The following is a 288,358-nucleotide window of genomic DNA, read 5'->3' as shown; positions in this document are numbered from 1 at the left end:
CGTAATTTTCCAGGCCTCCCACGCCTTGCACCTGTCCAGTAGAATGAATTAGCTCATAGCCTCTTCATGCTCGGACAGCTCCTCTTCCTCTGGTGACCCCCTCTCCAGTTGCCAGAGCATAGGCTAGATTGGCACCCACCTTGGACTTGGTGCGATCGGTGAGGTCATTCCATCGCTTCACTACCCGTGCAGCAGTGCACTTCTGAAACCGTAAGGCATTGATCTAATCCGTGACATGCTACCAATGATGAGCATGTGTATGTGTGCTCCCCGGTTGGTGGCACATGTCACAGTGGTGAATGGCCACGTAGTCCATGAGGATCCTAAGTTCTTTATCATGGAAGTTCTTCTTCCTCAATGCACCAGTGTCCTGTGCTGTGACATGGGGTTGAACCTGTTTCTGCTGTATAGTCTTTGCCTTCATGTCATAAGGTTTTGTTGCGACCCCTGTGTGGCTGGGACCACTCTGGGGTCCAGATGCTGGAACACAAGTGGCCTGGGGCATGGCATTACCCACTGGGGCTGGAGAAGCTGCTTCTGCAGCATGTCCCTTACCCTTGTGCGCTGGGGCAACTGCTTCCGCAGCACGTCCCCTACTCTTTTGGGCTGGGGCAGCTGATTCTGCAGCATGTCCCGGAACCCTTGGGGCTTGGGCAGCTGCTTCTGCAGCACGTCCCTGAACTATTGGGGCTTGGCCAGCTGCATCAGCAGCACGTCCCTGAACCCTTGGGGCATGGGCAGCTGCTTGCGGAGCATGTCCCTGACCCCGGCTATGTCTGCCACCTTTGGGGTCTTTCCACTCATGTTCCAGGTGTAAGTAAAAAATGGAAGGCACACCAAGCTATTGTCCTAGGCAATTTGAGTGAGGGGGCAGTGTACGTGATGGAAGATGCAGTTGTGTGGTCCAGCAAGGCTTAAATGTACCCCAGGTGTCAAAATTATGGCATGCTTAACGAACAGGCACAGGAACCCCAAGAAAAGAATTGATGTATATGCCATACCTGGATACCTTCCAAAAAAGAAAAAAGCAGTATGCGATACGCGGTAGCTTCCAGCAACACTAAAAATGCATATGCGTACCCTGGAAAGCTACTAGAAAGGTAAAAATAGTGGTACGTTATACACAGAAGCACCCACAGTTGAAACAAATGCATATGCCATTCACCACTAGCCTTTCAATATTCAAAAGTATATGCAAGTATGCACGGCGGCAAATCCCCCACCAAAATAAGACATTTGTAAAGTCCCTGAAGTGAACGGATGGCGTGGCACCCCAAAATATGCAGTACTCCACTCATCCATCTCCTCCCCTTTGTATGCATGTCCGGAGTTGCTTCTTCACGTACTAGTGTATCCCCGAATATGACATGCTGAACGCCTGTCTGCAGCACGTGTCACATAAGTTACGCGCTGAGGGCCTTTCCTCGGATTTCACTTGTCCACGCTAATTTTTTCATGCAAAATCCCTTCACTCTGTTTCCAGCTGCTTACATAGCGAGACACGGAAGACCCACGCTCCTGCCTCCATGCCATTTTACCTGCCTCCTACTGCGCTGTGCTGCCTCCAACTTAGCCATCTGCTGCTGCCTGTCCAGTGTGTGTGCCTGATACCCACCTGCACTGCGTTTGAAGTGCCTACTGTCCAGCCATTGCCTCTGCTCCTGTCTTTGGCCCTGTGATCACCTCTGCTGCTTCATCAGACTCCCACCGTGCTATTCCAGCACCACTGCTTCACAGCCCAGCTCCAGGACCACCTTGCCCAGCCAGGCCTGCCTCAGGGGTTGCCATGACTGCAGCATCATCATCAGACCAGAGCGGAAACCCCACGGCAGCGAGGCAGAGGGCTGTCAACTTCACCACCAGGGAAGTTGACATCCTGGTGGAGAAGGTCCTGGAGCATTATGATGCCCTCTTCAACCTTGTGATGCAACACAGCAAGGAAGAACGTCAGCAGATCTGGGACGGGATAATGGATGCCATCCACGCAGATGGATTGGCACCACGCACAAGCGCTTAGAGGACCCCAAATCCAGGGCCCACGGCAAGGCCCTGTGCTATGTCAGGCTGGTGCCACCGCAGAGGTGCACCATGCATGCAGGTGCCGAATATCAATTAACAACTTGCAGGTCCTGGAGAAGTGCTACCCAGTGCTGCACAACCAGGTCTGTGAGTTACGAGAACACCTGGAGTCGACTGGTGAGTAGCCATGTGGTGCAATGTTCTATGGTCCATGTACTCTGTACATGTACCAGCATGTTGGCAGTGACCCCGTTAGGCTTGCAGCAAGAATGTTTGTGAGAAGGATGTCTGCGTGCATGCCCCAGACATTGCTCTACATGTGTGCATTCAAACCAATATGTATTTTGAATGTGCTATCACTTGCATTGTGTGTTGTAGTGCTGGCTTGCAGACCATGCACATGCACTTTTTCTTGTGTCTGAGATGTGCCAGGGTGACAAGTGTGATAGGTGAGGTAATGTTGCCCGTGTCATGTGCAGGTATGATGCTCATGTGTATGTGCCAAAAATGGGAATGTGTGACTGGGCATCTCCCACACCTGGATATAAAACGGGCATTTGAATGTCTGGCTTAGTCACATAGAGCCATTGCAGTTCACAGGACTCTGATGTGATTGTTCATCACACTGCTTGGGGAATCTCAGTTGATGTGTGTGCATGACATGTCTGTGCTTGTTGCTGTGGCATGCACACATGTGCATGTGCAAATGATGCATGTGTGTATAGCATACACAATTTATTGGTTGTGAGAGTGGCAAATTACTTGATTTGATTGTGTGGAGTGATGGCCAGGAAGGTTTCTGCATGGATGTGGATTACATGTTCTTGTGTTTGGGTGTGGAGGTTGATGGTTGTTTCCTTGACAAGTCATGTTCACGTGAATGTTGGTTTTGCCACGCCAAATTTGGCGCAGTACACTGATGTTTCTGTTGTCTGTCTCCTTTTCCACAGTTGCATCTGATGAAGAGGGCAAAAGCAGTGCTGTGGAACATGGCTGCAGGGATGCCTCCCCCAGATAGAGGCAGCGCAAGTGACATCGGGCATGGTTGCTGGGGGTGAATCCAAGAAGTTGAATGTGGGAGGGGACTCCTCAGCAGTGATGAGGACAGGGGATGCCACACAGGAGACATCCATGGCAGAAGACACCCCAGAGTCATCCAGGTTGATGGAGGGGGAGGCGGAGGAGGTGGCTATTGCAGCCCAGCCCATGGGGCCAGGTGTGGGTGTTGAGGTGGGCGTGCCTACTGCAGTCCTGTCCCAGGGGCATGAGGCTGTGCAGGCCACCGTGGAGGTGCTGCTGCAAAATGTAGCCCTGGGCCATCATACAGCAGCATGCACCTGCCGGGATGCCTCCACCCAGTGTCGGCTGATGTGTCTACCCAGACAGACACACCCTTACCATCTGGTGTTGCCATCTGGAATCATGTGCTACCCCTGCTGGCTGGGTTGACGAGGTGGACAGCTGTCATTCATAATGATGTGCAGGGTACTCGTAGTCTGCTCACACATCATCACAGTGAGCTATACTGTCAACATGCCTGTTCCTTGGTGTCCACCATGGGATGTTCACTGCTGCACCACCTCCTCGTATTCCTTCTCTGTGCACCAGTCATCCTCAGGGGTGCCTTCCGGCCCGATACCACCAGGGCCCCAGTGCACCAATCCAACTCACAATGGCCAGTCTGGTGGAGACCACATCCCTGCCCTGGTTGGGAGTCCAAGGCACATCAACTGAGGTGGTCACCATTCCTACCCAAATACCGACAGGGGCACCGGCAATGGAGGGACTCCAGGCACTCATGAGCATTGGAGGTGACGTGTGCCCCCGGGTATCATGATCAACTCGGAGGACGTACCCACATAGCAGGCACCGGGAACTGAGGCAGCAGGTTGCAACCAGGAGGAGGCTATTTGTTTCAGGGCAGACCATCGAAAAGATGCAGACGTGAAGTGTGAGGCAGGAGGCAACATGGACCGGAGGGACAGGATGTCTTTCATGTTCGGTAAGTGAAGGTTGTGATGGCCAGGGCTGTGATTGCCCTGCATCGGGCAAGGAGGCGGGCTGCCCTCCTGGAGCCACTTGGATGGACATGCGAGTGATAGAGACACGAATGCTGGAACCTGCCAGCCATCCAGGCAAGAACGGAGGCACGTATGAGGTGAGGATGTGGCACTGGACTCAACCCTGTTGGAAAGGCTCAGTGAGATTGGAGAGGAGGAGGAATAGCTTGCTGCCTTTGTGCATATTTATTTAGGTGTAGGTTTCCCTTTTTTAAAATTTATTTTCCCCAGACTTTGAACACTTCCCTTCCCAGTTTTTAATGTCTATAGTTGCTTAGGCTTAGGATATTTTCTTCTTTCATATTTCCACTGGACTACTTTGAGCTTGATTCCCTGTTTATTTTTGTACATATTTATGTCAAATACATTGTTCTGTATGTTACATTCCACGCTTCATGCAGAACATTTGTGTGTCGGCCTCTTTGATAGTTCTATTTTCAGCCAGTGCATCTCTCCATTGCAAGTCATGTGTCTTGTGGCCTGCATGCTTGTGTGTTGGTGTTGCTGGATGGTTGTGGATGGTAGGATGCCTGACATATGATTGTGGGTCCATCAGACGACTGGGTCTGCACTGTTTTCATTTGCATTTACCTGTGCAGCATCACTGTGTGTTTGGCATCAGTGTGGTTGGTTGGACGAGGGTTCACTATGGAGGATTTCTATGGTCACGTTAATAGCACGTTTGACATTGCTGTGTAAAACCCATTTCGTGCAGACACGCCGAGCAGCATGTGCAGTCCCACACTGCCTTCCCTCATGTGGCGCTCGACCTCTACCACTGGAATGCAGTAGTGGGCCATGTTTGCTCTTTGTGGCTGCACAAATCACAATGTTTCAGTGACTCATGCTCTCTCTGACTGTCCTACCATCACCCATGCATGGCCCTGTCATGTGATTGTTCCAGAACAGGTATTTTCCCACCCATTCCACCCAGGTCACTGATGCTCAGGCTGTGACATGCCTGGCCAATGTTTGTGTATGTTGCAACATCTTCTGGTAGGTTTGCTTCTGTTGTGGTCGCACATTCAGTTACTGTTCTTTGATGCCTTGGCAATGTGCCATGGACAACATGCACATGGATTTGCATTCACTTGTCACATGTGTATGGGGCTGGCTGATCAAGGCCTGGAAGGGTGTGTGAGCAGATGCTACACTTATGGATGGATGTCTGGTGCATCCAGTTGGTCGTATTTGCGAATTATGTGTTGGTGTTGCACTTCATGGTACTGTCAGACCACAGAAGTTCAGGTGAGCATGCATTGCACTGGTATTGTGGGAGACTGTCAGGGGGCTGCCCTTAAGGGTGTCACAGGTGAGGGGGGCTGAGCGTGGTGTTCAGTGTGGAGTGGGCTGCCTGGGGGGGGTTTCACAGGTGAGTGGGGCTGGGGGGTGGTGTCCAGTCTGGAGTGGGCTGGCTGTGGAGGGTGTTCAGTCTGGAGTGTGCTGCCTGCGGGGTGTCCAGTCTGGAGTGGGCTGCCTGGTGGGGCGGGGGGTCACAAGTGAGGAGGGATGGGGGTGATGTCCAGTCTGGAGTGGGCTGCCTGTGGGTGGTGTCCAGTCTAGAGTGGGCTGCCTGGGGGGTGTCACAGGTAAGGGAGGTTGGGGGGCGGTGTCCAGTCTGGAGTGGGCTGCCTGTGGGGGGTGTCCAGTCTGGAGGGGGCTGCCTTTGGGCGGTTCCAGTCCAGAGTGGACTACCTAGCTGGTGTCCAGTCTGGACTGGGCTGCCTGTGGGGAGTGTCCATTCTGGAGTGGGCTGCCTGGGGGGGTGTCACAGGTGAGGGATTTGGGGATGGTGTCCATTCTGGAGTGGGCTGATTGTGGGGGGTGTCCAGTCTGGAGTGGGCTGCCTTGGGGAGTGTCACAGGTGAGGGGATTGGGGGTGTCCAGTCTGGAGTGGGCTGCCTGTGGGGGATGTCCAGTCTGGAGTGGGCTGCCTGGGGGGGTGTCCATCCTGGATGGAGCTGCCTGTGGGGGGTGTCAGGTCTGGAGTGGGCTGCCTTTGGGGGTGTCCAGTCTGGAGTGGACTGCCTGGGGGGTGTGCAGTCTGGACTGGCCTGCCTGGGGATGGAGTCCAGTCTGGAGTGGGCTACCTGAGGGGTGGGGGGGTTGTCCAGTCTGGAGTGGGCTGACTTTGGGGGGTGTCCAGTCTGGAGGGTGCAGCCTGTGCTTGCAAGGAAGGACCTGTGTTTTCGCTGGGGTGCAGCCCGGGGTTGTGAGGTGAGGCATGCAATTTTGCTGGGGTGCAATCTGGGCTTGGGCGGGAGGACCTGTGTTTTTGCTGGAGTGCAGTCTGGCGTTGCAAGGGAGGGCACGTGTTTTTTTGCTGGGGTGCAGTCTGGGCTTGCGAGGGAGGCCACTCGTTTTCGCTGAGGTGCAGTCTGGGCTTGCGAAGTGAGGCACAGGTTTTCGCTGGGGTGTAATCTGGCTTTGCGAGGGAGGGGCCGCGTTTGCATTGGGGTGCAGCCTGGCTTGCGAGGTGAGGCGTGTGATTTCACTGGGGTGCAATCTGACTTTGCAAGGGAGGGCACGCGTTTTTGCCAGAGTGCAGCCTGCTCTTGGGAGGTGAGGAGTGACTTCTCACAGGCGCAGTGGATGTTGGGACAGGGGTGGCGCGGAGGCTTGCGGCGTGTTTGTACTTTTGCTTGCTTTTTGGTGTGCTTGGAGGCGTGTTGTGGGCGTTCCTCGCACAGCTTGTTTGTACTTGCGTGACGGCTAGTAATGCATCTTTAAATCCATGAATACGTGTGGTGCACAAAAAAGATTTCTGCGCCACTGCTCACACTGGGTCCTTCAGCGTGCAGCCCTTGCGCCATTTCTGCGCCTGATTCCATAAATCAGCCCCACAAAGTTCATACATGAAAATCCATCTTTAAGGGAAAATTATTATAAACTGTAAAACACATTAAATAGATTGCGAAAACATTCTTGAAGAATGAGTATAGGACTCTGCTGACTTTACGGTGCAGACTGCAATCTGCATTTCATTTAAGCACTTTTAATTATGGATTATAGCTCGGGAAAATATGATGTTGATGGGCTCAATATGTGTGTGTTATCTTTGGTGTGCATCAATTGTAATTCTAACATGAAGGAAATGTAGAAACTCCTGCCCCACTAAGAATGCAAACAAACCAAATCATACATACAATAACAATTATCAATGAATAACAAGGCACTGAAAAGTGGTGATGTATGATAAATGACAGATCTACACAATACTGGCCGCTTGGGTTTCGAGATGTTAGTAGATCTGCTGCTTTGAGAAGTTTTGAAACAATCTTGGGCCAGCCCAGGGGTGTGATGTAAACAAGGAAAGTAAACATGGCTTACAGCACAGGCCCTGTTTGCTTTCTCCTGCTCGCATGCACCTGTGATCTTTGACCTAGGGCTGGCAAGCACAATGTCTGGTGTGCCAAAAGAAAAGCCAGATTTACCAGCTGGTACCTCTGACAACTCTCACATGTCATCCATCAAAAGAGTATTAAGTGAAAAAGTCAGTAAAAGAACAATTTCCCTTTAAGATGGTAGGAATTGAATGTGGTGGTCTCATCGACCCAACCAGTGCCTCAAGTCGTTGGTTTATCTTACTGGTGGTGAGCCAAGCAACCATGTTTCCCGAAGCCTTGCCCATGAGAATCTAGAGTGCCCCTTGGTTAGAAAAGGCTCTTTTTGTGCAAATGTTATGTCATCTTAAATAACAGTGATATGGCCAGTGTCCGGAATGACGTATACATCCACTAACCCTTAACACCCTCTAATCAATGACTGGTGGAGCACTACCGACATATATTGAAAAGCATGACTGGTGCTTCAAAACAGGTTCTTGGGTGAAGGAGGATCTCCTAATACCAGCCTTCCTCTTTGACCACAGGGAAGCAGCAAAGGAAGATTGAGCTTTAAATACTTTAAGCTTCTTTTCAATGTTCCAATGAGCGAAAGAGAAACCCTTAGGGCAAGGTTCACAGAAATGATGCAGTCCAATGAGATGTCTGACTGAGCTGGTCAGGCATGACCACGCTTATCGTTGCAACACATTTATTAACAAAGAAACCGTCCTTTGTGCAACACTTGGAAAACTGTTACACACAACATGTGCCACATCCAATGAAATGCCCATGTTTCTGGTGCATCAGTAACAAATATGCATTTAATATGTAAATGCCATCTCACACTTCTTGCGACTTGAAAAACGTGCACACTTGACAGATGTGCTTAAAATATACGTGTCAATTAACGCTAACGCTTAACGCTAATCAATTGAAAAGGATAAAGAAAGGGGATTTCAAGGCATCGGTAAAAAGACTACGATTTCGGGTACCGGTGGTAACCAACACCATAACTATTACAGAACTAGACATGGAAACAGGGGTGGGGGAAGAGGTAGAGGAGCATGATCCAAACAAAAGTAGAAGAATTATCAGATCCTGGATGGAAAATCAGCAACAGACAAAGAAATGTAGAAAGTGGTTATAAACTTATCATATAGAGTCCTCAACACAGTGGAAATAACTGTTCTTAATAAAGGGTTGTTCTTTGCACCGTTGGTGAATAACAATTGGATTAACACATGTTTCCATCAGAAAACGGACAGGATTACCAGTGAATTGAGACAGGAACCTGATAGTGACTTGTCGGTAACAGATATTTTCAATAAACATGTATTGATGTCATTGGAAGATACAGAAAGGTTTTGGGAATGAGATATCCTTAGGGAATTAGACAGATCCCAAAAATCTCAGAGATATGGAAATGTTTAGTTTAGTTTAGTTTAGTTTAGTTTAGTTTATTCATTTATATGATGCGCACCAGACCCAGGGGTATCAGGGCGCAAGCAGGCAGACAATGCGAAGCTTAATTTACAAGTTACATACATAGCTATACACAGGACATATAATTACAATTTAGTACATAGAAAAGGCATAACTAATACATCGGTATGCACTACAAAGGTAGAAGTACATGGCAAATATATAAACAAAAAAATATACAAAAAAATATACACAGGTATGTACTTGTTTAGTGATCATTTGCCTTGAGCCAGTTGATATAACTAAGTCTAAACCTTGGGTAGGATTGATCCGCCCTGAGATGGTGTGGTAGGGAGTTCCAAAGTTGGGCCGCTTTGACCTGGAAGCTGTTCCCCCCTATCTTGGTTAGTCTAAATCTGGGGATGTTAATACAGTTGGCATTGGTAAATCTTGTGGGTCTCGTGGAGATTCTTCTTTGGACTCTGTTTACAAGGTAACTGGGGGCAGCGTTGTTCAATGCCTTGTGTGTCAAGGAGGCTATTTTTAGGTTGATTTTGTTGAGAGTGGAAAACCAGTTGTTTTGACGCCTTATGGCGGAGATGTGAGACCTTTTGGACACACCAATAGCTGCTCTAAGGGCATTGTTTTGAAGAATTTGGATTTTTCAGGTGATGGCTTTGTTGGTGCCAATATATAATGCATTACAGTAGTCGAGCCTCGATAAAATCAAGGCTCTGGCTAGGGTAATGCAATTATCATCTGATAGAAAGGGTTTGCCCGTTCTGCTCAGCTTGCATGTGTATGTAGTGGCTGAGGTGTGGGTGTTAACTTGTTTAGTAAAGGGTAAGGTGGAATCTAGATAGAACCCGAGTGTTTTCACCTCTTTGGCCACCCTGATAACATTGCCATCGATGATGAATGATGCGTAGTTCGGTCCTATTTTTTTTTATATCAGCGTGTGTACCTAGTATGATGAGTTCTGTTTTTTCATCATTCAGGCATAGACCATGAATAGACATCCATGCCTGGATGATGAGATACACCTTGTTCACCAAGGCCAAATCCTTTTCGTAATCCCCGGAAAGAGGGAGGAGAATCTGAGTATCATCTGCATAGTTAGTGAAATGAAGGCGAAATCAAGATGTATACAATTTTTGGGAAATGAGAATGCTATAGACTAGTTCCACAAGGTAGTTACCCAAGGCATGCACATGCTGCTGAATATGGATAGAGCTAAATTAAAATGTGATAACTTATCTCGATTCAAGAAGCAAGCTTTGACTTTATTAAATAAAGATGACCAACTAATTATCAAACCAGCTGATAAAAGAGAGAATGCAGTCAGCATGAATAGGGTGGACTACATGACAAAGTCGAATACACATCTGAGGGTACCAGGTTGCTATGAAAAACTTCAATGCAACCCAATGAAGGACATTTTGAGGAAGGCTGAGGAGATAGTAGACAAATGGTCCAGAGCAGGATTGCTAACTGACAAGGATAAAAGATACCTAACTACAGCACATCCCAGATTGCCTAGAATCTACTTTTTACCCAAGGTTCATAAACAATTATATATTATTCCGGAGCTTAGACCCCCAGTCAGTGGAATGGGCTGGGTTACAGAAAGGTATTCTAAATACATAGATGCTATCATTTTCAAAGAGGTACCAACATTACTGGCATTTTTTAGACACACTATGCACCTATTGGAAAAGGTAGAATGTTTTGAATGGGCTGATGACTTTTGCTTTGCCACATGGATTTCAAAGTATTATATACATCCATCAACATCACCTGGCAATGGAAACAATTGATTACACATATGCAAATAAATCAGCATCATACTTTTTACATATTCAGATGTTGAAGGAAATGTTGGAATTCACGTTGAGTTATAGCATTTCTTTATTTAATTGTGATCTGTACAAACAAACCCATGGCATAGCGATGGGGGTGAATTATGCACCAACACTGTCCAATCTTTTTATGGGTTATTATAAGAACAGGCATATATATTCAGACAATCCCTTTAGTACACATATCAAAATGGGTAATGGTGCATAGATGACGTGTTTGTAATTTGGCAAGGCAGTCAGACTTTGTTGAATGAGTTGTACACTATCTAAATTGTAAGAAGATTCAATCCAGCACTACTGCCAAGTCAATGCCTAGCCTGGGACACTGAATGAAAAACCGTTATTGATATATCTTTATGTCCAGGTTCATATTCTGGATGACAACCCCTGTATAACACCCCTCTCTTAGAATCCCCCTGACCCCACTGAGCCAAGAAGTAGATCTGTTTTGCAAGGTTAAAAGGTTTATTTGAAAAAAAATTAAACAGTATATATATATATCACACTTTTATAATGAATTAATAATTGAATATCACACTTAATCTGAGCAGTAATCAATAATGGATAGTCTGGCACTAGCACACTTCTTTATAATCAATGATGAGTGTGTATAGGATGGATAAGATAGCAACAATACTTTTATGGTTTCAAATAGATGCAATGTGGCATGAAAATGCAGTACAGGAAATAACTTGATAGGATTTCAGCAAAAGACAATGTAATCACTTTCTTGGACAATTCACCCCCCCCCCTTTATGCAATGTAAGGGGATGAAGATGAGAGCACACAGTTCTTAGGAATGCAATCAAATAGAATTCAGTTCAATTCCCCCCAGCAGCTTATACAACAGATAGGAGTTTTGAAACACAGGCAAAATGCTTTGAATATGGTGACAATGCAGTGAGAAATATGCTGAAAATGCTTTTAATTCCCTTCAGGAGGTTCAGGGTGAGTGGTATCTAGTTAATATTAGTTCAGGCTCACTCTAGCAATGATTCAGGGATGGTTCTTAGGAGGCAAATGAAATTTTAGCAGTTCAGGCAAAGGCTGCTGATTTTTACAGGTGGCTGAAATCAGGCCAAATCGCAAATCGCGGTAAAATTCGCGAGTGCGTGAATCGTGATTACGGAGGCACTATAAGGAGTAGCAAGTCGGTTCCAGGTTCTTTGGAAACCTAGATTCTAAGCTTTCAGAGGAAAGTTAAATCAAGTTCCTACACAAACAGTTACGGAGTTATGAACGATTTTGTGAAAGTTATTTTTCGGATTTGAAATTTTAAAAGTTCAAAGCGACAGGTTACAACTTGCAGCCAGAAAATGACAGGTGACAGTTCTACTTAGGTTAAATAGATTGAATTATATTATATTAAACTAAGGGATATGTTCTGAGTTTTGCTGAGTACTCACAAGAGATTTTGGACAGGAAGGCGACTTTGTCACGGATCCGGTCACTGCGCACAGCACTTCACAGCGATCTGGTCTCCGGTTCCGAGTACAGCTCTGCTTTCTGGGTCACCGTCACTGCTCCTGGATCTTGGGTTCTGCTGATCTGGTCTAGCACCGGTCTGCATGGCTCCTGGACCCGCTTTCTCCGGACACAGCGCTGATCTGCATGGCTCCTGGACACTGCTACCGGTCCCGGCAATGTTCTAGGCAGGGAATTCAAACAGCTCGCCCGGCTGTTGATAGTTGGTTAGGTTTGCTGGATGCTGAGGCCTGCTGAGCAGAGTTCTCAGTCTGTGGGTTTAGGCCCTTACTTTGAGTTCTGGATCAAGTTCTTTGGAGTTTTAAATTCTAAGTGTTGGATCTGGTGCTTCCTGGATGTTGTGTGGTCCGGCAGAGCGCGTTGCAGCAAATGGATTTCAATCCCCCCACCTGGGTTTCAATGTTCCTTTTATATGTTTTGAAAGTGGGTGTGTGCGCAGCATCACTAATCCAGCCCCTCTCTCAATTTATCATTGGTCAAGCTTTCCTTTCTCTCTTGATTGGGGGAAAGAAGTGGAGTGTCAGAGCGATGTTATTATATGGCCTGCAGAAAGGACACTCCCCTGTCAAATTGCACACAAATCAATATTTGATCAAAATACACATTTCTCAAATACATAGTGGTTTGTCAATGCATGTACATATTACCTATCACGTGAGGTAGTCTCTGTCCCAAATCTGCTCTTCCTGAGGGCTTGCATTCAAAAATGGCAACTTATTTTCGATTTTAGTGGGTTATGCAACCTTGGTTCTTCATTAAAAGTTATACACATATACACAGGCTGTCCATACCTACTCCAGTAAATTCCCATATCTCTAGCTTAAATACAGTGTCTGTGGTGTCAATAAATAGCAGGGTTTTGCCCCAGAACATCACACAAATTGGAGTTTGGGCTTGAATCGAAGGTACATTTCTTTAAATTAAGGCTCTCAAAGTTATACATTCCTGTCATTTGATTACAAAGAGTTATCAGTATTTTTATAAACTGTATTTTTACTGCAATTCAGCTCTCAGAGCGTTAGTCTCCTCCTCCTAGAAACTTGGGTGGGTCAGAAACCATGCCTCTGCTGGCAGGCAGGCCTTTGTTGACAGGAAACAGTCAAAATCAACATATTCTATTCTAGTGCAAGAGCCTATTGTGTGGTCTCCAGGAGGCTGCCAGCCAGTCTGCCTTCTATCAATCAAGAGGTCATGTGAGATTCTAACTCCTGGGGTGAATCTCTGGAGGTGAGAGGTTTCCCAGCCTTTTGGCCTGTTAATCAAATCAGATTGTCTTCTGGGATCAGCATGTGGTTAAGATTTTAATTAACTCCCAGCCTTTGATGTAAAGGCCTCTCCTGCAACTCCTGACATGCAGTTTCCCTGTCAGAGTTTAGACAGCTAGCGCCGCCTTGAGGTATTTATCGGTACTGCGTCCATTTTTTGGATCAGTCTTGAATGAAGGCATTCCAAACAAGAGATTTTACATGGAAGTATGTTATCCAGGTTCAGCACATGGCACTGGTGTGGTTCTGCAGTAAAATAATTTTGTGCCCGTTGAAGGAATGAATTCCCAATAGTTGTGGGTTGCTTTTGGCAATCAGCATTGCCCCTTTTGCAATGGTTTCAGGCTACTGTGTGGGTAGCCCAATGGTGGTTTTAGGCAGTGCCCTCCTGTGCTCACAACATAGGCAAAAATGGGTGGCAGCCTATTCTTCATGCATTCCCCTGTGCATTTTCTGGGAAGTTCTGGCCATCATGATGTTTTCCATGCCAGTACTGCACAGTTTTCCTATTCTGGCGTACATGCGGGCTTTTTGGCCATCTTGGATTTTCTAAGCCCACAGCACCAAATGTTGCAGCATGATAGCTCAAACGTGGGTCAGGACACCCAACAAAGCCCCCCCACGCGACTGCACTTTGAATTTGAGTCGATGGGGAGTCGAGTGCACAGGAGGTTTTGACCCACGTTTGGTATGTCCGCATAATCTTCTTCCAATTCTGCAATGGCACAGTTCAGCATCTTTTCCTCCCTCCAGTCGATCAATCAGTTCTCCTTGCTGGTCCTGATGGGAGGATTGGGCGGTACCCCGGGCCCCTCAGGTCTCTGCTCCCGGTCTCCGGATCGTCCTCCTTGGCCAGTCTCCAGGTTTTCTTTCTCCTAGGACGACAAAGGAAGAGCGGCAATACCTATTCATGGACATTTCTCCCCCACCATTGATATAGTGGGGTGGCATATGTATTTTAGAACTCAACAGATATGAACATGCACATTTTTTTAAATTAAGAGGCAGGAACACATAAACTTGAGGAACACAGAATTTGATAGGCTATATGTAAGATCTTTTAGGGTTGGAATTGAATTACTCTGGAGCGGTACCCTCTGGGATTACCAAGGACTCCTCCAGTTGCTGCAAAGTGTGCCTGGGATGGCAACACTTCAACTGGTTTATGTGGACCCACTTGTCTTCCCCCTCTGCCAAACCGCCTTTGGGGATGCGGATCTTGTAGGCCACAGGGGAGATCTTGTCTATAATCTCAAAGGGTCCCTTCCATGTAGGCAAGAATTTTCGCTGTTTGGCCTGGTTCCTTTGGAAATTGTATAGATAGGCCCGATCACCCACCTTATATTCCTTTCGGGTAGTTTTTAAATCATACTGGGTCTTCATGCTCTCGGTTGATCTTTCTAGATTCCGCTGAGCATAGGCAAAAGCATGCTGAAGGTGTTTCCTTAAATTCTCCACATACTCATGAGTTGTGGAGGCATTTATCAACGTTTGCTCTTGGGTTCTGTAGAGCAAATGCTGAGGAAGCACCATCTTGCGTCCAGTCATCAACTCAAATGGTGACATTTTGGTTGCAGATGAAGGGGTAGATCTGATGGCCATTAGGACCAGAGGTAATCGGATATCCCAACTTGGCCCAGAATCTGCCACAAACTTTTTTAAGATGCTCACAATTGTCCGGTTGTAGTGTTCCACTGCTCCAGAAGAAGCTGGCCTGTAAGCAATGTGTAGCTTTCTCTTGACCCCCAGTATCTCCCACATCTTTGTCATCACTTCACTGGTGAAGTGGCTACCTCTGTCTGACTCAATCCTTTGAGGTAGACCAAAACGGGAAAAGATGTGGTTAATCATCAAGGCAGCTGCTGTTTCTGCCTTGCAGTTTGGGGCTGGGAGACATTCCACCCACTTGGTAAACAAGCATGTCACAGTCAACATGTACTTATTCCCCCTAGCGGAGCGAATCACGGGGCCCACAAAGTCGATTTGTAAATCTGACCATGGGAGTGTCATTCCCCTCTTTTGGAGAGGCGCCCGGTGTGTGAGGGATGTTGGCTGAAATTGTGCACACACAAGACAACCCTTCAAATATTGGTTGAGGTCCTGGCCCATGTGTGGCCAGTAGGCAACCTCTCTTAAGATCTCAAGTGTTGTATGAAACCCCCTATGACCGGCGGTAGACGCATCATGGGCGTGACTTAACATCAGGCTTCGGAAGGAGGTAGGAACCACCCACTGATCATGGCCAGCTTGGGATTTCCTTACCAACAAACCGTCTTGGATCCGGAACATTTTTGGACATTTCATCAACACTCTAAGGTCCTCTTTCCCGTTGTAATCGGTATCCGTCAGGGGAAAGTTCTCAGGGTCCTCAATGTGTTGGTAAAATTTACCAATTATTGGATCCCCTTCTGAGCGGTAATACAATCAGCATCAGGGGTCTCCTTACTCCATTGTGCAATTGAAAGATCATTGTGAGCATTTGTCTGGGACCTAGTGATAGCAGTGACCTGGATTTCCCCCAACAGGGACTCAATCTCAATTAGATCCCCTTGGATGGCCCCGGTTTTGGCCAGCTGATCAGATAAGTCATTTCCAGTTTTGTCTGGTCCCTCTACTTTGGAATGACCCTTGATCTTTTTCCAATAGATGGTCATCTCATTCGAGGTGACCAGATCATCAATGTTTTGGATCAACTTCCCATGTTTCAAGGGTTTGTTGTTAGCACATAACATGCCTCTGGTTTTCCAATTAACCAGGTGCTCCACAAACCCGTTCCGTACATAATCAGAATCTGTGATTATGACCAGTTCGTGGAGTTGATGTTGGACAGCAGTGAGTATGGCTTGATGCACAGCCATCAATTCTGCCACCTGACTACTTCGGGGACCAATTTTGTATCCAGCGGAGGGTTCTGGGGACTTATTCACCCATGCATTCCATACGCCGGCCACCAGTTCTTTCTCCCCGTTGTTGTCAACATGGTAAGAGCATCCATCTACATAGACAGTGGGCATTCCCTCACACTTGTCCTCTTCAAAGACTTTGTGTGGGGAATTAAGGTATGCCTCCATGTTGTCCTTGATTTTTAGACTTTCGTCCTTGAGACAGTTTTCTCTGGCACAATCATGTAAGTCAGCCAGACCTTGCGCGAGGGGACTCTTCTTGTTTTGGCCATATCTGACCTCCACAGGAAAGCCTTGCATTGACAGAATCCAGGAAGTAATTCGGGAATTACTCACATTTCCGGCCCGGATTCTGTCACTTTGGAGATATTGCAGAGGCTGGTGTGGAGTCTCCACTATGATGTGTTCCCCATGGATGAACGGGCGGTAATTCTTCAATGCCCACACCGTTGCCAGGAGTGCCTTCTCACAATCGTTGAATTTTTCCTCCACAGAGTTTTGCTTGCATAGGAGATTACTTTATTGACCTCGTCATGCTTTTGGTATAATACTGCCATCAAGCACGTATTAGATAACCCTGTCTCCAGGAAGAACTCCTTGTTTCTGACAGGGTAAGCTAGGCAGGGCGCTTGTGAGAGGCTTCTTTTGAGTTGTCTTACTGCCTCGGCTTGTTCTGGACCCCATTCCCACTTGACCCCCCCCCTTCAGGAGATGAATCAGGGGTTTGGTGATCTCTGCGTAGCCCTCAATGAACTTTCTGCTGTAATTAGTCAGTCCAAGGAGGCTCCTTAGTTCCCGCAGAGTTGTGGGGTCTTTCAGTTTCTGAAGTGCTTCCAATTTCTTTTCCTGGGGACAGAGACCCTGAGGAGTAATCTCATGCCCCAAGAAATTAACACGGGTTCTACACCACTGTGCTTTCTGAAAGGAAAGTTTTGCTCCGGCGGCCCTCAACTGGGTCAGAACATAACGGATCTCCGCTATGTGTTCCTCCACAGATGAACTTTTGATGAGGACATCATCTCATCATCTACATAAGCCAGGTTACCCCTTGCACCCAGGTCGGGCAGGGCCTTGTGTAGGAAAATGTTGAATTCATTGCCGGAGTTGAGGTATTCAAAGGGAGTCCGGGTCCATGTGTACTGCTGGCCCCCAAAGGTAAAAGCCAGCTTGTATTGGTCCTCCCTACTGACAGGCACAGTCCAGTATCTGTGGTCAGGTCTATTGCAGTGAATAGCTGTGACCCCTGGATCTAGGCCAGCCCTTGGTCAATGTAGGGCAGAGGCCATCGGGAAGTATGGACCCGTTTGTTGAGCTCCCTGAGGTCGGTGCAGAGTCTCCACTGGCCGTTTGGCTTCAATATTCCCAGCACCAGATTATTGAAGGTGCTGTGTATTGGACAAATTATTCCCCGGGACTCAAGGTTCTTAATTATTTCAGTGAGGGACTCCATGGATGCGAGAGGCAAACGATATTGCTTCACAAACACTGGAGTCATTCCAGGGTCCGTGGGAATTGTTGTTGTGTGGATGTCGGTGCGACCACAGTCATATGAGTCTACCGTAAAGAGATCTTGGAAATCCAAGAAAACTTGTTTCAACTTTTTCTTCTGTTCCAGAGTCACACAGGCATCAGCTAGGTTGACTCTCTCTTCCACCATCTGCCTGAAGCCTGGAAAGACTTCTGGTTTGGCTATCTCAGCGGCCTCCTCCAGCTGGGTGGAGAAGTCCCTGGTCAGAGTGCTGATTTGGACTGGGGGCCTCAGGTGGGAAAGGCAACCCTCATGGACCTGGAAAATCACCTCATCCCTCCTGAAGTCACAAGTCACATCTTCCTTACCATAAGGGCAGGAAGTGTACACCAGGAAGTTCCCCTCATGCCGGGTAAAAATCCTGTCTGGTGTTGTATTGTCATCACTGTCACTGTCAAAACAGTCCTTGGGGATTGGTCCTAACAGTTCATTTCCTAAATCAATGGAAAAATGTCGGTCATCAACCGCCATTCCAATAATGGTGCCTGCGGCTAGAGTAATACTCTTTAAGTCGCTGTTATCCACCTCTATTGGAATGGGGTCATGTTCTATGTTGACTAATGGTGTTGGGTTTACCCCCAACCCTTGCTGTTGGAGAGAAGCATTTAGATGTATATAAGCATTACGGTTTTGCAATTTTTGTCCTCTTTTAACTTTCACTTCCAGGGAGAATTGTCGGGTCCTTTCTGGGATGGTGACTTCCTCTTTGATCTGAATTTCAACTGCATAAGGTAGCAATTGAGCTGACCTAAATGCTTTTTCTGGATCATCAAAACCCATGGGATTATCCGCTAATCGGGTCCAAGCTTTGAAGTTTATTAGGTCCAAACTAATGGCAAAGCGATTGAGAATGTCACTGCCTAAGTAAAAGGCGGCAGTGACGTCTCGCACGACCCAACAATTATGGACTATGCTCTTGTTACCAAAGGAGATTTTGAGCATACACCTGCTTGGCAGGAGATGTTTGGAATTGGGAGCTTCCAGGTCCATTTTCCATTTGTCTATCAGTTTGAATGTGGGAATGGCTGGATCTTTTGGGAGTTGGCGGAACATGGCTTCGCTGATGAAACTCTTACCATTGTTCACACACACTCGAGCGAGAACAGAGTCCCTCCATTCATTTAACTGGACAGGGATGAACAACTGCTCTCCAATTTGCTGAATATCAGCCAGGCTCTGAGCTGATTTCACATCTTTCTGGACGATAGGAGTGGGAGTTTCTGATTGTGGATTAGTAAAGAATTTCAGGGTGTTTCCTTCCAGTGTGGAATACCACCTTAAACTGGAAGGAAGGTTGATTTTCAGAAATAGAGAGGACCCCCCATCACCAGTCTGTTGTCCTACTGCTATTACTGTCACGTCTGGAGTTTGGTTGTTCTGGAAGTGAAATTCTACTTGGTCAGATTTTTGTTCAACCATGTGGCAGGTGCCGTTTAAACTAACATGGTTGACAGTCTGTTTTCATTTTATTGGTCGGCGTGTCTGGGTCCAGAGGACCTTGTTTGCACAATCTATTAGGGGTGACAACCTTCTCAGGAGGTCATTCCCTATTAAACAAGGGGTGCCCTCTGGAGTCACTACTATGACCGGGTGTTTCACCTTGTGTCGCCCAATTTTAATGTCCAAGTCTGTAGTCCCCTCGACAGGAATTTCGTTCCCGTCAAAGTTCTGCAGTTGTCCAGGAAGAGAGGTGAGAGGAATACGGTAATTCTCCCCCCTTCCTGCATTTAGTTCCTCAAAGGCCCTTTTGGACAGAAGGGTAGCTTGTGATCCAGTGTCCACCAGTGCCAAAATTGTACCCTGCCCCTGTACTTGTACCGGGGCATAGTATCTTCCCTCCTTCTCCTCAAGGGGGCACAGATAATGCACATTTTTGGACAACTGGTGGGCTAACTTTCTGTTTTTGGACATTGCTAGAGAAGAGATTTGGGCAGAATTCTGTGGAGAGTCTTGGGAATCTGAAAGAAAAAGTTGGCAACTGGAGATCAGAGCCATGGTGGGTTCCCCTGGTTCCGGTTCCGGCCCGCCCCCCCCCTTTTTGGAGGCAGTCACCAGGATGGGTTTGAACCAGGGGATTTTGGTATTGACGGTTCTGGGATGAGATGATGGGCGGCGGTAGCTCAGTCTCCACATCTCCCCAGTCTGAATTGCCATCCCTTGGGACCCATTTTTCCTTGGGAGGAGTTCCCCCATCTCTAAAGGAGAAGATCCTTTCCCCAGGATCCTCTGAGGATCCCTCTCCCTCAAATTGGAAGACCTGTACCTCCTCCACAAAGTGGGTCTGTTTGGGTCCTTTATTTCTCCTACACCCCCTCTGCTCCTTGGGAGGCAGGCTTTCAGGGGAAGGAGATTTTGTTCCGGTTCCTGGTTTTCCAGGGGCTGTTTACAAGTTGGGAAGGAAGCTTCCTCCAAGGCTTTACACCCCCCTTCCCCTTGTGCCTCCTCCCTGGGAACCGGTGTGTTATTGGGGTGCTGCCCCCGTCATTGTTCTGGAGCACCAGGTCCAGAGTTTGGGGTATTCTGCGGTGGAATGCTCATCTGAGGGTTCTGTTGAGCCCTCAGTATGTGACCCAGATCTCGTGCCATATTTTGGACCTGGCGCTCAAGTTGTGAAACCCGCTCGGGCTGATACGGGGCTCTATTTTCTCCCCTAGGCTGATCCCGGAAAGGGTAGCTATCCTTTCTCTGGTAGTACCCCTGGTTGGGAAGATTTTGGTACCCCTCCACCCTTGGCCTCCCCTCTCCCGGATTAGGTTGTCTGGGGTCAGGGAATTGGGGAAAGAAGGATGGATGATTTTGGGGCTGGAAATTGGGTGGATACCTGGGGAAAAAGTTCTGCCCAGTATTTGGAGAATTTCTGCCCTCCTGGGGGAAGTTAGGAGGGAAGTTCCCCGGGTCAGGTGCTTGGCTGGATCCCCCCCTTGGGCTGGAGGAGTCCACACATAACCCAGGATTGGTCGGTTTCCCTTGTAGCGGGGACTTACATAGTCAGGGGAGCGGGGGACCCCATTTGTGGGACTACCTCCTCGACTCCTTGTCTGTAACTGGCCCGAGGGCCTTCTGGGCTGTGAATTATTTGGTGCAGGCAGGTTTTTAGGCCCTCCCATCTCCAAATCTAAAACGGGGGCAACCTTTACCTCTGCCACCTTGGCAGCAGCAGGGGTGCTGTTGGTTTTGGGGTTTTTCGGCGCGTTATTTTTATTTTCGATAGGCTTCTGCACCTCATAGATCCGGGTAGCCTGTTTAATGACCCAGTCTAAAGATCTTTTCTCATGAAAATCTCTCACGAGCTGGGTCATTATGTATTTGGGTAAGGCATGGAAAAACGTATTGATAAATTCTCTGCTATCCGTGCGCATCCTTCTGGTGGTCTGCGCAAAAGCACGTTTTAATTCTTGCACAAACTCTTGTGGGGCCTGATCCTCCCCACATTGCAAATTGTAGGCTGCCTTGCAAGCCTCTTGAGGATTTCTGTGAACAGAAAAATGTTTCAAGATGGCCGCCTTATAGGTGGACCATCTTAAATGATTTTGGTCCTCCAGCCCCGCAAAGAAACTGGAGTATTCTGGGGAGAATGTCCATTTGACGTACTGGATGCAGCTACTGCTGTCCTTCAAATGGAAAGTCTCCATCATTTGCTCATAAAGCTCCAAGTGTTCCCATACGGAATACTTGGCGTTCTTATGATAAGGTGTGATAACAATCCTTATTGCCTTTATTTGCTTCAATGGGTCCTTAAGCAAGGGCCTTTTTGCCTTATTGGCCTTTTTGGTTCGGGTAACCCTGGTCCATTCATCCTCTGACTCAGAGGCACTGCTCCCAGAGGTTCCTGTCAGATCTTCCAGGTTTTCCCGGATTCTGCAAGCCTGGGAATGGCTGGCAGAATGTGGGGACCTGGTCTCCTGTGTCCTGCGCCGTTCAGAGTAGTCTTCAGATTCCTCTTTGATGCCAGGATTTGATGGGTACCCCCCCCCCCCCACTGACCTAACTGGGCAGAAGTTTTCAGGATGCCCTTAATGGGCCTACTCTACTGGGGTTCCCCTCTGAATTGCACTGTGCTTAGGTGCCCATACCCGGATGCCAGCCCCTCCATTCCTGGGTGGTACTGGCCTATGAGCCCCATACTTTTAGCTGGATAATAATCTGCCATCCCTGTGGCCCCGTGCTCATGTGCGCCACGCAGCTTGGGGGTGGCAGAGTCCAGGGACTGGGAGAGATGAAGGCCTCTGGTACCAGGGCTCCTGAGGTTATGCTCAGGAGTTTCTCTTTCCCAGCGAACCTCATCTCTATCCGCCCCTGTTCCCTGTTGCAATGCAAGAGCCTGCACTTTCAGTTCCTCAGTTAAGGCCTGACTAGACTCTATCAGTCTCTCCTGCATCGCTACCTGTTGCTGGAGCCTATCATTGTGCTGACAGAGAGCCTCACTCTCTCTCTGTGCCTCCTGATTGGTCCTGGAGCACTGGGCCAGTCTTTGCTGCAGGAGGCTTACCTTCTGAGCTGTGTCCCTATTGGCCTGCTCCTTTCTTGCCAGAGCATCCTCCACCCTCCTGGTGTGCTCTAACAAGTTCTGGTGTTCTTTTTGGAGGTCACCCAGTCCCTGGAGGGCCAGGTGATTTTCTTCCATTTTCCTTTTTAAGTGGCAGACTTCCTGGCCTAAGGTATCCCTTTCCTGACCAAGAGCCTGCATTTGTGACGCCAGGTCGTCCCTCTGCCTTTGAAAGGCACCAGCTTTCTGGCGTTCTTCATCAAACTCTGCCTGGGTATCCAGGTCTTTTAGAATCAATTTATTGCTCTCCTCTTTTTCTCTGTCTAGTTGGATTTGCAGGGTGGCTACCTGCTCTGTGCATGCCCTGTTGAAATTGATCTGTTGCTCCAGCTTTTTCTGGCACTGCAGTAAGGAGTCCAAACTGTCTTGGTGCTCGTTCTGCAAAGCCAGAATTCTGGTATCCTGGTCAGCCTTTTCCTGTTACAGCACATCCATGTCCTCCTTTATTTTAGTGATGTACTGTCTGCTGTCCTTTTCTGACTCCTGGCTCCTGAGCAGGCTCTGCTCAGAAGAGTCCAGATCGGATTGGACCTTCTCTAACGCCATCTGTCGCCTATTTGCCAGATCTTGGCTTTCAGTACATTTATCCTGCATGTCTCCCATATATAGGTACAGCTATGCCGCTATCCTGGCAATCTTATTGTGTTCATCTTTGGCTTTAGGAGCCATATATAGTTCACTCAGGGCCACATGTAATGGACACTGATCTCTCCATAGGTCTGACCCTGTTTCAGTGACCTGTTGCGCGATGGCCTGCAACCAGACCGTTTGGTCCTGGTGAGTCCACTCACCTCTCACAAATAGCTTATGTAAGAGGTGCTCCCTCGCTATTTTCATGTCTACCAAGGTCGTCATTCTAGAGATTGATCTCTGTCCTGACTTACAGAAATTAGTATTTTATTTTTGCAAAACAGACCTTTTCCTTAGAGTGTCCCTTTGAAGAGTGCTTTACAGCGTAAAACAGCGTGGTGATCCGACCGGATGTATGTATCCCGTCAGTTAGCACACTGTATTAAGCTGCACAAGTGATAGATCTAACCCAGATGTCCGGCTCGAGCCCCCAATTTGTAAGAAGATTCAATCCAGCACTACAGCCAAGTCAATGCCTAGCCTGGGATACTGAATGAAAAACCGTTATTGATATATCTTTATGTCCAGGTTCATATTCTGGATGACAACTCCTGTATAACACCCCTCTCTTAGAATCCCCCTGACCCCACTGAGCCAAGAAGTAGATCTGTTTTGCAAGTTTAAAAGGTTTATTTGAAAAAAAATTAAACAGTATATATATATCACACTTTTATAATGAATTAATAATTGAATATCACACTTAATCTGAGCAGTAATCAATAGTGGATAGTCTGGCACTAGCACACTTCTTTATAATCAATGATGAGTGTGTATAGGATGGATAAGATAGCAACAATACTTTTATGGTTTCAAATAGATGCAATGTGGCATGAAAATGCAGTACAGGAAATAACTTGATAGGATTTCAGCAAAAGACAATGTAATCACTTTCTTGGACAATTCACCCCCCCCCTTTATGCAATGTAAGGAGATGAAGATGGGAGCACACAGTTCTTAGGAATGCAATCAAATAGAATTCAGTTCAATTCCCCCCAGCAGCTTATACAACAGATAGGAGTTTTGAAACACAGGCAAAATGCTTTGAATATGGTGACAATGCAGTGAGAAATATGCTGAAAATGCTTTTAATTCCTTTCAGGAGGTTCAGGGTGAGTGGTATCTAGTTAATATTAGTTCAGGCTCACTCTAGTTACCCAAGGCATGCACATGCTGCTGAATATGGATAGAGCTAAATTAAAATGTGATAACTTATCTCGATTCAAGAAGCAAGCTTTGACTTTATTAAATAAAGATGACCAAATAATTATCAAACCAGCTGATAAAAGAGAGAATGCAGTCAGCATGAATAGGGTGGACTACATAACAAAGTCGAATACACATCTGAGGGTACCAGGTTGCTATGAAAAACTTCAATGCAACCCAATGAAGGACATTTTGAGGAAGGCTGAGGGGATAGTAGACAAATGGTCCAGAGCAGGATTGCTAACTGACAAGGATAAAAGATACCTAACTACAGCACATCCCAGATTGCCTAGAATCTACTTTTTACCCAAGGTTCATAGACAATTATATATTATTCCGGAGCGTAGACCCCCAGTCAGTGGAATGGGCTGGGTTACAGAAAGGTATTCTAAATACATAGATGCTATCATTTTCAAAGAGGTACCAACATTACTGGCATTTTTTAGACACACTATGCACCTATTGGAAAAGGTAGAATGTTTTGAATGGGCTGATGACTTTTGCTTTGCCACATGGATATTAGTTCAGGCTCACTCTAGTAATGATTCAGGGATGGTTCTTAGGAGGCAAACGAAATTTTAGCAGTTCAGGCAAAAGCTGCTGATTTTTACAGGTGGCTGAAATCAGGCCAAATCGCAAATCGCGGTAAAATTTGCGAGTGCGTGAATTGTGATTACGGAGGCACTATAAGGAGTAGCAAGTCGGTTCCAGGTTCTTTGGAAACCTAGATTCTAAGCTTTCAGAGGAAAGTTAAATCAAGTTCCTACACAAACGGTTACGGAGTTATGAACGATTTTGTGAAGGTTGTTTTTCGGATTTGAAATTTTAAAAGTTCAAAGCGACAGGTTACAGCTTGCAGCCAGAAAATGACAGGTGACAGTTCTACTTAGGTTAAATTGATTGAATTATATTATATTAAACTAAGGGATATGTTCTGAGTTTTGCTGAGTACTCACAAGAGATTTTGGACAGAAAGGCGACTTTGTCACGGATCCGGTCACTGCGCACAGCACTTCACAGCGATCTGGTCTCCGGTTCCGAGTACAGCTCTGCTTTCTGGGTCACCGGCACTGCTCCTGGATCTTGGGTTCTGCTGGTCTGGTCTAGCACCGGTCTGCACGGCTCCTGGTCCCGCTTTCTCCGGACACAGCACTGATCTGCACGGCTCCTAGACACTGCTACCGGTCCCGGCAATGTTCTAGGCAGGGAATTCAAACAGCTCGCCCGGCTGTTGATAGTTGGTTAGGTTTGCTGGATGCTGAGGCCTGCTGAGAAGAGTTCTCAGTCTGTAGGTTTAGGCCCTTACTTTGAGTTCTGGATCAAGTTCTTTGGAGTTTTAAATTCTAAGTGTTGGATCTGGTGCTTCCTGGATGTTGTGTGGTCCGGCAGAGCGCGTTGCAGCAAATGGATTTCAATCCCCCCACCTGGGTTTCAATGTTCCTTTTATATGTTTTGAAAGTGGGTGTGTGTGCAGCATCACTAATCCAGCCCCTCTCTCAATTTATCATTGGTCAAGCTTTCCTTTCTCTCTTGATTGGGGGAAAGAAGTGGAGTGTCAGAGCGATGTCATTATATGGCCTGCAGAAAGGACACTCCCCTGTCAAATTGCACACAAATCTATATTTGATCAAAATACACATTTCTCAAATACATAGTGGTTTGTCAATGCATGTACATATTACCTATCACATGAGGCAGTCTCTGTCCCAAATCTGCTCTTCCTGAGGGCTTGCATTCAAAAATGGCAATTTATTTTCGATTTTAGTGGGTTATGCAACCTTGGTTCTTCATTAAAAGTTATACACATATACACAGGCTGTCCATACCTACTCCAGTAAATTCCCATATCTCTAGCTTAAATACAGTGTCTGTGGTGTCAATAAATAGCGGGGTTTTGCCCCAGAACATCACACAAATTGGAGTTTGGGCTTGAATCGAAGGTACATTTTTTAAATTAAGGCTCTCAAAGTTATACATTCCTGTCATTTGATTACAAAGAGTTATCAGTATTTTTATAAACTGTATTTTTACTGCAATTCAGCTCTCAGAGCGTTAGTCTCCTCATCCTAGAAACTTGGGTGGGTCAGAAACCATGCCTCTGCTGGCAGGCAGGCCTTTGTTGACAGGAAACAGTCAAAATCAACATATTCTATTCAAGTGCAAGAGCCTATTGTGTGGTCTCCAGGAGGCTGCCAGCCAGTCTGCCTTCTATCAATCAAGAGGTCATGTGAGATTCTAACTCCTGGTGTGAATCTCTGGAGGTGAGAGGTTTCCCAGCCTTTTGGCCTGTTAATCAAATCAGATTGTCTTCTGGGAACAGCATGTGGTTAAGATTTTAATTAACTCCCAGCCTTTGATGTAAAGGCCTCTCCTGCAACTCCTGACATGCAGTTTCCCTGTCAGAGTTTAGACCGCTAGCGCCGCCTTGAGGTATTTATCGGTACTGCGTCCATTTTTTGGATCAGTCTTGAATGAAGGCATTCCAAACAAGAGATTTTACATGGAAGTATATTATCCAGGTTCAGCACATGGCACTGGTGTGGTTCTGCAGTAAAATAATTTTGTGCCGTTGAAGGAATGAATTCCCAATAGTTGTGGGTTGCTTTTGGCAATCAGCATTGCCCCTTTTGCAATGGTATCAGGCTACTGTGTGGGTAGCCCAATGGTGGTTTTAGGCAGTGCCCTCCTGTGCTCACAACATAGGCAAAAATGGGTGGCAGCCTATTCTTCATGCATTTCCCTGTGCATTTTCTGGGAAGTTCTGGCCATCATGATGTTTTCCATGCCAGTACTGCACAGTTTTCCTATTCTGGCGTACATGCTGGCTTTTTGGCCATCTTGGATTTTCTAAGCCCACAGCACCAAATGTTGCAGCATGATAGCTCAAACGTGGGTCAGGACACCCAACAAAATAATACACATTTTGGAATTTAGTTCATGAGTAATATGCACCCTACGGAAATCGGCATTCATGTATATGTCCAAGGCAAGTCGATTATGTCAGAATCATACAGGAAACAGTCAGAGGTAAATTCTGTGTTATTGGAAAATAGTTGCCATAAATCCTGTGCAATACACACTATCCCGACTGGTTAATATATAAGAGCTAGAAGGAATTTTAGGGACCAAGAGGAGTTTGGGGAGGAATGTAAAGTTCTTGATGAAAGGTTTCTTGAAAGAGGCTATATAGCAAATACTTTATGACAAACCAAAAGAACAAGTACCAATATAAATCAAACAAATTTGATTGAACCCAAAAATAATCTCAAGAAAGATTTCAATTTAGTCAGGATAATCACGCAATTTAGTGCTGAAAGTAACAAATTGCATACAATCTTTCAGAAAACCCAAGACAGGACAGTGCAAGGAATATTCAAGGACTGTGCATAAAGGATTAAGGAAGCATTATTGGAGCCTTATGAGTTAAGGTATGGCACATATAGGACAAGCAATGGTGGGTCCCACATGAAGAATGGGGCTTTCAGTAGGGAGTATTTATTGAGCAAGGTTCATAGATGTTTATACAATTTTTGTATAATTGTGTGGGGTGATAGCAGCAAGTTGAGCAGGAAGTTGATCTTACTTACCAGTGAGTTGTTTGCTGAGGACACATGATGTGGAGCATTGACAATAATTAAATTTAGAAGATAACAGTAATTACAAATTATGTGATACACGATAAGGGTGCATGGTTATGGGAAACTGAAAGAGTAATGTGCCATTGGGTGAGAACTTAATTTAAAAGTCTGAGAGAGCTTTTAGGTGGTTGGTACTTGGTGGTGCCATCGAGTACACCAATTTAGTGAAGTTTTTTCTTTACACTAGCCCTTAATGGTTTTGCATTCAATAATATATATATATATATATATATATATATATATATATATATATATATATATATATATATATATATTTGTATATATATATTTGTATATATATATTTGTGTATATATATATATATATATATATATATATATATATATATATATATATTCAGTAAAAAAAACTTTGTTAAAGGGACGTTATGGTTAAGTTGCGCTACTAAAAACCTATGAAATTCAGTGAAGAAACTTTGTTAAAGGGACGTTATGGTTCAAAGTAAAACCGAAAACTCCCTGAAATTCGGCAGTTATGGTAACATAAGCAACCATAACTCGCGCCACCGTGCACTGCTAACACTAACACCCAGGACATCAAAGATGATATCACAAATGTAATTGATGACATCACATGTGCATTTACTTTTCATGAAAACTCTGTAGGAGGGATTCTTATAATGTTGACCAAAAACTGTCAAGGATCATTGGGATAAATATCATGAGCTAATTAGTGCATTAAGCAATGCATTGATATAAATAGCATTCTATTATGAAGTTCTATCCAGTGTACTAAGGTACTCATGCAGAAACATAGGCAGTGTGTGCAGCATACATGATGAAGGTGCCATATTCATAATCTTGCCATGTTGAATACTGAAATGATAACTGCTTTCTTATTAGAGTTTTGCATACTGTGAAACATGTAATAAGTAGATAATAAAACCCACTTAATACATAATTATTACAGACAAAACACAAAGAGATAACAACACATACAAATATGAGTATATACAGGGACAGTGAAGTAAACAAAAAAGCAGAAATAGTAGCAGAAAGAGTTCATAACCTAACTGATTGTCTTTATGCAGAGAAACTATTGCTCTGTTTCAAAGCTGCTACTTACCATATGTATGTGTATTACATGATGTGACTGCACCCAAAGGAAAGGAGAGTGAGTATAATGTATACAAATATGAGCATATACAGGGAAGGTAGAGTAGTAAAAATAAAACTATGAGAAAGTGCTGATAACCCTAATGATTATCTCCATGCACACAAAGGATTGCTCTCTTTCAAGCCTGTGTCTTCCGCTATGTATCTGTTTCATATGATGTGACTTGACCCTAAGTCTACAAATATAGTACCTTTTCAATTTTTACTTCCTGACTGTTACTGAAGAAAACTATGTGGCTTCGATATGTCAGTAAAGGATAAAAAGGGAGAGCCAGCCATGTGATGTCATCAGTGATGTCATCAATGACATTTGTGATGTCATCTTTGATGTCCTGGGTGTTAGTGTTAGCAGTGCACGGTGGCGCGAGTTATGGTTGCTTATGTTACCATAACTGCCAAATTTCAAGGGTTTTTCGGTTTTACTTTAAACCATAATGTCCCTTTAACAAAGTTTTTTCACTGAATTTCATAGGTTTTTAGTAGCGCAACTTAACCATAACGTCCCTTTAACAAAGTGTTTTCATTGAATTTCATAGGTTTTTAGTAGCACAACTTAACCATAATATCCCTGACTTCATATACATGTAACATAGAACATACTAACCCCCTCATAGTGATTTTCATGTCCGCGGACTACCGCCATGTCCGCGGACACATCGAAAATCTGAGCGTGGTGAATGTAAATTTAAATAGTGTGCCCCATTTCCCCTTTGAAGTTGGCTCTGAAAAGAGCCATTTTATTTTTATTTTTTTACAGATGCTTGACAGACACCTATTTTGTATTTTTTTCTTGTTTTTTTTTCTTACTTTACTCCTAAAATCTTCACATAACCTTCTCCAAAGCAACCCTTACATTCCAAAATAGAAAGGCATTTCCCGTAAAAGATAAAGAAATGCCATCTTCTTTAAAATTAACAGCATTACTGGCATCAATATTCTCATTGTTACAGAAGAACATACCAGCTTTAAGCATGAAGGCACACATGCCTCGGTTGATGACACACCTAGCAATGTTTTGCTGAGGACAAAAAACTGAACTATTGTCCCATATTGCCCTATGTAGTAATCCAGAAAAAAATTCGCATTTGGAAGGATCTTCATTACGGCTTGAACCAAGCGTTCCAAATCAGCCAACAAAGAAGGGGCACTGACGTTGCCCAAATGGAAAGCACCATAGTGCAAAACTACCACATGCGGACTGTTCATCGTGGCCATATACTCACAAACTTGTACAATTCCCTGTACATTGCAATCAGGCACAGTGCTCCACACCACCTCCACTTCTTTCACATCAAAGTTCTTTGCAACATGCCTGCATTCAGCGTACTGCTGTAAACCATGCACAAACATATCTCCGAGCACCAACACCCTGACTTTCTCCACTTCTGCCATCTTCACCACACACAGTCTCTTTCAACACAAATCCACAACCTCGACATCTGATTGGCTGATCCGTACAGTCTTCTTTCCATGTTGGATTTCCTGGAAAAACCCGGATGTAGCACGCCCTGTCCACGAACAGCCGCGGTGTCCACGGACGGCGTCCATTTTACTCTCTGTGCCATTCCCTCATTGCATACAGCTAAGCAATCACACAATACGAATAACGTCCTCAGAACACCCCCATTTTGTGAATTTTCGAACATTTCAGGACAATTATTATTTCATTATTCAACATATTAACATTACAAATATTATACTTTCATCTTGTACTCTGCACACAATGCTATGTTTCTCCATTAGTAGCTCAGTATACTAGATAGAATCCCATAATACAATGCTATTTATATCAATGCATCGTTCAAAGCACTAATAACGGTATATTTATTGCAATATCCTTGACACTTTTTTCGCAACATTATAATAAAAATCCCTAGTACACAAATTCCATGAAAAGTACATACACATGTGATGTCATCAGTGATTTCATCAATGACATTTGCGATGTCATCTTTGATGTCCTGGGTGTTAGTCTTAGCACTGCACGGTGGTGGCACGAGTTATTTTTCATAGCTTACCATAACTTGCGATTTTCAGAGGTCTTTCGGCTGTACTTAGAACCATAACGTCCCTTAAACAAACTTTTTTTAATATCACGCAAACAATATACAAACATGGCGTGCAAAAAACAACTTCTACAGATGGCTTTACACAGAATGTTGCAAAGTAAGAATTTATGCTCGTTCACAGTGAAGGTCAGCTGCTTCCATTTTTTTCTCGGGCCCCGGAGAGGCTCATGAAGCGGACTATAAGGTTGTATTGTGTTTTGACCTTGACAGACAGAGATTGTGATGAAAGACTTCTCTTGAAGGAGTGTTGCTAAAACGTAAGAGAAGATAAAGATGAAATTTCTGAAACGAAACCACTTTTATATATTATATCACTATGCGAAAGATCGTTGGCACACGCAGAGTCGTATTTTGGGACTGCACCACTAGTAGACAATGGAAATTGCAATTGTACTGTAAGTAACCCTTTAGATTATTTTATACCAAATATAATTACAATAGCGTAGCATTAAAGACCGCTCAAGTTGAACTTGTTCGTTGAAAGTGGCATAATGTTTTCTACCGCGCACTATCACCGCCGAATTGATCCCCTGTCGTTTAGAGGGCTCTGAAAAAGGCAGACGACACAGGGTGGGTTAATAGAAATAATTTAACCGGTCTATAGGCGGTCAAGCGCTTTACTTGCTGTGCCACTTCACTGTAGCCTGTCAAGTGGCACAGCGAGTACAACGCTCGCTTTGACATCCGTGCACAGCTTGCTAACGCAAGTTCGAATCCCGGCAAGGCCAAACTCAGCCTTTCATCCTTCTGTGGTCGATAAATGAGCACCACACACCGTGGTTAATAATAAGCACCGCTTAGATACCTCACGGTTCTTAGCGCTATATGAATAGGAAAATATTGTCATTTTATTATTAACATACTCTGTTGCACTATCTTCGATAGCAAATAGTTTCACGCCCTAATAAATAAAATGATGATTTTTAATGAAGATCGGCTGATGAGACTAATTTATGTTTTTAAAACCAGGTATGTGGCCCCATTTTGCCTATGTCACGATTTACAGACTCCAGCGGATGGGATCAATATGCCCTTATGCCCTTACGCAGAACTAGCGGCTACAAACAACATACTAACCAATAGGGTGGTCTAATGGCTCGTTGTTGGAGCAACCTTCCGATTATCAGAGCAACCATTTACTGCTTTTATCATAAACCAACAGCCTATCTAATGCAAAGGAACAACGCGTGGCTCCAAATAAACTTTTGCTGATCGACAGCAGAGACAATAGCAAATCGCTGAATATTCACTAAACATTTCATGTGAAATAAATGTACTTTATCAAATGTACAATCCTACTGTTTACTTTTAAACCACAGTTTCATATTCCGAATTGTGGCGCACTGAGTTGTAAGATGATCTAACACCCTCTGTACCGCAAAGGAACATCACGTGCCTCAACATGAACTTTTGCGGATCGACAACAAAGACAAATGCAAATTGCTGAATATTCTCTAAACATTTGATGTCAAATAAATGTACTTTACAAAATTTACAATCTTGCTGTTTGCTTTTAAATCACTGTTTCATATTCCGAATTGTGGCGCGTTGTGTTGTGACATAATATGTGTTGTCTTCCGGGTTCTGTGTAAAGTCACTTAGGACTGCAGAGAACTGGGCGCGTTTGATGACGCACCCTGTAACGTCACGGAGAGAGGCGGGGAATATGAATGCTTTGATAATATCAGGCTTAGGGGCGGGAGATATGATTTATTGTCGCAAAAGCAAGTCAGCCAGGTCAATAGCGCCAGTCATAGGATTATCAGATAATGTCGGCGCACACCAGCCGGATTTATCGTTTCTTTAGTGGACAAAAAGTCAGTTGACGCCCATAGGAAATTGTACTATTAGCGGACAAAAGGGTTGGTCTTAAAGCACTTTCACCCTGACAACGAACAATACAAACAACGTTCTCAGAACACCCCCATTTTGTGTAATTGCAACCATTTCGGGACACCGCGAGTGTTCTTAGAACACATTCCACTAGACAGATTACAATACGGACACGTCCTGAGGACACCCCCAGTTTGTGTATTTACGAACAATTAAGTACACCGCGAGTGTTGATAGCTCATTTTTACCTTCCTTGCGAACATAAATGACACATACTCCGTCCTCTAAACACCCCACCATTTAGTTTATTTACAAAATGTCAGAACAGCCGTGTTCTCCGCGGACAAATCGAACGCAACAAAAACGTCTAGCACATAAAAAAACAAAACATTGAACCTATCTCATACTCCCCCACCCTCCCCAAACACTCTTACACACCAACACACGGCACTAAATACAATTTTTTATCCACGTTTCACCGCGCTGTACGCCGTCGACGGCGAATACAAGATGGCGGGCGCCACAGAAAATCTGACGTGCTCCACGCCCCTCGCCGTCCAATCAGCGAACACGTCTCATGTCCGCGGACATGATGCAAGGCCATGGGCCAATCGGGGTGCTGTCCACGGAGCGAACAGGGAACTCCGTCCGCGAAGTGAACACAGATATCACTAATTTTTTTGCCTTACATTTTGGTCATTTTTAAAAAAACTACTGGACGGATTTACACCAAATTTGCAAAAGCACGCTTTCGGGTCCAGGCCGTCGCTCCTGCCGCAAATTTGGTGTAAATCCATCCAGCGGTTCGGGCTGTAGCTGTGCGCAAAGTTTTTTCCCATTCAGTCTATGGGAAAAAAAGTTTTGGGACCCTCCCTATAACTTTCCCCCCCTGGACGAATCCTCACCAAACTTTGCAAAAAAAATTCAGAGTGGGCCATATACTTTTTTTGCAAAGTTTGGTGAGGATTCGTCCAGGGGGAGCGAAGTTATAAGCCGCCCAAAAAGTGCTCTTCCTATGGAAACAGCAACTTAACCATAACTACATGGCCTCTACCTTGGCCATGTAAAATTGTTTGAAGAGTTGGACCCTCGTAAGGCGGCTAATCAATAATCTCCTTTCCTTTTCTGTATTGTTTTGTTTTGCTCTGAAACCCTTAAACCATGCATGGACCGGCATTTGGTTTTTATTGTTACTTTCTTTATCATTTCATTGTATAACATGTGGCAAGTCAATGTATGTAATCTGTGTGTAAACTAATTGTGTTTATTGGCTCTATGACTTCAATATGTGGGATGGTATTGCATCCCTGAGGAAGACCTCAGTGAGGTTGTCGAAACACATGTTGGCGGCTAAACCAGTAAAAGATATATGCCAAACCTGGATGGTGTTAGACTTTCTTTGAAAAATAGTGTAAACCGTAAGAAATGGTATTTGGGTAGAGCACAATTGGTCCAGCTCATATGTGTATGGATGCTTTTGAAGTGACATTGGGTTAGGGTCACCATCTGGACCAGTGCTGACCGGTTATCCTTCATAAAAGATTGCAAGTGAATAAGTAGCTCAAAGGAGTACATACCCAAAAGTTTACGTGCAAAACCCTTAATGCTGCTCACAAGCAAGAAAGGGCCCCAAAACAGAACTAGTGACCTTCTGCAAAGGAGGATGCAGGATACTGGAGCTGCAGAATGGCTGAAATGATGACCAGAGTGTGCAGGAAGGTGGTAAGGGGAGTTGGGCTAGGAGGCGCCTTTGAATCTAAGGTAAAACTATAAGTCTAGTACATGGTGGAGCATGAAGACAGCATTTTTCATCTCCATAGGCATCGCTCCAACATTGCGGTCAGAAAAGCACTGTGGCTGGAGCACTGAAACAGCCTCAATTCTGCGGGTGTTGCCAAGCACACCCAAATAACATCAAGAGGTGCTGTATGATAGTAAAAGTCGCACCAAGGAGAAGGTTCCATGGAGCAGGTCCCATGCAAGCAGCAGGGGTGTTGCTAGGTCTGGAAAAGATCTGGGGCTACGCTAATGTCGGTACTGTCAGTACCCGGGGCTAGCTAGGCTTTTAATTGTAGACCCGCAGCTTCTATTCAGGGCTACAACCAAAAGACCGGGGGCTATAGTCCCCTTGCCCCCCTCCCGACCCCTAGTAACGCTGGCAAACAGCACACGTGGTGAATCATTTTCCCAATCAACTCTGACACCTCCAGAGGGGGATGGATACTCCCTTCTCCTACAGTCAATGGTATCATCCGAATCAACATTGCAAAGCCAAAGCCAGATCAAAATCCCCAAGACGCCTTCGTGCAACCTGTGAGTGTCGTCAGCATGTCCTATGTGATGGATGGATAAGGTGCTGTAATGCATGCAGTGAGAGTGTGTAAATATACGCCATGAAACCATGAATAGGTCAATTAATGCCTAGATATTACTGTGTGTTTGACAGTGGTTTTATGGGTCCTTACAATGTACATATTATTCACCTGCCAGACAGCTGTGCTGTTGTGATGATGTTCACGTCATAAAAGAAAAAGGTGTGAACCGCACAGGGTACAAGATGAGCAATGATACTTGTGAAAATCAACACAGCACATACATTTAATCTGAAAGTGGCCTCATGATAATCCTCGAGCAGCTGAGCACAACTGCAAATTATTTACTTTAATAATAAAGGACATCGACATTACCAGGAATACACATTGTCAAACCATGTAATTAATGACAATACAAATCACTACAATTTAATCTCAACCACATACATATTTTTTCGAAAATTGCTTCATGGGCTACATGTAACGTTGTTGTTTACATGTGTGTATTTTTGCAGTGCTAATGTTGCAACTTTCAAACCCTCACAACGTTTGTATTTTATGAGAACACGTTTGCTATTAATGTTTTTCAAATAGTGGTGTAATGACTTTTTTGCAAGACACTCTCAAAAATCTTGTGCCACCTAGTTAAGACTAAGGCCTAATATTCAATGGTCACGTCTTTGTCGAGAAGAATGTGTTTTGATGACAGAAACTCTTATGGGCTGGGTCTCTTCTTCAGGGCTTTAGAGAACAATCACTAAAACAGAACATGAAATACCAGATAGCAACTCAGAAAAATAAATTTAAAAAAGCAGCATGGTTTGTGACTTAATCCAAATAACCATGGCACATGCACATACACATTACCAGGAAGAAGTGAACGTGTTAGTTCCCTATTAAGTAAATTCTGATCACACACCAACTTTTTTATAACTTGAATCCACTGCTCACTCGTAGACCAAGCATATGTTATCACTATAGATACATTAATTCATGCACGTGCTGCACATATGTGATGTGCAATCCTCAAAATAACGATTTACTTGAAACCATGAAATTAATAATCCAATATGAAGTTTTTGCTCTAGCACCTTGAAGCATCTGTGTGCTAGATGGAATTACCAACAAAATATCTCAGACCAAATAACCGGACAGACTGAAAGGAGATGGTAAAATACTGCTTTAATCTCAAACAAGTAAAGAAGGGCAGATACACTCTCATCAAGTCGATTCATGCAGGATCACAATTTCTCTTCGATTATACTCAGTTTATAAAATGCTAGATGTGTCATCTATGAAGTCATCATATGTGGCACACCGCAAAACCTACTGAGGGGTGGGATTGTATTAGGGGAACATGTCTACATATAGAAAATAACTGTTTTAGTCCATTATTGGTGGTCTCTTGTCTGTGAGACACACCCGATTTACTTCTATACATGTGGTGTAATATACTCGTCATAGCAGAGAATATGGCAGCGGAATAGTACTTTGCAACAGTGTATGCAAAAGTGCATCGCAGGCTTTTCTAATTGGATGGCAACCCAAATCCAACCATGGACATTTGTTTGTTTGTTTGTTTGTTTATTACTTGTATTGTGTGCCAGACCCAAGGGTATTAGGGCGCATTGCATAAGATTACTCACAGTTTAGTTCTACATAGAAATGCATTTACAATTACAATCTCGTTACACATAGTCAATAAACATATTTACAATTACAATATAGTTACACATAGTCAATATGATATTTGCAATATAATGTTTTACAGTATATTTACAGAAAGGAGGTCAAGACTATAGACTACAAGCAGGCAGGTGTGATCTATTTTTTTTTGGGGGATTTGTAAAGCTCACTGCAGCCCGTAGGCATCAAGGCGCTATAAGGTAACTTAAGAAGACTTGCTTGAGGGTTAGAGGAAGCAGCCCACATATGGATACTTGAATACAAAATGCTTGGTTACAGTAAAATTGGTTACAGTGCAAGGATACAGTAGCATAGGCAGGAATAGAGATAAGAATCTGGTGGACTGTATGCAGTGCATAGGATCAGTTCAATAAAATGTTCTGTGTCCACTTAGAAGTCAGCGTCTTTGAACCACTTTATTAAGTTGTGACGACATTTTTGGTATGAATGTTCTACTCTGAGGGGGGAGGGTAGCGAGTTCCAGAGCTGGGTTGCCTTAACTTGGAAACTACTAGCTCCGACTCTAGCCAGTTTGAATCTGGGGGTCATAAGACAATTCGTATTGGAGAGTCTAGTTGTTATTGTCCCCAATTTTGTGACAATTCTATTCGCTAGATAGCATGGAGCTACTTTGTGTATACATTTGTGAGTGTGGGAGGCAACTTTTAATTTAAGCCAGTTGTTGGCTCTTCTGGTCTCAGAGATATGTTCTCTCCTTCTGCTTGCTAGCAACAGGTACATAGAAACGAAACCCAGGTGCTTGGAGAAACGTCAGCTCTCCCCTTGTTTCCTCATTTTGTCTACCCTCTCTCATCAGTTGGCCTCGTGCCAGTGTCTTCTGTTTGAAGTCTGACCATGCCAGTTTGCACTGCCTCGGGCCATTAAAGGGAGTGTAGGCACACCATTATCTTAGCTTCAAACTTGATGAATAGCCCTTGTTTGCAAGCTCTTTGTCACGTGTTAAGAGACCATGAAATTGTCCATATCAATGGTGCATTTAACACCATTTGATTCATTTATGCTGGGTGCAGTTGCTCCTCTTGGCCTTTAGAGGCTTGCTCACTCTATCCCATATAAACTTCATGCACTTTTAATTGTCCAATATTTGGCATCCATAAATGTTCTTGATCCACTTAATTTTTGGGAATTATGTCCTCGCACATGGTCTGCTCGTTAGACTCCCTTTGTACTTTTCCTCCATCTCTCGAAATAGCAACCTTGGTTCCAAGCCAATGTACTCCTCTTTTTTGCAAGGGAAAACAACTTCTTCATCATCTTTCCATGTTAAGATCCTGGGATCTATTTTGAGGGAACTGGGACAATTGACATAAGCCATGGTCCATCTTCGTCGAATGGTCGTCCTAAACTTGTATTTATTTATTTTAATTATTTTGCCATTTGTAAAGCGCACCAAGCCCATAGGCATCCGGGCGCTGAATATATACCGCTTATAAGCAGGCTTCTATGTATTATTTCTAGCTTGCGTTTCAGCGTAGTAACAGTTATTGACCAGTGACCCACTTCATTCTTCTTTGTTTTCATAAATACTGCATCATGGAGTACATGTTTCTCTTAGTATTTCAGTTACAACGTCATTCTTAAGTATTTTCATATAGTTTCAGCATAGGATCTTCTTTATGACATTCTTTTGCAGTTGTCAGACTTTGTTTTAACGCACATCCATTCTGTTCATGCATTTGGCTGAAGGATGCATTTCGACAGCTTGGCAAAGTGCATCCTTCTTGGTAACTTTCCTCCACTATGTCAGCTTTTGGGTACACACTGAAGGGTTGTCTGAGTGCATATCATCTCTCATATTCTCAAGATGCAATGATTCAGGCATGGTTTTCCCATCATGGCTCTTCGTCTGTCATCCCAATATGATGGTGTCAAGGGGGCGGGAACTACAGAGAATACAGGTACCTCCTACTCTATAATGTTTAGTCTGATAAAGCTAAAAAACAACTCAACGAACCATCATGAACTCCCCACCCCAACACACACTCTTACCCCTTCCAAACCCATTACCTTCCGATAATCAGACCTTTCCTACCATCCGAGTCCTCTTCTTACAGCCATCTAGAACACATAGGGACTCTATCTCCCCTCCCTCCCTTGAATATCATCTGCCTCCCCCGAGAGACACCTCACCTACAGATACATCCTGACCCTGGCACCAGCACCTCCTTTGCCCTTTTCCACACCCTTTTTCCACACTTGAAGTCATCTACCCAACCTCCCCCAGGCTTCACACCCCCACTCGTCAGCATTTTCCTCTTAAGCCATTTGGACTCATCAACCCCCGAGCAGCCACACAGGACCTAGTTCCCCCCGTCCACAAACAAACGATTACACTCACAGCAGAAGTGAATTTTCATCAATGGCATAATGGTTGTAAAAAATCACCATACAAACTATGACCTAGTCTCATCTGAATGCCCCGACATTCTCTTCATCACCGAAATGAGGTTCTCTCAAGACTTCCGCCCTAAGGCACATGAAGCCTTCCGCTTGGGATACAAACTCATTGTGCACAAAAGGACCAGCAGGGCAGAAGGCATAGCCATCCGCCACAAATCACCATATCCGCTTCACACTCAGATGAAGTAGCCTGCAACACAGACTGTGAATCCCTCCTGGTAAAATTCTTGATCAGCGCACACTCAGAGCTTCATGTTCATATATCGATCCGTGGGATACAATGGAAGCTTTGTGGCATCCCTAAGTGACTCCCTAGAAGCAATCATGGTCGCCTACACCCTGCTCCCAGTACAAGGGTATTTCAATATTTGGTTCGATATCCCACACAACCCGATGACCAATACTCTACCATGCTTTCCCCTCTTGTGGTTAGCCGTACTTTGTGTTTTGTGAGTCCCTGCTGTGGCCTGAGGCTGCTGTGCCTCCTCTCAGCAACTGCTGTGTTCTAGGAATGTTTCCCCCCTCTAGGTTACCACCCCACTGGTCTCTGTTGGTTAACAGTTATGCTCTCTAGGTCTGTTTTTCCCCTTTTATGTTCCTATTGTACTGTTGATTTCCGTTGGTTACTGTGTCTCTGCTGTTCCACTAGGCTCTCTCCCACTCTCTAGGTTGGCACTGTGGTTTCAGTTGGTACTGTGTTGTTCACCTGCCCTGCTTCTTCTCATTGTGTTCCCAACTGTGTGATCCCCCCTCCTTTTTCTGGACATCTTGCATTGTGCTGCACTGGGCTGTGCTCCTCTCCCCTCTCTCAGAACCAACTGGCCTGGAGGTGGAATGGCCCATATCTTTCCAGAATGGGTCCCTGCGTCTGTCATTCCTATGCAGGACTGCTCCTCCTTTGAATGTCTCGTCTGCAGGCTATCTATCTCGCCTGACCTCTCTCTGACTGGGGCCACCATCTACAGGCCACCTGACCAAGTCGCCCTCTTCCTCTCAGAATGGTCTGACCTCTCCTCTTCTCTCTTTGCCTCTACCTCGCAACTTCTCCTCCTAGGAGTTGTCAATATTCACCTGGATGCTTCTAATCCCACCTCTGGGCTCTTCCCCAGCCTTTGCAACTCTTTCCCCCTTTCCATTCTACCACCTGGTCTGACACACTCTGCTGAACACACCTTGGATGTTCTGAACTCCTCCATCATCCACAAGGCTTTCTGGGGTCAGGGCCCGCACTACATCCAACTCTCTCTGCCAAAATACCTTTCTTCTAGAGTCCTTTCTCAGCTACCTCCAACTCTCTGAGGGTCAGACGCTTCTCCAAGCAGAGAGTGGGGATAGATCTCTCTCCCCTGTACGTGCCTCCCTCTGGAACAGCCTCCCTGCTCCTCTCAGACCTGAGCCGGACCACCTGAAGTTCCAGAAGCCACTCAAGAACTTCTTTTTCTCCTCTGCCTTTCTTGCTTTCCTGCTAACTTACCTTTCTGCTTTGCAGACTGGTTGCTTGGTACTCTCAGAATCTCACAGGGTACCAGTCTCCCCCATCACCAGTTCTCCATTGTTGCATGTGTTCCCTGCAAACATATCGCCATACAAAAATATTGCCACTGGCTGCAGTTACTCTTAGCCTTCTGCCATGATCGCAATTTCCACTACCCTCTCCCTTGCACATCCACCTCTCCCTTCCTATCACACTTGCACAAACTGAATGACACAAGGCCTAGTAAAATTGTTTGTCTTGTCTTCCCTTTATCTTCTCTCCCTTCCCTTGTGGCGTCTAGAAACACATGTGTACAGGTGCGCTATAAATACCATATCATATCAAAACATGGAGACCATGCATCTCACTCAACTAGTCTCAGGCCCTACCCACTCTGCTGCTCACACCTTGATGCTATGTTCGGCTCTCCAGACCTCATCACCACACTGCCACCATCCCCACTTGTCTGGACTGATCACTCAGCTATCCTCTTCCCTGTCTCCTCACTGAACTCACCCTTCCCTAGGCTGATGTGGGGATACAAACCCACTCCCGACTCTGGAAGAACATAAAAGTATCTCCTGACCTCACAGAATACCTATCCATCAACCTGACCTTCTCCCCCCCTCTTTTCAGATCAGATCACCATCCCCAAATGTGATCACTGGCTTTCAGAAGCTCTCAGGCCACTTGCACCAATCAGAACCTTTTCTAACAGATATGATGGTGGTCAGTCAAAATCTCGAAAAAATAAGGTCGAAAAAAAAGGCCGAAAAAAAAATTATATATTTATTTTGGGGTCCGGGATTAAAAAAAAAGGGGGGGGTTGGGAGGGAACCCCCCGAGGGAACCCCCCATTTCGAATAAAAAACGTCATTAAAAAAAATTAGACTTATTTTTTTTTTGGCCTTTTTTTTCGAGATTTATTTTTTCGAGATTTATTTTTTCGAGATTTTGACCATAAACCGCATGGGCCTCATTACAAGTTCAGCTGTAGTCCATTGCCACCAAACACATAACACCATTCCGCTGCCTGATATCTCATTGCCACTGGGACATACAAGTCCGGGCGGCCTGGGATCTCAGGCGTTGGAAAGTGTAAGCCCCCATTCCCGTAGAGTCCAAAAGGACTCCACGGGAATGGGGACACAGAAGCACTGGTACTGTTGCTAACGGTGCCGGTGCTTCTGTGAAAACCATGTCTGCAGGGACCGGTGCCCCCGGCAGGTGAGACCTGCCAGGAGCAACAGCTCCAGTAGGCATACTTGTAGTCTGTCGGTCCAGAAAGGTCCAGAGTTTGCATTGAATTTAGTGATCAACTAGAAGAGTACCCTTGTGGGCTGCAGATCATTGGTGATTGTGTTCCAGTAATATGATTGAATGGATTTGCGTATTTTTCCCCAGCAGGCTTTGAGCTGAGCGATATAGGCCTATCTGATGGAAAGCAAAAGGTCTGGCCTCCATCTGCGCTCTAGATGTGGTTCTGCAATTTTAGTTTTTTGACGGGAGAGAGGCCATGTATGATAGAAAAGGATTTGATGGGTGCGAGTGGCCTGAGAGCTTCAGAAAGCCAGTGATCAAATTTGAGGATGGTGATCTGACCTGAATAGAGGAGGAGGAGGTCAGGGAGGTGGATAGGGTTTCTGCTAGGTCAGGAGATACTTCTACATTCTTCCTAAGGCGGGAGTAGGTTTGTAACCCGGCTGCTGCTGGAGAGGGAAGGGTGAATCTGCTGGGGAGAGGGTGAAGAGGATAACTCAGTGATCAGTCCATGCAAGTGGCGGGTGGCAGTGTGGTGATGAGGTCCGGTGAGCCTAAGATAGCATCTAGGGTGTGACCAGTAGAGTGGGTAGGGCCTGAGACTAGTTGAGTGTGATGCATGGTTTCCATGTTTTCTAGTAAAGTACGGGTCATCAGAATGTGTGGGCTAGTGAACCAAATATTGAAATCCCCCAGTTCTGTGAGGTGGGGGTGGGAGACCATGATGGATGCTGGAGAGTCACTTATGGATTCCATGAAGCTTCCATTGTATCCCGGGGGTCCATATATGAACAGGGAGCTGTGGGTGTGCATAGGAATGATCAAACATTTTACCAGGGGGGATTCACAGTCAGTGTTGCAGGCTACTTCATCCAAGTCTGATACTGGTGATGGGTGGAGGATGGTTATGCTGCCTGCCCGCTGCCCCTGTTGTGCACAATTCGTTTGTATCCCAGGGGGAAGGCTTCACGTGCCTTAAGGCGGACATCTAGAGAAAATCAGGCTTTGTCATGAAGATGGTGTTGGGGCATTCAGATGAAACTAGATCACAGTTGGTATGGTGACTTTCCAACTACAAAATCAACCAGCATGGGGGCTCCTCCTTCTTAGTCCAAGTACCCACCATCTGGAACTCACTACCTTTTACTATTCACTGCATAAAGGAGCACCTCACCTTCAGGAAGGCTTCTCATCAACTCCCTAACAGACTCAGAGTAGATCAATCTCAGGCACAAACTATTCACTGGCCTCTCAGGAGGATGGGTACTCAGGTAATGAATATAGGTGAGACAAAGTGGTTGCTAACTGGCTTCACGGTACGCTCCACATAAACAAACCTATACAGGTTTTGGTCTCTCTCCACCATACCCCCATGCACTGCATACCAGGATATACAGCTGTGTCCCTTAAGGGGCACTGCACGCACAGCCACAAACAACTGAGATTCACACTGCCTGACAACACCCACTCTAAAACATACATAAACCTTGACCCGAGTGACTCCTCTAATAGAATATAGCTGAGTCCATGCACAATTCGGTCTAGCTGGTCACATAGCTTGTCTCTTATGACTCATCTAACTCCTACGATACTTTGCATAGTGCCCATCCCCCTCCTGTCAAGCACCAGTTGCTTTTGGGACCAAGTCACTCTCAAACTTGCTACTCCTTAACGACTATGAAAACACACATGCATTTTACAACTCTTTCATCATTTCCCGGTCTTCTGACTACAGTCTTCCAAGGGGTGTTCAACCTCACAGCGCTTCAATGCCATACCAATCGTAATTGAGGCAATACAAATACCATATAACATAACATAATAAAATATTGAATTGTACCACAAACACTGGGGGAGCAGAAAAACCAGCTGTGAGTGTGCTTACATATTCTTATGCAGACTGCTTTTGTACAGAAGATATCAAACAGCACCAGGGCTCATTGCGTGGTCAATTACCTCCACATTTAATAATAACTCAATTAGATTTTCACTTGCAAGCCCATAAATAACTTTGGGAAAATGTTCACTGCCCTCTTCATGGTGGAGCTCATGATAAGAACTGTTTAATGGTGGTGGGATCCAGTAGCAGTGCCTGCCCTCCTGAAACATTATTACTCTTACCTTTAGTATGTGTGCTCTAGTACCCTGAAGTTTCTTCTACGTGTTAGATGGAATTACCAATATATATCCCAGATCAAATAACCGGACAGACCAAACGAAGATGGTAAAATACTGCTTTAATATCAATGAAAGAAAGCAGGGTGATATGACAGCTATCAAAGTAGATGCCCAATGTTCACACATAATGTTGCTTGAATAGAGTTTATATACTTCCACATATGTCATTCATGATGTCATCCTACATGGCATTTCATAAAACATATCGCCGGGAGGGATTGGATTAGGGGAACATATCTGCTTATGGAATTGTATAAGGGTTAATATCTCATCAGCTGCCCTTTGTCTGTAGGACACACCCTGAGCTACTTCTACGTACGTCACATACTGATTATAGCAGATAATATGGCAGCAGACTAATAACTGCAACATTGTGTATGAAACTGCGTGGCATGCCTTTTGATTGGTTGGCAATCCTGTCCAACCTTGAACTTTCAGCTTCTTAGCAGCACGTCAACAGAACAAAACCTAGTTGTTCAAACTGCAGCAACTTATTCTCTTGTTTTCCCAATTAGTCCATCGTATTTCATCGACCTGATATTTAGCCATGGTCTATCGTTTGTAGTTGATGTCATAGTCTGCTCACTGTTCTGGGAAATTCGAGGGAGTATGAGCACACCCCTATCTTAACTCAAGCTCTAATGAATAGTCTTTTCTTTTGAGTTCTTCATCACATGTTAGGAGACCACGTGTATATTTATTTCAGCCTCCCTATTACTACTGTTTGATTTTATTAAGCATGGTGTCATTACTCCTTCTGGCCTTTAGGGACTTGTTCACTCCACCTCACATAGGCTTTTGCCTTTGTGGTAGTCCAAAACTTGCCACATGCAAATGTCCTTGTTTCACACACACATGGTCTCACACACATGGTCTGTTAATTTGATTACCTTTGTGCCTCGCACCCATTTCTCGAAATAGCCTCCTAGGAGGTCTGACCTGCCGGGAGCACCAGCTCCTGCAGGCATGGTATTCACAGAAGCACCTGTACCATTACCAACAGCGCCTGTGCTTCCTCGTTCCCATTGGGATGGGGACTTACAGTCCCCACTGTCTGACATCCCGGGCTGCTGGTAACTGTAATGTCCCGGTGGCACTGGGATGTCAGGCAGTGGTACGGCTGTTACAGGGTTGCCAGAAACCGCCACCTATTGCCAGCAGTTTTCTGGCAAACCTGTAATGAAGCCTTATCGTGTATCTACTTTGTCAGGTTAGTGTATTAAAATGTGCAAATTCTAGAAAGGATGGGACATCAACTGTAGATTGTGGAGTTGGCCTGTCCAATACTACATTGGGATCCATAGCTATGCCAATTAGTGTACAAATGTACCCCATAAACTCTGCTACCAGGTGTGAAAGAAACATTTTTCTATCTTCACAAATAATATATGTTCCCGCAAGTGCTCCAACACAGTCTTAACTTGCAATTTTTTTAAGATATCGTCAATATACACAATGACGAAAATATCAATATACTCTAAAGAACCTCTTACATGAAATGATGGCAAGACACAAAGGTGCTCTATAACCCAGAGGGAATTGCTTGGCATCCAAACAAACTGAATTTGGTTCTGGATGCTGTTTTCCATTCAATGTCCGTTTAACCCTCACAAGATGGTCTGCACACCTGGGGTCAAGTTTAGTGTAGGTTGTGGCTGATTTTACTTGGGTTTGCAAGACAGTTATCAATAGTAGATTAAACCTATTTTTGATGGTCACCTTGTTGATTGCATATCAGTATACACCGAAAATCTGCACTTATTTTTAAGGAACTAAAAACAAAACAGAGGAAACAGGTGATTTCAAGAAATGTATGAACCCATTTAGCAACAGCTGGTCTAGGCTTTCCTGGGGGAATGGGTTTTCTGCCTCTGACAGAGCATATAATAAATTAAGATTCAATGTCTCAGCCTGTTTCTTTTCAAACACGTCACAACAATCCTGATATTCTGCCAGAAGGGTCACAATATCTGTTGCCCCAATAGTATGTGTTTTGTGAGCTTCCTCAACAAACCGGGTAACTGTTCCTATCTCTGTACCCAAATGTAATTAACACTCTGGGGATGTAAAAGGCGCAGTCCTCTGAATGCAGTCAATTGTCTGATTATATTTTATAAACTAGAACAGCCCCAAAATGATGCCAATCTGGAGGGCTGCAATGAGGTCAAACGCAATGACCTCTTCCTGACAAGGGAAACACTTCATATGAATGTATCTAGTATGAAAGGAGATAGATCCTGATGTCAGGAGAGACCTGTCAACTGATAGGATGGGCTTGCTTGTCCTTTTTCAGACTATGGATAGTTGCAATTTTCTAGCATGCTCAATATCGACAAAGTTATTAGTAACCCTCAAGTTTATCATTATGGATACAATATTCCTAGTGTCACGAGACATCTTTATAGGAGGGAAAAAGGGGCACGTGCCTTGACCCTGGAGAGGGCCCCCACATGGCTGTCTGATTGAAATCAGTCATTGGCCATTTGTTTTACAAAAATAAAACAACACATGCTTTATGGTACGCTGCTGAGGTGCCAAACCTGCAGCCAGGCTGTTACTGACCATTGCATTTTGCTTGGAGCAATTAATCCTATAATACTTTTTGTGGTCACTGTAGTACACACAGTTGTCCAGTCATTTTAGCACAACTCCTGGAGTATTCTCACCTTTCTGTGGGTTGTATATAGATCATATTTAGGAAGAGAGAGTTGAAGGTACTGAGGCCACAGAATGCCTTGTGGACAATGCAGAGGGTTTTGAACTTGATCCTCGCAGCCACTGGGAGCCAGTGCAGAGATTTCAGCCCTGAGAGATACAGTCCCAGGGCTTGAGGCCAAGGACAAGTCTTGCAGTCCTGTTCTGGATGAGTTGCAGTTGGCGGAGTGTGGAGGCAGGCAGATTTGGAAAGAGGATGTTGCAGTAGTCCAGCCTAGAGAGAACTAGAACTCTGGATACAGTGAGTTTCTGGGGGAAGGAGAGCAAAGGTAGAATACCTCTGAGGAGGTGCAGCTGGTAGTGTGACTTCTTAGAGACGTCAGAGATGTGAGGAGAGAAGGAGAGTGTGCAGTCGAAGATGACCCTGAGGTTTTTTACCTCACAGGTAGGAGCAGGAGGTGGGCCAAGGGCGGCCGGCCAGAGAGCGACAGGAAAGGAGGGAGTGGGTGTGCCGATGAGGAGAATCTCAGTCTTACTAGCGTTAAGGCAGAGGACATTGATGGTACACCACTCATAGATAGCAGACAGACAGTCAGAGATGAGAGACAGAGAAGAGGTGGCCGAAGGTAGCCTGAAAATGAGCTGAGTGTCGTCCGGGTAGCACTGAAAGTTGGGGCAGAGAGCGGCAATGCAGTGGACAAGAAGTGCCAGGTATATGTTGAACAGCCAGGGAGAGAGTTTAGACCCCTGGGGGACGCCACAGGTAGAGAAAAAGAGAGCAGAGAGGAGGAGGTGAGTCACTGAATTAGTCTGATTTAGTCTGTTCTTAAACACCTCAAATTTACAATCCCGACAAAAACTATATGCATTTTGCATAAAATTCTTCTATAAAACATTTTTTTAAATGTTGTTATATTGCGTTATTATGTGAATTGTGTACTTTCCAAGCCAATAAGGGATTATTTTAGTTCATGAAAGTGAAGCACTCACAGATAATTGCAGCTTGCTCTATGATAAGAACAGGGAAACAATGTGGTCACGCGCAGAAATTGCAGATTGGACTCACATTTTAGCTTCAACTCTTAACCAAGATGTGTGATCATGGGCAACTCATTTAATCTTGTTTTGCCTAACTTGTCCTTTTCCAGTCTATAAACTTTGGGAAATTCTCAGGGCCTGATTCTGTTCAAGGCACAGTGAGCGTGGTAAAGGCCATGCTTCATTGCGCCTTTTCTTGATGCCCACATACTGTCCTCATTCCCAGGGGATCCTGGGCTTCAGCACAGAGGATGATACTGCTGTGTCACCAAATGCCTACCTTTTTTTAATTAATAGGCGGATTGCTGGTGTTCGGCAGCAGTTTCGTATAGTTGCACAACATTCGCAATTTAACAAAAGCGCTGCCCAAAACACACATTTTTGCATTCCATTTATTTGTAAGCTTTCTGCAGCACTGTAGGACAATCCTCGCCAAGCCCTCCCTCCAACACCCCACAAGACAATAATCCAAGAACGGAATTTTGGAGGTTGCCATTTATGGCAAACTGTGACCCCTTAGGTATCCCTTGCTACCCCTGTGGTCTTCCTTGCTACACGTACACAAATACAAATATTTACATTTTTATTTTTTCTTGTATTTTTTTGGAAGCTCCTGGCCAGCGCCATGTGGCTCTTTGTTTCTGGAGTGGCTGACTATCTTGTTCAGGCCTCTTAAAAACATGGGCCCTCATTCCGAGGTTGGTGCTAGTCATGGCGGTATTAGCACCATGACTAGCACCAATACCGGTACCGCCACCGACGTGGTGATATGGGGACTTACCGGTCCATTCCGCCCTTTGCGGGAACGATAAGTCCCCATTTGAAATGCCATTCCCCATTACCATTTGAGCCCCGATAGTGCTCAATGGGAAGAGGGAAGCCGGCAATAATGGTACCGCAAATTGCGGTACCGTTATTGACCCCAGTACCCCTTTGCGGGTCCCGCCCTTAATGCCTGCTAAAACCAGGCGTTAACTAAGGACCTGCAAAGGGACCTCGGAATAGGGCGCAAAGGAATTACCGGCACCGGTGTCATTACCGGTGCCCGGTAACCCCTTTGCGCCCGGGTCGGAAAGACCCCAATGGGGTTTCACAAGTGTAACACTTTGAGCAGTGAACCTAAATAAGAAAGAATAGGAATAACAAATAGTCTTTCTGGAATTCTATACAATAATTGCGAGACTTATTAAAGGTTAATTTTAGGCACACTTCAGGGGGGTGAGTCAAATTAGTCTGATTTAGTCTGTTCTTAAACACCTCAAATTTACAATACAGACAAAAACTATCTGCATTTTGCTTTTCGCAAGTTGCAGTTACAGCATGTCTCTGCTATGAACATCACAAGACATTCCATGTCAGTGTCCTCAGTCACCTGACACATTTCTTGTGCCTAAAAGCTTGTGTACAGTATGGAAAAGTTTGACCATAACGCATCAAGTCGCCCTTGATTTCATTGTCCCACAATTAATGCTTTGTTGTAATGTGTCTATTTTTTCTATCTCCATGACATGCTGTTCAGGATGTTTGTTTGCATGTCTGAGGTAACGAGTGCCCAGAGTACGGGATGCTGTCTGAGTGTTCTGCTTTCCCTGTGCTACTCTAAATTATTTAATTCACAGTTATGAACTCTCCCAATGATATGTATTTTGCCAACCTCTGAAGCCTGAAAAGTAAATCCACGCAGACTTGACATGAGGCCAACTTTGTACCAGACCTGCTGAGGAACTGGCCTGCTGTTAAATCTCAGTTACCTGTTTATTGGTATCCACTACAAAGTGTAATTTGCTTTCTGACTTTGAGAACATTCAGACATGCAATTGCTCATTTTACTATACCCGCTTAGAAAGCTATAGCTGGTAAGATAGCTCAGTGGGTTGAGCGTTCACTGCTGCAGTGTGACTTCGATCTGCAGGTTGCAGTTTCGAATCCCAGCAAGGCCAACTCAGCATTTCATACTTCTGAGGTCCATAAACGAGTACCAACACAGGTTTCATGATATTGTATGTATATTTGTTCTATATAAAGTGCTTAAGCGTGGGTGCTATATAATAACACATCATTATCATTTGGCCTTGGACTTCTGCTTGCATTCACAGTAATTTGATAATATGTGCCTATACACACTGAAATTAATGATACATACAGTGATTCATTCTTGTGTGAAATGTACATCACATTACAGTGATATTGTTACCATATTTATTGTAGTGTACTTAGGAACAATGCTATGTGATGCCACTTCCTGTTTTGTCAAGGGGTGAAAGGTTGTGTTCCATCACTTCACGTGATGCCACTACGGGGTGGGGTAAAATGACATCAGTTCCTGTGATGTCACCAGAGGTCAAGGGTCATGTGATGTCACTTCCGATACACCTGGCATTTTGGTGAAATGACATCCCTGCAAAAATCAGGTCATTATAGGAACGTTGAAGAGTTATTATATAACACAAATACATTCAGGCGTACTTTTGAGATTTCTTTTAGTTTTTGAGAAGCATTTAATCTGTCGTGTTCTCTCAGTGCAAAGGCAAATGTGTAGTTAGATGTGTAAGGTAGGTTGTGACTGGGAGGGAGGTTGTTGACTTTCTCTCTGTCCTCTGGTCACACTCCTCCACAATAGCGAAAGTGTAGTAAGCTGACCACCACCCAAGGAGGTAGTGTATGTGTCTGATATTTTTACACTGTCACTAATGTGGAGCAGTGACACCAGCAGGGGCGTATGAGACCCATACAATCTGGGGGGGACAAGGGACACCTTGGGACTTTGCTTTTTTAATTTATTTATTGTGTTTTAGTCAGAAAGATGTTCTTCCCTTGCGGCGGTGAAGGGGGAGGAGGGTTGGGGTGGTGTTGTGAAGAAGCTTCTATGCCCATGTCTCCATGGATAGATGTAACAGTGGTGGCTGTGCATCTGGGGGCAAAGACATTGCTCCATTTTAAAGAGATATAAGTTTGGATTGAAATTCAAAACTCACAACGTTCCTAGCAAGAAGCGCAGTAATGCTACAACCAGAGATAGTCAGGGACATGCAGCTAGCATGATGCAGCTGATTGCCAGGCAGTGAAATGCTTGTGGGGTCATGTAGGGGCAGGTCCTGCGCAAAAACATGTTTAATGCAAAATACAGCACACTTTCTGCCACAAATTGGCTAAAAAGTCAGAGTGTTTGCAATTGGTTTGAAGGGTAATGCCAACCCAATACATTCAAGTCACCCACAGTGCACATGAACATTAATGCTTTGCTTTTAAAAATTCCATGCCACATTGAAAACATGTCCCTCTGGCTGCACAAGGTAGACCAGTGTAGACACATAATAACAATGCAGTAAAGCATGCCAGGCCACATTTAGACAAACCTAGACTGGTTTCTCCAAAATGCCAGTCTAAGCAATAACACTCATCAAGAAGAAAGCACACATTCAAGCCCTGGTCGGTCTCTGTGGCCTCTAACAACACAGCCAAACTCTTTAAAAACTGCAAGAAATTGGTCAATTCTGTTGCGGTCTCCACCCCTCCTGATCCCTCCCAGGCCCTCTGTACAGCTCTGGTCTCTAACGTCTCTGCTAAAACTCAGGACATGCTGTCCTCTGTCTTATCTCCCTCTTCCTCTCTATGCCGCCCTTTGGTACTCTCTACCCCTCCTCCACCTCAACCAAGGTTTCTAGACAAGTCCGATGTATGAAAGTGTCGTCCAAACAGGTGCTCCCATGCTCCTCGTAAACCATCAAGGACCATATTGACACCCTCGCTCCAGCCTTGGCCGATTTCTGAAATCACTCTTTTGCCACTCCTACCTGCCTGGCAAACTATTGCCCAATCTCCATCACCCCTTTTCTGGGCAAATTCTTGGAAAGGCTGGCAATCTCCCAGCTTACTCTCCACACTGAATCTGTTGGTTGTCTCCATGACCATCAGTCTGGCTTTAGAGCTGTCGCAGGCACGGAAACTGCTCAGCTGAACACCTGTGAAGATCTGCTTTCTAACCTTGATTCCAGAATTTCTTCTGTCCTAATCCTCCTTGATCTTTCAGCTACTTTCGACACAGTCAACCACGCCATCCCGATCAATCAACTATTTAAGAACCTGGGCATCACGGATCAGGCCTTGGAGTGGCCGACCTACTTCCTCATGGACTGCCCCTCCAGGTCCAAATTGGTCTCTTTCTATCTGCCACCTCCCTCTCTACCTGTGGCATTTCCCAGGGCTCTATACTCTCACCCGGGTTTTTCAACCTCCACTTGGCCCCTTTGGCCCACCTGATCTCTACCTTCTCCTCTATCTTTCAGTGTTATGCGGTTGACACTCAGCTTTCCTTCAGGCTCCTCTCCTCTCTTGCTCATTCCTGGCTGTCTATCCGCGATTTAGGATTGGTGCGCCTCCAATGATCTCTGCCTTAATGCCAGTAAGACGGAGATCATTCTCATTGGGACCCCTGCCCCTGCTTTCCCTCTCTCACTCTAGCCGCCCACCTTGGGCCCTCTTCCTCCACCTTCCTTTGTGGCTTAAAATCTCTCTCTTTCTCTCCTCACATCTCGGACGTCACCAAGAAGTCCCACTACCAGCTGCTCCTCCTCAAAGGGACACTTCCCTTTCTCACTTTCCCCCAGAAGCTCACTGTTTCCAGAGCCCTGTTTTGCTCTAGGCTGACTACTGCAACAACCTCTTTCTCAATCTGCCTTCCTCCATTCTCCGCCCTATGCAACTAATCCAGAACAGGACTGAGAGACTTATCCTTAGCCTCAAGCTAAGGGATTGTATCTCTCCAGCCATGAAATCTCTCCACTGGCTCCCGGTGGCTGCAAGGATCAAGTTCAAGACCCTTTGCATTGTCCTCAAGGCTTTCTGGGGCCAGGGCCCACACTACATCCAACGCTCTCTTCCAAAATACCTTTCTTCTCGAGCCCTTCCCCCAGATACATCCAACTCTCTAAGGGTTAGACGCTTCTCCAGGCAGAGAGTGGGGGGTATATCTCTCTCCTTTGTAGGTGCCTCCCTCTGGAATGGCCTCCCTGCCCCTTCAAACTTGAGCGGGCCACCTGAAGTTCTGGAAGCAGCTCAAAACGCTCCTCTTCTCCTCTGCTTTCTCTCTCTTTCCCTCCCCTGCTGACCTGCCTGACCTATCTGTCGGCTGTACTGACTGGTTGCTTGGCTACCCTCAGAGTCTCACCTAGTCCAGGCTCCTTCTTGATCAGTCACCCTTCCACTCCAGGCCTACCACGCACAAAGGGGCTGTAACTGTAACCCTACAGTCCCTTGTTCTCCTTGCACTTCTCAGAGCGGCGCTACACTTGCTGCACCCACTCAGAGCATTACTGCCCTGTTTTCCCCTCCGCTCTTCCTTGCACTCCCCCTCCCATTTCTCATTCTCGCACTTGCACAATCTGAATGACACAAGACCTAGTAAGATTGCTTGTCTTGTTCTCCCTCTATCTTCCCTCCCTTTTCTTGTCGTGCTTAGAAACACTTGTGTACAGGCCTGTTATAAATGACTTATATCATATCATATCATTTTTATCACAGATGTCCAGAAAAATATACAATGCCACAATAAGAAACAGCTACAATGGAAGCACCCAAATGCCAGTCTAGCCAGGTAATTACACTTAGCAGGTCTGCTTTTTCAGAAATGTGCAGTTAAAAAAAAGTCATACCAAACTGAGGAATGACTAGACTGGCTGCACCAAAATGCTCTCTCGGCGCTAAAAGCACATATCATGCCTGCTTAGCCTGGACATGGACAACCATTATGATTTATCGCACAATCCTGACCCCCAAACATCCCCTCTCTCTCCCACCTCCTACCCCATCATCCAAAACAAAATCAGCTCATATGCCCAGGATTACATTCACGTCCCTCTTCGTTGTCCCACAGCTTACGTATGAGGCTCCATGCCTCATAGGTAAGTATTGGGATGAGGAAGGGTGGGACTAGGAGTAATGAAGATTACCGGTAGCTAAGTCAGGCATTACCTCCATGTACCTCTACCTCATCCCAGTGCCTCGGGTTTCGCTGTTAACAAGGGCCCACTAATTACTAATGTAAAGCATTTCACTGTTAGTACCTGCATTCAAATGCCACATTTTTTAGGCAATTGAAATTGTGATGTGGGTTTAGTACTTGCATGTCAGGGGAGTGATTGGAAGGGTAGAGAGGGGACAGGAGACCACTCATTTTCACAGCAGTCCATAAATGGGTGCTTTCCGACTTAAAGGAGAGAGTTAACTGCATGTAACATCGAAGCTGCACTATAATAGTATCATTAAAATGCGTAAAGAAGTTAGATTCCCCCACACAAATAAGTTTGCCCCTCCCCCACCGCCCATGAAGTTAGCGCCTCTCCCAACATTAGAAAGATTAGCCCCCCAAAATGTAGGGTTTTTTTGCACCCCTTAACACAAGCACACACACCATTCACCATATACACACACCTACACCCAGCCATCCATACATTTAAGTGTGCACTCTTTTACCATATAGGCACACCCAAGCTGCCACCCGTACATTTAAGTGTGTACCCTTTCACCATAGAGGCACACCCACCCAGGCACCCACCCATACTTTTAAGTGTGCACCCTTTCACCATAAACCCACACAGGCAGCCACCCATACATTTAAGTGTGCACCCTTTCACCATACAAGCACACACGCACACCCAGCCACCCATATATTTGTGTACACCCTTTCACCATACACCCACACAGGCAGCCACCTATACATTTAACGAGACAACCCTTTGAGATAAAAGGATGTTTACGCGTTTTAAGTTGTGGTATTTCCAAGTGTTTTCACCACCAGACAGGCAAACAGAATCAACAGGCAACAGCCTAAATGACCGTTAGCATATTGGATGACTTCTGCCATTGGCCTGCGAAATTCACGGAATTGATCCCTTTCACCTTACCAATCTGCCTTGATAAAGACCCTCCGGGGTTGAAACACGTGACGGATGACCTTCTCTGTGCAGGCAATGTGTCTAGACTAAGTTTCAATGTAAATAAAAACACACTTGTAAAAACCACAGCTTAAAACGTGTAAAGATCCTTTTATCTCAAAGGGTCCTAATACTCTTCTTGCAAGGTCACCAGGACGTCTCGATAAACTTCTTTCTCAAGGCTATTGGGTTTACCTCTTCCAACCTGTGATCTTGCAGAACCTGATAGAATCCCAGCAAACTACTGACTGAGCTCAGCACAGGAGTGTTCATTACCTAGAACCCAACCTTCTTCTCTAACTATACATTTAAGTGTGCACCCTTTCACCATGGAGGCACACCCAGCCACCCATACATTTGTGTGCACCCTTTCACCATACACTCACACAGGCAGCCACATACACGTTAAAGTGTACACCCTTTCATAATACACTCATACACACACACATTGTGTGGTTGAGGGTAGCCCTATTACTTCAAAGAAAAATAGTTTCGTTTTAAAGTGACTCTGACTTCATAAAGAAATTATTTCCATTAAGGACCGATCCATAATGGAAATAATTTCTTTATGAAGGCAGAGTGCCTTCCCCACCCCATGACATGGAGGCCTCCAGCCTGGGGTCTTCCATGTCATGCGGTGGGGAGAGCCCTCGGACTGCAAAAAGAAAGTTTCTTTTTGTAGTCACTTTGTCTTCATAAAGAAATTATTTTTTCTTTATGAATGCAGAGTGACTACAAACATTTTTTTACAAAAATAAAATTTGTAAAAAATATATGTTTTCTTTTTTTCTCTGGGGGGGCCTTCTCACATGTGCTATCAGGGCCCCCCGCCAGTGTCTGAACTGCGTGCAAACATCAGAGTTTGAAGTTTGCATGCATCACTGCACAGGGACACGCTGCAGACACACAAACTGGTGCAGCATAGAGACACACAAACTGGGGGAAACTGGGGGGGTGAATACCATTGTATCCCCCCACTTAAAATTGTGGGGGGGATTTGTCCCACATATTCCCCCCATTTCCTACTCCCATGGACACCAGAATTCACATGCAAACGACCTGTTTGCAGAACTAGTGGTTGCCGGGCTGGTTTCCAGCCAATGCTGACAACAGGGGCACAGGTTCCTGAACTGGCACATTGTATGTTCCTTCTGTGTTAATTTCCGAACATGTCTGTAAACCATAAACCCACACTTTGGGCAATTTGCACCTAGTCGAGAATCAGGCCCTCGAGCTCTAAGAGTCATTTAGTTCTAAGTGTAGGCTCTTCAAAACAAGTCTCACTCGTGGTTTTACTGTCTAATGTTGAATTGTTAATGTTAATGTTGAAGGATATTTGTACTGCGCACTATCATCAACAAAGTGGTATCCTGGATCTCTGGTGGATCCAAAAATGAAAGATGGCAGGGTGAGTTAGTGGGACCGAGTGGGAAAAGTGCAAGAGAGCATTGATGCGCTGTTGGCAGCTTCAATACAACCTATTTGCTGAGCTGGTTGTGCTTTTCGGTTGGTAGCTGTCGTGTTCTATTGTTCAAGGTTATGTGTGATTTGTTTTGCTGTTGCGGTGTAGTCAAGTGCTTGTGGTTTGCTGTGCTTTAGAGGTGTGGTTGTGTTTGGTTAGATTTTGAGAGGTGTATGCAGAAGGGTGACATTTTTAGTGGGTTGGTTATTGCCATTGCTAACTAGATGTGATGCATTCTAATTTCCAAATACTTTCTAGATGTGGCTCATGAATGTCCCCACATTTCGGTCTGGATTTGGTGCAAGCTAAAATTCACAATTCTATCTAAATGTGACATTGGCTAATATTCACAATCCTGTCTAGATGCTATGCACCCTATTATTCACAATGCTGTCTAGATGTGATGCAAGCTAATATTCACAATTCTATCTAAATGAGGCACTGGCTAATATTCACAATCCTGACTAGATGTGACACACGCTTATATTCACAAGTCTATCTAAATGTGACACTGGCTAATATTCACAAACCTGTCTAGATGTGACACAAGCTAATATTCACAATTCTTTCTAATTGATATTGGCTAATATTCACAAACATGTCTAAATGTGATGCAAGCTAATAATCATGATCCTGTCTAGATGTGATGAAAGCTAATATTCACAATCCTGTGTAGATGTGATGCAAGCTAATATTCACAATTCTATCTGAATGTGGCACTGGCTAATATTCACAATCCTGTCTGGATGTGACGCAGGCTAATGGTTGCAGTTCTTTCGGGAGTGGCTAGCACAGTTAGGGTACAGTTTATCTAGATGTGAGGGATGGCTAGACAATACAGTTTACAATTTAGTGGATATATATGTGGTTAACAATTTCCAAAAGTGATTGTTACATCATGCAGGCTTCAAGCTAATTGGTGGCAGGGAAGATAATGTGGGAGAGAGGTGGGCTAGTGTATGGGGCGCAGTGATTGCTTTGCTCCCTGTATCCACAACACCTACTTTGCTGTCGCTGCTGGTTGATGGCTGCCTGCTTCCTGCTTCTCCTGCTGACACCCGCAGACACCATCAGGAGCCACTTCTGTTGGAGCTACCCTTTGCCTCGGGCCCTTAGCTGCAGGGAAGTGCTGGGCAGAAGGTCTGCCCTGGGTGTTTGGGGCTAAATAGGGCTGAGGGACCAATCATTGCGCTCCAGGGGAGGGAATAGGATGCAACAACACAGAACATGGAGTGGGGAGGAGGACACAGTGTGTGCTGTAACGCTAAGAGAAGGCACCATGGAAAATACCTTCTAGGCCAAAGGGAACCCAGGGGAGCCCCCAACGTACCTATGCTCCAAGCCAAGAGCTAAAAAAGGCTCAGGACATCTGGGGCAGGGTGGACCAAATTCAAAAACCCAGCAGGCTGGGGGACCAATCAAGGCACTCCGGGGCAGGAATAGGCTGCAACAACACAGATCATGGTGTGGGGAAGGGGACATAGTGCACGCCGTAGGAATAGGAGAGGGCACCATGGAAAATACATTTTAGGTCAAAGGAGCCACAGGGGAGCCTCCAACTTATCTCGGATCCAAGACAAGAGCTTCAGAAGGCTCAGGGCAGGTGGGGACAGGTAGACCAAATTCAAAAAGCGAGCAAGCTGGGGGGGCAAATCACAGTCTTGTGGGGGCAGGGTTTGGCCACAACAACATAGAACATGGAGGGGGGAGGGGGACATGGTGCACGCTGTAGCGCTAGGAGTGGGCACCATGGAAAAAACATTTTAGGCCAAAGGGGACCAAGGGGAGACCTCACCTTACCTCTGCTCCGAGGCAATAGCTAAAAAAGGCTTGGGGCAATTGGGGCAGGGTGGACCAAATTACAAAAACTCAGCAGGCTGGGAGACCAATCACGGTGCTCTGGGGTGAGAATAGGCCGCAACAACACAGAACACATAGTGGGGAGGGGGCATGGTGCATGCTCTAGCGCTAGGAGAAGGCACCATTGAAAATAAATTTTAGGCCAAAGGGGAGCCCCCAACTGACCTCTGCTCTGAGCCAAGAGCTCAAAAAGGCTGGGGTAGCTGGGACAGGGTGGACCAAATTCAAAAACCCAGTGTGCTGGGGGACCAATCATAGCTCTCCGGGGGCGGGAATAGGCTGCAACAGCACAGAACACAGAGTGGGGAGGGTGACACTCTGCGCGCTGCAGTGCTAGGAGAGGGCACCATGGAAAATACATTTTAGGCCAAAGCGGACCCTGGGGAGCCCCCAGCTTATCTCTGCTCTGAAGATAGATCTATAGATCTCTTCATTGAATACAATGAAGAGAACTATGATCCTCATTTCATCTTTCTCAGAAGGAAAAAATGATGGTCTAAAGTTACGTATGCATGCTATACGTGAATTGTAATCTTTAATCTGGTACCGTTATGAAAACATGTATTTGCGATATAGTGAATTGAACTTATAACTAGGACATATTTATTTCACAAGTAGAATGAGAATGAAAACCAACTGTGGGCTGATGTCTAAAGGTCACAGGGCCACAGCTGCTCAGATCTAATGTCAGTGCATGTATCATATTACATATTCAGAAAGCTACCTCGTGACCTTTGATATATTGCACACCACAAAGTAATTTGTTTATTTTCTGACAAATAATAAACCCACTTGAAAACTATAGCTTGTAATTTATATCCACAATCTATGCATTCTGTCTGCATGGTTGAACACTTTTACTTTTAATAACTTCTCTCTATGCTGGGGTATGTGTGCCTTTTTCATACCGCTACTTATCTGTGCCCTGGACTTGAACTACACCTTCCGTGTGGCTGCTAGGGTTCAAATGTTTCCTGTACCTATGCTTGAACACAACTACCCAAGTCCTGGACTGAAAAGGTTGCCCTTCAAATGCTGCTTGTTTATTATTCCCATTCCGGCTAGTCTGATGAGGGTAAGGAGGACTGGTAGGAAGCCCCATGCATATTTTAATTGCTGCAGGACAAAACATCAAGCTGTGGGTTGTGATTGTGATGTGGGAGTGAGGACCAGATATTTTGTATCCTATCATTTCTTTGTTTCAGAAGGGAATCCCAAAAGAGTCTGTGTCCCGGGCCCCAAGATTCCTTATGATGGCACCCAGTGTCACTGTTTGAAATCGAAATCAAGAGGAAGAGCTGAGGAGCCGCAGTATGATTGGTGTTCAGCTTTCTGGTAGGGATTGTGATATCAAAGCTTGGTGGTAAAATCCTATCTATCATTGGGCCTGATTGTTTCCCAGCTCTCATTTCTTTTTCTGGGTCCTTCAAGTCTTCTTAGGTTTGTCGTGACGTTCCTGCACAAAATGTTCTGCCTTTCTACAGTATAATCATTGTGGTTTGCGCTGTTCCGTTTCTTCAGTACTTAGCAGCCCCCTTGTGCCCCCAATCTGCATGGGTTTTGCTTCAGGTAACTTCCGAGTTCCCTCTCTTGCCTTGGCTAGACACACACATGTATGGGGTTCTGAGTGTCTAGATAAGGCCTACTGTCACCCTTTCTTTCCATCATCCTATGGTCTAACCAAAATATCAAGTCAATAGTCCCAAAACATATGTTGGGTTGGGTGACGATATGTGCTAGAGTGTCTTTTAGTTCATTACATAATCCCTGGTAAAATAGGATTCTTCTTTTTCCCATTAGATACCCAACTTCAATGGCCAAATGTTTAACATGTGTCACATATAACACCAGATCTCATGAGCTCTGCCAAATGGCTAATAATTACTTGTTGACCGCTAAAGACAGAGCCCTTTTGTCGAATAACCAAATAAATTCTGTTTTTGAATAAGTTCCAATCAGAGACCTTTTGGGTCGTCTTTTGTGAGGGAGATGCCCGAGCAATAGAGTCCCAATGACATTACAAACACTTTCCTGGCTTAGGTGGTCTGGAAAGCTGTGAGCTTGCACAACACATTCAATTGTCATTGAGTTATAAAAGCTTGATACTTTTTCGGATCTCCTTGGAAAGATTCGGAAGCTGCTAATGGTACTTTTGGGTGTTTGGCAACCATAATATTTGGTTTGTCAGTCAGGGAGTATCTGAGATGATTGGGCTTGTTGCTAGGGAGTAACCTGCTCCATCACGGTTTGCATTTGGGTACAAATAGCTGCTGTTTCCTTCATGGCCATTGTAAGTTTGCCTTTCATTTCAGGAAACATCTGGATGACTTCAGGCAAGGTAGCTTTGGTTAAGTCCATGGTTTCCAGGTGGTTTTAATATATGGTCTTGTAATTCAGTGAGGTTATTGCATTATTCACAACCCCAACAGAAGCACAATAGCTGCCAGGCCGCAAACCCTTCCACCTTGGTTGGCAGATAGAGGGTTAGGGAATAAGAGAAGATGGCTAAGGGGGGGGGGGGGTTATTGGGTAAAACAGATGTTTTATAGTACAGTATGTTAGGTCAAATTCACCACTCAATCATACACACAGCACACCATGGTTTCAGCAGTTTATTGTTAGCATACAACTATGTTATCTACATACAGCTGTTAGTTCTCTATAACCTTCCCACAGTGTTTTAGCCGCACAGTTGTTAGCTCTTTGAATACCTTTTATGTTTGTAGGTTTTTCCAGGATATTCAATTGATTCTACAACAGAAACAGGAAGAACACTGTTTAATTCGCAGCCCTTCTAATGTGTTCACTAAACTGAAATGCCCAACATTGTTGTGACATGTCATTGACTACCTATAATTCTAATGAATTCTAAATGCCACACTTATCTGGTGTCCTTGAACCTTCTGTGGGCCTCAAAGACCATAAAGAATCACTCACTCTGTGTTGTGTTCTACTTTTCGGATGACCTTTGCCCCTTCTTGAGAAGGATGTATGAAAGAAATGCCGGTTGCCCGCAACTGCATGTTACTTATATGATGTCCTCTGATGCTTTCTGGGATTTGAGGACCTATAGAAGAAGTGCTTGTTATGCGCAACTTTGTGCTATTTATCTGGTGTCTTTGGTCCCTGGCTGAGACCACAGGACCTGGAGAGCATTGCTCGCTGTTACCTGGCCTCTGAGATCCTAAAAGGCACAATGGAGCACTGCAGGAATGGAACTTCTCCACAAAGCCTTCTTCTTTGTCCTTTTATTGTTTATTTGTAATGCACACTATACAGCAAAAATTTAATTTCAAGGCACTTATCCATACGATCCGTAGAATCTAAGCACTCATCCTTTTACCTTAACACCCTCACTCACACTCCTAAGGCAGATTCCCGTTAACCATTCCTTCTGTTTTCACTCAAAGCTGTATGTAGAGGCCACTGCAATTATGGGTTTACATGATTCCTCTATCTGCTTTAAGTGGATCATGGAGGACAGCCACCCAGCAGGTTAATGTGTACCCAGCATTGTTCTGTCTAATTGGATTTTGATAGGCATACCTTGTCCATGATTTCAAAGGTTCCTTTTCACAATGGCAATTGTTCATTTGAAAGTTTTATTTATTTATTTATTTATTGCATTTGTTGTTACCCCAAATCCGGGGGTATCACAGTGTAGTTTTACAAGTATAATTGGTCTTAGTTATTGCATGTACAAGGATTAGAGTGGTTGAGTCTAGTTACATAGGCAGGTAAGTTTCATTACATGATGATATGGCTTTCAATAGCGTAGTTTTGTTACTTAAGTAATAGACAGTGTTCCTTTGTGTACTATCATCATGATGGTGATGACTCTAGTTGTCAAACAGGTATACAGTCTTAATGGTTGCATAGTAAATAATTTACAAACTTACATTCAATGAATTAGTATTTGTTAAATAACCAAGTTTTGAGGAGTTTCTTAAATTTGTTGAGGGAAGGCTTGTTAATAATATTTGCTGGGAGTGAGTTCCAGATTCTGGGGCTGCTACGGGGAATCTGGAACTGCCTGTTCTTGCATTCTTGAAGCGAGGGATGAGCAGGTGCGTGTTTGCGTTGGATCTCAGGGTTCTAGAAGAGGTATTGAGGCTTAAGCTTTTGTTGAGGTAGCTAGGGCATTGCCTGAGAAACATTTGTGTGTAAGGGTCAGAGTTTTGTGGAGCATCCTGGCTTGAATAGGTAGCCGATGCGTTTCTCTCCTGTGTTGAGATATGTAATCCCTTTTTTCCTGCTTAGTGCTGCTCTTAGAGCTTTGTTCTGGAGTAGCTGCATTTTGCTTAAATTTCTTTTTGAAGTTCCTAATAAAAGTATGTTGCAGTAATCAATCTTGGCTAAAATGAGGGCTCAGGTGAGGGTAATGCAATTTTGTTGAGTAAGGAAGGGTCTGCTCAGTGCAATGAGTTTGGCAGTATTGGCTGTAGATGAGGCAAGTGCACTAATATGTTTGCACATGGTAAGACTCGAGTACAGCTAGACCCCTAAGGCTTTTACTTGGTGGGAGATGGTGATAGGGGTGCTGTCGATGACTATAGCTGTGTATTGTGGGTGAAGTTTGGCTAGTTGGGCGGGAGAGCATACTATAAGGATCTCTGTTTTTTCTCTGTTTAAACAGAGGCTCCTGGCCGCCATCCAGTTCTGGATGATAGAATAGATTTTATTGACGCAAGTAGTGTCTTGTTCTAGGTTGTCTGATATTGAGATAAGTATTTGTGTTTTATCAGCAAAGTTGGTATATACTACTCCCATTACGTCTAGTGTTGCAAAGAGTAATTTAGTGTATGCATTATAGAGCATTGGGGAGAGTCATGATCCTTGAGGAGCTCCCAATGGTACTGAGATGGGGTCTGCTGCTATGTCGTCTATGGCTACTCGGGATGTGCAGTCTGAAAGGAATGATTTAATCCAGGCAGTGGCTTCCTTTGAGAAGTGGAAGTTGTTAGTTAAGGTTAGAGATAGTTTATTGTGATCTACCAGATTGAATGCCGCTGAGAGGTCAAGTAATAGTAGGATGCATAGGTTCCCTGACTCCCTGACCGCATTCATCTGTTTTTTTAGATCCAGCAAGGCTGTCTCAGTACTGTGTCCTGGGTGGAAGCCTGATTGTCTTTCCCATAGGAGTTGATTGTTTTCGAGGTGGGATTGTACTTGAGTATAGGCGATTTTATCTATAATTTTGAGAAGGAATTGGACTGTGGTGATGGGTCTATAGTTGGTGGGGGTGGTGCGATCTAGGGTGGGTTTTTTTAGAAGGGGAATAACCCAAGCTTCTTTGATGTTAGAGGGGATGGTATTGGTGTTAAATCAGGCATTTATGAAAATAGTAATAGTGGGTACTAAAGTAGGTGTGCAGTGCTTAACTAGTTTAGCAGCAAAGTTGTCTCCTTTACAGTTGGAGGGTTTGAATGAAGATATAGTTTTTAGTACGTGATCTGTGGTCACTGGCATAAAATGGAATTCCATTATGTTGGATGTGGTAACAGTATATGGCAGGAGGGCTGGCTCTGAAGTGGTTCCTAGTATTTATTTTGCAAATCGATTTTATTCTGCAGAGTGTTTATTTTAGAGGCTAGTGCTTCTTGGATTGTGGTACATGCTTTGTTGACTTTGACTACGATAGGAGGACTGATGGGTGTTTCCAATTCTTGAATGATTGTGAATAACTCTTTGCTGTTTCAGGTGGCATTCACAATGCGCATGTATACGGAGTTTGCTTTCTGGGTGTATACTTCCAACTTGTAGGATTTGGAGATTAGTTGAAGTTCTTTTTTGGTTTCACTGGAGGGTTTTTTTCTAAAGAGGTGTCCTAAAGCTCTTTTTTTCCTTCTGTGTTCGATGAGGTCATCATGGAACCATGTGTTGCTTCGCTTGAGTTTTGGTTGCTTAGATCTAAGAGGTGCTATTTCATTGATTGCTCACTTCAGGCAGGTATGGTAGTGGATTGAAATATCATCAGGGTTGATATCTACTGGTGGTTGAGTGTTAATCAACTTATTTAGTAGAGGAGTTAGATTTTCAGGGGTGAGTTCCCCTGTGTTTCTCATCAGGATAGGTAGTGCAGGGGTGATGAGAGGCGTGGGGTCCTTCGTTGTGATGATATTAAATCTGATGAGGAAGTGATCGTTCCAGGACATTTCTATGATGACGCTTAGGAGGACTGTGGAGTTCATTGTTAGAAACCAGTCAAGGATTCCTCCTTTTGAGTGAGTTGGGGTGTTAACAATTTGTTTGAATTGCATTTCTAGGAATGCATTATGGAAGGCTGTGGCTTTGAGGTCTGATTGGTCACTGTACCCCAAGTTAATGTCTCCTAAGAGGATGAATTTAGTGTTAGGTTTGAGGAGTGGGGAGATGAGTAGGGGTAGTTTGATACCCAGGTTATTGATGGAGCTAGATGCTCTGTACACTATTAGAAAGTTGATAGTGGTTTTGGGGTCAATGGTTAGCTTAAGGGCTATGAGTTCGTAGCCTGGTAGCATTTTCATTTTGCATCCTCTAAACTGTAGAGAGGTTTTGGAGATAATGGCAACTCCTCCTCCGGTGGCCACCTGATGATCTGCTCTAAGTAACGTATAGCCAGGCGGTATTGGTATTGCTAGTGTGAGTAACTGGCCTGATGCTGAGTGGAGCCAGGTTTCGTTTTTTATTAGGAAGTCAAGTTGATATTTGAGAATGAGCTCATGTATGTCAGTGGCGTGTGTGCCTAAGGATCTGACATTGAGTAGGGCACCCTTTAAAGATTCCGAGAGTGGTGGGGAGCAGCAGGTTTGGGTTATGGGTAGTGGTGGAGTCAGTGGGATGCTGCATTGAGTATTCTGGTGATTATTATTGGGTTTGGAATGTGGTAGTGAGCTACAGGTGGCATTTTTGTGTTAGTCAGATGCTTGGTATCTGGTTATGTTTCTGGGGTGGCGGGGAATAGTGTTAGGTTTCTTTGTTGTGTGAGAAGAGAGTCTTATTTTTCTTATGATTCCTAGTAGCGTTCTAGTGTGTGGCAGGGAGGTGTAAGTTCTGGAGGAGAGTCTAGAGCAAAGAGGCGAACCTAGCAGAGGTGTAGAGGTTTGTATTTTAGGGTTGTTGGGTAGTATCATGAGCTGGTGTGTTAGGCAGAAATCGTGTAGGGCATGGTAGAGGGTGGTGTCTGGGACAGTGTAAGCATGCTAATCCTGAACCTATTTGGATGAATGTGCCCTTGGTGCATAGTGTGGTGTCGATGCTGTTGGTATTAGGATTGTGAGTCATGAAGGGTTAGTGGTGCTGTGTGGCTACTGCAGTCTTGTTGATAAGCTGAATTTGTTTGTCATGTGGTGAGAGTGATGGTGAGTGTGGCAATGCACCTGGGATGGGCTCTGTAATCGGTAGTAGGTATTCAAGCACATTGAGTAAAGTATACAGTACAAATATTATGTGGCACCAATAAGGAATAAGTATCATTGGCTAATGGGTGAATTAGATAAGCTAAACATTGCAGTCCTAAGCTTTATGACTTAATACAGTGTTTGCGTGGGGAGGTTAAGAATGCCCCAGGCAAAGCAGGTGTTAAACAAGCAAAGGTAAAGAGTACAATAGCAATGAAGCAGTATTTAGTGGGTACCCCGGGAAGTAGGCCGGTACTAGACGGGGCGTGCACAGTGAGATCCCGTAAGTAAACTGACTAGTGAGTGCTAGTGGACGGCTGTGTGTACTAATGGTAGGCAGAGGCGTTAAGGTGGGCAAGTACTTAGCTAAATATTTTACATGGTATACGCTAAGTAAGGCGTATATTAGTCTAGCAGCAGCAAGTGGTATACAGTGAGGGATCCTTTACCTCCGTGAGAGCTAAGGATGGGCTATTTGCTGAGATAATAGTCAGAGCATATGGGTCGGCATTATTTGTCAGAATATATGTCATAAGGCAATATAGGCAGTGTATAACAGAGTCCTACAGTACAGTACAGTAATCAAGATAACAACATTGCTTTATAAGTGGTTTAAAGACCGCGTCAGGACAGGTCCTAGCGTTGTTTACATTTGGAAAATATATACAGTCCATTAGTGTCACTTTGAGATGGTTAGTGTCAGCGTGGTGCTAGCGAGGCTGGGTGGTGGGGATCTTACCACAGTGCATGTTAGTGGACCATTGCTGTTCGGTGATTTGAAAGTAGACATCAGCTGCGGGTAGCTCATAGGGGTGGCATAGGACCGTAGTAGTGCTAAATTGGGCAGGGGTTCTGGAGGGGGTAAGCTGCGGCACAGACAGGCAAAGGACAGGTGCCTTAGTGGTGTGCCTTTGTTGGGGGCCGGCTTACACCTTCCGGTGTCCCAGGATAGGCTAAAAAGGCAGGCACAGCCAGTGAGGCTCTGCAAGGGTTTTCGCCATGCGGATGCTGCGTTTCAATGAATTGCCATCTTGGAGGAGTCAAACCATGCGGTTTCTAATGCCACGGCAGTCGTTAATGCAGCAATTTCTGCATCTGGTGTGCATCGGATGATAGTAGAGGCACAATGATATATTATAAGGCTCAGCTTGGCTGTTGTACGTTTCTTTGTGAAATACTCAAACAAGTGTAGGTTAAAGCACACGGGCTTACCTGAGGTCACACAGAGTGCTAGCAATAAATGGTGAGCTGCTCCTGCAGAGCACAGGTTGGAGGAGCTCCAGCTCCTAGGCTAACTGCATCAAGTTATAGAGATAGGCTTGACCACCTTGTAAATGTTCCCTTTTGAGGCTTTGAGGCCATAGAATGTTCAGACTTTTCCAGGTTTTGTTAAGTATATAAGAATAAGAGTTGTAAGTGTTTTCATAGATTTTCATCATATTCACAATAAGTGCAGGTATTAGTCAACATCAACTATAGCATTTGATATAAACAAATGCTATGGTAATACCATTTTTCTTCCAGTCATGAGTTCAAAAGTGGACATTCGGGTGTCTGAAGCAGGGATAGAACACATGATAATCATTGGTCCTAGGTGGGTCCAGACCCCACCACAATCATTTTTGAATTCATACAATTGTCTTGTATGTTGCTGAACTACCCCGCTAGATTCTGGATAATGTCATCATTTCACCTGTAAAGTGACTATTCCAGTATGATTCAATCCTTTCAGTAAGGGCAAAATGAAAAAAAGACATGTTTCATCAACACAGCAGGTTTAATTGTCAGGAACAAGCCCTGTCTCTTTCTTACAGACAAGGAATATACTACCAAATTCAGTCATATTACTATTAAATGTAGCAGAGACCTTATGGTCCTGACCATTACAACAGCTCAATGCCTGAGCATTGAGGTTCAAAAAGAATTAGACATAGAAGAAAAAAGGTTTTAGACGATCAAGCAATTGCGAACGCTATAGACAAATTAAGAGAAACCAACAAACTCTTTGATGAGTTCAAAACATCCACAATTGCTAAAAAAACTAAAAAATTAAATAAAGACATTCAGGAATTCAAACTTGAAAAGATTTTTCCGTACACAACAGCTGAATTTGCAGAGGCTGCTAAAAAACAACAAGCCACACAAAACAAAGGACGACGCCGTTGGGTATCATTCTCTAACTCCAGTAGCAGCGGCTCAGATGACCAACAGAGATCTAACCAACAACCCCTGTTCCCAAATGTTCATCCCGTACAACCACCCCCTTTTTTAGGCAGAGGAGGGCAAGGTATCCCATACTGGGGCCAACCATGGTTTCCACAATACCCACCACCACGTCGACAAATACGGGGACGAAGACGACAGACACGTTGACAACAGATAATAAAGACATTCCCATTTTTAATCTGCCAAAAGTCACGCTGACAGCATCACAAGTGTCTATTCTCTCCAAAGGCCTTTCATTTGTGCCCTCTCGAACAACTGACTGGTTTCTTACGGAAACCGGAATTGGCCATTTTTTCAGAACAATACGCCTGAAGGCTTTCTTTGATGACACTCCAGCTGAATCACTGGACACTGACTCAGGTCTAAATATCCCGTCTACATTTAGACCCCAAGACAATGAAACACCAAAAGAAATTATCACATTTGAGAAATGCATAATGAAGGAACTGGGCAAACTAAAAGACGAAGAAAACTACTTTAAGCACAATTTGTCAAAAGCCGAACAAAGGGCTCTAATTGAGCTTTCCAAAAAGCCCAATATTGTGATAAAACCAGCCGATAAATGCAGCGACATTGTGATCATGTCGAATGATCAATATTGCACTATGGTTAATCAATTGCTTCAAGATCAGGAAAGCAATAAGAAAAGAAAAAAAGACCCAGCGAGTGAAATCAAATCTAAAATAGCAAATATGGCACAATATGCATATGAGAGGAAATGGATCAGTGACAAAGAACAAACATTTCTGACTACTAGCCAAGGCCGGACTCCATCACTATACGCCTTACCCAAAATTCATAAAAACTCAGTTTCTCCCCCGGGCAGGCCTATTGTGTCGGGGTGTGGCTCAGTTTTGGAACCAGTGTATAAATTCATTGATGTTTTTTTGAAACCTTTAAGCACTAAAATGGCAACCTATCTACGAGACACGACGCACACCATCCAAATTTTTGAAAAACTTTCCTTCAATCCTCAGACACAAAGACTTGTGACAATGGATATCAAATCATTGTACACAAGTATTCCTCAAGATCAGGCCATTGAATGTATACATCAAATACTTACCCCTCATGATGAGCAAACCAGAGTACCTCACAATTTTATTGTGGAATTTATGACCCTAGCTCTACGTAAAAACTTTTTTGAATTTGATGGGCAATTTTATATACAAACTAAGGGAACAGCGATGGGCACAACATTCGCCCCCAGCCTAGCGATTCTGCTTAGGTCCAACTTTGAATCTAATAACATCTTATGCGAAAAAAAACCTTACCAACATTGCATCTCACATTGGAAACGATACATTGATGATATCGTGTTCATTTGGAACAGCTCGGAAACTGAACTCAAGCTCTTCCTAAGCTGGTTAAACAACGTTGATAACAACATCCAGTTTACCATGGAAAGCAGTAACCAGGACATTTGTTTTCTTGATTTAAGAATTAGACACGAATACGGCATTCTTAAATGCTGTTTGTATCAGAAGACTACTGCACGGAACACACTTTTGCATTTTTCGAGTAACCATCCATGCCATTTGCGTGAAAATCTACCATATGGCCAGTTCCTCAGAGTAAGGAGGAACTGCACCAACCTTACAGATTTCTACCAACAATCTGAGGACCTCACCAACCGTTTGTTAAAAAGAGGCTACCCGAAGAAACTGGTCTCAAATTCTAAGAAAAAGGCAAGATTCACAGACAGAGAAATCTTGCTATCACAAAGCCACAATGCCCGGGAACACTTTGACTTTGAAAAAATGACCTATGTAATTACACACAGCCCTCATACTTTTCGGATCAAAAAACTAATTTGCAAATATTGGCCCATTGTTAAACTGAGTTTACCTGATTCCCCTATACCACGTTTTGCTTTCAAAAGAGCTAAAAACGTACGTGACGCCTTAGTACATTCAAAATTCAAAAAACCTGCTCCAAAAACTGGACATTGGGACCTCAGGACAACTGTTGGACACTTTCCCTGTGGCTCATGTTCTGTGTGCCAATTTACCTGCAAAATGAAAAATGTTACTATTGGGACGAAGACCTGGCACTTAAACCTCATGACAAATTGCAAAACAAAGCAAGCTATCTACTGCATTGAATGCCCATGCATCCTAAGATATGTAGGCCAGACAAGCAGATCGGTCAATACCAGAATCTCTGAACACCGGTCCCGCATCAGATGCAAAAATACATCTGCACCCCTTGTGAATCACTTTGTGGAAAAACAACACTACCCGAATGATATCAAGTGGTGGATTTTAGATGTAGTCAAGGACTCCGCAAATACATCACGCAGTCTCCAGCTCAAAGAAGCGAAATGGATTCATAGACTTTCTAGTCATGAGCACGGTTTAAATGAAGAATATGTACCTCTGATCTGATATACAAGCGTTTGCAACACACAAGCTGATATTGAATTCAGCTTGGTCCTGACAGTTAGAAGTGGGAACACGACTCTGAAATTGCCAATACATACCGTCTGCTTTAACATTCCGGCATAATAATATACTGGGCTTGATGTAATGGTGCAATATTTGAAAGTTGGGTGCCACTACCCACGTTTACTGGGAAAGTCTGCATAACTTCCTTCTTAACAACACCAGCAATCGAGCGATTGAGCGCTGTGCAAGTTTCATAGCCGTAAGGACACACCTCCACAGCATTCACAAACAGACTCCTTAATGCATCAATCACAGTGCGTTCATACAGAATCAACCAGGAAGTGCTGCCCCAGCCTATTTTCAGCCAATTGAGCACAAGACTTGCGAAACACACCTATAGAAGCTACGGCGGTGTTCGCGCCTGACTGTCATGACTCAGCATTCAGAACGCTGAACATATCTTCGGCAGCATTCACTCGCTGTCACTGCAAAGGCGTGCTGTAACAGTGAGGCATTTACGATTCTGCACGCTGTTCTTAGGTAATTTTCGAACCCTTATTAATCATCGTCGCTCATACTGAAAGACATTGCAAATAAATTCTGCCAACAGGTTGGAAAGTGTATAACAACACTCTAACCCAGTCCCTTTGTTTTCTCACTGGGGCCCTCCAGCCCGTGCACTACAGCGAGTACAGCTGAACTTAATGCCACACAAGTACTCAGGACGTTTGAAGATCAATTGAAATACAGTTAATTCAGACGCGACCTTCTCCATCATAGGTATGAGATAATTCATTTAAATACCGCTTCTAGCCTTAACCAGTTTTGAGCCATGAAAGAGATAGATTTTTTATTTTTTATTTTCTTTTCTCTATTCTACCCTAGAAAATGTATAAAGGACAGCGAGTGGTTACGCCCTATGGACCTCGGGTTCCATGATGCACCTTTTTTACCAGTGGAAGACCCCAACCCTTGCCTAAGTGGGGTTTCTTTCTGACTTGGTCCGTGCCCAGAATCAGGGTAAGGACGCTAAAAACATTCTTTTAGATTTAGACTAATGCCACACCAACTGAAAACATTCCTTAAAATAAATTTTCTTTTTCTATCTTTTTCTTGTCTGCCTCCACACAGGGTTAAGTTGGTTCCCTATCTTTTCGTGTTCCCGCCTGAGGAAGGCTTCAGAAAAAATGTACATACCCAGCAGGGGGCTGATCCGAAACGTACAGTGGATGTTCTAACTCCATCCATGATAGGAAGACTCCCTTCCTTTGACTTATTTCAAAGTTCATTTCATACTAATGTTGGACAATGCAACCACCCAGGCACTAATATATTTGTGCAGACGCTTCGGGTGTCTTTTTCCTATCTCTAAACACCACCACGTCGGCAGACCTGCTTTCATGAACTTGCGGCACCTGTTATATTGAATTTTGGGCCGTTAGGATTTCCCTTTGTTATTCTGGAAATTTGTTTTTTTCATTTTTGTACTATTTGTATTCAATGACTTATTGGTTTATTGGCAGACCTGCTTTCATGAACTAGCGGCACCTGCTATATTGAATTTTGGGCCGTTAGGATTTCCCTTTGTTATTCTGGAAATGTGTTTTTTCATTTTTGTACTATTTGTATTCAATGACTTATTGGTTTATTCACTGTCTACATTCAATTATTTGTAAAAATTGAACCAAATGTTTCTCTTTTAATTCTATTCTTTTTTTCTGCTTTATCACTTGAGATAGTATATTCACAAGTATGTACATTTTTTGTAAATGCAAAATAAATGACATTGACAAAATTAAGGAATGTTCTCAGAGGAAAAAATGTAGTGGCAAAAAATAATACTGATATCCATGGTACAGGATACAAAACAAATTAAGTTGCTTTGAATTCAACTATAACTTTTTCTTTTACGCAGCATAGTGGATACTTCTGGTTTAACATTTAATAAATTTCACAAAGTCCCAATCCACTGTATGCTTTAAGGGACTACCCCGATTTAACTTTTTGTATGATGTTTCATCAACACAGCATCAGCAGTATCCACATTCAATTTGGGGCTTGGAGATATTCAATCCACATTGTAAATAGCAAGTAACTGCTAACACGCACTTGTTTCCACATCCAGAGTGAATCACAGGTCCAATGAAGTCAATATGTAAATCAAACCAAGGTAATGCCATACCTCTTTTCTGTAGGGGTCCCAGTATGTGCGATACCTAAGCTAAAATTGTGCACATTTAAAACAACTCTTTAAATATGTATTTAGATCTTGACCCATGTGTGGCTAGAAAGCAACCTCATGTAGGGTCTGCATCAACTTCTGCAACCCCTATACCTGGAAGTAACCACATCATGGGAATGTTTTAACAAAATGCTTCTAAATGAGGTAGGTACTACCTACTGGTGATAGCCAACAATATGTGTTGAATTTGATAAATCTTATGAATTGCCATTAAAACTCTCAATTTTCCTTCCCCTTGTAATGTTGTTCAGATAAGACAGTGTTATTTATGTGTCTTGCAGTGATTATTAACATTCTTCAACAATGGGATCTTCCATCTGAGCAGCAATTAAATCAAGATCTGTGGCATCTCTACGCCACTGAAGAGTAGAGAGTTCACTTTCAGGGCAAAATTGTGAATGAGGCACCGCAATGACTTACATTTCACGCAGGAGGTGTTCCATATAAATTGATTCCTTTTGTAGAGCTCAATTTTTGGCCAATTGATTTGCCAAGTTGTTTCCTGTTTTGTTAGGTCATTTTAATCTTTTTCTAATATAATGTCAGAGTGTTTTACATCACAAACTCAACTATAGTTTGGATGAGTTTTCCATGCTTCAAGGGCTTGTTGTTAGCCGAGTATACTTCTGGGTTTTCAATTGATCAGATGTTCATACGTTCATTTCAGTTTTAATCTGAATTGAGAATTCTCACCAGTTTCTGGAGTGATGATTTGTGGCCAATCGATCGTCCATCTGACTACTTGAGGACCAATTTCATAGCAGGTTGAGGGTTCTGGGGTGTATTTTACCCAAGCATCTCTAATGCCATTTACTAAATTTTGCCTCCATTTATAGTGATATGGTAGGTGGGTAAGGTAAAGTGGTCTTTTATGGTGCCCTTAGGCCAATCCATATGCATGGACTGCAGCTCTTCCCTGACACATGTGTTCTTAATGTAAGCGCAATATGCCTAAACATTGTCAGGGGTTTTAAAATGGTCATCTTGTACACAGTTATCAATGGCACCATCACGCATGTTCCCCAGTATTTGAGATTCACACTCATATTCTTTTGGCCATATCTGAGCTCTAAGGGAATCCATGCATAGAACAAATCCAGGAAATAAATCTTGAATTAGAGATATTTTTATTTCATATCCAGTCACTCTGCAAAAATTGTAGAGGCTGGTGAGAGGTCTCAACTATAATATGTTCCCTATGGATCAACAGATGGCCTTTTTTCCAAGTTTTCTTTATGTTGTATCAATAGATCAGCCTCATAGATAACGTTCCCTACTTCTCTTTCTTAACAACAAAGGAGTGTCCCACAATCTAATCTAATTAATAGCTGAAAATACTGGTTTCTGTTAGCGAAAGAAACCTCTTCAAGACATGTTTTAAACCATCCTACAGTAAGTAATGTTGGTGTATCAAGCCTATATGTATACTGCGAATCCCTCACCAACACTCTATTTCATTAATTGTGTAGCACAAATGCTCCTCATAGGATTTTATTCCTGCAATGCTTAAGCTCTCCTCTGTGAAAATAATGGATGCACTGTAAGGACCTCCATTGTAAACAGAACTCTATCACATAGGTACATCTGTAAAATGTGCAAATTACTAACCTAAAATGTAATTCAGAATATCTGGCTCGAGATGAAAAACTATTAGCCTACAAGGGAATCAGGGTATCCTTTATTGTGAAGACCGATTACGAGTTACCACCTGACGTGACTAAAGCCATGCGTTCTTTAAGGTAGTAAGGGCTTCCCATAGGAATTTGAGGGTATGCGAAATTGCTGTGACAATATAATGTTGTTTTATAATTATTTATTAGTTAACACACAGTACTAGTTTTGTTTTTGTGTATCATCAGGTAGTAAGACACCCTGATGCCCTTGAAGGTTACTACCTTTTCATCTGGAGTACCCTTTGCCTCAAATACTAAATGACGCTGGCATAGGCAAGGCATTGTTTGTGGCATGTTTCTTTGTTTATCAGAGATGTTTGGTTCTGCTCATTGTAAGTTAACTGATAATCTACTCCAACGAATATCTAAGTCACAGACTTACTGAGTCACTACATATTTTAGAATGGCATGATTGAAAGTAGTTTTAAAGACCCAACCATCGTTATCGTGATGTCGAGAAATCTGGGCAAATGCAAACTTGAATTCTTGAGCAAACCTCCTTATAGATGGATCTTCAGCATGCATTAGGTTATTTGCAGCTATGTGGACATCTTGTGGGTTTCTATGGGCCTCATTATACGGACGGCGGTGGACCAAGGAGCTATTAGCACCTTGGTCCATGCCGGTAAAATACCGGCACCGCCTTGGAGGAAAGGGGAATTACCGCCCTATTCCAAGGTTGGTGGGGCGGTAATTCCCCCTTCCCCTATTGCCCTTCCCCATTCCCATTTTTGCCCCATAGAGCATAATGGGAATGGGGAAGTTGCTAATTACGGCACTGCAAATTGCGGTACCGTAATTAGCTCCCTGGTCCCTTTGCGGGTTGGTTTTTAACGCCTACAAAAAGCAGGCGTTAAAGTCTCCAACCCGCAAAGGGACCTCGTAGTAAGGCGGTAAGGCTTAATGGTCACCGGTACCATTAACAGTGACCGTTAACCCTTACCGTCGTCCAAGTAATGAGGCCCTATGTGTTAATAATACTTTAAAATGGCTACTTTTCAACAGGACAATTTATAGAGACTTTGGTCTTCCAGTCCCGCAAAGAAACTAGAAAACCCTGGTGAAACAGTTAGTTTTATGTATCCAATATCATGTTGGTTGTTTTCAATACAAATGTAGCCATCATTTGTTCATGCAATTATAAATGTTCCCAAACAGAATATTTTTACTTTTTATGGTAAGGACTTAGAATGCCTTTTATGAGCATAATGTGTTTGATAAAATCGATCAGAAAATCTGATTATGGTTTCCCTTTTCTCTGTCTTCTGATATGAATTCAATTTCCTTCATTGGAGTCTGAGACTCTACTTGAACCCTTCCTCCATGCTTGAATACCTACTTCCATGTCATAATGACTGTGAGGCTTCTTATGTGCGTGGTACAAGAGATCCTCTTTATTCTCTTTTATAGAAAGCTCTTTAGAATGTTGCCCTAGAATACCTATCGACATAGGGATTCTTTGTTTCCTCCTGGCCCCTGCTGCACGTGGTTTTTAGGATTCCCTTTTTGAGTTACATTTCTTTTTTCTCAAGGTTAACTATATGGGCTAAAGATTCTCTGTTGCATCAGGCATTTTCATTCTTGTTCTCCCAATGCATTTTTGTATTTGTATTAATTAATTTAATACTTGGGAGTGACCTCAAATATTTGGTTTTTCAGTCCAGACAAACTGAATAGGCTGATCCTCCATTTTACCTAGAGTTCAAGATATTCCTTTGTTTATGAGAGGGAACTCAGCTCTTCTTATCTCAAATTTATCTCTATCAGAGTGTTTTGGGAGGGTATGTCTGACAACTTCGAATGTCTTGGTTGTATGTAATCAACCAGGTTTGAGTAGTCGGAAAGGTGTGGCTTTGCTTGTCTCTGATTTTGAATTGCTTATTCAAACTCAAACTGTATTCTTTCCTCTCTTGTATTAACCTGCCATCATTATTCGTTATACTATTCATATATTGTTTGTATTGTACCAATTGGTCCCTACATTCAACACGACTGGCCTGACTGGGCTCAAATGAGTTAGCTCTTGAGTCCAGTGATTGTCTGTGTGTATTGCAACTCCTTTTGTAAGATATTGCTTTACTGTGCCGACAAGCATGCATTTCCTCCAATGATTAATGCTTTATAGACTTATAGACTGCCAGCAAGCTACTGCGTTATTCTGTTGCTCTATTTGCAATGCTGCAACAGCAAGATCCGACAGTACGTCTTCTGATTTCTCTCTCAATGTCACGTTTTCATTCTTTTTACTAATGTTTGTGCATATGCCTTACTCTGATCAGCTTGTTCCTCTGCTTGTGTCAATTGTAATGCAGGTTGTTTTAGTTCTTGCATGGCAGTGCCTTTCGTTTGCCATACCTTGGTTCTCGACTGCTTGCTTTCAGATATCTGTGTAGCTGATCAAGCTGAGCTTGCACATCTACCTATTTTACAAACAATGATTTATGCATCTATTTTTAGCTTTCTTTCAGTTGCATGTTTAGAGTAAGAATGCCATCTAGTAACCCATTGGTGTAAGACGTGTGATCATTTAGTTTGCACTTGAGTTTGTCCGTAATCTGGCCAATAGTGATACCATCACAGTGGACCAGGCCACTCACTTTCACAAGAGAGTGATTTCAAGTTAATCCTGCCTTGAGACACTACCACAAAGTGATTTTTTGCAGCTGGACTGAAAAAAGTGCATCCATTCACGACTCTACCAGTGTAATGCTGTAAGAAGACCATCACACCATGTGATATTGAATGGTGACTTTCAATGTATCCCGGAACTATGTTCCCATAATACATTTCAATATAGTTAATTAAATACAGGAATGGCAATATTGCCGCTGATTCATGTATTATTTGCGCCAAAAAAACGGGATTTGTGCGCCATTCTGCCCGCAAATCCCTGTTTAACTAATGGGGATTTGCGGGCAGAATGGCACACAAATCCTGTTTTTTTGGCGCAAATAATCCATGAATCATACCTATTATCTCTGGAGTAAAACAGAAGTACCCTGTACAAGACCAAACACCACTCACCACTGCAGGCTAGGACACCACTACTGCAGTACAGTATATCTGCCACAGACATTATACTAACACTTATGCACTAACACGTGATGCTCACTGCAGGACTGATACAAATTAAATGCACCAAAGACAAGACAACACTGCTACATTACTGAAATATGATTCTCACAGCAAAGGTGAGATAGGTGCACCTCACACAGGACAGCATCACAGCAATTTTGAAAGGTTACCATCACAACAACACTTACATTATTGTACCTTTCCTGGGAAAGAACACTGTTAATGCAACACTGGGATGTTACACCTCAGACACTACATCTCAAATACTGAAAAGTGGGGTTCCCGACAAGACTGAACCCAGTGCAGCACACAGCGGGCTCCCAGTCACCATTATTGTAAGGCAAGCGAACTGCAGGTCTGGCACATATATATCTCACACAGAAGAAGGCATCACCACTGCCATACATGATGGAGACTGATTGCAGAACTGCAAACAGGGAAAGTCACACATGCCGTCATCAGTGCAAGATTGCATTGCAACACAGCTGCAAGGGTGAAACAAATGAACGCAACTCACGCAGGAACAGAGAGCAGCCTTATAGTACTGAGGAGTGGCCTTTATTATGAGGGTGATACAAGGGTACTTCATGCATGACAGCATACACCCAGTACATAACAAGAACAAATAAGTAATAAAACCTTACTTACAATACCAATATTTGAATACAAAAAGAGGTCCCACACAGGATACTTGAAATGGCAGAAGCGCACCTCGGATAGGACAATACAACCACAAAACAGAAATGTGACTCTCACTGCAGTGCTGAAAAAAAGAAATATCCTATAGGAGATCAGCAATGCAATGCTCAAAGGCGCCCTTCACAGCAGGATGGACACAGATCCTTCTCACACAAGGCACACCACTGCAAGGAGATATAGCCTAAAACAATAAAATATCAACGCCCACATGAGACAAGTGACAGTGCTGCAATACTGAGAGTTGTCTATCACTGCAGGATCCAAACAAGTGTACATCACTGCGAGGGACCCGCTATCATTCGTGAAAAAAAAAAGTTGTACTCATTTCTCCACCAAATCTAACACCTACCAAACCCACCCATTCTTTCAGCCTCAGATCATTAAGCTCGTTCTAGAATCCATTCCCACAAAGACTTGACTACTTCACGGACATGACACATCAGCCTCTTTAACAGTGTGAACTAAATTTCCAGCACACTTTACTACATGCAACTAATCAGTGACAAACACTTTTTAACCACCATTATTCCCATTCTAACAATACTAAACGTTTGTTTGATTCTTCATTTTGCTGATGAATACTACATGCTTTCCTGAAACCCAAGTAGATTTCATGCATTTTTTCTTTCTTGACATAGCTCATGTTTATCTAGTTAATTATAACATGGCATAAACTATCAGTCATAGTCTTAAAACCTTTTTTTTGTTTAAATATGATTACAATGAATGTATTACTTTGGCAGTCAGGCTGACTGGCTTATAGCTGCCTGCCTATTCTATGCTTGAATGTGTCTGTGATGTAACTACATATCTATTAAGTGTTCTATGAATCATGTGTATAATACATCTACACCCTTGTCTATTACAATTATTATATCACTATCTTGTGGATGTCAGTTCAATGTTCAGTGCAGCCTGCTTGATATTTATTTATTAATGCAGAAATATGTAGGCTTTGATAGTCAGTAATTGTATATTAAACTGTTTAAAGTACAATACACTTACTAGCACACATTCTAATTAATCTGGAGGCATGCGGTGTGAAGGGGATGCAACTACTGAATAAAGCAAGTGAGCATTTAGTAGAAGGGATTACTGTTCCTTTGTTGGCTACATACCTTATGTCCATCTATACGAAAATAAACCTGTCATAGAAAGCGAACTAATCCCTTCATAGCCCTGTCTTAAAATACACTTTAAAAGCTGTTATATTGTGCTATGTTTGTTATTGAACTTATTTCTCAGCAGCTGATGTTCTGGGTAGAATGTGGGCTAAAAGGCTAAATTATTTCATACATTCTGGGCCTGATTCGACCATTGAGGCTTGTGGCAATTACATGGTACCCAGGAAGTTCTGCATGATTCCAAGCGGCCAATTCATGGAAATATTTGCATGGAAAATCAGGAATTTGCGTGCCAATCTGCACGCAAATCGCTATTCATCGACTGTGCAGGACTTTCCTGGGACATGCATGGAGTTCACACGGGTCCGGCATGTCTCTGCGAGTAAACAAGTACCTTGCGCAAGACTCCATGCAGAGTGTGGGCCAGGCCTACGCATAGACCAAAATAGTGGCGGAACATGCAGAATGAGGAAGAACTTGCAAAAATGTGGGCGTGTAGAGGGATGGTACACAGCCAAGCAATCGCGCACCCATAACCGTGCAAATATAACCGTATTCATGGGTTTGAACTCGGAAAATCGGGCTGCGAAAAAGCACATGCTCCCAGAACCCAAATGCCAAATGATAGCAGGCGTAAAGGCCAAAGGCCCATAGGAAACAACGAGCACGCAAAACGCTGATCATAATTGCGGGTGTGCACCCAAGTTACAAACACCCCGTACCTTGTAAGTTAGGAACCTCGTAAGGTACAAGTTATGAGGTCCTTGTAATTTACATTTTACGAGGTGCTCTTAACTTACAAGTTACAAGGTGATCATAACTATCGGGGTGCATCCAAGTTACAAAGTTCTTGCACGCAGTTTCTCTGGGGTGCTGGATGGATGGGCTGAGGTAGGCGCAAAGGTTGTTGTGTGGTTTGCGTGGGAGCATGTCATGGACGTTCCGGCCGCTTCTTACGCATACGGATGTTTTGCGTGGTAAATTCTGTGAATATGCAGAGCACGCTGGTTTTCTTAATTGTTCCTGGACGCGCAAGGTAGTTTCGGCATGCACAATTTGTGGGGTAAATGCACCTTTTTCAAAGAACTGGGCCCCACGTCTTGAAGACCTTTCCATTATTCTATTCCCCATTTTGGAGACCCGTACGACTACACATGGTCTGGAAATTACCACATGTGATACTGCATTTCTGTGGAGGTAGTTGCCTCCCCACACAAACAGGTAGAAATAAGAGTTTGTAAAATTCAAATTAAACTCTGGATTCATCAGAGTGGCAAAATACCTGGTAATAGTAATTACCAGGGGCCAGATTAACTTTGCACTGGTGCAAGTGCAAAGTTGCACAGTATTAGCCTTTGGGCAAAGTATGTCCTATTCCTTAAAACTCTGGGACATATTAGAAAATCATTGCACCATGACAAGTGCAGTTTGGCATGGTATAACCACCATGGTGAAAATTGCCCTAGTCGAAAAAAGGTATTTTTTTGATGCATTTTTGCACCAGTGCAAACTTTGCAGTGACAATGTATCTTTTTTTCCACTGTGCAGTTTTTGCCCTAGTGTTTGTACCATACCAAACTGCAATTGCCATGGTGCAATGATTTTCCAATATGTCGCAGTGTTTTCAGAAGTTGTGCAATCTTTTGCCCTAGGTCTAATACCATGCATCTTTGCACGTGCACTGGTGAAAGGTTTCTGTAATCTGTCCCCAGATGTTTTAGCACTACCGCAAGCATGTCCTCCCTGTTACCTCTGATCTATCCTGGAAACCCCCTCTAAAGGGTGTTGAGATGTGGATTTTTTTCTACCATATCAAATGGACATGTACAAGACATGCATTACTTGCAGTAGGGGCACAAACTCTCAATATGGCTCTAAATAGAGGGAAAATAAAACAAATCCCAACATACGACTAAATAATTTGGACTTTTGTTTAACTATATGGGTGATAACACATTCCTTTGACATTCCCAAAGCATGCTTGTCCAGTGCATTAACACTTTTTATTCCATCGCCAAGAAATGAAAACTTTAGGCATCTATCTCAACGCTAACTAGGCAAGTTAACGCAACGGCCTCCGCGGCAAAGTATAGATCAAAACGTATTAATGCCCGTAGGCCCTTTCTCTCGACAGATAGCTGTATTACACTGGCCAGAGCCCTTATACTATCGACACTCGAGAACTGTAATGCTCTGTATGTCGGTACTAACAGCCGTAATCTGAAAAACTCCAGGTTCTACAAAACAATGCCTTAAGAGTAGCCTTAAACATCCCCAGTAATAACCACATTTCCTCAGCAAGACGGAATGCCCACTGGCTTCCAGTGAAAGACAAAATCTCCTTCTAAACCTTCTCTCTAACTCATGAACTCAGCCCCCAATACATAGTTAACAAATCCACTAAAAACATAAGTAACGGACCTGCCCGATCTACACACACTCACCTTCTGACAGTGCCTAGGTTTAAACAAAAAGCAGGAGACAACAGCTTCCCAGTGCAAACAGCTAACCTCTGGATCTCTTTGCCCCTAGGGCTAAGGTCTGAACCATCCTTCTGGACCTTTAGGAACATTTTGAAAACATGGCACTTTGCACAGGATCTACAAAGTACCCTGAATTCTACCGCAAATTTGTAGCTGGACTAATATGAAACTGTATGTGTCAAGTATAATGGAAAGCTCAACCTGTTGTAACAATGATGTATGCATTAAGTAATGCGCCCAGATACCTTCGGGTTTGGCGCGCTATAGAAATGAAAAAATAAATAGATAATTTGCTCATAGTGCTGACATATTGCAAGACACTGCTTAGCTAACTATTAATTACAGCTCGAAATCTGTGCTGACTTGGCCTTTGTGTGGATTTTCCACAATGTTTACGCTAAGCCCCGGAGGCCATGGGGCAATTCTACGCCCCCGCTGCCGGGAGCAGACTTAGCATCTCTAGGGGGAAGGAATTGCTATAATCGTGTTCACTGGGATCCTTTCTTCCATGGCATCTGTATTCAGGCAGCCTGCCAAAGGTTCCTAAACGGTATGTTTAATTTTCTGCTTCTCTAACGCATAGACAGGCATATAGTGTTTCTTTCTTCTCTGGATCACATTTTTAAAACACCTATTATTGTATTTACTCTACTAACTCCAGAAGTGTTTTAGATAATTTAATCCAATACTAAGCTTCGCCACATTTAAAGCTATGCACTTGAATCCATCCATTTCGACACACACAGCGTTGCAGGTCACTGTTTCTCAAGCTGGCAAGCAGTGCGCCATGCCCCATAGCAGCACACTACGGCTACATTAATTCTACCAGAGAACAAAGTTGTCAAAAAATCTTGCCGCTGTAACCGCAATGTGGGGCATGGTCTAGGGCAACGCTCTGGCCAAAAGCTGAAATAAGCAGAGGGAATGTTTAAGGCCAATATGAAGGGGGCCTGGAACATCTTCTGTGGAAATCTAAGAGGACATTGGACAGATTTCAGAGGCAATACAGAGATGAATGGGACGTCAGGGGCAATCTGAAAGCGGCATGGGGTACGTTACCATTACATAGTGCAACAGAGTATACCGGGGAAATGTGAAGTGACCGGAGGATAGATAGCACAGGGGCCACGTGCTGCTCCTGGAAGTAAGACCACACAGAGCAACAGAAGTTCGAATCCCGAATCTGCGCTTAGAGACCAAAATCAGGTATTATGCATGATATAAACACACAATTAAATAAAAGAAACATAGCCCACGTCAACTTTCTGCTTGAAAGGGGCTACAGTGTATATATATATATATATATATATGTATATATAGGGTAATGTGAAGGGAGCATTGGGCAACTTTATGGTAGCAATGCTAGAGGGGTGTTGGGCATTTTGTTTTGCAAATATGAGAGAGGCATGTCTCTCATTCTGTGGCAATGTGATGTGTCATTGATCCATATCAATGGGCAATAAGAAAGGGGCATGGACATTCTCTGTGGACAATGTTTATTTTGTTTTTTTATTTTTTACTTATATAGTGCTTAAACCCATAGTTATCAACACGCTGAGACATTTAACAAATAGAAAACAAAATAAGTAAAAAGAAACAGCTAATCAAGAAAGACAGTAATCAGAGGAGTTTGAAGGTATCTTACGTAAAGTATTCAGAAAAAATAAAGGTCTTCCATTTTTTTCGGAAAGAGAGGGTGAAGTCAGTCCTTACACATATTGGTAGCTTCTTGCAAAGTGTCAGAGCAAGAAATCGGAGGGATCTGACACCTGCTAGCATACGTTTGGCCCGTTTGCAGGTCAATAGATTCTGCGAGCCAGAGCGCATTACAGAGGGGTTGTGCCATTGCAAGCATTCCTTAGGAAACTCCAATGCTTGGCCATATAAACAGCTGTGGGTTATCGATAAAGTTTTGAACTTGACCTTTTTTTTAGAACTGGCAGCCAATGTCGTTTTTCAGAACAGGAGTAATATGGGAATGCCTGTCATCGCTGGACACAATTCTGGCTACTACATTTTACACCTTTAGAGTCAAGCAATTCCATAAGCGGAGGCCCCCAGCAGCAAGGCGTTTCCGTAGTGGAATGTGCTGCCAACCGTTGCTCTCATGGTGTTCGTAATAAAGGGCTTAATCTGATGGCGCAACCTGATTTAATAGTGGCAGGCACTGACAGTAGCGGAAATGTGAGCAATCATGCTCAAATCTGAGTGGCGCTAGATGCCCGACAATTCAGCTTTTTTTGTATATTGGGATAGGGTAGAAGTCCAACAATATGGAATTGTAATCAGGTCCCAAATGTCCTGATTCAATTGGGGAGGCCAAAAGCAGTAGCTCTATCTTCTGATCATTAAGACATAGCCAATTTTCCTTCATCCAAATGCTGACCATGTTGAAGGCATCATTGATCATGTGGGTGTTCTTGACTTTGTCGTCAGATAACGTAAACAATTGCATGTCATCAGCATAGTTCTGAAACATACATTTCCTATCCAGGAGTAGATCATGCAAAGGCTTGATGTGTAAGGTGAATAGTAGAGGGTATATGCAGACACCTTGTGGAACTCCTTGCAAGATGGAGTGAATTTTAGATGAAGATTGGCACAGCACTATCTTGGCTTAACTACCCTCAGGAAGGAGTTGATCCCGCTGAGGGCTATCTGGCTCAGGTTAAGATAGTTAGTCAAGTGTGACATGAGAATGTTATGGTCAAGGACATTGAAGGCAGCAGAGAGAGCTAAAATCACAAGTAATCCAGCTTTGCCTTTATCAAGGATATTGAGTATGTTTGATTGAATATCAAGCATAGATGCTTCTGTGCTTTGCTTGGGACGAAAGCCTAATTGTAAAATGTTCAAGTTGGGAATAAAAAATGTTGAAGTTGGGAATATGTAATTTTATCCATGCTTTTCAAAAGGAAACTCACGTTAGTAATAGGGCAGCAGTTTGTTGGATTATCCGGGTCATGCAAAGCCTTTTTAATGATGGGTGTAATGCGTGAATCCTTCACTAGGTGAGGGATATTACCAGTCAGAAATGTCTCATTAATGATCGCTGTGTTAACGTTAATCAGACAAGGTGAGCATTCCTACATGACTTTGCATGGCAGATGTCACTTGCACAGTTAGTGGCTTTTAAGTCCTAAATAGTTTTTCCCACTTCGATGGGTGTTACAAACTGAAAGGAGAATTTGGGAATTAGAGCATGCTTTATTTCCTATGGCTCTTCGGAGTGTTTAGGATTTTTTTTAGCTATGGCTAATCAACAACGTTGTTTCAATCGCCTCCCTGAAATTTTGAATTTTAAGACAAAAGTAGTCCATCAATTTGCCACACCATTCGGGAGACATTAGTGGGCTAGAGATGAGATGCATGTCTCTCTCTCCAATTTTAATCACAGAATAAATAGCTCTTTGGAGGAATTGGACGCCAACAAGATTTTGTAGTTATAAGATTCCTTCTTGGAGGCTAGAAAGGCAACTTTATATTAGGTTTGCACGGCTCAAAATTATGATTGGTTTTTCAGGAGCTAGAAGCACTCCAGGGAATCCAGCAATAATGAGTAACCAGGAGCTGCGATAGGGGGGCAAGGATCTAGTGGATTGCGTTCCGCAAATTCAACTTCCATAAAAGATGGAAAAATATAATGTTGTTCATTATTTATGACCCCTTATGCTTTAAATATAATTTAGATGTGTCCTAAGGCACATTTATAAATTGTCCCAAATGCACAGAACTAAATTCACATTGTTGTGCCTGTTCAGCATCAGTTGGCCAGGGGAGCCAAGAGTAACTCCTGGTAGCTGTTGGTGACAAGCTAACCAGGCTTCTTCTAGACTAGAAGCAGGAGCTAAATAGCTCCCAGCTCCCCTCAATCTCGAACCCTGGATTTGTGCACAAACCCCCCTGCACTTGCGCGATCTGAATGAAACCTGGCCTAGTAGGATTGTTGTCTGTCTTCCCCTTGTTCCCCCCTCCCTGCGCGTCGCGCCTTGAAACACTTGTGTATAGGCGCGTTACAAATGCCATATCATATCATATCACAACCCATTCCTGTTTGTGTTCAGCAGTAGCAGACTTTAACCATCTTCTCTCTGCTTGAAACATGTTCCTCCAAAGATCTTTTACAAGTGGAGTGTCAACAATTGTTTTTTTTTTGGAACTTGATCATTGTAGGCCACAGTGGGGAATCCAAAGCGTTCATTAAAGTTGAATGATAATGGTTGATCTTATCTTCCAGTGACATTTCTAGAACAGAATCATCTTGTAGTAACATAAGCAACCGAGTCATAGACTGACAAGAGACTCTGTTAAGATTCCGAAAGACAGTTGTAGTTTTATTGGTCAACAGGTTCCATGTTTACCAGGCATGCTTAGGTTGAACTTGTAGACAAGGGGCCAAATCTCAGGCTCCTGCCCCCCGCACGACTCTCGACATGAAGACAGAGAAACAATAGATGTGCCTTGCTCTTAGGCCCTTCACCGCGATCATCAATGTATTGCCTGTGTGAAAAACTGTATTCTCTTAGACAACCATTCAGACCATACCCAAAGGACAACATGGAATTGACATCACCCGATCAGGTCGACTGACTGGGAAATCAGAAGCCAATAACATCTTCACTGACATCATGACACAGCCACGTTTTATACATGAAGTACCGATTCATCCATTCATGAAGCTACACAAACCTGCACTGGTTTTTTGCAAATAGGCATGAATCACATGCATATGACCCACTTAGGCAAGGGATGAACACACATACATCTCTATATGTATAACTTTTTGCCAAAGCCAAAACCTCATGATGCACAGAATTCATATATCCAGTTTGCATATGCTTAACTGCTGCTAACATGGAAAAGCTATGAGGATTACTGTAGAGGTTGTAGGCCTCTGAAACAAACAAGAAATGAGAGGCATATTCAGACTGCACAGACAAGCTAATGCAAAAACTTCAGCTCGAGGTGAGCAGAAACAGAACACCCAGCCAAGGACAAAGGGGACACAGCAACATTGCAGCTACCGAGATAGTGAGCCACCTGCAGAAATTCAGGCTTAAATCCTCAAAATTACTGATGAGAGGGCTTCATTACGTGGACTCGAAACACGTGACCCAGACAGAGAAGTCTGTTCCTAGAGAGAAGAGGATACAAGTGTTGCCCACATTTCGTTAACTGACTGCACTCTCACAGGCTTGGGTGATCAGAGAATAGCAACATTAGGGAACAATTTGCACCTCCATGTTCTTGCCCATTACCTTGAAGAGGTACATTCAGTCTGAGAACTTTCTGGGGTCCCAGGGCTGGGCGGACATGTTCTGCCCAATCCAAATTCACCTTCCTTAGGGAGATATAATTTGTTGCAGAGGCCAATGGGTTTCTTGGCGGCCCAGCAAGATTGTAGATGGGTGCAGTTCAAGTGGTCCTAGGAGGAGCCACTAGATATGGCTCACTAATTAGAGGATTAACCAATGGAAGTTCTATGTGTAATCTTACTCAAACTGACCGATGTAAATATTTGATAGGTTTCCGGGAGAGAATCTGGATTTGTGACGTAAAAGCGGAATAAACCCAGGTGACAGATGCATAGAAGCTGAGAGCTCTAGATGAACCTTGTTTTTCTGGTGTGATCCCTGTCATGTTTATATGCTAATAAACAACAGTACTTTTTCCCCATGGCTGAGTCCTTCGTTTTTGTGGCTGGGAGTTTCTGAGGGGCCCAAGTGTTCTCTGCAAATAATTGGGGTGACTGCTAGAGGAGCCATCCATGCTATACAAACTTAACTATCGAGTGGTCAGACAAAGGACATTTGGAAAGCATAATATTTGAAACAACATCCCGATTGGAGAAGATCCAGTCAATAGTATGTCCCTTGTGTCTGGCCTCTCACTAATTGAGAAAAAATAAGATTATTTATTTTTATTTTTATTGTTTAAAGCAAGGACTTAGGACAAGAGCACTCTACAGAGTCTGGGTAGCCCATTTTTGGACTGCTGCATATTTTAACAGTAGCACAGTACTGTGAGGTCTGTGCATCTGTATGTGCTTCCATAGTAATAAGTCCTTGGTTTGGTGTTGTTGAAAGAGCCATGCTTTGAGAGATTTGCAAAAATTGAGAATTGTGGGTGCATTCTGAGCCTACGCTGGGAATCGAGTTACAGAGGGTGGATGCATGACAAGATAAGGATTGTTTGCGTGTTCTCTCTTTGTAGACAACTTGTGATTCAAGCCAGATGATTGATTTGCTGCACAAGGAGCGTGTGCCACCAGTTATGTAGAGCTTAGCTGGCAGTTACAATGTTGTGCTACTCGTGACGGCTTTGCAGATGAAACATGCAGTCTTGTATCCTGGCTTGGAGTGGAAGCCACTGCAGTTCGTATAGATTAGGGTAATTTGGTCAAATTTCCATGCTCCTGTAGTAAGACATGCTGCCGCATGATGGACTGTTTTTAGGCAAGCCAAGTGAGCAGCTGGTAGTCCTATCAGGAGAGCATTCCGCCCATCGATATGCAAAACCACAAGGGCCCGCACTACGGTCCAGAAGATTTTTGGAAGGGTAGACATTCTGAGCCAGGCTGTCTGGGCCTTCCTGGCTATGTGTTTCTGGAAGCACAGGCTGTGTCAATGGTGAGGACCTAAGGATTTTGCTGAATCTGAAAGTTGTGTATCAGATCCTTCCCGGCTCATATCATAGAGCCATTGTTGGACAAGTTGTTTTTATCAGGCGGACCAATGAGGATGACTTCCATCTTGGATGGGTTTAGTTTGAGGTAGGCAGTCGACATCGACGACTGGATGATGGCTAGGTAATCGAAGAGAATATTGATGTCCTGCACGCTATTTACACTCATGTACAACTGAGTATCGTCCACGTATTGGTGGAACTTTGAGGAGAGTGCCCAAAGGCTCCCTGTAAAGGATAAAAAGGATTGGTGAGCGTGTGGAGCCTACGAGGACTCTGCAGGAGACCTGGAGTTGGTTAAATTAGAACAGGTTAATTTAAACAGCCTGGTGTCTGCTTGTGAGGTAGGAGGACAGTGCCAGAGAATCCCATCCTGTCAGCAAGAATGGAGAGAAGGATGCAGTGGTCGATGGAGTCAAATGCAGCCAAGAGAATAAGGAGGGTGAGCAGGCATGAGTCATCCTTATCTATGATTTGGAGATGGTGGCTGTCTCCATTCTACATTTGGGGTGGAATCCTGACTGATAGTCATTTAGGAGGTGGAGTTCTTCAATTCTGGCAAGTAGTTTTGTAGCAACTACTTTTTCTAAGATTTTGCCAATAAGCGGTAGGTTTGTAATGGGCCGATAGTTAGCTAGGCCGTCTGATTCTAGGGTTGGCTTTTTCAAAAGAGGTTGTATAAGACCAATTTTGAGAGTTTTCTGGAATTACCCCTCTGCGAGGGAGGCACTGATCATGCTGAGGAGCGCATTGAGCACTGAACCTGTGAATTGTTTAATGATGGAGGCCGGAATTATATAATAAGAGTAAGAAGTAGGTTTGAGGGAGGAAAACATTTTTTGGGGAGATCCAGGGGAAAAAGGAGAGAATTTGATCTAGAGGGACAGTTTGCGTGTCGGGGTGCAGGGGATGCTAATGTTGTGAAAGGTTGATTCAATGGTCTCTCGGATTTTGTTTTTTTTTCAAACAAAAAGGTGTTGACTCCATCGCATTTTTCCTGAGTGCCTGGTACCTCGTGGTCGGGTGAAGGGTTGGTACACTGCTTTACTACTGTAAAGAGGGCTTTGCTCCTGTTGGAGGCTCCCGTAATGGTGGTGGAGCAGTAAGCAGCTTTTGCCTCAGTAATCAGAATCCCATGGTTTGTGCAGAGATATTTGAAGTTAGTCAGGTCTCCCGAGTAATTGATTTTAAGCCACCGTTTCTCTACGATACTGATTGGTCATTTGTTGGAGGCTAGCTCGTCTGTGTACCATGGTTGGATGGTTTGATCTTTTTCTACCTGGATTTTGGGGGGGCCTGGGCCAAAATGGCCATACAGTCATGTGCTTCTTTGTTATTGGCGTCCGTGTATCTCAGATTTCTTTTTCCCAAAATGATATTGGTTGAATTTGTGATAATGAATAGTTCTACTGCTTCAATAAGGGAGCTTTTAAAATCTGGCATTTAATCAGGAGGACGAGAGAGACATGAGATATTGTATTAGGTATTCATATGTTCTTGAAGTTTGACATGAAGTATCTCACAACCAGGTATTTCACAGGTTTCTGACAAATGTATTTTGAGGGCTTTGAAATAAAGGACAGCGACCCCCAAGCACAATCTGGACGATCATAGTGAAGGATAAGATTGAATTAGGAATGTCGATGGAGAGGGAGGCACCAGCTGGCAGCTGAAGCCAAGTCTCTGTTAAAAACAGAATATCAATTCCAGATTCAGCTATGAGATTGGAAATCTCTAAGGCCTGTTTTACCAATGATAATGTGTTCAGAAGAGGATATTTAACTACAGAGATGATTGTACTACCTTGAAAACCTGCAGGGGGTCCAGTACCATGCGAGTCACTCGAGGATGTTTTATTTGTTACCACAGAATGAGTGTATGTGATATCCAAATGCTCTAAATTTATGTCTGGATCATATCTGGGTTCGACATTAATGTCTAAATTAAATTGAATGTTTGTGCAAGGGGCAGTCGACACTGGTTAAGTGGACATGATGTTAAAGGAGAGGTGGCATTAAGAGGTATCTGTATCTGCTGTGGTGTGTGCTGGTTGCCTGACTAATTGGGTGAGAATGCCTAACCGTTAGGTCTGGAACCTGATTTACAGAGGTATCTGATTGCGCATTGGCTAGGGAGAGATTACCTATATCACTTGTTCCTTTGTGCAAATAATTTGCTATAAATGTCGCCATGGCTTTTTCTGTGGGTTGAAAGCTCATAGACACATGTTATTTAAGTTTGCAGCAGCTAGTGTCGATCGTGGCAAAGTTGTTGTCAGCGATATTGCGGCTTCTGGGGGTACTAGCTGGTTTGCCATAATTGATTATAGGCTCATGTCGCACTGCGATTGTGGTCTTGCATGAGCATGATGAAATGAAGGGAAGCAAAATGTACTTACCAAAGGCCAGCGACTTGGGATTTTGAGTTGCACTCACCCGCACTAACCGGCACAAGCCGACCTGCCAAATGCGCCACGCTAGCGCACCGCCAAAGTAAAGAAAAGCATGCAGGGGAAGCTGAGTAATGTAGTTTACAAACTTTGTCACAGTTTAAAACTTTGTGATTTCAAAAAGTAGTAATTTTCCTCAATGAAGCAAACAAATGTTGCTCTGCAATTTAACAGGTTTTTTCTTTCTATGCTTATCAACCTAGCAGCAATTTAAATCTAAACGCAGTGTGCAATACCGTTCGATCTAATCCACATAAAAATGGCTCTCAGCATACAATGTGCATCAACATGAACACACAGGGCCTGATTCATGGAAAAGTGTGCACTTATCCCACAAAGGCCACGCGCAGAGAACAACACTGCACAAACCTGCATGCAGAATACATTTTGCACGCTCCACATATTCATGGAATTGTTTGCGCAAAGTAACAATATACACAAGTTGAGGCTAGAATGCCCCTAACACAACCCCCACGTAAAGCAAAAACAGCAAGAACAGCTACCTTTGTGTGCTCCCCCTAGGCACGAATACACGCACCATTCAAACAGTGCGTGGGGTCCCTGCAAGCAGGGCTGCATATCTGGGACCTTGCGTGGCTCCCCCATAACTGTTACTGACACCCCGACAACATGTGTACGATTTATCTTAACTCGGGTAAAACTACTAAAATGTGAGAGAACAAACAGGCCTGCCAAATGCACCAGCACTAACACGCCGCCAATATATAGAAAATCAGGCGGGGAAAGCGTAATGTAGTTTCCAAATTTTGTCACAGTTGAAAACTTCATGATTTCAAAAAGCAGTAAATGATAGTGCAAGTCTCCTCACTGAATCTAACAAACGTTGCTCTGCAATTTAACAGTTTTTTTTCTTTCTGTGCTTATCAAACTAGCAACAATTTAAATCTAAAAGCAGTGTGCAATACCGTTCGATGTAATCTACATAAAAATGGCTCTCAGCAAACAACGTGCATTAACATGCACACACACAGTCACCATTTATTTAACTGGGACAACACTATAAATTCCTTGTTGAAGACAAAATCACAATGGTCAATGGTTTTCAAAAAGGCCGAAAATGGTAATGGATTTAAAGGAAACCGGATGAAAGTAAAGCTTCTGGATACACTAGTGAATATTTCTATGCGGCAGGGAGTAATGAATGGAGTTCTGCCACGCAAAATACAAGTGTTCACAATTGTCAAATCACAAGAAACTGGGGCTAATAAAGGATAATGCCTTAACTAAAATGAACAGGCCATATGTTGTGCGGTCGATTCCTAATCGATCAGAGTAGAAAGGAGTCGAATTACTTCTGCTATAGTTGCAACCTTTGAGCGTGGTCTCCCACCTCTTACTTATGCTGGAGACTCACTGGCAAATGGATCGTGCCACTGCCAGTGAGAAGGCAATCATTCAGGTTGCCACAAGTGTGAATGTTGGGATGTTTAAGTCCTTTTAGGTCAAAGTGATGAATCATTGACGGACACACCTTGACGGTCTGCCATGTTAATGCCTTGTTACATAGTTCCTTCATGGTTCATACCTTGTTAATTTGTGGAAATTTGTGAAGCTAAAGATGTACTTGTTTTTCATCTAGTTGGCTATCAATATGTCACTCCCTTTTGGCATTACATTTTTAATTCCCACTATTTTACCAAATGATGGAAGCTATACTTGGATTTGGAGAAAAGGTGAGGGATGCATCAATCGTGGGGCTGGAGATCTCTGCTGATTTCCTTTATTCTCATTCAGAATTTGCATGGAGCTTCTTTGTGGGTTTGTATGAGCACTCAAACGTTTTGCCTCATGCACGTGGAATTGTGGGTGTTGATAAAATGGGATGTTTTTGCCATGTAGGACATACTTTAGATTGTCCAAATCTCTGTTGGGATGATGACTGTAGCTTAATGACGTGGGTAAGAGGACGTATTGCTGTGACCTCTTCCTTGCAGGTGACTTGTGTGTACCCAGCACAGTCATCGGGGATGCATGCATGTGTGCATGTGTGATTCATCTGTGCAGACCGGATCAGACAGGGCATGCTATACTGGCTGTGCAGGTAGGGCAGGTGGGATGGAGTTATTCAGACACCAGAGGAGTGGTACCACAACCCATTGAGTCTGTTTCTTCCTTTCCCACCCTGTTCCTTTTTTGAAGCAAATATTGGATCCTCTGCTACCTCTCTTAAACATTCTGGCAATGCAATATGGCACAACTCTAGTTAGTCTGTCCTCATTCTTCCTTTCTATAATTAGCTTCATAGTCACCTTTCCTTTTCCAGCTCCCTTCCACTTTACTTCTAAAATAGGTGGTATCCTAAAGTTTTGAAGCCTGCTTCCTCCACCCTCTGTTCTTCCTATCTTAAATGCCATTTTGGCTGAATTCCCCTTCTCCAATTAAAATGCCTTCCCAATTATTATCATTACATTTGTTTTGTCTACAGGCCCTGCAGAGTGTAAAGTATTTCAAATCGGGCGATACACTCTGGTCTCAGCCTAGTATACAGCGACAGCTGAAATGCTTATTTTATTATATATATATATATATATATTACATGGACGCGGTATCGTCCATGTAGTTATGGTTAAATTGGTGTTTCCATAGGAAGAGCATTTTTTGGGTGGCTTATAACTTCGCTCCCTCTGGACGAATCCTCACCAAACTTTGCAAATAAAGTATATGGCCCACTCTGAATTTTTGGTGAGGATTCGTCCAGGGGGGGAAAAGTTATAGGGGGGGTCCCAAAACTTGTGTTTTTTCCTATAGACATAATGGGAAAAAAATGTGCGCATGGCCACAGGCCAAACCGCTGGACGGATTTACACCAAATTTGCGGCAGGAGCGGGGGCTTGGTCCCGAAAGCGTTCTTTTGCATATTTGGTGTAAATCCATCCAGTAGTTTTTTATAAAATGACTAAAACGTAAGGCAAAAAAATTAGTGATATCTGTGTTCGCTTCGCGGACAGACTTCCCTGTTCGCTCCGCGGACAGCACTCCGATTGGCCCATGGCCTTGCGTCATGTCCGCGGACATGCAACGTGTTTGCTGATTGGATGGCGAGGGGCGTGGAGCGCGTCAGATTTTCTGTGGTGCCCGCCATCTTGTATTCGTCGTCGACCGCGTACAGCGCTGTGAAACGTGGATAAAAAATGGTATTTAGTGCCGTGTGTTGGTGTGTAAGAGTGTTTGGGGAGGGTGGGGGAGTATGAGATAGGTTCAATGTTTTGTTTTTTTATGTGCTAGACGTTTTTGTTGTGTACGATTTGTCCGCGGAGAACACGGCTGTTCTGAAATTTTGTAAATAAACTAAATGGTGGGGTGTTTAGAGGACGGAGTATGTGTCATTTTTGTTCGCAAGGAAGGTAAAAATGAGCTATCAACACTCGCGGTGTACTTAATTGTTCGTAAATACACAAAATGGGGGTGTACTCAGGACGCTGTCCGTATTGTAATCTGTCTAGTTGAATGTGTTCTAAGAACACTTGCGGTGTCCCGAAATGGTTGCAATTACACAAAATGGGGGTGTTCCGAGAACGTTGTTTGTATTGTTCGTTGTCAGGGTGAAAGTGTTTTAAGACCACTCCTTTTGTCCGCTAATAGTACAATTTCCTATGGGCGTCAACCGACTTTTTGTCCACTAAAGAAACGATAAATCCGGCTGGTGTGCGCCGACATTATGTGATAATCCTATGACTGGTGCTATTGACCTGGCTGACTTGCTTTTGCGACACTAAATCATATCTCCCGCCCCTAAGCCTGGTATTATCAAAGCATTCATATTCCCCGCCTCTCTCCGTGACGTTACAGGGGGCGTCCTCAAACGCGCCCAGTCCTCTCCAGTCCTAAGTGACTTTACACAGAACCCGGAAGACAACACATATTATGTCACAACACAGCGCGCCACAATTCTGAATATGAAACAGTGATTTAAAAGCAAACAGCAAGATTGTAAATTTTGTAAAGTACATTTATTTGACATCAAATGTTTAGAGAATATTCAGCAATTTGCATTTGTCTTTGTTGTCGATCCGCAAAAGTTCATGTTGAGGCACGCGATGTTCCTTTGCGGTACAGAGGGTGTTAGATCAGCTTACAACTCAGTGCGCCACAATTCGGAATATGAAACTGTGGTTTAAAAGTAAACAGCAGGATTGTACATTTGGTAAAGTACATTTATTTCACATGAAATGTTTAGTGAATATTCAGCGATTTGCTATTGTCTCTGCTGTCGATCAGCAAAAGTTATTTTGAGCCACGCGTTGTTCCTTTGCGGTAGATAGGCTGTTGGTTTATGATAAAAGCAGTAAATGGTCGCTCTGATAATCGGAAGGTTGCTCCAACAACGAGCCATTAGACCACCCTATTGGTTGGTATGTTATTTGTAGCCGCTAGTACTGTGTAAGGGCATATTGGTCATTGGCGATTGTCCCATAAAATGGTGAGGGTCTTGAAGTTGCATATTTGGACCTGCACCTGGCAGTTGAAGACCCCATCCGCTGGAGTCTGTAAATCGTGACATAGGCAAAATGCGGCGACATACCTGTTTTAAAAAACATAAATTAGTCTCACCAGCCGATCTTCATTAAAAATCATCATTTAATTTATTAGGGCGTGAAACTATTTGCTATCGAAGATAGTGCAACCGAGTATGTTAATAATAAAATAATAATATTTTCCCATTCATATAGCGCTAAGAACCTTGAGGTATCTAAGCGGTGCTTATTATTACCCACGGTGTGTGGTGCTCATTTATCGACCATGGAAGGATGAAAGGCTGAGTTTGGCCTTGTCAGGATTCAAACTTGCGTTAGCAAGCTGTGCACGGATGTCAAAGCGAGCGTTGTACTCGCTGTGCCACTTGACAAGCTACAGTGAAGTGGCACAGCGAGTAGAGCGCTTGACCGCCTATAGACCATTTAAATTATTTCTATTAACCCACCCTGTGTCGTCTGCATTTTTCAGAGCCCTCTAAACAACAGGGGATCAATTCGGCGGTGATAGTGCGCGGTAGAAAACATTATGCCACTTTGAACGAACAAGTTCAACTTGAGCGGTCTTTAATGCAATGCTATTGTAATTATATTTGGTATAAATAATCTAAAGGGCTACTTACAGTACAATTGCAATTTTCATTGTCTACGAGTAGTGCAGTCCCAAAATACGACTCTGCGTGTGCGAACGATCTTTCGCCTAGTGATATAATATATAAAAGTGGTTTTGTTTCAGAAATTTCATCCTTATCTTCTCTTACGTTTTAGCAACACTCCTTCAAGAGAAGTCTTTCATCACAATCTCTGTCTGTCAAGGTCAAAACACAAAACAACCTTATAGCCCGCTTCGTGAGCCTCTCCGGGGCCCGAGAAAAAAGTGGAAGCAGCTGACCTTCACTGTGAACGAGCATACATTCTTACTTTGCAACATTCTGTGTAAAGCCATCTGTGAAAAGTTGGTTTTTGCACGCCATGTTTGTATATTGTTTGCGTGATATTAAAAAAAGTTTGTTTAAGGGTCGTTATGGTTCTAAGTACAGCTGAAAGACCCCTGAAAATCGCAAGTTATGGTAAGCTATGAAAAATAACTCGCGCCACCACCGTGCACTGCTAAGACTAACACCCAGGACATCAAAGATGACATCGCAAATGTCATTGATGAAATCTCTGATAACATCACATGTGTATGTACTTTTCATGGAATTTGTGTACTAGGGATTTTTATTATAATGTTGCGAAAAAAGTGTCAAGGATATTGCAATAAATATCATACCGTTATTAGTGCTTTGAACGATGCATTGATATAAATAGCATTGTATTATGGAATTCTATATAGTATAATGAGCTACTAATGGAGAAACATAGCATTGTGTGCAGAGTACAAGATGAAAGTATAATATTTGTAATGTTAATATGTTGAATAATGAAATGATAATTGTCCTGAAATGTTTGAAAATTCACAAAATGGGGATGTTCTGAGGACGTTATTCGTATTGTGTGATTGCTTAGATTTATGCAATGAGGGAATGGCACAGAGAGTAAAGTGGACGCCGTCCGCGGACACCGTGGCTGTTCGTGGACAGGGCATGCTACATCCGGGTTTTTCCAGGAAATCCAACATGGAAAGAAGACTGTACGGATCAGCCAATCAGATGTCGAGGTTGTGGATTTGTGTTGAAAGAGACTGTATGTGGTGAAGATGGCAGAAGTAGAGAAAGTCAGGGTGTTGGTGCTTGGAGATATGTTTGTGCATGGTTTACAACAGTACGCTCAATGCAGGCCTGTTGCAAAGAACTTTGATGTGAAAGGAGTGGAGGTGGTGTGGAGCACTGTGCCTGATTGTAATGTACAGGGAATTGGACAAGTTTGTGAGGATATGGCCACGATGAACAGTCCGCATGTGGTAGTTTTGCACTATGGTGCTTTCCATTTGGGCAACGTCAGTGCCCCTACTTTGTTGACTGATTTGGAACGCTTGGTTCAAGCCGTAATGAAGATCCTTCCAAATGCGAAAGTAATTTTTTCTGGATTACTACCTAGGGCAATATGGGACAACAGTTCAGTTTTTTGTCCTCAGCAAAACATTGCTGGGTGTTTCATCAACCGAGGCATGTGTGCCTTCATTCTTAGAGCTGGTATGTTCTTCTGTAATAATGAGAATATTAATGCCAGTAATGCTGTTAATTTTGAGGAAGATGGCATCTCTTTATCTTTTACGGGAAATGCCTTTCTATTTTGGAATGTAAGGGTTGCTTTGGAGAAGGTTATGTGAAGATTTTAGGAGTAAAGTAAGAAAAAAAAACAAGAAAAAAAATACAAAATAACAGGTGTCTGTCAAGCATCTGTAAAAAAAACAAAAAAAATTTCTCTTTTCAGAGCCAACTTCAAAGGGGAAATGGGGCACACTATTTAACTTTACATTCACCACGCTCAGATTTTCGAAATGTCCGCTGACATGGCGGTAGTCCGCGGACATGAAAATCACTACGAGGGGGTTAGTATGTTCTATGTTACATGTATATGAAGTCAGGGATATTATGGTTAAGTTGTGCTACTAAAAACCTATGAAATTCAGTGAAAAAACTTTGTTAAAGGGACGTTATGGTTCACAGTAAAACCGAAAAACCCCTGAAATTCGGCAGTTATGGTAAGATAAGCAACCAAAACTCGTGCCACTGTGCACTGCTAACACTAACACCCAGGACATCAAAGATGACATCACAAATGTCATTGATGACATCACTGATGACATCACATGTGTATGTACTTTTCATGAAAACTCTGTACAAGGGATTCTTATAATGCTGACCAAAAACTGTCAAGGATCAGTGGGATAAATATCAAGAGCTAATTAGTCCATTAAGCAATGCATTGATATAAATAGCATTCTATTATGAAGTTCTATCCAGTATAGTAAGCTACTCATGCAGAAACATAGGCAGTGTCTGCAGCATACATGATGAAGGTGCAATATTCATATATATATATTCAGTGAAAAAACTTTGTTAAAGGGACTTTATGGTTAAGTTGCGCTACTAAAAACCTATGAAATTCAGTGAAAAAACTTTGTTAAAGGGATGTTATGGTTCCAAGTAAAATCGAAAAACCCTTGAAATTCGCCAGTTATGGTAAGCTAAGCAACCATAACTCGCGCCACCACCGTGCACTGCTAAGACTAACACCCAGGACATCAAAGATGACATCACAAATGTCATTGATGACATCACTGATGACATCACATGTCTGGCTCACTATTTTTTCTTTTGCTGACATATCTAGGCCAAATGGTTTTCTTCAGTAACAGTCAGAAACTAAGAATTTTATTTTATTTGTAGACATATCCTTCTAGTAGGTTCTTACAGTAATTCCCTTAGAGTACAGTCACATCATATGAAACATATACATATGGGAAAACACAAGCTTGAAAGACAGCAATCCTTTTTGTGCATAAAGATAATCACTAGACTTATGGGCACTTTCTGATAGTTCTGTTGTTTTTTTTTATGGCTGTACTTTCCCTGTATATGGTCATATTTGTATTCATTGTACTCACACTACTTTCCTTAGGGTCCAATCACATCAAGTGATACATATACATAGGGTAAATAGCAGCTTTGAAACAGAGCAATCATTTATTTGCATGAAACTAATCAGTTAAGTTATGAATTGTTTCTGCTACTACTTGTGCTTTTTTGCTAACTTCACTTTCCCTGTATATACCCATATTGGTATGTGTTCTTGTGTCTTTGTGTTTTGTCTATAGTAATGCAATTATGTAATACATGGGTTTTATTAGCTACTTATTACATATTTCACAGTACACAAAAATCTATTAAGAAAACAATTATCATTTCAATATTCAACATATTAACATTACGAATATCATACCTTCATCTTGTACGCTGCACCCGATGTTATGTTTCTGTATGAGTAGCTTAGTATACTAGATAGAACCCCATAATAGGATGCTATTTATATCAATGCATCGTTCAATGCACTTATTAGGGTATATTTCTTGCAATGATTCTTGACACTTTTTTCGCAACATAATAAGAATCCCTTCTACACATATTTCATGAGAAGTACATACACATGTGATGTCATCAGTGATGTCATCAATGACATTTGTGATGTCATCTTTGATGTCCTGGGTGTTAGTCTTAGCAGTTAACGGTGGTGGCGCGAGTTATGGTTACTTAGCTTACCATAACTGGCGAATTTCAAGGGTTTTTCGGTTTTACTTGGAACCATAACGTCCCTTGAACAAAGTTTTTTCACTGAATTTCATAGGTTTTTAGTAGCGCAGCTTAACCATAACGTCCCTTTAACAAAGTTTTTTTCACTGAATTTCATAGATTTTTAGTAGCGCAACTTAACCATAACGTCCCTTTAACAAAGTTTTTTCACTGAATTTCATAGTTTTTTAGTAGCACAACTTAACAATAATGACTTTGACTTTATATACATGTCATATGGAACTGACTAGATCTCTTCTTATGAACTTGATGTCTGCGAACTTATTTAATGTTCGCGGACATGTACCACTACCTAAAAACTGTGGGGGGGTATGTTTGATTGTTATATCATAATATAGGAACATTTAACAAATTCAAAAAGCAGCACACAAACACATTATATATAGTAATAGATAAGAAATGTAACCCATATATGTAACACACTAACCATTCATTTAAATACAATATGTTCTGAAATGGAATATACCACAAGAAGATAAATTGGCTTCCAACATAATTACCTCACAGACACAACAGAACTGAGAACAAGACCAGACCCACTGAATACATAGGACTTATCTTACCAGAAATAGTAAGTGTACTTCATTTTACTCATATATTTATAAACTTTCTGTATTAGATTAAAAAATATATTATCTTTTTGTTTTTTTTTCTCACAGAAATGTCTAGTACTCTGGAATGGCTAGAGGACAATTTCCCACATGAAGAAATGTCACAAGATAGTGAAACTAATGGTAAACACTTTATAATATAAACCATTTATTTATTATTTTTTTATATACATTTAACATATATATTATTTTTTTTGTACAGAGCATACCAAAATAGAAAAAACTTCAGAAAACCCTGTTATGGATAACAGACTTCACAATATAGAAGAAAATATGGATGTAGTGTTGGCTAATTTTAATAATTTAAAAACTTTTGTAGAAAATCATTTCAAACCAAAAACCTCGTACCATTGCCCCACATGTACTTGTCCCTCCTCACCATATCCCAGTCAATTATCCCCAAACCCTCTCCATAATCCAAAACGTTTTGATGAGACTTCCATCCCTTCTTCACCTAATACCAATCATGTTGAAACCCCAAATTCTCCTGTTTTTGTTTCTGTTTCTGCCTCACCTTCTCTGTCATAATTTATTAATATATGTTAAATAAAGTTTAATTTTTATATTGTATTGTGAATAGGTTCCGTTTTTTTTTTATAAAAACAATAAAAGTGTCCGCGGGCAGTGCGAGTGTTCTGAAATGTTCTTACATAAACGAAAATGGAGGTGTCCTGAAGAACACCACACCTGTTCGTACTGTTCGCTAGCAAGTTGAAACTATTCTAAGAACACACGTGGTGTCCTGAAATGTTCGTAAAGAAACAAAAATTAAAGTGTTCTAAAGAACACTATATCTGTCCGTAATGTTTGCTATCAACTTAAAACTGTCCTAAGAACACAATTGGTGTCCTGAAATGTTCGTAAATAAACGAAAATGATGTGTCCTGAACAACAGTACAACTGTTCGTAGTGTTCGCTAACAACATGAAACTGTACTAAGAACACACGCGGTGTCCTGAATTGTTCATAAACAAACAAAAATTAAAGTGTCCTAAAGAACACTATACCTGTCCGGTACTGTTCGCTAGCAAGTTCAAACTGTTCTAAGAACGCTATTGGTGTCCTGAAATGTTTGTACGTAAACAAAAATGGAGGTGTCCTGAAGAACACTATACCTGTTCGTAGTGTTCGCTACCCAATTGAAACTGTTCTAAGAACACAATTGGTGTCCTGGAATGTTCGTACATAAATGAAATTACACGTGTCCTGAAGAACACTATATCTGTCCTTACTGTTCGCTACCAAGTTTAAACTGTTCTAAGAACACACGCGGTGTCCTGAAATGTTAGTTTCACGTGTGACGCACTTTTAATTACTTCAGAACCCGAACAGTGTCCGTAGGACATCAATGCGCATGCGCTAACCAATCTCCGTGCACTTGGTGTCCTACGGACAGGCGCTTCCTTCGCGGACTAGTTCGCGAATGGATCATATGACCGCGCCCACGCTCATCGTGTGTCCTGAAATGCGGACACTGTTCGTGTCCCCGAACAATTTAAAAGTACATTTTCAGTTAATCCATAATATTTTTCAATAAAATCTCACCATGGCACAAGTCCCACATAGCAATCTTGAGTTTCTATATACCTTTTGAAACTTTCCGATCCTTTTTTTGTGTTCGATCTGTCCACGGACAGTGCGTATGTCCGCGAACCGCGCACAAGCACCCCTATAAAAGACCACGCACAAGAGCTTATTCCCATTGTGTTTCTGGCTATTCTTCAGAACACAGTGATTTTTGCTGCCACCTGCAGACTACACCATCATCGAGATGGCATCCTTGGCTGCTGAACTGCCACTTGGTGCTGCACCTGCTTCAGCACCACCCCCACCCCCTCCACCACCACCACCTCCCCAAGGGCCTGAAGAGGGGAACAGGAGTGAGGATGCGGAGGAGGAAGAATAGGATGATGAGAATGAGGTAGAGGAAAACCCTACTACCCGCACTAGGCGTGAGTCTTGGGTGTGGCAGTTATTTACCATTCATGGTAATGTTCCTAAGGCTCGTGCGAACCGTGTTACCTGCAATGAGTGCAAAATGATACTCAGTCGCGGGAAGCACGGTAAGTACAGCTTTGGGACCACTACTATGAAGCGACACCTGAGGTCATTTCACTCTGGGGCTATTCGCAGGGTTGTACCTTGCGAAGAACGTAGCAGGTTGATTTCCTCTACTTCATCCTCTGTTTCTGATCCTGTCACCACAAGAACCACCTCTGTGGGACAGCGTCTTCCTCAAGCTGCCTCACAGGCCATACAGAATGCTGATGACCCTTACCTTTCGAGGGTCACAGTTGTATGTGTGTACTGTGACACAGTACTCTGCAGGGGGGAGCGACTTCGGAATGCTTTTGAGACTATCGTCTCAGAGCACGAGAAGACCTGCTCACTACTCAAATAAAACCCACTCTACATCTTCCTCTCTCAGCTCGCCCTTTCTTATCCCTGTGGTTGGTGCCCCCCCTTTACCCTCCTTTACCCTCCTCTCCTAGTGTGTCGTGTCTGAAAAACCCAAAAAAATACAAAATTACAAAAACCCCAAAAAAATAAGGCTCTTTTCAGAGCCGCCTTTCCCAGTTAAAAAATAGAAGTGAAAATAAATGAAGCAGGGCTCTTTGTATTTTTTAGAAGTCCGCGGACAGTTCGCGAACATTAAAAAAATTGGGTTGCTACTCCATCAAAACATTGTAATTTTCTCTGGAAAGAAGTGGTGGCTCTGAAAAGAGCCTTTGGGTGGTGTTTGTAAGTCAAAAATTGTAAATGCTTAACATCTACTTCAAAATCGCTGTTGTAATTCCAAAAAAGGTCGCAATGCATTTTGTACATTTCTCAGAAAAATCTGATTGCCAGCATAAGTAAGATGGACTCCATCTCTGCGAAAAATGTATGTACTACAAAACATAATATTTTCATTGTGAAAAGAAGACATGCCAAAATCTCTTAGAAAGGCACAAACAGCCTTATTAACATTGCGCCTTGCTTTTTCCATTTGTGGACCAAATGAAGAAGAACGAAGCCACATTTGTCTCTGCGCAATCCGTGAAAATATCACTTGAGAATTAGGAAACATGTCCATAACCTTCCTAAGTCCTTCTTTCATAGCAAATTGCAAAAAAATTCCAGTCACATGTCCTAAACTGTTCCCTCCACAATGAATTACAATTATGTCTGGATGTTGCTCTGTCTCCAAAGTAGCACAGAGAGGTAGCAAGTCCAACCACTTCATTCCACGTACTCCATGCCAGTGTACTTCCACATGTGGGAATCCAAGATCTACAGCTACTCCACAGCTTTCTGCATGCACCTTCAACCAATGTATCCTCGAATCTCCTAAAATCCAAACAATCTGTTTTCTGAAACACACAGCCATAGCTATCTTTTGTTCTCTCAGCAAAAAGAGTATCTGAGAAAATCTCTCCTGGCACAACACACCCACCAAACTTTCCTGACCAATCCCTTTCAGTGCTTATTCTCATTTGCATGACTTCTGAACCCAAGAATCCCCGGATGTACCTCCCGATGTCCGCGAACTACCCCCATGTCCGCGGACATATCGTAACATGAACAGCCCTTCTACCATTTCCACTACACTCTCTCTGCCATTCCCTCATTGGATGTACCTCAAAAATCACATGACCATACACCAATCACATTCAAGACATCTACATCTAACTGCATCATCATAGATCAGCACTGCAAATGTACTCTGAATCTCTCTGAGTACAAGTGTCATATCATTGGCAAGCAGCATCTACCAGAAATACTGTACAAGTTTCCAAGATTTCTACTTGCAGCTCCATGCATATCCATATGCATGAACAAAAACTTCAGGTATGCATATTTTCTGTACAGTAGATGAACACATTTTCAGATAGACTTTTAGCTTGTGTAATCTGTAAAATGAATTTACTGTATTTTTTTCAATTTCCTAAAATGAACTATCACTTATAAACCTTTATACTATTTACTTTCTTTATACACACACACTCAAATCATGTTAAACTAACATTTTTTAAATGAAATATATAGACTACATATATTCAAACAAAATTGCATGCAAACACAATCTATGTTTAAACCTTTATAAAAATACTTATACAATTTCATATTTTTTGTTTTTATTTATTTATTTACTTAATTACTTTAAATTAGACATGACATTGAGGCGCTATTACCTAGAACAGTTTACTTACAGAAATAGTGGTATTCACTAATATATTATAAATTTCACAAGACATAGTAAAGATATTTTTTTTTGCTACAGTTAGTAATTCAATACAATTTGTTAATTAAGAACATATCATATGTACTGAACTGATGCAATGTATCTTATGTAAATAAATTAGTTTAATGGTTTTAAAGAAGGCACTGAGGATTTCAAATAAAAAAATCAATATCTAAATTAAAAACAGTGCTATATACAAACAAAGTTACTAATTTGAAGCTTTTACAATTGCAGTGAAGACCAGTTTCCTGAAACGAAGCAGCCGAATTCGATGAAGAAAGAAAAACTAAGAAGTTACCTGTTAATTTAAAAAAAAAGTAAGTAAAATATCACGATAATATTTGTATTATTAATCAAATATACTATAACGTTAATACGAGCTATTTCGGTTTCTAAAAATAGAGATTTTGTACCATTTTGTCCAAAAATTTCCATGTCTTAAACAGCGATTTACAGCCAGAATGGCCCACAAATTTCTATTTTTGGACACACAAATTACCCAACTGAACCACTACAATTTTCATATTATAGAACAAACAACTGTTTTAATTGTATACATTAGATTTACTATTTGTACTTTTCCACACCACTAGCTTACTTTTTTTTGTCATCTGAACCCCAGTTTAGTAACACATAAATTCAAGAATACCTATCCCTACTAGTTTTAGTTCCCAATGCACAATCACACACCATTACATACATCTTTATCATCTTACTCAAACACTCATGCACACAGCACACATACATTCCCGAACACCACAACCCATATCTTCTTTATATTTTTCAACAGACCCTAAAGAATGCCTACCAAAAGTCAAGTCCGTAGAAAGCAAAGCAAAAGCAGAGCAAATGAAAATAAAGGTGTCCAACATAAGCATCCATCTCTAGCAGAATTTGTAAAAAAAGTTGAAACAAAACAGCTAATACAATCATTTAGTGAAACACAAGAAGTTTCAAGTACAACAACTTCGCTTCCTCTATGAAAATGTAAAACAAACCAAAAAACAATTAACAGAAAATCAGCTATCAGTACAGATAAAACTACTTCTTCAAATTTTAATATAGTGCAAAGTAAGCATACCAAGAAAAGTATTTTAGCCAAAATATACCGTCACAAAGTCCTTCAAAATCTTATAAAAACAGGAGTGAAATCAGGTTCAAAGCTTAAAACCTATCGTAGGAAATTAATCTTAGAAGCATTGATGGACAGTGCAATTCTTCTCAAAAGAAATGTATTTTACTGTTAAACAAAATGAAACCACTAACAAAACTAATAACTAAATTACAAAAAAGACTTCTCAATAAGCGAAATATCAACAGAAAGAACTTCTTAAGTATCAGCGGAGGTGAATGGAATCACACTACAAGCACAGAACCATATTTTAATGAAGAAGCGTACAAACAAAAGCAAACGAATACAATTGCCATACATAGCAGTGGTCGAGGTTATGAAAAAGTGAATAATACCATAATGGAACAAGAAGTACTTCTTACAAAAATATGCCCTGAAAGCTTAGAATTACCCCTCCATTCAACTGAATCAGAACGTCTAGTGCACAAATGGCCATGCACGTCAATGTGTAACATTCCCAAACAATGTTTCAAATCTTTACGCCAATTCCTCAATAAAAATGTAAAAAGCAAAGATAAAATCAAAATTAAATTACTGCAAAATATAGATACCTGTCCAGTGCGCAAGTACACAGGACTACAAGGACATTCATTGGCCTGCATTACAGGACCTACTTGTGAAACCACTTTCCATGATATCAAAAGGATATCAACACATCATTCAACTATAAGAAATCTAGTCTATAAACTGTACTATGCTAAAAGTCCTGCTTTAGCACTAGCACAGGCAAAGTTAAATAACATCCTTCTACATGGTACAGCAAAAGACCTACTTGAAGAAATTCACTATATCCAGAAAAAATATTTTGGAAGTGAAAGCCATTTACAGAATGAAATAGCTTTAAACCAATTAAGCAACAATTCTACACATGGCAACCTTTTGCTAAACACATACAAAAAGAAATACTAAGATTTAAAAGTACATCAGCTGAAGTACCAAACCATGTATGTGTATGTTGGCGTAGAATTTTTTATAAAAGTAACACAAAAACTGTGGACCTATCATACAAAATAGAAGACAATGAAGATTCTAAATGGTTTGAATTAGCTCTCTACCTTGTAGCAGAAAACAAATATGAAATAACTGAGCCCTTAATACTTTGCAGTTATTGCACTACAAAACTTGACAACAACCAAACTCCTTCACGTTCTATCACAAATAATTTGGAATTATACCCAGTACCAAAACCTCTGCAACAACTTAATTTATATGAGAGCATCATAATTCAAACAGCACACCCATTTCAAGCAATAATACGCCTTCAACCAAAAACAGCAAAATTACCTCCCTCTGAATTGGTAAAAGGCATTCGTGGAAAAGTAGTTTATTTACCATTAAATCTAAAAGAAAATGTGCATTCTCTAGGAGTGCAACGTCCAATGCAGCAATCTTTAATTATATTAGTAAATGGAGTACCTACAAAAGACAAAAAAATATGGCAACAGCTGGTAGATTTATATAAAGTTAGACAAGCCTTCCAATATCTTATATGAATATTACAAAGAAATTAATATTGAAGAAAACTTGAAAGATACAACTGAAATAATTCAAGAAACACAAGAAGCTGGTCAATTTGAGCTACTAGATCCTGCTACAATATCAAATACTTTAGACCATTATACAATTCATCCTTTGCACTGTAATGACACCGTACAAGATGTACTGGAAACTTACCAAATGCGTCAAACAAAAGGATCGCCAATCAGTATATGGGAAAAAAGTATGGAAGCACGTGCTTTTCCTCTACTCTTTCCTACTGGCAAAGGAGGAAGGTATGATGATAGACCTATTCAAATATCAGCTTCAGAATGTCGCTCATTACGGATGTATTCTGAAGATCCCAGATTTAGACAAAATGTGGAATACATATTCCACCTACTCTTTGAAAGTGAACTAGCAACTTTATGTTACGGAGTTGCACACATATTAAAATCAGGATCACACTTTCAAAATATGACAGCTACACAATTATTAGAGAAAGTGCAACAAAAGGATGAGGTTTTACAATCAAATATTACAAATCTATTAGCAAATATGCGTGGTACTAAAGAGTACTGGTTTCAACGTCATGGAGATGTACGTTGTATGATCAGAAACCTTGGCCCACCCACTTGGTTTGTTACATTAAGTTGTGCAGAATATGCATGGGAAGATTTACATGATTTCCTATGCATATCAAATAAAAACAAAACAAACATAGATATTCTAACACCTGGAGAACTTTGTTCTTTGGATCCTGTTAATGTTTCAAGATATTTTCACCATCGCTTCATTGCTATGCTACATTTTATTTGTAATAAAACTGTTCCTCCCCTTGGAGAAGTGCAACACTTCTTTTGGAGAAAAGAATACCAATCCAGAGGAGCACCACATATCCACATGCTTTTATGGATTAAAGATGCTCCTAAATTTGGTCAAGACACTGATGCCACTGTTTTACAGTTTATTGAAAAATATGTCACTTGTGAAATTCCATCAGAAGCCACAAATAGTGATCTTCATGCACAAATTTTACAATTTCAAAGACACAAATGTGGAAAATATTGTCGTCGCAAATACAAAAACAAAGGCAAATACTACACCAAATGCCGATTTGGTTTCCCTAGACCAGTTACAAATACAGGTCAAGTAAACAACCTCATGTCTTCAGTTAGACATAGTGTTAAAGGTAAGTCACATAAAAATACATATTACATAAAAAGAAAAGAAGAAGAAAAATATATCAATGATTATAATGCAATCATTGCCCACTTATGGAATGCAAACATAGATGTGCAGTACATTGCAGACAATTCTACTGCAGTTGCACGATATGTCACAGCATACTTAACTAAAGCAGAAAAGACAGAGCTCCAAGACCTCTGGAATGACCTGTCGTCAGATAAAACAGTATCTCAGAAATTATACAGCTTGGGCATAAAAATGCTCACCCATAGAGAATGTGGATCTTATGAAGCAGCTAATCGATTAACTGGTACTTCATTGTATGGTAAATCTGAAAATATAGTATGGCTAAGTCTTGGTCCAGCTAAATCTAGAAAAAGAGTTCTAAAATCATATGAAGATATAGAAACAATAGCCAAACATGATCCCAACAGCCAAGACATTTTAAAAAACAATTTATTGGACACATACTACCCAAACAGAAGTAATACTTTGGAAAACATGTGTCTATACCAAATAGCCCAAAACTACACATACAAAAATAATATGAAACCTGACGAAAAAAAAGGTAAATATAGAGTGACAGACTGTGAAGGCAGCTTAGTTAAACTCACTAAACCAAATTTAATTAATCATATCAAATTGTCATTGAAGACTTCTCAACATAAAGAAGTATATTACATGTCCCTGCTACAACTCTTCAAACCATGGAGAAAAGAAGAACAATTACTAGATAACTATGACTCATATGAGGATGCTTTCAAAGCAAATGAAAGCACTATAACTGATGTAAACTTTACACAGTACAAAACAATGTTGCACAATGAACAGCAACATGAAGAAGAACTCCAAGCCCAACTAGATAAGGATACTTCTGACAGTAGTCAACGTTCTGTAACAGGAAGCCAAGAACCACTGGGAGAACCACTAATAACAAATGAGGCAGAATTAGCTATGATAGAAGTAGAAAACACCATGTGTCAGTATGAAGACTTAACTATACTACAATCAAAACTAAACAATGAGCAAAGTAGCATTTTTCAAGAAGTAACAAAACAAATTGCACATGGTGTAAAACATGAAAATAAAGAATGTTCCTGCCATAATTATAAACCTATACTACTGTACGTCAGTGGTGAAGCTGGTTCTTGCAAAACATTCCTAATCAAAATCATTAGTAAGTTCCTTCAACAATTGACAAACAACAAACTGTCAGCTGTTGTCACTGCCCCCACAGGTGTAGCTGCCTACAACATAGGTGGTGTTACATTACACTGATTACTACTATTACCAGTAGAACACCAGAACAAATTAGACTATTACAAACTTTCTGCAGAAGCTGCAATGGAATTACGCAGAGTATTGAAACAAATGAAAATGCTACTAATAGATGAAGTGAGTATGGTCTCCAACCTGATGTTAGCTTTGATTCACCTCAGATTACAAGAAGTACTCAAAACAGACTATGAAGAGCTCTTTGCAGGAAAACACATTATTGTTTTTGGAGATCTGCTTCAATTAACACCAGTAAAAGGTGAACCTATTTTTAAAACATTAGGGCACAAACTCTGCCGTAAAACTGTTGGCAGCATTGGAAATGTCAACCTTTGGCAACATTTCCAATGCAGAGAATTAACAGAAAACATGCAGATCTAACTTATGCCAACATTTTAAAAAGTTTGAGAGTTGGTATACTTTCTAAAGAAGCAGAAGCAACATTGAAAACCCGGCACATTAATGCACTTTATGGCCATAATGCATGTGCTACAGATGTTATGGAACAATTAGCCCACAAAAATCTCAATTGTATGGCCTTAATGCCAACTCTTGCAAGCTGCCTCAAATTCAATGAAATAATGTTAAGTAAATAAATGCAACCAATAATGGAAATTAGCGCCACAGACAAACTAGATGTACATGGTATGACACTACCCATGTGTGACCAAGCCACAACAAGACTAAATAATTTAGAAAAATCAATCTCAAACACAGCAGGCTTAGAAAAGATGTTAAAATTATCCTTAAATTGCAGAGTAATGCTTAAACGTAACCTTGACGTGGACCAAGGACTAGTTAATGGAGCACTGGGTACAGTTGTTGGCTTTCAAACATACCCACGTGACAACAAAATTCTGTTTGTCAATATACTCTTTGACAAACTTTCAGAAGTAAAACGGATAGGACGCTCAACAGCTAGATTCCTTCTCTTCAAAGATATGTATGTAAGCAGAGAACAATTTTCTCTAACTCTTGCATACGCAGTCACGATTCATAAATCACAAGGTCTTACCCTAGACAAAGCAATGATAGATATTGGTAACACAGTCTTTAAAGAAGGCATGAGCTACGTAGCACTATCACGCTTATGTACACTTGACAGTCTATTTCTAATCAACTTTGATGCAAGTAAAGTAAACACTGATATTCCTTGCATTTTAGAATATAATAGACTTCGCTCACTATACACTCCCCATCTAAACACATATTCTGTTCCACAAAAACTAAAACGTTGTAAAAGAAAACTAAATCAAACAGAAATGCAACAGGACGTCACTGCAAATCCTCCAAAGAGAGTAAAAGAAACTAATACTTCATCAAGTACCACAAACAAAAAAGAATCAATTAGAGAAAGTAAACCAGGTACTTCTTTAAAGAAGGAAGACAAACTCCAAAAAAAGCAGTTAGATACAGAACTACCTGGACCATTTAAATTCTCAAATATAGTTGGTGTAAGTTGCTATGCAAATATAGCAATGAATATTCTATTTCAATTACCACCAATTGTTGACAACATTTACTTACACTTTAGAGACCCATTGTGTATGCAAATGTTAGTACTTCATAGAAACGCAAAAAACAATCCTGACAACACATATAGTGTTTATGGAACAAGACAAGAATTGGACTACTGTGCTGGAATGGTGAAATTCACTATAAACTCACAGGAAGATCCACAAGAATTTTTAATGTACTTACTACAAGTACTGGAAAACAAAAACATACCTATAAAGGAAATCTTACAGATTTCATACATGTGGAAACATACATGCACTCTGTGCAACTATGTGACACAAGAAGAAATTCCCAATGAACGCTTTATATATATATCAATACCAAATTGTGAATCCATTCCATTTCAGCAACTTGTACAAAATGCAAACCATGGTAGATTATGCTCTACCTGCAATTCAGATAATCGCTTCACGTTAGTAATACAAACATATAGTAAATACGTAATACTAATGCTTCTACGTTACAATGCAGATGGTACCAAAAACAACTGCAAGCTGACTGGATTCACACATAGTCAAATATCACTTGGTAAGAAAACCTTCACAACAATAGGTATAATCTACCACGCAGGAGCCACAACCAATTCAGGGCACTACACGGCATATATAAAAAAGAAATGTGGATGGTTTGAATGTAATGATAGTACCATTACTCTAAAGCAGAGATTACCAGCAAATCTTACAAATGCTTATTTGATGTTCTTAAAACTAAAATTTGATAAATAAACTGTATTTAAACCTTTAAGTAAATTTGTGTTAAAAAAATATAAACTGTTAGAATACTCCAAAAGCTATCTAACCGCTCAAAGATTCTACAACAACTAATAAGATAAATGAATACCACTAAATTAGACAAAAAAATACACAGTTAGAATACGCCAATTGGTATCTAACTGTCCCAAAATTATAAATTTGTGTTAAAATAATATAAACTGTTAGAATACTCCAAAAGCTATCTAACAGCTCAAAGATTCTACAACTAATCAGATGAATGAATACCACTAAATTAGGCCAAAAAATACACAGTTAGAATACGCCAATTGGTATCTAACAGTCCCAAAATTTAACAATATCCAAATAGATAAATCAAAACCACTAAAATATATTAAAAAAATAAACAGTTAGAATACGCCAATTGGTATCTAACTGCTCCAAAATTTTATAATATCAAAACAAATGAAGAATTGGTTACTGCTCCAAAAAAATACAAAGCAAAGTATAAAGCATTAGCCAGAAACAACAAGTGAACACTGAAAACAAACAAACAAATAAACTGTAGCATAACAGAAAAAGTTTATTTTTTTAATCCAACATGGATTTTTTTTTCTCCCACAGACCCAATGATTTTAGCAACGAATACAGAAACTGAGCAAATTGCACAGTACTCTGATTTGTACTCTACTAAATATGAGGGTCGAAAAAAAATAAAAGTATATTGCTTATACAATGTAATAAGTCATTACAAAATACTAATACTAACATGCTATTTTCTTTTATCACAGAAATGAAGAAGAAAAACATGGACTCCCATTACTAGACCAAACAGTAAGTATACAATAATAAGGACAACCATAGCAGCATATCACATCCATAGTATCTAATACCTTTGTTCCTTATACATTTGTTTTTCACCCAAAGTTATAAGCAAATATGAATGTGATATGCTGCGGTGGTTGTTGCCAGGGCATAGAGTCTCGGGTGCATGGCCAAATGGCCATGCACCCGAGACTCTATGCCCTGGCAACAACCACCGCAGCATATCACTTCCATAGAGTCAAACATTTCAACTATGATCTATTGGAAACTTTTAATGTCCGCGAACAATGTGAGTGTTCTTAGAACACTTTGAACTTGCCAGCGAACAATACGGACACCGTTTTCAGGACACCCCCTACGAACATTTCAGGACACCGGGAGTGTTCTCAAAAACGTCTTCAGAACACCCCCATTTTGTTTATTTGCGAACATTTCAGGACACCGTGGGTGTTCTTAGAACACATTCAACTTGACAGAGAACAATACGGACAGCGTCCTCAGGACACCCCCTACGAACACTCCCCGGACACCGCGAGTGTTCTTAGAAGCGTCTTCAGAACACCACCATCTTGTTTATTTGCGAACATTTCAGGACACCGCGAGTGTTCTTAGGACACATTCAACTTGACAGAGAACAATACGGACAGCGTCCTCAGGACACCCCCTACGAACATTCCAGGACACCAGGAGTGTTCTTAGAAGCTTCTTCAGAACACCACCATCTTGTTTATTTGCGAACATTTCAGGACACCGCGAGTGTTCTTAGGACACATTCAACTTGACAGAGAACAATACGGACAGCGTCCTCAGGACACCCCCTACGAACATTTCAGGACACCGGGAGTGTTCTCAAAAACGTCTTCAGAACACCCCCATTTTGTTTATTTGCGAACATTTCAGGACACCGCGGGTGTTCTTAGAACACATTCAACTTGACAGAGAACAATAAGGACAGCATCCTCAGGACACCCCCTACGAACACTCCCCGGACACCGTGAGTGTTCTAAGAACAGTTTCACTTTGCTTGCGAACAAAACGGACACATATTGAGTCCTTAGAACACCCCCCAGTCAGTTTATTTAGAACATTTCAGAACACCTGTGATGTCCGCAAACAAATCGAATACAAAAAGAACGTCTAACACTTAAAAAACACAACTTTCATCCTATCTCATACACTCCCACCCTCCCCAAACACTCCTACATACAAACACACTCTACTAAATACACATTTTGAACAAAGTTTCACCGCGCTGTCCGCGGACGTTCGCGAATCCAAGATGGCGGGCGCTACCGAAAAATCTGACGCGCTTCACGCTCCACGCCGTCCAATCCGTGAACACGGTGCATGTCCGCGAACATCACGCAAGACGATTGGCCAATCAGGACACTGTCCGCGGAGCGAACAGGGAAGTGTGTCCGCGAACCGAACACAGATATCACTAATTTTTTTTGACCTACTTTTTGGTCATTTTAAAAAAAACTACTGGACGGATTTTCACCAAATTTGCAAAAGCACGCTTTCGGGACCAAGCCGCTGCTCCTGGTCCAAATTTGGTGGAAATCCGTCCAGCGGTTTGGGCTGTAGGCGCGAGCACATTTTCTTTCCCATTCAGTCTATGGGAAAAAATAAAGTTTTGGGACCCCCCCTGGACGAATCCTCACCAAACTTTGCAAAAAAATTCACAGTGACCCAAATACTTGTTTTGCAAAGTTTGGTGAGGATCCGTCCAGGGAGAGCGAAGTTATAAGCCACCCAGAAAGTGCTCTTCCTATGGAAACAGCAACTTAACCATAACTACATGGCCACTACCGTGGCCATGTAATATATATATATATATATAGGTTCAATATTTTGAGTGATATACCACTCATACCACACCCCTTCTCAAATATCCCAGGTCCCGATGGACCAGGAATCAGGCTGGTTGGTAAAGGTAATATGTATTTATTTATTTAAAATTCAAATCAAACATATAATTTTTAATATGGATCAGCAATCACCGATGTGGTGACAATAACAGATAGGAAGGTATGTAATGCACTTAAATTCACTCTTTAGCAAAACACAGCTAGAAAACACCAGAGAAAATAACACTTTTGGCTTTTTTGGAAAGATAGCACTTAAGTTAGGATTTCCCCCTGCAATATTCCTCAACCCACAAATAAACAATTCTAAATAGATATAGGGAAGCAGCAGGTAATCAGGAATAAGGAATAGAAAACAGAATTCGAATCCAACCTTCCCTCCCCAAATAACAGAGAAAAACGGATTTGAAATCTTACACTTAAAAATGACATTCGGAAATGGCTGGGTAAATGAATGAATGTGTGCAAAAATCCTTAAATCATGAACAATTTCTAGGGGAGCAACATTGGAAAGATACTAACAACCATGAGCTGTAGTTTGAGCGAAAGTAAACACTTTGAATCTGAATGGGAGGTTGAAATTAGTTTAGAATGAAAATCACACATGTAAAACTTTGCAAAATTGTGGATTCGAGTCTAAAATCAACCAAACGTGAGTTTGGTGGTAGCTATAGGTCTTAGGTATAATCCAGAGTTGAAATTAAGTCTCTAGCTATTAAACTGGGGAAGATATGTAAGGTTGAATGAGAGGCGTTTTTAGAAAAATCGGATGGTGAAAACAGAAACGAAACTCAGTTTGGACAAGAAAATATTTACTATAGTTTTACTCTATGCTAGAGCATTACGGCCAGAATACCGAGGAGGGACACAGTAAGCTCTAGAGTTGATTCATGACTTCAACACCAGATCCCTAGTGGCCCCCTGGCAGAAACCAGTCGGATCACTCGAAATAGGATTGATAGTTTAAGATTTACACAAGATAAAAATGACTAAAGAAATTGCGCTTAGCAAGAGAAATCAAGAACAGGATTGCAATAAGGATTCTGACAATATTACAAGTTATTAAGGTAAGGATAGGATGGTTTAGAGATTGGGAGGAGACAAGGCAAGGCAAGGTATGCTATGGTTCTCTATGATTCCTATTAATACTTACAGTCCACTTTAATTTAGGATTTTGGACCGTCAAGGGTTCTGGTGATCACACGGATCGGGTCTAACCAAGGACAGCTGGGCAACTCTGGCGGGACAGGATCATCTGGGCCGTTCTGGTCACCGGACTTCACTGGACTGCACTGGACTGCACTGGACTGGCCCTTCTGGTTACTGGAGACTGGAGATCAGTGGGATGGCGAGTTTGGAGCAGGCATGCATCTAGTAGTAGCAAGCCAGGTTGGATCAGGATGCTTCCCTTGGGATTTTGGAATTTTTTGAATTTGAGGCCTAGCTGAAAAGGGGTTCAGCAATGCATAGGTCTTGGCTTTGCAATGAAATCTGGATTCAGGATCAAGCAGGATGAAGAAATCAGGAACAGGATGCCATGCAGGAAATCAGTAAGAAAGTCAGGAATCAGTGTGTGTTGTGTGCTGTCAGGTTCCCTTATTTATCATGCCAAATGACATCAGTACAGTGTATGGCAGGGGCAGCCTTACTACTCCCGCCTCTAATAACAGGATTGGGCAAGGTAGAAGTCTCTTCCTAGCTCTTCGCTGATTGGATCACAGAAAAAAGATGTCATGATTATGGGGTGATTTTTACAATGACTAGAAACCTCCCCTAGCCACTGGAACCAAAATCTAATTTTGCCATAAATACATGTTTATACAGTTATAACCTCTGAGAAAATCAGATACACAGGTTACATACTTTGTGGGTCATATTTCAATCCAAACCCCAAGTGTGTGGGACCTGGTTTGTCTTTCTGCTATATTTTGGCAATTTTAACCATGAAAGATTTGGCCTAAAATTTCACAACTTTGTACACAGATGAGCATTTACCCCTGGAATGTGTGTACGAAATGTTGTGTTCGTAATATCAATACTTTCCTTGCAATCTGTTATTCTTTACAACTTCTGTTCCTTATGCAGTAATGAGTTCTACCAAGTTTTCAAAGAAAGAGCATGAAATTAGATTTAAAACTACAAATTTTTCAGACTTTTCCTCATTCTTGCTACAAAGTTAAATGTCTTTAAAGTTCAGTTACAAAATAGGCTTTTTAAAACCAACAGGACGTCGATTGTCACTTCATCAGTTTTTTTTCTTTTTCCCAACTGCAAGCAAATGTCATTTCTTTTGAAGCAGGATGAGGGGCCTCTCTCTTGATTGAAGTTTACTGCCCCTCACACTTGACAGGTGAGAGTCTCAGCCTGCTATTGCCCCAGCCTGGATCAAAGACGAATGTCTGATGAGATTTGTGAAGTCCCTTTCTCCTGGTACATTCAAAGCCTCCAAGCAAGCAATTAGCCTTTCCTGTGCCAGAAGTTTATGAGGTGTCACCCTTTCTCAGGGCTAGCAACTGGCAGAGCAAGTTGTTTTTATTTTTTTTATATAGTTTGCCAACTCAGCCTAGGTTTTAGCTCTGATTTTCTCCTTTTAAATCTTGATTTTAAACCTATGGAATTAAAACAGTTTATAGATGTATTTTTACGAGCAACAATTCCTTTTACATTTCTAAGTAATCAAGCCATTACACAACAATGTACTTTTAAATAGGCGATTTTCCCCCTTGAGTCAGGAAAAAGCACATTTTACTATTTCTTTAAATCCGGTTTTCATCTCTAGCAAATATACACTTTCTGCAGCTGTAATTCTTTTCTTGAGTGCTGGCGTTGTTTTGCAGAATACATACAGTTACAGACATCTATTTAGAGTCTTTATCTGGACAGCTGATTCTTGATACTGTTGCAAAGAAAATAGATATGTTTCCCGTGTAAAATGAAAACGAAGCCCCCGGTTGATTTTTCAAAGATACATTGCACAGGAGCTGTCATTCAAATGAGGCCCGGTTCATCTGAGACACAATGAATGATCCTGGGCATTGCAAGATCTTTTTAATCACAATGATTCATAAGAAATTGATGAATTTAGCACCAAGCAGCACTTTTAAGGTTGAGAAAGTGTCATTTTAAAGAGGCATTTTGGGTTTTCAGCAAAATACTGCTGCCTCTTTCACTTCACTCCATGTTAAATGTTGCAGAGCACACTGGCACATTCCTGCATTGAGAACCCTGTTCCACCCCACCTAAAATGTGTGTGGTAGGGTGGTGCAGCCATTTTCTGGTTGTTTCAAAAACACAGTTTAGAGATTTTGGCACGCACAGGAGTCAGCATGGCTTTTCTTTTTTATCCAATTCGTCCTGTAAATGATGTTGTAAGAGGCACTGTTTTGTACCTATTATTTCAGTAAAAATATCTTAAAGGGTAAACAGACATGTCCCAAAGCAGTATAAATATTTAGAAAATCTTACCAAACATTAGTCTTATTCCCATGCCAAATTCTCACGAAGGACCTTTCCCACTCACTTCACACAATGCCCATCCTCCCCACAAAGTTGAGGCACATCTACGCTGCTCACAAGCAACCTATCTATGCTCCTCATCCGTGGCCAGTCTCTGATTCTCACCTAACTCCCATCCCTTCACCTCATCTGATGCATACACCTGATAATCAAGGCTGATTTTCTCTGTCACATGTGGCCAATTTTTGCTCTTGCCTGAGGTCCCTCTCTTCTTCTCTCCCCATTTCCATCTGTGCTTCTCAAATGAGGCCCATCCAGAAGCCCCACCTGAAGCAATCGCTGATCATTGCTGAGTTCCATTCCCGCTCCTCACCTGAGGCCCATTACTGATCCTTGTGTGAGGGTCATCGCTCCATTCATCAGCTCTTCATGCAGGCCCATCCATGAAACTCGGCCATGTCCGATTATGTTTGTAGCCTGAGGTATGTTCTGCTCTGCACTTGATGACCATCCCAGTCTTTACCTGAGACATAGTCCATGCTCCTAACTATAAGCCTGCATTTGCTTCTCAATCTGGTCGGCACATGGATCTGCTGAAAGTAATATTGGCTCATCTAAAAATTGTCAGTCTTTCCATGGAAGGTCAGTCCATTCCACTGCCATTTTGGATCACATGAGAAAATGCATTTGTAAGTGCTCTTAGTTTTATATCATGTAAAATAACACCACAGACCCAAAATAGACATCACACAGATATCAAAAGTGAGTTATGTCCCTTTTCATATTGCACACATTTCTTTTGGTGGCTTTTAAATACCCTTGTAAAATGCAGATAGGGTACAATATTCTGAAAATACACTAGGTGAAGCATAAACACACTACGTGTATGAACATTTTCGACAAGAAATGTATTGGCCACCCAGGGACAATATGCTTATCATCACCATTTTGACAAAATACAAGAGACACCTAAATTCCTTCAAGAAGCCCACCACAAGTGCAATAAATCCTCTGAACTGAAATGCAAATGGTCACCTAACACCTCCCCTGCGCTCGTTCCCTCAGCCCTAAGGGAAATCATTATCTTCAGATACATGATATGATCTTTTCTTTATATCGCGCCCATACCCAAGTGTTTCAGGGAGCGATACATCTATATCAGGGCATCGCAAAGGTCACACTCAAGACATCAGACAAAGAAAAAACATTCTTTGAAATTGCAAATGAACTTCAATTGTTATTAATTTAAGATGAGTCATATGCTGTGACTACATAGCAGTTCTCAGCACTGAATACTCTCATTTAAATCAACTCAAACATGTTAATCAAGTATATGTTCAATCTAACCTTTTACATACACACAAAGGACGCCCAAATGTTCCACTTCCCTCATGTCACGACCCAAGCAAGATGGTTTCATTTCTTTGGGTTCTGCAAACACAGTGCCCTTCAACCCAAAAGGTAATCTGTGTTACTCAAAATGAAAGAAAAATCAGAATTCAGAAGGGTCAATTTAATGATCGGCAAAAGAGGGGAAATCTGAGAATCACACATGTATTAAATAAAATATAAAGTGGAGCATAACGGAAGCAGTACAATTGGGGATGAACACCTGTCAACTAGTCTTATCTACCACATCTTGTATTCCAACGACAAACACCTTAACATATCTCAGAGTTAAAATCAAGAACACACTAGACGCAATGATCAAAATAAACGAGACACTCTCCTAAAAGACTTCAAACCAAATATGAACCAGTGGGCTAGCCTGCCGCTCTACCTAAAGGGTAAAATGTTCCTCTTTAGAATCGTCTCGAAGTCCAACTATTGTGCACGCTCACCATGCTACCAATGGCAGTACTAGAGAAATACTTTAAAAAGTTACTCAGGATGTTGCCTGCTTAATGGCAAAGATAAAAAAGCAAAAATTAAACCTCAATTTTTAACGAGACTGAAACACAGAGGAGTCTTACATTTCCCGGACTTCCGACTCTATTACTGGGTGACTAACCTGGCATAAATCATCAGAATAAATGTGGAGGGCTCAAACAAACCTTATGGGCGCAATATGAAAGCTACCTCCTTAAGCCCTTCTCAACCGTTTGAGTTCATGTTCCAGAAAATAAAAAAAACTCATAATGTGCTCCTGCAGCAGACAAAGTTAATATGGTCCACCATATGCAAAAGGGAAGGCATCAACGTGACCCTCACTAAGCTGGGACCTATGTGTTATATGGTCTCTTACTAATAGATATGAAACTATTGTTTTGGAAAGAATGGGACCAAGGAGGTCTAAGATATCTAGTACAATGTTTCACAGAGGGGACCCTGGATTCTTTCGATTGTCTCACAGAAAAACAAGTTGCCCAGGAGAGACGTTTGGAAACACCTGCAACACAGCAGATGTCTATGGGTTCAACAGGGGTGTCTTAACAATGTCACTGTTTCCTTCACTTCTTATGCCATCTACCTGGTAACACAGGCAGCAGTGAAACAAGAGTCTATCAATACATGTGCCCTTTTACAAAAGAAATTGGCAGACACGACCCTTGAGGAAAAAGGGCAAAATGAGCTAAATATAACCATAGATGAGTACGACTGGCCAGTGATTTTAGATGGTTGGTGAAAAGGTGTGAGAGACGCCTATGCAAGGCTGATAACTTATGATATAGTATGATATGATGAGTCATTTATAACGCACCTGTCAACAAGTGTTTCTAGACATGACAAGACAATGGAGGGAAGACAATTGGAGGACAAGACAAACAATCATACTAGGCCTTGTGTCATTCAAATCGTGCAAGTGCAAGAATGAGAAGTGCAAGGGGAAAGGGAGGGGGAAGTACAAGGGAGAGGGGAGGGGAAAACAGGTCAGCCAGGTTAGCGTGGCTCTGGGTAGTGCAAGGAAGGGACTGTAGGGTTTTAGTTACAGCCCCTAAGTGCATTGTAAGCCCAGAGGCAGTGCAAGAGTGACTGATCAAGAAAGAAACTGGTACCCAGTGAGACTTTGAGGGTAGCCAAGCAAACAGTGGGTATAGCAGACAGGTAGGTCAGGTAGGTCAGCAGGGAGGGAGAGAGAGAAAGAAGAAGAGAAGAGAAGAGGAACATTTTGAGCTGCTTCCAGAACTTCACATGGTCCGGCTCAAGTTTGAGAGGGGCAGAGAGGCCATTTCAGCGGGAGACACCTTCAGAGGAGAGAGATCTACCCCCCACTCTCTGCCTGGAGAAGTACCTAACCCTTAGAGAGTTGGAGGTAGCTGAGCAAAGGGCTCGAAGGAAGCTATTTTGGAAAGGAGCGTTGGATGTAGCATGGGCCCCGGCCCCAGAAAGCCTTGTGGACAATGCAAAGGGTCTTGAACTGATCCTTGCAGCCACCTTGCAGCCACCGGGAGCCAGTGGAGACATTTCAGGGCTGGAGCGATACGGTCCCTGGGCTTCAGGTAAAGATAAGTCTTGCAGTTCTGTTCTGAATTAGTTGCAGAGGGTGGAGAGTAGGCAGAATGAGAAAGAGGTTGTTGCAGTATTCTAGCCTAGAGAGAACCAGGGCTCTGGAGACAGTGATCTTCTGGGGGAAAGTTAGAAAGGGAAGAGTCCCTTTCTGGAGATGCAGCGGGTAATGGGACTTGGCGATGTCAGAAGTGTGCAGAGAGAATGAGAGAGTGGAGACTAAGATAACACCAAGGTTTTATGCCTTGCAGGAAGGCTAAGGAAAAGGGCCCAAGGCAGGCGGCCTCAGTGAGAGAGGGACAGTATGGTCAGAGGTCCCAATGAGAAGGATCTCCATCTTACTGGCATTAAGGCAGAGATCGTTGGAGGTGCACCAATCCTGAATCGTGGCTAGACAGTCAGGAATGAGTGAGAGAGTAGAGGATGCTGAGTGGAGCCTGAAGGAATGCTGAGTGTAATCCACATAACACTGAACGTTAGAGGAAAAGGTAGAGATCAGGTGGGCCAGAGGGGTCAAGTAGAGGTTAAAAAACCAGGGTGAGAGGATAGATCCCTGGGGAATGCCACAGGTAGAGAGAGAGGTGGCGGAGAGAAGGGGACCAAGTTGGACCTGGTAGGGGCGGTCCAATAGGAAGGAGGTCAGCCACTCTAGGGCCTGATCCGTCATGCCCATGTTCTCACAGTCGATTGATCAGGGTGGCATGGTGGACCATGTCGAAAGCAAGGTTAGATAACAGATATTCATAGGTGCTCAGGAGAACAGTTTCTGTGTCTCTGGCAGCTCTGAAGCCAGACTGATGGTCATGGAGACAACCAACAGATTCAGTTTGGAGAGTACGCTCGGAGATGGAAATCATTGCCAAGAGTTTGCCCAGGAAAAGGGGGATGGAGACTGGGCGATAGTTTGCCCGGCAAGTAGGATTGGCAGACAGCTTTTTGAGGAGGGTGTGCATAAGTGAGTGCTTAAGGGTAGAGGGGAGATTCCAGTGGCAAAAGATTGATTACAGAAATCAGCCAAGGCTGGAGCGAGGATGTCAATATGGTCCTTGATGGTTCTCGAGGAGCAGGGGGGTTGACACTTTCATAGATTGGACTTGTCTAGAAATCTTGTCAGGTGTTGTCAGAGAGAGAGAGGAGAAAGGTGGAAGAGAGCAAGAGATGGCCAAAGGGGGGCCAAGGGCGGAAGAGGGAGAGGAAGAGGAGATAGAGGACAGGATGTCCTGAGTTTTAGCTGAGATGTGAGATGCCAGAGCTGTACGGTCGGATTGGGATGGGACAGGAGAGGTAGAGACTGCAAAAGAATTGGCCAGTTCCTTGCAGATTAAAGAGTTTGGCTGTGTTGTTAGAGGTCGCAGAGACGCAGGCTTGAATGGGTGCTCTCTTCTTTGAAAGGACAGAGAGCCTGTATTGCCTTTGGAACAGGCAGCAGGCCAGTTTGTCAGAGGATGCACCGAAGCCCTCCATTTCCTCTCAGCCACCCTTCACTTACATTTTAGGACTGCGAGGTCGGAATCATACCAAGAGTTGCACTTGGAGGTAGGCTGCAGCCGGATTCTCATGACAGGGGCAAGGATGTCCATGGTGTTGGAAATAGAGAGATACAGATTCGATAGAGCTGTGTCAGGGTACGAGTCTGCCGCAGGAGTAGGAGGAGCAGAGAAAGTAGAGACAAAGACATGCGCTGACATGTGCTTCATGGTCCAAAAGACTGAGAAGGTAGGTGGCAGTGCTGGGGGGGGGCTTTGCCTGAGTGATGGAGAGTTTCAGATGAGAGGAGAGTAGAAAGTGGTCACTCCAGGAGAGCAGGGGTGAGAGGATTAGAGAGGGGGATGTCTGAGGTGATGATAACATCCAAAGTATTTCCGGCACAGTGTGTTGTGCCAGAGGGCAGACTGGAAAGAGAGAGTGTGTCACAGAGGTTGGGGAAAAGCCCATAGGGGGATTAGAAGCATCAAGGTGGATGTTGAGATCTACAAGGAAGAGAAGTTGAGAAGTAGAGGCAAAGAGAGAAGAAGAGAGGTTGGCCCATTCAGATAGGAAGTGGATGACCTGGCCAGGTGGCCTGTAGATGGTCGCCACTGTTTGAGAGAGGCCAGGAGAGATAGAGAGTCTGCATAACAGACAATCAAATGAGGAGTAGGCCTGCGTAGGGATGACACAGGCCAGGACCAACTCCAGAAAGATCAGGGCTACTCCGCCTCCAGGACGGTTGGTTCTGGGTTTGGAGAGGATCTTGTAGCCAGAGGGAGGAGAGTGTCAAACTTTGTGACAGAACTGGCCTTAAGCCATGTCTCGGTGAGAGCAAGGACATCTAGGTTGAGTTCTTCGAGGAGGTGACAGATGTCAGAGGAGTGTTTGACAGCAGAACGTGTGTTGAGTGTAGCAACTCGGAGCAGGTTGCCACATTTGAAAGACTTTCGTGGAGGGGTACAGGCTTGAGGTACACCCTGCAGAGGTGGTAGAGGGGCGCGGGAGTCGGCAGAGGAGGAAGATGAGGGTGCCAGAGATGTGGCAGAAGGAGTAGCAGGATAACAGAGGAAGTTGATAAAACGCGAGAAACGCCTATCAAAAAAGAGGACATTGGGCTGATGGCCCAGAACCAAGACGGTGCCATTCAGATAGACATTAATGATGGTATTGGAGGAGTGGAAGGGGGGCAAGAGGACCTCACACCTAGTGCCACCATTAATGGGAGAGGAGGAGAAAGGAGAGAGAACAGAGACCATATGAAGGGTCCATAGGTCTGGAGATGGGATGACAAAGAGGATGTCAGGGAGAGTCCTTCTGGAGGAAGCAATGGTGTAGGTATCAGCAATAGGGAGGCCTGGGCTGAAGACGAGGATGTCCCTCTTGAACCTCTTCCTTCCAGATTTAGTAAGAGGGATAGGGTAAGAGATAGAGTAGCAGTTAGAGAAAATGGGAGAGAAATAGAGCACCATAGGGGGTGTGAAGGAGGAAGGTGGAGGAGAAGGGGCTGTGAGAAGAGAGAGATGCACATCCCTGTAGCCCAAAACTCAGAATGCGCAGTGGGAGAAGGAGGAGGGGGGCCGGGGTAACAACAAAGGAAGACACAGGAGGGGAACAAGTAACTCACAACAATGAGCTACACGCCTTCCGTGCGGGTGGGCATCTAAGTGGGAGTCTAGCAAGAACCAGCAACAATGTCAAACCGGAATGCAAAAACACCCAGATGCAACTTTCCCAGAAGGGGGAAAAAGGGCAAGTTTTTGAGCACAGCACAATACAAAACACCCAGATTTGACTTTCCTAGAAGGGGAAAAAGGCTAAGGTGTTGAACACAGCACACTACAACACACCGAGATTCGACATTCCCAGAAGAGGGTAAACAGGATACTTTTTTTAGCATAGCACAATGCAACACACCCCTATTCCCAGAACTTGCAAACTGTTACACAGAGCCTACTGGTACCCTCTATGCCTACACAAGGCCAACTTCACACTGACCGACTGTGTTGGAGAGGTTGCACCCACAAAGGGACACTTGGTCAAATGTTATACTGCTGCCCAGTATTAGCGACTTATTGGAGAATAGTCAGAAGATCAATTTTCTTGGTCCTGGAATCCCTGAGGACAAGACAGAAGAGTTTTCAACGTGAAGACACACAGCTCTTCAGCACCAACAAGAGAAATGGAGCCAACTTGCCCTTGGCAATGCCAGAAGGATAATTACAAGGTACTGGAAGGACAACACTTGAAACCTATATCGATAATGGACAGACCTAATGCTACAGGTTGCTGCTAATGAACAACTGTTTCTTCAGGGATCCCTAGTCGAACTGAATGTGATGCTATTATGGACACGTGTCTAGACCTACAAGGTCTTTAGTGCTAGGAAAGTAGGGCCTCATTACAAGTTTGGCAGTGCAAAAAAAAGTGACAGTAATGGAGTTACTGCCACTTTTCCTGCACTGCCAAATTATAGTTTTTGCAGGATTATCACTGGCAGAATTACCGAGTGGTAATTACAGCGATTTGTGGAGGGAAAGTGGAGGATTTACCTCAAGCATTTTGCTGGAGGAAAGTCCTTTACTTTTCCTACACAAACTGCTGGAATTATAACTCAGCAATTCTGGCGGTGAAAACTCCACGACAAATCCCCAATGGAGTCCTATGGATGGACTCCATAAATGGGGACTAACACCATCCTACTACCACTTGTGATCCCATGGAAAACCCACTTGATCAAGTTGAACTAAATGGTAAAGGATTTTAGTGGTAATTCAGTGAATAACCACCAAATTATTACTAGACTCGTAACAATGACCTTACTTATCTGCCCAGACTAAACTTGTACCAAGTTACATTTTTTGAGATCGCTGTGCAATACTTGTGAATATCTATGCACTAGGATGTTGGCTCAACGATTGATTACACTAAAATCCTAATAAAAACAAAATTACAAAAACATGTAATTTGAACCAAATTGGTTGAACACAGTGCGTAGAAAGGAGAATTTACATCAAGTGATAGTCTCTAGGGGGCTACAACAAACTTGGACAGAGGGAATAGGTTGCAAAACATTATGTAAAAGGACAGAAATACTTGACAAACTAAAAAAAAAGTCAGTAAAAGCAATAGTTCTAGTATGTCATTATTATTTGACATGTGTCGATTACATAGCCCCCACCATCTTTAAGAGACAAAATCCCAGACTTTTACACAGATGATATAATCATAAAATAAAGAATCCAATTTGAAAATTAGAATATTGCAGAAAAAATTAGATAAGTATTAGTCGCCAATCAGCCTAACGCTTTTCAAATGCACTTGTGAAATGTATAATAATGATAACCTGTCAAAATGGAGTACTGTATTATCCTTGCTAAACTAATTATGTTTTAAATCTGCAGAAGTTCTCCCATTTCTTAATCCAAAAATAAAAAGACCCAAGCAATTATTTTCCTACCCTTAATTCAACACCAAAATGCAAAGTATGCAATCTAACTAAAGTATGCAATCTAACTAAAGCAGATTTTGATTGTGGGAGCCGTTTTTGCCTTCCTCGCACTAAGGCTGCCGGGACATTGCCTCTTTTTTTTAATGAAGACATCCTGTAGGTTTCTCTGATCTGGATGGAATAACTTCTGAAGAGGTCAGTCACATCAGGAAGACCGCAGAAATTGCGTGTTGGGCAAACTGTATAAAACGTCACACACAATTATATCAAAGTCGCCAAATGCCAAAGGCCCTCGATTATTTGTGTTCGCTTCTAGCGCCTATATTTTACCACATCAATGCAGTATGTTGCACCAGATGTTTACTGGACTTCTATTTTTCTTTGAGGGTCTCTGGGGCACGACTTCATTCACCCACATATACAAAGACCAGATATTCACCCACATATACCAAAGACTGAGCTGTTTCTGTCAAGTTTATATGAACGTTGCAGTTTGTGGTTGAGAATGCGTGTTGAGCTCACACAAGCCAAGCAGAGCAGTGGAGCTAGATTGATCCTTTATACTTGCTTCCAAACTCCTGTTCCTTAGTAAAAGGCCACCTTTGTCCCCGCCTCGGCCCCAGTGGAGATATGTTTTTTCCTCCGGTATAGCAGAATGTGCAGCCGGAACGTTGGACCAATCTACCACAGTTTCCAGTTCAAACTGTCACTGTCTGTCCACTGTTTGCCCTTCTGTGCAACTCTATCATCTATGTTGATCCCTCAGTAGCATCTCCACTCCAGCTTGTCCACAGACCCCTTGAGCAGCTTTCATCCCTAACAGATAGGCTGGCAAGAGGGAGGGTGATCATTGTTTATTGTAGGACAAACATTTGGGGTGGTCAGGGGGGGGTTTCTGAGGGGATTCACTCTTCTAAAGGCCAAGAGGTTGATCGTTCCACAGGCAATTTTGTTATGTTTTGGAACACTGGACTAAGCAGAATGGAACTATAGTCATCACTGTCTTTATTCTTTTGCTATGCTATTAAATTTTCCATTCATCCATCATCGCTCCAAAGATGGCTAAGGATCAAAGCATGTCACATTAGTCCCAGGCTGGGGGTAAACAAATGCATGCCCAAATCATGGAAGGAGACCAGTGAAGTAGACAAACCACTGAGCATTGCATCAGCTGCCTTTGATCCTATCAGCAACATCCCTGTTACATCCCCACAAAGATCGGTAGTGTTTCCTATAAGGTACACTGTGATGAACAGACTTCAAGCATCACCACTGTTACGACCACAGTACTGCGGTTGCCTAATCCCCACTTTGGCATGAAATATTTGCTGAACTTTGTTGATCTATACAATCATAATAATTTGAGTATGGCACCAAACTTTTCAGTCATATATTCTGGTGGCTTTGTATCTACAACTCCTACCCCTCATTGTTCCCGAAGCAGCTTTATCTACTGTTCTTCGGACATAACAGAACCAGAGGTTGTTATCCTTATAATCAAGGACAATTGTTGAACTCTTTAAATGTATAAACAATTTCCAGCCAGGGACAAGTGGGACTATGAGAACATGGCGTGGCTACTGCAAGCTAGGATAGGGATGGTGGAAGAGGAATAGAGGGTCTGGAAGAATCCTGAAGAGTACAGGGTCCCCAAGAATTAAGGACATTTGTAGACTTGAATTCTGCCGGTGCAGGAAGGAAAGAACTAGAAGACAGGCCTTCTCTGTGTACACCCCAAGACTCTGGAACCTGTTCTCTGTCAATTTCAGGCTTGCCCTGTCACTTCCACAGAAAGTTCAGGAAGGGTGTCAAGGTACTCCTCTTCAAGAAATAGCTCATCCCTAGCACTTCGGGCCACACACCCTCCACTCCCCACCCTTTCTGAAACGGGCAATCTGATCCCCACTGTTTCCTCCTCTGGTTGCTTGTAGATTCATTGCTGACAGATTGTCTACCCTTTCCCTCCCGCTCTCCTGTTGTTAACTCCCCACTCCCTAGTTTCTCTGTTTCCACCAAGTTCTTTGACTTATGATTGTTAAAAGTGTGCCATTGCTTTCCGAAGTTAGGTCTGTGCACAATAAATACCATAATAATAATAATAATAATAATAATAATAATAATAATAATAATAATAATAATAATAATAATAAGTGCAGTTGCATTAGTCTTGGTAGTATTCTCTTCAATGCCTCGGGCCCCTGATGTACCAATGAAACTTGGCCCAGTGGCGAAGTAAACCCCAGACAATACAGGTATATCATTGAGCTGGCCCAAGAGGAGGTCATTACCCGCTTTAAATAATATCTTTAAATCGTTCTTCATATGGCTTTCGGCTAGTGCCAGTCGCGCACATGGCATTGCCTTGAGGTGTGATATGGGCCCGAATGCCATTATGGTGATTGCTTTATAGTTAGACTTAATTACCAGCTTTCAGAAAACAGGGTTTTCCATCTATGTTGGGAATGGGACGAGGAGTCAAGGGTATTAGGGTAGTGAAAGGGATTCTGCATGAGTCACAAAGAATGCTAACTGGGAAATGCCGTCCTGCCTAGGGGTGCTTCCATGGAGATGTCCCCCATAGATAAGATTATATCAGAATGAGCAACTCCCCGTTGATATGCATTCTTAGGGTAAATGTGTTTTCAAACCGAACACTTTGCTCGTAAGGCCCCATACTGCTGAGGTACATAAAACAAAAAGCATCATAACTTATGAAAAATTGAACCAGGCAGATCAAAGCAGTACTGTGTAAAAATAAAGGTTTTGAATTTGACAGCTACATTTGAGGTGGTGGTTAGATGTTTCAGATTTTGGGAAATGCACCTACAGAGTCTCAAAGCCTTTACAGCAGTTATATCTACCATTGATTTTTTTGCATAACCATATTGTGGAATGCAGTGCCGACGTTTATTCTCTGAACATAGAGAATAGTTACATAGAGCATAGATAATAGTTACATACAAATATTTGTGGGCTGGATATAGCACCTTAAATTCAATGCATTGGGCAACAGGCAACCAGTACAGAAGTTGAAGGGCTGGAGTGATATTCGTGCTGCCAGCAGGGACATTTCAAAGTAGTCTAGCCATTGTATTCTCAGCATTTTGCAATTGTACCAAACACAGCCCAGAAGACCAATATAGATTATCATTTTTTATTTTCACCAATAAAGTTTTCAATACAATCAGAAATAAACAAGCTTCATAAAATTACAAACCTGGTCACAAGATTGCGTCCAAAAGAGAAGAAAAAGAAGAAAAAATCATCTCATAATGCATAACACAACATACATAAGAAGAAAAAGTAGAAGACAGAAAATTGAAAATAGACCTGAAAAGGAGAAGAGAAAGAAACAGAAGAATATCTAACTGTATCATTTGGTAGTATAATTTATAAATAATCACAAAACACAACCCCACGTAACATAGCATGGTCTTGGCTAGCATACGAGCAAATCAGAATACATTTCAGGGTAATAGTGAATTTGGACAAAACACACCAGCATATTGAGTCACCATGAGACTTTAACCATAGACATTGAGAAAGATCCCCCATATGTCCATAAACTTTTCATTCACTCCTTTCACTTTGCAAATTGCCTTTTCATAGGTGGCGATCATCAGCAACTCATCCACCCACTCATCGATGCAAAAAGAGCTGGACGACTTCCAAGCCCTAAGAATCATCTTTTTCGCAATCATACAGGCCCTGAGAACCACAGTTCCTTCCTAAAGTCAACATCCTCTAACAATGACACATCACCCAGCACTAAGAGAGATGCAACCATTGGAATATATGAAGACCAATATAGATGAAACTGCAATAGGATAGACCGACCCCCGTGACTCTTTGAGGGAAACCTAAACATCTATTTCTGAATTTTACGAGACACACTGATAAATTGAGCTGCTTTTGTAATTTGTGACAACATCAATATGTACTATCTAGTTGAATGGCAAGATTTCTGACAGATGTGACAGGAGAGGGTGACAGACGTACGTTCACGGGACAAATAGCAGGATTCAAGCTGGGTGTCTAGTGCTCCTTAGCATTGCCTTCACCTTTATTGCATTAAATGTAAGGCTGTTATGATTAATCCAGGTCTGCACAGTGGACATTCACTATGCAGTGATAAAGTCCTCGCCGTCACCAAGCTTTACCAAGTTCAACAAGATCCCAATGGCACCTACATGCATGAAGAAAGGCATTCTGAAGGTATGAAGTATTTTAGTCAGTGGCTGCAAATAGAGATTGAATAATAGTGGTGATTATGAAGAACCTTGGGGAACACTTTATGCAGCATTGGTATTGTAGGAGTCACAACCTCCTAGTGACTTTGACCGTGGAACAGCTAAGTATCAGGAATTTCATGATATCTTTGTCAGGTGGTGTTGCAGAATCGCATGTTTGTAAAATATTGTCTTGGCATGTGGATGAGATTTTTAACAGGTGGAAAGATGGGTACTGACATGGGTTCTTGAAAGAGGGTAATGCCTCTTTGCTCGAGGAAAATCTGTCTAACTGAACCCTCTGATCACCCAGGTTATAGTCCTTTCTGTTTCAGCCATAAAGGCTCCTCTAGGGTGACCAAGAGGAATATTCTTTACCATGTTTTATAACAAGGTAAATGTTTGGTGAATTGAGACTTGTGGCATGGGTAGGTTAATTCATTGAACATTCACTGAACTGCCATGCCAAAAGTCAGAGCGCAGGGTCTCTTTATAACACCATGACGGCAGCACTTGTGAATCTTCTAGTAATGGATTCCAGTGGCAGACTTGAATCGTAAATTGTCTTGAGGGAGATTTCAATGCCCACATCAGATCACATACTAGTGAGTCCAGGGTGCTTGTACAGGTGGATGAGGAATAACTTGGTTGGTCTATTTCATCAACATCTAGATGACATTCACAATGGGACTGATGGGAGTTAAACTGGAGATGTTGGTGGCAGCAGATGGAATTCATCTGACTGCCATACGCAAGCAATACTTCCTCAAAGTTTTTTTGGCTGTGTGCATCAAAGAATAGTTGTGTGAGGGCAGTTTTTTACTCATGCGTGCAAATGAGTGACGTTCCAGTGGCGGTCGGCCCCGATGGCGAACCAGTGAGCAAGTGCTTAGTGATCCACAGTGTGCAAGCGAGGAATGTGAATTTGCGGCACAACAAGCTCTACTTCAAGGGACATTTGGGTGCTCTATTCTCCTTCTGAGACTTTAACTCATCTCAAATTGTATCCTTTTACATCTCTAAACATTGTCAAGATCTTTCGTTCTATGATGGATTGGTACAAGAAGGGACTGACCACTGTTTTGCCCTGTGTATGTTTTTCAGTGGATCAATCAGTGTTTGTTTGTTTATTTTATTTATATAGCGCACCAGACCCTGGAGTAAAAGAGCACTTATAGGCAAGTAACAGAAGGCACAGTATATATAGAATTAACAGTAATACAATATGTGGAGGTAATATACAATATATACAGTCAGTGCAATTAGGGTAAACAATTGAGACATTTGAATAGTATGTACAGTATATACAGTATGCGTGGTCTTAGTCAGGCTGAGGATTAGTTTATTGTTTGTCCAATAGCCAACCAATGACTAGCTTCCTGAACATATGGAATGAGGGGGCAGACTTGGTGCTTACCGGTAGGGAGTACCAAAGTTGAGGGGCGAGGACCGAGAAGCTTGAGCGACCAGCTTTTTTGGAGGAGAATCTGTTTGTCTTCCAGCAGTGTGCCTTGGATTTAAAACTGCAAACACACTGAAATCATGCCTTTACAAAGTCATGCAAATACATTTAAAGCATACCCCTACACTGATGTGCAAATGTAATTGAACACATGCTTGTGTACGCCGTCCCACAAATGCATTGAAAGCATACATGTACACCATCATGCAAATGCACCAAAATCATGCTTGTACACAATCATATACAAATAAGAAGGACGTGTATTGCCCTCCTTGGGCCTGTGTTTTTTTATCCTATACTGACACTAGCACTAATTTACAAAATGTTTTTAAATGGGATTGTGCTGTTGTAAAATGTGTTTGTAAATCAGGCCCATTGACCTCATGTGCATTATTCTATATATTTTTCATAGTTTTGCGACATCTGCCAAATTGATAATGTGCCATGGTTAGTGTAACTATGATTTAGTTTCATTAATGCATCTTTCCTCTTATAGAATTTTTTTTTGTATTCACCCTTTTCCCTCTCAGATGGGCCCTGCGCTATGAACCGATTCTACTGATGTTTCAGGTATGCTCCATGAACCAGCTCATGTTTCAAGAGATGAAAAATACAACACATCACTAAAATGGCGTACAGTAAAACAAGTCCCCAAAACATAATCAAGCACAGCTCCATCTTGGATTGCATAGAATGAAAAAAAGTAATTGGGCGCAACCCATCAGGAAGCAGCCCGAAATGTAAAGGTACATGCATGCATGGCCGTATTGCATACAAGAAACAGGACCGGCCCATGTGTACAACGCGTTTTTCCATTGAAAAAAGCATTGCAAATCATACTGCATTCGCTCCATTCAGAACTGGAGGAAAGTGGGCAATGTCTTTGAGCTGCCTGAGTTAAAGACCGTACACCACAGCAATTTGACCCAAACAACTCTGGGTCCTTTGCAGAGAGTTACTATATGTCATATGTGGCAGACACTATTTTGCCCCCACGATGTGTGTGTGACATTAACATTCTTTCCAACAGTAGGATCGGAGGTGTATGACCGGCGATTTTTTCCAAGCTGACAGCGCCGCCACTGAAGGTAGATTACTCTCTTCACTGCTAGCTATTACGCCACTGTTTCTAACATCAGTAAGGAAAGCACTGCAATCAGCCTCACGGACAACACTGCAATTCAAGGTAGATCATGTCTGCTTTTTTTAGCTATTGCGCCCCAGCCGACCTCACCGGCACGGGCAGCATTGTATCCTGTCATGCGGACATTCCAGCCGCTTCAAGTAGAACTCTACTTACTTCCTCTCCAGCTGAGAAGGCAATATACCGCAGGGCCACTGCTTTACTTCAAGGTTTAGTTAGCAGTATCCACATTGAGGGTTCAAGCAACCAACAATCCCTCTGCGAGGTGCCAGATATCACTGGAAAACTATGAAGAATGTCCTGAAGAAAGTGGGTAAATCCATTTCAAACACCACTGAAACCGGTAGACCCAGAAAACGCAGCAATAATTTTTTCTTGCTTCCACACACCAATAGGTTCCTCCTTGGCAGTTCCTTCGTGGTGTGGAAGCTTTGTTTTGTCTTCCATTTCTTGCACTCATGATACAGCACAAATGAACAACTGACAGGTTCATTAGTATGAGTTGGGTTAGTAAGTAACCCATTTAATCAAACCGATAATTGGCTTTTTGTGATTATCTTTTATCAACACTTAAACTTCCCGAGGTAAGTCTTCAGGCATTAAATTGTAATTTTGCCATAAGTAGACCGATTTGGTAAAAGTGTTGTTTTTTTAGCTATTATTGCTCATTTTTTACTCTCCAGGCCTCATTAGGACCCTGGCGGCCACGGAATGAACGGACCAGCACTGTTCATTCCGAGCCGCTCTATTACGAGGTCTGCAGCGGGTTCCGCTCTGAACGCCTGGTCAGACCAGGCGTTCTTAGTGGGACCCGCTAACAGACCAGGATGCTAACAACGGGCCCGTCATTAACGGGCTCGTTGTTAGCATCCTCCCCATTCCCATTGAGCCCTATGGGGACTCAAATGGGAATAGGGATGTACTGGGTCTGGGTCCTGCGAAAGGGATTTACCGGGCCCTCCAAGATCGGAATGGTTCGGTAAGTCCCCTTTTGCAGGACCCGGACCTGGTATCCTGTATGGGGGTAGCCATGCCGCTAAAAGTGCCATGGTTGCCTCCATAATCGTAATGAGGCCCTCAGTCATTTCACACTATACATGGGATTGTTAGGAGACCACGTGTATTTCCTTATTCCTAATTTTTTGTTTTGGGAGGGTGCATACTAGAAATTGGTAAATGTTCAACTTCTGTTTACTGTCACTTTTAGATAAGCGGCACACCAGCGCTCCCTAGTATCAGAGGGGACTTAGGCAGTGGCAGTTAGACTTCACCTCTCTCCTACTGTCTCTTTCGAATGCACCTCTCCATTCAAGGTTTCTCCTAATAACTATTTTTAGGGTCTCTCCTTATCACTGCCTGTGGTAACCTCGTTTCTTAAGAGGGCCCCACTGAGACACGTGAATCACGTTGCTATATTCATTGATTTAGGGGTATTGTTCCAACCCTTTGTGTTATGACATTAAAGCAGCCCATCACCAGCTGAATGAAAGAAAATGTAAAGGACCTTCGGTCACCTTCTGTGACACCGAGATCCTGGACCAGATGTGTAGCCTCAGCGCCAAATAGCCATTCACAAAATAAAGTGCTTTTGAAAAAAATAAAAATGATCAAAAGAAGAACAGAAGTGCTTTCCGTCCTACAGTAGGGAGTGGGGGGTGGAGCTGCACACAGCACATTGGCGAGTGCTCTTCTGGCTCCGCCCCCCACCTATGTCACAGGCAACAGGAGCCAAGGCAGGCCCTAAGTGAACCTGGGGGCTCCCCTCTTTGACCTACTCTGCTCTGTGCGAGTGCACTTTGCACAGTGTGCTTGCATAGAGCAGATTACATCACTGATATGAGCACCCAGGACCGGTGAGGGTCAAAGACCCTGTGACTTAGCAGAAAGCAGAATCCATTTGGAAAACGCAATGATCACCGAGCACCCAGCATCGTGGGCTCGGTGATAGTTGCCTTTACTAAATGAATTCTGGTATTTGCAGTTTGGGATTTCAAAATACATTTTGACACGGACAGTGGTGGCTTCAAAAGTACACAAATCATAGCAAGGTATACTTACTATGGTTTGGGTACTTTCCAAGCAATTAAAGAAATTGCGCCATTTTAAAAATATTATTAACACTTCCTTTCATCCGAGTTCAACTGGCAGCTCCGCCCCTTCTGAATACTGTCCCCTCCTCCAAACTACGCCACCACACCGGCTCTTGTGGGATCCCCTTCCAAATGTTTTCTATTTCCACCACTGCGGTCAAATACAGTGGCCCTCATTACAACCCAGGCCTTAAGGAGTTAACGGCGCCGCCACCTTTTACGGCGCCGTTAAACCCTTAACGCCTGATTACGAGGTCCCTTTGCGGGTTGGAGACTTTAACGCCTGCTTTTTGCAGGCGTTAAAAACCAACCCGCAAAGGGACCTTGGTGCTAAGTACGGTGCCGCAATTTGCGGCACCGTACTTAGCGCCTTCCCCATTCCCATTGAGCCCTATGGGGCAAAAATGGGAATGGGGAAGGGCCATGGCGGCATGGGGAATTACTGCCCTGCCAACCTCGGAATGGGGCGGTAATTCCCCATTCCGCCATGGCGGAGTCGGTAAGTTACCGGCATGGCCCATGGTGCTATTAGCACCATGGTCCAAAACCAGGGTCGTAATGAGGGCCATAGACGTGAATTGCACGCAGCTGAAGGGAGGATGGATTCCGCAGACCATTTTCTGCTGCTCTTGAAGTAAAATGCTCAAAGCTAACTCAAAGTACCACTGAATTTAAGCTACACATGTGCATGTCCTAAGCCCCCATTTACCCCATTACTGGGCGAATTAGGTATTTTTTAACACTAACAGTCAACACCACCTCCATATTTTAGGGTCGAGCCAGTGCCGCTCAGAGTCAGACAAATAAATACTGTAAGTGTAAACACATAACCCGTGGGGTGCGAGCAGTAAGCAGTACACACAACGGATGCTGTGTGCACTACTGCACTGCAACTGCTTGCACCAAATGGGCAAAAAGAAGCAGGGTGCCGGAGGGTCTTAAAAGAGGCCCAGGGTCCCTATGGTGAGTCAGGCATGTTCGTTTGGGGCTAGCCTTTGATTGTAGCCCCTGATCTCCATCCGGGGCTACAACCAAAAGATCCAGGGCTATCGCCCCCCCCCCAAACCTCCTTAGCGACGCCTGTGTCACATTGTACTTAAGAGTGGCAAACTCCAACATCTTCCTTCCTACACTTTTATATTAAAAGGAATCCATTCTAGAATGGTTTCTTTTGATATAAATGTATGGGAATGGTGAAACATTTAACAAAAAAAGTAAAGGAGTGCCACTCCCAGTGCCCAAGCCAACTACTCCCATACTTCTTCGACCACTGTGGTAAAGTGTTTGGTGCAATTCCACAATCCAATTCCAATGTGAAGAGAGGGTCCCACTGCTGGGCTTCAACAAGTACACGCTTACAATCTATGCGGTGTATGGGGGTGAAAACAGGCTGGCATGGGGCACGACGGATCTGCATTCATACCACACTGGAGCACTCCAAGGGGCCACGCCATACGCAGAGGGCTGGTGGTCGAAGGGAGTCACGTTTCATTAACTGTAGCAGCGCATCACGTGCAGCCAAGTACTGCTGCAGCCAATCTTACTAAAAGCATGATCTGACAGTGCACTCTGCACAGCTCTTGCTTGGCTGAACACAAAATACTGATGAAGGGGAGGGCATGGCAGGCACAATTGTGTGCATGGTAATTGAAAGAATATGCACGGCTTCAGAATCAAAGGTGCGCAGCCACACAATCGCGCGCCTTGCAGGGATCAGTGCACCTAAGTACGTTACCAAGTGCAATGAACATATTTGATGTTTTTAAATTCAAGCTCTTTGGTGGGGATGGTTGATTATTTGGCTGTGGTTGAGCTAGTTGAATTCAACCGTGATCCATGGTACACAGATTCAATACGGCTAGGTTTCTGGGCAAGGTGCTGCACTCTCGAAACCTGGGGGAGGATATCAAAATGGGAAAGAACCATCCTCTCAAAAGCCCATTATTGCAAGGTGAAGCCTTCAAGATGGAGACAATGAAAGATTCCCATGAAGATGTTTTGATTGTATTATAGTCTATAACTGGACAAGTCGAAGGTTTTGACAAACTTTGAAAATATTATGCATATTGTCGAGGGACCCCTTGAAAATGCAGTGTAACTCAGAGAAACCTAAGGATGTACATGCCTCCTTCGAAACAGAAGGTAGGAATGCCAAACTGTCCTCACAAAGCTGCAAGAAGTTGCTGTCCAGGAAGGTTGGCGGAGGTCAGAAAGGTTGGCAGAGATTAAAACAAGATGATGCAAGGTACATTAAACCTTAAAGGATCACTAACAGCTGGGGTCTCTATACCCTACTACATTGCTTGGAGTCCTTTTCTTTGCCATGAAGGGTGCCCATTTGTATCCAAGGTGTATGAGAATGCCATTCATACAGACATAAGTGTTAATATCCCACAACTAGATCTCTAGAGTCTCTGACAATGTATTTGGTTAGAGCCTGTTTCAATGAAGGAAGTAGAGTTAGCCTTGCCATTTCAAAGACCGAAGTAAACTCCCAGTGCCAAATTATCTAATGATTTATTTATAGGCATACCCTTGTGCTATGAGTACCAGTCCTATGTACTGTTATTATTTGAAATCCTACCAACGTGATGCATTGCACCCCTTGAAAATGATCAGTAAGCATGTGTTAGCATCAACATGGTTAGAAAGAGGACCCTGGGTTCTAAAGGCCCAGTTCATTGCTGTACAGAACAAAATGTGTGAACAATTGCTCCTGGGCTTGCTGTAGGCCTTGGTGAATTGTGGGGCTATATATTCTCTGCTACAAGTGGATTTTCAATGTGTTACCAATAGAATAGATTATAGGCACCATTTGTGGCTGATCATTTTCAGTTATTGCCTGGCCAAGTCATTCGAAGCAATATTAATAGATGATGTGCCAAGCCTTTCACACAGTCAATAGGTGAAAGGTTAGAAGAGTGATGATCTGATGTATGATTTCACTGGCATGGCAGCTAATATGGCCAAGCGGACTTTACTAGCCCTGTCCTGCTGAAAGGGGAATGGGTTAAGAAGTCACGTATAGTCTTTCTACAACTCGAGTGACATGGCCTTCAATAAAGGGGGGGAAGTGCTAGCAGGGCCAATCTTGAAGTCTAGGAAACCCACAATGTAACTCATTGGGGAAAGTACTTCCTAGAGCATAAGAGAACCTTTGATTATTTGGGAAACCGATTGATGTCAAACTGCTCTTGTGCTGTGCAGGAGGAAAAAGAAGTCTGTCGGTTCAACCAGGCAGTCAAAGTTGTTCTGCATTTCTGAAGTGCCCATAGTACACAAGTTAATGGTGGTCTTTCAAAGCCAGCCAGTGGCCACGTCAGTTTTTTGTGCTGACATTTGGGAGACTCAACTGGCCAACTATGTTGCGTGGGAGAACACCATTGGTCATTATGAGAGCCAATGTAGGTATTGAATTGGTGCAGGGACCTTCTTCTGCTATGTCTCTTGCATATGTGGACTAGTGTCTGGCTACATTAAAATGACCATTTCTACCAGAATGTGCGGACAGATGTTGTTGCATTGTATAACGCTGGCAGCATTGGCCGGATTACATTTTTTTTAATGCCATGATTCCGCATCTGCAATAGACATACTCTAGAATGTTGATAGGAATTATGAAAAAAAAGTGAAGAGAAAACACATCCTCATTGGGAAGCAAGTCGCCTAAGCCACTTCAAGATCATCCCAGGCGGCAAATTGAGGATTGTAATCCCCATTGAATGATACAGTGAGCGGTTAAAGAAAATGTGGTGAATTCATCCAAAAAAGATTATGGGAATTGACAGAAGTATCTGATAAATGAAATAAATAATTGGAGCAGTTGTTCACTTAGTGGAGGCATACCAGATCAATCTTAAACCACTTCTTTTCCACATCATCCATATTAAACTGGCCACTGTCATGAATTATATGCAAGGTGTAGGGAAAACAGGATGTCTTTCCTACCTTTATCTGAAATGGAATTGACATAGAAAGAGAAATTAAGCATGCATGCCAGCAACACAATCATATTCCTACCCTAGAGTTAAGAAACTGAATAATAGAGAACTAAGAAGAGGAGGGAGACCTACTGAGAGGAATGGCAGCTTAGTATATATCACATCTACACACATACACACACACAAACCCACTGGTGGAGGCAGTTTTTGGTGCTGGGGGGTGGGGGTGGATAATAGGGTACCAGCCAGCAGGAGGCTGGGGCACACTAGGCACCCGGGAGGATCCATGGTGGGGCCCTGCCCTCTCCCTGGCTATGCACTGAATCACACACATAGACACACACACACCATTGATTGAACAACACACTGACAAATCAAAAGGCACCACTCCCAACGTCAATTACAAGCAATACATAGAAAGATAGCTAACATGATGAAATGTTAAAAGAAATAGGTGAACAAATGCTTTTCAGTTAATTTATGTTTATGTTTAAATATTTATTCTGCGCTACAATGACACGAGGGCTTGCGAGCGCTGACAATACCAAACACACAAAGCAGCAAATTTAACTTATCAAAAAAGATAATGTGACCAGGAATAGACGTTTAGGCTTGTCCAGAACACCATCTAGCAAAAAAGAAATGTTTTCAGTTTCTTTTTGAAAAGTTCCACTGAATCTATTTCCCTCAGGTCTGCTGGAAGGGGATTCAAAGCCCTAGGAGCAGCGTTAGAAAAAGATCAAGTAAGGGATTTGGTAGTTTTGCATCGTGGGATCTTAAATTGGTTGGTGTTGTTCTATCTTAAGACTCTCAAATAATGTTTTCTAGTGAAACGTTCTGTTAGCTAAGAGGGCATGAATTCCGGGCACATTTTTGGGTTGTTAGGAGAAGCCTGACCTTAATTCTGGCACTCACCGGAAGCCAATGCAGAAGACGTCTAGTGTCAGAAACTTGGTCTCACCAATTAAGTTGTGTGACAACCCTGACCACACTGTTCTGAATCACCTGGAGGTGATCACAGTCTGATTGCAAGCTACCAAGAAGCAGGCTGCTGCAATAATCGAGTTTAGACCGGATAATTGCACGAGCTATAGTCTCGGCATTCCCTTGTGAGATCAAGGGTCTAAGTGATGTCAGTAATTTAATATAATAGGTGGAAGCAGAGACCAGCCCACTAATCTGAGCCCTCATGGTAAATTTCTGGTCAAGGATAATGCAGAGTGTTTTAACTTTTCTCTTTACCTCAATTTTAGAGTCTAATATGCAAAAACTACTATAGATCGGTCCTAAATTGTGGATTTTCTTCAAAGTACCCACTACCATAAGCTCTGTTTTCTCTTTGTTGAGCACCAAGCCGTTTTGAATCATCCATAGCTGAATGACATCATAGACCTTGTTAACTTTGAGCTCATCTTCCTCATGAATTCCAGTAAGCGAGATGACAGCGCAGATCTCCTTACACTGCCCTAACTCTTGTAGCATAGTTACACAGTGTTGCTGGTCCGACACCACAGTGTAACAGCTATGCTCAGAGAGGAGGCTATTAGCATCGACTCACGACCTAGCAAGCTCAATTGCATGTAAGACGTCATGAATTTCCATATCACCTAGGTTTTTAAACCACAGGGGCCAAGAAATGAGGAAATAGAATCAGGAGTCCCGCGCCTACACTGACCGCCACAGACTGCTTGAGTTCTCGCGCCGCGCTCTCGCGCCTGAACTGCATGATACACGTAATGCTATGCTCATTGGCTATGAACTAAAGGTGAATTAAAGGGATGGCTACTAGGTGGTGCTGCGGAATGTGTCTTGTTAGATTAAATGGCCAATTCTACACTCACATGTCAGGTAGACGTTGGGCTTATTAAGCTGCAGATAAAACACTTCTGCCCGTATTACAAAGACAACTTTCTTGAGCAGAAATGTATACTTTCAAGCTACTTTGCAGACAAACAATGTATTGTTTGGAGACTTCAAACTTGAGGCGAACTTCATGGCATAGTGATTGGGTGGTGCTATGGCATGTGTGACTGTTTTAACTGAAGTGCCTTATTCTACACTAGGAATATTAAGAGACCCTAACAAAATAGTTTCAATGCACATGAATGACACTACTATGATGAACACGAAACTATCAACTACCTTGTTTCTAAACATAGTACACAGTGCTATGTAAGTGTTATGCCAAAAAATATCGATGCTGGTAGGGTAGCTTACTGGGTTGGGCGCATACGGTTTCAATCTATGTGTGATCTGCAGGTGGCATGTTTGAATCCTGCCAAAGGCCAACTCATCCTGTTTCATCTTTCCAGGTCAATAAATGAGCGTACAACTGCGGTTGGGTGATATCGTATGTAAGGCTGTTTTCTGTAAAGTGCTTTGTCAAAAGTGCTAAATACATAACACATCATTATCATTGTTAAAAGAGATGCATTTTAAATGAGAAGAGGAAGTACCATTGAATAAAGATAAGCAATTTCAGATGAAAAAGGAGTGGAATAACAAAACAAGGAGTAGGTTGGAAGGTATGCTGAGATCCAGTGCTATTGCACAAAACATGGATGAAGATTAAGTTTTCTTAATGTACACATTAAATATCTGGTAATCTGATCATTACATTCACTCAAAGAAATACAATTGGAATGTTTTCCTTTGCTATTTAAGGCACTAACTGTAAATGTGACAATGAGACTAGTTTTGCGTTGATGAAACATGCCAAATCTGGGAAGAATTAAGGACCAAGTCATGTTAAAAGACATCATGATGGACAATTGCTTGATCAAACCACACAGGAGCTCATTTACAATGGGTCGTAACGTTAATGAAAGGCATAAAAGCCTTTGTGGTGAGGAGGGGCGGAACTCAACGTATGTTTCCACAGCCTCTGTTCCTCTCAACCATACAGAAGCCTAAGCATTTGCATAGGCATGCATCTTCATGCTAGCACGAGTGCTAGGGATCCCTATAGAGTCCACCGGGTTTAAACACCAGGGATCCATTGTAAACGTCAGGAAGCATTTTATTGGAATTGTGAAAGCTGCCTACCATGCGAATATTGCAGGCATAATTTACTCATTTGCAAAGGTGGCATATGCACATGAATTCTGACTTTTGCTCTGCACATTTGCACTCTGCCATGCAAATGACCAAAACTCGGCAGTGGGGAGCCACCTACGTATATGTCTACATGTAATTGCTCCCTGTTCTTCAACTTACATTATAATGCAAAATGAACTCTGGCGTCTTCTTTATTTTCAGATATAACAGCACATGTGTTAGGATAAATATGTATTTGTTTGCTCTAAATTTTACTAAAAGAACTTAAAATCAGTTCATATGTTATATACTGTTAGAGTTATCTTTGTTACCCACTCTTCATATTTACTTTGCTCTAGTGCGAGGGTGCTTACATCACAGGCTCCTGCCCTGCATTGTGATGTCACCAAGAAAGCTTAATGCTGCGGGTTATGGGGGTTGACATTTTATGAAGGTGCTGAGAGAAGCTGGATAGCCGAAACTGTCTGTGAATGGGCTTTTACTAGAAGCTGTTTTTACAAGGAACAAACACAGAAGAAACTCACCTGTGTCACTGTGGAGGTCTTTTGTAACACGGGCAACAAGCTTTCCCATGCCAGAAGACACTCTACCTCTCCTCCACAAGCCATCCCAGAGCATGGTCGCTGCACAGGCCCCTCCTAACCCTCCTGAAGGTACAGTGTGGAAAGGGAGACCTTGTTGTGTTGAAGGAAAGAGTGGTGTTGCACTGGCACATCCCTCTTACAATAGCCTCGGCTAGGCTCCCCATACCGAAAACCCTTCAACGTTGCACTTCAGGTTAATGGACCTGAGAACATCGCAGATGGTCCACCAATGCTCAACTCAGGATCTTTGCAAGACTGCATTGCATGAGCCTGCTAGCACTAGCCCTGTCCTTCCAACCCCTGGGACACTGAAGAAAGAGGCAGTGCCAAGTGCAGATATCTTTGTTTCACCTGAAAAAGGCGGCGGTTGTGAATGCAGCTAAATGTGCCACAGCTTTTTTCACCTGGAATCTAGATCTCGTTAGCTGGAGAAATAACAGGAATGCAGGAAAAACCAAGAAGTTGTCATCACTAACAGGTTGGCAGGCCATTAGTGAAGAATGCCTGAATGGTTGATTTTAGAGGTGGGGCTGTCGGTGCAGCTCATAGGCAGTACTGTAGCAACAGGAAGGCTATGGGGGCTAGGTCTAGCCAGCTGGGAATGGGTAAGAGTAGCCTACAGTGCTCAGTGACAGCACAGCATGAACGCAAATCTCATCAGTGTTTGTCATTGTCTGCTTTGCACATCCAGTGAGCCAATCAGACTGTGATGAAGGTGTGCCCCAGTGGCTTCTGCCACCAATACTACCTGGGCCTTGGGCGACCTAACCCAGATCTGCCACCTGCATCACAATTACACTGTAGACGCAAGGTGAGATAACTAATATACATGAAGTTGCTCTCCGCCTTTGAAGTAAACAATCTGTTGTTTCCTCAGGCAAAAAAAAATATGTTTGAAAGGGTAGCTCAGGGGAAATGCACTTGCTTTGGGAACAAGAGAATGAAGTGCAACATGGGTTCAGTTCCTGTTCCAGTGCTTAGAAGCTGCAGGAGGCATTATTCAACATATAAAGGACCAAAGAAAATAATATAACTACAGCTCACATTTTAGAGTTAAAAAAACTGCAATTACTGTGACCTGCAACACATCCTTCCCCTCTATCTCCCATCTAACAAAGAAAACGGTGGGTTACTTACCAAATCAACAAAACAGAAAGGGGATGGCTGGAAGATTTCAAATCCTTCATTTTTATGTTTTTACATTTTTATTATGCTTGTCATAACTACAACTTTTCTTGTATACGTTACAGATGTACATCAAGTATTAAATCCGTGTATGTGTTTACAAGCTGTGACGTACCCAACTTAAATTTCCCTCCTCCTCCCATCCCAACGTATAACCAGTAACTTGCACAGTCTGTTATCACTTCCCACTTCCTGCGTATACACGCCTCCTAATAGTTTCGGGCTCTGCTGCAATGATATGATATGGCATTTGTAACACGCCCATACACAAGTGTTTCAAGGCGTGACGAGGCAGGGGGGGGGAAGCAAGGGGAGACAGACAACAATCCTACTAGGCCAGGTGTCATTCAGATCGCGCAAGTGCAAGGGTAGAGGGGAAAGGGAGAAGTGCAAGGGGAAGGAAGAGGGGAAGTGCAGTACAGGGTTAATAGCATACAGGAAAAAACAAGGGCCGGCTCGTGGCAAGTGCGAGTAAGTGCAGACAAGTGCTGGGAAGGGGGGCTGTAGGGATACAGACACAGTCCCGTAGTGCAGGGGGTGCCAGGGAGGCAGTGCAGGGAAGAGTGGCTGGGCCAAGGACCGAGAACTGTGAGTGGCCCAGTTGCAGATTCAGTGCAGTTTCAGTAACTTTAGCAGGGGACAGGGGGAGAGAAAGTGGAGGCGAAGAGGAAGGTTTTGCGGTGCTTCCGGAACCAGAGATTGTTCTCCTCAAGTTTCAGAGAGGCAGGAAGGCTGTTCCAGAGGGAGGCCCCTGCAGCGGAGAGAGATCTCCCACCAACTCGTTGCTTGGAGAAACGGCTGACCCTGAGGGAGTTGGAGGCGGATGAGCGAAGAGCTTAAGCAGGAAGATATTTAGGAAGAGAGAGTTGAAGGTATTTTGGCCCAAGGCCCCAGAAGGCCTTGTGGACAATGCAGAGGGTTTTGAACTTGATCCTCGCAATCACTGCGAGCCAGTGTAGTGATTTCAGTCCTGGAGAGATACGGTCCCTGGGCTTGAGGCCAAGGACAAGTCTCGCAGTCCTGTTCTGGATGAGTTGCAAAGGGCGGAGAGTAGAGGCAGGCAGAATTAGATAGAGGCTGTTACAGTAGTCCAGCTTCGAGAGAACCAGGGCTCTAGAGACAGTGAGCTTCTGGGGGAAGGAGTGGAAAGGAAGGATACCTCTGAGGAGGTGTAGCTGGTAGTGTGACTTCTTAGAGACGTCGGATATGTGAGGATAGAAGGAGAGTGTGGAGTCGAAGATGACCCTGAGGTTTTTTGCCTTGCAGGTAGGAACAGGAAGAGGGCCAAAGGAGGCCGGCCAGAGAGCTGCAGGGAAGGAGGGAGTGGGTGTGCCAATGAGTAGAATCTCGGTCTTACTGGCATTAAGGCAGAGGTCATTGGCGGCACACCAGTCCTGGATAGCAGAAAGACAGTCAGAGATGAGGTAAGGAGAAGAGGAGGCCGAGGGTAGCCTGAAAATGAGCTGGGTATCATCAACATAGCACTGAAAGTTGGGGCAGAGAGCGGCGATGCGGTGGGCGAGAAGTGCCAGATACTGGTTGAATAGCCAGGGGGAGAGGTTAGATCCCTGGGGGACACCACAGGTAGAGAAAAAGATGTCAGAGAGGAAAGACCCCAGTTGGACCTGGGAGGGTCGATTGTAGAGGAAAGGGATCAGCCATGCCAGAGCCTGACCAGTGATACCTAGGTTATCACGGAGACGGTTGAGCAGAATGGTATGGTTGACAGTATCAAAGGCAGAAGAGAGATCAAGCAGAATGAGAACACATGGAATTTTAGAATCAAGGTTCGAGAGCAGGTCCTCACGGATGTTCAGGAGAGCAGTATCCGTGCGTCTGGCAGCTCTGAAGTCAGACTGATGGTCATAAAGACTGCCAACAGATTCAGCATGGAGATTTAGCTGGGAGATGGCCAGTTTCTCCAGGAGCTTGCCCGGGAAGGGAGTGATAGAGATTGGGCCATAGTTAGTTGGGCAGGAGGGGTCGGAAGAGGGTTTCTTAAGAAGGAGGTGCACAAGGGAGTGCTTGAGAGGGGATGGGAAGACTCCAGAGGTGAAAGAGTGATTGCAGAAGTCAGCAAGGACAGGGGCCAAGGCGTTAATGTGGTCCTTGATAGTTTTGGAGGAACAGGGGTGGACCTGTTTTGCATATAACCTTTATTTGTACTCATTCTCCGAAACACAGCCTACTGCTATCTGGCCTCAGTTGCAAACACTGTCTGTATCAATGTTTTCCATGACTGCAGCTGCATTGAGCTGTCCAGAGGGGCCAGATTGACAACTTTCTGCCAGGCAGAGGTTTCCGCCATTGACTATTTGTACAGGTCTGTCCACGAAGATTCCACCGGTAATCTTCTCAGGGATTTCCACCCCATGGCTATCCTCCTTTTTGCTAATACATATGCTAAGTCTCTGAATGTGTCAATGTGTTTCGTGGCTTTTGTTCTTTTGAACTGTCCTAACAAACAGGCTGCTGAAGATGTACTTCTGCTACTGATAATTTGCCCGCTATGGATTCCCAGTATTGTTGAATTACAGGGCAGGAACAATACATGTGTAGTATTCTGACATTTTCTCGCTTGCATTTGTGGCAGTGTTGTGTAGTTGCATTTCTGAACTTTGACATCTTCAGGGGTGTCCGATATGTTCTATGTGTGATAAACAGTAGTAGTTGCAGCCTAGCATTTCTGGAAACACGTTTGTGGAATGAAATATCCTGAAGCCAACCTGTGTCAGTGAACCTTTCCCCTCACTCCGTCTCCCATTTATGTTGTATCTGCAGTTCGGTGTCAGTGTACTTGGAGTTTAGCAGCGCATATAATTGGTGGGGGTACCACGCCCTCCTTCAGAAACCTCATATAGGGTGTCAACTACACTATTTAAGTGCATCTGTTAATGCAGTGCGCTGACCAATGTGTTGTGTAATATGTATTGCCCTCTATGTATCCCTGTTTGTTCTACTAGGTCTGAAAAATCAATTAGGGCCCCGTCTGTGAAAAAAATCACCCACGGTGGTGATTCCGTTGGGCTCCCAGTATCTACGTATGCACAGTCGCATTTGTTAGTTGTCAGCCACTAAGATAACTAGTGGGATTTGTGGGGAGAACGGGGCCTCAATCTTGAGCAGTTTGCATGTTCTATGCCACATGTGTCTGCCCAATGACAGCATATGAGGGGGGTGTTTGCGGTGATTATCTTTTAGCCATAACACTTCTTTAAGGTAAAAGGGCTTACTTGGTTCATCTGAAAGCCATCCTGCAACGAATTATAATATGCTGGCCAAGAAGCATAGCCTATTGTTGGGCTCATGGTTGGGCACCCTGATTCCCCCGTCCTTTCATAAGGGCATCTAAGCGTGGATAAGGCCAAAGGTTTCAAATCCTTCATAACCACTGGCACAGCTCTGGGTTTGAGGTGTGTGCTTGAGCTCAATGTTATGGACGCTGGTACTGGAGACTTAAGATGTTGTACTAGTGACTTACAGATGTTGGGAGATAGTGGGAGATAGTGTTTGAGACAATGTGTGTAAGAGTTGAAATGCATTGAATGTAGATATTAGATGTTTGGGGAGGATAATTCAGACTCACACTGTTCGGGTGTTGAAGGAGGGTACTGCAAACTTAAGTTGTTAGCATTTTTGAGGTTGATGTAGTTGGGGCATGTTGGAGATTTAAGTTGCTGGATAGTGGCACTCTGTAAATATGAAGGTGTTGGAGAAAAGACATTGGAGGTGTACAGTGTTGAAGGGTGGGAGTGGGTGTCAGACAGTTAAATCCGTTGATGGAGGGCCCTTAGTAATTTGCAGTGCATGGTGGGATGTCCATGGTCAAAATGGTTGGGGGATATTCAGGCTCTGTGGGGGTGGGTTGCTGTGCAATGATTTAAAGTGCACTACTGACAAGAAAACCAGCATGTATGGTTCAAGTCTAAAAGCATGAAGTGGTACAACCTCTGATTGTCTTCTGGTTTGGCATGTGTTGATCAGTTGCTGTTTCCAGTTTGTGGCCAGGTACCTGATAGGCACTGCATGTCTCTGCTTTGGTCTTTATGCCACTTTGAGATGCTCTGTCGGTTTAGAGTTTAGCCTGAGTGATGTACAATAGTCCAGGTTGTTGTGTTGTGTTAGGGAGAATTTTCATTGCTGTGCTAATTTCCTCCCACCTTAGAGACCCCCAGCTCTTTTGCTGGATTTATGACTTTTTAATTTTAACTCCTGAGTGAGTGGGACCTTCTTCTCACTCTCACATGTGTTTTTCCCTGATTAGGATTGTATGTTTTCACTGTTTTTGGAGTCTGACAAACTCCATAGGCATCTGCTTTCTGTATAGTGACACACAGCACCCTCAGTGCAGTGTCACTGAGAAGTCCTTTGGATTTCTCTTAAGGTTTAAATACCTTTCCTTGGGTGAACTACTGTTCCCAAAAATAGTAAGGTGGAGCTGATCTTACTTACCTTTTTCCTCTTGTAGGTCCAGCACACACCATTTTATGTGGTGTGCTGGGGGTTACTTAGTAGCCCCTTACCCTACTTTCTCATGTAACATTTTTTGTTACTCTCACTACTTTAAATGGCTGGTGGTAGTGGTTTAATGTTTAATACCAGTCTGCTTTTTTACCGCATGCTGAACCCTCCGCTGCAGTACAGCACCGATGGGTGTACCTTTTATCAACATGGCCCGTGTATATAGCCTTTTTTGTGTTTGTGAGGTCGTTCTTGGCTTTCACTCTGTGCGTTGAGTCAGGATTGAGCCCTTCATGTGCTTTGCCTTTGGCGGGTTTCAGCCCGGAATTCCGCCCCTGGCTCCAGTGTGTCTGGAAGCGCAGGAAGTGAGAGAGGGTCTTGAAACTCCACTGTCCTTTGTCTCTAGGTGTGCCTGATCGAAACCAGTCCTGATTGGCCAGCTGGCTGTCCGGGAATGTGTGTGATTGACAGCCTAGAGCTTTGAATGAATGAGAACAAGCTTAAAAGGTGAGGTTCTTGGGACTACAAGCAGAGTCGACCACTGGAAGAAACATCCGAAGAAGACATTATGAAGATAAGCCCTCTGCAACCTCTTAATGACCTTTCCCCTTGGGCAGGTGGAACCAACTAACCCGTGACAAACTCCACTTAGGCGCAATCCCTGACTTGCTGTGCCTCTCCAGTCATGCAGAAGCCCAATGGCAGGGGTCGAGTGCCTGCAGAACAAATCCTGCCAAAAGCTCCAGGAGTCTCATGAGGACACTCCAGAAGCAGGAAATCCCAATCCAGAGTCCTCTCACCAGAGTCCAAGGCCAAGGGAGGAAGGAAAGTCCAACCAGAGATATTCAATCTGCATCAGTGCTGTTTGCAAGGTGCTGATACCACAAAGTGCATCTGAATTGAAGAGAGCCTGTAGCTGCTGAAGTCCTTCCTGAGTAATACTTTCTCACTTGAGAAGGGCTCTTGCTTAACTTTCTGAGTTGATCTCATCTCCCCTTGCACAGGCTTAACAGCTTGTGTTCCTTCAGTGCTTTTCTGGAACAATTTCACTTTGTGAAAGACTTTTATCCAAGAAGTGCATCAGAACCTTCAATTGTATCCAATTGACTTTGGCTGTCCAGGCTCCCTAGAGGCACCCGTTTAATGTGCTTGTATCATCAGAGGTTGTAATTTGTTGAACACTGTTTACTGCTGGGGAAGGCTAACCTACATTTCCTTGGCGGATTCAAACTGTCTTCACATTCTAAGAAAGTATGTTCTAACCTTTCTAGTTTTCCCTAACCCTTCCTTCCTGAAACCCAGAGTCTTAAAAGTAATTGGTGTTTATTTATGTAATTGTATTTATATTTATTTGTAATTAGTTACTAAACTTTTACAAAGTTTCAAAATACTATTGTTTTAAAAACAGATACACTTAATAGCTCATTAACAATTTAATATCAGTACAATTAAAACCGTTACGCAATACTCTCCAGTTATATCACATCAATGAATGCAAGTTGAACAAGTTTAACAATCTAAGAATAAAATACTAAGCCAATTCACTCTACAGTCCAAATCCTGCTACTAGACATAGATCATCACCCATATGACTAATGCATTCTAAAATAAAAAATCAGTGTACCATAATCAATTCGGTCTCTGCCAGCATATATTAGGATCTCAATACAATTCAAACTTTACAAATTAATAATAATGAATTTAATATTTTAAATAGTAAGAATGCAGGTCAACCAGACTGACATATTAAAATAATAATAATAATAATAGACCTATATACCGTGGAGCCGATAGTCATTCCACCTAACTTCTTTTTGTTGACTATCCTATTCATTATCAGCACTTGAATTAATTATACCATGATTTTTAGGTAGCAATTTACTTATAATTCCGCATAGCATAAATAGGGTATGGTGAACCCTTCAATTCTTAGTATTTAAGCAATAAGTCCAAAAAGAATCCGTTTTGATGGACTCAGAGCTATGTATTAAACATCCAAGTGTGGTCATTATTTCTGATCCCAAACCTGGGCACTCAGTAAATAAGAGTTTTGCAGTCTCCAACAAAACCTCACTGTTACATGTGTGACATGTGTGTTCCTGGCGTGGTATGTTAATGAGGAATGCAATACTGTACTTGTTATTGAACTCACTTCAGGGTGTAGAAGAAATGTGTTAGCATATCCAAAGAGTATTCTCCAGCTTTATTGACTTTGTAAAGTGATTCGAAAGTTTGCTTGACTGTTACAAACAATTACCTTTTTAAATAATGCTTAACTAACACCTATGTGTATATAAAATGATATTTATAACTGAATCCTCGAGTGTAAGTGTTACTTGGTTACTTGTATTGACAGATTTCATCTGTACAGCACTATAGTTCACATTTAACCCTCTTGAGATAGGCCTGGCTGCTCAGTCACACTACCAACCTGTGTAGTACAGACCTACATCAAAAGGTGGGCTTCGTAATACCAAGCAGATACGTCTTGTGTAGTCTCACACAGTGTGACTGCACCATTGCTTACCTAACACTGGTGGCAGGTGGTGGGATTTGTGTAGAGTGGTTACAGTGACTATTTGTTGTACAGGTGCCCAATGCTAAGTTCCACCAAAAAGATAAGCAACTTGTAACAATGCCTAGTATGGATAACTCTAATGAGTCAGCGCTTACTAACCTGACTGTCTACCAATTGAAAGATTTATGTAAAGCAAAGATTCTGTCTCTGAAAGGAAGAAAAAGTTAAATTATTACAAGGAGGTTAAATCACCAAACTATGGGAAGCAGGCCTGTAACATCTAGTAACCAAGATGATATGGAAGAGAATGATGAGAATGTCAGTTTAGAGTTAAACTCCAACCTGCAAGAAGTGTCAGAAGAGGGAGAGGAATCTCCAGAAGAGAGCAACCCTCTTCCACAACCTGCCCTTATGCCTCAGCCACTTCCTATCCTGGCCCTACAAACTCCAAATCTAAGCCCGGAATATCTAGTACTCATGGGCGTTATTTTAGGGGGGGACAGGGGTGTTTGTCCCCCCAACTTTCATGGCACATCATTTTGTCCCCATTCATTTGGGTGGGGAACCTTTTCTTCAGATGTCATGTCCCCCCCAAAATTTTCAGCAAGTTACTCCACTGCTAATACTTGAAAAACTAAGGTTAGAGTTTCAATAAAAAAAAAAAAAACTTGTATTACATTCTGAAAGCAAACATCAGGAGGTGAACCTCAGAGAAAGAGAAATGCAACATGAAATGGAAATAAGAACGACGTCCCTTGATTCTGCTTCCCTTTCAGGGACTTCTAGGTCTACTAGTCCCAAGAGGCATCAAATGTCTAAAGAAGCGGTAAGTATGTATGATGCAAAACTTGCAGGGTAATTCATAGAATTTCGCACAAAATTGGCGCACGCGGCTGGCGCACAGTGTCCCCGTGCGATACAATGCGCCAGCCGCGTGCGATAAAATCCATTTCATCGCACAGCTTATTCATTGATTTTAGCCTCAAAAACCAGCCGTGGCGCAGAGTGGCGCAGCGACCCTGCAGCAGCGCCAGTTACGCCCCCAAGAACGCCCTCGCGCAAGGAAAAGCCTTCAAAATTCCCAAATCATCGCAAAGGGCTGCACTAACCCTGGACCAGTTCACAGGGCTGCCAAACAGCAAACGCCAAGCGGGGAACGTGTATTTCAGTGGTTCGCGGGAAGTTTCACACGCGATTGTCCTGGGTACGTGTACATCAGGGGTGCGCGGGAAGTATCACATGCAAAAGCAGCAGGGTACGTGTATTTCAGGGGTGCGCGGGAAGTATCACACGCAAAAGCAGCAGGGTACGTGTATTTCAGGGGTGCACAGGAAGTATCACACGAGATTCCATCAGGGTACGTGTATTTTAGGGGTGCGCGGGAAGTATATAACACGCAATTCCATCAGGGCACGTGTATTTCAGGGTGCGCGGGGAGCACTACACGTGAATTGCCCATGTAGGTCCTCCCAGGTGTTCCCTCTACACCCTCCACGGCCCCTGCTGGCGGCCCACATCAGAGGGGACTACCCTCCACATGTCCCAGGCAGCACATCCACCATGCACATGCCCCCCAGCCAACCCACATGTCACCTTGCACTACTGCCCACCAACGCATGTCCCCCTGCACCCCCACCCCCCAGCACTTTGGTGCACCCTCCACCAGGCCCCCACTCATGTCCCCCTGCACCCCCACCCCCCAGCATCCAGGGGCACCCTCCACCAGGCCCCCACTCATGTCTCCCAGCACCCCCACCCCCCTGCATCCAGGGGCACCCTCCACCAGGCCCCCACTCATGTCTCCCAGCACCCCCACCAGTCAGGGGCACCCTCCACCAGGCCTCCACTCATGCCTCCCTGCACCCCCACCCCCCACCAGTCAGGAGCACCCTCCACCAGGCCCCCACTCCTTCCTACCACCCCCGCACCCCCCAGCAGTGCGATTCGCCTGTGTATGTGAATATCAGGGTTGCGCGTGTAGTCTGACACGCAACATTCAAAGACGCAAATACCCTCTACAAATCAGCTATCATCACCCACAAGCAAACGCCTACAATGCTCGCATTAGCAATGCAGCATCAGACTCCAAAGAGCTCTTCTCTATCCTTAGAGAACTTGAAAATCCACTCCCAACCGACACACCCACAAACACAAGTAAAGAATGGTGTACCACCATACAAGACGCTCTTGCCTCCAAAATCACTATGCTGCAAAATAAAATCAATTCCAAAAAACTACTCCTAGCAACCAAAAACTCCCCCTCCCCTATTCCCTGCACCCTTTCCAGTGACAACTCAAACCCCCCCTTCCAATTCACACCAGTCACCCACGACCTCGTACTCGACACAATCTCCAAACTAAAAGCATCCAACTGCAAAGGAGACACTGTCCCGGCCAAATTAGTCAAAGCCTGTGCACACACCCTGACCCCTCTCATCACCAAATTTGTCAATGCCTCATTCAACTCCAATACAGTTCCGACCTGCATTAAAGAAGCCTGGGTTACCCCGCTTCTAAAAAAAACAAATCTAGACCCCACCATTCCAACTAATTATCGCCCCATAACCACGGTCCCATTTTTACTCAAAATCATCGACAAACTAGCCTACAACCAAATTCAAACCCATTTAGAATCCAATCAGCTCCTCGGCACCAGACAATCAGGTTTCAGGCCTAACCACAGCACTGAAACAGCTCTCTTGGACCTCAAAATCCAGATGGATGCCATCAGAGATTCAGGGAAACTCTGCATTCTTCTGCTGTTGGACCTCTCAGCCGCGTTCGACCTGGTGGACCACGACAAACTCTGCAACTCACTTACCGCGAGTTTAACTTCTCCAGGGCAGCCACTGCTTGGGTGAAATCCTTCTTAACCGACCACACCTCCAGAGTGTCCATAGGCAAAGAAGCAGCCAACCCCATCCCAGTCCCCATAGGAGTACCCCAAGGCTCTTGCCTTTCTCCCACGCTGTACAATGCATATACCAAGCTCCTGTTCTCAGCACTTGATGAAATGGGTGTCATATACACAAACTTTGCGGACGACACCCAGATCCTTATACCACTGACAGGCAACTATGACCAGGACACACTAACAATCAATAAAATCTACGTCATCATACAAAACTGGATGGCATTAAACAGCCTATGTCTTTACGATGAGAAGACAGAAGTCCTCATCGTAGGATCTCCAGCCAAAATAGCAACCCTTCAGCCAGAATATTCAATCATCAATATCGACGGTACCAATATTCCAGTGTTAAAGCAAGTAAAAACATTGGGCGTGTACATCGATGCCAGCCTGACCATGACTAAACAGATCAATGTACTTTCCTCCTCCACGGCCTACACCTCTAAATTAATTGCGCTCAGCAGACAATTTCTGACCCCAGCAAATTGCCTCACCCTAGCCAGAGCACTGGTCCTATCGAAATTGGATTACTGTAATGTATTACTACTGGGCACATCTAACACCAACCTAGCCAAAATGCAACTTTTGCAAAATAAAGTCCTGAGGGCCGCTCTAGGCATAAAAAAATCAGACCACATATCCAAGATTAGGAAAAATGCCCACTGGTTCCCTATCAAAGCCCGAATTATCTTCAAAACATTATGCATCACCCACAAATGCCTTACCAAAAAAGGACCTATCTACCTCAACAACACTCTGCATCCCAAATCCGACATGAGACTACTTAGATCCAATGACAAACTCCTCCTGGACCCCCCCCGATTCAAAAACACAAGAGCAGGGGGCAGCAGCTTCACCACTTTAGCCCCTAAACACTGGAACACCCTACCTATCCACATTAAAAAAGCATCTTCCTTCACGATCTTTAAGAAACAGTTAAAAACCTGGTTATTCAACCAATATTAGCACCCAAAGATAGGACCCCGTCCATCTTATACTGCTGTGAATACTTAGGCTATTGTATAATGTTGTGAATATTCTGTAATTTATATCATGTAATGGAACGAATGTAATGTTTTGAATTTTACTAATTGCTAAGTTGTCTTTTAACCACGCCGTGACACCAGAGGGTTTGGCCGTGTAACAAATAAAAAAAATAAATAAATAAAATAAATAAATATCAACAGGGTACGGGTATTACGGGGTTCGCGGGAAGTTCCACACGTGATTGCCCTGGGTACGTGTATTTCAGGGTGCGCGGGAAGTTCCACATGCGATTTCAGCAGGGTACGTGTATTCCAAGGTGCGCGGGAAGTTCCACACGTGATTTCAGCAGGTAGTGCGCGGGAAGTTCCACACGCGATTTCAGCAGGGTACGTGTATTCCAAGGTGCAAGTGAAATTCCACACGCAAATCCAGCAGCCTAAATGGATTCCGGGAGTGCCGGCCAGTCCTACACGTGAATCCGCCGTGTGGGTCCTCCCAGCTGTTCAACCGACACCCTCCACGGCCCCTGCTGGCGGCCGACACCACAGAGGACTACCCTGCACATGTCCCGCAGGCAGCCCATCCACCATGCCCATGCCCCCCAGCCAACCCACATGCCACCTTGCACTACTGCTCACCAACACATGTCTCCCAGCACCCCCACCCCCCACCTGTCAGGGGCACCCTCCACCAGGCCCCCACTCATGTCTCACTGCACCCCACCCCCCACCAGTCAGGGGCACCCTCCACCAGGCCCCCACTCATGTCTCCCTGTACCCCCACCCCCCAGCATCCAGGGTCACCCTCCACCAGGCCCCCACTCATGTCTCCCAGCACCCCCACTCCCCACCGGTCAGGGGCACCCTCCACCAGGCCCCCACTCATGTCTCCCTGCACCCCCACCCCCCGGCATCCAGGGTCACCCTCCACCAGGCCCCCACTCATGTCTCCCAGCACCCCCACCCCCCAGCACTGTGGGGAACCCTCCACCAGGCCCCCACTCATGTCTCCCTGCACCCCCACCCCCCAGCATCCAGGGCCACCCTCCACCAGGCCCCCACTCATGTCTCACTGCACCCCCACCCCCCAGCACTGTGGGGCACCCTCCACCAGGCACACACTCGTGTCTCCCTGCACCCCCACCCCCCAGCATCCAGGGCCACCCTCCACCAGGCCCCCACTCATGTCTCACTGCACCCCCACTCCCCACCGGTCAGGGGCACCCTCCACCAGGCCCCCACTCATGTCTCCCTGCACCCCCACCCCCCTGCATCCAGGGGCACCCTCCACCAGGCCCCCACTCATGTCTCCCAGCACCCCCACCCCCCTGCATCCAGGGGCACCCTCCACCAGGTCCCCACTCATGTCTCCCAGCACCCCCACAACACCGCATCCAGGGGCACCCTCCACCAGGCCCCCACTCATATCTCCCTGCACACCCACCCCAACCAGTCAGGGGCACCCTCCACCAGGCCCCCACTCATGTCTCCCTGCACCCCCACCCCCCTGCATCCAGGGGCACCCTCCACCAGGCCCCCACTCATGTCTCCCAGCACCCCCACCCCCCTGCATCCAGGGGCACCCTCCACCAGGTCCCCACTCATGTCTCCCAGCACCCCCACAACACCGCATCCAGGGGCACCCTCCACCAGGCCCCCACTTATGTCTCCCTGCACCCCCACCCCCCTGCATCCAGGGGCACCCTCCACCAGGCCCCACTCATGTCTCCCAGCACCCCCACCCCCCAGCACTGTGGGGCACCCTCCACCAGGCCCCCACTCATGTCTCCCTGCACCCCCACCCCCCAGTATCCAGGGGCACCCTCCACCAGGCCCCCACTCATGTCTCCCTGCACCCCCACCTCCCAGCATCCAGAGCACTCTCCACCAGGCGCCCACTCATGTCCCCCTGCACCCCCACCCCCTGCATCCAGGGGCACCCTCCACCAGGCCCCCACTCATGTCCAACTCATGTCTCCCTGCACCCACACCCCCCTGCATCCAGGGGCACCCTCCACCAGGCCCCCACTCATGTCTCCCAGCAAACCCACCCCCCAGCATCCAGGGGCACCCTCCACCAGGCTCCCACTCATGCCTCCCTGCAACCCCACACCCCACCAGTCAGGGGCACCCTCCACCAGGACCCCACTCATGTCCAACTCATGTCTCCCTGCACCCCCACCCCCCAGCATCCAGGGGCACCCTCCACCAGGTCCCCACTCATGTCTCCCAGCACCCCCACACCCATGCATCCAGGGGCACCCTCCACCAGGCCCCCACTCATGTCTCCCTGCACCCCCACCCACAACCAGTCAGGGGCACACTCCACCAGGCCCCCACTCATGTCTCCCTGCACCCCCACCCCCCAGCATCCAGGGGCACCCTCCACCAAGCCCGCACTCATGTCTCCCAGCACCCCCACCCCCCACCAGTCAGGGGCACACTCCACCAGGCCCCCACTCATGTCTCCCTGCACCCCCACCCCCCTGCATCCAGGGGCACCATCCACCAGGCCCCCACTCATGTCTCCCAGCACCCCCACCCCCAGCACTGTGGGGAAACCTCCACCAGGCCCCCACTCATGTCTCCCTGCACCCCTACCCCCCATCATCCAGGGGCACCCTCCACCAGGCCCCCACTCATGTCTCCCAGCACCCCCACCAGTCAGGGGCACCCTCCACCAGGCCCCCACTCATGTCTTCCTGCACCCCCACCCCCCTGCATCCAGGGGCACCCTCCACTAGGCCCCCACTCATGTCTCCCAGCACCCCCACCCCCAACACTGTGGGGCACCCTCCACCAGGCCCCCACTCATGTCTCCCTGCACCCCAACCCCCCAGCATCCAGGGGCACCCTCCACCAGGCCCCCACTCATGTCTCCCTGCACCCCCACCCCCCAGCATCCAGGGGCACCCTCCACCAGGCCCCCAGTCATGTCTCCCAGCACCCCCACCCCCACCAGTCAGGGGCACCCTCCACCAGGCCCCCACTCATGTCTCCCTGCACCCCCACCCCCCTGCATCCAGGGGCACCCTCCACCAGGCCCCCACTCATGTCTCCCTGCACCCCCACCCCCCACCAGTCAGGGGCACCATCCACCAGCCCCCCACTCATGTCTCCCAGCACCCCCACCCTCCAACACTGTGGGGCAACCTCCACCAGGCCCCCACTCATGTCCAACTCATGTCTCCCTGCACCCCCACCCCCCAGCATCCAGGGGCACCCTCCACCAGGTCCCCACTCATGTCTCCCAGCACCCCCACACCCATGCATCCAGGGGCACCCTCCACCAGGCCCCCACTCATGTCTTCCTGCACCCCCACCCCCAACCAGTCAGGGGCACACTCCACCAGGCCCCCACTCATGTCTCCCTGCACCCCCACCCCCCAGCACTGTGGGGCAACCTCCACCAGGCCCCCACTCATGTCTCCCTGCACCCCTACCCCCATCATCCAGGGGCACCCTCCACCAGGCCCCCACTCATGTCTCCCAGCACCCCCACCCCCACCAGTCAGGGTCACCCTCCACCAGGCCCCCACTCATGTCTTCCTGCACCCCCACCCCCCTGCATCCAGGGGCACCCTCCACCAGGCCCCCACTCATGTTTCCCAGCACCCCCACCCCCAACACTGTGGGGCACCCTCCACCAGGCCCCCACTCATGTCTCCCTGCACCCCAACCCCCCAGCATCCAGGGGCACCCTCCACCAGGCCCCCACTCATGTCTCCCTGCACCCCCACCCCCCAGCATCCAGGGGCACCCTCCACCAGGCCCCCAGTCATGTCTCCCAGCACCCCCACCCCCACCAGTCAGGGGCACCCTCCACCAGGCCCCCACTCATATCTCCCTGCACCCCCACCCCCCTGCATCCAGGGGCACCCTCCACCAGGCCCCCACTCATGTCTCCCTGCACCCCCCCCCCCCACCAGTCAGGGGCACCATCCACCAGCCCCCCACTCATGCCTCCCAGCACCCCCACTCTCCAGCACTGTGGGGCAACCTCCACCAGGCCCCCACTCATGTCTCCCTGCACCCCTACCCCCCATCATCCAGGGGCACCCTCCACCAGGCCCCCACTCATGTCTCCCAGCACCCCCACCCCCACCAGTCAGGGGCACCCTCCACCAGGCCCCCACTCATGTCTTCCTGCACCCCCACCCCCCTGCATCCAGGGGCACCCTCCACCAGGCCCCCACTCATGTCTCCCAGCAAACCCACCCCCCAGCATCCAGGGGCACCCTCCACCAGGCTCCCACTCATGCCTCCCTGCAACCCCACACCCCACCAGTCAGGGGCACCCTCCACCAGGACCCCACTCATGTCCAACTCATGTCTCCCTGCACCCCCACCCCCCAGCATCCAGGGGCACCCTCCACCAGGTCCCCACTCATGTCTCCCAGCACCCCCACACCCATGCATCCAGGGGCACCCTCCACCAGGCCCCCACTCATGTCTCCCTGCACCCCCACCCACAACCAGTCAGGGGCACACTCCACCAGGCCCCCACTCATGTCTCCCTGCACCCCCACCCCCCAGCATCCAGGGGCACCCTCCACCAGGCCCGCACTCATGTCTCCCAGCACCCCCACCCCCCACCAGTCAGGGGCACACTCCACCAGGCCCCCACTCATGTCTCCCTGCACCCCCACCCCCCTGCATCCAGGGGCACCATCCACCAGGCCCCCACTCATGTCTCCCAGCACCCCCACCCCCAGCACTGTGGGGAAACCTCCACCAGGCCCCCACTCATGTCTCCCTGCACCCCTACCCCCCATCATCCAGGGGCACCCTCCACCAGGCCCCCACTCATGTCTCCCAGCACCCCCACCAGTCAGGGGCACCCTCCACCAGGCCCCCACTCATGTCTTCCTGCACCCCCACCCCCCTGCATCCAGGGGCACCCTCCACTAGGCCCCCACTCATGTCTCCCAGCACCCCCACCCCCAACACTGTGGGGCACCCTCCACCAGGCCCCCACTCATGTCTCCCTGCACCCCAACCCCCCAGCATCCAGGGGCACCCTCCACCAGGCCCCCACTCATGTCTCCCTGCACCCCCACCCCCCAGCATCCAGGGGCACCCTCCACCAGGCCCCCAGTCATGTCTCCCAGCACCCCCACCCCCACCAGTCAGGGGCACCCTCCACCAGGCCCCCACTCATGTCTCCCTGCACCCCCACCCCCCTGCATCCAGGGGCACCCTCCACCAGGCCCCCACTCATGTCTCCCTGCACCCCCACCCCCCACCAGTCAGGGGCACCATCCACCAGCCCCCCACTCATGTCTCCCAGCACCCCCACCCTCCAACACTGTGGGGCAACCTCCACCAGGCCCCCACTCATGTCCAACTCATGTCTCCCTGCACCCCCACCCCCCAGCATCCAGGGGCACCCTCCACCAGGTCCCCACTCATGTCTCCCAGCACCCCCACACCCATGCATCCAGGGGCACCCTCCACCAGGCCCCCACTCATGTCTTCCTGCACCCCCACCCCCAACCAGTCAGGGGCACACTCCACCAGGCCCCCACTCATGTCTCCCTGCACCCCCACCCCCCAGCACTGTGGGGCAACCTCCACCAGGCCCCCACTCATGTCTCCCTGCACCCCTACCCCCATCATCCAGGGGCACCCTCCACCAGGCCCCCACTCATGTCTCCCAGCACCCCCACCCCCACCAGTCAGGGGCACCCTCCACCAGGCCCCCACTCATGTCTTCCTGCACCCCCACCCCCCTGCATCCAGGGGCACCCTCCACCAGGCCCCCACTCATGTTTCCCAGCACCCCCACCCCCAACACTGTGGGGCACCCTCCACCAGGCCCCCACTCATGTCTCCCTGCACCCCAACCCCCCAGCATCCAGGGGCACCCTCCACCAGGCCCCCACTCATGTCTCCCTGCACCCCCACCCCCCAGCATCCAGGGGCACCCTCCACCAGGCCCCCAGTCATGTCTCCCAGCACCCCCACCCCCACCAGTCAGGGGCACCCTCCACCAGGCCCCCACTCATATCTCCCTGCACCCCCACCCCCCTGCATCCAGGGGCACCCTCCACCAGGCCCCCACTCATGTCTCCCTGCACCCCCCCCCCCCCACCAGTCAGGGGCACCATCCACCAGCCCCCCACTCATGCCTCCCAGCACCCCCACTCTCCAGCACTGTGGGGCAACCTCCACCAGGCCCCCACTCATGTCTCCCTGCACCCCTACCCCCCATCATCCAGGGGCACCCTCCACCAGGCCCCCACTCATGTCTCCCAGCACCCCCACCCCCACCAGTCAGGGGCACCCTCCACCAGGCCCCCACTCATGTCTTCCTGCACCCCCACCCCCCTGCATCCAGGGGCACCCTCCACCAGGCCCCCACTCATGTCTCCCAGCACCCCCACCCCCCACCACTGTGGGGCACCCTCAACCAGGCCCCCACGCATGTCTCCCTGCACCCCCACCCCCCAGCATCCAGGGGCACCCTCCACCAGGCCCCCACTCATGTCTCCCTGCACCCCCACCCCCAGCATCCAGGGGCACCCTCCACCAGGCCCCACTCATGTCTCCCAGCACCCGCACCCCCCACCAGTCAGGGGCACCCTCCACCAGGCCCCACTCATGTCTCCCTGCACGCCCACCCCCGTGCATCCAGGGGCACCCTCCACCAGGCCCCCACTCATGTCTCCCTGCACCCCCACCCCCCAACAGTCAGGGGCACCTTCCACCAGGTCCCCACTCATGTCTCCCTGCACCCCCACCCCCCACCAGTCAGGGGCACCATCCACCAGGCCCACACTCATGTCTCCATGCACCCCCACCCCCCTGCATCCAGGGGCATCCTCCATCAGGCCCCCACTCATGTCCAACTCATGTCTCCCTGCACCCCCACCCCCCTGCATCCAGGGGCACCCTCCACCAGGCCCCCACTCATGTCTCCCAGCACCCCACCCCCCAGCATCCAGGGGCACCCTCCACCAGGCCCCCACTCAGGTCTCCCAGCACCCCCACCCCCCACCAGTCAGGGGCACCGTCCACCAGGCTCCCATTCATGTCCAACTCATGTCTCCCTGCACCCCCACCCCCCTGCATCCAGGGGCACCCTCCACCAGGTCCCCACTCATGTCTCCCAGCACCCCCACAACACCGCATCCAGGGGCACCCTCCACCAGGCCCCCACTCATATCTCCCTGCACACCCACCCCAACCAGTCAGGGGCACCCTCCACCAGGCCCCCACTCATGTCTCCCTGCACCCCCACCCCCCACCAGTCAGGGGCACTCTCCACCAGGCCCCCACTCATTTCTCCCTGCACCCCCACCCCCAGCATCCAGGGGCACCCTCCACCAGGCCCCCACTCATGTCTCCCAGCACCCCCACCCCCCACCAGTCAGGGGCACCCTCCACCAGGCCCCCACTTATGTCTCCCTGCACTCCACCCCCCTGCATCCAGGGGCACGCTCCACCAGGCCCCACTCATGTCTCCCAGCACCCCCACCCCCCAGCACTGTGGGGCACCCTCCACCAGGCCCCCACTCATGTCTCCCTGCACCCCCACCCCCCAGTATCCAGGGGCACCCTCCACCAGGCCCCCACTCATGTCTCCCTGCACCCCCACCTCCCAGCATCCAGGGCACTCTCCACCAGGCCCCCACTCATGTCCCCCTGCACCCCCACCCCCTGCATCCAGGGGCACCCTCCACCAGGCCCCCACTCATGTCCAACTCATGTCTCCCTGCACCCCCACCCCCCTGCATCCAGGGGCACCCTCCACCAGGCCCCCACTCATGTCTCCCAGCAAACCCACCCCCCAGCATCCAGGGGCACCCTCCACCAGGCCCCCACTCATGCCCCCCTGCAACCCCACCCCCCCACCAGTCAGGGGCACCCTCCACCAGGCCCCCACTCATGTCCAACTCATGTCTCCCTGCACCCCCACCCCCCAGCATCCAGGGGCACCCTCCACCAGGTCCCCACTCATGTCTCCCAGCACCCCCACACCCATGCATCCAGGGGCACCCTCCACCAGGCCCCCACTCATGTCTCCATGCACCCCCACCCCCCTGCATCCAGGGGCACCCTCCATCAGGCCCCCACTCATGTCCAACTCATGTCTCCCTGCACCCCCACCCCCCTGCATCCAGGGGCACCCTCCACCAGGCCCCCACTCATGTCTCCCAGCACCCCACCCCCCAGCATCCAGGGGCACCCTCCACCAGGCCCCCACTCAGGTCTCCCAGCACCCCCACCCCCCAGCAGTCAGGGGCACCGTCCACCAGGCTCCCATTCATGTCCAACTCATGTCTCCCTGCACCCCCACCCCCCTGCATCCAGGGGCACCCTCCACCAGGTCCCCACTCATGTCTCCCAGCACCCCCACAACACCGCATCCAGGGGCACCCTCCACCAGGCCCCCACTCATATCTCCCTGCACACCCACCCCAACCAGTCAGGGGCACCCTCCACCAGGCCCCCACTCATGTCTCCCTGCACCCCCACCCCCCACCAGTCAGGGGCACCCTCCACCAGGCCCCCACTCATTTCTCCCTGCACCCCCACCCCCAGCATCCAGGGGCACCCTCCACCAGGCCCCCACTCATGTCTCCCAGCACCCCCACCCCCCACCAGTCAGGGGCACCCTCCACCAGGCCCCCACTTATGTCTCCCTGCACCCCACCCCCCTGCATCCAGGGGCACGCTCCACCAGGCCCCACTCATGTCTCCCAGCACCCCCACCCCCCAGCACTGTGGGGCACCCTCCACCAGGCCCCCACTCATGTCTCCCTGCACCCCCACCCCCCAGTATCCAGGGGCACCCTCCACCAGGCCCCCACTCATGTCTCCCTGCACCCCCACCTCCCAGCATCCAGGGCACTCTCCACCAGGCCCCCACTCATGTCCCCCTGCACCCCCACCCCCTGCATCCAGGGGCACCCTCCACCAGGCCCCCACTCATGTCCAACTCATGTCTCCCTGCACCCCCACCCCCCTGCATCCAGGGGCACCCTCCACCAGGCCCCCACTCATGTCTCCCAGCAAACCCACCCCCCAGCATCCAGGGGCACCCTCCACCAGGCCCCCACTCATGCCGCCCTGCAACCCCACCCCCCCACCAGTCAGGGGCACCCTCCACCAGGCCCCCACTCATGTCCAACTCATGTCTCCCTGCACCCCCACCCCCCAGCATCCAGGGGCACCCTCCACCAGGTCCCCACTCATGTCTCCCAGCACCCCCACACCCATGCATCCAGGGGCACCCTCCACCAGGCCCCCACTCATGTCTCCCTGCACCCCCACCCCCAACCAGTCAGGGGCACACTCCACCAGGCCCCCACTCATGTCTCCCTGCACCCCCACCCCCCAGCACTGTGGGGCAACCTCCACCAGGCCCCCACTCATGTCTCCCTGCACCCCTACCCCCCAGCATCCAGGGGCACCCTCCACCAGGCCCCCACTCATGACTCCCAGCACCCCCACCCCCACCAGTCAGGGGCACCCTCCACCAGGCCCCCACTCATGTCTTCCTGCACCCCCACCCCCCTGCATCCAGGGGCACCCTCCACCAGGCCCCCACTCATGTCTCCCAGCACCCCCACCCCCAAAACTGTGGGGCACCCTCCACCAGGCCCCCACTCATGTCTCCCTGCACCCCCACCCCCCTGCATCCAGGGGCACCATCCACCAGGCCCTGCTAGGCAACATGCAGCAAATTTGTTCATCTTCCATCTTGGTGTCATCAATGTGAGCCATGTGCCTCCCCTTCATACGTAGTGACAGTGCATGCATTGGAGGGTTATAGTCATGTGGGACATGTGTCAATGAAGTACTGTTTCTGTTGCTTCTCAGCCCTAATTGTGTTCCATGTTGCTAATGCCTGTTCCAATTTCTTTTCTTTCATGTCTTTGACTCACTTGATACTGCTGGGGTTGTGGAGATGGTGCAGACCCAGTAGGGGTCTCAGGCCCGACCGGGCACCAGTGAGGGACGTGGTGTGGTGGTGGGTGAGAACCCACACTTGGTGCAGGCCGTCATCTCAAGGGGTGTCTATGGGTGCACCTCCCCCGAGCTCTATTCAGGTGTCGATTCGGATGATGAGACCTATGTGCCGTCTCAGGTAAGTGTCTCTGGGAGGGATTCTGTACTGTCCAACCCATCTGCACCAGGGGTAGAACCCTCAATGGGGATGTCAGTGTTGTTAGGTCAGCCTTTGGTGGTTACGGATGCAGGGTCACACTCCGCTACATCTGATCCTGTTCCTGGGCCAGCAGATCAGAGGGGGAATGCAGTCCTGCAGCCTCAGGCAGTGCCGGCACAGCAAGGTGCAGTTCGCCTTGCCCCAGACAGGTGTGGTGCCCACCGATGCGGTTGCCGTACGCCACCAGGCAATACCGCATGGGAGCAATCCATATACGGTATGGCAAACCAACAGGCAGCATCAACTGAGATGATGGCTCAGGCCATGGATAGGGTGGCCACTTCCATTGTCCCCCAAGAAAGGCTAATTGAATAACTACAGCAGGCAACAGACTCCATTAGCCAGTCACACAGGGAGGACATGTTGACGTCCAACAGGGACAGGCGGGCGGCACTGGAGACTCTGCGGGAAGCCATTTCCATTGAGTCCCAGGGCCACAGGGAAGCCCTGAGGGTGGAACTCCGTCAGCTCAGGGCAACTCTGGTTGAGCTTGAGGCTTCAGCTAACACAAGGACAGAACAGCAGCTGGAGCGGCTCACATGTACGCTCTCAGCTGAGATGCAGGACACTAGGGCGGAGGTTCGGGCATCCCGTGAGTTGTTGCATGGGGACCTCCGCACACTCATCCTCCAGAACCAGACCTTCCACACCCGCATGCATGCTGCCATGGAGGACCAGACTAGGGCTTTGCGTGGGCTGCCTCCCATAGTGCCACCACCTCCTGATGCAGCTGCAGAGGGTGAGGAGAGCGACAGCAGCGATTCTCCCACAATAGGGTAGCCGTGCAGGCCATGAGCCCATGGAGGTGTTTTTTTTTGCAAGATCCACACAGGTGGGTTTTGGTGTGCACCCTGTCCTCGGACCTCCTGGGTGGCCTCCCCCAGCCCCCGGGCCCATTATGGCCATTTTTTTTTTTATTTATTTTTTTTTTGACAGTGTGTTGCCTTGTGTGGCTCCCGTGGGCATACGCTGTATTATGGCTGGGGACATGCAGGCTTGTCCTGAATTAGGGTCAGATGCTTGGGTTTGTGTGACACACACCCCTCCTGCTTCCCGTTTCCATGGGCTTGCAAAGGGTGTGCCCAAGTGACATTGACTTACACAGTGACGTTGGACTCCCATTTGATGTGTGGGCAGTCTGTAGTCAATACTGTGTATACATTCCCAGTGCATATTGTTGTTGTATTGTACACTGCATGGTGTATTGATATGTGCCTCTGCATCCATCTCATCTTCCTAATTTGCAGGTCCATTTCTCATGTCTTCACAAGGCGGTCTACTTTGGGACTGGAGTGCATGTTGTAAGCAGTGCACCTACTCTCTTGCGTGGCTCTAACACTGTATACTTGGAAGTGTTAGAAGTGCTGCCATTATCAGGTAGTGAGGCTACCAATTTTTTGTCTGTACTGTCATGTTTATGGTAGGTTGGAGGTTGTGTAGGTGATTGGTATTCTTGGTAAGTATTTGGTAATGTGTGTTGTTGGTCCTGCATTACTGTGAGCATTTCATGTGTGGCCAGTTTCCATTAGGGACACTGTTGTTGGTGACACTTGGGGCATGTTGTGGGGATTAATTTGTTTGCTCTCACATTGCATGACATGTCATGGTGTGTTGTGTGGCCGTGCCGGGGAGGGGTTGGGTGACATGGCACTGTTCTCATGTTGTATTTTGCAAGTGGGTATTCATTTTTGCTGCATGGAAGTGTGTCTTTTGATGACACTGGATTGGCGGTGTTTGTGTAGGTAGGGATGCACACATTGTGACACTTCCAGATGAACAATCTCAGGCTGCTATGGTTCTGACAGTTGACTGTCCCTTTGTTCATCATAATTGTCAGATTGAGTCATCATTGATTGTCAGATGGTATGTGCCAGGGCTGTGTGCACTCCACAGGGGTGTGCTTTCTATGTGAAGTAATTCGCCGACAGCTGCGTACCGGCTGCCTCACCCCGTGCCCTTTCCCCTCCCATGCGCAGCGGGTGTGCATGTGGTTGGGGATGTGGGGGCACCACCATGTCCACAGCCAGGCACCGGCGTGTTGCAACATTGTGCAGGACACATGCTGCCACTATGATCCTGCACACTACTGGGGGAGCGTATAACAGCTGCCCGCCAGAATGGTCAAGGGAGCAAAAGCATGACTTGAGCACTCTGAATGTGCGCTCCACTATGCCCCGTGTTGCAATATGGGCTGTGTTGAATCTAACCTCGGGAGGCGTGATGGGGCTCCGAATTGGCGGCATCATGTGTGTGCTCAGAGGGTAGGCACTGTCACCTGGGGAGGTGGTGATGGGGATCATTAGTGGGGTATTGGCATTACTCTGTATCTGTCATGCATGCGTGTGCTGTGGCATTTCTACTCCCCAAGCAGCCATGCATCGCCATGCCGCCCAGCTTCCAAGTCCCGGTTTAGGGTTGACATCCTGTAAATGAAGCTGTCGTGGGTGGACCCTGGATAGTTGGCATATACTGAGGTGATGATTCCCTTGGCATCACATACTACCTGGATGTTGATGGAATGCCAGTGCTTGCGGTTTCTATAGATGTGCTCAGATGCCCTGGGGGGACGTAGAGCCACATGGGTGCAATCAATGGCACCTAGCACTTTGGGGAATCGTGCCACCCTGTAGAAATCCTGGCTGACAGCCTGCCTTTCTGCAGGTGTTCTGGGCAGGTATATGTGCCTGCGGACTGATGGGCGTGCAGTGATGATGGCCAACACCTGGTGTAGGCAACGTGACTGCGTGGCCTGTGACACCCCCCCCACTATGGCACTTGTCCGCTGAAATGATCCAGTAGCCAAGAAGTGCAGTACATTGAGGACCTTCTCCAGGGGGCTGAGTGCTTGGGAGCACAGGGTGGGTGATGTGAGGTCATCCTCCCACTCACTGACCAGGTTGAGTATTATGTGTGGTGGAAACCTGTACCTCCCATACACCTGGTCATCTGGCATACCAAATAGGCTGGTTCTGGGTGTGAAGATTCTGGCCCTGACTATCCTTCTCCTCCTCCTGCGGTATCCCATGGCCACTGTTGCTAGAAACGGTATATTCATCCTGGCGTCTGAGCTTGTTTGTTGTTTGCGCACTCTTTTATGCTGCGCGGGACATGCACCTGCTTCATGCTGGCGTACGTGTTTCAGGATTGGTCCTTTTATTTTTTGGCGCGTTGTAGGCGAGCGTGTAAATCTTCCCGCCCACCCCAGGAATACACGTAACACGCTCTCCCAGGCCCAGTCGCGAGTAAATAATCCCGCCCACCCCTGGAATACACGTACCCCACTCTCACAGGCACAGTCGCGTGTGTAACTTCACGCACACACCGAAATACACGTACCCTGCAAATTCGCGTGTGAAACTTCCCGCGCACCCTGAAATACATGTACCCTGCTGAAATCGCGTGTGGAACTTCCCGCGAACCCCGTAATACACGTACCCTGCTTATATCGCGTGTCAGACTACATGCGCAACCTTGATATACACGTACACAGGCGAATCGCACTGCTGGGGGGTGAGGGGGTGGTAGGAAGGAGTGGGGGCCTGGTGTAGGGTGCCCCTGGATGCAGGGGGGTGGGGGTGCAGGGAGACATGAGTGGGGGCCTGGTGGAGGGTGCCCCTGACTGGTGAGGGGTGGGGGTGCTGGGAGATATGAGTGGGGGCCTGGTGGAGGGTGCCCCTGACTGGTGAGGGGTTGGGGTGCTGGGAGACATGAGTGGGGGCTGGTGGAGGGTGTCCGTGGATGCAGGGGGGGTGGGGGTGCAGGGGGACATGAGTGGGGGCCTGGTGGAGGGTGCCCCTGACTGGTGGGGTTGGGGGTGCTGGGAGACAGGAGTGGGGGCCTGGTGGGGGTTGCCCCTGGATGCTGGGGGGTGAGGGTGCAAGGAGACATGAGTTGGACATGAGTGGGGGCCTGGTGGAGGGTGCCCCTGACTGGTGGGGGGTGGGGGTGCTGGGAGACATGAGTGGGGGCCTAGTGGAGGGTGTCCCTGGATGCAGGGGGGTGGGGGTGCAGGGAGACATGAGTGGGGGCCTGGTGGAGGGTGCCCCTGGATGCTGGGGGGTGGGGGTGCAAGGAGACATGAGTTGGACATGGGTGGGGGCCTGGTGGAGGGTGCCCCTGACTGGTGGGGGTGGGGGTGCAGAGAGACATGAGTGGGGGCCTGGTGGAGGGTGCCCCACAGTGCTGGGGGGTGGGGGTGCAGGGGGACATGAGTGGGGGCATGGTGGAGGGTGCCCCTGGATGCTGAGGGTGGGGGTGCAGGGAGACATGAGTGGGGGCCTGGTGGAGGGTGCCCCACAGTGCTGGGGGTGGGGGTGCAAGGACACATGAGTTGACATGAGTGGGGGCCTGGTGGAGGGTGCCCCTGACTGGTGGGGGGTGGGGGTGCAGGGAGATATGAGTGGGGGCCTGGTGGAGGGTGCCCCTGACTGGTGAGGGGTGGGGGTGCTGGGAGACATGAGTGGGGGCTGGTGGAGGGTGTCCGTGGATGCAGGGGGGGTGGGGGTGCAGGGGGACATGAGTGGGGGCCTGGTGGAGGGTGCCCCTGACTGGTGGGGTTGGGGGTGCTGGGAGACAGGAGTGGGGGCCTGGTGGGGGTTGCCCCTGGATGCTGGGGGGTGAGGGTGCAAGGAGACATGAGTTGGACATGAGTGGGGGCCTGGTGGAGGGTGCCCCTGACTGGTGGGGGGTGGGGGTGCTGGGAGACATGAGTGGGGGCCTGGTGGAGGGTGTCCCTGGATGCAGGGGGGTGGGGGTGCAGGGAGACATGAGTGGGGGCCTGGTGGAGGGTGCCCCTGGATGCTGGGGGGTGGGGGTGCAAGGAGACATGAGTTGGACATGGGTGGGGGCCTGGTGGAGGGTGCCCCTGACTGGTGGGGGTGGGGGTGCAGAGAGACATGAGTGGGGGCCTGGTGGAGGGTGCCCCACAGTGCTGGGGGGTGGGGGTGCAGGGGGACATGAGTGGGGGCATGGTGGAGGGTGCCCCTGGATGCTGAGGGTGGGGGTGCAGGGAGACATGAGTGGGGGCCTGGTGGAGGGTGCCCCACAGTGCTGGGGGTGGGGGTGCAAGGACACATGAGTTGACATGAGTGGGGGCCTGGTGGAGGGTGCCCCTGACTGGTGGGGGGTGGGGGTGCAGGGAGACATGAGTGGGGGCCTGGTGGAGGGTGCCCCACAGTGCTGGGGGTGGGGGTGCAAGGATGGGATGTCCTAAGGACACTATACCTGTCCGTACTGTTCGCAGGCAAGGTGATACTGTTCTACGAACACACACGGTGTCCGGGATGTCCGTAATTAAATGAAAATGGAGGTGTCCTAAGGACACTATACCTGTCCCTACTGTTCTCAGGCAAGGTGAAACTGTTCTAAGAACACACACGTGTCCGGGGTGTCCGTAATTAAACGAAAATGGAGGTGTCCTAAGGACACTATACCTGTCCCTACTGTTCACAGGCAAGTTGATACTATTCTAAGAACACACATGGTGTCCGGGATGTCCATAAAAAAAAACAAATATCGGGGTGTCCTAAGGACACTGTACCTGTCCGTACTGTTTGCAGGCAAGTTGAAACTGTTCTAAGAACACGCATTGTGTCTGTGGACATTAAAAAGGCTATATGGCATGGTTAAAATGTTTGATTCTATGGGTGTGATCTATGGGTGTGATATGCTGCGGTGGTTGTGGCCAGGGCCTAGAGTTTTGGGTGTATGGCTTAGTATACTGAATAGAACTTCATAACAGAATGCTATTTATATCAATGCATTGCTTAATGCACTAAGTAGCTCATGATATTTATTCAAATGATCCTTGACTCTTTTTTGTGAACATTGTAATAAGAAAACCTTGTACAAAACTATCATGAAAAGTAAATGAACATGTGATGTCATCAGTGATGTCATCAATGACATTTGTGATGTCATCTTTGATGTCCTGGGTGTTAGTCTTAGCAGTGCACAGTGGTGGCGCAAGTTATGGTTGCTTAGTTTACCATAACTTATGAATTTCAGGGGTTTTTCTGTTTTACTTGGAACCATAATGTCCCTTTAACAAAGTTTTTTTTACTGAATATCTATATATATATATCTATATTTTTTTTGTTTTGTTTTTGTGCAGAGTTGTAACTTGGTGGTCAAATATTGAAAGTGGTGTTTACCATAACAGAGGACAGTTTATTTGGAAGATGCACCTACGGCGCTGTGGACAGCATTATTTGTTAAAAGCTACCATGGTAAGTCAGCCACAGGAGACTATTAGCTCCACTGTTGGTTAGATGGTTTAATAAGTAACAACAATACTTATGGCTGTTTTTATGCTGTTCCCTGTAGGGTATAGAAGAACACTATTACATGGAGTGTGAAAGAGAAAGAAAACCTGCTTGTCAAATTTCCCCTGAAGAGGTTCTATCATTGTTCTGACATGATGTTGTAAAGAGAACGAAACATGTTGGGCGTTAATGGTGTTGCATATTTTGGCAGCATTTACCAAGCAACTATTGAGTCAATTAGAGCCTTGTCACACAAGGACTCGCCTAATCAGGGCACTAAGGTTTTTAAGGGACCAACTCGTAGTTGGAGAGCTTTCTGTCTTTTGTATTCGACAAGTGTATGTGGTAGTTGAGTGGGTTGCACGGAGTGTGAATCAGTTAGTGGCTGTATGGAAAATTGTTTGAAAATTGGCACTATTGCACTTTGTGAGATTATAGAAGAGAAGAATGTTTTTGAGGCAGCATTTAGTCTGCATTAAGTCTTTTTACTGATGGCTGTTTAATCTATGTTTATACATATTGACTAAATAACGTTTTTGTAATACATTTTTCCAGTGGTCGAGTGGAATTTTAGAAGTTCATGTGGGTATATATATCCAATAGTGTTTTTCTCCCTTTGTAAAGGGAACAGCATAGAGGCAACGAGATTCCAGAGTTTAGAAGCATTTGCAAGCTAGATATGGGGGATGATCTCATAGCCAGTAGAAACTCCCCTAATTCTTTCGATTGTAAATGTGTGGGTAAAATGTTCTTCACCATTCATGTGGAGTCCCATAGGACTCCATGGGAATGGGGACCACGGAAGCACCAGCCCCATTATTAACAGTGCCAGTGCTTCCATGACGGTCTGCCGAACGTGGCTGCTGTGTCCGGCAGGGTCAAACTTGTTGGGCACAGTGGCTCAGGCAGGCAGACTCAAACATTTACAGTCTGAACACAACAGCAAACTTGTAATGAGGCCTTATGAGTTAGTTAAGCTGGCATTAATAACCTGATTTGGGAAGACTTCTTCCGAGTACCTTAATAGGTTTAGGACCCTCAAAAAGACTGATGGTACCCCTTGGGCTATCTGGGTATGTTATGTTTGAAGAATTTAGATAGCTGTGTTAAGGGTTACAGAGTGAACTCCTTTGAAGGAATGAGAAACCTTATTTTACTTGGGACTATTTTTGATGCCTGCTCTCCTGAGCTGAGACAGCACTTGGCTGATTCTAGGAAATTGATCCTAAGAAACTTGCACAAGCTGCTGACTTATGGGTAGCCAACAGGGATAAACCAACCACTCAGCCTCCACACTCCAACAAACCAACAGTGATCCCAATAATAAAGGTAAAACAGGTACAGTCAATATATACCTCCTACACCTTTTATGGTAACGTTGGCCGAGGGGAGGATTTAATCTCAGAAGGGCTGTGAATGTGATCCAGTAGCAACCCTAATAGCAAATTAGAACATTGCAAAACAAAATACATTTCCAATCAAGGTTCTATAGAGATATATATATAAATATATTCAGTAAAAAAACTTTGTTAAAGGGACGTTATGGTTAAGTTGCGCTGCTAAAAACCAATGAAATTCAGTGAAAAAACGTTGTTAAAGGGACGTTATGGTTAAGTTGCGCTGATAAAAACCTATGAAATTCAGTGAAAAAACTTTGTCAAAGGGACGTTATGGTTCCAAGTAAAACTGAAAAACCTTTGAAATTCGCCAGTTATGGTAAGTTAAGCAACCATAACTCGCGCCACCACCATGCACTGCTAAGACTAACACCCAGGACATCACTGATGACATCGCAAATGTCATTGATGACATCACTGATGACATCACATGTGTATGTATATGAATTTCATTGGTTTTTAGCAGCGCAACTTAACCATAACATCCCTTTAACAAAGTTTTTTCAATGAATTTCATAGGTATTTAACAGCGCAACTTAACCATAACATCCCTTTAACAAAGTTTTTTCACTGAAATTCTCAGGATTTTAGTAGTGCAACTTAACCATAACGTCCATTTAACACAGTTTTTTCACTGAATTTCATAGGTTTTTAGTAGTGCAACTTAACAATAATGACTTTGACTTTATATACATGTCATATAGAACTGAATGAATCTCTTCTACTGTACTTGATGTCCGCGAACTCATTTAATGTTCGCGGACATGTTCAAAGAACAGTACCACTACCTAAAAACTCTTGGGGGTATGTTTGATTGTTATTTCATAACATAGGAACATTTAACAAATTCAAAAAGAAGCACACAAACACATTATATGTACTAATACATAAGAAATGTAACCCATATATACAACACACTAACCATTCATTTAAATGCACTATGTTCTAAAATGGAATATACCACAAGAAAATAAATTGGCTTCCAACATAATTACCTCACAAACATGGCAGAACTGAGAACAAGAGCAGACCCACTGAGTTCATAGGACATATCTTACCTGAAATAGTAAGTGTAGTTAATTTTATTCATATATTTATACATTTTCTGTATTAGATAAAAAAAAATATATTGGCCCTCATTACGACCCTGGCGGAAAGGGGAAAACGATGGCGGAAATGCAATACCGCCATCGAAAAGCGCTCGGTGCGACTATGACCCGTCACCGCAAAGTACGAAGCCATTAGCGACACCGTAGTGAACGCCAACGCTAACTGCACTAAGCACGCGCGCGCGCACCATGCCAAACCGCAAACACCACCATGGTGCAACGGTACGCCAATTCCGACCCTAGCGGACATGTACCTAACGCCATCAGGCATGGCGGAATGGACCATTCCGCCATGGCGAGAAATACGGCATCGTGAACCAACCGTAAATGGCCCACTGAGTGCCTGTACTCCACTCCCTGGCCACATTGCACAACTCCTGGCAGGCGCAATGTACTCACACCATGCAACCAGTGAAATCTACAATTCACCCATGCATGCCAACGTAGAAATGCATGCAGGTGTTCGAAGCGCCCCGTGAGTGGGCATCCATGTACGGCATTTCACCATAGCCGTACTGATGCAGCACAGGCATGTGAAGGTACAAGACATCAAAATGGAAATCAAGAACACATGACACAAAACAACAGTAGTCCCCCATCGCTTGCCACCAGCGCAAGGCAACATCCAAAACAGCATCCTGAGGGGGATTGCACCAGACCTGTACTCTTGCCAGTAAACAAACCAACCATCAGCAGAAGCATGTACCACACAAGTTGGCAGAGTGACTGAGCAGCCAGGCACATCCCAAGAGGGGCCGATGGGAGCTGCAGGGCACAGATGGCATGAATACAGAAGCTATTCCAATGGACATGACCCCAGTCCCCCTCCAACAAACGCACGCAAACACAGGCACCTGTGACCAGCCACATTCTGAACATCCCATCATACCATCAATCGACCTGGCTGACAGGCACCAGTCGGCCAAAAGCCAATCCCCCGCCCCTGAACAGCACATCATGTAAACAGTCACAATGGCAGCCCCTATCCGTGACCACACTGTGCTACGTAGGCAAAAGCGGCCAGTACTGTACCACACAACTCAACTCAGAAGGCGGAACACAATGCAGATCATCTCGCAATACATACCGCCACAAATCGAAAATCGCCACATCACCTGCAAAGAATAACGCAACACGCCAAATATCGGAATACAATTTAAATGCACATCCAAATGACAAAGGCCTCACAGCAATTTGTAAAATAACACCAAAACATCCATCATCACCGAGGGCTGCATCTGCAATAATTGACCAGCTTCCACTTGTGTGACGCCCTGTACCATCATGGCACACAGGGCCAACATCAACGTTCCAAAAGGCAACATGGAAGCGGCAAGAACCGCAGGTCCGTCCCATGAGGCAGGCACTAGTCCAGCTGAAAGGCCGAAATGTTGCACCTAGCCACCAGAACAGCGTAAGGGCATGTGGCCCATTGGCGATCGTCCCATAAGATCGTAATGCTGCTCCACTGATTCACCCGAAGCTGCAGGTGTCGAGAGTAAAAACCATCTGGAGGAGTGGCGTACAGATGGCATCTGCAATAGGGCAGGAGATACCTGTCACCAAAATGAAACACAAATTAACCGATTGCACTACATGACACATGATGCATCACTATCTTCATTCAACACACCAAATCCACACCCATATGCATGCTAGCCCACTCCAAAGGAATATACACACCCCTAAATCAGTATCGATACATAACGAAACCAATCGAGGTTAATACACCATTGGCAACGTCGGTTACTGTGCATGCGTCCGTCAAGATAGAACCCATGACATGGGATTAGTAACGTGCCTAGACACAAGTGTATGAAGGCGCGTCGAGACAGGGAGGATCCGACAAGGGCAGATAGACGTAAGTCCCACTATGGCAGCCTTGCATCACATAGCGCAGGGGAAGGGGATTGAATCAAAAAACACATGTACATGGCAGACCCTAAATGGAATCATCTGTCCATGCATCCATTCATCATTCCCTCATCCCGCAATGAAAACGCATGAACATTCACTCACATAATATGTGAAACTTCCATCGCGTCTGTGCGTAATGCAGTCTGCAAAAACCACTGTGCTCCTGGCCGGATCTGTAGTGTCGTGAAGCTAGATGGACTTGGGAACGTCCTGCCTTATCGTCCACTACGCTATTGCGCATCCCATTCAATTCATGTCATTCATTGCTTGCTCGTTATGGGCCCTGTCCCAAGGACATTCAACAATAGAACGTTACATTTCCAGGCAGACCTGTGGGCGTCTCCTCACCGCTACTTCGCAACCAAAAATCCTGGCCTTCGAATTCCTCACTTGCAACATTACGTCGAAAAGGCTTCTGTGAACGCTTGCATTCACAATTACATCAATGTAGTGCGGCTGTGTGTCATAATGCTAACTGGCTGCAATCACAAATGGGACGCCACGCCCGTCGGTGAAGTACGATACTGTGCTGCATGAGGGTCGGCCATCGATCGAGCCCTACATACCACTGACTCTTCACAGGTATGTAAGCGGCTGCAATCATAGCATGTGTAACAATGGGAGCATAGCATGAAAATCAGTCAAAGTACATCACACTGCCATCGGGATTTGATACATGATTCCAATCCCAAGATGCCATGCGGCCAAATGCAGCCTTACGTGCGGGACGTGCTCGGCCAGAAGGGATTGCATCTGCCACAGATTCATTCAATCAGCACAGGTGGAGGCCATACAGGCCGACAGCACATATATAGCAGACCCAAACCCCTCCCACAACCACTCCCACTCCAAAATGCTACCGGCAGGACTAGCGATGTTGGGCCTGGGGCACCAGATAGCACTGCAAGTGCTACAACTACAAGAAGACGACGAACAACAACAGGTACAACAACCGGGCGCACAGGGGAGACGGAGGAGAAGGAGGAGGAGGAGGGCAAGGCAGGGTCAGCAAGGCCCACAAGCACTGCCACTACCACCACGCAGGCGGCCCGCAATCCCACGCCTCCGAGCTGATCCGTTCAACCTCACTGCTGAGCAGATCCACACCCTCTACCGTTTGGACCGGGACACCATAATCGCCATTGTGGACATGACACATGCTGACCTCGTGAGCATGATAGATAGCCCAACCGCCATCCCACCCCTACTGAAGGTGGTGTCTGTACTCCACTTCCTGGCCACAGGCACCTACCAGCACACAGTGGGACAGTTGCATGGCATTTCACAGCCACTGTTCTCACGGACACTCTCCCAAGTGCACGATGCCCTCCTGAAGCACGCCGACGACCACATCACACTACCACGCACGTACCAGGAGATTACCAACGCAAAGGTGGGATTCCATGCACTTGGCGGCATCCCGGGTTGCATTGGTGCCATCGACTGCACCCATGTTGAATTGGTTGTCCCACATGCCATGGAGGTCCAGTACCGCAACCGGAAACAATTTCATTCAATCAATGTGCAAATGGTGTGTGACTCCAACAAGATCTTTACGCATTGTTGTGCCAGATTTCCAGGATCTACCCATGATTCTATGGTCCTGAGGAACACAAGAATACCACGCTACATGGAGCGACACGCAGGGCACAGATCCTGGCTACTCGGTGAGTCTCATTCCATGCATGACATCGTGGCCCATTTGATGCGTCAATGACCTTGCAGGAGGGGGGGGGGGCTACTTAGCACTATCATTCCACTGACACCCTTTATTCGTCCCATACAGGTGATGCCGGGTATCCACTGAAGAGATGGCTCCTTACACCAATCCGGAACCCACAGAACCAGCATGAGGAGGACTACAACCATGCCCACTCACGTAGCCGTGTGGTCATTGAACAGGCATTCGGCCTACTGAAGGCTCGTTTCCGCAGCCTCAGCAGGTCTGGCGGGGCACTCATGTACAGCCATGAGAGGGTTTCTAAGATGGTCATGGCATGTGTCATGCTGCACAACATGTGCATACGTAGGAATGTGCCCATGCCCCCTGACGCTGTACTGCATGCACCTGAAGATGATGATGATGAGGGTGGGGATGTGGAGGCACCCCAGGGAGTCCATGAGGCACAGGATGCACGTGCAATCCGACAGAGCATCATAGATGCATGCTTCTAGCAACCACGCATGGTGCCTATTACACGGAAAGGGGACCTGTGGCACTGTGTGTGTGTAGTACAGGCACATAGTGGACTGTACGCCTATGAAGGCCTCGTACGCAAATATCAATGTCCACACATGTCATTGGATGATAATGAAGTGCTGTATTGTTAATGTGATTTGATTCATACACCCTATGGACCCGCCACCCAGTGAAGCCCAACACACCCCCTCCACCCTACTTCCTCCCCCCCCAACACCAGTGTCCAGATATGCATGCTGCCCGTGGGTAGACGCTATTGCAAGCCCCCTCTACGGGTATCAGGGGCACCCCTGCCCGTGGAGCGCAGGTTCCTGCCAGATCTGCGTTGGGGGCTGCCCTGGACGGAACTTGCCACGGATGACGTCTCTGCCTGCTCGCGTCCATGCATGTCTCTGAGGGTTTGTGAGAGCTCCGAGAGCACACGGCGCACAGCAGCAAGTTCAGCACAAACGTCTTTGGACGTCGCATGCAGTTCCCCCCTCAGGCTCTCGGTGCTTTTCTCCATTTGTGCTCTCAGGCTCTCGGTGCTTCTCTCCATTTGTGCTCTCAGGCTCTCGGTGCTTCTCTCCATTTCTCCCCTGAGGCTCTCACTACTTTTCTCTATTTGTGCCCTGAGTGTCTCGGTGGATGTTTCCATGGCTGCCCTGGAACCCCCGCATTCATTTGCATGGTCCTTGAGTAGCGTGGACGCTTCCTGCTGTTGCTCGATCAGCAGGTCGAGGGACTGTTGCCTCTGCTGGGCCATGGACATTTGCGGTGGTGTGACAGGGGGGCTGCTCAACACATGTTGCCTTGGCACAGGACTTGTGGGGGTTGGCCAGTCGTCGTCTTCAGGGTGCCCCTGCGTGGTTTCGTCATGGTGTAGGGGATGGAACATGCAGGGGGATTGGGAAAGGTCATGGATGGTACCTACGTCGCCAGCACTGTTTTCCGTGTCGGAGCATGCTGGCATGACAGCTGTGTCACCTATGGTGCTGCTACCACCAGAGGCAGTGCCATCAGATACGTTCTTTGGGGGGACCTGTGGTGCTGGGGTTGTGGACTTGCTGGCTGCTGGGGTGCCTGTTGCAGTCCCCTCCAGTGTGCTGGCACTTGATTCCTGCTGCTGCCGTGTCTTGATCCTTGCACCTGAGGTGGAGGCTCTTGGGACGTTGGTCCTGGCCCTCTTTGCAGGCGTGCTGGTAGGGGTGTCCTGCAGCTCGTCGTTGGTATCGGACCCTGTGGTGGAGTAAAGAGGGGCGAGCGTTAGTTATGGGTCTGTCGGATTTGGAATGGCAACGTATCAAATGCATTGGGGTGGTACATGAGGCTGATATGGGACTGGGCCTTGGAGGTGGTCTCATTTTCGTGTGGATTGAGGATGCATTCATTTGGCTGCCTGCAGTTAGGGGGTGCATGCTGCACATGTAGGGGTTGTTTATGGCATCTTGATTAATTTGTTTATTCATTCTGACTTTTAGAGGGCGCTGTCAGGGCAAAGTATGTATTGCACTATGGGGTCACATGGTACTGCACATGTTCGTGGTTTGTGGATTTCGCATTGTTTCTCTTGGCAAACCTACCTGATTCTCCGGATGTCGGCACTCCTTTCTCCATCCCTCCGACTCCCTCTATGCTCTCCATTCCTATGGTGGAGGCGCAGATCTCCTCCCAGGGGGTCAACTTGATGGGCGACTCTGATCCCCCCCCGGTAGCTGTGGCGATGTTCCTGTTCGCAGAAAGTATGCTGCGTACGCGGATCCGCAGGTCGTCCCACCGCTTGCGACATTGCTGTGGCGTGCGGGGTGTTGTCCCCACCGCACTTACGCGCTGTGCCACAAGGGCCCATATGGCCTTCTTGTTGGCAAGGGCCGTCCTGGTCATTTGACTGGAGAAGACGACGGCGGCATTTTCCTGCAGGGTCTCGGTCAGCACGGTCAGTTCCTCTCGGGAGAAGTGGACCTGCCGCTTGCGATCACACGCTTTCTTGGCTACCTTTCCCATATTTATTTTTTTAACTGGGGTTGCTAACGGGTTGGGATGTGTGTCTGGGTCGGATTTTTAATGGTTGTGTTGGGATTCGGATTTTATAGTTGTGCGGCGTGCTGTTTCCCGTTCCGGCCACATGCTTTTACTTCCGTTTCCGTATATTTACGGTGCCCGTAATTTGCGGTGCCCGCTCATTACGGTGCCCGCTCATTACGGTGACCGCTAAGATGGGTGGCGGTATTGCACCTGGTGCAGCGTACGGCGGCGGTAAGGGCCGTTTTGGGGTCATTTCCGCCATCGCAGCCTTTCGGATTCCGCCATGGCGTAATGCTCGTGCCCGATGGGTCGTAATTAGCCGCACTTTGCTCCTTCGTGCAATGGCGGAAACGCTATTTACGCTGTTGCGGTCCGGTCAGTCAATTTCCGCAAGGGTCGTAATGATTATCTTTTTTTTTCCCTCGCAGAAATGTCTAGTACTCTGCAATGGCTAGAGGAGCATTTCCCACATGAAGAAATGTCACAAGATGGTGAAACTAATGGTAAACACTTTATAATATAAACCATTTAATTATTATTATTATTTTGTATACATTTAACATATATATATATATATATATTCTTTTGTACAGAGCATACCAAAATAGAAAATACTTCAGAAAAACCTGTTATGGATAACACTTTTCACAGTATAGAAGAAAAAATGGATTTATTGTTGACTAATTTTAATAATTTGAAAACTTTTGTGGAAGATCATTTGAAACCAAAAACCTCGTACCATTGCCCCACATGTACTTGTCCCTCCTCACCATATCCCAGTCAATTATCCCCAAACCCTCTCCATAAACCAAAACGTTTTGAAGAGACTTCCATCCCTTCTTCACCTAATAACAATCATGTTAAAACCCCTAATTCTCCTGTTTTTGATTCTGTTTCTGCCTCACCTTCTCTGTCATAAATTATTAATATATGTTAAATAAAGTTAAATTTTTATATTGTGTTGTATATAGTTTCATATTTTTTGTTTTTAAAAAACAATGTAGGTGTCCGCGGACAGTGCAGGTGTTCTGAAATGTTTGTAAATAAACGAAAATGGAGGTTTCCTGAAGAACACTATACCTGTTCGTACTGTTCGCTAGCAAGATGAAACTATTCTAAGAACACACGCGGTGTCCTGTAATGCTCGTAAAAAAAATAATTAAAGTGTCCTAAAGAACACTATATCTGTCCGTAGTGTTCGCTATTAAGTTGAAACTGTTCTAAAAACACAATTGGTCTCCTGAAATTTTCGTACGTAAACAAAAATGTAGGTGTCCTGAAGAACACTATACCTGTTCGTAGTGTTCGCTAGCAAGTTCAAACTGTTCTAAGAACACACGCGGTGTCCTGAATTGTTCGTAATTAAACGAAAATGGAGGTGTCTTAAAGAACACTATACCGGTCTGTAATGTTCGCTAGCAAGTTGAAAATGTTCTAAGAACACAATTGGTGTCCTGAAATGTTTGTACATAAACAAAATTGTACGTGTCCTGAAGAACACTATATCTGTCCTTACTGTTCGCTAGCAAGTTTAAACTGTTCTAAGAACACATGCAGTGTCCTGAAATGTTCATTTCACATGTGTAGAACACCAACGCGCATGCGCTAGCCAATCTCTGTGCATTTGGTGTCCTGCGGACATGCGCTTCCTTCGCGGACTTGTTTACGAACGGATCATATGACCGCGCCCACGCTGATCGCATGTTCTGAATGCGGACACTGTTCATGTCCCCGAACAAATTAAACGTACATTTTCAATTAATGCATAATATTTTTCAATAACATCTCACCATGGCACAAGTCCCACATAGTAATCCTGAGTTTCTACATACCTTTTGAAACTTTTCAAACTTTTTTTTGTGTTCGATCTGTCCGCGGACAGCACACATTTCCGCGGACCGCGCACAAGCACCCCTATAAAAGACCACGCCCTAGAGCTTATTCTCATTGTGTTTCTGGTTGTTCTTCAGAACACAGCGATTTTTGCTGCCACCTGCAGATTACACCATCATCGAGATGGCATCCCTGGCTGCTGAACTGCCTCCTGGTGCTGCACCTGCTTCAGCACCACCCCCAACCCCCTTCACCACCACCACCTCCCCAAGGGCCTGAAGAGGGGAACAGGAGTGAGGATGCAGAGGAGGAAGAAGAGGATGATGAGAATGAGGTAGAGGAAAACCCTACTATCTGCACTGGGCGTGAGTCTTGGGTGTGGCGGTTATTTACCATTCATGGGAATGTTCCTAAGGCTCGTGCGAACCGTGTTACCTGCAATGATTGCAAAATGATACTCAGTCGCGGGAAGCACGGTAAGTACAGCTTTGGGACCACTACTATGAAGCAACACCTGAGGTCATTTCACTCTGGGGCTATTCGCAGGGTTGTACCTTGTGAAGAACGTAGCAGGTTGATTTCCTCTACTTCATCCTCTGTTTCCGATCCTGTCACCACAAGGACCACCTCTGTGGGACAGCGACTTCCTGAAGCTGCCTCACAGGCCATACAGAATGCTGATGACCCTTACCTTTCGAGGGTCACAGTTGTATGTATGTACTGTGACACAGTACTCTGCAGGGGGGGACGACTTCGTACTGCTTTTGAGACTATCATCTCAGAGCACGAGAAGATCTGCTCACTACCCAAATAAAACCCACTCTACATCTTCCTCTCTCAGCTCGCCCTTTCTTGTCCCCCCCTTTACTTTCCTTTCCCCTCCTCTCCTGGTGTGTCATGCATAAAAAACCAAAATAAATAAGAAATATCAAAAATCAAAAAGAAAATAAGACTCTTTTCAGAGCCGCCTTTCACAGTTAAAAAATAGAAGTGAAAATAAATGAAGCAGGGCCCTTTGTATTTTTTAGAAGTCCGTGGACAGTTCGCGAACATTTAAAAAATTGGGTTGCTACCCTATTGTAACCATTGCATTTTTCTCTGGGAGGAAGTGGTGGCTCTGAAAAGAGCCTTTGGGAGGTGTTTGTAAGTCAAAAATTATAAATGCTTAACACCTACTTCAAAATGGATGTTGTAATTCAAAAAAAGGTCGCAATGCATTTTGTACATTTCTCAAAAAAATCTGGTTGCCACCATAAGTAAGATGGACTCCATCTTTGCGAAAAATGTTTGTAATACGAAACAGAATATTTTCATTGTGAAAAGAAGACATGCCAAAATCTTTTAGAAAGGCACAAACAGCTTTATTAACATTGTGCATTGCTTTTTCCATTTCTGGACCAAATGAAGAAGAACAAAGCCACATTTGTCTCTGCTCAATCTGTGAAAATATCACTTGAGAATTAGGAAACATGTCCATAACCTTCTCAAGTCCTTCTTTCATAGCAAATGGCAAAAAAATTCCAGTCACATGTCCTAAACTGTTCCCTCCACAATGAATTACAATTATGTCTGGATGTTGCTCTGTCTCCAAAGTAGCACAGAGAGGTAGCATGTCCAACCACTTCATTCCACGTACTCCATGCCAGTGTACTTCCACATGTGGGAATCCAAGATCTACACCTACTCCACAGCTTTCTGCATGCACCTTCAACCAATATATCCATGAATCTCCCAAAATCCATACAATCTTTTTCCTAAAATACACAGACATAGTTATCTGTTGTTCTCTCAGCAAAAACAGTATATGAGAAACTCTCTTCTAGCACAACACACCCACTAAACTTTCCTGATCAATCCCTTTTAGTACTCATTCTCATTTGCATGACTTCTGAACCCAAAAATCCCCGGATGTAACTCCCGATGTCCGCGAACTACCGCCATGTCCGCGGACATATCGTAACATGAACAGCCCTTCTACCATTTCCACTTCACTCTCTCTGCCATTCCCTCATTGGATGTAGCTAAGAAATCTCATGACCATGCACCAATCACATTCAAGACCTCTACATCTAACTGCTTCATCATAGATCAGCACTGCAAATGTATTGTGAATCTCTCTGAGTACAATTGTCATATCATTGGCAAGCACCATCTACCAGAAATACTGTACAAGTTTCCAAGATTTCTACTTGCAACTCCATGCATATCCATGTGCATGAACACAAACTTCAGGTATGCATATTTTCTGTACAGTAGATGAACACATTTTCAGATAGACATTTAGCTTGTGTAATCTGTAAAATTAATTTACTGTATTTTTTTCAATTTCCTAAAATCAACTATCACTTATAAACCTTTATACTATTTACTTTCTTTATACACACACACTCAAATCATGTTAAACTAACATTTTTTAAACTAAATATATAGACTACATATATTCAAACAAAATTGCATGTAAGCACAATCTATGTTTAAATCTTTAAAAAAAATACTTATACAATTTCATATTTTTTTGTTTTTATTTATTTATTTACTTAATTACTTTAATTTAGACATGGCATTGAGGCGCTATTACCTAGAACAGCTTAGTTACAGAAATAGTGGTATTCACTGGTATATTATAAATTTCACAAGACATAGTAAAGATATTTTTTTTGCTACAGTTAGTCATTCAATACAATTTGTTCATTAAGAACATATCATATGTACTGAACTGATGCAATGTATCTTATGAAAATAAATTAGTTTAATGGTTTTAAAGAAGGCACTGAGGATTTCAATTAAAAAAATCAATATCTAAATTAAAAACAGCGCTATATACAAACAAAGTTACTAATCTGAAGCTTTTACAATAGCAGTGAAGACCAGTCTCCTGAAAAGAAGCAGCCGAATTCGAAGAACAAAGAAGAACTAAGAAGTTACCTGTTAATTTAAGAAAAAAAGTAAGTAGAATATCACCATAATATTTGTATTGATACTCAAACATACTATAACGTTAATACAAGCTATTTCTGTGCCTAAAAAATAGAGATTGTGTACCATTTTGTCCAAAAATCTCCATGTCTTAAACAGCGATTTACAGCCAGAATGGCCCACAAATTCTTATTTTTGGACACACAAATTACCCAACTGAACCGCTACAATTGTCATATTATAGAACAAACAACTGTTTTAATTGTATACATTAGATTTACTATTTGTACTTTTCCACACCACTAGCTTACTTTTTTTTGGTCATCTGAACCCCAGTTTATTAACACATAAATTCAAGAATACCTATCCCTACTAGTTGTAGCCCCCAATGCACAATCACACACCATTACATACATCTTTATCATCTTACTCAAACACTCATGCACACAGCACACATACAGTGCAGAACACCCCAACCCATACCTTCTTTATTTTTTTCAACAGACCCTAAAGAATGCCTACCAAAAGTCAAGTCCGTAGAAAGCAACGCAAAAGTAGAGCAAATGAAAATAGAAGTGTCCAACATAAGCATCCATCTCTAGCAGAATTTGTAAAAAAAGTTGAAACAAAACAGCTAATACAGTCATTTAGTGAAACACAAGAAGTTTCAAGTACAAAAACTGTGCCTCCTCTATCAAAATGTAAAACAAACCAAAAAACAATTAACAGAAAATCAGTACAGATAAAACTACTTCTTCAAATTTTAATATAGTGCAAAGTAAGCATGCCAAGAAAAGTATTTTAGCCAAAATGTACCGTCACAAAGTCCTTCAAAATCTTATAAAAACAGGAGAGAAATCAGGTTCAATGCTTAAAACCTATCGTAGGAAATTAATCTTAGAAGCGTTGATGGACAGTGCAATTCTTCTCAAAAGAAAGTTATTTATTTTACTGTTAAACAAAATGAAACCACTAACAAAACTAATAACTAAATTACAAAAAAGAGTTCTCAATAAGCGAAATGTCAACAGAAAGAACTTCTTAAGTATCTGCGGAGGTGAATGGAATCACACTATGAGCACAAAACCATATTTTAATGAAGAAGCGTACAAACAAAAGCAAACAAATACAATTGCCATACATAGCAGTGGTTGAGGTTATGAAAAAGTGAATAATACCATAATGGAACAAGAAGTACTCCTTACAAAAATATGCCCTGAAAACTTAGAATTACCCCTCCATTCAACTGAATCAGAACGTCTAGTGTACAAATGGCCATGCACGTCAATGTGTAACATTCCCAAACAATGTTTCAAATCTTTACGCCAATTCCTCAATAAATATGTAAAAAGCAAAGACAAAATCAAAATTAAATTACTGCAAAATATGGATACCTGTCCAGTGCGCAAGTACACAGGACTACAAGGACATTCATTGGCCTGCATTACAGGACCTACTTGTAAAACCACTTTCCATGATATCAAAAGGATATCAACACATCATTCAACTATAAGAAATCTAGTTTATAAACGGTACTATGCTAAAAGTCCTGCTTTAGCACTAGCAAAGTTAAATAACATCCTTCTACATGGTACAGCAAAAGACCTACTTGAAGAAATTCACTATGTCCAGAAAAAATATTTTGGAAGTGAAAGCCATTTACAGAATGAAATATCTTTAAACCAATTAAGCAACAATTCTACACATGGCAACCTTTTGCTAAACACATACAAAAAAGAAATACTAAAATTTAAAAGTACATCAGCTGAAGTACCAAGCCATATATGAGTATGTTGCCGTAGAACTTTTTATAAAAGTAACACAAAAACTGTAGACCTATCATACAAAAAAGAAGACAATGAAGATTCTAAATGGTTTGAATTAGCTCTCTACCTTGTAGCAGAAAACAAATACGAAATAACTGAGCCCTTAATACTTTGCAGTTACTGCACTACAAAACCTGACAACAACCAAACTCCTTCACGTGCTATCACAAATAATTTGGAATTATACCCAGTATCAAAACTCCTACAGCAACTTAATTTATATGAGAGCATCATAATTCAAACAGTACACCCATTTCAAGCAATAATACGCCTTCAACCAAAAACAGCAAAATTACCTCCCTCTGAATTGGTAAAAGGCATTTGTGGAAAAGTAGTTTATTTATCATTAGATCTAAAAGAAAATGTGCATACTCTAGGAGTGCAACGTCCAATGCAGCAATCTTTAATTATCTTAGTAAATGGAGTACCTACAAAAGACAAAAAAATATGGCAACAGCTGGTAGATTTCTATAAAGTTAGTCAAGCCTTCCAATATCTTAAAGAGAATAATGAATAGTACAAAGAAATTAATATTGAAGAACACTTGAAAGATACAACTGAAATAATTCAAGAAACACAAGAAGCTGGTCAATTTGAGCTACTAGATCCTGATACAATATCAAATACTTTAGACCATTATACAATTCATCCTTTGCACTGTAATGACACCGTAGAAGATGTACTGGAAACGTACCAAATGCGTCAAACAAAAGGATCGCCAAACAGCATATGGGAAAAAAGTATAGAAGCACATGCTTTTCCTCTACTCTTTCCTACTGGCAAAGGAGGAAGGTATGATGATAGACCTATTCAAATATCAGCTTCAGAATACCGCTCATTACGGATGTATTCTGAAGATCCCAGATTTAGACAAAATGTGGAATACATATTCCACCTACTCTTTGAAAGTGAACTAGCAACTTTATGTTACGGAGTTGCACACATATTAAAATCAGAATCACACTTTCAAAATATGACAGCTACACGATTATTAGAAAAAGTGCAACAAAAGGATGAGGTTTTACAATCAAATATTACAAATCTATTAGCAAATATGCGTGGTACTAAAGAGTACTGGTTTCAAACGTCATGGAGATGTACGTTGTATGATCAGAAACCTTGGCCCACCCACTTGGTTTGTTACATTAAGTTGTGCAGAATATGCATGGGAAGATTTACATGATTTCCTACGCATATCAAATAAAAACAAAACAAACATAGATAAACTAACACCTGGAGAACTTTGTTCTTTGCATCCTGTTAATGTTTCAAGATATTTTCACCATCGCTTCATTGCTATGCTACATTTTATTTGTAATAAAACTGTTCCTCCCCTTGGAGAAATGCAAAACTTCTTTTAGAGAACAGAATACCAAGCAAGAGGAGCACTACATATCCACATGCTTTTATGGATTAAAGATGCTCCTAAATTTGGTCAAGACAGTGATGCCACTGTTTTACAGTTTATTGAAAAATATGTCACTTGTGAAATTCCATCAGAAGCCACAAATAGTGATCTTCATGCACAAATTTTACAATTTCAAAGACACAAATGTGGAAAATATTGTCGTCGCAAATACAAAAACAAAGGGAAATACTACACCAAATGCCGATTTGGTTTCCCTAGACCAGTTACAAATACAGGTCAAGTGAACAACCTCATGTCTTCAGTTAGACATAGTGTTAAAGGTAAGTCACCTAAAAATACATATTACATAAAAAGAAAAGAAGAAGAAAAATATATCAATGATTATAATGCAATCATTGCCCACTGATGGAATGCAAACATAGATGTGCAGTACATTGCAGACAATTCTACTGCAGTTGCACGATATGTCACAGCATACTTAACTAAAGCAGAAAAGACAGAGCTCCAAGAGCTCTGGAATGACCTGTCATCAGAGAAAACAGTGTCTCAGAAATTATACAGCTTGGGCATAAAATTGCTCCCCCATAGAGAATGTGGATCATATGAAGCAGCTGATCGTTTAACTGGTACTGCATTGTATGGTAAATCTGAAAATATAGTATGGCTAAGTCTTGGTCCAGCTAAATCTAGAAAATGAGTTCTAAAATCATATGAAGTTATAGAAACAATTGCCAAACATGATCCCAACAGCCAAGACATTTTAAAAAGCAATTTAATGGACACATACTACCCAAACAGAAGTAATACTTTGGACAACATGTGTCTATACCACATAGCCCAAAACTACACATACAAAAATAATATGAAACCTGATGAAAAAAAGGTAAATATGGAGTGACAAACTGTGAAGGCAGCTTAGTTAAACTCACTAAACCAAATTTAATTAATCATTAAAGACTCCTCAACATAAAGAAGTATATTACATGTCCCTGCTACAACTCTTCAAACCATGGAGAAAAGAAGAACAAATACTAGATAACTATTACTCATATGAGGATGCTTTCAAAGCAAATGAAAGCACTATAACTGATGTAAACTTTACACAGTACAAAACAATGTTGCACAATGAACAGCAACACGAAGAAGAACTCCAAGCCCAACTAGATAAGGACACTTCTGACAGTAGTCAACCTTCTTTAACAGGAAGCCAAGAACCACTGGGAGAACCACTAATAATAAATGAGGCAGAATTAGCTATGATAGAAGTAGAAAACACCATATGTCAGTATGAAGATAAAGAAGACTTAACTATACTACAATCAAAACTAAACAACGAGCAAAGTAGCATTTTTCAAGAAGTAACAAAACAAATTGCACATGGTGTAAAACATGAAAATAAAAAGTAACAAAACAAATTGCACATGGTGTAAAACATGAAAATAAAGATTGTTCCTGTCATAATAATAAACCTATACTACTGTACGTCAGTGGTGAAGCTGGTTCTGGCAAAACATTCCTAATCAAAATCATTAGTAAGTTCCTTTAACAATTGACAAACAACAAACTGTCAGCTTGTCAATGCCCCCACAGGTCTAGCTGCCTACAACATAGGTGGTGTTACATTACACCGATTACTACTATTAATAGTAGGACACCAGAACAAATTAGACTATTACAAACTTTCTGCAGAAGCTGCAATGGAATTAAGCAGAGTATTGAAACAAATGAAAATGCTACTAATAGGTGAAGTGAGCATGGTCTCCAACCTGATGTTAGCTTTGATTCACCTCAGATTACAAGAAGTACTCAAAACAGACTATGAAGAGCTCTTTGCAGGAAAACACTTTATTGTTTTTGGAGATCTGCTTCAATTAACACCAGTAAAAGGTGAGCCTATTTTTAAAACATTAGGACACAAACTCTGCCGTAAAACTGTTGGCAGCATTGGAAATGTCAACCTTTGGCAACATTTCCAATACAGAGAATTAACAGAAAACATGCGGCAATCTGCAGATCTCACTTATGCCAACATTTTAAAAAGTTTGAGAGTTGGTATACTTTCTAAAGAAGCAGAAGCAATATTGAAAGCCCGGCACATTAATGCACTTAATGGTGATAATGCATGTGCTACAGATGTTATGGAACAATTAGTCCACAAAAATGTCAATTGTATGGCCTTAATGTCAACTCTTGCAAGCTGTTTCAAATTCAATGAAATCATGCTACGTAAAGAAATGCAACCAATCATGGAAATTAGCGCCACAGACAAACTAGATGTACAGGGTATGACACTACCCATGTGTGACCAAGCCACAACAAGACTAAATAATTTAGAAAAATCAATCTCAAACACAGCAGGCCTAGAAAAGATGTTACAATTATCCTTAAATTGCAGAGTAATGCTTAAAAGTAACCTTGACGTGGACCGAGGACTAGTTAATGGAGCACTGGGTACAGTTGTTGGCTTTCAACCATACCCACCCGACAACAAAATTCAGTTTGTCAATATACTCTTTGACAAACTTTCAGAAGTAAAAAGGATAGGACATTCAACAGCTAGATTCCTTCTCTTCAAAGATATGTATGTACGCAGAGAACAATTTTCTCTAACTCTTGCATACGCAGTCACGATTCATAAATCACAAGGTCTTACCCTAGACAAAGCAAAGATAGATATTGGTAACACAGTCTTTAAAAAAGGCATGAGCTACGTAGCACTATCACGCTTATGTACACTTGACGGACTATTTCTAATCAACTTTGATGCAAGTAAAATAAACGCTGATATTCCTTGCATTTTAGAATACAATAGACTTTGCTCACTATACACCCCCCACCTAAACACATATTCTGTTCCACAAAAAGTAAAACGATATAAAAGAAAAATAAATCAAACAGAAATGCAACAGGATGTCACTGCAAATCCTCCAAAGAGAGTAAAATAAACTAATACTTCATCAAGTACCACAAGCAAAAAAGAATCAATTAGGGAAAGTAAACCAGTTACTTCTTTAAAGAAGGAAGACAAACTCCCAAAAAAGCAGTTAGATATAGAACTACCTGGACCATTTAAATTCTCAAATATAGTTGGTATAAGTTGCTACGCAAATGTAGCAGTGAACATTCTATTTCAATTACCACCAATTGTTGACAACATTTACTTACACAGTACATACCCATTGTGTTTGCAAATGTTAGTACTTCACAGAAATGCAGCAAATAATCCTGACAACACGTATAGTGTTTATGGAATAAGACAACAATTGTCTACTGTGCTGGAATGGTGAAATTCATTATAAACTCACAGGAAGATCCACAAGAATGTCTAATGTACTTACTACAAGTACTGGAAAACAAAAACATACCTATAAATGAAATCTTTCAGATTTCATACATGTGGAAACATACATGCACTCTCCTAAACAATGTGACACAAGATGAAATCCCCAATGAACGCTTCATATATATATATCAATAACAAATTGTGAATCCATTCCATTTCAGCGACTTGTTCAAAATGCAAACCAATGTTAGATTATGCTCTACCTGCAATTCAGATAATAGCTCCACTTTAGTAATACAAACGCATAGTAAATACATAATACTAATGCTTCTACGTTACAATGCAGATGGTACCAAAAACAACTGCAAGCTGACTGGATTCACACATGGTCAAATATCACTAGGTAAGAAAACCTTCAAAACAATATGCATAATCTACCACGCAGGAGCCACAACCAATTCAGGGCACTACACTGCATATATAAAAAAGAAATGTAGATGGTTTGAATGTAATGATAGTACCATTACTCTAAAGCAGAGATTACCAGGAAATCTTACAAACGCTTATTTGATGTTCTTAAAACCAAAATTTGATAACTAAACTGTATTTAAACCCTAAGTAAACTTGTGTTAAAAAAATATAAACTGTTAGAATACTCCAAAAGCTATCTAACTTCTCAAAGATTCTACAACAACTAATCAGATAAATGAATACCACTAAATTAGACCAAAAAATACACAGTTAGAATACGCCAATTGGTATCTAATTGTCCCAAAATGTAACAATATCCAAATAGATAAATCAAACCACTAAAATATATTTAAAAAAATAGACAGTTAGAATACGCCAATTGGTATCTAACTGCTCCAAAATTTTATAATGTCCAAACAAATAAATAATATGTTACTGCTCCAAAAAAATGCGACAAGCCAAGGCATAAAGCATTAGCCAGAAATAACAAGTGAACACCGAAAACAAACAAACAAATACACTGTAGCATAACAGAAAAAGGGTTTTTTTAATAAAACATGGATTTTTTTTTCTCCCACAGACCCAATGATTTTAGCAACAAATACAGAAACTGAGCAAATTGTACAGTACTATGATTTGTAATCTACTAAATATGAGGGTCCAAAAAAAAAAAGTATGTTGATTGTACAATGTAATAAGTCATTACAAAATACTAATACTAACATGCTATTTTCTTTTATCACAGAAATTAACAAGACATACATGTACTCTGGTTACTAGACCAAACAGTAAGTATACAATAATAAGGATAATCATAGCAGCATATCACATCCATAGTATCTAATACCTTTGTTCCTTATACATTTGTTTTTCACCCAAAGTTATAAGCAAATATGAATGTGATATGCTGCGGTGGTTGTTGCCAGGGCATAGAGTCTTGGGTGCATGGCCAAATGGCCATGCACCCAAGTCTCTATGCCCTGGCAACAACCACCTCAGCATATCACATCCATAGAGTAAAACTTTTCAACTATGGTCTATGGAAACTTTTAATGTCCGCGGACATTATGAGTGTTCTTAGAACACTTTCAACTTGCCAGCGAACAATACGGACAGCGTTTTCAGGACACCCCCTACGAACATTTCAGAACAACGCGATAGTTCTTAGAACACTTTCAACTTGACAACGAACAATACGGACAGTGTCCTCAGAACACCCCCATTTCGTCTATTTGCGAACATTTCAGGACACCATGAGTGTTCTAAGATCACATTCAACTTGCCATCGAACAATACGAACAGCATCTTCAGGACACCCCCTACGAACATTTCAGAACAACGCGAGAGTTCTTAGAACACATTCAACTTGACAAAGAGCAATACGGACAGCGTCCTCAGGACACCCCCATTTTGTTTATTTGCGAACATTTCAGGACACGGCGAGTGTTCTTAGAACACATTCAACTTGACAGCGAATAATACGGACTAAGCCTTCCGGACACCCCCTACGAACATTCCAAGACAAAGCAAGTGTTCTTAGAAACGTCTTCAGAACACCCCCATTTTGTTTATTTGTGAACATTTCAGGACACCGCAAGTGTTCTTAGAACACATTCAACTTGACAGAGAACAATACGGACAGCGTCCTCAGGACACCCCCATTGTGTTTATTTGCGAACATTTCAGGACACCACGGGTGTTCTTAGAAGCTTCTTCAGAACACCACCATCTTGTTTATTTGCAAACATTTCAGGACACCGCGAGTGTTCTTAGAACACATTCAACTTGACAGAGAACAATACGGACAGAGTCCTCAGGACACCCCCATTTTGTTTATTTGCCAACATTTCAGGACACCGCAAGAGTTCTTAGAACACATTCAACTTGCCAGCCACAACCCCCATTCATATTTGCGAACATTTCAGGACACAGCGAGTGTTCGACAACGTCTTCAGAACACCCCCATTTTGTGTATTTGCGAACATTTCAGGACACCGCAAGTGTTCTTAGAACACATTCAACTTGACAGAGAACAATACGGACAGCATCCTCAGGACACCCCCTACGAACATTCCCCAGACAACGCAAGTGTTCTTAGAAATGTCTTCAGAACACCCCCATTTTGTTTATTTGCGAACATTTCAGGAGACCGTAAGTGCTCTTCGAACACATTCAACTTGCCAGCCACAACCCCCATTCATATTTGTAAACATTTCAGGACACAGCGAGTGTTCGACAACGTCTTCAGAACACCCCAATTTTGTTTATTTGTGAACATTTCAGGACACGGCGAGTGTTCTTAGAACACATTCAACTTGACAGAGAACAATACGGACAGCGTCCTCAGGACACCCCCTACGAACATTCCCCAGACACCGTGAGTGTTCTTAGAAGCGTCTTCAGAACACCACCATCTTGTTTATTTGTGAACATTTCAGGACACCGCAAGTGTTCTTAGAACACATTCAACTTGCCAGCCACAACCCCCCATTCATATTTGCGAACATTTCAGGACACAGCGAGTGTTCGACAACGTCATCAGAACACCCCCATATTGTGAATTTGCAAACATTTCAGGACACCGCGAGTGTTCTTAGAACACATTCAACTTGACAACGAACAATACGGACAGCGTCCTCAGGACACCCCCATTTTGTTTATTTGCGAACATTTCAGGACACCGCGAGTGTTCTTAGAACAGTTTCAGTTTGCTTGTGAACAAAATGGACACATATTGGGTCCTCAGAACACCCCCCATTCAGTTATTTAGAACATTTCCGAACACCTGTGATGTCCGCAGACAAATCAAACACAAAAAGAACATCTAACACATAAAAACACAACTTTCATCCTATCTCATACACTCCCACCCTCCCCAAACACTCCTACACACCAACACACTCTACTAAATACAAATTTTGAACAAAGTTTCACTGCGCTGTCAGCGGACGACCGCAAATCCAAGATGACAGGCGCTACCGAAAATCTGACGTGCTTCCCGCTCCACGCCGTCCAATCAGCGAACACGTTGCATGTCCGCGGACATCACGCAAGCCAATTGGCCAATCAGGACACTGACCGCGGAGCGAACAGGGAAGTGTGTCCGCGGACCGAACACAGATATCACTAATTTGTTTGACCTACTTTTTGGTCATTTTAAAAAAAAAAACTACTGGACGGATTTTCACCAAATTTGCAAAAGCACGCGTTCGGGACCAAGCCGCTGCTCCTGGTCCAAATTTGGTGAAAATCCATCCAGCGGTTTGGGCTGTAGACGCGAGCAAAAATGTTTTCCCATTCAGTCTATGGGGAAAAAAAAGTTTTGGGACCCCCCCTATAACTTTGCCCCCCCTGGACGAATCCTCACCAAACTTTTCAATTCAGAGTGACCCAAATACTTTTTTTGCAAAGTTTGTTGAGGATTCGTCCAGGGAGAGCAAAGTTATAAGCCGCCCAAAAAGTGTTCTTCCTGTGGAAACACCAATTTAACCATGACTACATGGCCACTACCGTGGCCATGTAATACATACTTTAATTAAACGCACCAATGCACAATTAACTATAAAAAACACTGTCAACACCCACCCTTGCAAAGAGGAACTGAGAAATGCAGAAAGTGATTGATGTAAGCATTCTGGATATTCAGCATTGAGGGAAAAGTCAATTCAGCACCACAATGTACCAAAATGATATATTATTGTGTAGAAAAGGTGATTAAGAGTTGCCTAACCTATATCCAGGGCTCAAAATTGGACGAGGGGGACAGTAAGCATACAATTATACATTTTTGCTGTTCAACATCATTGAACCAAGCATTGTACTGCAGTGAGGGCTGAGTCAGGTTCAGCAAGTCATGCTGGATCAAGCAGCAAGCTGGTATTCAATTGGTTCAAAGTAGGAGCGCAGTCAAGAGTCAGGTCAGTTTGAGACATTGTTAACTATTGGTTTGGGTCAATGAGGGATGTGATGCTCCAGTGGTTCTGTTGAAGTCAGTCGGATCCATGCAGTGACCTTGGTGAGCCGATATAGGCTTCCAAGAAGCAGTTGTTGATTTGGTTCAGAGTGGTGAGAGGTGAGCAGGTTGTGGAAGCGGAACAGGTGACATGTTCAACTTGGCGCAATGCAGCAGAGTGCAGTTTCAGTTGATGCAAAGCAGTGGTTATTTGAAGGTTCGATAAAGTGCCAAATGCAGCGCCAATGCGGCCCCCTGTTTTGTGTGCCTTCAACACGGTTTGAATGTGGTTCGATTGGTTCAATGAGGGAGAACAGGGATCTTGGTTGATCTGGCCTTCCAGATGTTTTGAGACCCTAAAGGGACTCTAAGACAGAGTGAGTCATTTTAGATCCTGCCCTCCCACCCTAGAGAGGTTTGGTGCAGAGTGGAATGTACTGGTCCTCATAAAAGAGTCACCCCAATGTGTTCTGGGAGTGAATAAGAAGCAGAACCTGCCTCTGCCTTGGAATCCTCCTTCTTCAGCTCAATGTCCGAGGGATTTGGAAAGGAACATTCTCCCAAACAAATGTTTCCTTATGTCCAGGACGGTCCAAAAGGGAAAGCAAGTAGGAGTGGGAGACCCCCTCTTTTATTGACAAAAGTACCCAATTGATTGGACAAAAGAAAGCCTGCTTTACGGAGTTCAAACCATATCCTTGTGACAAGTAGTTGTTGCCTTCTTGCATCATACCAAAAGTGTTTTGTGCTAAAGGAAGTGAAAGAAACAGAAAGGGTGTTGAGGTACAAATGGAAATAATATTGCGTAACCTCCCCTCCACTTGTACAGAGAACCCTCTGAAAACACTAACTCTGCCTCTTTCCTAGATCTATAGCATCAAAGGCCCTTTGGTATGCAACACCCTGGTATGAGTTTAGTCCTTTTGTGTAGTGTGCATCTTTTGATTCCTGCTTACCAGACAGCTCTTGGTGAGTGGTTCTATTCCTGTAGAGAGGTGTTACCTAACCTGTGTTACCACAAAGGGACAAAGGAAAGCAGCCCCCAATGACTCTGGTCCTGATGGGTGCAGCAGAGACAGGCAGTCTCTGGAGCATACACACATGCATGATACAGATTCATTTGTGGCGTTAAGAATGACAGGTAATACCAGCCACCATACTTTTGACCTAAGTTTGAAACTTATAACTGCCATCAGGATGGTGATTTCTTATCAATATGTAATTTTGGAACATAGGTGCATCTGGCTCTCACTGCAGCTGTCAAGAGGGCACCTGGGATCATGCATTAATAATTTGTTTGAGTTCAAAAGCATTATTTTAAGCATTATAGAGAGGGGCATTGAATGCACTGCACAAAGCCTGGCTTGCTAAAGGTTAACCCCTTCCACTTACAGTTTTTCTCTCACAGCTGAACAGTGTCAAACAAAATATCCTTGCTACTTAAATCTGTCCTTTGCATGTTTTAGATTATAAAACCTGGTATTTTATTTTGAATGCATTCATGTATATCTTGTTTATTCTTTTTTAGTGGACGAGGTACACAAAAATGAATTTGTTGTATTAATATTATTTTGTTTTTATGTCTTCTCTCACATGTTATGTTATGTAAATTTGTAGAGCGCACAAACGCCCGAAGGCACTCTGGCGCTAAGAATGTGAACATAAAACCTAAACAGCCAGAACTTAGAACACAGATGTCTTTAGTAGACAACGAATGGTGAGGTGATCACTGTCTTGTGCAGCGGCAACGGAAGGGTGTTGCAAGCCTTAGCAGCGGCAACTGAGAAGGCACGACCGCCAGTGCGCATCAATCTGAAACGGGGTACAACAACAAGAAATGCGGATTGAGAGTGGCGACACTGAGTTGGAAAGTAGTGCAAGAATTTGTCCTGAATGTATTCAGGTCCCACGCCTTAAAAGGCTGGTGCACCATACAAAACGACTTAAACAGAATCCGCTTTTCTACCGAGAGCCAGTGCCGCTGCCTCAGTAAAAGAGTCATGTGGGTGCCAAAAGGGGGCCATAAAACAGCTCTAGAAGCAGCGTTCTGCAGCAGCTGAAGGCAGTTAACCAAATAGCGTGGCTGAGCTAAGTACAACGAGTTGCAGTAGTCTAAACCACTCATAACAAGCACGGCTATCACCGGGGCCTGGCATTTTTCAGGCACAAAAGGAAGGACTTTCCTGAGTATGCAAAGTTTAAAAGGGCCGCTCTTGCATACTGCCGCGACCTGACCATCCATGGTAAGAGAGGAAGAGATAGTAACCCTCAAATTCTTCATAGATAGTACAGGTAATGGAAGGGTTCAAGTGCAGTGGACCAGCAGCCATTAGTCCAGTAAAGAAGGGGTGAAGTGGTGCCCACCACCAACACCTCAGCCTTGCTGCCATTAAGTTTCAACCAGTTGGATGTCATCTATTCCCCAACCTCCTGAAGACAACACCTAAACCGAGTGGCCATCTCAGCTTGGTTTAAGTCAAGATGAACCAAGATTTGTGTGTCGTCGTCCTAGGAATAATAGCAGAAGCCATGGAACAAAATGGGGGACAAAAAAAGCCTAATGTAAAGATTAAACAAAATAGGGGAGTGAGCAGATCCCTGCAGAATACCACAGGAGAGTGTAAATGGACTAGAGCGAAACGGCAGGAGGGAAACCGATTGAGAGTGGTCAGCAAGGAAGGATATGAACCAATCAAGGACTTTACCAGACAGCCTGGCAGAGAGGACGGCCTCGAGATAATATATGGGTTGTGTGGCAAATTCAAAGAAGGAGTTGGATGGCATTTTCAGGGTGTTTATTGAACTAAAAAGAAAATGCCTATCTCTCTCTACTGCTAATGGGGATTTTCCCTACCTATGAAATAAAATGAAGGGTGCTCGTCTGTCGTCAAAATTAAAAACAGTCCTCAGTCCAAACCTAATTGCTGTCTGGCCCTACAACTCTGAAAAAAATATAAGCCAAAGTAATAATCTCTCAACGTAGGCTATAACCAGCCAATTGTCCTTTGGTTCTCTCTCTGGAGATGGTTTCCGGTTCATACAAAAAATTGTTCAGAAATTAAGTGTTCTCAGTTCTCCTGTTAGCCTCTTCAGACAGACTTGTAAGTCTCTATGTAAATCAAATGTCTCAAGTTCATTACATGGAGGAATATTTCCCTTGTTCCTTTTCGACCACCTTGACCACTTTTTCTGTATTGGTTCTATATCTTGCACAGGTTGATTGAACACTCCAGGTTCCCTTCTCCTTGTGAATGTATCGATTTCTCAAGGGTTCTCCAGGAACCTCTAGCTTTCAAGTTTCCTTAACCTCTCTGGTTGTGTCTGTATTTGTTGGCAACCTTCGATACTCAAGTTTCTAGTGCTGTTATAACCCTCCCGGTGTGTGGTGGAAAGTCAGTGATGGTGCTAGACCGATGCCTCTGTCGGAAGCAGGACTCTTGCAGATGCCACCCTGGCTGCGAGGCAGTACAACAGGCCGGGTGGTATCTGGAGAGAACCTCCAGGTTGAGAGGAACACCTTCAAGAAGGGAAAAAATTCTAGGTGAAGAGCTTCCAGATGCACTTTGGCAGGAGGATGGATTATCATTCCAGGATAGCAGGAGGAGTGAGTTTCACTGCAGCGGGTTGAAGAGGATGAGGAGGGGAACCAAGAAGGTAAGAACACCTGAAAGGAAGAGAGAGTAATTGAAGTCAGGGAAGCAGGCAGATTGGGAACCAGGCAACAGATGGAGATAGCAGGAAACAAGAATTCAGGTACCCTACAGGCTAGAGGGCAGACATCCTTAGTGTTACGATGCAGGTTTTGATGAGTGTCCATGACTGAAGTAGCAAGCATAGCGGGATCTAGCAGTGCTGCAGCGACATCCCATCAGGGGAAGGTGCAGTCATCTTGGAAGAGGCTTGTATGTGAGTAAGTTGCCCATGACCCAATACAATACTGTGATAGAAATGCTTCCTCTGCATTGATGGACCACAGTAAGGGAACCCCTTTTTCCAGTAAATGGGTAATGGGCAAGACTACTCTGGAAAAGACGGGTACAAACTTCTTGTAAAAATTGGACAATCCAGGGAAACACTGGATATAACATTGAACTGACATTTTTCCTTTTTTGGCTAGCAACAGATTCAGTGGTAATCTGGCGAGTATTTGAAGTACATGATCTTCATTTTCCGAGGGGTTGGAGGAATACATCAAAATGTTGTCAAGGTAGACTATCATGAAATGGAAGAGTATGTAGGAAAAAATGCGGTCCATAAACGTTTGGAGCACGACCGGGGCATCAAGCCAAAAGTCATAACAAGGTATTCATAATGCCTGAAAGTTGTTCTGAAATCCGTCTTCCATTCATCACCCTGACGAATGAGGATAAGATCATAAGTCCCTCGATTTATCTAATTCTGAAAAAACAGAGGCCTTAAGGTCTCCAAGATATCAGTGATTAGTGGTGAAGGGTACTTGTCTTTGAGGGTTACCTGATTTAACCCTCAGTAGTTCAAGCATGGGCGTAATTCTCCTGTGTCCTTTTCAGGAACAAAAAATAAAGATGCCCCACCAGGAGATTTGGAATATTTGATGTGTCAATTTCATAGATTGATTTCCAATTATTCTTTAAGAAAACAATCCTCTGCCTGCCTTAATATTCCTGAGGGACCTTTTGAACATGAGACACAGATACGTGGGTATTCTCTGATTTTCCGATCATTTGTTTGACTTCAACTTGGGATTATTCCTATGACAAAATGGTGTACACAAAATTCAGATCCAAGAAACAGTGTCTCAGCAGACCAATTAATGTAGGCCTTATGTAATCATAACCAAAGGATGCCCAAGATTCCTGGGAAATGGGCTGCTTTTATCAGGTCCATGAAGAGATCCTCGATATGCTGGACTATGTTCCTTCTCATGATGGCTGTTTGCTCTATTTTTGGGCCAGACGATAAAGGTTTTCCATCGATACATTCAACAGCTTGAATCACATTCTTTAGGTATCTTGGTGTCTTGTGGGTCTGGGCCCACATATTATCCATAAATAGCCACCTGTTTCATAGTCCACAAGGGATAATTCCCCGCTAGCCAGAATGATGGTTACTTGTAGGACCACTAATGATGTCTGAGAAAAATGGGTCAAGGGCAAAGGCTTTCTGGAGCTGTTGATGCTCTCCAAATTCCATGCTCCTTCTGGGAATGGGAGGCTTTGTTTCCCAGTCTGTATGGGGGTGCAACTGATTGTGGGATCCGCAGTACATACAGGTCCTTTAGGATGTTTGACGACTCCTCTCTTAACTGCATTGGTTCAGGATCTGATGAGGAGCTGGTGCTTGGTTCTGAAGGTAATGGAGTCTGTTTTAAAGGATGCATTCAGCATCTTTCAGCATGTGATTCCTGTTTTTGAAAATCAATTTGTAAAAACAAGGAGACTAAGGCTCCAAAGGTTCCAGGTTGGGGTAGGCAAGCCAGTTCATCCTTCTGGTCTTTGTGGTTCAAGCCTCTGCGATGAAATGTAAAACATGCTTCAATAGACCAGTCTTTCTCATTAGCAAACTGCTTACACTTCGTAGTCTAGGTAGCAGGTCTTGGGACCCATGATGAAAATCAAGTAGAGGCTCTTGTGTGGTAAAAACCAAGTTAGGGCGGCCGAACATGGCTCTGAAAACAACGAGGAAGGCAGCATAGGTATCCTGAAGAGGGTCACACCAGTAGCTAGGGGAGTGGCCCAAGAGAGAACATTCCTGTATACATGCAACATCAGAAAACCGACTTTGGCTCTATCAGATGCATAGAACAAGTACTTGAAAGTGAAGTGGACCATGCATGAGTCAAGGAACTGGCTCACTTGTTAAGGATATCAGTCATACTTATCCAGGACCATGCCAAGTGAAGGATTCTCTTGCGATAGAACATGACATGTCAAAACCATTTGTTTTAAGGCAGCTTTTTCGGCCTTAAGGGCCCAGACTTCGGAGGTCAATTCTTGCATGGCCCTTATGAGATCCTGCATAGGGTCGATGTTTATACGGTTTTGCTGGTGTTGCAAACTGTCAGGTTTAACGATCACCTGAGGTCTGGCGCATGATGGAGAGTCAGCAAAGGTACTGGACCGACGTCTCTGTTAAAAGCCGACTATTGCAAACAGAGGCGACTCTCTCTGGACACCACCCTGCCTGAGAGGCAGTACAACAAGCCGGGTGATGTCTGGAGAAACCCCAGGAAGGGAAAAACCCTCTTGTAGGTGAAGAGCTTCCAGAATCAGTATGGCAGGAGGATGGAGTGCCAATGCAGGATGTCAGGAGGAGGGAGTATAAATGCAGCGGGCTGAAGATGATGAGGAGGGGAGACAAGAAGGTAGGAAAGAACAGAAGGAACAGGGAGCTATTGAAGCCAGAGAAGTGTGCAGACTGTGAACCAGGAAACCGAAGGAGATAGCAGGAAACAAGTAACAAACAGGCTAAAACGCATAAAACATTAGTGTTGCGATGCAGGGTCTGATGAGTGTCCTGGACTGAATTAGCAGACAGAGCAGGATGCAGAAACAATGCAATGATTTCCCATCAGGGGAATGTGTCACCATCCTGGAAGAGGCATGTACGTGAGCATGTAGCCCATGGCGGGTACCATATTTGAGGTGGCAGTGTCAGGGACTGCATAATGCTTATGACCCATGCAGGCCACTTCCACCATTGCCTTAGCAACCCGTTGTGGGCACGGGAATTCAAGACACCTTGTCAGTTTCTTTCTCTCTGTATGGTTCCGCAAGCCACCCTGGACAACCCCAGTACCTTCGATGTCTTTGGTTGTACTCCAGCAGGATGGCGGCACAGAAAGGATGTTGCTGTTCGCCACCCCGCCACTCTCCATGGCGTTCTTCTGTGCCCAGCTCTCGCTTCTCTGCTTCTTGATTCGGAAATCTCTCTGGCCCTTGCATTCCAATGTGAGGAGTCATTCTGCCATTTTGTTCTGGCCTCAGCATAGTTTCCTGGGTCCCAGACTCACCAAGACTGCAGCATGGTCTTGCCACCAGGTAATATGGTCCTTCTGTCCCGTCTCTTACTTGGCTGCATTGCCTTTCTCAACACCAGCGTTCTGGCATCTCTGCATTCTCTCCATGTTCTCTCCGGCTCTGCAGTGTAGCGCGGTTCTGCCCCTCCAGGATATCTGTACATCAGAGGCTTGCCTCTGCATAGGATTCTTCCTCCTCCATTAAAGGATCCTCAGCCCTTTAGGCACGCTGCCATACTTCAAAAGGGCATGTTGCTTTGCATTATTTGCTAACTTCAAGGGAATGCTGGTATTATCTGAAGCCAATGATATAAAAGCAATGTCAGTATTTGTTGGATGCAAAACAGAAATAATATTAGTCTCCTCTACAACCATGTATGCAGATAGAGTATTCCTCATAGGGAGTTCCTTGTAGGAATGAGAGCCCATGTCTTCTAGAGGGGAGTCACTCCAAGTGAGGTCTCTCTTTCCCTGACCCTTTGGAAGGTTCTTGCTTATCAGGCTCACCTGCATAGCCTCAAAGGGGGTGGATCCCCCATGAGAAGAAGGGGCGAACTGTCCAGATTCGTCACAGTTGTTTATGAGTGCGCAGTTCATGTGCAGCATAACAGAGTAGTATGAGGGGGACAGGGGCAGAGAGAAACACGGTCAGGAGAAGAGGAGTGCCATATCAGTAGCACATGTTAAGTGATAATGCCATGGACAATTGTTATAATATCTTTATTTAATTGTATTGTTTAGAGAGCAGCAGACATCTGTACAGAATGTGGGTAGCTAGCATTTGGGCTGGCATCTTTTAACAGTAGCGCAGGACTGTGAGTTGGGATCTGTGCGTTGGTATGTACGTCCATTGGAAATAGTCCTTGCTCAGGTGTTGTTGAAAAAGACATGTTGTGAGAGATTTGCGATATTGTATTAAATGTGGGGGCATTCCAAGCTGACACCAAGATCAAGTTCCAGAGGGGTGGTTGCGTGACAAGAGAAGGATTGTTTGTGGATCCCCTCTTTGTGAGCGAGTCATAATTCAAGCTGATTGGTCAATTTGGTCTGCGAGGAGCATTTGCCACCAAATATGTGGAGCTTAGCTGGAGACTTGATGAGGATCCTACTGTCATGTGATCCACTTTTGTTGGTGAATTCTGGGCGCCTGGGTCTTACATAACTGTATTGTTATAGAAAAATGAAATACTCTACAACGAACCCCTCTGGGTGTCTTTCAAGCCCTTCTTGTAGTTGGATTTCATTTTTATTTTGTTAAAGTGAGGCGTTTTAGCCTCCCCCAGTATTATGTGTACGTTCCATACTCTACCTGGCCCTCGCTACAGATTTCCTTACAGTTATTTGCAGGGTTGGAGGGAGGTATTTTCTAGACCTGCAGCCATCCTGCTGCTGTCCGTGGATGGTGGGGAGAAAGAATGAGAAGGGCCACCTAAAGGCAAAATTCTGCCTGGGGGCAAGGCGGCCCCTCTTTGAACTTCAAAGGTCCCTGCTCCGCATCCGCCAGGATGGGAAGGGGGGACCTTTGAAGTTGGCGAGCAAGGTGACAGGGGGCAGGGACTACCGGTTGTCACCTGCCCCCCTCACCTTGGTCTCCTGCACAGGATACTCGTAGTCTGCGTCCCCTTTTGTCTCGGCCCCCACCATGTGCATGCTAAGTGGGGCAGCACCAAAAGGTGCTGTCCCACCGGATTTCACACAAACCTCCCACCTCCCAGTTTACGGCCCCGGGCCTCCCATCTGGGGGCGGGTCCGGGTGTAGGAGATTCTACTATGGCCGTGTTATCACAAGCTGCTGCTTGCCTTGCGGTAGCCTCTCCCCCAATCAGCACGTTCAGCAAGCCTCCTCTCACAGCCAACCTCAGGTCCATCCTCTGTCCTCCTGTTAGCCCAGCCCCAGCCCAGCCCTCAATACTCACACAAGCCCATGCACACAAGCCCATGCTCGCATGCAGGCGCATCCAAAGCATGCTCAGGTTGATGCCATTAGACTGCCTGCAAGTTCACTGCTAAAACCAAACATCTCCAGGCCATCTCCAACTTACCCTTCTACAGCCACCAACCATGATATCATGCGCATTGTGGCACCATTGGTTCCTTACCCAGTCCACACACCTCTAATGGAAAGCCACTCCCATCTTATGTACTCCTCGCTACACACTCATCAGTGAGTTCAAACCACCATTAGCCCCCCCATTTCCAAGCCAAAGCTACCACACCCATCCACGAGCCTCAGGCGGTAAACCACAAGATTTCTACCACTACTCATCTCTTGCAGGCTCTGAGGTACGAGAGACTGTGCCCTTGCTTCCGGGGTAGCCCCACTTCAATGTCACCCCAACCTCTTGTGACCAGAAATGCAAATAATATTGATGTCTAAACTATTTGCAGTACCCACTGTAGCCAACTCTTGTAATTTGTGTGCTTTATCACGTTGTATTTATGCATGTAGACTTTTTCCAAAGTGCCAAGATTCTACTTCTGATGCCCATCATGCTAATTCCTGCAACATCAGCATTGTTAGAACCTTACGGAACCATGTGTCTAATGTCCCTCGTTGTGTCCCTCGCGTAGGCTTGGCCGGCGGCTCTGGTTCTCCTTTGACGCTCCCCTCGCGCTTCCTCCAGCCCGTGTTACACATTACACCTGACATAATTGATTTTCCTACAAAGAGGTGAGTGCCCACGCGTTAACCATCCACAGACTAGGCGACTGCTTCGGGTCATTGCTGCATGGATGAAAGACATGGTAGCACCGGTGCACACACCAGCGCTGCCCATTGCGAGCTTGTGCTCTCACTCCCCAGCATGGCCGCCCCTAGGCACGGCCCCCATGCTACTCGTACTCTTCCTGCCTCCCGCAATTCATGTACACGTAGCCTCTGCTGTACACATACGCATAAACCACAACTCCCAACGTACTCCATGAGCGCACATGCGCAAGGGATTCCCCTGCCAAATCTGCAGATCCTCGCGCACCGATAGCAGAAGCTGCGCATTCGACTGCAAACTACACCACTTTGCAGCTGATCAACACAATCTGCCCCGCATTAACATGGATGCAAACCCTACTCTCTCCTCAATTGGAGCGGGCGGCTCATTATGGCCTCTACCATGGCCCAAGCCCTCCATTGCACTCACACGGCCAGCTGGTCATGCTGATAAACAATGCTCATGCACAGCGCTTCCCCATGTCCCCCTCTCCATTATTCAGCCTCAGAGTTCAGCAGCCTCAAAGCTGAGTAGCCCCTACCTTTTTGTCCATTAACCACATCTGTGGATTACATCCATTCAGCTCGCATCACAGCACAAGCTACACTCACTATAAATGCACTTACTTCCCATACCAAAAACTCCACCATCTCCAGCCTATATGCTAGCAAAACATCACACTCACACTCGCCTCCCAGGCACTCTCCCATGCATAACTCTACTGCCTCCACCTGACACACCTTCACCATATCTACCTACACCATCGTCCCCATGCCCACACCTATCCCCTTCATTCCACCACTCTGCCCTTTGATGCTCCCATTGCCACATGCTGTAAGACACTGATACATGACCCCATTAGCTCGAGATCATGCTCATCCAGCCAGCACACACTCCATGCTATTCCTTACTAACCACCTCCACATCTGCCAAGCTCTACCATTCACATCCTCTTGCCACCAACAAAACACTACCCTGCCTAGGCCTTAATAGAAACAAGAGTCTAATCTCATGCACTCCTGCTGTCACTGATGCACCATGCTAAGGCCCCGATAGATCTGAATGCCTAGATGCTGGCACAAGTCCCCCACCATCACCTCTTACACAGCACTCACCTCCACATCCATCACCCAACTTACAGGAACAACTACTCACCAAGCCACACCCCCACCTCCACAACCACTCACCCTCTCCGGTGCTCTCATCAATGCTTGCTCCTCTGCGCACATGCATAAAATATTTTTGACCTACTATTGGAACATGATCTTGACATACTCGCCATCACGGAAACATGGCTTCACAAAGCTGAGGGACCCTCGCTCTCCTTAGCCATCCCCCCTGGGTACACCTGGCTGAGATCTGATAGAATAACCCAACCTGGCGGTGGAGTCACCATCATTGACAAAGCCTCCATCTTCATCAGATCCTCCCCCTTGAGACACTGGGGGTCATTACAAGTTAGGCGGTAACCATGCCGCTATTAGCGGCATGGCTACCCCCTCACCGGGTACCGGGTCCGTGTTCCTTGAATGAGGATTTACTGGGCCATTCCGACCTTGAAGGACCCGGTAATTTCCCATTCAAGGAACCCATCCCCATTCCCATCCGAGCCCCCATAGGGCTCAATGGGAATGGGGAGGGTGCTAACAACGGGCCTGTTAATAATTGGCCCGTTGTTAGCACCCTGGTCTGCTCGCGGGACCCGCTAAGGGCACCTAGTAAAACCAGGCGTCCTTAGCGGGTTCCGCGAGCAGACTCGCAATGAGGCGGTAAGGGGTTGATGGCTCTGTCACCTTTACCGGCACCGTTAACCCCTTCCCGCCTCACTCGTAATGACCCCCACTGTCAGCCAACGAACTACTGCTTGTCAAACTAGAACCTCATCCACAAACTACCATCAACCTTCGCCTCCTTTATTGTCAACCTGGCCATGTCACCTCCCTGGACACAGACATCCCCCTCCTCCTCACACCACTCATCAAACCTAAAACCAAACTACTACTCCTCAGAGTCTTCAACATTGGTCTCCATGATCCAAATGACACCAAAGCTACTGCCCTCGCTACCTCTCTTCAAAAGATGAACTTTACACAATCCATTAGCCCTCCCACCCACATCAAGGACCGGACCCCGGACTGGGTCACACACCTTAACTTGCCCATTTCAGTCACAGCCATTGACCCTGTCCCTTGGACCAATCACTCCCTGAGCCTCTTCCTCCTATCTTTGGAGAACTCCAATGCCTGTAACAACCCAACATGCATCCCCATAACATCTAGACACACATGCAAAATCACTGCCGAGTTACTCAAACCTACTATCTCATCTTTCCTCGCCACCTTAGCTGCCCAAAATGACCCAGATTCCATCCTCAATGACTACAATGCCCTGATACTCCACACACTTGACTCTCACGGACCTCTCAAAACTACTATCCAAAAGAAACCTTGCATCCACAACTGGTACTCCGACTAACTAATCTCCCTGCGCAAACACAAACGGGCCTTAGAACACCTCTGGAGAAAAATCCCCTCCACCGACACCAAAGAAGCATTTCATACTGGAGCCAAAACCTACAAAGCTGCCGTCATATCCACCAAATCATCGATCTATACATCTAGAATCAGCTAAAGCAGTTCAAACACTAAAGAGCTCTTTAAAATCTTCAAAGAACTTGAAGCCCCAGCCCCCCCTACCACAAGCTTTCCCAAGGACAAAGCATGATGCACTACTGTTCAAGCATCTCTATCCAACAAAAACACCAAACTAAGAAACAAAACTATTCTCAAGAAATCATTGTTTACTCCCAAAGACACCTCCCTCTGCATCCCCCAAGAACCTCAACCCCCGCCCTTCCTGCATTCCAGTTCTCCCTTGTGTCCTCCTCACATGTCCTCCACATCATCCAACACCTTAAACCCTCTAACGGCAAGGGTGACCTCTGCCCCGCCCACATCATTAAAATGTGTGCTGAGCTCCTGGCACCCATCATCTCTAATTTCATCAATGCCTCCTTTCAAATTAGTTCTGTCGCAGCTTCTATCAAGGAAGCCTGGGTCACCCCCCATCAAAAAACCCAGCCTTAATCCGGCCCTCCTCACCAACTACTGCCCCATTACCACCATTCTTTAACTACTCAAAATCCTACACTGCACTGCATACGTCCAAGTCCAAGCTTACCTAGAATCCAAAAACCTACTGTGCACCTGCCAATCAAGCTTCAGACCCAATCACAGCACAGAGGCTGCCCTCCTCAACCTCAAAATCCATCTCGATGGCATCTGCGATGCTAGCGAACTAGCCATTTTCCTCCTCCTCAACCTCTCTGCAGCCTTCAATCTTGTTGACCAAAACATTCTCTGCCAACACTTCACCACCAAATGCAACTTCTCCAGAGAAGCCACCAGCTGGATCCAAGCTTTTCTCGGCGAGCGATCTTCAAGGGTCTACTCAGGCAAGGAATTGGATGACCGCTTACCTGTACCCTATGGTGTCACTCAGGACTCCTGCATTTCACTCACTCTGTACAGCATGTACACTAAACCCCTCTTCAACCACCTCGATAGCCTCGGGATCCTCTATACAAACTTCGCAGATGACACCCAAATTCTGCTAACACTAACTGGCAAACCACACCACATGATTCCGTAAACATTAATCAAGTCTACAGCATCATTCAGGCTAGATGGCAGAACACCATCTCTGCTTAAATGATGACAAAAACGAGCTCCTCATTGTAGGCTCCCTGTATCATCTTAAACAGCTAGACACCACCTTTGCATCCTTCTGCATCGACGGAAACCCTATCAGCGTCTCAAGCCATGTGGGTGTTCACTTAGATGCAGAATTATCCATGCACAAACACATCAAGGCCCTCGCCTCCTCAGCGGCCTACACCACTAGACTCATCAATCTCAGCAGACAATTCCTATCCACTGCCTCACGCACCCCAGAGCCATTATAGGCAGTAAACTGGACTATTGCAATTCCACCTTTTCAGGCACCTCCTCCAAAAATATGGTTAAACTTCAGCTGATCCAAAACAATGGTGTCCGGGCTGTATGGGGCCTCAAACGCTTAGACCACATCTCCCATGCGAGACATGACGCTCACAGGTTGCCTATTAAAGCAAACACTGATTTCAAGATTCTCTCCCTAAAACACAGATGCATCCACAATTCTGCACCCTCCTTCCTCACCCAATGCATCTCCAAAAGAACCAAACTCCCTTTCCTACGTTCCTCATCCACCTTGTTATTAGCCATCCCTAGATTCTTGAGAAAAAGATCTGGAGGCACTTGCTTCATGGTCATTGCCACCACCCTATGGAATGCCATACCTCTCCACATCCAAGAACAAAAATCTTACCTCATCTTCAGAAAACTGCTAAAAATCTGGCTGTTCAACAAAGACCACTAACCTGAATTTGGGGTATCCCCCCCCTGGACCCTTCCTGACTCTGCAGCATTTACTGTCATGCATTTATACCATATGTCTGCTTGTGTTCTGTCTCCTAAGTTTTATCAGCGCCAGGTTAGGACGCTGTCAACATATGCAATAAATAAATAAAATAAATAAGCAACACTGTGGTTTCTTGCAAACATGTATGTAGTTCACTTGCATGTTGAGTCACCCATACTCATTTTGATTAAATTTCCAGTTGTTTATCAAATCTATAATAAACCTCCCAAGCCATGAATATTTCATCGTGCATAGTTAGGGTTTCATTTTCAGTTTAACATTAATGTTAAAACATGTGCTATTTCCAAATATTGTATGTGTTTTCACTCTACCAAATTCAAAACTGAAAATTTCCAAAACTGCCTGGATTCATGTGGAGGAAATTCCTTCCACACAAAACCATTACCACGTGCTACATTGCTGAATGCATTGAATCCCCATGTAGTCTAATGTGACTCCAGAATTGGGAAAAACTGAACGGTCGGCATGACTGTATTTCATGTGACCCATCTTCTTACCGTATCCTCTGAGTGTGCAGTTTCAGCATTTTAGCTTGCTGATATTTCCAGTGGAAGCACTACCATACTCTTAATGGGAACCCTGTATGTTTTGTCTTTACCCCAGGAAAGCCAATCAATAACAATTCACTTACATCAGAAAGCTAATTCTGACAACTGAAAATTGTAACTAAAAAAGTAGAAGATGCCAAGGAAGGGCTGTCTCTAATAATACCACTGGTGTGGTAACGTCTGGGATCACATCCTTTCACTTCTTTGGAAGAGGTATATGGCTGCCTGGTGTTCCTGGTGCACTAACTGTTAGAAGCTTCAATGAAAGTGCTGAACCCAAGATATTACACACTTTCAATTTTTAGGGTGTGAAGTTCCCTGTTCTTGCTTGAAATGCATCACTGGAACCAACACTGAAAAAAACAAGACAGTCCAGCTGTAGGAGCAGGTAATGGATCTCATTACGAATTTGGAGGTATTGTCAGTGCTATTTCCTCCAAACTAAATTACAGTTACCAGTGTGTCTTGTTTTCCTTAGTATGGGTTTACCCCCCTTCTCACGGCCAACAGGACCTCATTGGCAAACAAAGCAATTACCTCTGGAGTCAATACCACCATGCATTTGGTGGACATATTACCTTCTGTTTGGCTTGCATTATTTTCATAATCCAAACGCATACACAATAGTCTTTCTTCCTAGGAAGAAGGGAGTGGTGATGGTTAGGGAAAGAGCAGCCAATCATCACAATCACCACATTCAGTTTATCCTGAGAGTGACTCTCTTTGATCTGCTGTGTCCCCTGGACAAGTTGGGGGAAAGAAATGCCAGGAATGCATGGCTCTGTGTAGAGGTGATGATGCATCTGAACCGTGGCAAAGAGATTGCAACGAGATCCATTTGTCAAAAGAAGCACACAACAGAGCTAACAAATAATGCCAATATTTGTAGAAACATGAAAATAAATAAGACACAGTAGAGTACCAACTACAAACAGCAGCAGTCTGAGAAACATAGGTCTCAGGGTTTCTCTGTCCAAGTAATCTCCCAGCGACGTCGCCAACATAGGTCACTTGCTATACTTACCACTACTGGAAAATGGCGCGACGTCGCCAACATAGGTCACTTGCTATACTTACCACTACTGGAAAATGGCATTTACAAAAGCATGGACCAAATTGCACTGTACCCTCTGTGCACAAAATCTCTTGGTCAAAGGAATTCAGTCAATCACATGACACTGGGGTTCAATTCACAAACACTCATGAAGGTAAAGGAGCCTTCTGAAGGCCCCTCTCAGGAATCCACACTGGTTATGATTGATAAAAAGGATGATGGAGCTTGAGCAGCCAAGTGGAACTGAGCTGGCATGTCAGCCATGCTTATTCATGTTAATCAGTTCCTGATAGGGATTTGGATACTGTTACCAATGGCACATTTTCAAATATTTTACACCGCCCCTTGTGTGGCACCTGTAAAAAAAATAGACAGCATCAAGACTCTTTTCAGTAACAGCGCATACTACCCCATGGACCACCCTTTGGTGCACATTTACAGAAGTTAGTCAAAATGTTAGTGCTTACACATCTTGTCAATACTTTGGTTGACGCCAAAGAATGCCATGGCTTTGCAGTCACCAAGTATCCATAATATCATGTACAGAGCCACACTTATTTTTTACCAGTGTTAATGGAGGCGTTTCACTTAACACTTTAATCGGCAATCAGAAAACCGCACTTGTAGTCTGCACACCATTCACACGATAATGGGCACATGCATCAGTGGAAGGCGACAGATTACATGTTCCTCATAGTGTATTAGGATAATGTAAAGAACTTGACACTGAGGGTATTACACGTTTCACTGTAATACAGAAAATACACCAGCAAGAAACAATTGCAATGTTTGCCATCGTGAACCCACACAAGGATGAAAAAATCGTGGAATCATTCAATTCCAATTTTTTTGATGGTTTGGACCACCAAAATGTACTGTTTTGTTGTGTTTGACAATGGTAGCTACATCTTCTGTGATATTGTGTTCACTTGTTCTGCATATTGCTTTAGCTTATTAGCACAGGACTTCCTAAAAAAGAAAATAGAGGTTGCTAACATAATGGTCATGTGCTGTAAAATGTGGACCCATCTCAGCCATTGTCTTAAACCATGGAAGTTTTGAACAGAATCCAAATAACTAATTGACTTCAGCAGCATAGCATCATAGAAAGGGTTTCCATCCAATGGAATTTGAGTCTGAATATTGTTGAAAGTCTGTTTGAACTACTCAAATCAATCATTGACTGTGTGACCCAGAAGAAAGACAAGGCTGGGTAGTCCATGTATGGATGCTTGGCAATGGGTCTCGTGAGATGGGTCATCCAGTTTCTGGTGCATTTTGAATCGGTACACTGGCTTCCAGATATGACAACATTACTGTCAGGGATGTCACCCCTGTTGTTCATGTGCTAAAAAGCAGCTCGCAATGATGGCGAAAGAGACCAGAGATGATGAGTACTTTGAATCACTGAGTCAGTCCAATGTTACATTAAAATGCCGGAATTAGCACATACATGGTGTTGGGTTTGAGGAGTACTTCTGTGGAGTTGTTCTGAACCGAAAATAAAGATCTGATTGTCTAATCTGTGGCTTTTCTCAGAGGATGATATGGGGCAGAGGATGATATGGGGCTATTCAACACATGGATCATGTGGGCAAAGGAGGTGCATGTAAATGTGTGATTTAAAGGAAATAGAAACATTTCCTCTTCCTCCGCCATCGCATAGAGCCGGGCCAAGTCCAACCTCACCATTGCCAGCACACTTGCACTAAAGAATAATCACTAGTCTGTCAAACGGCACCTACGAGCATAGCACAAGCTAAACCCTATCTCTGTTTTCTAAGATACTGGCTACGGTCATGGCCAGGGAACAACAGATAAAACAGACTCTGAAAGTTTGGTTCAAAGGATTTATTTGATTTTAAAAAAAGCACACAAAGGATTTTCTTGACCTAAGAATGCAGGAAACCCAAGGAATTGATGGAAAAGTATTCCGGTGACTTCAAGCACCACAGACCATCCATTTTCCACATTCTTTCTGACAGCTCTGCTTCCTGGTCATCAAACGAACGTCACTCACAGTCTGTGGGGATTTAAGTGTACCTTGCACTTCTTTCTTGTCTTTGTTAAGCAGTGTTTGTGGCCAGTTATGGTTTGGGATGTTGATCTCCCCTGATGTTCTCCTCCATGTTCTGGCTTAAGCTACACCAGGCCTCCCTTTGCTAAGGAATGCTAGAACACTGGTACCTCAATGTCTTTGGCAGACTCTGATAGAGACTATAAACACTAGACTGGGGTGAATCTATTCAGGTGGGTGCCTCTTGGCATGGGTCATCTTTGGTTTCCTTACCTCTCTGCCTCTGTGGCTTTGCTTGGGCTGATAACTTGGGCTGCGGGGCCATTAACCCCGTTCCAGCCCTTGGAATGGGGCATTAATGCCATAGTAGGACCACTGCCAATGTTATTCAAATATCTACTTGAATTGATCCTGCCAGGCATCCATTGTCCTTTGCTTCCTCTCTGCCATTGAGCCCTCCTCAATCAATATTGTCACCCCACCAGAGTGAATGTGTGGATTATCCTTCTAGATTTCTGTACATTAAACCATTGTTGAATGTTTGACTGTTCAAGGCCGAGGGACCACACATTTATAGGTTTACATGCGTTCCTTGTGCCCTTGTCTATAACTCACTGATAGTGATGTATATATGACAAGAATGTTATTTAAGCAAATCCTCAAGACATACTAGTTTACTCAAAAACATACTGTACACTGATGACCACTTTAGTCCCAGATATGCCTGGTAGAAGGTAGATCATTTGGGGACATCCAGAGTCACAGATATAGGTCAGACCTAGGGGCTCCAGAAGGTGGGAAAGACAAGCAGAGCTGGGGAGCAGGGAAGGACTATTTAGTACAAGGTTAGGTAGATTCTTCATAGAAGTGGATACATTCCTTTCAGTGTGTGACATACAGGGTTCAGGAGTTTTGCTACTAGCAAGAGCAACAATGAGGAACTTTCCATGGCCCCACTTCCCTGGTAAGCACCACATTCCTTTGTAAAATCTTCCTTTAAAGATGGCTTTCTTTACCGTGACTTGGGGTTCCCTTGCCTGATCTGAGATATTAGAGCAACTGATGGCTCTACCCCTCACATGGTTCTACTTTCTTCTTTCTTGTGGGCCCTTTCATATGTGTTAGAAGGTACTTCCTATGAGGATGGTGATTGGATGTTAATGATATGATATGATATGATATGGCATTTGTAACGCGCCTATACACAATAATGTCCTCAGCTCCTACATTACAGAGTGGGTGATGGCTCTTAAACCCCATGGTAAACTCAGCCCCTTCTCTCAGCCTACAATGTTGGACTTTGCTACATAAACCATCTCTTTCGCTGAAGTCCACACTTGCATATAATGCTTTCATTGGTGGATGTTCTTCAGAAAGATCTTGGGCCCAGCAAGGGTGTCTGGTGTTTCTCCTAGTAAGACACCAGGTCAGCTGTCATTCCTACTGGTTGGAGTCCTTGATAGTGTCTGGGCCTCTTTTTGAATGGTAGTCACACACTTGGAGAAGTAGATGAGGACGGGTCCGAGGACCACATCTTCAGGAGATTCAAGCATTAACATTGATGTCACTAAAACATAATTCCCTACAGCATCCTAGAATTTCAGATGAGCTTTGGCACATAGGTCTTGATTGCAATGATGCACTTGGCTAGGACATTCCAGTCTTCCAATAGGTGGGCTGCAAAATCTATGGGCCTCATCATGGGTTTGGCTGTAGTTCCAGTGGAATTTCTGTCAAATCAATTTATAGCTGCCACCACACAGTATTGTTGGTTTAGCGCAGGATATGAGTGGTGGTAAGGCAGTCTTAAAATCCATTATTGGAGTCCATAGGATTGCATAGCGATTAACTATGAGCAATAAAACTGATGTAGTAAAGCCAATGATTTTAGTGTCGAGGTGGAGGATTTCTCTCCAGCTATGTGCCAAAGGTAAATCCTCCACTTCATTTCTCATGTTGGAATTCTGTGGTGCAGCAAAGTGGTGGTAATGCAGCAGTAATTCTGTTGCCACCATTTTACCTTAATGTTGCCTGACATCTGAAATCCTAAGGATGCTGTACATCCGCTCACATAGCCATCTGCCAACTACTGGAGCCAAGAATGTCAGTCAGTAGTTGTCCCTTCGAATTGTGTGGGCTAGTACAATCCTCAACACCTCAAGACTTTAGCCTGCATCTCAACTTGAGTTTTGTATCCTTGTGATCCAACCCATACCACCATTCTTCAGACCACCCACCTTCATCCCCATGGGACACCACAAGATAACAGTAGCTGGCATCCATGAGTTCGTCAGTCATCTTTTCTGAGCAGTTATGTTCTATGTGTACTAGATTGAAACTGGTGTAAAACTTGATGGTACTTTATCTGACAATTCTGAGAAAGCTTTTTTAGGTGCATCTCTTCCTTGTATTAGCTAATGGACATTGGTGCCTTTCCCTTTGGGGTTCTGTTTCCCTGAACCATTTGGTTGGGATAACAAATTGAATGTTTTCTTTTAAATTCTGGGCACCATTCATTGGTCTACAGGCACAGATTAGCTTGTTTTAGGAAGGATGAGAGGCTGAGTGGTAACCTCTGGATGTTTTCACTTTCTGTTCCAAGGTGGACTGATTCAGTAACCTTACAGCAAAATGCAAAAAGGGTGTTAGAGATGCAGAGAACTCCTCTAGGATCAATGACTTTAACTTCTTAAATCACTGGCTACTTGAGACATTTCCCTAAGGCTTTTTCGAGCTGGAAGCTGTCAAGGAGATTCAAAGGCTTGGAGACAATGATCTTGTAGGCATTATCATTGGCATTTAGGTTCCTAGGCAAAACTCTCCAAAATGCGTAGACGTGTAAGTCGTATCACCATTGGGGATGATGCCTTTATATGTGTCGTGGAGCTCCCACATTAACAGTGGTGCAATTTCTTTACCCACGTGTTCCATCATCCCTTGCTAGCTCGAAGTTAGTAAAACAATATCTCCTGTGTCCTCTCTGGCAGCACATTTTTGCAGTGCAGTGAGGGTCGAGTCCGGCGCTTTCCAAAGGCTGAGTAATGACATATTTGAGTTCTTGAATTACCTTGAGCGGGAAGAATTCCATCTTGCTAATGATATAGTCCATGGCCATGGTCTTTGAAAATCAACTGTTTTTTTAAAACTGGGATCTGTGGCTCTGGATAAGGTAGATATCGTTGCAGCCTCTTCGACTAGCCCATCTGACCGATGTTGGCTGCTTGTAGGTGTGGGTAGAGTCTGCATCCATTTGGTAGGGAAGTCCTTCACCCACAAAAATCTTTGGTGAGGCAATGAGAATGGGCCCGTCTTGCTTTTTTGCTTTGATTCTCTGGAAAAAGATAAACACCTTATTTGTTTCCATATCGCTTGTATGCTCATGTAATTAGTTATAGCTTTTTATATCATCTGCAATCCTAGTGACAAAATGGCTGTATTTTATTTTTGCTAGAAAGAACCCAGCGGTATAAAAGCACATCATGAAAGACTACCGTAAGAATGTTTTAGCTCATGAATGAAAATAAGTCCAGTAAAACAAGTTTTGAATTGCTACTTAAAACTCAACAAATTAGCTGTTATTAGAGATTCTTGAGAGAGTTCCATATTATATCACTGTGACCTGAAACATTTTGCCTGCAGTATTTTGGGAGGTTTACAGAAATCAATTTGAGAGGCTGAGTAGTTTTGGGGTGATGTTGTAGACACATTTAGATACTACAGTGGGCACCTTGAATTGTAGTCTTGCCTTCATGGGCAGCAATTGCAATCAGTGGAGAACTGGAGCAACTTGTGCTTTAAAATGCACATTGGAGACTAACTTGGCTACACACTTTTGCGCTATTGGAAGTTGGCGAATCAATGATTTAAGTGTCCCCAATTATCGGCATTAGCATAGTCCAATTTGGCAACCACAATTGCACTGGCAATCATGTCAACATGTGCATTCAAGAGGTGGGGCAAACTTGATGGCAGTGCCTGGTAGAGTAGCTCGAGCTGCTAACAGTGGCATTTATATGTAAGTTAATTCAGAGCAAAGGGAGAAAAACAACCCCTCACTTTCAGTCCAATGGGCTACAACTGAAGAGTCCACAGTCTAAGCAAGAAAAAGGGTGGTAGCATTATGTGCTTCATCACGACTTCGACAAAGCAGGAAAGAACAGCAGTATTGCAGCGGTAATTCTGTTACTGCTGTATCACTGCACTGCCGAACTACATTGGAGGTCACATTTCCTCCTTACCACCAAAAATCAGTGAAATTAGCACCAGTGTTAATTCTGCCAAAATCCCCATGGAGTCGAATATACTTAAAAAAAATGGGGACTTACACCACCTACCAGAACTTGTAATCCCGGGGTAAGTCTGCAGAATCAAGTGGCAGAAATGTTAATTCCATTTGATGTAAATTCAGTGGATTTACCACCAACAAACTAGTAATGAGCTCTAGTTGTTAAGCTACTAGGCTCATCTGCATTAAGAACTAGCTTCTTAAGCAAAGGATTAATACCAGACAGTTTGAGGGTGAGGAATGGTGTTCCTTTCTCTAGTGAATGCAGAAGCTTGTCAATGTATCCTTTTAAGTATATGCATATGGCAGGCCTTACTAGGAAAAAAAGTAGGATTCATTTTGGTGGCAATGTATTTTAATATCTGTGAACTGGATGAACGTCAAATAAATTTGGAGGAGATCCACATGGTCACAAATCTAGCAGGGGGTTCACTGCGGAAATGGGGATAAGCTAATGGTAGAATGCATTTTAGAAGTTCTGCACCAACACAACTTGGCTTCACATAAATGTGTGTAGCCAAGCCCAACAGGATCGGTTTACTTTGTAGGGGTACTTTTTGATTTTCTAATTGTTTTGAGGTTCCAATTATCGGTTTAAGCTGACCCATTAATTTCTTACCTTGCACAATTGTCATGTTATGGTGCATTCTGATACTGCAAACGTAATGTCTTTTCACTGCAGAATGGATTTTAGCCTACTCATTTTGGGCTTTAGTGAGTGTGTCAACCTTAGTTTGGAGCACAGGAGTAAACACACATTGACACAATGATGTTTGTGCACATTGGTTTTAGTAGGAGTGGGTGTATTGATGATATCTGAAAATAGGTTGTTATATGTTTCGACTTGGGAGGAAGCAGCATCAGTGTATTTTTTATTCTGAAAAGCATTTCATACAAAGGTAAAAAAAATATGTTGTTTTTATTTTGTTGAAAGGTCGACAAAAATGTACGGTTGATAGTGTAACTGAAAAGGTAATTGCCAGATAATTCAGTCAATTAAAGTGTGCGAGAATGGTGGACATTAACATTTACATCAAATATTCCGCCAAGAGCCTGCGATTTTACATGTTTTGGACCAGTTTAAAGGTATGTGGGTCCAATTTGTTTTCATAGGTTCGACATATGAATGTCATGCTGGTGATCAGATGGAAATGACCCAAACATTGTTTTGTAGTAGAGGTGAGAGGCATTTGTTTGTTTATCTGGCTGTAATAAACTCCTTATTTTTATCGGGATGGTGATAAAGTAGTAATTGTAGGTCTCAGTTGGAAATAAAGTCAGTTTAAAAAAAGGGAGGGATCAACAGACAACGTGGTGTTCATTATTTCACTACAAAAGTGGGCCACGGGTTAGTGTGGATTGGGTGTAAGAATATAGGAAGCACTACAATCTAACTAAGAAAGAAAGAACTGCAATTCTGGATTTCAGCAAAAACGATAACATTACAATAAAAGAGGCTGATAAAGGAGGCAAAATAGTACTTCTGAACAGTAAGGACTACATCAAAATGGCAGAAAAACATTTGAATGACTCAACATGCTACACAAAACTCAAAGATAACCTTTTACTCGCAATCATGACAGAATGGAATCAGATGAGTACTGATTGGTATGAGAATGACCGTTTTACAGAAGAAGAATTAGAGTTCTTGAAATCTAAACACCCGGTCCTACTTGCTACCAAAACTACATAAGAGTTACAAAACAAAACCTTGCAGCAGACCAATTATTAATGGAATCGGTGCATTTAAAGAACCCATCTCAGCATACATTGATCGTTTTCTACAACCTTTGGCAGCAAATCTAGCATCATATGTACAGGACACCAAACACATTATTCAACAGTTGGAACACATTAATTGGGAAGAAAACTATAGACTAGTCACTTTTGATGTCACGGCTTTGTATACCAGCATACTACATCTGAAAAGTATGGAAACAACGGAATACTTTCTCAAAGCAAGATCAATTTCATATTTAGAACAGAACAACATGATACTCGAAATGCTTAATTTTGCCCTGCATAACAATATATTCATGTTCAACAATATCATCTATAAACAATGCCAATGCACTGCCATAGGGGCCAAATTCGCACCTCCTATGCAAACCTATACATGGGCAGCTTTGAACTCAAACATGCATGGCTGCACAAAGCATTTAGTGAAGAAAACAACGTTGTATTTTGGGGCAGGTACATAGATGACATTTTGGTCATATGGAATGGAAGCAAATTAAAAATGAAAGAATACCACAGATATCCCAACAACAACAACTATAATTTAAAACTAACAATGGAAGAAAACACTAATCGGATCCTTTTCCTGGACATGGAATTCTACATTGAAAACAATAAAATTCAATCAACACTTTACACAAAACCAACCTCAGGCAATAGCATTCTTCATGCCAACAGAACCATCCGCCACACACAATCAAGAATATACCCTAGGGAGAATTCATCAGAATCAAACGTAATTGTACTCAAGACAATGAAATGAATAAACACATGGAGACAGCAACTCTCAAATTTCAAAAAAGAGGCTAAAGAGTCAACTGAATGAAGCAATAGCTAAAGCTAAACAAAGAAACCGTAGAGATCTACTACAGAATAAAACAAAAGATGACAAAGTAGACAAACAAGAAAACAACAAGATCCTGAGGCAAATTCTTAACAAACATTGGAACATACTCACACTGGATAATGACCTTAAGGATTATGTTGAAGAATACCCCCTCATTACATACCGGAAAGCCAAAAATCTCAAACAAATCTTATGTCGATCACACTTCATACAAGGCATACCATCTAAGGGAAAAGTCCAACTATGGTCACAAGCCAAACACAAGGGATTTTTTAAGTGTGGCCAATGCAATTACTGCAAATACGCAGAAAATGGCAAAAAGGAAATTAGCTTACTTAATGGAAAAATGCATAAAATCATGGACTTCATGAATTGCAACACAAGCTATACAATATATGGTATTAAATGAATATGCACTAAAATCTATATAGCAGCACAGTAAGGCCTCTGAAATTCAGCATTTCGGAACATTTGCGCGCTATCAGAAACAGAGACATCAGATACCCTCTTGGAAAACATTATGCACTTGAACATTTACAAGATGATATAGATGGGTTAAGATTTTTTGGCATAGAACAGGTCAAAATTGGACAGAGAGGAGGAAATAGGGAGAAGAAACTCTGACAGCATGAAGTGAAATGGATTTGTATCCTAGACTGTTGTAACCTCGGTCTAAATTTTGACACAGAAATGGGACATTTTATGTAAAGCAAGAGAGTCAACAAGAATCCTTAATGTACTTTGTAACTTAATGCACTATTGCTTAGTCAAACAAATCACAAGAAATGACTCAACATCATGATTTGTAAATTCTATAATTATCACCAGCGCCCAGTTTAAGAAAACAATATACAATATATATACCCTTATGCAGAAATACGCAGAGAATTCTCTTATAGGGTCCTAACAGCATCAATCCCGATCCAAAATGGCGACCAGGACACATGTGTTGCTTGTGGAGCGCGATGACATCATCACGTTGCGTCGTGACGCTCCATACGCAATATTTAGAGCGGCCATTTTGAGGAATGCATCGGACAAACGAATCCGATGCATTTCGTCGAAATTGGGCTGCCACAACGCCGAACAGCAGCATCTAAAGACCAAGGTGAGCTTTATAATACCAATGCCACAGAGAAAGCACTAATATCCTAGCTACATAATGTTAGAATGGTAAATTATACAATATGAATTTCGCCCGTTATTACTTTATAGAAAACCTAGGGCAGAATGAAGTACTATCCACAAATGGCTATTCTGTCAACAAACGAGTGAATTTAGGAAGCACAAACAAAACGAAAGCATAGCACAAGTAAGTAAAGAAGTTAATGTAACTACTGAATGGCATTGGGTATGAAGCCCACATGTTAAGTCACCATCATGGTTATTTTCTTGTTCCCTTTCCTTTAGCCCTACTGCTATAACGGCATCGAGATAGTTTCCCATACACAATTAACCTAAATCCCTCCTGAAGAACCATACAAACCAAAGTATGGTGAAACACATGTAGAGGGTCTTATTACAAGGCACAAAGTGTACTAGAGTAACAAAAGCAAATGCAATTGGAGACTATATTTCCAACATTGGTATAAATACCAGAGCTACAAATAATGGAGTTAATGGAACAAATGTGAAAAATAATGAAATGAATTATTTTGAATCTATTTGGAACACAACTATAATTTGGAGCGCATAAGTGGAGTTTTTGTGGTCTTTTTGTTAGGGTGTAAGAATATAGTAAGAGTAATTCCACATAGCCTATCAGTTGATCCCTCTTTTCCTTGTGATCCACTTCTTGGCAGTGAAATGAAAGTCACTCATATGTCTGGCGGGGTTTAAGGGTCCCCTAAACATCTTTCTTGTTATGTCCCAATGTCTGATCTGCTGTCCCCAGGCCAGGATGTAGATTTCCCAGGACGGAAACTCTTCTCTTATGGTTTGAGGGGCATTGACTTGTTAATTCAACCTCCATGTTCTTGGTTAAACTACACCAGATGTCCCTTTTTCAGACACTTCATTGCTTTTGGGACTCTGCAATCCCTGGACTGATATATGTCCTATTCGTTGGGTGCTAATTGGCCTGGACACTATCTTGATCTGGCCTCTCTGCCCTTGTCCCCTCTCCTCAGTGATCTCCCTCCTAGTGTCTGCATGACACCCAGCAACAATACTACTTGGTTTCTGTTCTTCATCTCCTCCTTCTTTTTCACTTCCTCGTTCAGTGCCCTTTTTCTTCTCCAGTTGTTTCTGCACTACTGTTGATGTACTAACCTTCTCTTTTAATATCATTCTTCCTTACTTCTCCCTTTGCTCACAAACCTCTTTCCCAACCTCCTCCTCTTCTGTTCTTACTTCTGCTCTTACTTGCCTCTCACTGTACTTGGTATCTTCTTTCTCACCGTGTATCTCTTCCTCCTTCAACTTAATTACTTTTCTCCCAACCTCAGCTGCATATGCCAACAAGCTGAACATGGGGTCCAATGGCACTGTGAATTCAAATGTTGTCTGACACCTGTACCTGATTGATCCACTCGTCTGTGACTGGATCTGCAGCCCGAATCCTTAATAGGGTCAACTCCAGGATCCTGTGTTCTCACACTTCCTCCTGGATCACTCTGCCTTTGCCTGTAATGCGTTGATACTGGTGCATGTATGACAAGTAGGTTCTTGCAGCAGATTCTCAAGACTGGACTTGTTTACTTAAAAGCCTACTGTCCTCTGATGACTGCAACTGTATCAATGAAGTACTGGGATATATAGGTCCTGTAGAGGGTTTTTTACGAGGTGGCACATACACAGAATTGGGGAGACAAAAGGAACACCTCCGTGAAGGATCAGGATGCCACTTGGTGGAATGTGATACACTCCTTACACTGTGGAGGTTAAGGGGGCACGAGTTAACACTAGTGGCAAGAGGTTTGCTGAGGTAGCTATCGTTCCACCAGCTTCCTGAAAAGCTGTTTATTCCTTTCAACATGATTACGTGGTTTTCTTCCACCAGGCAAAAAACTGTTTTGGGAAAAGAGGCAAAAGTTAAACCTGGATCACAGAGCAGATTATTTGCATAAAGTAGTGAACAGAAACAACCATTACTGTAAAACATGTTTTGACAGTTGACCACAAATAATAGGAATTAGAATAGACAGTGTTACCAAGAAATGCAGGAATCGATAATCAAAAGTTTGTGAAATGTGAATAAGAATTTCCTTTTCTTAAAAACAGTCATGTTGAATGGTACACATTGAGCATTTAAGATGCCTTTTGATCTGAATGGACAGTACCATTAGAAATAAATAAGATTATGTTTCATAGACATGATATTTACTTGATCAAGAAACAATGAAAATTGGAAAGTTTCATGGTTAGGTTTTAAAGTATAAAATGTGAAGAGGTGCACTAGATGAATGTTTATGTAATTGGTGGCATTGCTGTAGTGTGCTTATACTATTACATAAAGTGGCACATAACCATGAGTAAAATGATAATATGGCACAAAGTAAAAACATCTATGTGTGTGGTCGATGGAAGCATCTATTGAAGTGACGCAATATACATTCATGAGCAAAAGAATAATGCACCAACAACTAAAAACATAAATGTACGTGCCTAATGTTGGCAACTATTATCTTCTATGCTGTGCATTTGTGGCAACATGATTTACTATTGTAGCTCGAAATGGTGACAATCTAGATATGCATTGACCCATTACAAGGCACGGATAATGATGCATGGAGCATCCTTGCATCAACTAGTGATACAGAGTGTACTTAAACCATGGTGTGATGTGGCACGCATCTATTGGAATTGGAACCACATGGCATGGCAAAAAGTAAAAAAATAACATAAACATTACAGGTTTTCAATGGTAATAACTACGTGAATAAATAAGGCAATGGACACTCTGCAGCAATAGATTGAATCAATGTTATAACAATAACATCACCAATATTTAATGTTGTTTTAGAATTTTGAATGCAAATGTATTTTTAATCAAGACACACCACTAGAGGAAGGGGTTGCCTCAGAAAAATAACAAATACAACAAAAAACATTATTCAGAATACATTTAGTGATCAAAATATTACATTAATTAAAAGATACTATACAATCGGAAGGTGTCCTTATATAAAATATTGATACATAAGAGAGAAATGTATTAATCATTTCTCTTATGTTTCAAATGAGGAATGTACCCCAAAGGAACAATGCAAGATCATATTAATTTAGCAATAATGCATCATGCTTTTCCTGAATTTGAATTAATGAGTAATACTGAAAATAGTAGATTACATTTATTAGTATTTGTGAATTCTCATACTTACGTTTACCCTTAGCTGTACTGTGAATTCCATAGACAAAAGCAACCTATATTGTTTATGCTCAAGGTGGATTCTAAAAGTAGAATTTCAGTTGCACAATCTGATACATTTACTTTGAGAGATGGTGCTTTACATTAAAAAGATTGTAATATACTTATAATATCAACTTTCTGCAGCTGGGGGAGTGTTCCTAGGCTGGCTTTAACTGTGAAAGGGAAACATGGTTTCCATTTGACAGTTTGGGTTCCTGAGCACAGGTGCCTAGTGAGCCCAGCAGGTCAGAGGTGGTTTGCTTCCTCAGCTTTACGTGTCCCATTGGGGACGCATGCTGGGACTATACTGGACTGAATGTGTGGAGTGGATAATCTTTTTTATCCCTGGACATTCAGACGGCCTGGGCCATTTATCGTGGCGCCTCTGACTCTTGCACACATATGCAGGAACCAGGGAGCCTCCTTGTTTCTGTTGGAACGTGGCAGAGCAGCAAACATCATACGTGTTGTAACCTGGCTAGAATGGCCTACTGTGATGCAGCCAGTTTGCCAACATTTTCTGAATGTGACCTAGTATTTTTTACTGTGTTCAAGGATTATACAAACATAGTAACTATTATTAGGTGGCTGGACTGGCCTACATTGGTGCAAGCAGTCTGGACACGTTTTCTTACTTTGGCTTGGCATTATTTCCTCATCTTAAACACACACTCTTCATAGGTATATATTATGGTACTACACTTTAAATCAACTTGTGTCACAAGAAAAAATCCCTCATATCAAAATATGACAGGACAAATTGCACATCATAAGACAGCAGTATTTATTTATGAACAAAAATATACTGATACATTAAATATGAACCTAACAATCACAATAAGAAAAATAAATGCAATAAAGCGTATACAGTGCAAATAGACACACAACTGCTAAGGTAATGTCACCTGAAGTATAAAACAATATTGAAGTGCATTAGCATGTTGAGTAAAATCACTAAGGTGGAGGTGCAATAGTTAGCTGGCACACTACATCTAATGGATACACAACCGACACAAGGCCAACTAGTGTACATTAGTCACAAAATTCATACATGACATGAATGATCTTATACGGACATCAATGGGCCTATACAAGACATTCGTATGGCTCCAATGGTGCCCACACTAGCTTTGAAGAAGTATCCCTGCTGTCGTCTTCATCAGGGCCAAAAGCACCCCCTCTAAAAAATAAAAAAAAACAAACATCAGTAACCTACAAACCACCACCCACCACTGTTAATGCAGCAGCGCCGCTCAAATACAATTTAAAATACAAATCTGTAAAATAATAGGTGGTTAAATGGACAGCAAATAAATTGTAGCCATTATGCCTGTCTCTACATCCACACCATATCAAAAATGCAGAACACAAAACATGCCGGGAATAAAAGTAATATCCCGTGAATACAGTACTATGAGTCTTCCTATACCAAAACACTTCACTCAAATGGCACAGAAAGCTACATGATGCTAGAACAACGAATCAAACCAGTTTTCATGCCTCACATGTATCCCAGCTGCAGTTCCAAATGTTCACAGTTTGTAGTTATGTTTTAATTCATTGCTCCCCAACATCTATCACGGAAGCAACATGTTGCTCGCTGTACTCTAAAAAGTTACTCACCAATTGCTCTGGGCCGTGATATGGAGGCCAAGGGGGAAACCTCAACAGTTGTATAGCCAGGACCGAGAGCCCTACACTGCAGAAATGTAAGACAGTGAGCCTGCTGTGGTTACAGGTGCCTTTTAATTGTAGATGCAAGATTTGAGTTTGTTGCCATCAAGCACATGGATAATGGTCAGATGTTGCATGTCACATTTAAATAATTACACAATGTGTCTTATATTCAACTTCAATTAAGTTACTATTAGTGAGTTTGAATTACCAAGCCAATGTATTGATCCAAATAGATAGATGTTTGTCACTAAAGTTATTGAAAAATCCCTTGGGGGTGTAGGAAGAGGCTCCTATTCCTTCAGAAATATATTATTTGTATTCCTAAACACCTTTTCACCTATAGAGCAGGCCCCAAGGGCTGTCAAATTCCTTACTTCATTACATGTCAACTGACAGTCTTGCAAGTTTACCCCGTAAGCCCAGTTGAATTCATCTGTAAATCCTACCATTTGCCACTTAACATCCTAGAGATACCTTCAGCAGAACTTCAAAGCACACCTGAAAATCAGTGTTCCGTTTATGATAAAGTTTACTATCTAAACATTTGCACTACAATTGTATCAAATATTTTAGTGAGAACCTGCCCCCCCCCTGTACGGGGTATATAAATATGGGTACATCTATTAGGACTCTAAACTTTCACGAAAATACAACCTACCAAAATCTCTCTGAAATAGACACATAAGAAAAGAGAAAAACAAATAAACACCAATTCAGTGAAAGTCATTACACGTAGGCCCAACAAGAAATGATGGCTACATATTCATTAAGCTATAACATATCTTTTATAGGCAAGCATACATGTGCTTTTAACCCAGCATAGCAGCAGTTTACATCAGTTTGCGAAATGTAGAAAAGGTATTTGTATTTGATTGCCATTATTTTACATTTTGCTAAATGCAGCACATGTAAGCCAGAATCAAGTTAGCTTTTCTTGAAAGCACAAAAAGCCTCCTCTCAGAGCAGAATATTTTATTTCACAGAAAGGCACATGGATTCCAAAATTTCAATAGGCCGCACAGATAGCAGTTGAAGGCTATGCACTGATACATTTCTGCAAGAAGAATGAACGCGGTTCCCAGGAGTTTTAGCCTGCGGTAGCGAGTCATACAAAATGCAACATAAACAATGATACAGATTGTGAAGGGTTAGGAACAAGAAAATTGCACTCTGATTGATCAAACAAAGTAAGGTTTGCTGAAGTTCCCAGAGCCAAGTCCCAGAGAAAACTTACTAAAAGTTACACTTGGCTTGAGTTGAGCAACTAGAGGTGGAAAAGCAGGTTTAGAGATAGAATTAATGCAGCACAACTCTGCCACTTGTCGACTAAATAGCATGTGCAGAGCTCTCTTTTGTGAGCAAATTGTTACGCAGAAACCATTATTCACAGCTCAGCCCTTTTTAAGAAGTAGTGACATTTCCACATGAATGCCTCATTAATAAAAGAAATCTTGTGAAACCGCACCACACATGAATAATATTACTTATACCATAGCATTAAAGAGGAGCCTGAGGTCAGTACAGTAATTCACATATAAGTCACACTGTCTGAATGCACTAGGAAAATAAAGCCCATATTGTGACTATTTGCACTGCATGAACACATTCACACGTGTATGAATGAATCAAGAATGCTAGCAGCTAAGCCCTGTGTGTAAGGTCAGGGACAGGGCAAAATACTCATGGGAATAGGAAAAGGTATGCAAGTAAAGTTTCCGGTGAGCAAAGTTACAGAATGTACTGATAACATAGATCGGAATGGTACCAAATCGCAAAGCAGTCAGGACGGAACTCAAATGTTATCCTTTGCGTGTCACACGGTTACATCTCACTGAAATAATTGGTTCTAACAATTGTACTCATTTCATTCCACTCTTATGCCTTCTAAAGCAACCAATGTTACATGTAGTTGAGCTAGATATATGTGTCTAATGCTTTTAAGCAATCATGTGTGTGAAATAAAATGACTTTATTAGAGATGAGCAAACCTATATATCTGTCATTGTTTCCCATGCTTAGAATAGGCCAATGAAAGTGCATACTGAATGGAATCATGTATATTGTTACTCACACCAGCCAATCACAGAAAAGAGGTTGTACAAATCTGTTGCTGTTTGCTTTCTGTAAATCAAACCATAAGCATGCACTCACACCACTACAAATTGAATGTCTGTGGATATTTCCCTGCCAAGTCAGTTTGCAATGAATTTAGGATTTTCTTGTATCCCGTGCATAGCATTTGTTTGGTTTTCGGAGTACCTTTTATTGGTAGAAGAAGGGACCTTCCCTACCCCCTGGTAAGGTTTATTTAATCCTCCCATGTTTAACAACTAGCCTGGTTCCATTTGTCCTGCTTACCACTCAATTTCCTGAACACTTCACGAGTCAGTCTCGTAATTAGAAACATGTATATCGGCATGTGGATCTCGACTGTGTCCCTTGTCTATAGGGCCCAGAAACACAAGGTCTGATGTCAGCGCTCCCTTTTTCCTTCTCCACTTCCCTCACCTGTTTGATGTATTCTGCCATTAGCAGGGGTCTGTTGATGCTGGTGATGAGATGCTCCTTCCACATGCCAATCAACTCTGCTGTGTGGGTGCCTGAGAATGTATTGCTCTTCACCAGAGTGTGCCACACTGCCCTGGGTGGGGTCAATGCAAACAAGTGTAGTGTGGTTTGATGTTGCAGCCACCTGTTCCTTTGACCTTTATCTCTGTTGTATTGCATGTTTATCTGGTCTGGTGAGTTGTTGTGAATTGTTGCCTGAATCGAGAAAGGTAGATTTGACATCAGCATTTGCCTAAATCCTACACCACTCACATATCTTTTGGGTACTGCCGAAGGGTCTGGAGTGTGACTTAGGTGACACTGTTATGCGTCCTGCTTATTATTTTTTGTTTGTCTGTGCCCTGTAATCATGTTTTGTGATGTGTCCCTACTTACTCTGGTTGTGTGTGCACATGTCATGGCGGAGCATAGTGATGGGAGTATGTCCGTTGTGAATTTGGTTGTGTGTGACTGTGTCGTCAGTGTGGAGGAAGAATTTGAGGATCTGTGGTTTGGCTGCCACGTTTTGGAACCCGTGTATGTGGGATTTCTTTGATGGTACTATTTCTGTTGTACATGTCATGTGAATTTTTGGGCGTCCTACTCACCTCTGTCATATTCCTTCTCAAAGCCAGTGATACTTTCCACTTATATAAGTGTGTCAGGTTCTCACATTGTGTACCTCACTTTGACAAGGTTCCTAGGAGAATAGGGTATGTCAAAAACCATTCCAGGAAAGTTAGAAAGGGAAGGTGGTTGAAATATTAGATAGATTCAGTTTTGTGAATAGAGCATTTCTTTTAGTTTGTTCTATTTCCCTTAACTAGCTTTCAATTAGAAAGATGAAATGCCCCCAAGCCAAGATGGTGGAACATTTTCACAACAGTGATTGGTTCAGTTCACAGCATGCAGCATTGTGATGTCATTAGAATGTTAATAACAATTCTCAACTGCCTTTCATTAAAGTATGCTTCAGAGTAGGTCACATATTAGTTAGCTCCAGTAAAATTCATTTAAAGTTTCATTTTTAAGGAGAGTAATATCCTTTTAAGAGTTCCAACACTATAGTAGTAATTGTAGTTAAGTAACAGGAGAAGAAGTCTGCAGAAGAAGAATTCCAGTGAGATTCAGTTGCTGAGCCAGAGAAGAGTCAAGTTCCATGAACAAAGATAAGCTAAGTGGACTTCTAAATTTTGAAGTGAAGACTCAAATAATTTTGAAACGTTTATTATTTAAAGACTTTCATTTGAGCATTTTGTTTTTTGAACAATAGAATCCTTATATTATTTATTAAGGAATCTTTAATGAATTATATATATAAAGAAGGTTCAGCAATTCATTTTTTGGTGTATATTTTTATCTTATCTCAATACTAATAAGGTGCGCGGTTCTTATCGTCGTGTTTAACATTTTAACCTAATTATTAATATATATATATAATTAACTAACTTCAGGTTCGTTTTGTTTTTCGAGCCTGCGTCGCGTATTTTCAGTGGATTTGCAAGCGTGCGTTAGAGGAAAGGACCTAACGACGTTACGCGTGCGTCGCGGCCATTTTGGATTTTCATTGTTTTCCTCAGTTTTTATTCGTTGCTCGTAACGGAAGAGAATTCTATTTAAGGACAGCGTTTGCAGCCTGACTGCGCAGCGTTTTGCGAGCAATTGTTTTCCTCCTTGATTAAGAGAGTATTCAGAAGAAATACATGTGTAGCAAAAGACATTTATTGAAAAGCACTCCGTATGTGAAAAAGGAGTATAAAAAGTTTACAGCTGAATATTTACAAAGATTCTTCAGAATACAAAAGGTAATTACCTACACATATTTATAGAGTATATGATTCCTAGAGCATACGGCAAAAGGTTTACTAGATAATAGTAACAACAATATTTTTTTGGTATATTTTATTAAAAGAGATCCTGAGAGCAGAAAGACAAATAGAAGAGATATCGCTAAGAGTATCTACAGTCATCTTACATCTTCCTGAAGCAGCCTATTGGCAAATCAAGCTTAGGCAACAGGTAAATGTAAATGGAGAAAATATAATTTAGAGAGTAGTCAGTAGTGATTAGAAGATTGATTTATTTAAAGTTGTATTTCCTTTTTAGTAACATCCCATCTGAGTCAAAAACTTTCGGAGAAGACGATCTGAAGTACCTGCAGTGGGAGTTCTTGTCTTTTGTTATTTTCTCCATTCCCCTTTCCCCTTGGGTTTGCCTGGCCAATAGTTTTAAAAAGCAGGATTGTTGAGCAGGCAGGCTTAGGGGGCTAGGTGGGCCAGCTTCACTCCTGCAGGATCCCACTACTTCAGAGTCCTGACAAAGTGGGAGCATCTTCCGTTCCCTTTGTGGTTCATATTACGGCCTCTGGTCCCACTTCACCAGTGCTACCCTTGGCATCCTGGGCATGGTACATTTTCTTCCACATGAAGTGCTTAAGGTCGTTCCACCTCTTGCATAGGTCTTATTTAATGCATGTAACATTGGACACAATGTTCACTGCATTCACCATTATAATCCACATACCCCTCTTTTCACTACTACTAAATATATGCATCTCAGCACACAGGAGGTGTGCCTGCACCTGTCAATCTGCGCCTGCAGTTCATTGTCAGTGAACCCTGCGGCCCTGACTCTGATATTCTCCGTGCTCAGTAAATGTTATGGCATTTTGGACACCTGTTTACTTAATGGCTGTCCGTTTTGCTGTTTGAAGGGCCTCTGCTAATATAGTCATGAGCAAATTAAAGTTTGAGTGGGGCACTTGCAGCTGTTGCGTCACTTCTGCCAGCAATCGGTCTGATGTCAGAATGTGTTTTACTTCCACCACTTATCAGTCTGACGGTAGAAGGTATGCATCGTCACCTCCACTGGTGGTTGGTCCACCACTGGATGATAACCATATCAATTTGACAGTGGTTCCAAAGAAGTATCATGCATTGGTGTTGAGATGCTGCCGAACATTGATCATGTTACATCAGTGCACTTGTTTGCTCAGCTCGAAGACAATGAAAGCCGTTGTTGGTAGAAGTCTAGCAGTGTGAAAAGTACACTCTAATTGAGCACCAATGAAAAATGGCATTAAAGTGAGAGGTAATTAAAATAAATTAATTACAGAAAAGAGTAATTGTCAAAAGATCTAAATGATACAATAACACATTTTTGTTGTGGCATTTGATTGGCCAAATAGTTGGATATCAGAATAGAAAAGTAAACTGGTTATTTTCTTGAAGATAAAATGGGCACACTAGTAGACTGCAGATTTGAAAAATAATGAACAAGTATATTGAAGAGTAAATGAATGGGCAGGTAATTGAATATTGGCAAATGAGAGATAATTGAAATCAGTTGATTACAAGTAAAACAAAGTATGTCTATTTTGGATAATTACTGATATTTGTAAGAATAAGGGTGGTCTAGAGGGCAAGGGCTTTCCTAAGGGCAAGTATTAGTTGTGCCAGTATCCCAGTGCAAAACAAATACCAAAATCCTAACAATCACAATCTCAATTTAAAGTTTAGGGATCTTGTCTTTGTTGGCTATGTAAGGGATTTCAATCAGGCACACATCCAAGTCTCGCCCACAATGTAGTGCACATAGGAAACCCTTATTTTTTTACTATAAGTTCAATATTCTGAATGATATACCACTCATATCACACACTTCTCAAAATACCCCCAGGTCAAACTGAACCAGGAATCAGGCGAATGTGTAACGGTAAATATTTATTTATGGATTGAGAATTTAAAACACAATATATTTTTAATAGGTAACAACAATCACCAAGGGGTGACAAGGACAATGAATAATATCTTTAATGCACTGGGAATAAGGTAATGAACAAAAAAAGAATGAAGCAAAGTAAAGAATACTTTTGGATTGGTTTGGAACAGATAGCACTGTGGTTAGAGGTTCGTCTTGCAACACCCCTCGACCCACCAATAGGCAAATTAAATAGATGTGAGGAGAGAGCAGGTACTCAGGAATAATACAGACCAAACAGAATATCACCCCCACCTTTCCCCTTTAAACACAAGAGAAAAACTGATTTGAACAACTGTGTGGATGGCTTTGAAACTGGCTGAGAAAAAAACACTAAATGTGGTAAAAAATGTTTACATTATTATACATTTGTAGGGGAGCCGTTTTGAACAGATGCAAGCAATCAAAAGCAATGATTTAATCAAAAGAAAACAATTGGAATCTCAAAGGCAAAGTGGGAAATAATTTAAAGACAATTCACACGTGTAAAACATTTGCAAAAGGAAAATTTGTGGGAAACGTTTACTATGTGATTTTTGTCAACTACACAATGTTGTGGGTTGTGGTTGTAGCTAAGGATGTTAGGTATCTATCTTTAAAACTGAGGGAGTTATGGAGGTTTTAGTGGGAGGTGTTTTTCGAAAATGAAGACACGAATTTGGACAAGAACTTCAGTTTAAAACCAGAAATTATGGATTATGCTTTTACTCAAGACTAGAGCATGCCGGCTAGACAAAGAGGTTGGTACGAAGTAAGCTCTGAGACTGATTCATGACTTTAGTACCAGATCCCCGGCGGAACCAGTCCAAACACTGGAAATGGGATTTTTGGATCAGAGCTACACAAATAAAAATGACTATGAAAATGAAGCTTTAGCAAATAGACAGAATAAGATAACACTAAAGATTTTGACACTGTCACTGGTTATGAAAGTAAGTATAGTTCAAATATTAGGGTTGAACAAGTTAAGGCAAGGTATACAATAGTTGTCTAGTGTCCTGTTAATACTCACAATCCATTGGGATTTAAGATTTTTGGCCCGTCAATATTCTGTTCAATGGATCGTGTTTGTCAGGGAAGGACACCACATCAGCTAGGATCAGCTAGGCCAGTCACCGGAATTGCACGGGATCTGACCTTCTTGTTTCTGGATATTTCAGATCAGCGGGATGGCGAGTTCATCAGGCAAGCATTACGGTAGCAAGCCAGATAGTTTCAGGATGCTTCCCCACACCACAGTGCTTCACTGGGTTCTAAGGATTAGTTGAGGATTCATTGAGGATTGAGGCCTAGCTGAAAATGGTTCAGCTGGTGATTGACATCTGGATCTGGAAGGATGTTAAAGGCTGGATGTTGAATGCTGGATCAGAGTGCTTCACTGGAATCAGAAGAGAGAGTGTGTATGTCTTGTCAGATGTCACTATTTATCCTTTTCAAATGACATCACAAAAATGGGTGTAAGGGCCGACTTAACTAAACTTGCCCCTGTGAAATGGGATTAGATCAGAGCCTCATCTCCGCCTTGCATCCGAGTGATTGGTCATAGCTGCTCAAACCTGGAACAAACTCCCCCTTGACCTCAGAATAGACCAACCATACACCAGCTTCAGGCGTAAAGCCCTCTCCTGGATTCGCTCCCTCGACACTTAGCCCGTCCGTCCACCTCACCGCCACTTTTCCCGGATGTGCATAACTAGATTACAGGTCGCTAGACTACCTGCTCTATCTACAGTTCTGTATTTTGTACTGCCTGTATATGCTTTCCTCTCATCTGTATAACCTTTTCTTGTATTGCAACTAAGTTCTCAAGTATCCTTGTACTGCCTGCGCCCAGTTACCCTCGCGGGTTTGGCTTCTGCGCTATACCAAATAAACAAACAAACAAACAAACAAACAAAGACAGATGATGTCATCTATATGGTTTAGTTTTTACAATCCTTAGAAACCTCCCCTAGCCACTAGTATCAAAATCAAATTTTGTCCTAAATACATATTTATACATTTGTAACCTCTACGAAAATCAGATACACGGACTACATATTTTATGGAGTATCTGTTCATAAAAATCCCACAGCTGTGAGACCTTGTTTTGCCTTTTTGCAGCATTTTGTCCATTTCGCCATGAACACATTTTCCAGACTTTCTCCAAATTTCCACAAATATGCGTGTTTACCATAGCAATGTGTGTGCAAAGTTTAACAATTCTAGCATAAATACAGTTCCCATAAAACCACATATATTGCCATTTCTGTTCAGAATATGCTACACAGTTCCACCACGTTTTGAACTATAGGGCCAAAAATTAGATTAACAAATCTGTCCTTTTTATATTTTTCAACACTTCTGATAGCGAGTTTATAAGTCTCTAAAAATGTTCATTACATATTCTAAGCAGCAAATGGTCAGCCGTTTGTCTGTCTCTGGAGGCAAGGAGCAGCCACACCTTTGGGATTTCCTTCTGCAAGCCTAGTTTACGACCTCTTCACACGTCCATTTCCTGGCTTGGAGAATCTGCCATTGTTCAGTCCTTGGTAGCAGACAAAAGTCTGGCCTACCGCACAATTATCATGTGTCAGTGAGCATCTGCTGAGATCAATGCCCTCCCCTTGGGTGGAAACCTGTTTTTCAACCTCTAGCAGGCCCAGCCAGCCTAAGTACATTTTTAATTTCTTGACTTGAAATCCAGCATAAAACAAACTTGTTGCATCAGATGACATAGATAAATTACATTCTTAGTTTTAAACCTCTGGGATCAAAACAACTGAGATCTGTGTTCCTTTCAGCAACAGTCCTTTTATATTTGCTAATCCGGCAGATCTTTAGTTTTAGACAACTTTAAAGTTTAATCAGGAGAGCCCATTTGACAGGGGCTGTCACTCAGAGGTAGCCCAGTGTGGCTGCACACACATTTTTTTAAAGGAATTGTCATTCACAGGCAATCAAGTTTTAACATTTCAGGACTTTGTAAATTCACAGTGCTTCATTAGATTAACTGAATTTTAGCGCCAAGCAAGATTTTGAGTGTTGGAAAGTGTTATGTACAGGCATTTTGAAGTTTCAGCAGCAAAGTAAATGTAATTTACAGGCAAATTTTGGTATTTCACTTGCAAAGCGCTGATTCTCCCTCTGTACTCCATGTTTACTTGTCACGGAGCCCGCTGGTACTTTTTTCTGCAGCGTGTGCTCTGTTCCACCACACATGCACCAGGTTGTGCAGCCATCTTTTTGTGCATTGAAAAAACACGGTTTTGGAGGTTTTGGCACGCACAAGGGTTTTGCCACCATTTTGCTGTTTCTCGCACCATATATAGCAGAGTGAGGCCGCATAGTATAGCAGAATGGGTCAATACATCCCACAGCTATATGTTATCCAGATAGTATTAATATTTGGCCAACCATTTCATCTCATTTAGTAGGCATATCAACCAATTCCGGTGTGTCCCAGAGCTCATGGAGAGTCAATATTAACTGTCAATGTATATGTTTTGGCCAGTGCAAGATACTAACTTCTGGGAGTTTAAGTGTTTCTTCAATATTTCCACTATATTAATTAAACTAGAGAGAACCCAATATAACAAAATATTTTGTTGAATATGATAGCAACCAAAGATCAGAGCTCAATAAATAGTGCTGCAATAAAGGTACTACTTGAGAGACACGATAATCTCTTGGAACACATTTCCCTTTTCTCAATTTTTCATTTCACTTACACCCCAAATCTCAGTGCCATACAGGTGGTGGATACCCCTTGGTCTCTAAATGTTTCAAGGAGGGCTTGACTAATAAGCCTCCATCCAAAGCACTTACAAAATACACTTATAGCCAAAGCACTTTGAACATATATATATATATATATATATATATATATATATATATTTTAGGTTTTACTGCATGTTAAACATTATCCCCCAATTCTCTGCATTAACCTTCCCACACCCCTTAGAAGCTCCACACAGGCACAAAGATTCTAAATGTTCACTCTATGCAGAATATGGCACCATGACATTCTATAATTTTGTACTATTAATCACAAGATTGGAAGATCGATTTCATTGCCCTTGGTTTCAATCAACTAAGCCTCATGGAGCTCAGGTATTGAATCAAAGGATTCTAAATTGTGTCAAAATTCTGTATGTGGTCCCTAAGCTGGGCATTAAGTTCTTCCGTGGCAGCTATTTCCCAGGGCTTTGGCAGCCACTGATGGTGCATCCTTGTTAGGGAGAATTCTCATAAATGTGTTAATTTCCCTTACCTTTTGAGACCCCCAGCAACTTTGCTTTAATTTTTACCTGAAAAGAGTGTGAGCTTTTTTTCCACTCTTTCATGTATTGTGATGTGTTTTACTTTTGTGTTCTTTGGATATGGAGTTTTAGACAACTCCATAGGCATCATCTTTTTCTTGTGTGTCACACAGCACCCTCAGTGCAGTGGCACAGGGATGTCTTTCAGACTTCCCAAGGTTTAAATACCTTCTTTGGGACTGAATACTGCCTCCCAATGAATGTAAAGTTACATTGACTTTGCTAGTCTTTTTAAATTGCTAGACCCAGCACACAGTGCCTTACAGCAGAGTGCTGGAGGGAATACCTAGTATTCCCTATACCTAGAAAACTCATGTATCCCTCAAAAGCTACCATTTCCTCTCAAAATGGCTGGTGGCAGTGGTATTGCCATGATTTTCCCAACTGCGACCCGTTTAAATGCTCCGGTAGCTAAAATCCGCTGGAGCCATGTTTTTCAAGATGGTGTCTGAGCCCCCTCTGTAAAAACAGGTTCTGGTCAACTTTTTTCACCATTTCATTTTGGAGAGGTCCTTCTAGTGTTTGTCTCTGCGCGCCAAACCAGGTTTGGTCACTTTGTTTGTTTGCCTTTGGCGGGCTTCAGTACTGAAGACCGCCTATGGTGCATGAGTGTCTGGGGTGGACAGGATGTGAGGGAGGTGCCCTAAACTCCCTGTGCTTAGTCTCCTAGGAGATCTGAAAGCACTCTGGCATGATTGGCTGGTTGACTGTCCGGCAAGGACAGCCATCCTGCTGGGTGAGTGGTAGCAGGGCTGGAATGAATGAGAGCAAACTGTTTAAAAGCAGGTCTCTGGGACTTGGAAGGCAGAGTCGACCACTGGAACAAAAGAGCCGAAGACGAGCTGAAGAAAGATGACTGCTGCAACTCCTGGATCATTGGTTTGCCCGGTGAAGCCCTGCTGCAGGTCTGAATAGCCTGAAACTCCATCGACAGAGAAGCCCCTTCAAGGACGACTTCTTCCCTTGAGCTGGTGGGAACAACCAACTCGCAAGCCACCTGGAACCATCTGCATACTGGTCGAAATTTCTTCAGAGTGCTGTTGAAAACCGGATAGCCAGTGAGAAGGATACCAGCTTCTGGACTTTAAGGCACTCACACCTTAAACCAACGTTTTGCCAAGCTTGTGGACCCGTCCCCATGCAGTTCAGGAACCTCTCAACGTCCTCCCTCTTGTCCCCACGACTGAGGCACAGGAACAGCGAGATCTGCAGGAACTGCCAGGAACAATTGCCTCAGCTAGAGCTTTTCTTCATTACCAAGGTAATTTGCAAATGAGGTTGAGAAATCCTCTCTGCTGCGGTGAAAGTTTGTGAAACTTTCCCAACTTTGGAGTCTTGTTCTCTCCTAATCCAACATTTAACTCTTTTTCGTGCAAACTACTTCTGAGAACATTGGCAACGACTTAACCATTTACGACCATAACTGCGCTATCCTAGCCAAGACACTGATCCATTAACTTTGGCCCAGGCCCATTTAATTGAATTGACTCTTGTAGTGAACTGAAACTATTTGCCCTGCCTAAGAAAGTATTTGTGTTTAATTCTTATAACCTGTGTCTTTTTACTCCCTTTCAAAGTTACTGAAGTGCCATTTTGCTCCCACTTCTGGAGAGCCTAACTTGTTCTGAAAATTATTGGTTTGGTAGTGGAGTGTATTATAGTGTGATTGAGCTGCTTATTGGTAGTGGAATGTTTTCCAAATGACTGTTTAAATACATGAATATTGTTTTACCAAGAAACCTTGAGTAAGTGTTTGTTTGAACCACTGTGATTGCAAGTCCTTTGTGTAACACCTTGTACTGCTCACACCCCTCTTGAGATAAGCCCGGCTGCTCAGCCCTGCTAAAACAAAACTGTGTAGTGCAGACTTATACCAAAGGTGTGATTGTGCTTACGACTGTAGTCTTAATTGTGTTTAGTGTTCCCAAAGGGTACTGCATGTAATTCTGCATAACAATCCTTCTTGCCACACATTGAGACGATTTCTAGTTTTGCCAGCAATGTCAGGCTCTTAATTAGGCGTATCTAAATTTCCAATCCATCCCAATGTATAGCTTGTCTTGGGTGTAATACCACCAGTGTAGTATGGATCCCTTTGTGTGCAAATGGACCCGTTCCATACATTGCAGTAAATGGTATCCCAATCCTTGTCCAAGAAAACCCGCCCAAATTCAACCTCACATTTTTGTTTAAAGAGCCATTACTCATCTACTTGAGAATCCATCATGCAAGTGCATATCTTCCCTATAACCCTCTTCTTACTGTCTGCTTCCTGCAGTGTCTTTTCAAGAAGCGTGTGTGTGGCATCATTGCATCCTTCATTATAGGGGGATCACGTAACCAGTGTCTGGCCTGCTGGTACCTACATCTGTTCCCCTAATGCAGACGAAATTCTTGTTTAAATTGCTGAAAAGACTTTATGACACCATCTCAGAACATGTCCCCACATTTCATACAACCAGCTTTTTTGCCAGGCTGTGTAGCCTTTTCCCTAAGAGCAGTTGTGAAGTCCAGGTTTCCATCCAGAGACTTCAATGGAGACAGGAATGTAATCCGCTTTCCCCTTTTATATAGCAAATCCCATTCCATTGTACCCAGACAGATTGTGTTTAAATACATCCCCTTCACCCTCTGCTTTCTATTTAGTCAAGGTTGGTTTCACAGATGCTGACCTGCTATGGATTGCTCAATGCAGAGTCAGTGTTTGTCAGATTCTAGTTGTAGCCATTCTGCTATGACGCATATTTGAGAAGCCAAATAACACTTCAGAATATCTGGGCATGAGAGACCTCTCTTGCCCCTTTCGGCCATCATCCGTCTCCTAATTCTTGTTCAAGCGCCCCCCATATAAGCTCTAGTATGCAACATTGTATTCCCTTTAGCCTCTCTTTCGGCTTAGACAGTGGGACATTCTGGAACAGGTAGAGCATCCTGGGCAACACATTCATCTTGATCATGGCTAGCCTCCACAACCACGTGAGATACAATTCACTCCATCTGCCTAAATCGTTAACTATCTCCTTAAATAGGGCAGGATAGTTGGAACCCTCCAAGTCTGCTCCTCTCTTTGTAATATTAATGCCCAGGAATTTCGCTGTGCCTTTTGCCCACACAAATAGTGCTATCTGTTGGATTCCCTCAATTGTGACCCCTGTCCCTCAGATGTTCAGAATTTCTGATTTATGAATGTTGACTTTGAACTCAAGAATACGCTGAATCTACATATTTCCTCCATAACTGCTGCAATCAACTCTACCGGATGTGTAAGGGTGAGTACTACATCATCCGATAAAAGGCTTATTTTGTACTCAGCACCTGCACCCTGATCCCTCTAATTCTTTCGGAGGTCCAGACCCACCCCAACCATATGAACTCCCTTGCCTTTTAGCCTGTGAAAATGCTTGAGTGAGCAAGAACTAACGAAAGACAGAAATAATCGAACACATGAAAACGACAAATGTTTAACTCGCGACTGCAAAACAATGTGGCCCCTCTGGAGAATTCCCCCTTGAACTCTACCCCGATTTCTGAGTGTTCTCCCATAGTTAATAGATCTGAGTGCAGCCTTCCTTTAGGCCTTCTTCCCCAGTTTCTGCTCATCTTGGCACCAGCCCCTAGTGTTGTTTTCTCTGGTCCCATGTCAGCTCCCATCTCAAGACCCAAAAAGGATGCCCCCTGTTTGACATTGTAGAGCATGACCACCTTGTCCTCCCATTTGAACTGCAAGCCGAAAGAGTATGTCTAATGGTATCTTTTGTCTTTCTTGGCCAAAACTTCCATGATGGTTTTCATTCTCCTCCTTTTCGCTAGAGTGAGCTGTGTGACATCCTGAAAGATTTGAACATTGACACCCTTAAAGTCAATGGGCCAACATTTTATTGCCTTCTTGAGTGAGATCCCCTTGATTGTGAAGTCGTGCAGCAGGATGTCCCTAGGCTCACCAGACAGTACTCTTTTAATGACCACCATGTGGACTCTACTGAGGGATTGTTGACAAGTAGATTGAAGAGATTGTTGATGCAACTTCGGATATCATTCTCCTTCCCTCCTTCATTTATGTATTTGATCCTTAGATTGTCTCTTCAAGATCTGTTTTCTAGATCATTTAATCTATTCTGCATTGTTTCTTAGTTCTCTGATAAGGCCTACATCTCTTGGACTATGTGAGACGTACTGCTGTCAAGTGAGGCGATTGCTGTTTAATTGCAGGACTCTGATATTGCTTTGGAAAGTTCTATCTTTACTGCAGAGATATGAGAAGAGTAGATATATCCTCTTTGAGGTCCTTAATCCTGGAGACCATCATGCCAGTCGTCAGTGGATCCAAATCTATGCCCCTGCCCCACAAAGCCCTCTTCGCCTCATCACTCTTCTCAGATGGACTGTTACTCTGGGGAAAGTCTTAACAGAAGCAGTTTGCTTGTGCTTGTTAAATTTGGCTATATTGCTGGTTTGAAGACATATATGCCCGCACCCTGTGTTAGCTCCTTAGTCGAAGGGGGCATCCCTCCAGGCCTTGGCCCGAGCCTTGTTGTCCACTACAATAAGACCTCTCCACTCCTGGCTATTCTTCTGGCTCTGCTCTTTTCAGTACCGCTTGCACCCAGAGACATGGGTAGCCCTCTCCCTCTCCCTCTGAGAGCTTACTGCCGAGATCTATGAGTTTTAGGTGTATTGTATCCAGTGTTAAGCCTTCACGCGAGCATAAGCAACAATGTTAGTAAGGCCGGCCAGTCCCTCCATGCCCCGTCACTCTTTCCGCTCTTTCCACACTTTCTCTCTGTCCCACCATGAGCGTTGGCCACTGTATCGACAAGAGTCATCAGGGTGCTGTTCACCCCCACCTCACATTTCATGATCTGCAACCCCTCCTCCACATCCTCCCCAAGCCAGGATGTTATGTTTCTCACCATGCATGGCACTCCATCCTAAAGTGCTGCTCGTTTCTTGTGGTCCCGCCACTGGAGGTCCCTGAGTCTGATGGGTGGAGTGGGGTAAGGAGCCAGTTCCTCTGCAGCGCAGAGTTCCCGAAAGTCTTTTGAGGGTGGAGGGCAGGGTTGCAGTGCCCTCAGTGGCAGTGTTTCGATAACGATGCAGGGACTCCACCGTTGTCTATATGAGCTGTGACAGTCCTCTCCTCTCTTGGTGGTGCGTCTGCCATTTTAGGGTCAGGCAACCCACAAACCACTCATCCTTTGAACACCTTTCATACGTTGGGGAGCCTCCCAGTTCTCATAGAGGCTGACCCCCTCCCCACCACTTCATGGTCATATCACTAGACCCCGGGAAGGGGATACACCATGCAGACTAACGGGCCATAGGAATGGGGTTCTTGGAGCTGCCGTTCAGACAACCTCTCCATCGGCCATCTTGGCTACGTACACCAGCCAAAGCATCCCTTACTTCTGACATTTGCCTTTCTTATTGGTCCTTATCCAGAGATAGTCATACATATCTACAAGTTCAATTTGCTCCAAATCAGTGGTTGGATTTAGTTTCAGTGTCCTTCAGACATAACAGGATATACATTTGGTTTGTTGACATCAATAATCAATTCATTAAAAAATATATATTTATTTAAGAATTTATAAAGGGCAACAGTTCCTACAATTCTCACCCAAAAGCAATAAGGCACAGTACAATAAACGCCAAATTGGCAATACATATACAACAAAACCCTCCAAATTCACAATATGAAACACATACATAACTGAAAATTGAATCAAAAAACCAAATCATACAAGCTGAACCTAAGGACTAAGAATAAGCAATTGTAAATAAAAACAATTCAAGAGCTTTTCGAAAGTCTAGCAGTGAAGTCTAAAGATGGATGCAAGGACAAAGAGAGCTCCAAGCCCGAAGAGCATCCGAAAAAAAACACTTGGGCTGAAAAATGTATATGTTTAAAGCATGATACTTCCAGGTGAAAAATATGAGCACTTCCGGTCTTCCTCAGACCAGCAAAAATATGCTCCAGGTTCAGACCATATGAAATTAAATTGGCAGTGGAATGCAACATTGTCCCTAAAGGTCCATGGTGTAAGCAGGACTATATGCCAGGGCAATATTGCAACATCACGCCTGGATGGCTGTGAAGAAGTCCAACAGAGAAAGAATAAAGATTGTAGTGTATGAAGCAGCGACAAAACAAAGATAGTTCAAGGCTCTATTTCAGAATGATTTTGTTTTAGAGTAACTGAGGTGGTGGATATCTGCCATGGACAATACTTGCAGGTGTATTTGAGTGTTGTCAGCATACAGGTGTATCTTGCCATTCATTCAAGCCACAAGATCTTCTAGCTGTTGCCCGTAGATGTTTAACAACATTGGTGACAGGAAAGAGCCCTGAGGGTCACCACAGTGCATGTTAAAGGGGCCTCAACTGGATAAGCCCACCTGCACACACTGAGTACAATGAGACCGAAAGGAGGATAACCAAACCAAGGACAGGACAATTCAAACCTATACAAGAAAATAATATAGTAATCAATATCTTATGGTTCAACATGATGAACACAGCTGAAAGACCAAGAAGACCCTGGAAACTGAAACCCCCGCCAGAATACAGTACACGTGAGGCATTGCCCTCCACCTGCAACATAAACCGACAGTGCTATACCATGCTCGAAAACCAGAGTGTTAGTCCTGCAGAAGAGAGTGGGTGGATAAGTGGTGGGAAAGTTCACATGCAGCACACCACTCAATAGATTTCTCCAGAGCAAATCAGATTAATTATGGGTCGAAAATTTGCAAAATCTGTTGGATTGAGGCCAGATTTCTTCAAGAATGGAAGCAATTGCCCCTTGCTAAAAGAGGCATTAATCAGTGGAAGACCAAGAGGACAAATCACATCAGGGATGGATTTTTAAAAAATTAACTGGGTAACGGTCATCAGCATAACCGGGTCATTCATGGGTGAAAATAAAATTGAAAAATCTGATCTAGATAAAGAAGTAAAATAAGTAAAAGAGAAAAATAATGTCTCTCAGGTTTCTAAATCATATATTGTTTCTTTCTCACTGGGTTCTTTTTTTATTAATATGTTTGTTTTTCTTTGTATTGCCAAATGCCAAACGCATGATGTGCTAGGTGTTTCTTGTTTCTTTTCAGCTGACCTATTGTTCTTTTCCAGTTCCTCCACACACATTGTACTATTTTCGAATACTTTTGCTACTCTTATGACTTTATCAAGTGGTGTGTGAAGACCACAACGCATCTCTCACATTGCTTTCTTAACATTGCAGCATGAACAGGTCTCTTAGTCTCGCTACAGTTTGGTTCCAAATGTGCATGATGATGCAAGCACAGTTACATATTGTTCTACAGATTCACCTTCTTTTTTAGCTCTTTGCCAAAATAGATAATGTTCTAGAATTACACTGATTTTTTTTCAGTGTTTATCACAGTTTTATCTAAACTTGTGGTACATATTTTATATTCATTAAGTCCATGTGCTTCTGTTTTTTAAATTTGACGGTTTTTGAATTCTCTTGTCCCACATTTCCTAGCAACGAATCAACAGTGACCTTTTCCTAGGTATAGTGGGTACCTGAAGGTATACATGGTCTTGTGTAGTGTGAAAGAGCAGTGGCACTGGTGTACTTTGCATGTTCTCTGTGGCCCTCTTATTCCATTGTGAAATACAGTATTTGATAATTTGATAATATGATATGTGGGTTGCAGTAATGCTTAACTGCTTTCAGAGCTTTTGTATTAATTCAATATAACTTTTTTTCTACTGCCTATATTGTGAATGGCGGTACTGTGCTGTAGTTGTCCTGGTTGCCAAGCAACTGCAACACCTTTAGGTGATATCTTCTTTGCATTTAAGCACAACGGAACGCATTATCCTCAGACTTGACTCCCATCAGTCAGCGCCAAACAACAGCAACACCTCCCAGGGACCCACTCACCTGGTGCGATCAATCTTTCTTCAGGGGAGCAACGGATTTCATAGTCTGTCATCACCACATTTGGACTTCCTGTGTCTTCTGCCTCCTCATTTACGTGGGCTGTGACGGGGTGTCACTTGTCGCCAATATAACGACGAATGCTGATCTTTAGTAATTACAACATATGTATTACTACGTCCTAGACACCCATGAAGATGCTTCCTCCACCATCAACTGGCTCTCTCCTCTCCGAGCTCGCTCTCATTCTCCTGCCACATTCCCATTCTGGAACACTGCTTGGTGTTTTTGTTAAATGAGGACTGTTTCACATGCCAATAGCTAAATGTCATCTGAGCCACCAGTTTGAAGGCGTCCACCACAAGCCTACACACATTGGCCAAAATGACCTTAATATACATTGAAAATAAGTGAGGTGCATGTATATACCCCTTCATCAACCCATTATCTACTGAGGAAGCATTTGACGGTTCTCCATCGAGTCCCCACCAGACACATGCAACATTATGTGTGCATTAACTTTACATTGCTCTAATCAGTGAGGCTGGCAGTGTTTAATAGACATCTCTCAAATTGTATTAATGAGACCATGTCAAAATGGATTTCAAATTTCACAAAGGCCATGTATACTGCCTGATTCTGCAGAACTACCTATTTCTGGAGCAACATTGTCAAGTGGAAGACCTAGTACATTTCAGGATGTCCTTGGAATTCTGGTTGTAAATTCATTAGGATTTCATTACTCAGACACCATGAATCTAAGTGCAACTGTAAAACCTCCCCATGCACTTTAAAACATGAGACCTTTAAAGAGATGAGGCAGTATTGCATTAGGTCGCCTTCACCAGCCTTTCAGAGACAGCTATTATTTCTGCCCCTTTCAATGACTGGGGAAAATGTACTCCGTATTCATATTATTAACCCCTTAAGTGCCAAGGATGAGTATGTACGTCCTTTTTTAATACACTTGCATAATAGCTGGACAGTACAATGGCAAATAATGTGAGTCCAGATGACAGGTTCCAGCTTAAATAGATCTCTGGGTAATTTATCAAGGCCAGTTGCCTTATCAGCCTTCTGGCACATGATTAAAAAGAAGCGTCTGTATGGAAATGCTTATGAATTCTATGTTGTGTTTTACATGTAAATGGCATTACAGTGCTTAATTTGTAAACAAATAAATGCTGGGGCTCAACAGTTTTATAGCACGTTCATGACAAGTCAGGATGCTGAGCTCCTCGCACACTGTTGCCACCACCCACAACTGCTCCCCATTCTGTCAACAGGTTTGGGGCTAAAGCTGCAACTCCCACCGGCTTGGTGTGGTTGATGGATGGACTCACTATGGCAAATGTGTGATTAAGTTACAAATAACAATCAACATACACATAAAATAACATACTTGTTGTGTGTTGATATGAGACAAATGTTTAAGTGTGTCTTTGAACACAATCATCATTTACATTTTGCTTTGATTCTATAGGTGTTTATTATGTGACTGGCATTTAAAATAATATATTTGCCAAAACACCTATCAAGCTGAGTCTGAGACAATTAGTGCCAGGGCTCAGAAATAAGTCCTGGGTCTGTGCTCTGGCAAACCCCCACACTAATTAAGCTGAGTATGGGATTTATATAGCTTGCATTAGTCCTAAAAACAACAGAGCACTGTTAAAAAAGGGGAGAATATAGAGAAAGAGCGACAGGCAGGTCAAGGACAGAGGATGGGGTGGAGAGGAGAGATGTGCTTTTAGGGGGGAACAGATAACAAGGTGTTTATGGAGGAGAAATATCTTCAGTGTATTTGTGCTTTGCAAAAGACATAAGGGCCTCAATATGATGTGCCTCCATATGTTGTAGCAGAATCGGATTGTGTAGTAGAGGAAAGCTTGTGTAAACTCCTTAGAAAACCAGGGGGTACATGAGAAAAATAAATAATGATTCTGCTGTTTTATATACCACTGTTCTCGACAGAATATAGATTCTTAGACCTTGGTAAGCACGGTTAATTAATACTGTCCTTGCAAACACACACCTAGCAACGCAAATTTCACCTACATGAAAGAGAAAGAGACATAGGGCATCCTAACAAGTGTGCCGGCCCGGTAAAAATGCTGGTAAATATGCTGTTAATTCTGGCTGCAGGATTTTTACCGGATCGGCACACTTCAGGTTTGCCGGTGGGAGCCACCAATCTCCTGGCAGGCCTGACCAGCCAGGAGTTCAAGCCCCTTCCGGCAAACAAATGCCTGAATCACTGGTACCATTACTACCGGTGCCGGTGATTCAGTGAATCCCATCCCATGGAGTCCTATGAGACTTCATGGGAATGGGAACTTACCGTCACTCCGCCGCCCGTAGTATCCCAGCAATGCCAGGACATCGGGCGGCAGAGACGGTAAGGCAGAGTTGCCCGTTTCCCGCCAGAATTACTGGCGGGATACCAGCAACCCTGTAATGAGCCTTACAGAGTGAAACAGAGCGAGTCCTTTGAGCAGACAGAGCAACAGTGTGCAGAGAGAAATGACAGAGACAGTGATAATGCTAGATGGGTAATTGATATGTTGATTACAGCTAATTCTTTATATTCCACTTAGCTGGTTTACACTTTCTTAAAGGGCGTTCCAGGAATGTGCTCTTTATGCTCCAGGTGGAGGGACTTTTCACATGTTTACTTTTATCCTCGTTGTTGTAGGCAACATATCAGTTCAGCGCCATTAAGTGCCAGGTTACTAAGGGGACGTGTTTATGGAGGTTAGACGACCCATCTCCTGTTTTTTAACTCTTCAGTTCGTACTATTTGCAGGCTGCGCATCTTGCATTTAAGCATCGTATAGTCGGCTGTTATTACCTGAAAACACCCCCAGCTCTGCGCACGTCTTGCCTTCTTGCATCTCTCGGATTCTTATCTTTTGATGTTTTGGCTGCTGGTGCTGTAGAAACCTCTAGAAATACTGACATTTTCAAACATTTACTTGTGTACAGCACCGGTTACTGTGCAACTGGTACAACTCCTAAATAATGTGATGCAAAAATAAAAGAAAGATCCGAAATGAGCCATTCCATTCCAATGCAAGACCTATTCACTGTCATTGAAGGAGATACCGACTGTTTGTAGATTAGTAATGCAAAATGTAGAAAAACAGAAATTAGTGGGCTGACGCGTTTTGATGAATACCATGTTAACTTTTTGAAAAAGTAAACTCCTCACAATGTGGGAAGCTTTGGAGTGGAATGCTGAGCTATGAATTCCAAAGTGCAAGTGATTCACTTGCCTGACATTTTTAGCACTGTGGGATTTCCCTAATAAAAAGGTACAGTATGTGAAAAGCAGCCGCGCGTTCAGACAGCCAAAGAGTGAAACAGCGCAGACCCGTCCTCCTCTGTATGATTGGCGCATACGAGTGCTGTGACCGGTGGGAAGAGAGGACCATGCCCATATAATCCTGCAAGAGAGCCAACATTCCCCTCTCACCACTTTAGCCCCAGAACCCAGGAAGCCAAGAAAGACAATTGTTTTAATCTGTTGAAAAGTGCGAGTGCTGCACTGCCGCACTAATGGCAGGAGGTGCAAACAAGGAACAGGGTTCTTTCCATAAGGACATTCCATAGAACACGTCCAGCAAAGGAAATAGCACTTCATCCACTCCACTTAAGGGCGGTGTGGATTCACTTCACAGGCACTTCATTGGCAGACATCGGAAAGTTGAACACATACAAAAGTACCTTGAATTTTATTCCGGGTGCAAATGGCAGAGATGTGCAGAAAAAAGCAAATGAGGATTATGATAGAATGTCACCTATCTTTACCTGCCTTTTTAATTGTATTTTCGAATCAACTCGACTGAGCACTAAAAAGCGTACAGGTGATATAGGAGACGTTGCTATGGTTACTGACTCAAGATGTGTTCGGCATGGGCTTGCAATTAGATCATCCCAGCTTCTATAAAACAAATGCTCGTGCACAATATTTATTTTGTTTCCTTTACCATGAGTGACTGAGTCAAGCAATACATCAAACATGACTGCACTATCTCAATTCGCTTTTATTCCATGACCTTTGTTAACAAAAAATAAACATGTACAAGAAGAACAATAGAAAACATAACCTTTCAGGGGTTACATGGTACTTCCCATTCATAGCATTATCAACTGTCAGCTGATTCCTACAGCGACATTGGGCATTGAGTTTTTTAATAGAAAAAATATGCAAACCATGTATGTGAGCATTTGAAGATGTCTGCTCTTGGCATTTCATTGGTTGCTCTGTCAAGGCATGGAAGCAACTAGATCCAGGAAGTGAACAAGGACGCACCAGCATCTGTGTCCAGCAAAGGATTGCCAGGTGCTAATAATTTACTGTGATGTCTGAGGTCCAAAACTAAAAAGACTGATCCATTGTGGGAAGCAAGGATACAAAATAATGTCTCCAGTCCTGTTCAGATGTTAGCTAAAGTTCAAGGCCAGGCTGAAGTTTAAGATGAGGTGATCCCAAGGAAAGCCACGCTAGACAGAAATATGCAGCAGCCCCACCAACCAAAGAATTCTTATCCTTTGAGAAAAGAAGAGGATTTTGGAAATATCCTCATTAAAGCAATCAGAAAAATGTGGATATGTTTTTGTCAAGTATTCCAAGCAATTGCTTGTCCAGACATACTGTGTCTATCAATCTACGGGCCAGCGAGGCGAACAGTAAAGGTTAATTAAAGGTAAGCTGCATCTCATCTGAAGAATAGCATCTTGGATCAACTGCTTCATAAATCCCTTTTTAAGGCAACAAAGGAGTCTGCTCAGTAATTCACTGCATCTAATGACAATGGGCCTCATTAGGACCCTGGCGGTAAGGGGTTTGCGCCAGCGTTAGCTGCGCCGACCCCTTACCGCCAACTACGAGTTCCCATAGCGCCATGGTCATTTTTCCGCCCGCTTTTTGCGGGCGTAAAAATCCATGGCGCTATGGGACCTTGGTGTTAATTACGCCACCGTAATTTACGGTGGCGTAATTAACTCCTTCCCCACTCCCATTATACCCTATGGGGCCGAAATGGGAATGGGGAAGGGTAAATGGGTCAATGGGGACTTACCGCCCCGCCGACCTCGGAATGGGGCGGTAAGTCCACCATCCGCCATGGCGTAAACGGACTTTACGCCATGGCCGGAAAGTCCGTCGATGGCGGAAAAAATCCGCCAGGGTCGTAATGAGGGCCCATGTGTATGAGCCAGAATTTCAAATTGCGGTTCAAAACATCGCTATCAAACTTAGCTATTACAAAGTTGATAGTTTAAACAATTTAAGAAAACCTTCTAATAAATTTATCAGCACTGAAAGTGCTTTCTCCATGTGGGAAGGAGCGACAATGGATGCGTGTGTGGCACAAAAACATGACAGACCTCTAAGGCTAGCGTGGCCTTGTTCAAATAGGTTACATCTGTGTCTGCATTGTGAGCTAGTTCGACTTTGCTACAACAGACAACTAATATCATGTGGTTTTTATGTAGTGTCATTGCAACACAAGGCAGCTCCGGACCTTTTCAACTCTCCATACAATTCCCAAGAGGTTAGAGGAAGTCAATAGACTAGACATGCCGATATATGCAACTCAATACAGAGAAGCTTTAGACCTAGCCCCCACATCACTTCTTACTGTCACATGTTGTCACATGGCGTCTGTCGGGCATAACTTTGTAAATGTTGCAAGGGTGTAGCTTCAGAATATTATTTGAGTTTTTTACAATTGTATTTAGATCTTCATGTCATATTGTAATCGGTACAGTTATCTGCATTATTGTTATTAACCAAATTGATTGTACAGAATTTATTGACCTGGGATTTTGGAGTGGGCAAGTTGGGCATGCTAAATTTCAAACCTGGCACTGGAGAGGGCACACAGATATCTGAAGCAATCACATAATCCTCTGAGCAAATTTATGTATCAAAACGACCACCTCTAGTTGGTGTTGTGTACAGTAAGGCCAGCAGAACACAATGGTGCACATTCCGAATCAATTCTGTGGGGATATTTTAATCAAAATGTTTAATTTTTGTGTTTTAGGTTCGCCCTCGAGTGAGGTACTTGGAGTTTCTTAAAAAGCTGCTTCATAGATGAAAAAAGATAATTGTATTGGGTTTCTCTATCCACAGGATGTTAAAAAAGACAGTACAAATAGACGTATTTCTATTGTGTACTTGTGTTCATTTATCTTAAAGGTAGCGTCCAGTTTTTTCATTTTTTTGCATCAGGGTTGAAATATCCCATATTCCTCTTCTGTTCTGGTCTTTATCATCGTTTTCTCAGAATTCAGTTTGGAAATGTTTTAGGAGTTCCCGTCTTTTTTATGGGAGATCGTAGATCAGGGAGTCCGGCGAGTTGTGAACTGATTGATTCCTCGTCTGGGACTATTCCTGATATTTGGAGCCATAAAAAGCCTACCGGTTTCAGTGGCAAAGGGGCCACATTCATCAGGGCTGGGCAGACGTTTTTAGAGGTTGGTGTATCTACGTCTAGAAGGCTGGTTGGGTGATACCAGAGGGTCCCACCTGCAAATGAGAGGGGGACGGGAAAAGAGGGAAGGGGACAAAAGAAGGATGGCACCATTATGAGCTCAGTAGTATATTACAGCGGTGCTATCATGTAGAGAGTTAAAAACTAGGTCTTACCTAGTTAGAGGGGTCCCCAAGGATGTCTGTGTGGTTGGGGAGAATAGGTATTGTGCTTCCCAAAAGGACATGAGACATTGGTCATGCTCTAGAATCTGGAAAAGAGGGGCGTATTTTAGGCTCTTGGCCAGCGAGGACGAACAAAGTAACAATAATTATTACCAGTAGTTAAAATCAGTTCTCAAAATGAAAGGGTCGTTTTAGAATGACCCCCGACAAATTTCTTACAAAGGGCTCCAAAGTTCCTTCCCAAAATATTTTTGCCCATACCTAAAGAAAGAGGTGGGAACATGCCATTCAATGTAATGTGCTAAGATATATGGGAAAAAGGGCATACTTGCTCTCCCCACATTATGTGCCAAACTACCCTGGGTAGAACTTCCATAGCTGGGTAATGTGGAAAAGGGGAGGGTACAGGGAAAACACAACCACAAAGGGAGCGGGAATATTACTCCTAAACCTGCTGGCAACCGGACATTGTAGTTAATAGGTAGGTGATAGCTAAACACACGCGATGCTGGAAAACCGATGCGTGCACGTCTATTCCGTTTTAAACTATTTCTAACTATTTCTGTCCCCTTCCCTCTTTTCCCGGACTCCCTGATCTATGATCTCCCATAAAACAGACGGGAACTCCTAAAACATTTCCAAACTGGAATATGGGATATTTCAACCCTGAAGCAAAACCGAAAAAACTGGACCCATAGTGTCAGGCATAGGTTCCATTTTGGAGCCACTGTCAGAGTTTGTTGACTTTTTTCTGAGACCCAAAGTGAGCAAAATGAGATCATATTTGAAGGACACCACTGCCGTCCTTCAGCTACTCAAAGATCTCCCTTTTGACATAGAAGGCCAATTACTTGTCACGCTGGACATTGAACAACTATACACCAAAATCCCACAAATGGCAACCCTGCAAGTGATCGAGAAAATTCTGAGAGACACGATTCCCCCACTGGAGACGCCCATTAATCTCATTATGCAGTTAGCCGAGATTGCCCTAACTAAAAACTATTTCATGTACGAAACTCTATTCTTTGAACAAACATCTGGTGCAGCGATGGGCGCTACTTTTGCACCGAGCCTGGCGAACCTGTATGTGGCGGATTTCGAAGAGAAGTCCATCTACCCCACTACCAACCCTTGGGGCACACACATAAAACTGTGGAAGAGATATATTGATGACGTTCTGATGATTTTTCAAGGCAATGAACAAGAACTCATCACGTTCATGATCTGGCTCAATGAATAGAACCCTTTCCTCACTTTCTCTGAAACACATAGCAAGACATCAGTGCATTTTCTAGACTTAAACCTGGAGATAAGAAACAATCAAATTAACACCAAGGTATTGTCGTACTCCGTATGTTCCGCCGTTAGTCCGGAAGACCACTCGGACTAGATGCCACTGAAGTAATTCAGACTTTCTTCCTGAGAGCATGGCTTGCACGGTAATGAAACCTGTCAGGCCAAGGGCTCAGGCAAAAAGGCGGAACGCACAGCGGAGCTAGAGGGAAAAAACAAACAAGGCAAGTATTACATACCGTTTGTTGATGGCAATAAACCAACCCCTCTACACCCTCCGAGACCCACAAGTTTACCTGTGAAATTCCTTTTTTCTGCCGAATACCTACTTGTGATAGAACACAAGACCGGGTGTAGGTGAAGGTCAGTTGGCAACTTGAGAGTGTCCCAAGGATAGTGTCACTGATGTCCCAAGATCAGGTAAGGGGATTCCCTGACCCGGACGGCACGAGGACACTACTAGGGAGGTGGTAGAATAATCCTTTCAAAGGCAGCAAATCGTCCCAAAATCCAATGAGTGGTGCAAACAGTAAAGCGTCCCAAAATCCAATAAGTGGTGCAAACAGCGAAGTGTCCCAAAATCCAATGAGTGATGCAAACAGCATAGCATCCCAAAATCCAATGAGTGGTGCAAACAGCAAAGCGTCCCAAAATCCAGTGAGTGATGCAAACAGCGAAGCGTCCCAAAATCCCCCAAAAATACAAGCCAATAGCCACAATTTCACAATGTGTAAGCAAACCGCACTGTTTTTCCAAGTGCAGCAAAAAAGGTTTCAGGAAGAAAAAAGGTGCAGTATTTGCTATTCTAAAACACCTAAATGCAGAGTCTTAACTTCTTCGTTCGAAGAGCGGGTAACCAGGAGCGGGTAAGGGATACGGGGTCAGGAGTCAAAAAGGGAGCCGGGAGCCAGACATGAGAAGCAGAATCCCAAAGGCAGTCCGGTAAGAATTCCGTGGTCGTGCAGGGGAGGGCAGATCAGAAGAGCGCCAAAACAGAATCAGCAAGCAGGCAACGGAGTCCAGAGGGTAAGCAGCTTTGGAAGTTCCACCCCAGGGGAGTTTGGCACGTAATGAGGGGAGAGCAAGTATGCCCTTTTTCCCATATATCTTAGTACATTACATTGAATGGCATGTTCCCACCCCTTTCTTTAGGTATGGCCAAAAATATTTTGGGAATGAACTTTGGAGCCCTTTGTAAGAAAATTGTCGGGGGTCATTCTAAGACGACCCTTTCATTTTGAGCACTGATTTTAACTACTGGTAATAATTATTGTTACTTTGTTCGTCCTCGCTGGCCAAGAGCCTAAAATACGCCCCTCTTTTCCAGATTCTAGAGCATGACCAATGTCTCATGCCCTTTTGGGAAGCACAATACCTATTCTCCCCAACCACACGGACATCCTTGGGGACCCCTCTAACTAGGTAAGACCTAGTTTTTAACTCTCTACATGATAGCATCGCTGTAATATACTACTGAGATCATAATGGTGCCATCATTCTTTTGTCCTCTTCCCTCTTTTCCCGTCCCCCTCTCATTTGCAGGTGGGACCCTCTGGTATCATCCAACCAACCTTCTAGATGTAGATACACCAACCTCTAAAAATGTCTGCCCAGCCCTGATGAATGTGGCCCCTTTGCCACTAAAACCGGTAGGCTTTTTATGGCTCCAAATATCAGGAATAGTCCCAGACGAGGAATCAAGCAGTTCACAACTCGCCGGACTCCCTGATCTACGATCTCCCATAAAACAGACGGGAACTCCTAAAACATTTCCAAACTGAATTCTGAGAAAACAATGATAAAGACCAGAACAGAAGAGGAATATGGGATATTTCAACCCTGAAGCAAAACCGAAAAAACTGGATGCTACCTTTAAGATAAATGAACACAAGTACTCAATAGAAATACGTCTATTTGTACTGTCTTTTTTAACATCCTGTGGATAGAGAAACCCAATAAAATTATCTTTTTTCATCTATGAAGCAGCTTTTTAAGAAACTCTAAGTACCTCACTCGATGGCGAACCTAAAAAACAAAAATTAAACATTTTTATTAAAATATCCCCACAGAATTGATCAACCTGAGTTTTTCATTGTGTTAACATATAAGGGTACACTCAGGTCTGAGACCCTGTTGTTGGTCCTTGTTGTGTCTAGCACATTCTGAATCGCCATACTTGTGGGTGATATGTTCAAACTTAGTTTTCCTGAGCATCATTTGATATCCAAGTAAAAAGATGTGAGGGTGTTTAGCTAAAATATATACATGTCTGGATACATGAGCAGTCATGCAGGAAGAGGCAATAGTAGGAGGTTGTAGAGAGGGAGAACATTAAAACAAAAGGTAGTTGAGGGAGACGCAAATAATTAAAATGACCATTACTTAAGAGGGATGTGGAAAATAAGGGTAGGATATGCAAATAGCTGTCAGTGACAAGGAGTGATGAAAATTATATGATACCTCACTGCAGAAATGATTTAAATCAGTATTGTAATTAACAGAGCGCCTATCTAAATAAAGTGTTTCATTTTAAGAGACGCACAGTGTGTTGTATATATGTTTAAATATTTGTGAACAATTCGTTGTGTTGGTCCGTTTTGGCTCCTATTTGTAATCTTGTATCCCTTCTAACACCTTGAGAAATAGGGCTCAACACCCCTTTCCTGTAATGACATTTGGGCTTTTGAGTGGTTGTGGGAATAACACGACACAGAAGAGAATCATTGTATTGGATAAACCTTCCACTGCTTTCTAATAGACATTGCACAATCTCACTCCTACATAGAGTGCATTTGTTCCCAACTTAAATGAGTAGATATAATTCGTCTTACTTCACAGTAGGGGGTGGGTCACTATAAATATGCCTCTGCACCCACATTAACACTACGTTTTGTGATGTGATATGCTAGTTAAAAAGAAAACATCTTACAATTGTTTGGACTCTAGGGGAGTAACATAGCGTGGCATCTGTTTGTGACAAGACACAAGAGTTATTGAAAAAAGTTGCCAGTGTGAGGAAATATAATCATCTTTAGAGGCAACATGTATGGAACACCTAACTGCACCAGGGCAAGGTGGCGGCGTTCCTGCTCCAGTACATGTCTTACCAGCCACAGTTGCTGCTCTCTGCACCAGGGATGCCAGAATTGTTTAAGGCCTCAATGTTGCATTCAGTGGCGCCTTCTGCCAGAGATGGCAGTACATGCTCAGCTATTGCATTTGCAGGAGGCAGAAGTTTAGTGCGCTCTTACTGGTGCAGAGGTAGGGATGTGCAGATTGCATTCACGTATGAGCCGGTAGAACCAACACAAAGTGTGGAGAAACAGGATATGAGATGCTCTTTGCCTCAATCACATTGAGTGAGACTGAGAATAATTATGAGATGGGAGATGGAGGAGTAAAACAACATCACAGTTACTTTAGATGGAAACAGAACCACACACTACTCCCCACCTGCCCATCGTGTCTTCGCAGCATAATTTGTAAGATCTGAAAGAGCACATTTTTAGCAAAGGAAGCCACATCACCAACACCACAATCACCACCACCACCTTGGGAGTCAGATGAGCAAAGTAAGGCAATTCTTAGCCCACCATGAAAGCCCAAGGTGTAGGATTATTTCACCAATCACAAAGATCAACACCTGTACTATGTGCCGTGAAAGCCTGGTACTTCTTGGGTACCAAATCTTTGCAGTCCAAAATGATGCAGCACCATGTGCAAGTCTCAGATAGCTACAGAATACCTCAATGCCAGCATTCTTACCAGAATCCAAACATCATACCACCCCAGCCCACACTGTTGCTGTGACAAAATGAGTTCTGCTCTGTGGGAGTATAGGGGAGAGTAGTGAATAAATCACACGCTCAACTCTCACACTTCTACAAACCAAAAGTGATCCCAATCAAAAAGGAAAAACTTGGCACACCTTAGAGATTTACATAATTTGCCTTCTAATGTAGCGTGGGCCGTGGGTAGACTACACTCTCAAGAGGGGTCTGAACGGGATTCCATAGCAACACACCATAAAGGGAATGCTGAATCGAATTTCTTTAAAAATACATATTTTTTATTTAAATGCAACAAATGCAAAAAAAATAGAAAAAATATAAGAACTGTAGAAAACCCCACCCCTGTAGAAATGACAGAGAATGTGCAAGAACAGAGAGAATGCACCAATCTGGGTGAGAATAAAGCGGTGAAAGGCAATGTCAATAATCACAATGTTCTTTTTAAAAGGATATGTCTTGAGGAAGAAGGTGCACAAGTGACCTAACCAGTCCCCAGGGTCCAAATGGACCAGGGAGAGATTATGGGACAATAGTACCTTCTGGGTGGTTTGCCAACGGTGAACCAGGAGAACCATGATGTTTGGTGCTGTCTGTGCATTACAAAGTGGCTGAGTGCAGCAGTTACGTTGTTTTACATGGGGAGCAGCATCAAGCAGGGGTCTAAAAGTAGCTCATTGTGGCTTGAGGTCGATAAAAGGAAGAAGAGACGATCATGAGGGCCACCAGTGTCGGTTCGATGGTCAGTCCAGCTGTGAAGAAGCGGCTGGTGACTGGATGCGCTTGTCTGCGGGCTCGGTTTAAGAACGCGCTGGAGGGACTGTGTATCTTGAGAGCCATCAGGGTCGGTTTGACGGTCGAGTAGATGGTGATGATGATGGCGACTAGCTGTAAATTCCAGTTTGATTGGCGTATGATGGTCTGGGAATGATTATTCACCAGGGTCGATTCGACTGGCGATGACGATCAACAGCAAAGATGCTGGTGGCAGTTTGAAGACAGCTGATGCAACAAAGAGCTTGAAGTTGGAGCTAAGGCAATGACATGTTTTGCTAGTGCAGCACAGCAACAGGTTTGCATGTGAATTTAGAGCTCGGAGAACTCAGAAGTACCAACAGCAGCTCTGGAAACTCCCTCGGTTTGAGATGCTGTGAACCCGATTCGATGGATGTTTGACCAGTTTGGTGCAATGAAAAACAAGGATCCTGGCTGTCGTGGCTTCTCAGGTGCTGGGGCCCTTCTCAGGGGGTCTCACGGATGAGTGTAGTACTTGTTCTCGTGCTCCAAATGCAAGTGAGGCTGGTACACACTTCCAGGAATCATTGTCAATGATGAGGGTCTTGTAAGCAATGTGACTGGCAGAGATGTATTGCTTGTTGCAGGAGCAGGTTCACCCCCAATCTGCCCTGGGATGCAAAGGGAGCAGAGCTCACCTCTGTCTTGGATACTCAGTCTTCACCTCACTGTTAGAGTGATTTGGAAAATCAACTCTAACAACAGAATTTCAAATAAATTATTTCTTAGGTGTTTGTTCCAAAGTGAGTGTGAGAGTGGAGACCCTTTCTTTTAAAAGAAAACACCCCCGGGTGATTGGACTAAAGCTTTCCTGCTTTATGGATCAGATTCCTGTCCTTGGAACAAGTGGACTTTGATTTCTGACATCACAGCCAAAGTTCTTTGAGCTACAGCAGTGGTATATGCTGAATCCCCTCTTGTGTAACAATATTGCTGTTGAACCCTCATTCAATTGAAACAGTGTTGCAATAGACAGATTCCAAATCTGCTTATATTTTCTATTGAATGCAATCACCATACTCCCTTTTTGAAGAGCCTCATGCCCCACCGCCTGGCCAACCTGTGGGCCCCCCTGGAGAAGCCAGACCCACAGTTTGAAGACCATTGTGCAACAAGACATGGAAGAGACAGGAAGGAGAGAAACAAGATGGTGGAAACTTCTTCCAGCTGTAAAAAGTTCTTTGTATCTGCACGTCCCTTTTTTTATTCTCAATATGATCAAAGGTCCTTTTGGAATGCAGCGCCCTTGTGTGAGGCTGCTCCTGTTGTGAATGAGTGAGCCCTTTGGTTCCTGTCCACAGGAAAGCTTCCTGTGGCTGTCTCTCTGCAGAGGGTGTTAAGTTCCCTCAGAAAGGAAGAAAGAGAGGCAATACCCAAGGCTCCAGTCCTGCTAGCAATAGCAATGGAAACCTGTTTGGTTAGAATACACATAATCCTTTCACAGCTGAGCTGGGCTCACAGGGCGGACACCTGTGTGATATCAAATTCTTGTGGCTGTAATAAATATCAGAAATAACATCAGCCACACCATAACTAGGTATGGCTTTAATTTAAAGATGACAGTACACTCATAATTATGGAGTTTTGGTACAGAGATGCATATCTTAAATGCAGACCCTGAACTGCAGAGACTTGTGGTCACTGCTGCTGTTAGATGGGCATCTGCGATCTCAGAACCTGCTATGAGCCACTAGAGAGCAGGCACTGCAGGTCAGGCTACTGCTGCAGCAGCAGAGCACTGGCACACACTATGCTAGGCAAGGGGAGTCTGAGTAGCATATTACCCTTCAAAGATAGATTTACCTGCATACTTGTATTAATTAATACACATCAAAAAAGCAAGGGCTTCTACATTCTTGCAGAATATTTCACAGATATCCCAGAAGACTTTGTTAACCTGTCAGTACTCTTACAGATGTCAATCCCTAGCTCCCCTTCCCACAGAGATACCGCGTTATGCCAGGGCAACATGATATGCCAGGGCAACATGATGGTGGGGTTTGAGCATGGACTACAATGTTACAGGTCCCATGAATGAGTTCACTTGCTCAGTGCTAACCTTGCAATAATGGGTTTTGCTTGCTTTTTTGTCTTTTGTCCTAAGCTCTGTTTTTTTTATTTACGTGTAAAAGTTGCACTGTACCAGACTTTTAGGACAAGGTACTTACCATAGTATGAAAGGCAGTAGATCGGTCCAAGCACCCAAACTTCCATGTAAGCATGCACATGTGGACTGTCGACAAGTGGACAGAGTATTGATCACTTGACTGTAACTGCCCCATGGTTGACCTCCCTTTTCACTAACCAAAGAGTAGGCTCCTAATACCAAAGGAATCTTACAGGCAAGATATTGTCCAAATTTAACTGGTGTGAAGGCACAGGTGTGGCCGAGTCGCACCCACAGTCAGAAAAAATCTTTAACTTTGCAGTTCTCGATCCCAGAAGAACACCAGCTTCCACAACATTGGGTTTAAAAATTCCTCTTTATTTGAAATGAACAATGTTAAAATTCCTCCGTTTAACTCCAAACAAGTAACAGGAGGCAGAGGCAAAAGAAATGATGCGTTTCGCAACTACCTAGTTGCTTGGTCACATGGCTTCGCCCTCATTTGTCCACCTGATTTATACACACACATGTTTTGCACAATAGACATTGAAGAGAGTCTGGCTTTTCTCAGAGGTGAGTTAGTCCTCTGTTTTTGTTTGTTCATTTCGGACCTTCAACCATAGGCTACAATGTCTGTCTTTGAGTCTTAGTTTTGTATTTCCTGTGCTGAATCGTCAGACGTATTAGTGCACTATTATCATCATTTTGTAGACCAGTGCCTATATTATAGTTACACAGGCACTGGCCACTGCAGCTGCAATGCATTTTCCACATTAACATGTCATTCTATTACAGGCTTGCATACCAAACATTACGTCCGTTGCATTTATTGTCGACTGGCTTTCAAATACAGTGCTCAGTACTTTAGCATGTGTGTAAAATAGCCAAGTGCATTTTGCATGATGTCTTTGTAGGAAAGTGCTAAATGCTTTATAACATATTCAGAGTGTAAAAGTATACATTGTTAGTATTGCACTGCCCCTATTGATGTTTCATATGGAGTCTACAGCAGTTATCCCACTTAGTTCATCAAGTACTCGAGTCCCTAATTTGCAGATACTAGCCCCTTGGATTTGATGTCATGTCTGTTTATGCTTTTTAAGGTGGACAGCACTTAAATAATATATCAATCCATACCCTCATAATAAGAAAGAAATTCGTTAGAAAAAGAAACGTGCTCGCATCCTGATGTTCAAAACCTCTAAAGAATTAGTAAAGCATTTTTATCAACAATTACATCCTGGGGCCAGATTACAGAAACTATGCACCGGTGCAAGTGCAAAGGTGCTCAGTATTAGCACTAGGGCAACGTTTACCCTATGTCTAGAACACACTGGAACATATTAGGAAACTATTGTACCATGACAAGTGCAGTTTGGCATGGTATAGGCACCTGGGCAAAAATTGCCCTAGTGCAAAAAAGATACCTTTTCACTGCATTTTTGCATCAGGGCAAAGTTTGCCGTAGTGCTAATACCATTCCGTATTAGCACTAGGGCAAACTTTGCCCTGGTGCAAAAAAGTAGTGAAAATGCATCTTTTTTGCAGTAGGGCAATTTTTGCCCTAGTGCTTTTAATATGGCAAACTCCACTTGTTGAGGGGCAGTGGTTTTTTAATTTGTCCCACTGTTTTCAAAAATAGGGTAAACTTTGCCCTTGTGCTAATACCGTGCAATCTTTGCCCTGGCACCAGTGAAAAGTTGTGTTAATCTGGCCCCAGATTTTATTTATCTTTTCTACACCTGTGTGTCTACATCTTATCTGAATATTCGACACATGGTGGCGATGGGGACTTTTTTGCATACATAGAGAACTGTGTTGTATAAGGGAAAGGGAACAAGCTTTCTGGCATAATGTGGAAGGTGACATCTTTTCTCATTGTTACACTCCTAAAAGGCATATAATTCTTCATCCACATTATGTGCCACAGGGTTCTCAGTTTTGAAGTCTATGATGCATCCCGTTTCTTGTTGTCGTAACAACTTTTCCCTGTCTTTTCCTTTAATTGGTTAGTTAAGACTTCTTTCATTGTTTTATCTTCTGCCTCACTTGCAAACACTGATTCATCAGAATTGGTGTCTAGTTTTATTCTTAATCTCTTCTGATGGGACCAACTGAGTAAACGTTCATTTCCCTTAAGCGATATGTAGAGTTTCCCCTTTTCTCTATGATCTTTAAATTCATTTTCACTCCAAAACCATACAATAAGATCAATATTTTTTCCATCATACACAACCAGATGTATATCTATCAGATTCAATGGCTTATATCTTTCTTCCTCAAATAAAGTTTCATGAATGTTTCTTGGTCTCAAGGTTTCTGGAATCAATGACCATTTGTATGTTTCACTTTGTCATTTTTATCATTGTCATCTGCTTTTATGTGCCTTCATCCTCCTGTTTTGTTCATGGTTCTTTCCTTGATTTCGATTGAACCCTTGATCTCTATTATGTCCTCAATTTTATGTTTTGGTTCATCCAATTGATGCCACTGTAGTGTGACAGCATTTAGCAAGATGTCCTCGCCTATTCCATATTTTGCATATTATTTTAATGCTGGACATTGATCACCGTTTGATATGTTTTAAGGCCTACCACATCGATAACATCTTCTGATTTCATTTTTCTCAGGTTTCTTAATCCTGTATGGTTTCTTCCTCACTGGGTTCTTTTTATATTAATTTCCTAGTTTTCTTTGTGTTGCCAAAACATCTGATGTGCTAGGTGTTTCTTGTTGCTTTTCAGCTGACCTATTGTTCTTTTCCAGTTCCTCCACACACATTGTACTATTTTCGAATTCTTTTGCTTCTCGTATGACTTCATCAAGTGTTGTGTTAAGACCACAACACATCTCTCACATTGCTTTCTTAACATTGCAGCATGAACAGGTCTCTTAGTCTCGCTACAGTTTGGTTCCAAATGTGCATGATGATGCAAGCACAGTTACATATTGTTCTACAGATAAACTTTCTTTTTGAGCTATTTGCCAAAAAAATAATTTTCTAGAATTACACAGATTTTCTTTTCATAGTGTTTATCTAACATTGTGATACATGTTTCATATTCATTAAGTCCACGTGCTTCTGATTTTTAAATTTGAAGGTTTTTGAATTCTCTTGTTCTACATTTCCTAGCAATGCATCAACAGTGACTTTTTCTTAGGTATAGTGGGTACCTGGAGGTATAGACTGTCTTGTGTAGTGTGAAAGAGCAGTGGCACTGATGTACTTTGCATGTTCTCTTTATCCCTTTGTTGGCCCTCTGATTCCATTGTGAAATACAGTATTTGATAATGTGATAATTTGATATTTGGGATGCAGTAATGCTTAACTGCTTTCAGAGCTGTTGTATTAATTCAATGTACCTTTTTTCTACTGCCTATATTGTGAATGGCGGTACTGTGCTGTAGTTGTCCTGGTTGCCAAGCAACTGTAACACCTTTAGTTGATATATTCTTTGCATTTAGCATCGCAGAACGTATGTTCCTCAACCTTTAATGGCTAGGCATGGCTACCCACTGCAGCGCATCGAAAATGTCCATATTTTAATGTATTGACTTCCATCCGTTAGCTCCAAAGAACAACAACACCTCCTAGGGACCCACTCACCTGGTGCGATCAATCTTTCTCCAGGGCAGGCACTGATTTCATTTTGTGTCATCACCGCATTCAGACTTCCTGTGTCTTCTTCCCCCTCATTCATGTGGGCTCTGATGGGTTGTCAATTGTTGCCAGTATAACGACGAATGAGGATCGTAAGTAATTACAACATATGTATTGCTGCGTCTTAGCCAGCCCATGGAGGATGCCTCCTCCACCACCAACTGCCTCTCTCGCTCTACTACACTATTTTGTGTTTATTTAAATGAGGACTGTGTCATCTGCAAATAGCACAATGCCATCTTACTCCCAGCCACCAGTTTGAAGGCGTCCACCACAAGCCTAGACACATTGGCCAATATGACCTTAATATACATTGAAAATAAGTGAGGTGCATGTATATACCCCTTCATCAACCCATTATTTACTGAGAAAGCACTTGACAATCCTCCATCCAGTCCCCACCAGACACATGCAACATTATGTGTGCATTAACTATACATTGCTCTAACCAGTGAGGCTGGCAGTGTTTAATAGACATCTCTCAAATTGTATTAATGAGACCATGTCAAAATGGATTTAAATTTCACAAAGGCCATGTATACTGCCTGATTCTGCAGAACTACCTATTTCTGGAGCAACAATGTCAAGTGGAAGACCTAGTACATTTCAGGATGTCCTTGGAATTCTGGTTGAAAATTAATTAGGATTTCATTACTCAGACACCATGAATCTAAGTGCAACTGTAAAACCTACCCATGCACTTTAAAACATGAGACCTTTTTAGAGATGAGGCAGTATTGCATTAGGTCGCCTTCACCAGCCTTTCAGAGACAGCTATTATTTCCGCCCCCTTTCAATGACTGGGGAAATAAGTACTCCATATTCATACTATTAACCCCTTGAGTGCCCAGGATGAGTATGTTCGTCCTTTTTTAATACACTTGCATAATAGCCTGACAGTATAATGTCAAATAATGTGAGTTCAGATGACAGGTTCCAGCTTAAATAGATCTCTGGGTAATTTATCAAGGCCACGTGCCTTATCAGCTTTCTGGCACATGATTAAAAAGAAGCGTTGGTTTGTAGATTCTACTCCATCTTCTTTATAGAAATGCTTATGAACTCTATGCTGTATTTTACATGTAAATGGCATTGTATGCAGTGCTTAATTTGTAAAATAATAAATGCTGGGGCTCAAACATTTTCTAACATGTCCATGACAAGTCAAGATGCTGAGCTCCCCGCCCACTGTTGCCACCACCCAGGACTGCTCCCCATTCTGTCAACAGGTTTGGGGCTAAAGCTGCAACTACCACCGGCTTAGTGTGGCTGATGGATGGACTCACTATAGCAGATGTGTGATTTATTTACAAATAACAATCAACATACACATAAAATAACATACTTGTTGTGTGTTGATATGAGACAAATGTGTAAGTGTGTCTTTGAACACAATCATCATTTACATTTTGCTGTGATTCTATAGGTGTTTATTATGTGACTGGCAGTTAAATTAATACATTTGCCAAAACACCACATCATAATCAAGCTGAGTCTAAGACAATTAGTGTCAGGGCTCAGAAATAACTCCTGGGGCTGTGCCCTGGCAAACCCCCACACTAATTAAGCTGATTGTATGTGTGCACTTTAGGTATGGGATTTATATAGCTTGCATTAGTCCCGAAAGCAACAGAGCACTGTTAAAAAGGGGGAGAATATAGAGAAAGAGTGACAGGCAGGTAAAGGACAGAGGATGGGGTGGAGAGGAGAGATGTGCTTTTAGGGGTTCAACAGATAACAAGGTGTTTATGGAGGAGAAGTATCTTCAGTGTATTTGTGATTTGCAAAAGACATAATGGCCTCAATATGATGTGCCTCTATGTGTTGTAGCAGAATCTGATTGTGTAGAAGAAGAAAGCTTGTGTAAACTCCTTAGAAAACCAGGGGGTACATGAGAAAAATAAATAATTATTCCGCTGTTTTATATACCAATATTCTATACAGCATCGAGATTCATAGACCTTGGTAAACACGGTTAATTAATACTGTCCTTGCAAACACACACCTAACAACGCAAATTTGACCTACATGAAAGAGAAAGAGACCTAATTACAAGAGTGCCAGAGTGATCCTGTTGAAAAGGAATGTTTTAGCACAGTTTGGAGCCTTAGGCATTTTAGGCCCTACCTTACGGGGTCTACCTTCAAAGTCCAAACAGATCATAAGCCCCTGAAGTGGCTTATGCAGTTGAAGGGTGCAAACCCAAAACTGCTCAAGTGGTCCATTAGCCTGCAAGGGCTAGACTTCACCACAGAGCATAGACCAGGGAAGAGTCACGATAATGCAGATCTCCTTTCCAGAAAGTATGTTGACCGTCTGGATGAGGGTGTCTATCCTGTGGGAGATTAGGCGCCCTAACCTCAGTCTGGGGGGGGGGGGGGCGACTGTGATGCTGGAAATGCATTGGAGGGACAGGGCCTCACTATCCTTGTTCTGTAGTCCTTTTTCATTTGTGTTCTGAATTGTTTTCTGCCCAGGAGTCCATGTGGGACTCCTGGCAGTGCAGCTCTTCCTGTTTTTGGTTTGGTGTACAGACTCATGGTATACCCCTATGGCACCCATGGGTGGGGGTGCGGCCCTGTGCCCCTAGTGTGTGTTTTTGGGCACCTGTATTTTTATTTATTTGGATTTGTATAGCGCACATCTGCCCAGGGGCATCATGGCGCTGAAAGCAATCTTACTTGTTACAGGCATACATGGTGTATGTATAGATACAGTGAAGAGCATTTTTTTTTGGCTATTTACATACAGTTGTGCTTATTTACATACAGTTGTGAAAATACAGTAGGATCAGTAAGGTGGGGTGGGGTTAGTTAAACAGCGTGGTTTTGAGTACTCTGCGGAAGGCACATAAACAGTTCCATGTAAGGTAGGAAGAACTCATGTGTTATCATCAGGGTCAGACGCCAGTAAGGCAAGACGGCACCAAAAAGGGAGCCAGATATTCCTGGTTCTCGATACCATTGACTGTTGCCCCGACCAGGCCTCCTCTGTGTCCGAGGTCCAAGTAACTGCTCGAAGCCATTGAGCATGTGTAGGGGCCACAGGTCTGAGCCAGCAAAGCAATATGCAGCGTACTGCCAGGAGCAAACATAGGCCTGCCAGTTTCCTGGAGTCGCGGCCAAGGTCGGGGAAATTGTGGAATAGGTATAACAGCAGGGATGGGACGAAAGAACAGTCTAGAATGTCAGATAAAGTAGAACAGACCCCCTCCCAGAATCGGAAGAGGGATGGGCAAGACCAACTCATATGCAGGTAGGAAGCATCCTAAGATCCACATCTGAGGCATTTGGTGGATGTTCATGTGACATATGATGTAGTCTAATCGGGGTGTAGTGGAACCTGTGGAGGACCTTAAATTGAATTAGCTTAAAATGGGAGTTGAGTGACACAGCGTGGGTCCGAAAGCACATCCTTTTCCAAAGATGATCCGTTATTTGGGTACCCAGTGTTGAAGGGGGAATACATTTGGACTGTAGTAGAGAGTATAATCTGGAAACCATCCCCCTGTGAGTAGTGATATCAAGAATTTCTGTAAGTATAGGGTCATCTGAGGGGACTGTAGGGAAATCTGTGTATCTTTTCTTAAGGGAACGGCAGAGACCAGAATATTGAAGCCCCACATTTCATTTCTTACAGAGGTTGTCATCTGCTTTTATGTGTCTTCATCCTCCTGTTTTGTTCATGGTTCTTTCCTTGATTTCCATTGACCCCTTGATCTCTATTATGTCCTCAATTTTATGTTTTGGTTCATCCAATTCCTCACATAGTTCTTCAATGCATTAGATTGATGCCACTGTAGTGTGACAGCATTTAGCAAGATGTCCTCTCCTATTCCATATTTTGCATATTATTTTATTTTTTGCATATCTTCCCATTCAATAAAGTTGCCTTGGTCAAAGACATCGTGGAGGGGATGGCAGGAGCCTCAGGTAGCAGATTCCAAAGAGAGAAGCTACCATGAAAGGGTTGAGGAAACTCCAACCACTTTCCAGATTTTTTACATTGCCAACGATGTAGAGCCTACGGGATGAAGGGAACTCAAGCAGATCCGCTGGGGGGCAGAACTAGGGAGCGATTATGGCGATCCTCAACCGCCAGTCGCTCAAGCCTAACATGTGGGGGCGGGTGTATTTGGTAAAACCAGTATGAGGCGAATTTTGCTTGGGCTATCAGTCACTAGTACTAGAAGTTCGGGGCCCCAAAGCTGCCCCTGGATATGGGCGTAGCCAAAGTGTTCAGTTTAAGTCAAACCGCCCCAGAGTGACAGAGAAAGGAGTTGCCTGTGTGGTTATGTGTATGAAAAAAGACGTTACCAGGCCAGAAAGGGATATTAGTAAACCGGTACAGAAGTTGGGGGAGCACAATCATTTTCAGTATGCCAATTTTCCCAGCCAGGGAAACCGGAAGTGTAGACCAGCCCAGGCATTTCGTGGTAAGTATTTTAAGGTATTTCTGGTAATTTGCACTATAGATTAGGTCGGGGTGGTGCACGACCACCACTCTGAGATAAGTGAACTCTGTTGGTGCCCAAGCGAACCCCTGGGAATCTGAAGGGGGAACTACAGCCTCGGTAAGTGGAAACAACGTAGATTTAGTGCAGATCCGGCCGAACTGTATGACGTTGTTTAAAATGGGAGCAAGATTGGCTGCAGGGGGGCGAATGAAGAGCAGGGCGTCATCAGCATATAGGGAAATTATGTCAGCAGGGCCAGACAGTCTCAGCCCAAGGTGTGAGTGCATTTGATGGATCCTATCTGCTAGCGGTTCCATGGCTATGACAAAGATAAAAGGGGAAAAAGGGCAGCCCTGTCTCGTGCCCCTGGCTATTCGAAATAGAGGTGAACACCTGTCCTCAATGCGAACCCAAGCCACCGGATCAGAGTAAAGGAGTTTGACCCAGGATTGGAAATGGGGACCAAAGATACATTTCTCCAAGTCCCGCCATAGATAGCCCAGGAGACTGACTCAAAGGCCTCTTGCATGTTGAGGGCTGCCGTCACTGCCTTAGCGCTCGGGTCGATACGGCTAATGATATTAAACAATCTGTGTAGATTAAGGGATGTAGAGCGCCCAGGAATAAAGACGGACTGTTCTTGGTGGATTATATATGTCATTTATGGAGCCAGTTTTAGGGCCATTACTTTCGCGAAGATCTTTGCATCACAGTTAATGAGGGAAAGGGGCGATACGAACCACATTGAGTAGGGGGTTTGCCAGGTTTAAGGAGAACTGAGATTGTGGCCTCTCTAAGAGACGGGGGGAACACCCAGTTCGCACACTTCCTCCTAGAGAGCAAGTAAATGAGGAACCAGCTGAGACTTATATTGTTTATAAAATTCAACTGGGAGGCTTTAAAAATATCATCTACAGAGATAGGTACATTGAGGCAATCCATGGTCTCCGTGGACAGGTTTGGACTGTGGTAGGCTATCTAGATAAACGTTGATCTCTGCTATAGGGACACTATCAGCATTAGTGTAGAGGGACTCATAAAAAGATTGGAATTCAGCATTGATAGCTTGTGGCGATAGGGCCAAAGTGCCATAAGGCCTCTCAGTGGTCGGGATGTGGGGACTGCCAGATTCCTGATGGAGGAACCTAGCTAACATACGCCCGGGCTGTTTGCCCTCACCATATTTACGGGCAGCATGAGGGATGTCAAGAAATGTCCTTTCACATTCAGCATGTAGCTTGCAGGCGGACCGACCCTGTGTTAAGGTCAAAGTAGTCATCTATGGCGGACTCAAGTTCGGACTCAAAGGCGACATCTAAGAGGAAAAGCGGCTTCAATTTCCATGGCCGTGGACCCTTGGTGATCAGCACCCCAGCTAAGGGCAAACTTCACTGGAGAGTGGTCCGAGAATGTCCTGGGAAGAATTGAAACCTGTGTAATGTTTCTAATTAGTAGATCCGCTACAAGCCAGCTATTAATCCTTGAATGCGAGTCATGGACTGAAGAGTAAAAAGTGTACATGCGAGATCTAGGGTGCAGGAGCCGCCAGGGATCAGTGACCGCCAGCTGGGCCTGTGTCAATAATAGCTTTAGGTGGAGAGCTGACAGGGTTTGGAGCCCAATCTATCTAGGTCCACATCAAGAATAGTATTGAAATCCCTGCCCCATAGTATTGGAACCAAAGGAAAACCAGAGAATAGTGAGGCCAACTGTGTATAGAATAGAGGGTCATCTATGTTAGGGCCATATGTGTTGAGGAGCACGATTTCCTTGTTAAGTAGGGTTCCAAAAACCAAGACATAGCGGCCCAGGGGGTCTACATGGAATACCTTATGTTGGAACTTTACACTCCTATCTATCAGAATTATGACTCTGCGATTCTGGGTAGAGTACTCAGTGTAATATCTCTGTGGACCCCACGACTTCGCAAATCTCATAGCAACCTGGCGTAGGGCGTGGGTTTCCTGTATGAAAAGCACTTTACTATGATGTTGCTCTATGTATAACTGCAGTTTATGCATCTTTGCATAGTTCCCAAGACTTCTGATGTTCCAACTCATGCAGACTAGGTTATCCACAGCCATTAGGGTAGTCTACAAAAATGAGTAATGTGTCACATTGAACTGGAGGTTGAGGTCCTGTGTCATGATAGGGGAAAATAGGTCTAAATCCTACACTGGTAAAGTCCAGACCGTTGGCGTGCTCTACTATCTTACTGCATGTCAAGCATTTTACAACATAACACCTCGCCCAACCTTCCCCAACCCTCCCCCACCCCAACCCTCTCCTAATCAGAGGGCTGAAAACCTGAAAGCAAACAAACAGTTCAAAAAGCAACAACATCAGTGCCTGGGGGGCTGCATGTAGGCTGCATGTAGGAGACCCCTACCCGGGGACAGCTTAAACAAGTCTATGGGGTACAGCTTAGGCGACAGAGATGACATGTAAGCAAGAACTACAGGCCAAATTACGTAGGGGCTTGGGGAAGTGGTAGGTCAGCCAAGGGCCGAACATTGCCAGTATACTGGCAAAGGCATGATCTAGTACACTACATTAGCCACCGTGACATTACTGGTACACAATATAACTAGACCAATTTACTGAAACAAGAGGGTTAACCAGGAAAATGTTTGTCAATAAATTTGGAGGCCTCCTCGGGAATAGTAAAGAACAAAACCTGATTCGAGTCTTCAATCCTGAGCTTGGCAGGGTACAACATCGAGTATTTAACTCTGAAGTCCCAGAGTCTCATTTTAGCTGCCAAGAAGGTCTTACGTTCCTGCTGAACAGCCACAGAAAAGTCAGGGTACAGGTGGATTCTGGTGGAACCAAGAAGGAGCTCCCCCTTAGCCATCGCCGCTCGAAGCAGGGTGTCATGATCTCGATAGTTTAATACCATTGCGCTAAGGTTGGCCCTCTCAATAGCAAATTGTGGGGAGAGCTTCAGCGAGTTTGGAACGCGATTCAAGGTCTTCATTTTTCTTCCTGATATCTGCCACTTGTATAGCCAGAGCGGATACCTCAGTGCAGAGGGCCACTATGTCATCCTCTGCCACCCCCACCCTTGTCTCCACCTCTGTCAGCCGTCCATCCGTCTTTTCCATGTGAGCTTTAATCGACAATATGCTTCAGTTCATATTGTTAAGTTTAGAGTGGAGGGCAGTGAACCCTTCTCGCATATAATCCATCATCTTCTGCGATTCAGTGCGATCGGGGGGGAACAAAGTGGTGGTTTCCTGGTCGGGGGGTATTCCCGCCGACCTAGATGGGATCTTCGCAAACATGTTGATCGAACTTTGCTTTTCATTTGCACCTTTTGTCATACTAGCTACAGATTTTGTTGTACAATTAACTGTGGCAGCAGAACTACAATGCCGAAACAGGAGAAATTGAGTCACTAGGATGAGAACCACCCCCAATAGGGGCAGACTGGCACTGATCAGGAACACAGGAAATCGAAGACCAGCAGAATACAGTGTCATCCCCAACTCACCTGCACATTTACCACAAGTACAGTCTCAAGTATAGTAGCTCAGCGAACAGTCTTGGATGAGGCTAGTGAAGCTAGCTGGAGCACTTGTGGATAGATTGTGGTCTCCCACGTAGTTCAGCACAATGGATGAGGACAATGAGGCTGGCTCCAAATCACAGTGCCTAGGGCATGTAGCAGATCACAGGAGGGGAGGATTAGGACGCTTTCAATGGAGAGCACAGTCAGGTCAAAATGAGGAGGTGACACAGCCCAGGGACCACCCGTGCGATAAAACAGAGTTTTATTCATCTAGTGCCTCGCAGCCTGGCCCGCTGACAATGGACGTGACAATCAGGGTTAGGGAGGGCTTACGACCCCAGTATCGGACCTGCAGCAATATGAACGGTCCCAGATGGGGCCTATGCCACGCATCTCCAGGGCGTGCAGCGCCACCCACCGGCACTCTGGCAGTGACAAAAGGTGGGGGAGTCTGGAACACACACAGAGTGGCCCAGAGGGGGCCCATATGATGGCCGGGAAGTAGCGGTGGTGTATGACTGGGGCACTGTCACATCAGGCTATGGGCCTTGATACCTGATTAGGAGTTGCCAGAGATGGTCAGGTTCCGGGCCCGTCAATGGATGTGTGCCGAAGTGATTCCAGCGGCTGCCTCCAGAATATGAGGGCCCGAACACGAGGGTCACTGTGGTGTTCCCAGTCTGTTTAGGCCAAGGCCGCTGACACAAGTCCCTAGTCGGTGGCGCTGGGCGAAGTTCAGCACGGCGTCCCTGGGAAGATGAGGACGCTGCCTCGGATAAGCCAGGGCTGGATATTCACATTTACGGATATGATGCCGGAGGTGCGTCGCATCCGACACGCAAGGGGTATTGTATCCTGCCCCGTGGTTGGGGGCCTCAGCGTTGGGGTGAAGCAAGGGTGCGCAGCTCTGCGAGAGCGGCTCTTTCCCCTGCTGGCCTGCAGGTTCACGCCTCGCAGGAAGCCGCTAAGCCACCCGCCAAGGATCTTGGCACGGGCCCCAAGCACAAGTTTGACTGGGCTCACAGCAACAACGTCTCCCGTCACTTAGGATTAAAGACGGGTGACGTTACTCAGCCAATATATGCAGGATATACTACCTAATCAGCCGGTAGGTGTATTAGGAAAATCTGCAGTACTCCAGCGCCAATTAATGCAGAAAGGATTTCCTGGAGCAGAGCAATCACTCCGGCAGCCATCACCAAGAGCGCAACAGCGCCCCCCAATCTCCTGTTTTTAACTTTTCAGTTTGTACTATTTGTAGGCTGTCCATCTTGCATTTAAGCATCTTATGGTATGCTGGTATTACCTGAAAACACTGAAAACCAGCTCTGCACACTTCTTGTCTTCTTGCATCTCTCGGTTTCTGATCTTTTGATGTGTTGATGTTTTGGCTTCTGGTGCTGCAGAAACCTCTAGAAATGCTGATATGTTGAACCATTTACTTGTTTAAGCACTGGTTACTGTGCAACTGGTAGAACTCTAAATATTGTGAGGCAAAAATAAAAGGAAGATACGAAATGAGCCATTCCATTCCAATGCAAGACCTATTCACTGTCATTGAAGGAGATACAGACTGTTTGTAGATTAGTAATGCAAAATGTAGAAAAACAGACATTAGTGGGCTGACGCGTTTTGATGAATACCATGTTAACTTTTTGAAAAAGTAAACTCCTCACAATGTGGGAAGCTTTGGAGTGGAATGCTGAGCTATGAATTCCAAAGTGGAAGTGATTCACTTGCCTGACATTTTTAAGACAGTGTGATTTCCCTAATAAAAAGGTACAGTATGTGAAAAGCAGCCGCGCAATCAGACAGCCAAATAGTGAGATAGCGCAGACCCGTCCTCCTCTGTATGATTGGCGCATACGATTGCAGTGACCGGTGGGAAGAGAGGACCATGCCCATATAATCCTGCAAGAGAGCCAACATTCCCCTCTCACCACTTTAGCCCCAGAACGCAGGAAGCCAAGAAAGACAATTGTTTTAATCTGTTGAGAAGTGCAGTGCTGCTCTGCCACACTAATGGCAGGAGGTGCAAACAAGGAACAGGGTGAACACATACAGAAGAACCTTGAATTTTATTCCGGGTGCAAATGGCAGAGATGTGCAGAAAAAAGCAAATGAGGATTATTATAGAAATTCACCTATCTTTACCTGCCATTTTAATTGTATTTTAGAAGCAACTCGACTGAGCCCTAAAAAAGTGTGTTGCTGATACAGGAGACGTTGCTACGGTTACTGATTCAAGATGTGTTCGGCATGGGTTGTCCTACCAGGCAATTATATCATCCCAGCTATTATACAACACTTGTTCGTGCACAATATTTATTTTGTTTCCGTTACCATGAGCCATTGAGTAAAGCAATACATCGAAAATGACTGCACTATCTCAATTGGCTTGTATTCCATGACCTTCGTTAAAGAAAAATGACACAAATGTCCAAGAAGATATAATAGAAAGCATAAGCGTTCAGGGGTTACAGGGACCTTCCCATCCTTAGCATTATCAACTGCCAGCTCATTCCTACAGTGACATTGGGCATTGTGTCTTTAATTATAAAAGATATGCAAACTATGTATGTGAGACACTAGAATGCATTTGAAGATATCTCCGCTTGGCATTGCATTGGTTGATCTGTCAAGGCATGGAAGCAACTCGAACCAGGAAGTGAACAATGACACGTCAGCAACTGTGTCTAGCAAAGGATTACCAGATGCTAATAATGTACTGTAATGTCTGCGGTCCAAATAGACGAATACACTGTGAGAAGCAGGGATAAAAAACAATGTCTCCAGTCCTGTGCAGATGTTAGCTAAAGTTCAAGGCCAGGCTGAAGTTCAAGATGAGGTGATCCCAAAGAAAACAGACAGAAATATGCAGCAGCCCCACCAACCAAAGAATTCTCATCCTTTGAGAAAAGAAGGGGATTTTGGAAATATCCTCATTAAAGCGATCATCAAAATGTGGATACGTTTTTTGTCAAGTATTCCTAGCAATTGGTTGTCCAGACACACTGTTTCTATCAATCTATGGGCCAGCGAGGCGAACAATAAAGGTTAATTAAAGGTAAGCTTCATCTTATCTAAAGAATAGCATCTTGGATCAACTGCTCAGTATATCCCTTTTTAAGGCAACAAAGGAGACTGCTCAGTAATTCACTGCATCTAATGACAATGTGCATGAGCCAAAATTTCAAATTCTGGTTTGAAACATCGCTTTCAAACTTAGCTATTGCAAAGTTGATAGTGGATCAATTTGAGAAAAACTTCTAATACATTTATCAGCATGTGGACTTTATTAAAGTCATGAAAGAGCTTTCTCCAAGTCCGAAGGAGCCACAATGATGCATGTGGTGACGCGAAAACACGACAGAGTTCTAAGGCTAGCATGGGCTTGTTCCAATAGGTTACATCTGTGTCTGCATTGTGAGCTAGTTTGACTTTGCTACAACAGACAACTAGTATTATGTGGTTCTTATGTAGTGCCATTGCAACACAAGGCAGCTCCGGACCTTTTCAACTCTCCATACAATTCCCCAGAGGTTAGAGGAAGTCAATAGACTGGACATGCCAATATATGCAACTCAATACAGAGAAGCTTTAGCCCTAGACCTCACATCACTTCTTACTGTCACATGGTGTCACATGGTGTCTATCGGGCATAACTTTTGAAATGTTGCAAGCGTGTAGCTTCAGAAGATTTTTTGACTTTTTCACAATTGTATTTAGCTCTTCTTATCAGATTTTAATCTCTACAGTTATCTTATTATAGTTATTAACCAAATTGATTGCACACAATGTATTGTTTGTTTGTGTATTCATTCATAATGCGCGCAGAACCCGAAGGTGTCAGGGCGCATAAGTTACAGGAAGATTTGCAGCTTTGTTCCAAAGGTATAAATACAAAAAATCAATACAGGGAAATGCAGTTATACAGTAATATCAAACATAGAAAACATACAATTAAATGGTCACACAGAAGAGAAGCAATCAGAAGTCTCCTATGATACAGAGCGGGTGTCAGATTTTACTGGTCATGAGATTTGAGCCAGTTAATACGTTTCTGTCTCAAATGCATTTATGGTTCGTCAGCTCGTACAGGAGGTGGCAGAGAGTTCCACAGCTGAGCAGCTTTTACGGGAAAGCTACACCCACCAACCTTAGACAATTTAGCTCTTGGGACAGCGAGGCAGTTAGAATTAGCTGATCTAGTGGGCCTGGTAGAAGATTTTCTGCAAAATCTTTCGCTGAGGTAGGAAAGGGCAGCGTTGTAGTTAAGCGAGGCAGTTTTAAGATGGATTTTGTCGCTCATGGAGAGCCAGTTATTTTGTCTTCTGATCTTGGAGATGTGCCCTCTCCTTGTGATGCACAGGGCAGCTCTAAGGGCACTATTATGTAATCTAATGTCAGTTGTGGTACAAACTTGGTTTTTGTTTTCCGTTCTTTAGATGTCAGGGTGACGGATTTGATTTCCAGTTCTTCCATTATATTCCTCATATCAAAGTCTTCATTCCCCACCAATGAACAAACCAAAACGGTATCTTCTATATCTTGGATAGATAGTTTGTTGGTAGGTATTAGAGTTTCCTTAACGGTGTAGTTACCTGGTGCTTTGGTAGCGACATTTTTTTTTAGTTTACCTTCCATATACATTTAAATAAGTCAATGTGTATATCAGCTTGCTTCAGGTCACATGATGGAGAAAAAGAAAGTCCTTTATTGAGAAGTCTTCTTTCATCTTCCGTGATGGTTCTGTTAGACAGATTAAGAACTAAATCATCAATTATTTCAGCTTGCTCACCTCTTTTGAGCTGGCCCTCATTTGTCTTTTGTTGCTTGATGGTGTTTCTGGGGTCTCGTTGTTTCCTACCCCCCCTCCTTTCTCTCCTCCTTGTGTTGTATTGGTAATAGTCGTGCTTCCTGGTAGCTGAAAACAGACTGTTTTCTGAGGATGGTTTCCATTCCCTTTCCTGTAACATTTAATTATATATATATATATATATATATACATATATATATATATATATATATATATATATATATATATATATATATATATATATATATATATTTTATACATTTTTATATATATATATATACATATAGTTTAATTTGGCTCATGTATCCACCTTTTTCATTAGTACTCTCTGAACATAATTTTAGTCTCAGTAAATGAAGTTAGAAAATTGGATGTTGACTAATGTTCTTTGTTTTATTTTATTTTTCCTGTGTGTCTTTATGTTGTTTTGTTAACCCTTACAATCCTCCCCACTACCAATCTGCCATTTCGGTCTTATGATGGTTATGTTTATCTATGTTCAGATACACGTTTTGATAGATTGTTGCTATTTAAATTGATTTGCCAAATAATGATTTTTGTTACACAAAAATATTATATACATATATTTTTTATGATCATGTTTTGTATACTTAATAAAAAAAAGTCTAGCCCTGATATGATAAAGGTCAGCGAGTCGAAACACGTGTAATCAGGACATAAGGCGCACTTTTTTCACTTGTTTTTCGGTCTCTCAAGATCAAGCAATAAAAGTAACACAATCCCACATCTAATGGCGCAGAGTCCTGGAGTTCCCTTCCTTATGTTCTATATGCAGTAGTAGATGCCATGGAGTTAACTTGTTTGGTGAATGATAGGTTAGAATCAAGGTAAAAATGTAAAGTTTTCACCTCTTTAGCAACCTCGATAGAGTTGCCGTCGATTATAAAGGAGGTGTAATCAAGGCCTAATTTTTTAAGGTTAGGAGTGGTGCTCAGAATGTTATTGACCTGAGATGGAGAAGCAGGCAAGTTGGGCATGCTAAATTTCAAACCTGGGATTGGAGATGGCACACAGTTATCTGAAGCAATCACATAATCCTCTGAGCAAATCTAGGTATCAAGGAGACAACCTCTAGTTGGTGTTTTGTGCAGTAAGGCCAGCAGAACACAATGGTGCAAATTCTGAATCACCATCATTTTCTGGGTGATATGTTCAAATTGAGCTTTCCTGAGCTTCATTTGATATCCAAGTAAAGACATGTGAGTGTGTTTAGCTAAAATATATACATGTCTGAATTATTGAGCAGTCATGCAGGAAGAGGCAATAGCAGGATGTTGATGGAACAGTTGATTGAGAGTTAAAGCATTCAAATAGTCTTTAGTTGCAGAGACGTAGAACATTAAAACAAAAGGTAGTTGAGAGAGAGGCACATATTTAAAATAACTATTAAGAGAAATGTGGAAAATTAGGATAGGCTATACATGTAGCTGACATTTGCTGTCAGTTACAGGGATTGAGGAGAAAATCAAATAATTGTTTGCAGATCAGGCAGGAGATTTCATTCAGTGGTCGTAACTGAATGACCCACTTTTTGTGGCAAAACTAAATACCAGTTGTGAACACTAGTTTTGAAGAAACATAGTTACAGTTGCTTGGATGAAAGAGAGTGTTTTTCAGTGGATGTAACTGAATGTGCAAATATTTGTGATGTATGAGATAAAAAAAAACTAGTGGGGAAGATTTGTGGCAAGGCTAAATAGTAGTTTCCAAGAAAACCTCTAACAATTGTTTGGTGGCAGGAGCGTACATTCCGTGGCTATATCAGAGTGCAGAATGGTTTTTGTGATGAAACAAAATTCTAATCAAGCAAGGATGTGCGAGCCCCTCTACTGAGAATGAATATGAGTCAAACAGCCTGTTTTCTGGAATTCCTTCCACTCACAAGGTTCTACAACCACATTTTAGCTCACTGACCCTTCACAGAGGAGAAATATCCATTTGAATATCAGTCTGGTCCCACTCACAAGGGCAGTCCAGCAGCGAAATGCTAGGCAATTCCCCTCTGAACAAGAGTACCATCAGCAACCCAAGACAGGTGTTTAATCCTTGTTTGGCCTCCTCAGTGAGGTGAAGCTGGGCCTCTCCAAGGCACTATGAGCAATGGGTCCATGTCTGAATTACCCTGGGATACTTAGGGTAATATCCCAAGTTTTCCAAACTAAGCAAGGATGAGGGAGCACCTCTGGGTCAAATACCCTCTTCTATGGAATGGCTTCTACTCAGGAGGGTCTACAACCACGTTTTAGTTCACTGCACCCTTCACAGAGGAGACATGCCCATTTGTCTTGTCCCACCCACAAGGGCAGTCCACCATGGGGCTTGGATGTCAGGATAAAATGATGTTTGACATCTGACACTACTTTGCCAGAATTGCATTTGCAGCAGGCAGAGGTTTAGTGCACTCTTACTGGTGCAGAGTTGGAGATGTGCAGATTGCATTCACGTATGAGGCACAGTATGAGGCACAGTGTAGAGGTTGTGAGAATCTCTTTGCCTCAACCACATTGAGTGAGGCTGGGAATAATTATGAGGTACACAATGTTTAGGACCTGTTCAAGTGCAGGCTAAAATAAATTATCCCTAGAACACTGATAACAAAGAGGTGGGAGATGGAGGAGTAAAGCAACATCAAAGTTACTTTAGATAGAAACAGAACCGAACACTACATCTGCCCATCGTGCCTTCCAAGCATAATTTGTAAGATCTGAATGAGCACATTTTTAGCAAGGGAAGCCACATCACCAACACCACAATCACCACCACCACCTTGGGAGTGAGATGAGCAAAGTAAGACACTTCTTAGCCCACCATGAAAGCCGAAGTTGTAGGATTATTTCACCAATCACAAAGATCAACACCTGCATTCTGTGCTGTGAAAGCCTGGAACTACTTGGGTACCACATGTTTGCATTCCAAAATGGTGCAGCACCATGTGCAAGTCTCAGATAGCTACAGAATACCTCAATTCCTTCTTTCTTATCAGAATCCAAACACATTCCCACCCAGCCCACACTGTTGCTGTGACAAAATGATTTCTGCTCTGTGGGAGTATAGGGGAGAGTAGTGAATAAATCACATACTCAGCTCTCACACTTCTACAAACCAACAGTTATCCCAATCATAAAGGAAAAACAGGCACAGATAAGAGATTTACATAATGTGCCTTTTAATGTAGCGTGGGCCGTGGGAAGACTACACTCTCAAGAGGGGTCTGAATGGGATTCAGTAGCAGCACATACAGCAATCCATAACAGTCCAACATAAAGGGAATGCCCAATCAAATTTCTCTATACAAAAATATTCTTTAATCAAACACAACTGCAAAAGAAGCCACCCCTGTTGACATAACAATGAATATGCAATAACAGTGAGAATGCAACACTCTGGGGGAAAATAAAGTGGTGAAAGACAATTTTAATTACCACAATGTTCTTTTTAAAAGGATGTGTTAGTGACCTAATCAGTCCCCAGCGTCCAAAATGGACCAGGGAGTGATTATGGGCCAATAGTACCTTCTAGGTGGGTTGCTAACGGTGAACCAGGAGGACCAGGATGTTTGCTGCTGTCCATGCAGTTCGAAGTGGCTGAGCGCAGCAGTCACATTGTTCTATATGGGGAGCAGCATCAAGCAGGGATCGAGCAGTAGCTCATTGTGGTTTGAGGTTGATAAAAGGAAGAAGAGAAGATCATGAGGGCCACCAGTGTCAGTTTGATGGTCAGGCCAGCTGTGAAGAACCAGCTGGTGACTGGATGCACGTGTCTGCGGGCTCGGTTGAAGAACACGCTGGAGGGGCTGTGAATATTTATTAGATGGTGATGATGCTGGTGACTGACTGTGAATTTCGGTTTGAGGGGCGTATGATGGTTGGGGAATGATTATTCACCAGGGTTGATTCGACTGGCAATGGCGATAACCAGAAAAGATGCTGGTGGGAAGAGTGGCAGTTTGAAGACAGCTGATGCAACGAAGAGCTTGAAGTTGAAGCCGAGGCAAAAACATGTTTTGCTAGTTCAGCACAGCAGCAAACCGGTTTGCATGTTCATTTAGAGTTCGAAGTACCAAAGGAAGCTCTGGAGGGTCCCGTGGTTTGAGATGCCATGAACCCGAACCCATGGAAGTCTTACTGGTTTGGTGCAGTGAAAAACAGGGATACTGGCTGTCTAGGCTTCTCAGGTGCTGGGGCCCTTTTCAGGGGGGTCTCACAGATAAGTGTAGTACTTGCTCTCGGGCTCCAAATGCAAGCAAGGCTGGCACACACTTCCAGGATTCATTGTCAATGATGAGGGTCTTGTAAGCAATGTGACTGGCAGAGATGCAACTCTTGTTGCAGGAGCAGGTTCACCCCCAATCTGCCCTGGGATGCAAAGGGAGCAGAGCTCACCTCTGCCTTGGATACTCAGTCGTCACCTCACTGTTAGAGTGCTTTGGAAAATCAACTCTAACCAGAGTTTCAAATAAATGATTTCTAAGATGTTTGTTCCAAAGTGAATATGAAAGTGGAGACCTCTTCTTTTAAAGAAGAAAGCCTCCAGGTTATTGGACTAAAGCTACCCAGCTTTATGGGTCCAATCCCTATCCGTGGAACAAGTGGACATTGATTGCTGAACCCCCTCTTGTGTAAAAATATTGTTGTAGAGCCCCCCTTCAGTTGAAATAGTGTTGCCATGGCCAGATTCCAAATCTTTTTTATATTTTCTATTGAATGCAATGACCATACTCCCTTTTTGAAGAGCCACACATCCCCTCTCCTCAGGCCATCCTTTGGGCCCCCCTATAGTGGCCAAACCCACAGTTTGAAGACCACTGTGCTACAAGACATGGAGGAGCCAGTAAGGAGAGAAACAAGATGACCCTATTTATCTCTGCTTCCCCTCTTTTCTTCTCAATAGGATCAAAGGCCCTTTTGGAAGGCAGCATCCTGGTGTGCGGCTGCTCCGGTTGTGATGGGTGTGCCTTTTGGTTACTGTTCCCAGGACAGCCTCCTGTGGCTAGCTCAGAAAGGAAGAAAGAGAGGAATACCCAAGGCTCCAGTCCTGCTAGCAATAGCAAGGGAAACCTGTTTGGGGGAGAATATACATAATCCTTTCACAGCTCAGCTGGGCTCACAGGGCTGACACATGTGTGATATTAAATTCTTGTGGCTGTAATAATTAAGAGAAATTACATCAACCATACAATAACCAGGTGTGGCTTGTATTTAAAGATGGCAGTAGACTCATAATTATGGAGTTTTGGTGCAGGGGTGCATGTCTTAAATGCAGATCCTGAACTGCAGATACTTGGCAGTCACTGCTGCTGTCAGGTGGGCATCTGTGGTCTCTGAACCTGCTATGTGCCACTAGAGAGCAGGCACTGCAGATCAGGCTACTGATGCAGCAGCAGAGCACTGGCACACATTAACACACTATGCTTTTGCCGAGGGGGGTCTGAGTAGCATATTACCCTTCAAAGATAGATTTAACTGCATACTTGTATTAATTAATACAAATCAAAAAAGCAACGGCTTCTACATCCTTTCCAGAATATTTCACAGTTATCCCAGAAGACTTTGCTAACCTGCCAGCACTCTTACAGATGTCAATCCGTAGCTCCCCTCCCACAGTGATAACCCTTTGTGCCAGGGCAACATGATGGTGGGGGTTGAACATGAACTACAATGTTAGAGGTCCCATGAATGAGTTCACTTGCTCAGTGCCAACCTGGCAGTAATGTTGTATGGGGATCACTTGCTTTTTTTTCTTTTCTCCCAAGCTCTGTTTTTTTTATTTATGTGTAAAGCTGATGACCGTAGGGAAAATCTCAGTTGCTCTTGTTTTTCCTTAAAGACTGTATCAGAGTTTTAGGACAAGGTACTTACCATAATATGACAGGCAGTAGATAAGTCCAAGCACCCAATCTTCCATGTCAGCATGCACATGTGGACTGTCGACAAGTGGATAGAGTATTCACCACTTGACTGTAAGTGCCCCATGGATGACCTCCCTTTTCACTAACCAACGAGAGGGATCCTAATCCCAAAGGAATCTTACAGGAAATATATTGTATGCAACGGGGACATTGCCATCAGGGAGAGTGTGGAGCACATTGTGGCACAGTGGCTAACCCTGCAAAACCTTCAGCTGATTTCTGTTGCTACAGAAATGGGTCTAATATCCTTGCTGCCACCATAATTGGCAATATAATACATGGTCTTAGTTTGTGCATGCCCTTCACCCTGTGGTGACACATTTCATCAGCAATTGCATACTATGAATGAAATGTTTGCTATAGCTGCGAAGATCCACTCACTGTTCAGCTATTGAGCCAGGCCCAACAGTCCAAGAAAGGTGCAGTGTTATTTGCCACAGCAACATGCTAACAACACAGTTGACACCTGTTGGGAGAACACTTTCCACATGCTGGACTGTGTAAGAGAAAAATGTTTTAGCATCACTGATTATTGCAAGAGTCATGGCCAAGCATTAGTTTCTGTCTGATGTCTTTGCATGCGTTAGTCTTTAGAGGGGTCCAAAAGGTGTTTTACCAGGCACACTGTATCACTCAGTGAGACACATCCTCTGGCGCACCTGCTAGAACTCAACTTGTTCAGCACCATATGGGCCCATGATTTTGAGCACAACGTGGTTAAAGTGCAGCTGGTGAGGGATGATCAAATCTTATAACTCCTGGGGACCTTTTAGCCTACCATCAAGGCATTCTAATACATTTCTTGTCATTAATATTATATTATCCCATAACATCTAAATGATGCAGTTACTGACATCCGGTGAAAATATATATATATTTTTTAATTTAGTTTTATTTATACAGAGCTTTTATCCAAAGTACTGAACAGAAGCAAGAGTAACAGTACAAAACAAAGCAAAATAATACACTGCAACAATCAACATAGAAAATCAAAATGATTCACTAAAAAGAAAAGCGACATTCAATTGCTGTTTTTCAGGTGCAGTTTAAGCAATCCTAATTTTTTGAAAGTCTAAAGGTAGAGCATTCTGTAGTTGAGAGGCGAGCAGTTCAAAAGAGTGGAAACCGCAAGCGGCACAAGGCAGCAATTTATTGGAAAGTAACACTTGAGAAGAGGAACGTAATTGTCCATTTGACTGATATGACCAGATAAGTGCAAACCATACAAATATGAAACTAAAATCATTGAATATTCAGGAGGCAGTTTAGTCACAGAAGACACGTTGACATATGGAAGGAAAGACCTTAATTAAAATGAATACATACATCAGAATTTAATTTAAATCTGTGTTATTGGGTTTTGCTTTCCCTGTTCTACGTAAACAGTCTTGGAGTCAATACTTGTCTTTGAGGTGCTTGTAGCCCCTCTTAAACGTATATACGTTCTTACTTACCTGTGAATTGCTGACTGCCATTCTTAAAAGTATAATAGGTGTTTTACTTACCTTGAAATACATTGTGCCTTTCTTAAAGTGTATAATTGGGTTATGCTTTCCCTGAACTGCTTTAGAGCACTGCTAAAAGAGTCATAAAGTTCTTACTTACCTTAGAATTGTATCCTTCACTTCTGAAAAGTACCCTTGGTATGACTAGCTATTAGGTCACGGGAGGATAGCTCAGGGGCAATGTGCTTGTCTCGGAAGCAAGATGATGTGGAGCGACACAGGTTCGATCCCCTGGTCCACACTTAGAAAACTCTGGGTATTAAGCATGTTATAAATAACCAATTATAATAATTATAGGTAGCGGATAGTTCATGTACCAATGGGTTATACTGACCTTGAATAGCTGTTGCTCTTCTGAAACTGTAATTGGGATTTGCTTTCCCTGAATTGCTTAGTGCACTTCTCAACTGTGTTCATACTTATCATTGAATATGATGTGATGTGGCATTTATAATGCACCTATACACAAGTGTTTCAAGGCTCGAACCTTAAGGCCCCTCCAGAAAGTATATGAGTTACTTTACTAGCTCTGAAGTGTGATCTCAAAAGTAATACTGCTGGTCTAACTGTATGTACCTAAAACAGGTAAATATATTACCCCATAAACGAATGCCTAACCAGTGTCAATCTATCTCCACGGTCTGGGGTAAACCTAAATATATATATATATATATATATATATATACACACACAACAAACAAGATAGATATGCCAATTTCAAAACTAGCTCTCTCAAAACTAATTACCATAACACAGTCATATAGATTGTGTAACAATTCATTATTAATTCATATATTAAATCAATTCATTAAAACCCATAAAGTAACAAAGCGAGTCATCACTCGATACACAAGATAAAAATGTATTTTTAGATCATCATGATGATGGTGGCAGCACTGGTCCTAGCCTGCCAGTGGAAATCTACTCAAGACCCCCTAGACCAAGAATGGATCGCAAAAATATGGTCACTTCTCACTATGGAATGGCTAACATAATCACTACAAGGGGATCACGCCAAATTTAACACAGAATGGTCAACCCTGCTGAGATATCTCAAAGACGGTGCAAACCGGAAGAATAAGACCTTTAGAGCACACAGAAACAAGGATCCCGCCAGACAAGTGCCGAAACACAACTCGGCAGGGTATCTCTAACCCAACACCAAGACTTCCAGGAACTGCTCCGAAACTGGTGTGAGGGGGGTTCTGTTTGAATTTGTTAAAGCTGAATATACCTAATAAAAATGTATTGGAAAACAATGTATTAACATTTACACAGTACAAAAGACACAATGATGATATTGTAAACTTCAGCACTCCTAAAGTGTCTTGATATTAGAATAGCAACATGTTTCTGTTCTTGGACACCACGCTGGTCGAACATTCATCAGGGGATGTTCAATAGATATTAATTTCTTCAAGACATTGTGCTTAAGGGAGTATGCATCACACATACAACATAGGATTAAAACGTTGCATTGCACGTTAGAGCGTTATATGAGTGTTCTGCTTCATTCACAAAGCCGCTTCAATCAACAACGCATACTCAATAGTGCATGATTATCCGGATTTCACTGAAAACAATTCCATACGGGTCACTCTGTAGAGGTGGATAGCGGATGTACACGTATACCGCAGTTCACGTTTCACTTCATTCCTTTACTACAAAAGGTGCCTAGGTGATAAATCTATGCGGCAACAAATGGCTCGTCACCCTGTACCAAGCCACTGTATCCATTCATCACAGAATAAAGTTACATACGCTGCAAAATACACTTGTAACCAATGTTGGTATAACTAGGTGATTCTGAAAGTGAATAACACTGTATGTTATGACCAACATGGTCTACTACCCTTGAATTACTTATTGTAATCTAAAAGTAACTAACCTGGTCTTATCCCCCAAGAATAGCAAAATGCATTTCTGAATGTATACGTTTCGGTTTGACTCACCTTGAACTGCTGAATTCCATTCTTAATAGGGTTATAGTTTGATTTGTAACCATACATATTGAGTTGGTTTTCATTAATGTATTTTTAACTAATGTGAATCATACTCAAGATTTATCTTGGCCTATTGTGTTTAAAAGAAACCATTATGTTTACAAGACTTAGTGTATTAATGTTTCTTTGAACCATATGTATGCTACAAATTATTTGTACAATTTCTTTGATACCTATTCCAGCGCCTCTTCCAGATAGATCCTCACTGACATCCTCTTTGTTGTTCCTTCGCTGGATCTATGGACCTCTTATATGATGTCTTTGCTCTGTCCTGTTTCTTCCTCTCCCATTATTGGTGGCACTCACTGGGAAGTCCTCATGGCTCCTTTCGAACCCTCCAGAGTCATCCTTAATGTCTATCTGAATGGCACTTTCATGGTCCAAGGTCCTCAGGCCAATATCCTCCTCTGCAATAGGCATTTCCCTTGCCTCATCAACTTCCTCTCATCTCCAGCTGTCCCTTCCTCTCATTCCTTGGCTACCTTGCCCACTCCCCCCTCCTCCTCTGCCCCACTTCAGGCTACCTCCACACCTCCGATGGGCGTACCTCTGATTTGTACCTCTCCCCGGAAGGTATTTATGGCTTGCAACCTTCTGCATCTTGCCACTCTAACTCTCAATGCCCCTGCCGAGTTTATCCCAGTGAGGTTGGTCCAAACCCCCATGTCCCCCCATGTCTCTCTCCCAACTTTCGATTAGCTTGACAGTTGTATTGCTCTCCCCCGAAAAGTGCACGGAACAACCATAAAGCACCAATGCAATTATAGAGCAAATACTTTGAACCATGAACAGACAGACACAATAACTCACAGCCACGCACTCTTAGAAGATAAATCAGCTCTTTACAGCTATTTATTCAAAGCTTACATAGAAATAACTCACAAAAATAATATGGTCATAGATCACAGAAGAAATAGAGAAGTCAAAAGATAATACATCACCGTGAGCGTAACAGGATTCCTCATCTCGTCCAGAAGCGGCTGGAAGACCCCAGGAATAGCCAGGCCGAGAGCACCACAGCTCACAGGAAGGCCAGACGTAAGCGTCCTTCTCCTTCTGAAGTCTCACCTGACCACCTTCGGGTTTCAGCATATATATACACACTCCACAAAGGGGAGTTAATTCTCAAACATTCTGGAAATTGCACTTGCGCAGTTGAGGAACAGCCGTCGGTTGCCAGCTGGGTCAATCGAGAGCTCCCCCCAAGAAGCGCAGTGCCTCCCTTCTCTAAAAACACGCTCCACAGAGAACAGTAGTAAGCCATAACAACGTTAGCTTTCCCAGCAGAAATGGCCTTGACCGCATACCAGGTTTAGAAAGCATGTTTGTCTCAGCACTGTGAATCTAGCACTCAGCAAAATGTGTGCAGCGTTTCACTGTGGTATGAAGTAAATATCCAACATGGCTCCGAGCGCTCCCAGAATGCATTGCGCACCCACGCCATTTTGGATCAAGCATAAATCAAGCATAACAACAGTGGATCCCTTGCCTGATTCCACTAGGGCTCTATACATGGCCGAGATCAGCCCCCTCCACTCCGTCCTGGTGTCTAGAAATCTCTCAAAAGGGGTGAGGTCCCTCTGGATCTGTTCCCTCCAGCCCTCCCTTGTCAGTGCCCCCTTGAGTTGGAGATAGAGAAAAACCGGGAGTCAGTCAATGCTCGAAGACCCTTCAAGTTCTTGAATGGTAAAAAATATCCCCTCCCTCCAGAGCTGTCCGACCCTCTCCAGTCCTGCCTCAAACCAGGGTTGAAATCTTTCAGAGTTTCTTATGGCATCTCTCACTCCCGGTATCCAGATATGTCCCAGATATGATGGCCATGTTGTGACCCCTACCATTTCCGTACACTTTTTCCATACAAACCAGACTGTCCCCAGGATTGGGTGTTCAAGAATCGTGGTATCTTATTTTTCGGGACTCATAGCCATTCCCCGACAGAAGCCGGACGCATGTATGTGTTGTCTAGTGCGGCCTATCAGAGATCTCGCTGTGCTCTAAGGTGGGGTATCAGGACTCTAAGTTGCGCGTCTTTGTAATAAAGCTTCAGGTCAGGTAGGCCCATGCCTCCTATCTCCCTAAGAAGGCCAAGGGTCCCCGCGGGGATACTGGTGTTTTTTCCCTTGCCACAGAAATTTCAGCATGGTGCCCCTAGCATCCATCCCTAAAGAATGGGTGCGGGATCTGGATGGGTAGCATCTGTAACAGGTAGAGGATTTTTGGGAGGAAGACCATTTCGAGGGTGTTAAGGCATCTCAGCCAGGAGACCGTGAGCTTGCTCCATTTTTCCAGGTCTTTTTTCAGTTTGCCCATCAGTGGGGTGAAATTTGCCTCGAGTAGCTCTCCAAGAACCCTAATTACATTGATCCCCAGGTACCTGAGGGGCCCCAGGCTGACCTCCACAGCCAGGGGCGTGAATCTGACTATGTTCCGGTCTGCAGTCTTGTTCAGAGGGAGGAGTACTGACTTGGACCAATTAATCTTAAATCCTGACATGGCGTCGTATTGCTTGATCAGTTGGATCGCCATAGGTACTGAGACCAGGGGGTTCACCACGTGTAACAACATGTCATCCACATATAAAGCTACCTTGTACTCCTGCCCCTCCAGGCAGAGTCCCTCTACTCCGGGTTCCACTCTGATCCACTGTGCTAATGGTTCTAGGGAGAGTGCGAAGAGGATCTGAGAAAAGGGGCACCCTGGCTCAGTTCATCTCCTCAGCCCAAACCAACGCAAGAGTGCCCACCATTAACCGTGACACATGCCCTTGGTGAGGAAACACTGCCATTATCCTCATAAGAGCCTGTCCCCCATACCACATTTAACAAGGACCGCTTTCAGGAAATCCCACTCTACCCTGTAAAAGGCCTTTTCGGCATCCACTGAAAGAAAGGCAGGGTCCCCTGGTGCCCCAGCTGCCTCATGTAGTAATTGCAGGGATGTCCTCATCATGTCTGCCCCCAGCCAGCCTTTGATGAAATGCACCTTATCATTGTGTATTAAACACGGCATGTGCTCCTCCAGCCTGGCCATGAGAACCCTAGCAAATATTTTGACATCAATATTAAGAAGGGAGATAAGACCCACAGGTCTTGGGATCTCTCCCCTCTTTAGGTATTACATTGATGAGAGCCTGTGAGAATAGGTCGGGGCAACCCCTGTTTCTAGTATGTTGTTGAAGAGTTCTATCATGAAGGCAGAAGGACTTCCAAGAATCATTTGTAAAAGCCTGCTGAGACCCCATCTTCACCCAGCGCCTTACCCAGGGGCATTTGCACCACCGCCCTCCTGATCTCCTCCCC

The sequence above is a fragment of the Ambystoma mexicanum genome, chromosome 4p, assembly GCF_040938575.1.
Source record: "Ambystoma mexicanum isolate Mex_15411 chromosome 4p, UKY_AmexF1_1, whole genome shotgun sequence".
In the NCBI taxonomy this organism is placed as follows: Eukaryota; Metazoa; Chordata; class Amphibia; order Caudata; family Ambystomatidae; genus Ambystoma; species Ambystoma mexicanum.
This window is presented reverse-complemented; position numbering follows the sequence as displayed.